The sequence below is a fragment of the Pimephales promelas genome, chromosome 15 (genome assembly GCF_988280905.1).
Source record: "Pimephales promelas chromosome 15, fPimPro1.hap1.1, whole genome shotgun sequence".
In the NCBI taxonomy this organism is placed as follows: Eukaryota; Metazoa; Chordata; class Actinopteri; order Cypriniformes; family Leuciscidae; genus Pimephales; species Pimephales promelas.
Window position 1 is genome coordinate 15,704,013 of NC_142783.1, and position 252,849 is coordinate 15,956,861.

At 37.7% G+C, this 252,849-nt stretch overlaps 10 protein-coding genes across 14 annotated transcripts; 3 read left to right on the forward strand and 7 right to left on the reverse strand.

Moving 5' to 3' along the window:
• Positions 1 to 10,201: 10,201 nt before the first annotated feature.
• Positions 10,202 to 24,729, reverse strand: txndc16 (thioredoxin domain containing 16). The gene is made up of 19 exons (XM_039672299.2): positions 24,273 to 24,729; positions 24,059 to 24,141; positions 23,835 to 23,908; positions 23,182 to 23,256; positions 22,965 to 23,086; positions 22,776 to 22,866; positions 21,502 to 21,658; positions 21,219 to 21,385; positions 20,066 to 20,126; positions 19,874 to 19,994; positions 19,636 to 19,782; positions 19,496 to 19,555; positions 18,567 to 18,735; positions 18,042 to 18,178; positions 16,339 to 16,423; positions 16,046 to 16,184; positions 15,589 to 15,758; positions 15,304 to 15,494; positions 10,202 to 10,973 (listed from the first exon to the last, which is right to left on the reverse strand). Exons 1-19 carry the CDS (start codon positions 24,412 to 24,414, stop codon positions 10,762 to 10,764), a joined length of 2,403 nt encoding a protein of 800 aa, XP_039528233.2. The 5' UTR covers positions 24,415 to 24,729; the 3' UTR covers positions 10,202 to 10,761.
• A 4,472-nt stretch (positions 24,730 to 29,201) lies between these two features.
• Positions 29,202 to 56,740, forward strand: gpr137c (G protein-coupled receptor 137c). Of its 2 annotated transcripts, none has more exons than XM_039672318.2 (7): positions 29,202 to 29,919; positions 45,660 to 45,709; positions 48,537 to 48,765; positions 49,012 to 49,161; positions 51,183 to 51,308; positions 51,539 to 51,663; positions 54,833 to 56,740. In XM_039672318.2, the coding sequence occupies exons 1-7, from the start codon at positions 29,515 to 29,517 to the stop codon at positions 55,056 to 55,058; spliced, it is 1,311 nt and encodes a 436-aa protein (XP_039528252.2). In that variant the 5' UTR covers positions 29,202 to 29,514; the 3' UTR covers positions 55,059 to 56,740. The 2 variants fall into 2 exon arrangements, with proteins under 2 accessions (XP_039528252.2, XP_039528244.2); XM_039672310.2 differs by having other exon boundaries at positions 29,203 to 29,919; positions 54,830 to 56,740.
• Positions 56,603 to 65,080, reverse strand: ero1a (endoplasmic reticulum oxidoreductase 1 alpha). The gene is made up of 16 exons (XM_039672288.2): positions 64,695 to 65,080; positions 63,778 to 63,897; positions 63,609 to 63,692; positions 63,488 to 63,526; positions 63,341 to 63,417; positions 63,161 to 63,234; positions 62,886 to 63,006; positions 61,723 to 61,769; positions 61,558 to 61,566; positions 61,456 to 61,482; positions 60,814 to 60,906; positions 60,485 to 60,731; positions 59,736 to 59,805; positions 59,569 to 59,655; positions 59,351 to 59,487; positions 56,603 to 59,268 (listed from the first exon to the last, which is right to left on the reverse strand). The coding sequence occupies exons 1-16, from the start codon at positions 64,785 to 64,787 to the stop codon at positions 59,205 to 59,207; spliced, it is 1,389 nt and encodes a 462-aa protein (XP_039528222.2). The 5' UTR covers positions 64,788 to 65,080; the 3' UTR covers positions 56,603 to 59,204.
• A 509-nt stretch (positions 65,081 to 65,589) lies between these two features.
• Positions 65,590 to 111,529, forward strand: samd4a (sterile alpha motif domain containing 4A). Of its 3 annotated transcripts, none has more exons than XM_089120226.1 (13): positions 65,590 to 66,129; positions 68,538 to 69,118; positions 89,624 to 90,148; positions 94,198 to 94,452; positions 94,649 to 94,758; positions 96,589 to 96,675; positions 97,322 to 97,553; positions 97,861 to 97,946; positions 98,567 to 98,679; positions 100,324 to 100,519; positions 102,386 to 102,512; positions 104,982 to 105,065; positions 106,354 to 107,591. In XM_089120226.1, the coding sequence occupies exons 2-13, from the start codon at positions 68,923 to 68,925 to the stop codon at positions 106,542 to 106,544; spliced, it is 2,202 nt and encodes a 733-aa protein (XP_088976352.1). In that variant the 5' UTR covers positions 65,590 to 66,129; positions 68,538 to 68,922; the 3' UTR covers positions 106,545 to 107,591. The 3 variants fall into 3 exon arrangements, with proteins under 3 accessions (XP_088976352.1, XP_088976351.1, XP_088976353.1); XM_089120225.1 differs by having other exon boundaries at positions 65,592 to 66,129; positions 100,321 to 100,519; XM_089120227.1 differs by having other exon boundaries at positions 65,597 to 66,129; positions 100,321 to 100,519; positions 107,512 to 111,529.
• A 2,686-nt stretch (positions 111,530 to 114,215) lies between these two features.
• On the reverse strand, positions 114,216 to 126,805 carry gch1 (GTP cyclohydrolase 1). The gene is made up of 6 exons (XM_039672576.2): positions 126,320 to 126,805; positions 121,033 to 121,142; positions 118,831 to 118,886; positions 117,276 to 117,307; positions 117,064 to 117,148; positions 114,216 to 116,987 (listed from the first exon to the last, which is right to left on the reverse strand). Exons 1-6 carry the CDS (start codon positions 126,663 to 126,665, stop codon positions 116,861 to 116,863), a joined length of 756 nt encoding a protein of 251 aa, XP_039528510.1. The 5' UTR covers positions 126,666 to 126,805; the 3' UTR covers positions 114,216 to 116,860.
• Positions 126,806 to 128,115: 1,310 nt separating this feature from the next.
• Positions 128,116 to 148,983, reverse strand: wdhd1 (WD repeat and HMG-box DNA binding protein 1). The gene is made up of 26 exons (XM_039672599.2): positions 148,897 to 148,983; positions 147,983 to 148,075; positions 147,786 to 147,897; positions 147,444 to 147,595; positions 146,442 to 146,553; positions 145,143 to 145,193; positions 144,704 to 144,799; positions 144,438 to 144,530; positions 144,096 to 144,202; positions 143,643 to 143,784; positions 142,253 to 142,460; positions 141,991 to 142,163; positions 139,339 to 139,523; positions 138,338 to 138,579; positions 137,820 to 137,957; positions 137,230 to 137,386; positions 136,711 to 136,825; positions 135,127 to 135,258; positions 134,683 to 134,885; positions 132,649 to 132,797; positions 131,801 to 131,857; positions 131,475 to 131,506; positions 131,180 to 131,347; positions 130,009 to 130,148; positions 129,254 to 129,389; positions 128,116 to 128,702 (listed from the first exon to the last, which is right to left on the reverse strand). Exons 2-26 carry the CDS (start codon positions 148,057 to 148,059, stop codon positions 128,535 to 128,537), a joined length of 3,345 nt encoding a protein of 1,114 aa, XP_039528533.2. The 5' UTR covers positions 148,060 to 148,075; positions 148,897 to 148,983; the 3' UTR covers positions 128,116 to 128,534.
• Positions 148,984 to 154,844: 5,861 nt separating this feature from the next.
• socs4 (suppressor of cytokine signaling 4) lies at positions 154,845 to 156,169 on the reverse strand. The gene has a single exon (XM_039688128.2). The coding sequence runs from the start codon at positions 156,167 to 156,169 to the stop codon at positions 155,024 to 155,026; it is 1,146 nt and encodes a 381-aa protein (XP_039544062.2). The 3' UTR covers positions 154,845 to 155,023.
• Positions 156,170 to 216,907: 60,738 nt separating this feature from the next.
• On the forward strand, positions 216,908 to 221,124 carry gnpnat1 (glucosamine-phosphate N-acetyltransferase 1). The gene is made up of 6 exons (XM_089120233.1): positions 216,908 to 217,060; positions 218,932 to 219,095; positions 219,184 to 219,246; positions 219,613 to 219,740; positions 219,826 to 219,887; positions 220,006 to 221,124. The coding sequence occupies exons 1-6, from the start codon at positions 217,053 to 217,055 to the stop codon at positions 220,151 to 220,153; spliced, it is 573 nt and encodes a 190-aa protein (XP_088976359.1). The 5' UTR covers positions 216,908 to 217,052; the 3' UTR covers positions 220,154 to 221,124.
• Positions 221,125 to 221,231: 107 nt separating this feature from the next.
• Positions 221,232 to 228,513, reverse strand: styx (serine/threonine/tyrosine interacting protein). Its single transcript, XM_039672229.2, has 11 exons — positions 228,312 to 228,513; positions 227,066 to 227,098; positions 226,841 to 226,894; positions 226,655 to 226,752; positions 226,500 to 226,560; positions 226,370 to 226,406; positions 226,204 to 226,243; positions 225,389 to 225,439; positions 224,779 to 224,851; positions 224,574 to 224,667; positions 221,232 to 221,729 (listed from the first exon to the last, which is right to left on the reverse strand). Exons 1-11 carry the CDS (start codon positions 228,369 to 228,371, stop codon positions 221,656 to 221,658), a joined length of 675 nt encoding a protein of 224 aa, XP_039528163.1. The 5' UTR covers positions 228,372 to 228,513; the 3' UTR covers positions 221,232 to 221,655.
• On the reverse strand, positions 228,471 to 245,868 carry ros1 (c-ros oncogene 1, receptor tyrosine kinase). 2 transcript variants are annotated; one of them, XM_039672217.2, is made up of 29 exons: positions 245,538 to 245,868; positions 245,392 to 245,437; positions 245,141 to 245,289; positions 244,129 to 244,264; positions 243,842 to 244,046; positions 243,548 to 243,624; positions 242,286 to 242,411; positions 240,575 to 240,759; positions 239,890 to 239,987; positions 238,872 to 239,380; positions 238,485 to 238,688; positions 238,295 to 238,405; positions 237,353 to 237,528; positions 237,053 to 237,247; positions 235,605 to 235,705; positions 235,278 to 235,489; positions 235,021 to 235,193; positions 234,723 to 234,879; positions 234,451 to 234,540; positions 232,814 to 232,943; positions 232,546 to 232,711; positions 232,368 to 232,432; positions 231,656 to 231,785; positions 231,482 to 231,579; positions 231,094 to 231,297; positions 230,870 to 231,004; positions 230,574 to 230,734; positions 230,201 to 230,404; positions 228,471 to 228,561 (listed from the first exon to the last, which is right to left on the reverse strand). In XM_039672217.2, the coding sequence occupies exons 1-28, from the start codon at positions 245,643 to 245,645 to the stop codon at positions 230,250 to 230,252; spliced, it is 4,302 nt and encodes a 1,433-aa protein (XP_039528151.2). In that variant the 5' UTR covers positions 245,646 to 245,868; the 3' UTR covers positions 228,471 to 228,561; positions 230,201 to 230,249. The 2 variants fall into 2 exon arrangements, with proteins under 2 accessions (XP_039528151.2, XP_039528142.2); XM_039672208.2 differs by lacking the exon at positions 228,471 to 228,561 and having other exon boundaries at positions 229,417 to 230,404; positions 245,538 to 245,867.
• Positions 245,869 to 252,849: the final 6,981 nt, after the last annotated feature.

Consider the following 252,849-nt stretch of genomic DNA (forward strand, 5'->3'; position numbering starts at 1 on the left):
ACTTTACTAAAACTCAACACAGCAAACAGGCAGGGGTACAGGCAGGAATACAGGATGAAACACTCTCTGACGCAAAGTATAGACAACGATCGACAAGGACTGAACGGAACAGAGGGAACTAAATACACAGATTGAATCAAACATAATGATGTGAAGACAGGTGATACTGATGAACAAGACGAGGAACAGGTGGCTGATGAGGGAGTGAATTCGGGAGTAGAGACAAGAGGATCCTGGGAAGTGTAGTGCAGATGACGAGACAGACTGGTGCAGATGAAGGACAATACTGAGGTTATAAACAGAGCATCCTAACTTTTTGTGACCTAAGATATGACTTTAATCACTTGAATGCCATCCAGTTAAGAAGAAGTGGACCAGGTTACAGCTTGTGCTGCAAACAAAACACACACTGAGCCAAACATAAACTATGTAAATAGCAAATCGGATTCAACTGCCCATACTAGATCTGGAGATTAATGCCATGCCATCACCTTCAGTGTAGCGTATCTGGCCTATATTTCATCTGACGGATGTGGGCTAACGTTCAGCAGAAGATACAATCAAAAGCATCAAGCATTGGGCCAAGTTCATTTAACCACCGGCTTATTTATAGGATCTCATCTGCTAGCTAAAGAGTTGTGCTCAAGGACGTACGTGCAGTTTTATGTCTGACAGGTGGGGATGTTTATTCAGGGCCAAAAATTATTGAAATATCATCAACAGATCTCTCCAATAAATTCATTCAGTGACTGGAGAGCATACAATATTTAAGAGATTTGAACGTTTTCTGAAGAAAATATGTTGTTTGCCCATGCAAAACTTAAGCTAAGCAATTCTTAATGGTTTGTATCTGTGTAGCAACTGATAACAAGATCACATAACAGAAGCTTACCGTCAAATTACTGTTATTGATTAGCACATCTGCATTTCCCTGCATGCATTTATATTTATTGTAAAGTGATTATGGCATTCTGTTACTCATCTGTTGTGTGCACCCTTCCTCTCTGATTGTATTAGTTTAAAGTATCATTTTTAATATCGTCAACACGCAAATTGAGTTAGCGAATATCAATTTAATATTGACCACAAGCTTAATGTTTTGTAATGAGCTGTGGATTGAAGATTAAGGGCTTTATTGTGGAAGAAACACCTGGCTCTAATCGAAGTAAAGATATCTCTTCAGCATTTGTCAGAGAAGAGTTCACACGTTTTTACTTTCGTCTACATTAAAATCATGCATGGTTCCTCTCATTCTACATGTCAGTTTCAGAAATGGCATGTTGCTTAAAAAAGTGAGTTCACCCGAAAATGAATACTCTATAATCTTAAAGAATATCCAGGATGTTTTTCCATTTAATGAAAGTCACAAGGGACTGGAGCTGCCAAGCTCTAATACACCATAAATGCATGATAAAAGTAGTCCATACGTATTCAAACTCATGCATTATTGCTTCAAGTCATTTGAAACCACTTGATAGCTTTTCATGGGGAAAAGACATTTAAGTCATTATGTTGCTGTTTTGTTCCTCTAAAGTCACAGACAAAACAAAAAAAAAAAAAAAAAAACAGTGGATAATACAAATTCTGGATATGCTAGAATTGAAAGCACATCATCATCATGTTTGGACATGAAGGTGAGAAAATAAATACATTTTTAATTTATGGTGAACTGTGTCTTTAAATCTTACCTAATCATAGCTCACCGAAATCAAAGTATTTTACATGAATTCTGTTGCAATAATGAATATCCTCATTCTGTTGTGACTCACCATACATGTATTTCACAATTAACATCTTATTAGCATGAAGTACTTTCCTGTACCTTATCAAATAATACACTTTTGATTAATTTGTACTCTTTATAGAAAGGGAAGGTAAATACATGTCTTTATGGTGGTTATTCCTCATTAGATTATTAAAGAAGGACAAACTTGGTTACCTATCAGTATTAAAATAGTATTTGGCTGAAGTTTAAATGATTGTTTACACTGGTCTATCAGGTTTTCTTGTGGCAGCATGCAAAACCTTTTGCAATCCACTGGCTTAACTTGTGCCAAAAGAAAAAAAAAAGAAATGAAATGAAAGAAAAAACAACTTCTGCTTCAGACTTCCCCTTAAAATAAACCATACACATCACAACCCACAACTGTGTATTGCTGTCATCGGTTTCACAAGCCACATTATCAAAGCAAATTGCCTTGTGGTGATCATTTTGTTGAAAACGTGACAGCAATCAATCACATGCCATATGTTAAATCAAATTGGCTGCTTGAGGCAGAAGCGCTGAAGAGTTAATTGCAAAATGCTAAATGTCAAATTCATTATGAAGACTTAGAGGGTATTTTGTCGATAAGATGTCTGTGTCTGTCCTTCAGGCTAATATGAGGTGTCAGAAACGTTAATTAATGAATTTGGCTAGTGTGCAGTTTGGTTACCAAATCAATAAAACAGACGGGAACCTAAATATAATGCTTAGCCTATTTATCTAGATATTTTTTAACAAAATATCTAATTTTTTAATTAGACTGCACAGCATACAAACATTCAAAAGCTTGGGGTCTTTCGTTTGGTTGTGTTTCTTTTGCATGCATCATGAGCGACACAGCACATTACATTTCCACACATTCACCTAGTGGTCCTAGTGGTAATAAATAACCTACTTCTAATAAATATAACTTCTTTAAAAGTTCATTTTTTCATGTGTCCCAATTTTGTTGCGTCCCTTTTGAGCCACGGGGCATACCAAATGGGGGCTCGTCCGGGATCTAAACCCGGGACCTCACACAGTTATAGTATGTGAACTTACTGAAACCATACTATGAGAAGTCTAGTGCAGAGGTCAACCCTGTTAATTTTGCTCTCTTGCTGTTTCAGATGGTAAAGATGAGGGTAAAGAACCAGATTATGGTATTTTACAGGGACGTTTAAATAAATTTGAATCTCTGGAAAAAATAAACATTACTCTTGCCCATTTGTCTCCTTCACATATAGTAGAGTAAGTACACTTTTTCAGAGTTTCCCTGAGTTATTTAGAGATACGGCATCCCGAACAGACCGGAATGAGCATGATATTGATGTGGGTAACGCCCCAATTAAACAGTGTTTTTTATCTTGTAAAAAGCAGAAAGATGAGATTTGATGGAAGCAGAAATTAAGTATGTGCAGGAAAACGATATTGCTGTTCCTTCATGTTCCGAATGGGCGTCTCCTTGTCTGCTAGTCGGAAAATCTGATGGGTCAGTACGGTTTTGTTCAGATTTTCAAAAAGTCAATACTGTGACAAGACCTGATTGTTTTCCTCTCCCTCAGGTGGAAGACTGTGTTGACCAGGTAGGTTCAGCTAAGTATGTGACTAAACTTGACTTGTTACTGAGGTGCTTTTCCATTACCAGTACCAGCTCGACTCGACTCGGCTCGCCTCGGCTCAACTCGGCTTGCTTTTCGCTCCATTTTCACTCGACTCACTCTGACCAATCAACAGTCGGCATTGTTTTCACGTCACATTTTAGTATAGCCTTAGCTTGCCTTAGCTCGCTCAGAACCTCGCCGGAGGTGATACAATGATACAAAAAAAAGTACCCGAAAGCAGGTACAGGTACAACTTTTACACAGTGGAAAACCAAACTAAGGCGAGCCGAGCCGAGCCATTCTCATCCTTTAGCATCATATAGAACGGTATATGACAAAACGGCGCTATACTACGCACATGGCACCCGTCATCGTTAATATAACACGCGCTGTGAAGGTTAGGTTTAGGTGTGGGGTAGGGTAGTCTCATATTACGCTAAAGGATTTATGACGCCTTGGGTTCGCGTGAATATTAACGATAAAGTGTGCCATGTGAAAAGCCCCATTTGACTCGTAGAGCTCAAGAAATTTCCTCCGTTGTCACTCCATAAGGCCTTTATTCTTACAAAGTCATGAGTTTTGGACTGCGAAATGAACCGTGTGGTATCCGGCCTTGACGGGTGTGCTGTGTATTTGGACGATCTTGTTGTGTTCACTGACAGCTGGGACTTGCATTTAAAACGTCTACATGCAGTTTTGAGGCGCCTGTCGGATGCAAGTTTGACTGTGAATTTGGGAAAGCGTAACTTTGCTCAGGCCACTGTGACATAACTTGGTAAAGTGGTCGGAAATGGTGAAGTCCGACCGTTGAATGCAAAAATACAAACTGTTCAAGAGTATCCTGCGCCTACTACCTACCGTTCGTTTTGTCGTAACTTTTCATCAGGTGTCGCACCACTTACCGATCTTTTAAAAGCCATGACAAAGTTCATTTGGTCTTGTGTGCTAGCTTTTGAAAATGTTAAATCTCTATTGCGTTCCTCTTCTGTCCTTGCAGCTCCTTGCTTTGAAAAGTCATTCTCTTTGCTGGTTGATGTGATTCATTTTGGAGCTGGAGCTGTCCTTCAACAAGTTGATGAGCAGGGGGCGGTTCGGCCTGTCAATTTCTTTTCGCGCGAGTTTAATTCTGTGGTGGAAAAAGAGGCTTTAGCTTTGATTTGGGCATTACAGCATTTTGACATCTATGTTGGATCAAGTCAACCCATTGTCATTTATACCGACCACAACCCACTGACGTTTTTGAATTCTCTTCACTGCCCGAACCAAAGGCTCATACGTTGGTCCTTGTTTCTCCAGGCCTATTGCCTTGACATTCGGCAAATCAGAGGGTCTGAAAATGTTGTGGCAGATGCACAGTGCCCTATGAATGATGTTTAATGTATAGTGAAACTTTTTTTTTGTCTTGCCCTCACTGCTGTCCTGAGCTTCTGGGAAGTTGTGGGGCATACTTTTAACTCAATTGTCTTGTCTATTTGCAGGGATTCTTGACAGACCCCTGTTTTAAGGAGAGGAGTGTGACGACCTGCCTTTAATGGGGTTTTCCCCAGCAATGGATGGATTACTCTGCCCTCAACTGATTGCATCGTGACACCTGCAGCTAATTTCCCTTTTCCCCTTTGAAGAGGAGCAAGACGGATGGCAGAGGCGGGCGACCTATTTGATTTGATTTGATATTCGTTTGATTATGTTTCTTTTGCATGCATCACGACATATAAAGCACATTACATTTCCACACATTCACATAGCATGACACTACTGACCTCTGACTGCTACATTATACAGTTTTGTAGAATTTTCCTGGTGTTAATAAATAACTTTCTTTAAAAGTTTATTTTTTTCATGTGTCCCAATTTTGTTGCATCCCTTTTGAGCCACGGGGCGTAGCAGTAGCTCAAAAATATTAAGCAGCGCAACTGTTCTCAACATTGACATTCATAAGAAATGTTTCTTGAGCAGTAAATCATCATATTAGATTTCTGAAGGGATCATGACACTGAAGACTGGAGTAATGATGATGAAAATTCAGCTTTGACATCAAAGCAATTATTATTATTTCAAAAAAGTTACTTTTAAATTGTAATTTTTCAAAATATTTCTGTTTTTATTGTATTTTTATCAAATAAAGGGATCCTTGGTGAGTATAGGAGATTTCTTTCAGAATCACTCAACTCCAAACTTTTGAATGATAGTGTATAAATAAGATTGATGATATAAATGCTGATGACAAATAACTACCTGCATAATCACCATGGACCAATAGTGGAACAAAATTGTTTATCAGCCAACTTTTCCAGGATGGCAAGCTGTTTCTAACTCCTAAAACAAACTCCAAACAGACTTTTTGGCCATTTTGTTTGTTTGATTTTGTTTTGATTTTGTCACACCAAGGTGGTATTCCAGTAAGCAAGGTTATCTTACCATGAAACCCAGATTCCATTGCATTACTGTTGTTTATTTCAATAGGGGATAAAAACAGGTTTACTGGAAAAAGAGCTGTTCTTATACGAATAAGGCTCAAAAGAGGAGGAACTGCAAACCTACAAGAATGACTACAATTCTACAAAGTCTTAATAAAATGATAAAATGATAAACTAGCAGTCATTCTGAAACTCAACCTACTTTGTGCCCTTATGTGGGAGGAAATGAATCTGCTGCAGCAACTTTTAAAACTGTCTGAGAGAATGCAACCTGTTATGTTAGCTCTCAGATGTTATGATAAGGCTAATGCAAGAATAGACTACGGCTGAATGACACAAATACACTTTTCAAAACCTTCTCCAGTCTTCTCAACCCTCCTCCTCCTTCATCAACCCTAGGCAAGGCAAGTTTATAGCACATTTCATACACAATGGTAATTCAAAGTGCTTTACATAGAAGAAATTAAAATAATCAAAACAAGTAAGAATAATTAAAACAGTTCAGAATGAAAAAATAAAATAAAGTACAGCACAAACAGCCGGACGAGCAATGGCTCATTAGTAAATGCATGAATGTGACTACTGTAGGAGGACATCTGATCTCTTCTGGAAGCTGGTTCCAGCAGACTCTCCATGCTTAGAGTGAATCCTTGGTATTTCTAGCTGATATGATCCTAATGATCTGAGTGATCTGTTCAGTGAGTATATCTGCAATATACTGAGGTCCTAGCTCATTGAATGATTTACATACCAGTAATAATACTTTAAAATCCATCCTAAATGTAACTGGGAGCCAGTGTAAAGACCTGAGGACTGGTGTGATATGTTCAAAACCCTGGCAGCTGCGTTCTGTATGAGCTGCAACTGTCTTATGGTCTTTTTAGGAAGGCCAGTGAGGAGGCCATTACAATCCACCAATGATTCACTAAGTCTTCATTAGAAACAAGTTTCTCTAAGTCTTCATTGGAAACAAAGCATCTAATTGTTGGAATATTTTTCTGATGATGGTATGCCGATTTAGTAATTGCTTTGACATGACTACTGAAACTAAACTTTGACTCTAGAGACACACCAAACTTCCTGACATGATTTTTAGTTCAAGGTGTGCATTCATCTTTGTTTCTAAACACAATGACTTCAGTTTTGTCTTTACAAAACAGTCTTTACCATAACAGCTGACGATTTTGCCACATTCTTCATAGATAAAACATTCACCATCAGCGGCCAATTTACCAATCCACAAACTGACACACATTTTACCAGCAAACACACACATTCTACTCTGAAAGAACAAAAAAATAAAATAAAAATTAACCAGAGATGATTTCCATGTCAAATAAGGCGGAGCCTCAGACCACAACTACCCATTACAAATCACCATGGACCAATTGTGGAATGAAGGTGTTTGCCAGCCTGAGCAAACTTTGAGACACATCAAACTGCTGAACCGCAGAGCTGTACTAAATGTGACGGCAGTTTCTGAACAGAAGCGCCAGGCCAGCAGCCTCAGACTGGAAGTTAGGGTGGAGCTGACGATCGTCTAACAACTGTAATCACTGGTGTTAATGTGTTGTTGAGTTTTGGCGTAAAGGTGACCTCTGACCCGGCGTATGATGTAGCTCCTCTACTTATTTATTGAAATCCTCTGACAATTTTCTTTAAAACTTCTCATTTTAGAGTTTGTGACCGGCATTTTGTTTTGCTCTATCCTCTGCACTTCTGCATTCGTCGGTTCTCACCGGTACGTTATAAGTAGGTGTAGCATCATCGGGTCAGAGGTCCTACGTCATCGGGTCACTCTTCTGCCGGAACTTGACTCTCTCGTAAACGCGAGTACAGCCGAGTAAGCCATTGATTATAGTTTATAATCACTTCAAAAAGGCATTTATTAACCCACTGCAGTGGTATGGATTTTGGGATAGATGGATGCGCTTTTTGGAGCTTCAAAAACTGGGGCGCTATTCAATGTCATTATAAAGCTGGGAAGAGCCAGGATATTATTTCATATTACTCCAACTGTGTTTAACTGAAAGAAGAAAGTCTATATATATCCGATATCCGCTCTAACTTCAGGTCTGAGACTACTGGTTGGGCATTGCTGTCCTGAGACTGCTGTGAAGTATGACACTGGAAAGTTTGATTTGGAAAGTTGTTTCGAACACATGATTGTAAACAGATGTAAAAATGCAAATACTATAGGCATAAAATCTTACCAATGCTACATCCCTAGGCATCTCAAGTCAGAATTCCAAACCAAAAAAAAGCAATGTACTCTTCAAAACTTACCATCTGTTTAATAATTTACTGTGCAGACCACAGAAGAACCATTACAGAGCCACTACTTATTTTCAGGAAATTCTGTAAACCCTTGAATATTTATCGATCTTAAAAACATGCCTTTTGTGCACATTTTCTCTCATGAGGTCAGAGGGTTAAATAAAAGATGCATCAGATCCTCCGGACTCTTTAAAATGTACACGTGATCTCTAGACAATGAATAAAACATAAACCCTCCATGTCCAATATACCCAGCTTTACTTCACAAACCTCCATGATCTCCATAAAAGCTTCATGATTTTTAAAATCAAAATTACGCTAAGACCATGTGACTATCTGGCTCTATCTGGAAATCTAATAACAAGTTGCTTAGTGTGGATTTCATCTAAGTTCCCAGGAATTTGTCTGAAGATTGATAGGACAACAAGAGCTTCAATTCAAAATCAATAAAATGATGTGATTGGTCCCTAGTGGATTTCGTTAATAACTGCACTGCCAGCTAACGTCTGCAGTCATTTCTTACCAGACACTGCAAGACAATTCCACTAATGGCTATGATGATGTCATAATGTAGTTCAACTTTTAAGATTTCACCACAAGAAGGGCACACCAAAACCAATGTTCTCTTACAAGAGGTTCTCTCGTATTGTGTAAGTTTAGCTTACACTACGGGTAAAGTCATCTATTCTCGAGATATTGAAGCCAAAAATTATCCTTAATTTTGCATTCTTTGTCAACACAGTGCAAGCAGCTACTGTAGCAGACCTAGAGTGGACTTTCTAGTGTGTTTATTGGATGCTCTGCGGCAACTGCAGCAGCCTACCACTGAGCCTGGTGTAACGTCACGCCCAATGGTGGTCCTTTACGCTCACTACGCATCACAGCCCGCAAAAGTGTGTGTGGCTTAGCATAAAAGCTCGGCTCGGAGGCTGCTTCCTTGATTTTCATCTCTTCAGCGAAGCTATTCGCACCATTGGATCTAGAGAGAAGCCGCTGCATTAATATGAGCTGATATGTAATATGGAATAAGTTGGAATAGTTAAGCAGGGTTAAAAACATATTTTGGAAAGATTGCAACTTATTTTTGACATTTTTTTAACAAAAAAAAGTTACATAATATTATGCACCTTTAAAATATATTTCATTCACAAAGTTAATATTTGTGTATTGTATGTATTCATTTTTTTTACCTATTAAGAGTATTGCATTTGCTGGACAATAGGTTTTGGAACAAAGAAAAGCAATTTAGTAAGACTTTTAATAAAGCAGTTTTCCTTAATAGTTCACTTTGAAATTAATTTTTGATATGTTTTAGCTTACCTCAAGGGCATCCAAGATGTAGGTGTTCGAATTCGGTAGACGATTTCGGTACATCTAAATGCGTTTAGTAAAAGGTAAAACTTCCGAAATCTCCATGTAAATATTGAGTGACGTCACACGCAAGCGATCACTTCCGGCGTAACATTGAACTGATTCAGTTCGGTTCAGTTGGACATTGCACAACTGATTCAGATCACTTGGAAGTCACTGTGATTACAAGACGTAAAAACGATGTAAATAGTGTTCGTTTTCTCACAAAAAACGCTCGTTTCATGTCTTAGGCCATCAATGTGTACTTACATTTACGAGTCATTAAATCATGTTTAATTTTGACTTCTCTGTGCATGCTCTTTGGTGGACCCCTTTGCCTCCAGTGTATGACTGATAGACAACAACGGTTTGACTGAAAAATGTCAAAATTGAAAATACTGTGGAAACAAAGACACCTACATCTTGGATGCCCTTGAGGTAAGATAAAACATCAAAAAATTCATTTCAAAGTGAACTATCCCTTTAACTCTTGAAACGTCCATTAGAGAAGTCAGAGAGCTCATGAAAAGATAAACAGAGGTCTAAATGGCTGTGCTTGTGGAGTTTCCATGCAGACTTATACTTTATAATGACCTTCACATGGCTATATGTGTGCAGTATATATGAACATCACATGTGCATGCAATCACACATTGGATCACATTGCATCGCCAAAAAAATGGCATTTAAGATGTTCCCGAAAACATCTGCATTGGGGTTTAAATACTGGACTCAGATTCCAGCAACACTCACAAAATATGGGAGGCTTGTTTGGTAACTTTGGTTTGAATTAAAAAGTAGTTCTTCCCTTGTTAAATGTGATGCTAATTTATTTTAACAATGCAATCAACCAAAGACGCACCCACTTTCCGGTTTGATGTTAGACTTTCCACCATGAAAGAAGCACGGTATGGTTAAGAAAAGGAAAAAAAAAACAAAACAGTTGCTGTTCCTCCATGACTGAAACAATGTGTACAAATCGCAAATGTCATCCACATGTGAAGCTCTGTATTTGTATAAAAGCATTATCAAACAGGCACATACTGTATGAATAAGAATAATACATTTTCCCAAACATGTTTACATCAATTCTTTTGATAAATACAGGGTCGTAGACTTTAAATACCTCATTCTGTATAGATAAAGTTACAGCACTAAAATGTAAACTATCCTCCGAGTGCTTGATTTCATTTCTGGAAAAGTCCATTTGATTTTGAAAAACATAAGTTGGATAATGAGCAACCTCGACATTCTGATAAACATTTCTGCGAATAGCACTGAAGTCATTAACGGCACATGAAATCTGGCAGATGTCAAGCAGTCATGTGAAATGTTTAAATAACCCTCTGTGCCATGAGAGGACTTGACTTTATAGTTCAGAGTGCTGATGGGGTGCTTGAGGGTTTGGTGATGGATGTGGAGTTTGTTTTTGGTTAGGCTTCTGCTTTCTGTTGCCTTCCCTGCCCCCATTCTTCATTTTAGGACCCCTCTGGACTGCGTAAGTTGGTGCTTCTTGGTCCATTATTTCCAAAAAGTCAAAGAACGGTACAGGAGGGCCCCATTTCTCATCTGGGATCAAGCCTAAAAGAACAACAGAGAAAAAACAGAGATTGTTGTGATTGGTGACGTTTGTTAAACTTATTGTTTCATGAATGTTGATGAAGAACAGCAAGCGTAACTTACTGTAACACTACTTCGCACACATGCTACTTGTGACAACAAAACAAAACAGCACTTAGTGTAAATGATGCTTGATACCTGGAAAACTGAAGTAGAGGAGTTTACTAATGGAGAGTGACAACTGTTTCCAGATGTCTTGGTGTGGAAACTATGAAAATGTAAACTGATCTGCTACAACCCCTGTGAAAAAATAGCAGTCTGCATGCTATAAAACTGAAGTAAAACTAATTATACATTAATGCAAATACATAAACACTGGGGGTTACGCATTTTATTCTTAGTATTTGTGAAATTAACTCCTCTGAATTTACATAATCCAAAAGGAGCCAATTAAATTGACCAAACGTTTGATCAAAATGTTCTCTAAAGTTCATATTGGTCGAAAATATAGTACTGTCAGTAAGTAAAAAATAAATGTATTCAGCAATTATGGATTACATTTATAAACAGTATTTCCACAAAAACATTAAGCAGCACAGTTTTTTAACGTATGTTTCGTGAGCAGCAAATCCGCATATTAGATTGATTTCTGAAGGATCATGTGACAATGAAGGCTAGAGTAATGATGCTGAAAATTCAGCTTAATAATAGAAAACACTTTGAAATTGTAATAATATCTTACAATATTATAGTTTTGACTGTATTTTTGATCAAATAAATGCAGCCTTGTTGAATTTAAAAAAAAAATAAAATCTCATAGACTCTAAACTTTTGAGAGTTACTGTTAATTTCTACAGAAAAGGGTTCCTTGAATTATAAGTAATAATGATACAAATTCAATATGGTTTTACAGAGTCATTGAGATGCTAAAACATTCTGACACACAGCAAACTGGAAGACCAAACATTGCCTCTCCTGTCTCCACTAAAACGGGCGCATAGACAACACTGTAGACGTGGAAAATATGTGTAGACCTTAGTATCTCTTCCATCCAAAAGAAATCATTTCAGGCTATTTCATGGATATTCCTTTTGCAAACATTTTTTGCAGCACACTGATTAAAAACCTGTGCACCCCGACACCTAAAACAAGCATAACTGGAAGAGTCCAGCAGTTACTGGTCTTGGAGTCATTTTGGATCAAAACAAATGCTGAATAAATAAATGTGTACACCGCTGTTAGTAAGGTTTTTAAAATGTTTTTGAAAGAAGACTCATCAAGGCTGATCAAAAATACAGTAATATTGTGAAATATCATTGGAATTTAATCTAATTTGCAGGATTCTTTGATGAACAGAAAGTACCAAACAACAAAAAAATGTAAAGAGGAATCTTAAAAATAATGTTCTATGAGGTGAGGTCCACTTATAATGTTATCAAGATTTCTACATCCTCATTAAGAATAATAAACTATTTCTATCCTGTTTTGACCCTCTCTTTCAAACACACTGTTTTGACTGTTTTGATCATTAAAAGCTGTTTTTGGACTAATGATGAGGTTTTAACTCACAGGATATTGTTATAGAACAATTACATCTTATATGGCAAAAGATGTCGAAACTTGGTGTCGGAATGGTGGAGTATATTAAACTTGGATAAGACCTAGAACTGCCGGATTTTTGAGCCAGAACTTCAGCACTCATCACACTCTGTGGACATGGATCAACAGATGTGGTGGTTTCTACCGTAAAATGCTGGACGACTGCCATGATTCTACATTTGAGGAGATTAACAGACAATCAGTAGGACTCTTCTGCTCATGAGTCTCCAGCTATTACTAATATCTGTGGTGCGGTGGGATTAATCAGCCTGTGCAAATGTTTTGCCGCTCTCGCGAAATGCATAGTAACCAACCAAACAAAATGTTGGTTGCTCAAATTACCGGAAAAGCGGACATCTGGGTCCTAGGAATTATTTTGCAAAAGGAGAATGATATTGATTCCATACACATTTTTGGTGTTTTTTTTCTAAGACAAGCGTCACTATTAAAATTGCTCATACTTACAGTCAGAGGTTTTTCCCATACTTCAAATAATACAGTTCGTTGAGAAAAGGCATCACTTATCCTTTGAATCTGACTTATGATTCGACAGGTAGACTCTAATACAGTTGAAGAGGGACACAAGCCATATCTATAGAGCAGAATTCAAACTCTTTTCGCCCCTGAGCGCAAAGCCGCATCTAAACTAGTGTAACTTCAATGTGTTGATGATACAGAAGGACCCTGACTTGTGAAAGTTTCTATGCAAAATGTGAAATAAAAAAAAAGACTGAATCCTTTCTCTGGTCACAGAGAAAAAAAACAAGGACAAACCCATGAATGTGTAACGGGAAATATTAGACTACCAACCAGTCACCCTTGCAGTATAAGAAGCTAAAACACACATTACAGTCATACACCAGTGAGACATTATAGAAACAGCCTAATAAAATCTATTGGGCCATAAAGCAGAAAGGAAACAACTATTGTTTTTCCAACTACCAAGAGTCACAAAACAGGCGTGTATACTGTGGTTCTTTTAACAGCAATACAAGGGACAATTCATTATAATTACACTAATGCTTCAAGGATAAAATTCAGATGATTGTATTTGCTCTGCATCTGACTGGCATATGAAATTTAATAAATATCCTCCGATGGATAAAGTGCTTCATCCATCCTCATAAAACACACATTTTAGCCGACAGACGGATGAAGCCAAGTGCAAAAAGCTGCCAAAAAAGTCCCCAGGCCCCAGGAGTCCGGCAGAAGGTTTCAGGGAAATAACTTGTAACAATCAGACACAATTAAGGGATACAGTTTCCTCTCAGCTTGGTAGGAAGCAGATGGGAGATGCTGAGATGTGGGTATAAAACCAGTTTAGGTTTTAGCGCTGACAAAAGCAAGGCCCGCTCTGAGACCATCAGCAGGAATGGAGTGGCGTCTTTGGGGACATACGAGTGAGAGCGCATTTTGGAAGGGCATCAACAGAGCTGAGTGCTGGATCTGAGTGATTGGGTTTGTTTTATACCACAGGCAACAATAGTGATTGTATTAGGGGGAAAGTGTTGATGAAGTTTTGAATGGACAGGGTGTGATCTCATAAACATCTTTAGTTTGTGCCAGACTTTTCCTGGATTCCTGGAACTGTGGGCATGTAACAGACGTCGATACAAGGACATACATTTGAAGACATCAAATATAAAGTAATGTGAACAGCAGCAAAAGAGGAGGTGTGAAGGCCTTCAAATCCTTCATGCTTCCATGGGTTTCCCAAAAATAGTTTTTGTAATATTCATGCAAAATCTCCTTATTTTGTCAATTATGAGTATTTTTTTCTATCATGAATGAAAGTGAGCTACTGACATAGAGTACATATATTGTGTACATTAAATAAGATAACAATTTGATTTATTGCCCCAAAACTGGAATAGCCTTCCCCTGTGTTAGAACAGCTCAATCAAATTTTGACTTTTTTTTTTTTATTAAAGGTGCCATGTGTAAGAATTGAGGTTAAAATATCCAAAAATGAGCTACACGCATCAAAAGAATGAGAAGAAATAAGGTTGATGATGTCATTAAAAATGACAAGTTATATAGCATGCTAAATTACTAGCACCGGCCCGGCCCGGCAGGTGTTGTAATACCAGTTTCGGCCATGGGAGGCGGTATGCGGGCGGGCAACATAACCACCAGCCAAACTGCAGTACACGAGTAACTCGCACGGCTTGTGGGCGTACTTGAACCTGATGTCAATCGTGTTGCCATACAGCCTACTACTACAGTTCAGTTCAGGAAAGAGTTCGTTAGAGTTGGCAGCTCTGAATGGCGCTAGCTTGGTCAACATCAGCGAATGCTGTCTGTCAAATTAATTAAAAATAACAATAAAAATGTAATATGAACAAAACGAATACCGTAAAACTTCAAATAATAGCACAGGCTTTTATTTTCCCAAATCGTCGAAATGCACCGGCTTGTATTTGAGACAGGCGTCTATGAGACGGCCTTTATAATTTAGCGTTGAGATGTTGTTCATTGAGTCTCTAATCTCTAAAAATGTCCAAATGCTCCACGTGAAACTGCGGTCTTCCAACCTTTTACTATCGTGTCAATTGATTTTATTAATATGCGCGAGGGAGAGAGAGCAAAACAGTGCTCGCTCGTGTTGTACGTGAAAGTGTGAGCACACGCGGCACAACTCACTTTCTGGAGGTATAATGCCCCCATCTGGTATGGTATATGGAGTATGATTTGATTTTTTTTGACAGATGGCACCTTTAAAAACCTCTAATTAAAAGATATAGGGACTCACCTGCTGGTTGTTCCTGTCCATTTTCCACATCATGGATCCACTGCAGGATGTTCTTAGCCATAAGGGGGCGCTCTGGGGGGAAAAGGAACACCTCTCCACTAGTTTTTAACTTTGAAATCACCAAAGCAGGAAGTGGGGGTACAAAGCCAAGATACTTCTCCAGGACAGACCTCCCAATAGGTGTCCGACCCCTAGAACAATGAAACCACATTGTTGACATCTAACGAGGGTTTGCTTAAAGAGTATGCATTTTGATTAATGCGTCTAACAGATCATGTTCCTCACAGATGGATCCAACATGGCAGGAAGGAACCCAGCTGTCCAGAGCTCAAAGGACGCTTTATCTCTGCTAAAGACGTCGTACTCTCTGTAGTGTCCTCCTTTCCGATAAAAAGCAGTAGCAAAGGTTTCCCAAGCTCCAAATACCATGGAAGATTCTCCACAGTCAGTTCAGGCTTTAATGCAAAACATATTTTCATCTCGTTAGTGAGTTTTTGGTTGTTCACCAAAAGGCAAACCAAAATGTTGTGAAGCCAACATTTCTATTTTTTCTAAAGTCTTCATTGATTATTTGTATTTTATTTCAGTTTTATAACAGTTAACTACGAGAGACAGTCAATTCAAATAACTTAAATTCCACTAAAACACATGTGATTTCAATATAACGTACCATTGAGCAACTGTGAAGCATGGTGTTTTGAGACTAGAGTGAATTTGTAACTATGCTACCAGAACAACTTACAAAATGATCCAGTTCCACCCGTTTTATGAGTGAGACCTGGTCCGTTGGTGAGGATGATGGGATAGAATAGACTTCATAAGGAACTCCAGGTCCGCGGGATACCAGTAAAGCAGGCAGGTTCACTGACAGTCCTTCTACCCTGATCAAATACAAAGCAGTTAGCTGGAACTTACACTACACTGAAAAGTCCACACATGTATCATCTTGTTAAGGCGCTGAACATCTTTTGAAATGCAAGATATAATTTTAAGTTGATCACATCATCAAAATAGTTGTGGTAAAACGTCAGATACCATTGCTCCGCCTCTCTGTTGGCAAATAGCCCAAGAATTGTCTCTCCTCTGAGGAGTCTTGCAGCTTCTTCAAATGAGGTTACACCTGATTGAGAGATTCATGGGCATATCAAGTTATGAAATACATGCTACACCCTAGAGTAAAGAAGGCACAAAATCACAACTAAAAGAGTTTTGAGTATTTCTTTGTTCAATTTGCACACTGAATATGGTTTGGAGGTCTTAATTTTGAACTCTCAAATGGGGGAGCATGACCTCTAACCCCCCCAGAGGGAAAGAGGTGCACTCACCACAGATTTCCCAAAATCCTGTTGGAAAAATCGGTATTGCTATCCCAACATAGCTTATAGCTTGTTTTGGGATTACTGTGGAGTATAGTTATATTTAGTAGTTATTTAATCTGTTAACTCTTACTCACTCCTATTCACTTATTACATGGCATTAGTGGTTTTAATAGGAGTTGGTATACATATTCAAAGGGCGTGCAAAGTTAGGTTGTTTTTATGATCATATGTAGTGGGCCAGTCTGGGCCAAAATGCCCGGGCCGATTTTTTGTCCCAATCCAGCCATGACACCCAATAAAATACACCCATTTTAGTTTCTATAATATAAAATGAAGAATGCAACACACAAGAATATAATGTTTTAAGAAGTTGGTCATATACAGTAGTAAACCAAAACCAGTAGTAGTTTAGTTTCAATCATGTCCATTTGCCACCATCTCTCTGACCATTACAATTAAACAGTCTGCTATGGGATAGAATAGTTCACCAAAAATCATTTACTCACCCTCATGTCATTCCAAACCGTAACATAAAAGAATATATTTAGAAAACTGCTGGTAAAAAAAAAACTGTTTTGGTAAGCACTGACTTCCATATGGACAAAAAAGAAAAAAAAAAGAAAAGAGAGACATTTTTACAAAATATCGTCTGTGTTCTTCAGTGAAAAGAACAATCATACAGGTTTGGGAAAAAAAAGGGGGTGAGTAAATGATAACAGAATTTAAAGTTTTTAATGTCACTTTTGATCAATTTCCTCCTTGCTTAAAGGTAGGGTAAGCAATGTTTTTTAGTAAACATTTTTTGTTATACTGGTTGAAACTCTCTTCACATCCTGATCAATAATAGAAGTGGTCAAAATATTAAAAAATGTATATATAAGTCTGGGACCAAGAAATCTTTGCCCAATCATTGCATTCGGTTCGCTCTCAAGCGAGGGTGGGATCTAATTGTTTCAAAGCTAGCTTGCTATTGCTAGCCTCTCTGAAATTGCCTACCCTACCTTCAGTAAAATAGTCGTACTGACAACAAACAACTTTTTTGAAAATTAAAATAAAATAAAAAAAATCACTTTTCTTATACTATATCATATTATATAAAGAAAGATGAGGAAATAAAGGATAGAAGAAATGATGCATACATCAACTAAAATCACAGGCAAGTCGGTTAAAAATCATTACAAAAATGCTCAGAAAAGGGATGTTGATTCCACTTTTGTTATTTTATTACCTAATGCAATGATTTAAATGTCCGAATCATTTTTAAGGCCACTGTAAAAGTAAAACAATTTATTATGTGGAAATCAGAGAATGATTTTTCTTTATTATTGGCTAGACATTAGGTGAACTAATTTTTTTCTCAACAATATATCTATCCTGTATGCATCACATAGCAGTGATTCCAGGGAAAAGAGAGCTTACCTGTGTCTTGCGTTGAACTGAACAGGCCCAGCACTCTGACAGTGGACAAATGTACATGTTTACTGTACAAACCTCCCTCTAAGAATGACGTCACCTCAGCAGAGGAGGATAGATGTGAAGGACTGGAGAGCAGACTCCTGCAAGAACGAAATTAACTCATTAATAAGCATTACTGAGGTGATGAACGATCAATTGTGATGTCTTTATTAAAGAATATTGTTTTTTCGGGTGGGAATGTAGGCAGACCATATACTATCACTGCTCTGTTGTCTTGGGATTAACTATTAATTGATTTTTGAAGGTGCTCTACAGATAAGACACCACAATTGCCATTATCAGTTTAAAACCATATAAGAACATATAATAGAAGACAAACTGCAAATGCACACTGTAGCACTCGACTCTTCCACACAATCATCAGGCCACTAATTTAAAAAAGACGCCTGCTTTCAGGTTAATCCTGAGTGACAGACTAAATCACACCCAGAGGAACTCTTTGCGTGAGAAAGAGGACGTGAAACTCACAGTAGTATGAACGTGTGTAGGCTTTTGGTTCCCAGCATGCCTCTGTACGGGTGAGGAGCAGCCATGGGGCGGTAGATCATAACGGTGGGGAAGGAAGTGATGTTCTGATCACTGCAAATATCAGCCAATTCTCCACAGTCTACAGCTGCCAACTCCACCCCACCCACACCTGAACACCATAAATAAAGTGACAGAGCAAGAACAGTGCATTTAGTGAATGCTGATATTAGTTACAAAGTCTTCGCCATCCTAACTAACATTAGTGGAAATTTTTTAACATAGCATGTGGTGCCGTTTGATAAAATGGACACAAAATTTTAAATCCCTTGACGTTTTAATTATGCAATCTTCAGGCGTGAAAAAGTATTTGCCCCATATATATGTGTATATGGGATACATAGATATGTGTATGTTGATCCAAACCTGTATGACTTAATGTGGAACAAAGATATTTTGAAAAATGTCTTATTTCGTCTATACAATAATACAATACAATTAGAATCAATGGGATTCTAATATTTATTAGTTTGGACCCCAAAATGGTTCAAAATATATTCTTTTTTTCATTCCACAAAAGAGAGAAAGTCATACAGGCATTAAATGACGAGAGTAAATAATGACAGGATCTTATTTAGTTGTATGAAGATCTACTAAAACCACAAACCAATCAAAAATCATTACAAAAATGCTCAGAAAAGGGATGCTGGCTCTGAGGAAAAAGATTCCACTTTGGTTTTTATTTTATTATCTAGTGCAAAAATGTCCAAATCATTTTTGAGGCCACTGTAAAAGCAAAACTATTTATAATGTGGAGATCAGAGAATGTTTTTTCTTTAACATTGGCTGAAAATGGATTCAATCAAAAGACATAACTCAATTTACAGCATTTCTGCATTCTGCAATTGTGTTCATCATTGAAATGCTTTTACCTTCAAGTGCATCCGCCACCTCTATATATGACTGAATAAAAGCAAGACAGACGGCGTCCCCTAGAGGACAAAAGAGGATACATCAGGTTTATAAATTCCTGTAATACAGCAAATATAGTGAGATAAATATTAAAACTTACATTTAAAATAGAACAGCACCACTGTGATTTCATTCTGCATGACTGTAGTTTGAAAAGTGTCTGATGTGAGTTCAGTAACAGAGTCCAAATCCAGCATTTGATCACGATCTCTGTACACAGACTCTGACACCTCATCATCAAGGGTATCTGGATGAAGTCAACAAGATCTTTAGAACCTGTTTAAAACCATTCAAAGACCTGGAACTAATTAGCAATTATCGCATAGGAGGCAACTTACCAAGATCTGGCCATTGTTCCTCATCTCCCTCGTCATCTTCAATCTTGTGTTCTTGCAAAAGTTCTTCTTTGAAAAGTTTCATAACCTCCTCTGCACTATTTAGGGTAAAATATTTCACATCCTGTTGACAAAGGTTCTTGTTAGAAAAAGATTTTTCAGATAATCACAACCACATTCAAAGGTTAAACTGACCTCCTGTGGGAGTCTGTAAGCAGCGTTATATTTCAGTGGAGTTTTCACATTTGGACTTTCCCTGAAAAATAAAAAAGATACTTTGTTGACTAAAAAATAAGATCCGTGGAAGCCGATTTGGAGATGTGTATTTGGATGCTGAAGCAAAACTGACCCCATTTCCTTTTAATCTTGTTGTGCATGATTCATTCGTACATCCTTTCCTAAGAAAAGTTTTTCATAATATTCACCAAAATCTAAGAACATTTTTGCTTCCAACTTTTGTTTTTGACCGATGGGAAAATAAATATTACCAATGATATCATATTCCTCAAATCCAGACAGATAAAAACCAACCTACAATAAGGTGTATACAACATTTATGTAGTTAATGTTATAGTTACTGTGTCTAACAATAAGTAATCATTTTATTATTATTATTAATATTGGATAATGCTTATTTTTGTGAACACCAAGTCATTGATAACATACAAATTAGTAAATGTTAAACATTGTTCAATGCCCTAATTTATCAATTAATTTATCAATGATTTAGCACAGAATCTTTAAAAAAATGTAGAATGGTTTTGAACCTTTAAAACAAGATAGCAAAAATATTAAGCAGCACAACATTGCTGCTCAATAAACATTTATTATTATTATTATCAAATCAGCATATTAGAATGATTTCTGAAGGATCATGTGACACTGAAGCCTAAAGTAATAATGCTTCAGCTTTGCCATCACAGGAATAAATAACATTTTAAAATATAAGACTATAAGATATTATAAGATTTTTATAAACTTACAAACTTGTTTTTGTACTTACTTAAAATAATATATATATATATATATATATATATATATATATATATATATATATATATATATATATATATACATTATTAATATCTTTATTGTCCACCAGGGTGGAAAATTGTCTTTGGCTCAACCAGAATAAATATACAGACATATAAAACACAGTCTTAAAAACACACAGATCACAAGTTCAATAAAAAAAAAAAAAATAGATGAGTCCAAGAGTCCAATTGATTAACCGAGACAATCATAAAACACTGTAAAAAATATGGTTAGTATCAGGCCATTTAATGCATTAGCAAATTGCTTATTTAAAGTTATATTGTGCTATTGTTTTTATTGTCATCACCAGTACCTGGAAATGAGCACTACGCCAACCTCCCCGCGGAGCTTCAGGGCGAGAGTTTGAGCGGTGGCCCGGTCCAGGTGTTGGGTTTGGGGCTGAGAGAACAGAAACAGCACGGGCACACTGAGGTGGATATGAACCACATCTACCTCAGAGGGATCCACCTTGGCCTCTGTCTGCCAGAAAAGTCCAGATTTAGAACAAAACAGAATGGACAATGAACTTCTGAAAAACTCCTTTCATCATACCAGTAAATGGTATAAATGTCAGGAAGTAGAAGATGCTTACTCACCACTAGAGGTGCCTCCATCAGCTGGAGGAAGGTGTGTATGTTGATGGTTTTGATTGGTTTCCTCATGGGAATGCTGGGGCATGGATCAGACTGGCTGGACACACCTTTACAGTGCAAAAACCACAGTCGTGCTTGTGAGGAAGAGGAATCAACGACCCTGCACAGAACAAGATACATTTGAGGGACACTAAAGAAGGAGAAGAATTTGTTATAATTTAAGACAAAACGACACTTCTCTCTAGAAGAGGGAACAAGTGTTGCGTAAACTAGCTTACGCTACGGGAAAATCCTCTTTTCTCGAAAATACTGCAGCCAATTTCTCATTTCGCATTCTCAAAATCGCATTTTTGCACAGAGCAGAGCTAGGCGAGGCAGCTCGCAAGCCTATTGGTCGGTCTGTGGCAAATGCTGGAAATGGGGTGGAGAGCACTTTGGGGACATATCCGTGGTTTCAGCGTGACTTTAGAGTTATTAGGCCCAAATTCCATGCACGAAGCGCTCACAGAGAGCCTGACTGAGGTGAGAGCCATGAGGAAAATTGTTTTGAACGAGAGACACCGTAAGTCTACTGACTGTAATGACTCGAAGGGGTCACTCTTCATAGCCTCTCTGCCTTGCCTAGCTCTGCTCTGTGCAACAATGCATTTTACATATAAGAAAAATTTATTTTTTGGCTTCAGTATTCTTGAGAAAAAGAGTACTCTCGTAAGAGAACTGAACAATATGTATTAAAGTGCCCCTATTGTGCTATTTTAAAGATTCCTAATTTTTTTACCACAGGTCTCCTACAATAGGTTTACATGCATCCAAGGTCACAAAACCTGTTGATTTCCACATAATACGCTTGCAACATCTCTTCATTTCTTTAAGTTTGATTAAGGATTCGGTCTCTCTAAATCTCTCCTCTTTGAGAGCTACTCTGATCTGATTGGTCAGACGGCCCATTCTGTTGTGATTGGTCTAACGCTTACAGCGTATGTCGGAAACAAAATGCCCATTATCACATCTGAATTTTAGCTCCAGAGACAGTAACTCTTTGATCTTTGAAAACTTACAGACCTTTTCCATTCACATACAGCTATATTACACTCCACATGACGGGTAATAATATCCAAAAAATAAATAAATAATAGGGGCACTTTAATAAAATGTTAGCTGACTATATTGTGGTTTTTAGATCATCTAAACGACACTGGGAACACCTTGTGGCCATTTTTTAAATACTTTAAGAGGGCTTGAAAGTATATCACTCTTCAGAGTAATGTTAAGCTCACCCCATGTGTTTCAGGACTAGAGAGCCAGTTGTCTGGACAAACTGGTACTTGGTTCCATACACAAATGCTGCCTCCATTAAAGCTCGGTGCTCTGTTCGGACAAAGAAACAAGAGATATTATTGCTTAATAATTCCAATAAAGAAAACAGACTCTAAAAGCAAAATACACACAGAGAACAGAGATCATACCTGGAAGGCCAAGTACCGGTATGTGACCGACCACAATGTCAGTGTTTTGTTTGGCCGCACTCTCCACGCGCAGCAGCTCAGCAGGTGTGTGTACGTAACGGACTTCATTGAAGAGGACCGAGCTGAATGGAGGATAAAAGGACACTGTAGTTCCATCAGGCAAAATATGAAGATCGTTAAACATTGTTGCTACTGTACGTTTTAAATAAGAACTCACAAAAGGACATGAGAAACAATCGCGTTGACGTCAAATACGGTATCGATGTCAAAACTCCTAAGGACCTCAGAGCCTCTGGAATGATAATAGACAAAAATTGGGATTCATGTCGTTCAAGACCTGCATGACTGGAGTCATATTGACCATTTTTACGGCACTTTCTTATCATTTTTGATGCTGAACTCATTCGCCTTCACAGAATGACAAACATATCCTTCTGTGTTCCATGGTTAAAAGAAAATCATATACACTGCCATTAGAAGGTTTTGCATTATAATATTTTAAAATGCAATTTTGTTCCTGTGATCAAAGCTGAATTTTCAGCTTCCTTAATCCAGTCTTCAGTGTCACATGATCCTTTAGAAATCATTCTAATGCTGATTTGCTGCTCAAGGAACATTTTTATTATCAATAGTGAAAACAGTTGTGCTGCTTAATATTTATGTAGACATCCTGTGATACAGGAATTTTTGAAGTTCATTAGAACAGCATTTATTATTTACACTGTATATGGGTTTTAACATTATACATGTCTTAATTGTCCCTTTGCTGTCAATTGAATATACCATTGCTTTCTTTGAAAAAACGTACCCCAAACTTTTAAACAAAAGTGTTTATATAATTAGATGAGGGTAAATTATATAAACCTGTACCTGAACAAGTGTGCCTTGGTCATGAGCTTTTCTCCAGTGCAGTAATTTTCTATAGCATCTTTTGAACAGTTCACCTGTAAAACAGTTATATTCAAGCAGTTTCATTTATTGTAGCATAGTCAATTTTATTGACCAATTTATACTACTAACATGACTAAACCAAAGCTCCTTGTGCTTACAGTCAGATGCATCTCTCTGGTGAGATCAAATTAGATTTATCTCACCTTAACAACAGATATCCCATAGTCCTCTAGGGCATCTGCTGACATCTCGAGCTGCTCCATGAACAATTTGATGGTTGGATTGACTGCAAGTAAAAATAGAGCTTCTGTAGCATTGTTTTGGCACCTCAAATCCATTGAAATATGCTGAAGTGCTTATCTGACAAAATATGACACTGCTCTTCAATCATTTTCAAAACAATAAACAAAGTCTCACCATGATTTCCAAAATATATAAAGAATGTCTTCCCTGTGTGCATCCTCTCCATGAAGCTCTGGCTGGAATCTTCTATCAGTTCGGAGGAACATTGCTCAGCTGTCAGGCCAAACAGAAACGCAACCAAATAGAATGTGCACATGGTGCCCTTTTCCACTTTATGGACCTCTAACTTAAATCTATTTACATTAGTTCATATTAGGGATGAACCCATCAATAACAACTGGTACTAAAAGAATCCATGTCCAATCAAAACAACTCGCCTGTGCTGTGCAACTAACTGCATCATTCATAGTTTACTTTAGCATATTGCACGTTTAAGGTTAACCTATTAAAAAAAAAACCTGTATGACCCTTTTGCAAATCCTTAGGTTAATGATTCCAGGCTAGTGTTACAAAACTTGACCACCACTGCAAGGCAAGCGTACATCCTCAAACACTACTGTCTACAACAACAACACGCGCAAATGTTGTCCAATCAGATGTTTAGGGAGGGCTTAACGGTGTATTGAACACCAATCAGAAGGCTCGTAATACTAATAAGAAAACCAATGAGAATGAAGTAGGCGGATATATAATGGCTCATCGGTCATTTGAAAAGCCTGTCATTTTGGTTCGACCGAACAGTATTTTTTTTTTTTTTTTTTTTTTTTTTTCAATACACCCACTAATTCTTAAATATCCATCTGCTGCAGTAATAGTAGGAGGAGATTTTAATGAAGCTCCTGACCTATGTCTGGATAGATATCCCCCAAAACTAGAATCATGCAGATGTAACGCTATTATTAATGATTTTTGTAGGAACCTTTCTCTTTTGGATGCTTACAGATTTATGCATGATAAAGATTGTTCATATACTTGGTTTAGTAAAGATCTCTCAAGAAAATCGCGTATAGATTACTGGCTTACTTCTGACTTTATGTCTTCTTTTATTAAGTCTAGCAGTATCTGTCCTGCTCCCCTCACTGATCATGCTTTTATCGATCTTGTCTTATCTGATTCTGGTACTGGTTGTCACAGAAACCCTGGATACTGGAAACTAAATTGTTCTCTTCTACAGATTCCCTCTTATTGTTTAGGTATTAAGAGCATAATTGAACAATTTAAAGCAAAACCTGCTGCTTCAATATTTTCTAATTGGGAAATGTTTAAATACGAGTGTAGAAAATTCTCTATTCGATTTAGTAAACAGTTAGCAAAGGCAAAATCTTTAAAGTATACCTCTATATTAAATGAAATTAATCAAATTTTAGGCAAGAAACAGACAAGTGAAGATGATAAAGTTAAAATGCACAACCTTAAAGAAGAATTAAATAATTTTTATGCAGAAAAAGCTAAGGGTGCCTTTATTAGATCTAGAGTTAAGTGGCTAGAATTCGGGGAAAAAAATTCAGCTTATTTTTTTAATTTAGAAAAGAAAAGAGGGAAGTCTAAGAAAATATTTTCTCTAAATATTGAGGGCAATTTGGTCACAGATGAAACTAGAGTTTCTAATTTTGTTTCCAATTTTTATTCACAGCTTTATTCTTCTTCATTTAATCCTCAGTTTGCTGATAGTTTTTTTGAGAGGGTTCAAGCATTCACACCTATTATAAGTGATGGAAATCGTTCGTCCTGTGAGATGGATTTAACTATGGAAGAGTTAGATAGAATTATCCAGAAAGCCCCCCTCAATAAAAGCCCTGGTCCAGATGGACTACCTTTCGAATTTTATAGGACCTTTTGGCAAGATATAAAAAAGCTTGTTTTGGAAGTTTTCAAAGACTGTGTGATAAAAGGTGAATTAACTGAATCCATGAAGCAGGGTTTGATCACTTTAATCCCAAAGCCTAACAAAGATTCTCTATACTTAGATAATTGGCGCCCAATTACCTTACTTAATTCGGATTATAAATTGTTAGCTTCTCTTTACGCAAATAGATTAAAACCATGTTTAGAAGAAATTATTTCAGTTTCCCAATCTGGCTTTATGAAAGGTAGGCATATAGCAAATAACATTCGGCTTGTTTTAGATATTTTAGATTACAATGAATTGATCAACGATAGTGCAATCATTTTATTTTTAGATTTTTATAAGGCCTTCGATACGGTCGAGCATGAGTTCATGTTTGAATCGTTGCGCAAATTTGGTTTTGGCCCTTCCTTTATTAGAATAGTTCAGACTTTTTACAAAAATATTAACAGCAATGTGTCATTGGTAAATGGTGTTTCTCCCCGGTTTACGATTAGTAGGGGCATCAGACAAGGGTGTCCTTTTTCACCTTTTTTGTTTCTATTAGTCACAGAGTTTCTTAATATTTTTATTACCCGCTGTGTAGATGTTCAGGGTATTGTTGTAGCTGAACATACTTTTCTAATTAGCCAACTGGCAGATGACACCTGTCTGTTTCTAAAAGATGAGAAACAGGTTCATGTTATTTTGGAAGCCTTAAAAACATTTTCTAATGCTTCTGGTCTCACTGTTAACCGAAATAAAAGTGAAATCATGCCTATTCACAGTATTGAAAAAGGTCATATAGAAGGCATTGAGGTTAAAAGCTCTGTTAGATATTTAGGCATTATAATAAGTAAATCTCCCAAAGATAGAATTTTAGATAACTTTTCACAACGGACAAAAAAACTAAAGAATGTCTTCAATTGCTGGCTACAAAGAAACTTAACTATTTATGGTCGTGTCTTGATATCTAAAGCTGAAGGCATTTCTAGGATTGTTTACCCAGCTTTGTCCTTATATGTCAATCCGAAAACTTGCTCATCTATCGACTCTATTCTTTTTAAATTCTTGTGGAAAAATAAAACTGAATATGTTAAAAGAAAGACTCTGATAAGAAATACTTTGGAGGGAGGTGTGAATGCTTTGGACTTCAGTACTCTCAATCAGGTTTTCAAGATCGGCTGGATTAAACGCTGCCTGAATGCTGATTCTAGTTTGTTATGGTTTTACATACCTAAATTTATCTTTGAAAAATGTGGGGGGTTACATTTTTTATTGTCTTGTGATTTTAAATGTAACAAACTTCCGTTCAAGCTTGCTAATTTTCATAAGCAAGCCTTGGAGGCCTGTAAGCTTGCCTTTTGCCACAATTTTTCCCCACATAGGAGCATTCTATGGAATAATCAGTATGTGCTGCGTGGAAAAAAATCTATCTTTATTAAGGATTGGGTTGACAAAGGTGTTATTTTTGTTTTGGATTTGTTTAAGAAGGATGGCAGCTTTTATTCCTATAATGAATTTATCAATCTTTTTGGAGTGAATTCCTCACCTGCAGTTTATAACGGGGTTATTAATTCTATTTCTCCTAAACTTTTGCATATGGTTAGGTCATACTGTAGCTACAGAGCATCCGTTTGTGAAATGCCCCAGTTATCTATTGGAGGTTTGGAGATTTCCAATGGCAAATGTAACAATTTTTGGATTAGAAGATTTCTTATTAGGAAGATCAGCTGTCATCCCAAAGCCTTTTTCAAATGGAAATTAAATTATCCTTCTCTTTCTACCATTAATACATGGACTGGCATTAATAGGTTTCTGTTACCTAACAAGTGGAAGGAGCTTCACTTTAAAATTCTACAAAATTACTATCCCTGTAACTCTCTTCTTTCTAAATTTAAGTTTGACGTCTCTTCACACTGCACATTCTGTAATTCTTACCTTGAAACAATACCACATTTGTTTTTTGAATGTGATTATGTAAAGGAGTTTTGGAAAAGAGTAGCCTGGCTTATTTTTTCTGCTTATTACAAACTCTTTACTTTTGAGGTTATTAATGTGTTGTTTTTGACTTGGGACTCGGGTTCAAAGGAGATGGATGACAGATTAAAGCTGCTTACTTTATGCGGTGAATTTCATCTTCATAAATGTAAAGTAACTGAATCTAAGCCCAACTTTAAACTTTTTTGTGTTGATTTAAAATTATTTTACGACTCTCTTTGTTTATCAGCTAATAAGAAAGCTGCTAAAACTACTTTGTTGCTTAAAAAAATTATGGTTTCTTTGTAAATCACCTCCTGTATTGATGTGCTTGTTTCGTGATCTTTTTTTGTTTGTTTTTTTTGTTTATTGAACGGTCCCTTTTGTACTGCCTTGCTTACGTCGTCTTTGTGCATGTTTTTTTTTTTTTTTTCTTTTCTTCTTTTTTTTTAAATTTTATCTATTTTTCTACTTGATGTATCCCCTGTGCTTTGTGTTCAATAAAAAAAAAAAAAAAAAAAAAAAAAAAAAAACCCACTAATTCTTATGAGATCCAACATGGCGACTAAGTGCGTCAGTTTCCAGCTTTTCCCTATTGGCTAGAAGGTGGGGCCCGAGCAGCGTGATCGCTCCCTACATTTGATAATCGTTTTTCTTTTTTTTTATAGAGTTGTTTTTCTTTAGCTTGGAGGGAGCTGCCTTGCAGAGATTTATTAATGTTAAATTATTATACTTATTTTTCATACTATGCTTACAAAACGTCCAATAATCGATTGCATGCACAAGCTTAACAGAATAGTACATCCATCAATTAAAAATAAATAAAGCAATTATTTTGCATTTTACATTATTGATTACAAATTCAATCCAGTCTTAGAAAATAACTACTGCAGACATTAAAAGCAACATGCGCCAACGTCCAAGCAAATTGATGGTAGGCAACTAAAAAGTGAAAATAATAACGTCGATACTTAGAAAATTAAGAACGCAGAGGACCAGAGGCAGGACACCTAAAAAGACCTAAAAAATAGGCGGAGCGCTAAACGCTCTTTGGCCAAAGTATTAGAAAAGTCAAGTCATTTTGGCTCGAACGACGCAGAAATTTTCCATTCAGCTCTATTCAATTGAGAGCCAACATGGCGACACATGTGCGTCAGATTCTAGCTCTTTCCTATTGGTCAGTAGGCGGGGGCCGAACTGCAACGCTAGCCAGCTGATCGCTTTTTTTTCCAGCTCCAGAGTTTGCTTTGCTTTCTTAGCTCGGAGGGAGCTGCTTTGCAGAGATTGGGGGACTCTGTCGTTTTTTTTTAAATAATTTGTTTTTCACATCTTGCTTGTGAACATCCAATAATTTACGTTAAAGTTTATTCCATAGGATAACAACTCAAGGCAGCCTGTAGTTTTTCATTTTCTGCTTATGTCATTTGTAATTAAGTTTGACGTTTTTAAATTTCTTATGATTCCTAAACGTCTGCACGAAAAGTTTCATGGAAAAGGAAAACGGTAGAACGTTTTTGGATAAGTCGGCGTGATAGCGAGCATCCAGGCGATATGTTGTTTTTACTAGAAAACCAGGTCAGTGTTTGGACGGACTCATCCTCCTCATCTTCATCATCATCCTCCTCCTCCGCCGAGCTGATCCAGGCTGCGGTCCCCCCGTCCGTGGAGCTCGGTCTCACGGTTCTTTACACAGTTTTGTATTCGCTTCTCTTCGTGTTTGTTTACCTGCAGCTCTGGTTGATTCTGCGCTACGGATACAAGCGCTTCAGCTACCAGAGTGTTTTTCTCTTTCTGTGTTTGCTCTGGTCGGCTTTGAGGACGACACTCTTCTCTTTCTACTTTAAAAATGTTGTTCAAGCAAACCAGCTACAGCCTTTGCCGTTCTGGCTCCTGTATTGTTTTCCAGTCTGCCTGCAGTTCTTCACATTGTGTCTGCTCAACCTTTATTTTGCTCAGGTAAGTCCTACTTTGCTGTTTCCCATTGAACTGAATTCAAATGTTTTTTGTTTTGCAATGTATTATTTACACAACATCTTAATGTGTCTTTATGTGGGCTGATGATCTGATTAGCACATAAATCAATGTAATCTTTTAATAATATGAATCCTTCTGCATTCACGTTGAATGCAATCTCCATGCAACCCACATATAAGTGGGTCCCTCCCACCAAATGTGTTTACTTCATCTGACTGACTTGACTTCATGCTGTTGCGAATGCGATTGAAAGCATCGTCATACTGTCTTACTGTCATACAGGCATATTATGTTTAAATAAAAACATCAGAGACATTCATCATGTTCATGATACTGGGACAAGAGAGCACAGCTGGAGGTCATCAGTTTCTGTTCAAGTCTCTCTGCTTGGCCACAACAGAGCAGTTCACAGGACACTCTGAATGAGGTCTATTATTGCCACTTTTAGTCCATCCTTCCACCCTTTGTGAAGTCTTGGCCGTCTGTGAATGCATAACCTTATCATGCAGGGTTTGAAATATTGTTCATCTCCTCTCCAAAGCTTTGTGCACTGGAGGATAGATCATTGGAGTTCCTTATTCTATGGTGGAAAAATAACAACTACTTAGTTCACACAAAAATTACACTAACACTATTGATCACCAAAGCTGTTTTCTTTATTCTGTACAGCACATAAAGAGTGTGTCCACTCTGATCATTTCCATACAGAGAAAGTGAAGGATGACTTGGAGCTGTCAAGCTCCAAAGACAAACACCATAAAAATAACATAATAGTTATATCCCAAGTGTTCCGATGGCATATGATGGATTTATGATAAACAGATCAAAATGGTTGAGTTCCTGTTGCTCAAACAGTACAACATGCCATTTGCAACATTGTGGGTTTGATTCGCAGTCTCCAAATGTAAATCGCTTTCAATAAAAGTGTCTGCCAAATGCATAATATAAAGTTATGCTTTAAAAAAAAAATCCTCGGATCGTCCTAAAATCTCATTTGCGATTTGAATATGGATTTATTTCCAAAATCTGACACGAGATGCCTTGATGTGTTTTTCATTCATTTTCTTTTTATGAAAAAGAGAAGTGTCATTCTGCTGAACTTCTCCTTTTTTTCCTCAAAAACAAAAGAATGTTGGAAACCAACAGAAGAAAGAAACTCATGAGTAAATGCCAATTTTTGGTTGAACTATTCCTTTTAATATCTCATGGGGGAAGTTTTGTTAAAGTACTGTTGCTCTGTAGGTCTTTGCTTTCTCTTAAAAGATCACGGCTGAAAAAATTCTTAATATGTCTGAGAATGTTATTAATACGCCCTTTGAAGGTACTCTTTGACACAGAAATAACCCTCTTATGTTTGCAAGTGTTTCTGAGATTCTCATTATTATTCATGTCCAAAACACAAAAAAACACGTGCTTTGCCCTTTACGTTCTGTCCAACATGACCCCGGCTGCTATCAATCTAACCTTGCTTATATTGCATTTTATGTCACCCGTAGTCAGCACAAAGAGCTGTGGCACAATCAAACCTGACTGACAAACCCTGCAGTCCTGTTAGATTTATTGACGGCTTTGTTTTATGCAACCACCATTTATGCATGTTTGCAGCCTTTCCCCTTACACCCACATTAAGTTGCAGAGGGTTGCTTGAGAGAGCTGTCCTTTGTGCGTATTACTCGGGAGCTATTTGAGATGTGGGCATCGTACAGACACTGCGAGTTGGCATTTGAAGGTGCGAACCAATCAGAAGCACCTGCTGCAAGAGCATTACATCACTCTGCTCAATCCTGTGCTATTCCAGGCACAACAAAAGGGGTGTGCAGCATTCTGCTCTAAGAACAGCCAACGCACAGACAAAGACGGCAAGCACCCTGACTTCAAAATGTCAGCCAAAAACAAAAATCCCATCGGCGGGGTACTGTATCCCGCACTGGGTACGTGTCCGAGTGGGTCGTTTGTGCACGCTGTGCACAACAGACACGCTAATGACCACTATTAGTTGTCAGTAGTGGGACTGATGTTAGTTGCTGCAAAAACAGGTTCGTTTTATATACTATTGGAAGGTTACCTCATTCAATCACTGATTTGGAGGGGAAATGCAACATTATATTCATTATATTAAATAACTGTGCTGTTAAAACAAGTCATTTCGTATGGTCATAATGATTTAGCCAAGTTAGACATGTTCCTGGATCAACATCTTTTGTCATTCCTGTGTAAAAACATAGTCCTTACCGTATCCCTGCCTCACTCTCAGGAAAAAAAAGTACAAAAGCCGTCACTGGGGCAGTACCTTTTTTAAAAAACACCCTTAAGGCCAATTTATTCTTCTGTGTAGGGTGCGCGGAGTAGGTACGGTGTAGCATACGCACAGACGCGTACCCTTCGCCGAAGCCTGACGCGCACCTCCTCAAAAATGTAACTACACGTCGCAACGATGCAGACCACAAAATTTGTGATTGGTCAGCTTGGTAGCATCGCATTTCCTCCTACGCATTTCCGCACGTACCATCTCACGCATTTCCGCACGTACCATCTCCTCCCACTTCTCTCATTTCTGGCTTTTAATTTTAGTAATTTCACTATAATTAACTGTTTTTCCACCTCAATAAGCTCCAACTCCAACATGATCCGCTCTCTTTCAGTCGCCATTGATTGTAGTAACCTAGCCGCGAGGAATCTAAACACAGTGGAACATTAAAACCCTCCGCCGCCAACTAGCGTTTCAGAGCAGTACTGCAGAGTAACCAAGACCTGAACGCAGAAGTATAAATGCCCACGACAGCGTTGCCTATGTGCGTAGCCTACGCCGTACACTACGGCGTACCCTCGACGCAGAAGTAAAAATTGACCTGTGCCAATGTGAGTGTTCATACCGATGCGTAAAAGCGTCGTTTTTTTTTAAAAACGCCTCTGGTTCATTTTTTAATATCCAATAAGACTTTTTTTTGGCGCATTTGCTCAAGTGTTTGGAGCTTCTGAAGTTACAGTAAAACACAACTCGGGGGCGCTCAAACACAAAACGGTCTTGCCGAGCACACATGCAACGGCAAAGAAGATATACGCCAAGTAGCGTCGCCGTCTACACAGCCAGGAAGAAATAAGACGAGGAAGATGAATGGCCAGATGAATGTAGAGCTGCTGTTCTCGTTGGTGCTATAACATAAATAACTATATGACAAACGCGACAGGGACTACAAACATCTTGATAAAAGAGAACTGTTATGGAGTGGTATTGCAGAGCATATTGGCGCCATCTAATGTCAGGGAATGAATTTACATGTTCACTCGGCTCATCGTCAGCGAAAATCGCTTGGGTGTGAACACAAAAAACGCGTTGAAAAACGTTGACGAATAACGCGCGCTGATATTCATCCCGGTGTGTACGCGCCTTAAAGGTAACCCTACTCATAACTTATCCCTGAAATCAGACGGAAATGAAAGGTGAATAAGAATGGTGTAGAAGCCCCTAACCATGGCTGTAATCCTAAACTTGACAGAAACAGTAAAGCTATCCCTCAAATCTGATTGGTTGATTTGAATGTTGTTCCAGGATCAACAAGGATGTTTTACTTGGTGAAACCACATTGACCCATTTGATACACGTATTCTAGAATGTAGAGAAAATGCGAGCTCTTTAGGGGACTCAAAAATTGCAACACTGTAAATAATGCATGATATCCTTTGCAAGTATTGGCATATTTCACAGTTTTCACTTCTGTTCTTCCTCTGTCATCCTGTTCCCTGAGGTGGTACCAAAGTGATGACGAATACATTTTCAAATGACACTTTCAGCAACTCGTGCGCGGAGGAAACGCATTAAAGGCGTGTGCACACCAACAATTTACTTGAAACAGAAACTCCCTTGTGAAAGCATGTGTGATTTCTACATGTAGGTGTGGAGAGTAATGCATCACTTGAGACCTCATCAGCAAAGCTCTGCAAAAGAGAAGAGATGGGCCCATTTTTCACCCTTGTATGTTTTTGCTGTTGATGCAGTTGGTGGCACACTGTCGGCAGATTTTGGTGCTGCCCGGCGTTATTTTAAACGTTATTTCACAAGAATGTTCCAGGTAAAGAAAAAACCAAAATTGATATCTCTATCTCAATCTGTGACATGCTTTCGATTACCTAATACAATAATTTTGACTTGTCCCTCGTTTTATAAAAATGACCAAAAGTCCTGTTGAGGGTGATGCCCTTGAGATACAATAAAAGTATATGGGCCAAGGCATCCTGGAGGGTTTAAAAACAGAAATGTGCAGTTTGTAGTTTTAAGCACGTATCTTAGTTTTTCTATTTAATAATAGCACTTTTGGCGTTTCCACTTCTGAACGCTAATATTTCTAGATGCAATCAGTCAAACATTTGGCTCTTTTATGATTTTTTTTTTTAATCTTTCGAAAGCTTTTGAAAGAAATTTATGCTCACCAAGGCTGCTTTTATTTGATACAATATGTGTGTGTATACAGTGTTGGGAAGGCTACTTTGGAAAGGTAATGGGTTATAGATAAAATGTAATAAGTAGTGTAACTGTTTCAATTACTTTAATAAAGTAATGTAACTGATTAAATTTGATTACTTTTCTAAATTAACATTTTTTTTTCCAACTGTTAATCATTTTCAAACATTTAAATCAGGTAGGGTTAACCTTACAGTAGTACTCAACACTGATCACTGTCAGACTTTCAGAATACACACACGCACACACACATACAAGGGTATACAGTATATTTAAGTCACACATTAAAAAAAAATGCTTATTTAATCCAATTTTCTCTATTATTCAATTTTGAAAGAATGACATATCCTTGACTTTGCTAATGTCAGACCTTACTCAATATCTGTCCGTCATCTCAGTTGTAAAAGCATGACATTTATCACGTCAAACCACTTATTGACGGCCTGTTTCTGCAGCTGTATCATCGCGGAGAGTCTTATTAATTCAGTTTGCTAAGGAATCTTTATAATGGTCCACCAAATGTTGGCATCGCCCCCGTGCAGCTCCATTACAGCTTACTGGAATGTTGTTTTCTTATTCCCCACACACCCTCTGAGCGTCTTTGTCCTTGTAAACCATCCCTAGATATGCAAGTTTGGTATAGATCATTATGATATTAGGCGGACTGTTGTTTACACTCCCCAGTCCTTCATTAATCTCATATTTGGTACTAAGTCACGGGATCGGGTTCAGTAACAGTTGGGCCACATTATGTGTTCAGTGAATTTAAGCACCTGTCTGAGTTGGAATGAATCACATTTTGCCCTTTGACAGCTGATTTGGAGAGGTTTGTGCTGGAATTTGTTTTCCCCTAATGATTTTAGCAGTTGTGTCAGGAGAGGTTTAGGACGGCTGTTGTTAATCTGTAACTAGGCCACAGTTTCTTCGTCAGGGATCTCTTGGTTCTGTAGACCTGCTTGTCTTGTCAAGGGAGGACGTGGATAGCGAGAACGGTCACTAGAGCGTTGAAGGAAAACAGTCCTTTAATCCTCCTGCTCCCTAAATTAGCCGCTTGTTTGTTCCTGGAAAATACAGTTGTCATAAGTGGGCTGAATTTGACTTGTATTATGTCAGTATCTTAAAGGGCCCGTGTTGAGCTTTTTGCAGTGTTTTGCCTTGATGCCCACTATTTAGCCAAGGTAACAAGTTAACTTCTTTCCTTGTTGCCCTCAAACCGTACTCACTTTATAGCCCTTAATCCTGTAATTGTGGACAAATGTGGGCACAGAGGACTCAGGTGTGATCCTAATTTTTATTTACTATAAATGTTATATCATTGTCTTCGATAAAGTTTTGTCTATCCATTTATGGTGTTTTTTCTTATTTTGGGGGTATTTTTGAATTTATTTACTTTCAAAAAGTACCATATTTTCTATGTAAATTATGATTATTTTTTTTTTTTTTTTTTTTACAATTTTTTAACAACATTAAAACATAATTCCAATAAGTTGTTAGAGCTAAAACCTAAAGATGAAGTGACTTTGCTGTCTCCTGGTGTCTTATTTTGGCTTATTTTAGAATGCTCTAAATTACACTTTTTCCTATTCTTTTCTATGGGTGCCCATTTTTGACCCAAATACAAGATTAAGGAGTTTTTTTTTTTGTTGTTTTTTTGTTTTTTGTTTTTTCACCCACTTAACATTGTAGAATTGAGTAAAAAAAATGATGTGTGTTCAGGAGGCAAATTTAGGAAAAGTAGCCAAGTCTTGTACCGCTCAGATCAAGGGAAGTATTTTTTTTTTAAATAAATCAAAACTATTTTGCCCACATTTGTCCAGAATACGGTTTTAGGGTAAAGGCAAGTCTCTTTATTTGATCAAGTTTATTTGATCAAAAAACAGTCATATTGTGAAATGGAGGATTTAAATATAACATTTTCTATTTCATTTTTTTTTAAAGGTGTCACATGATCCTTCAGAAATCATTCTTATATGCTGATTGGATGCTCAAGAAACATTTCTATGTTAAAAAGTAAATCTTTTTGTGAAAACTGATGAATAGAAAGTTTTAATAAAGCATTTATTCATCTGTTATTATAGCGTGGCATCACGTTAAAGCGAAATTTCAGTTATCACAGCATGTGTTTATTGACACTTATTCTCAATGCTTCTCTTCAGTCGCCTGTTCATATTTCTGTGAAAGTGTGTGTTTGCTGGCTACAGATGTTATTGAAGGGTTTGTGTTATGGACATGTAAAGTATGACTCACTTGGCATGGGCTTCAAACTCGCATCATTTCTGCTCCCCAAACACGCACTTTCCCACTTGAATGGTCGCAAGCTAATCAGAATCAAATAGATGGGGGGATGATTGTCTCAAGGGTTGCCAAACAGGATTAGACTATTGAGTCTATAAAGTGTTTTTGTTTTATTATCTAAGCTTAAGTGTAGTGGTCATACTGTTCAATATGTTTAGTTGTTTTGTGCTTCTTTTATTGTGGGATTGTGGGTGTGTATTGGTAAAGCATGCATGTGCAGTCTGGAAATGAAGTTGGCGACCCTTAACCTGAAAGCTGTTTGCACTCTTGTTGTCCTGCTGGGTAGCCTAAAGTTTGGTCCCACTTAAAGGCTATCAGACCAGCTACAGGGTTAGAGTTAAGGTTAGGGTTAGGCATATAGTTCGCCATCACAGGATAAATCTAAAGAAGAAAAAAGGCATTAAAAAGACATAAAAAGTTGAATTTATCACAAAGTAATAGACACAAATGTCAGGTTTTTATTCCATAGTTATGATTTATCTCATAATATTGACTTGTCATAAGTATTATGTATGTACCGCAGCATAATTTTTTGCACATAACTCTGAGAGCAGAACGTTTACTTGATGCTATAAATGTCTCAAATAAGGCTTTTGAATATCTTTACATTTTGATAATATAATAATAATGATAGTTATTTTTTGGATGCAGTCCTGGACTTGTAGCAGATTAAAAACCTACTTTTTCCTGGCACTATCCGGAACTTATCCAGCCTGGCTCGGAAATTGTTGATACTGAATAGATTAGTTTGGTTGACTATTAACCATCCCAATGAGTCTTACTGAGTGTGTTGGCCTATTTATTTATTTTGACCTGCATTGACTTCGCACATACAGAACCTCACCTCTATCACTCGCACATGTTCAGTGAGGGCTCTACGTAGCAATCTTGCACAAAAACAAGTATTAAACAGATCCGATGGGAGCGTTCCAGATTTGTGAAGGTGAATCACTGTTTTTAAACTAGATTGGGGCCCTCTTGACATGAGGCACTGAAGGGGAAAGTGTGTGTTTGCAGGGTTGTGTTCTGATTACCGAGGAGGAAAACAGGAAATGATGTGTTCAAGCATGTGAACATGTCAGAAGTCCTCAGTGTCCATTCAAATGAAAGCTTTCATTCTCTTGGTTTGGTAAAACAGACATTTGCACTGAGCAGTTTTGTTTGTGCGGCCGATTTACATTTATTTATATATTTTGTGTGTTCTATACGGTTTGTTAAAAATATCCATATTTAAAGCTTTATCGACTAAAATTACTAGCTTCCGGCAGACGGCCATACTTGACACACAACTTAAATTTGACACACAGCGTAATGGTAAACGCTTTTGCCCAGTCCTGTTTGTTTGAAAGGCGTCAATTGCCGTCATTAAGTCGTGCTTCAACTAAATCGATGTGTGGAACCGTCTCCCAGAAGCTAGTTATTTTAGTCGATAAAGTTTTAAATATGGGTATTTTTCTTACCCAAATGCATCGCTTCGCTTCAGAAGGCCTTTATTAACCGCTGGAGACGCGTGGGGTCCTTTAATTATGAATAGATGTGCTTTGATTGACTTCCAAAGACATACAGCCATTCACTGCCATTTTAAAGCTTGGAAGAGCCACAACATTTTTTAATATAACTCAGATTGTGTTCGTCTGAAAGAAGAATGTCATATACACCTAGGATGGCTTCAGGGCGAGTATGTCATGGGCTACATTTCATTTTTGGGTGAACTATCCTTTTAACATTATACTTAAAACTAGAGCCAGACCGATATATCGGCAGGCCGATATTATCGGCCAATATTAGGCTTTTTCCAAACTACTGGTATCGGCAATTATAATGGCCGAAAAATGAATATTTAAAAAAATAAAATAAAAATGGATGAAACACGCTTGAACCATGTCATGAGTGTTGAAGTTGTATAGTTTGTCCACCAGAGGGCACTCTACACTGTCCCTGTTGGCAACACTCGTTGAGTTGGTCACGAGCAACATGACACCATGACTTTTGCGTAAACATACACACCACTTTCGAGTCATTTTGAGCTATCTGCGTGTATCCGCGTGCATGTCTACGCCATAATCATCCGAGTGATTCCACGTGTCTGTACATGCTGTCAAATGTCCGAGCGAAACGAAGCAAAATGTAGATCTACATCTGGGGAGCTATCTTTTTTTTTTCCTAGGATGGTAAGGGAACAGTCATAAATGCCATTAACCCCAGTGACGGGTAGGTTTAGGGACGGGGTTGAGGTAAGTCATATATTTATATATACAGTAATTACGTTAAGTCAGTGGCGTTCATAAACACGCTGAAAAGCGATTATGCGTGTTGATAGCACGCCAAAAATGGGAATACGAATTGGCGTGTCATACACACGCTACTTCATGAGATCAGTCTGTCACGAGACATACATTGCTTGAATAACAATTAAAAGAACATCCCCATCAGTTCTCTTAACTCAAATAAACAAGACAAAATTTGTGACCATCATGTCCAGTTTTGGTGCTGTTAAATAAGCCGAGAGTGAAGCGGAATTAGCTAATAATAGTTACGTTACGTTGTTACAGTGTAGTTGACTGACTGTCCTTTTAACTTTTGACAATGTGACTGAAGTATTTCTTTAATAGCGCGTGACAGACGTATCATCTCTCCTTGGTCTGTTATATTGAAAACGTATTTTTTACAGTATGACGTTATCCATTGTTAAATTATGCCTCATCATAGACTATCTAACCACAAAGCTAGCTAATGCCACTATCATCAGTCTGTGTTGTGACAATAAAAGAAGTTCCTTTTTAAAATGCATTATCATATTATTTTAGTTAACTCATAAATAACTACAAATAACTAATGCTAGGGAAATCGGTTAATGTTTTGTTGTGCGTTTCTGAAATATAAAAATATAAATATCAAAATCCTTTATCGGTTGGGCTTTACTTAAAACAAGCTATTTTTTTTTGTTAGGTTAATTTTACGTTGGATAAAACATTATACAAAGGGTACTTTTTCATGTCAAGAAAAGTTTGCTTAATTGTGGATTAAATCTTCTTGCTTTTAGTTCTCAAGCTTCATTTCAGACTATCAGTAAAAGAGGAAGAAGTCGTGTCTCATGACACCGAACCGCAGCATTATGCATTTTCAAAAGCATGACTCAGTGTGTGTTGGACGTCTTATGGTAAAAATAAATTTAAGGAACTGAGACAAATATCTTTATATGGGTCACAGTAAGGGCTTAAATATCAGTCCTATGAGAAGACTGCTGCCTGCTTCCTTTTTTTTGTCCTTTTTATGTGACTGGCCGAAAGTTGCTGCCGTGTGTGTGTGCGCGCGTGCTTATAGAAGTCATGAGTTCACATTTTATACCAAACAAAACATGTCTGTCTTAGCTCCGAATACAGGTCTGTCTTAATTTGTTTGCTCCCTTTTCTTTTTCACTTTTTTGTTCAACTTTTATTTAAATAAATAAACAATAGAAATCATTAAAAATATTTAATTTAAAGTGAACACACTCAGGAAAAAAAAGTGCAAAAGCTATCGCTGTGGTGGTACTCTATTAAAGTACTAATATATGCAATTTAGATACTGAAATGTATGCTTTTTAGGCACACCAATGTACTTTTAGGTAGCCTACTAATATTCACCCTTAAGGGTTAAATAAGGTAAAGGTGTCCCTCCTATTTTTGTACCAAAAAAAAGAAGGAAAAAATACTGAGTAAACACTGGCTCTACATGTTACCAGAATATCAAGGACCCTCTGGGCTCTTTTGACTTAGACCAGTAAGTATGGGGTTAGAATTGTTGTATTATTCTATTATTCCAATTGAGATTTACAAATAAATGTAGAGATTGACAAAAAATGATCAAATTCACAGATAAATAGATTAGCAATAAATGTAAAGAGTCTCTCACACACAAAAAACATCACAAATAAATTAAATTTGATTTGCAAATCATTTTTTTTCTACAAATATTTAATGTTGCAAACACAACTCTGCCTGGCATTCATAAGGCCTCATAAAAGATGTTTAAAATTTGAAACATGCAAGTTTGTTTGTGTAATAGGTGAAATTACTGTCCTATACAACAGCACTTCCCACTTCTTCATTTAAGCTGTTTTAATGACTCATATGAGCACATGACGTGCTCCGTGGATCTAAAGATTTATAGAGCATTATAAGTAGTATTTAAACATTAAATACTGTACATGTATTACGATTCCCTTTGTTTGTAGAGAAGATATAGGTGGGTTCTTTTTAAACTTGTGACAAGTTGTTGACAAAGTGAAATACCCAGCGGCAGACCAGCGATATGCATAATTATTTTTTTTTTTCAGTTAACACTTGATCATGCAAATAATATTACAAATGAATAAGACTTTAATTTACTGTAAGTTACTGACAGCATCCAAAATAAATGCAAAGATGTGTACTCTTACTGTTACATCACTGATGGTCATTTGGCCTCATATTTGGTATTATACAAGATATTATGTCCTATATTATATTTTCAAAATAATCCTGAGTTATCCAATTCACCAATCCTGATGGAAATATAAAGCAGCCTTAAACTCCAATAATCTAAAGGATTCATTTTAAACACACAAAGAGACCATAGAATAGTTCCTTTCAGGGATGCAAAAGGATTCTGTTCTTGTGAATCTGATTGTAAAGCAAATAGTGATTGGTTGTTGTAGCTAGAACTTGCTATGATTGGTCTGTGCAATGTGGCCGTTATCTGATTGGCTTGAGAAAACAGTGGGTATAGTCCTCTTATTTATGGATTTGTCTGCAGACTCCGATGTGTTTCAAAAATCAAATCCACAAATGGACAGAAAGCGATTTAATTGATTAATTTCTGTGAATCTCTTTACAATATTTAATTATTTAGAATTATGAAACAATTCTAACCCCATAAGCAAGCAATTAACTGGCAGCCATCCAGCAACCCCATAGCGGCACACGAACAACCACTTAGATCACCCTAGCAACTGCATTTCAATACTGTGGCATTGTGATTATTAATTTTACTATGGACTTTCTTTCTGAATGTGTACCTTTTTATTTTTTTCAGTAGTTCTTTTTTTCATGACTTACCTTTCTCCTCCTTGTGACAAACAAATTGCAATAGCAAATCTGTTTGCAGGCAGTGCGGAGTGTGCTGACCTTGTTTTTGCATGTAAGACTGTGCTTTGGGGTGGGGAGCTGAGAGCAGAAAGATAGGAGCTTTTAATGCTGCCTTTTCTCTGTGAAAGCAAACCACTGCACTCGGGACAACACGGGTCCCTTGAGCCTATCGCTCTCTCGTGAGATGACGAAACGTGCAGTTTGTGTGTTTATTTTGAAAGTCTTTGTTTCTTCTATAACTCAGAAGATTAATGCTTTGTTGTGGTGTCCCGGTGGAGTCTGCGGTGCAGGGAGATGCATGAGGATGACACACACTAACATGCACAGTTCATTCATACACAACACAAGTATCGACCACTGCACGTGTTATCTCTTAAATTAGTCATATTTTGCATTATGAGCATTTGATTTTTTTTTTTTTCTATGAAGGTCAGTGAAAATGTTAACATTTTTCATCCTCTTTGGCTGTTTTGATACTTAAGATTTACACTAGCATTCAAATGTTACAAAAGACTTCAAATAAATTAATTTTATATTCATTAAAATATTCACAAAAACACAAGTTTCCACAAATATATTAAGCAACACAACTGTTTTCTACAGTGATAATAAGAAATACATCATATTATTGTGTTTTCTGAAGGACCATGTGACTCTAAAGACTGTAAGTGTAATGATTGCTGAAAATTCAGCTTTTCCATCACAGAAATAAATTACATTTTAAAATATATTAAAATGAATGAATATGATTATTTAATTTGGAATAAGATTTTTATATCATTATTTTCACTCTATTTTTGATCGAATCAAAATTTACCGACCCCAAACTTTTAAACCCCTGCACCAGCATGTTTCACACAGTTGCTGAATAATGTAAAGAGATGTAGATATCTAAAAGTGAAATGGCCATATGTTAATGTGCTTTATGGTTGTGATGACATATACCCATGATTTCCGAATGACCCATTTTTGTAGCTAAATCATATAGGTGAAAGGGCAAGAGAGGGAGCTTTGCGATATGAATATTAGCATATATCTGAAAAGTACTTTTATTTTGAAAGAGTCGGGAAATATTGTTTACTTTTGCCCCTTTTAATTTTACTTCCACTTAATAGGATATTTGTACATTTTAATTCAGTGGTAATGATTGAATATATGATTAATTTTAAAGTAAGTTTATTATTTCTTAATGAAACCTTCAAATTCATTTTAAGTCATTGCTGCCCACTGCCCTTGTGCATATACAAACAACATGGCATCTGTTCTCGATTTGCTCATGTGCCGCTGATGGCTGTCAAACGCAGCCTGTCAGACGGGTGTCGCAGTCCAGTGAATGCAGGCGTCAGCACTGTCCTGGTGTGTTCAGCTTTTTTACACACAAGTTCTCTTGGTAGTCATGAGCAATGCTGGTTTGGTTACACAGACGTCCTTTAAAAATATATATATATTAGGGCTGTGTAAAAATTACTTGCGATTAATCGCATCCAAAATAAAAGTCTGTGTTTACATAATATATTTGTGTGTGCTGTATATAATTATTTTGTATATATAAATACCTATGCATGCATGTATGTATAGATTTAAGAATTATTTGCGCAAAAACTGTATATATATATAAAAACATAATCTATATTATATAAAATATAAATATTTTATATATGAATAACACATTTTATTAAATATATATGCATCTGTGTCTATTTATATATATATATACAAAATAATTATATACAGCACACACAAATATATTATGTAGACACAGACTTTTATTTTGGATGCGATTAATCGAAATTAATTTTTGCACAGCCCTAATATATATAAATTTTGCTGTAACTCTTGCTGGTTTGCCGCAAGACTTCTGGGGCTTTACAGAGATCGTTTGGCACTTGTCCTTCTCATTTTGGTCTACAATCTAAGAGTCCTTTGTTGCTTGTCATCAGTCATGTATCTTCTAGAGAAGAGTGGAGTCAGGACTAGGATCCTTCATATGTGTGATCAGGAATGTAGACATGACGTGTGAATTTTCACTGTTGTTTCATAAATGAAGGAACCTAGTAAATTCCCAATACCCCTTGCCTTATTGTCACTATGTTTTGTGTCACAAATATTTAATTTTTATGACCCAATTGTAAGTATTTCTTCAAATTTTTTGTGAAATGTTTTGTTTTGTGCCATAGATCACAAAAGTGTACAGGTCACCACCTTGAGTGGAGTCTAATGATTTAAAGCAAACTGAAATTTGTAAATATGATAAAGTCTTTATGAATGAGTCATTGAACCATTCATTCAAATGGATTCCAAATGAATAAATTCAAATTAATTAAATATTTTCAAATAGACTGCAGTAATTAACATTTTGTCAGAACCTCTCGTAAAAATATACATTTATTTTAAGTTGTCTGTTCAGAATTGTGGGAGAATCGGGATTTCTATGTAAACAAAAATGATTTGTTTCGTGATTTCTCAATTCATCCAGAATCGGACAGCTCTATATTTAAATCTTTGGAGTGCTGACTAGCAGTAGTTTAGTCAACTAGTCGACTACTTAGGGTGATATGGTTGTTTTTGGATAGTGTCATGGATTGTCATAACAGGGAAAAAACCAAAGGGCTAGATTTTGCAGAATGATGTGCAGATTGCTTTTTCTTTTTCTAAATGTTCTTTAGAGTTGATAATAATCAATGGAGGGATTTTAATTATGTATAATGGATCCCTTTTCATTTCATTTGAAATCTAACTTTCACATAAAACCCTGTCCCAATAACCTTTCAAATGAGCAGGTGCAGAAAGCTACTGGTGAGGTCATTTCCTGTTCCTGTTCCAGCTGCCGACTACAGCTGTGGTTTATAATGTACAGTATTTAATATGACAAACAAAGGTTAAAGAAAGCTTTCATTGGCCAATCATTACTTTGAAGTATGCGGACATTTGTGTGCTCAACTTCATAGACTCTCGGTCGAAAGAAGTGTGGGGTGGGTAATTATTTAAATGTTTTTGAATAAAAACTCAACAAGGCTGCATTTATGTGATCAAAAGTAAAACAGTAGTATTGTGAAATACTATTACAATGTAAAATACCTGTTTTCTATTTTGATATATTAGTACATGTCATTTATTCCTGTGACGCAAAGCTGAATTTTCAGCAGCCATTTCTTCAGTCTTCAGAAAATGAAATGGTTGTGCTACTTATATTTTTGTGGAAACTGATTTAATTGTTTCAAGAGTCTCTGATGAATATACATTTTAAAAGAACAAGCAGCCATTGCAATATATTTCATAACATTGTAAGTGTTTTTACTGTCACTTTCGATCAATTTAATGCATTTTTGCTGAAAGAAAGTATCAATTTCCTTTTCTTTTTTTATTTACTGAACTCTATCTTTTGAACGGCAGTGTATATGGTGCTACAGTAACTTGCTAATGGATCACTTGCTAAAACATCACTTCTTAATGGGCTTCATGTAGTCATGAAATGTGTGAAATGAATGTTTGACATGAAGGCCAAGTGAAACCTGCCTCTTATCAATGATGGTTGTGCAAGCCTAGTCGTGCTTGGGGTTAGAGTTGCAAAGACCTTAGGTAAAACAAATAACCACTGAAAGTTATTGGTTTTGTGAGGATGTTTGCTTAACCACATGTTTATGTTGAAATAAACTCAGAGAATGAGATACTGCCTGGTCAATCTTATCTTTGCTAGCACAAGCTAGTCATCACTTGGCCTGTGAGCAGGCTTGAAGTACAGATAGCAGAAGTTTCTTGGTGAAAGCAAGTTTTGTACTGATAATAACCAAATATCTAAGCTAGAGTTTGTCCTGGTCATGTTTGTAAGTAATAAAATCATACTATGTCCTCTTCCACAGGTGATTTTCAAAGCCAAAGCGAAGTATTCCCCAGAACTCAACAAGTACAAGTAAGAGACTTTCTTTCTTAGCTGTAAGTGCTGTGAATGAATTGATTCCTGTATGAACAATGTGCTCTTTCTTTACATTTTCAAGTGCTTTAAACTGTTGTCACCCCTGAAATCTTGTACAACTTTCACTTAGGTTTTTTGTTATTATAATAGTGCTGTTTACTAGTATAGGAATTAGGAGTTGCGTATATTTCAAGGCCAACCCGGAAGTTAGCATCACTCTGGTTGCCTCGACAAAAACCAAGGGGGTAATCCATCGACCGGAAGTTGAAGCCGGCCGGGTGCCGCCATCTTGTAGCAGAACTTCACTTGAGTTAGCATTTTTATTGACTCCTATTCATTTTGGCGTCACTTTGACGGCGAATAACTTTACATCTGAGGCATTTGAAGACTCGATTTGCCCATTATTTATTTCTAAAGAAACACGACAATGTATAAAATGCTCCATTACCTTGTAGCTCATGTTATGGCCCCGTAGAAGCAGTTTTTTGTAAAAGTAGGCTAACGATTGCGTCATAACCACGCGACTCTGTCGTGCAGTAGAAAGATTACCGTATGGACAGGAGGAGAAGCTCGCGGGCAATCAGGGAAACGTGGAGGCAAAATGACAAAATAATGAATCAGAATACCTAGCAAAATTGTCTCCATCTCCTAGCTCATGGGCAGCTCCTACTCACACTCTCCGCATGTTTGTTTCGGAAGGGAATGATTCAGATTTCTCATGCCACAGCCACTAGAAGACAGACGTCAAGCTCTGTTTGAGTCTGCGTGTCAGGAAGAGAAGTCCTAAAAAAATCACTAAAAATGGGCTTCACTTGTCTCAATGGAGATGGCTCTGTCCACTTCTTATTACGGATATGACAAAAACCCAATAGGATTTTCCATTGGCTTTTGGATTATTGCAGAAATAAGCTCTGTGACTAACAAAAGTTGATGGGCCAGATTTACTAACAGCTTGCACCAGCACAAAGCCTCTTTTAGTGTTAAAAAAGCACCGTCAGGATTTTCTAGAGTGGAAAATTAGCGCTGAAAAGGTGTGAACCGGGTTATTTTTGCAGCTGATCTTATTGCATATGCATTTGTAAGTGTTTCCCTTTCAAACACACAATTTACTGTATGTGAGGACAGTATTTAAATGAATCATACAAGGTGGTTTACTAAGGTTTGCACTAGTCAGTTTACTGGTATTTGCGCCGTTATTTAATGCTCAAAACATCATGTCTGAAACCAGCCTCGAATTCGTGCTTCTCTTGGTAGACTGCGTCTGCGTTCTTTAGTCGTCAGTAGATCACGCGCAGATCTCCCATCATCTCTTATTTTGGAATTGCTCTCTCACGTTAATTTGCCCTATGATTCTTATTCATTTGATTCATCATGATAATCTTCACAAATGAACAAAACTTTAATGAATTTTGAAGCCTAAATCGACCAAAGTCAAAAGCTAAAGGTTGGCTATAAACGAACTACACCGCGGTTACTCGACTTCAGCATCATCAAGCCTTTGACAACTCTTTTTGTCTTTGTTTAAAAACATTTTCCATGAAAGTTTAAATTAGATTTGTTTGCAAGAGTGTGATTATAAACCTTATAAAAGTCACAGTAGAGGAATTTACCTGTTTAGCTGATGATGTTTAATGTCCCTGACAACCTCTGAATAGTCCCATTTAGCCACATGTTAGCAACTGCCTTTTATAAGACGGGTGAAAGCGTGTAAGAGTGTATTACTGATGCATTTTATGTCGTAGAATAAAACATCTTGAACTTGTGATAACCACAGACCTTATTTCAGGTATTTAATCAAAAACCCATTCAAAAAAAATGGAACCAGACTTGCTAAAATTTCGTTTCCGGGTTTTGGCCTACAAAAATACGTCATCCCTGCACCACTCTATTGGCAAACTGTTGTCTATACACTACATTCATTTAAAGAGATGGTTTAAAAATGTACTCACCCCTTTCAAACTTGTGTGATTTCTTCTGTGGAACATTAGCAGAATACTTTACGTTCAAAAGTTGTATCAGTTTACATTAGTTAATGCACTGTGAATTAACATGAACATTAACACAGGTTAGAAATTGATGTAAAATATACAGTATTAGCATTTTAGCCTTTAGCCTTAGAACAACATAAGAGTGAAAAATAATTTTTTGTGGGGTGAAATAAGGTGGATTTAGAAGCCTTTTTTTTTTCTTTGGTTAAAAATATCAAAAGACTTTGAAGAAGTTTGAGCCAACTTTAAACAGACTTTCGTTTTTTCTTTTTTTCTTTTGGAGCATTAATCTGATCTGTACAAATAGGGCTTTGATCAGGTGATTCGAGTCTGATGCTGAATGAAAAGCTTGGAGATCAAATCCTCCCACTTTGTCCCGTCCCAGAGGCATGTGGTGGAGGAGAGGATTGACGCATGGCCCAGACTGAGCTAAGCAACGGCTTGACTGCGCTCATCGCTTTAATGTCTTTGAGCTTTCACCTTGTATGGATTTTTTTCAATATGCTGTATTTTTGAGTGAAGCAAAATATTGAGCATGAAGAGTGATAGGACGAGGATTGATTTTATTCCACATAAGAGGATGAACTGAATTATTACTAATATTATTTTTCCATGTAACAAAAAAAAGATGAAAAATACATTTACATTTTGATTAGATTTTCAAAAATTTAGAATAAAGTACACTGATGAATCGTGTCCAATGCGTGTGGGATGTTTAGTCGGGTTTAAATGAAATAATTTAAATATAACAATAAAATGTAGATATTTAGGTTGTTCAAGACATGTTTATTTAGTTCTTTCTTTCTGTAAATACTTTTTCTCTCCTCTCTCAATAGGGTGCCCCTGTGTCTAGGTTTTCTGCTGGCCGGTGTTTTTTTCTTGGTGGTGAACATGACGTGTGCCATGCTGGTTCAAGGTGATGCGGCTGAGAGTCAGGTGAAGGATGCCGTTCTGGCACGAGTGCTGGTTAACGACAGCCTCTTCGTTCTCTGTGCCATCTCACTCGCCATATGCATCTTTAAGATCGCTAAAATGTCCTCTGCAAATGTCTACTTGGAATCAAAGGTAAGTGAACAAGGGATGCTGTTGGATTTTGAGATTTTATATCAAACATGTTTTTGTATTTGGATAATGGCTTGCTTCAAACTTAAAACATGTCATTAGTATGTACTTATACCTTGAAGAATGCGATTGGGGTTCAGAACGACAGTGCAGTGTTTTCAGAATGACAGCTGATTGCTTACGAACGGTGTTGAAAAAGTAATTACGGTTCGGTCTAAATGTGGTGATTTTTTTGTGGTTGTGATCTAGGGGACATCAGTATGCCAGGCCACAGCCATCGGGGCAGCAGTTATACTTCTCTACACTTCCAGAGCCTGTTATAACCTGGTTGTGGTGGCTCTCTCTCCTGAAGATCGGCCCAGCCCATTCAATTACGGCTGGTACAATGTATCTGACCAGGTACTCAATTATTAATTGTTAAAGCTTAAAAATTAAAGAAATTCCATTACAGACAGACAGACAGACAGACAGATTTTAAAGTGGATTAAAATAGAAAACGTCACTTTTAAATTGTAAAAATATTTCACAAAATTACTGTTTTTACTTTATTTTTGATCTAATAAATCCAGCCAGTTGGTGAGCATAAAAGATTCTTTCAAAAACATTGAGAAAACTTCCCGACCCCAAACTTTTGAATGGGTGTGCATGTATAAATCATAACACTGATAAACCCTCATTGAACTTTAACTGTCCCAGATAAACAAGTCTCCGAGCTCTCGCTGCTGCTAGTGTGGCAACAGCTGTTTGAGTTAATAATCAATGTTGTTTTCAACTTAATATGAGATGTATTAAAGTTATTATGCATTTATGTCTGCCATAGTTGCTAATTCATGTGTGTCCTGATTTAGTACTCTATCCTTCAAGGGTTCAAGTCATTCTGTTCTGCGTGTGGTAGATTTGAAGTATTATGGAGTATAATACATGCTGTGTGATGAATTGGAGATAATGTTTTTTGTTGCATATTTACAAATGCAGTTTTGGTGTTTTATAAAAAGAGATGTTGTCTTCATTCATTCAAAATAAAGTAATTCAACATGGATTATGCTTCTTTGCACACTGCAGAAACAATCCATTTGAGGGGATTTAGACGGATATGGGCTCTGTGGTGGAAAGGTCTTTTGTTTTTGCTATAAATAGCCTGGGCAAGGCTGCTGTGAAAGGACTGCTGCCTGGTGGTGACCTAGTTTGGGTTCACCTCTGAGACGGGCCGACTGGAGGCCGAGGTTCCCCTTCTCTGACTCAGCTGCATATGTTTGGGTGGCTGTCTGCTTGCTTATTCTTCATAAAGTCACTTTGTCTGTCCCATACAAAGCTGTTTTCAGGATTTGTTTTTCATCGTTTGGGATTGCATATATCCTGCTTTGTCCCGTGTTGTCTTTTTGTTGATATTTGGATTCATGATGTTTATGCTTTGTTTTTTTTTGTAGCTGTACCATGTTGTCATTTTTAATGGTAGTGGAGAATGTGTATGGGCTCTCTCTTGTAGGTTGGCATACTTTTTGGGGAAAATCGGACTGCAATTATTATTTATTTTTTTTCTGATTAAAAATTACGATTCAGATTTATAATGTTGTGCTTGTTTGACAGCACAATATGGTCAATTTTGATGATAATTATTATTTTATAATCATAAAGCTGCATAGTTATATTACTTTTTATAATTGTTAGTATTACTAAATAAAAATATTAAACAAAACAGGAAGTTTTACTGTCATTTGATTTCACCCTAAAATAAAAACGCAAGTATTTAAGAAAAATAAAATAATACTAATAATCTATTTTGAGTACAAATGTAAAATTAGTGCTAAAATGTATGGCTTTCTTAATTTCTATGTTTTCAAACAGTACAACTTTGAGCTTTTATTTTGACACAACACCACAGGAAGCCCTTAAAGCTTCTTCTTCTCTTTTTTTTTGTTGACACTTGTTTGGGAAGATGGTTGACGCACGTTGCATTCCCAAATGTACATTATAATTTGTTCAGTTCTGATTCATAACTGGTTAGCTAGAACAAGACAACACATCTTGATAATGTTGTTTTTGTAAAAATAAAAATACAGTAAAAACAGAAAAACTTGGTATAAGTCAGATGGCTTAGAAACACAATAGCACGTATATTTTTGGTTTTAAGTTGTCTAGTTTTAGTTTTAGCAATTTTATTTTTTTATTTAAATTTTTTTTTTAGTAATTATTGAATTTCAACTTAAACTTATTTTATTTTGGTTTGTTGCCAAGCCAGAGAAATTTTTCCATCTAATATTTATATTTTATTTCTTAATTCCAGTGTAGGAAAACATTTCATTTTAGCTAGCAATAACAACCCCAGTGTCAACTCTGACTAAGGTCTCTTGGCGTTTAAAGTGTATCAATACATCCATATGGTTTTCAGTTTTTAAATTTGTCATTGTGTTTGTCTCCAGGCGGATGCAGAGAAGATCAATGGGGAAGCCTATGTGGTCTTTGGGATCATCCTGTTCTTCTGGGAGTTGCTGCCCACCAGCCTGATGGTGTTGTTCTTCAGAGTGCAGCGGCCCAATCAGAACCTGGTGAAAGTCTAATCCTGTCTCACTTCTAAATCCGTCTGTCAATATCACAGCTGGACACTTACTCAATGACGAGAGCCTGAGATCGGCTTTTTTAAGCTCCAATGGAGAGCTGTTTTCCTGTCAGATAGAATTAATTACTCATACATCTGCCCCACTGAAAACAACATCACATGCTGCATTGATGCTGATCATATGGTTTTATTTATATTTTGTATACATTGTTTCCGCAGACACCGGGCGGCATGATCAACAGTCACAGCTTTAGTTCCAGGGCGTATTTCTTTGACAACCCACGGCGCTATGATAGTGACGACGATCTGTCTAGAAACACAACTTCCCGAGGAGAGAGATGCAGGTGTGTTTAGTCAAATTTTATCTTTTAAAAAGATAGCAGTGTTCTACTTGCTTTCAGTTAAGAGTTATTAAAGGAATACAAATATATTTACACAGTACAGGAGCCATCTGCCCCTTGAAATGAATCTTTTATAAACCAAAGAGTCAGTGAGTTTACAGAATTTCTCAATAAACATTGTTGTTCAGAAGTGCTTCACTAAGTGCATTGAAAGTGTCTTATATAGCTTTTAATAACAAGTGGTCAGTATGAAAGATTAATGCAAGTCTCACAGACCTAAAGCAGTTTTAAATCTGATGTACAGTGCCGTTTAAAGTTTGGGGTTGGTTAAAAAAAAAAATATTTAAATATATACAGTACTCATCAAGGCTGCATTTATTTATTTTCTTTGATTAATAGAAAGAGCAGTATTTATTTAATATAACTTTACTGTCACAATTGAATGCATCCTTGCTAAATAAGTTAATTTTCTAAAAATTAATACTAATAATTTTTACCGACCCCAACCTTTTGAATCTCTTACTCATGGGCAAGTTTAAGGCTGTTCTTGTTAAATGTGTTGCATGTAGTTACAATTTGTAACTACTAGTAATAATAGTTACAGTACATGCAACTACCCCTAATCCTAACTATAACCCTATAGTAAGTACATGTAGTTAATTAATATTACTCAGTTTTTAAATTTGTAACAAGGACACCTTAAAATAAAGTGTAACCGAACCAGTTCAATCATTTGTTTGCGAATAGCAATGATTTATTTTTTATTTATTTTTTTCTTGTTGTATTTGTGACCATTTTAGTGCGTCTTGGGGCCCCTATGCAAATTCACGTCTTTCCAAACCTGTATGACTTTCTGTTTTTAGTGAACTTTTCCTTTAACTCTTTCCCCGTCAGTGTTGTTTGAAAAAAAAGATGCCAGCCACGATGACACTGCCACCGTTTTTGATCATTTTCACAAAAAGAAACAGCAAAAAAGCTGAAAAAAAAGTCTTTTGTCAAAGACTTCATCGAATTCAGAAAGATGATCAAAAATAGATCTAGTAAACCGACTCTTATCAACACCTTCAAAGCTTGCAGAGTTATACGTAGCTCGTACTGGGTTGACATTTCATTCCATAACATTAGGCAGTTTTGATTTATATGGTTTTTAATGTTGATGATTGTGTTATTTTACATATTCATATGATATCGCTTGTTTCTGCATCTTCCTCGCACGTATTTTGATCAGGAGATTCTTTACTCTTTCTGAAGATGTGCAATAGCGCCGCCTAGCGTCTAACCGCCCTTTGGCACCAAGATTGATAACTATATTAGCGTCCACACCAGCAGACGATATTTTCCCGTTTATTCCGAGCATGCGATGTAATTCATAATTTTCAGTCATGTGACTTCCATGAATGCCTGGCGGGCGACAAAAGGGTACTTTTAACGTAGAGTCCAGTAGTTCCAGGCATAGCTATGGACTAGGATTAACTCCAAGGTGAAGGTAGTTAAATTGTGTAAGTTTTAGATAATCGAGCACAGTAATAAATTAATTCCTCCGTAAATAATCTAGCTCTTCTGTTCTCATTGAAAACCATAGATATCGCAAACCTCAAAACAACCCATCACACACTTTTGTTCTTTTTAGCAAAATACGACAGCTGCGTTTTCACCGCCACCGGCGAAAGCGTCAAAGTGCCCAGAAGTCATTCGTTTTTCAATAAATTTTTCGGCTCTCACGGTGACGGTGTGAACATACAGTTAGCCTCATAACCATAGACTGTAAAAAAAATATGGACGTAGTATCCGTGACATCACCCGTAGGTTTCTGAAGAGCGTTTTTGAAGCCTAAAGTGGGCAAGGCTGGCCGTCGCCATCTTGGCAGCACGTCACTTCTCGTCACTACCGGATAACATAAAATGAGCAAAGAGACGTGACGTGGGTGGAGCTGAGGTGCTAATGCTATATGCTACTGGCCTCGAGTTAAAATGACAGTTGATTGAAGAATTAAAGCCAAAAGTTTAAAGTTAATGTTTTTGCCCTTATATTATAACAGTTAAAAGACGTAACTAAAAGTGAGACTATTTACTTTACTTTTTATCAACTTTATTAATCTCACAAGGGGCAAGTAGTTGAGAGCATGTGTACAACAGTACATAACACAGATCACACACATTTCTCACAACATACAAGCAGTCTACTATGTGTATCGTGATGCATTATTATTATTCTGCTAGTTAAAAAGGTATTTTCACACAGACAGTAACTTACAATATTGCTCTGAGCTTGTGCGTGTGACAGTGACTCATGCACATACATGTCAGTCAGCAGGGCATCGCACGTCAAGTTCGTAAAGAGCTTTATTCAGTCCGTTTTACAATCTGATTTTGGCCGCCTCTCAATTTCTCAGATGGGTTAAACCAAAGATATTACCTCAGAAGTTCAAGTAAATGCACTAGAAATCCGCGCTCAAAATTAGCGATATAGACCAAAACAACTATTTGCCACCAGGCTGTAAACATGTTTTTTTTCTGCAGGGAGATACAGATTTGACTCGCTTTTGCAGCCAGCCTCAAACGGCCACTCTATGAATTGCAGTTTAATTCACTTCCGTGACGGGGAGGTTGCCGCTTGCTCACAAAAGCTGACTCGCCGAACCAGCTGGTGGCGTTGATTGACGAAACTACAGGTTAACTTAAAGACACGGTTAACTACATGATCATACACCCATTGTATTCAAACAAATGTTGAAATTACCTTGAGTGATGGAATGATCACTGCACAGATGTGTAACGTTATACTGTGAAGGTTGCTTATCTCATCTGGTTAGTGCAACCAATCGCACAACAACTATCTGGCGTGTCATTTCCAACTTTTGTATAAAAACTGACGACATTTTCATTGCTGGAGAATGGAGTTCTTACCCGCCAGCCAGTACTTGTGACGTCACTTGCAAAGTATAAATTTGAGCTCTTAAAAAAAGGGTGGGTACTGATTGGCTGTTCATAAGCTGGGAAAAAATCGTCCTGCAACTGATTTCACCGATATTGTTTCTCTGTGATGTCTTCATTATAGCGAGATAGTGTGGTGACTCTGCTATTCTTTTATATTTAGAACGATATCTCTATTGTTATAGTTATCCTCCTTAGTGTGAACGGGCCTTACGTGTTAAGGTTCTGTTTTGCAGCAGTATCCTGTCGTCCACGTCACAGACGGGCCCAAGTTGGTACGGCTCTATCCAGAGGAATGGCAGCCTTACGCCGATCCCTCACCTGCTGAACGGCCCCCAAACATCAACCGCCCCTCTACTCTTTGCCTACGGCAGCAATCAGACCAACCAACACCACAATTACTATTCCACCCCTCAAAACTACTACTCAACCTCTCAAACGCACTACACCACCCCTCAGAACTAATGTGGGATCCATCTAGTGTGAGGTTTGGGACATCACTGAGCAGTGTTTTATGGTTGTCTTCCCCCTCAGTCAATTGATCTGCTCGCATCCATGTGGCTGAAAATTTTAAAGGGACAACTCCAAGATGGGGGGGGGGGGTGCTTTATTTGGACCAAATGGACCAGATTTTCCTCTTTCTTTAATGTTCTCATTACCGAAAACCATTCATCCCATCAACTTTCCTTGGGTTCAGAATGTTGTCGCAATTAGACTTTAGCACATGGACTCCCCTCTGTGAGTTGGGATGTACTTTTTGCACTTACTGTGGGCCTACAGTTCATATTTGGATCAGTTGGAATAGGTGTAGGCCAGAATGTGATGGTGGTGAGGATTTTTGGGGAGTATACTTTTTAATATTACTTCGTCTTTGAGAAACAGCATGAGCCCATGGTCCATCCGAGACATGGAAGTAAAAGAGGATTCTGGGTCCGTTGGTACTTGGACCAAACGTGCACTGTCATTCACGAAATCCACGTGTCTCTTTCTTGATTTCCTTTAACGTTTTTATTCTGTTGCCAAAGAGCCTGTGCTTAAATCCATCTATGGTAGTAGGTTTCCATGCTTCCCAAAGACTCCTGATTCCCACAATCCCTGGAATGACGATTGAACTCTAGTGTATTCAAATGTACCAAGTGTGACTAACTCTACTTACATCCTCTAATATTTTGGTACTTGGCTTCATAAGAACACTCTGAGGGCTTGTGGGTGAATTTACCTGCGTATTTCAGTAGTCAAAATCTAGTATATCATTCTCTAGGGAAGCCAGAAATGGTGCCATCGTATGGGTTTCCTAGATGAAAAATTGTTGCACAAATTTGACGTTTGTATTGAACGTTTCATAAGCTTTATATCTTCGTTCCTGTATAATTGTATTTCAGGAGCGTGATTGGCCAGCAATCAGTGCCCCATATCCAGCTTAAATGAAGCGGCCCTTTCCATTTCCCTGAAATGTAATTGTTTTGTTTTTTAGCAAAAAACAAAGCAAAAAAATGAAGCTTATTTTTGTATCCCCTAATTTGCTGCTCCATATGTTATGAGCTGTGTATAAGATATCAACAATCATTTGGCTGAAGCAATCATCAGATGTGGTGTAAATATGATGAATAGGCAGCTGTATGGTTGAAACGTCATTCGCACCTGCTCTATTGGGTTTATTTTTAAAATGTGTTATTTTAAAAAGCGTCTTGCAGGATTTTGTGTATGCTGTACTAAACAAGTGGATGATTTTCATTGATTTGAACATTTTAAGTTGGCCTGCTTCCTTGCTTTCTGCCAGCTGATGTGTAGCAAAGCTTTTCACATGTTGGCGAACATGAGCGTTAAGTGATGGAATGGTTGTGCGTTCAAATTGAATGCTGATTGGGTTCATTTCCTGACTAACCAGAGAAAGGATGGGGACGTGTATGAGTTGTAGGTTTGTTTTTATTTTTTATTAATTTATAAATGTGAGTCTGGTCTGTAAAATGTTACTGTGAAAATCTGTCTTATCAACTCTTGAATCTAGCAAAAGAGCAAGTAAAGCCTTTTTTTTTTTTTGTTTGAGGCCAATGAATGTAACTTGTTTACCCATGTTCATAGTTCATTAAAAATGTACACAAGCACTACCATAAAAAATAAAGTTTTATTGCACTGTTTTAAAAGCAGGTCTGGTGTGAAGTCTGGGTTTTTATGGTTTTAACTATTTAACTAACCCTCTCATGGTCCTCGGTCACTTCTGACCGAATAATTTTAAAAAAATCACAGCTTCATCGGAAGGTTATGATACTTGGTGACTTTTCTGCATTTGGTTTGTGAATACAAAAAAAAAAAAATTGACGTCATGATCTGGGCATGCTAAGTGGTCGTAAAAAAAATTAATCACAATTTTGGATTTCGCTCAAAAATGACCCCTATAGGAAATGAATGGAAAATTGAGAAAAACTCAAATTCACCACATTTTTTTTAAACGTTAAAGTGTTATTATTGAATGAATTGCATTTTTGATACAAATTCTGAAAAAAATGGGTATAAAATTTGAAAACACAAGCTTCTCTTTCTAATCAAATGTTTGGCTGTAATTATAATGCAAAATCTAACACTTTTTTTATCACTATTTCTAAAAAAAAAAATCTAAAACTTAATAAGAAATCATTTTTGAGATTGCTTAAAATATATTCAAATCCACAAAAAAAAAAAAAAAAAGTGTTCATAAACAGCGGGGAATTCACATGCATGCCTCTCCATAGAGAGCTGTGCATGTCATTTAGTGGTTACAATATATATATATATATATATATATATATATATATATATATTATTGTTATTTTTTCCATGACAAAAATAGACAATAAATATTAATAAATTTAATCAAATTGTCTCAAAATACTTAACTAAAAAGAATAAATATTATAGAACAAAATTAAATTGCATTGGTTTTTACTGGGATGGAGGAAGTTTCATTAGGTGTCCGGTCACTTCTGACCGGGAAGGCTCAGGACGTGACTCCTAAACGAAGACCATCAGAGGGTTAATCACAAAACACTGGTGGATTTATCATATTCTGCCAAAAACTTAATTCTGTATTTGATGCTTTTCTGAAGAAACAGTACATTTTTCAAATGGTGAATTTGCTAACATTTTGCTAATTCCCTGGCTAATAATTTGTAGTTAAGACAATTAAAAACTTGGAGTTCAGCCATTTTGGCTCGGCCCTTTTTCTTTATTTTTTTTTTCCCCCAGGAGTGTATCTATGCATACATGTTTTTCAACTCCAGATCTAAAGTGTTTCTTTCTTTCCCTCTGTGTTTTCCATTTAAAATACTAGCATTCATTTGTCTTGATAAATGTCTTAACCTAATTGTGTTTTCGTTTCTTGGCTGAACTGCAGGCCACAATTGAATTTGGTTAGATCTCACTGAGTCTCATGGAACAGCTTAAATGAGGAGCCTATGAATCTTGGGTCCACCTCTTAAGATCGCCAGCTGTGTATTTAATGTTTGATTCAGCACTTTGCATATTCAGCAGTTTTAGCATGTAATGTCAAACCTTTGTCAGTAGCATTACATCTCAACTGGAAGATCATGGAACTAACAATATCAAGGGTTTGATTGCCAAGGAACAATATAGATCACATATGGAGTGTACACATTGAAAGTGTCAAAAGAATCAATGCAAATGTATAAAACGCATATAAACCTCCCACATGTACTTGCTTTACATCAAAGCACTGTAAAAAAATATTGTTGGTTTAACTTAAAGTAAGTAACCTGGTTGCCTTAAAGTCTTAAGTTCATTGAACTGTAAAAAAGTGAGTTAATTCAATGAAAGAGATTAATCATCAGAAAACTCAAAATTATATGTTATCTGAACTAAATAAATTATTTAAGTTGATTTGACAAAATAAAAAATGTAGTGATTACTACACTGAAAAAAAAATATTGTTGGTTTAACTTAAAAAAGTAAGTAACCTGGGTTGCCTTTGTTGATTGAACTGGAAAAAGTGAGTTAATACAATGAAGGGGATTAATTTAATCATCAGAAACTCAAAATAATAAGTTATCTCAACTAAATAAATTATTATAAAGTTGATTTGACAAAAGAAAATATGTTGTGATAACAAATCTTGAAAATATTTTTTTTTACAGTGAATGAAAAATGATGTCCAAAATAAAACATTGATCTTAAATGTAGTCAAGGTGCTCATAAAATCTGTCATATTCAGGAATGACTACACAACAATTATAACCACATCTTTACCCCCCCCCCCCCCTAAAAAATGTACACCTATAATGAAATGCCAGCTTAACTTCATATAATGCAACGTTTCTCCCTCTTGTAAACCATTTAAAGTATATTTATGTATTTCCATTGAGTTTCCAAGAGGAAACTTGTTACTTGTAATACAAAAACATTGAATAGTGTAAAATTAGCCCTAACATTACAGTTTTGAGACTAAAGTGCTCAGTTCTTTTGGGTTAAACAGTGCAAGAGCTGTTAAACTGTATTTATCAACAGCTGTTATAAAACATCATTCTGAAAACGGTTATTTATCAACCCAAAAGAATATAATTCCGTCATTTCATGTGATAATGGACATCAAGCCCTTGACTGTTGCCAGAGGATGGACTGTCACTGTTTGAGCTTTGACAACAGCGACCGGAAGTTCTTCAACTCTCTAACACTCGTTGAGATCCTGAAAAAAAAAAATCATGACCCATTTCAACTAAAAATATTTGTACATAAATAGACATAGACATTTCTTTTGAGTGACTTACCTTCCAAAGGCATTGAACAAAGACACAATTTCCTGCCGGCTGAGCTGAAATGATGGATTGGTGTTGCTTGTGTTGGGCATGGCCTCGATTTGCCTTTCCGAGAACAGGATTTTCAGTGCGGTTCCCAGGCCCTGGGTCTATGAGAGACATTTATTGAATTTCACATATAAACACAAATAACATTATCTGATTACCCGTCACGATCTTTGTTGTCTTACCTGCAGTTTGCCCCAAAGTCTGCATTTAAAGCATTCGACACAATCCATGATACGCGAGATGTTCTTAAAGGTGCGCTTGAAGTCTTCCTATAGTCAGGGAACAAACAATTTATTTATTATTTCTCTAAAAACGTACGTTTCTGTAACATTGTTGTAACTGTAACAACCTTTAGTTGCATGGCTTCTTTCTTATTTCCAGCAAACAGAGCAGTCTCGTCAAAATGCAATGGAAAGGATCTGCGAATTAAGAATTAGTTATATTTCGGCTGGAATACACTACACCAGGAGTTTCACACGGACCCCCAAATATCATCATCCTTGTGTGAGGAACCCCATCTTAAAATGTAGGCATCAATCTTTTATAAACCCCCAATTTATACACTGAAGAATTTATATTAGAAATCTAAAATTATGTATTATTATCTATACAGTTACATTATTACAGTATATATTGTATTCACTATAATAATGTACTGTTAAATGTACTCATTTGTTTATTTATAGATAATAAATTAACTCTGCTAACTTTTATTTATAACATTTAATACAAATACGTTTCCAGTTAACATGGCAAATCTAATAAAGTTGTTCATATTTTCATTTTAAAAATAATTTAATACACAATTATAATGGTATGCTTTGTGTTAAATGACCTTTTTTAGTAAATGACAAAAAACAAAGGGCGTTTCTAATACAACAGCTGATGGAGTGACGGCAAACTTCACGTCATTCTCTCTTCTGACTGCTGTTATCAATTTCTTTAATTTTTTTATGCAAATATCGCATAGTTTATTGTAGCCTTTAGTTATATATATATATAAAAATATTACCAAAATAAAAATATTCATAACCCAATATTTTAACCACACTAAATGGGTTGGTTCCAGTTTTGATGCAACCACTGCAATGCTCTTACTTGGCCACATGGAGGAGCTCTAAAAGCAGTTTCTTGTTCTCGTTGTCTTGTGTCGGCTGGCCGGTGTACAAATGGAAGGTGGAACGTTCAAAATATGGTAGAATCTTGGCCAGAGCACGCAGCTCAATGAGGTACAGGAAGTAGAGGTTGCGTAGCCTCTTCGGCCCCTCCCCTTCTGTCAGCTCCTCGTCAAACCTCAGCTGGAACTCGGACACATTGTGACCCCACTTCATTTCGAACCAGTTTTCTGACCAATCAAATCAGACAAGTTTAAACAGTGCCAGGAAATTTGAATAATTATAAAGAAACAAACTAGTAGTACTTCTCACCATTGAGGAGGTACCTGGCACTCAGGTGTATGTTTATACTGCAATGCAGTCCTGAGATCAGCCTGAAGAAAGCTCGTTTCTCCACACACAAGCCTGGGGAAACAACAAGAGGAATATAAGGAACATGTCAATACAACATTATAAAAATAGAGCACTTTAAAAGGCATAGTTCTGTCATCATTTAATCAGCCTTAAGTTGTTCCAAACCTGTATGATTTTTTTTCTTCTGCTGAACAGGGCGCAGTGGATAAGACACATGCCTTTGGTGTGAGCGACTCTGGTTTTAAATCCTCTGTGAGACACCAATGTGTCCCTGAGCAAGACACTTAACCCCTAGTTGCTCCAGAGGCGTGCGACCTCTGACATATATAGCAATTGTAAGTCGTTTTGGATAAATAAATAAAATAATGAATAAATAAATAAATGTAAATGTGAACACAAAGGATACTTTGAAGAATGTCGGTAACTAAACAGTTGATGGGCCGGGCCCCATTGACTTCCATAGTATGGAGGAAAAAAAGTACTATGGAAGTCAATTGGGCCTATCGACTGTTACTGACATTCTTCAAAATATCTCATTTTGTGTTAAAGGTTTGAAACAACTTGAGGGTGAGTAATAGCATAATAGCAAGAGTCACTTACCCTCCAGCCAGCGATGGAACCCCTGACCTTAAAAATGAAATAGACTTGTCATTATCTAGATAATCAAATTGGGTTAAATGTTTCTGAAGAACATGACCTTACCATCATCTCCTAAAGTGGACAGAAAGAGAGAGAGAGAGAGAGAGGATTATAGGTCTTGAGCATCACTATTTGATCTACTGTGTGTACTGAAAAATCTATGTGCTTTAAAACTGACACATTTTAGACTCAAAAACACAAAACAATGCATTAACAATAAATGCTCACCACTGTAGGACACCAAAGGATTCAGCGGTCGCTTAACTGAATACGGTCTGAAAAAGTAACAAAAAAGAATGGCAGTTGTTACAACATTATGAGTACTGTGGGATTACAAATTTAAGAATCTGATCTGCAGCTGATCCTACTGTACGTCTTGACATAACATCAAAAGAAGTCAAAAGATTTAGGGTGAACATTATGGATGGGTTTTGCAGGTATGAACCAACTAATTAAGGCCTGAACCTTTTGGAAGGGGGTCTTAAAAGTATGTATTCTTTTTATTACATTAAGTGTTTTGATGTTTTTAAAAAGAAGTCTTATGTTCACCAAGGTTGCATTTATTTGATACAGTAAAATCAGTAATATTGTGAAATATGAATACAATTTAAAATAACTGTTTTCTATTTTATTATTTTTAAAATGTAATTTATTATTGTGATGCAAAGCTGAATTGTCAGCATCATTACTCCAGTCTTCAGTGTCAGAAATCATTCTAATAAGCTGATTTGATGCTCAAGAAACATTTCTTATTATTATCAATGTTGAAACAGTTGTGCTGCTTAATATTTTTGTGGATTTTTCTTTGATTAATACAAAGTTAAACAGCATTTATTTGAAAAATAAATATTTTGCATCATTATAAATGTCTTTTCTGATCAATATAACGCATCCTTGCTGAATAATATTAATTTCCTTAAAAATAATCTTACTGACCCCAAACCTCTGAAATCTAGTGTTAATTAATTTCAAACAGCATTTCAAACATTTCAGTAATCACAAATGTTAAAGGTTCACAGTTTTTTTTATGTCATGTACGATATGTCAATAACCTATTTTACAAATAATCAGAAAAGGACTGAGTGTTTAAGTCAGAGTGCACAAAACACTCACGAATAGATGTTGTGATTGACATTTAACAAAATTGCTATCAAAAGACCATGAAGTTAGATGGCTAAGATAGTTGGCTAACTATTCTTAAGGCCCTATACTTAATTGTCCACGTGCCGCTCCATCTCGTGCACAGTTTAGCCTTTAAAAGTATACTCCTTTGGCCATGAGTGCGGAACGATATGCTCGGTGTGAGCGCTCTATCTAGTCTAGTGGACCCCCTGAAGTTCAACTGAATAATTTGCACACTGATCAGAATAAATGTGACTGTGACTCTTTACTTGAAGCAGTTCTCCTCATATATGCTGTTCCAGATCCGCCAGGCCTCTGGTCCTTTATAGCCGGTGAAACGCTCAGGGTTAAGCAGGAGATCAACATACTTTGATTCAGGTGAGTCCTCATCTAAAAAAAGACAAAAGAAATCAATGGCGCGGCCTGTGGAGGATGACTTAAAGCTGTAAAGCATACGGCTATTGTAGCCCAATGTGAGCTTGCCAATTATCAGGCACCTCAAATAAAGAAAAAAACAGATTATTTGATCAAACTAACAAACTACCATCCAACATGCAGAAACGATCTGATTCATCATCGTGTTTCTTCCACTCTTGAAGAGCCTGAAGTGTCTCATCACTACACAGAGAAACACTGAGTGAGAACTTACACAGACAAGGTCAAAAAGTTAAGAAATCTTGGGGTATTCTTGACTCTCAGAAGGTGCAACACTTTTTAAACGAACCTCAGAGAACTGTTGACAGCTCCAAGTTTTTCTGCCTTCTCACATTTCTGTATATCCTGACTAGCAGCTTCTGAATACTACAGGGAAAAATGATTAACATCCAACAACAACAATATGCATGGTATACCTTATATGACTTTCTAATACCTTATAACTGCTGGATTTAAGGCCTTCTGGTACTTCACTCTGCTCAGAGAGACACAATGAGTCTTTTCATTTTACAGAATCCCGCAAGACAAAATCATCTGAATGAACTTTGCAAACTCACCGGTGTACACGGTTTCACAGCACAGTATTTGAGTCCACACTGGCTGTGGTCTGTCCAGAACGGACAGGGGTTGTTCAGATTGACCTGAGGAGCAGACTATTGAATATTAGAGATGAACAATGAATAGATATTTTCACTTTATGTAGCCTATTGTCAACAATAAAATCACCTGGTAAAACCGGAAATAATCAGATGATAGTAGTTTCTGTAGTTTGGGAAAGATTTCTTTGTTGTTGAAACTGTCGATGGTCTCAACATCACAAGCACAATCATCAAGATCACCAGTGACCTACAACCAAAATGACATGAGTTAATCAATCAAAAGTGACAAATTTCAACATTTATTGCTTAATCAGGTTTATTCGCAAATAGACACTAACAACAATCAGTCTCAGAACATGCGTTTACAAATAAAAGTACTGTGATGGATGGTATGGTGTGGTGATGGTTGCAAATTGTAGTAGTATAGTAGCCTACTTTATATATCACTACACCTTTTCAGCCAAGTTATTTGTGGTGGATATAGAAATTATAAAATAATATTACTTAATCACACACAAAGAGCCCCAAAGTTGATGAAATATCTGAGCTGATCATAACTACAAAACAATTATAGAAATTACTTTGTAGGCCACTAAATCACAATTTCAAACAGGATAATTATAGTTCACAATAAAATATATATATAATTTACTTAAAACAAAATAAACTAACTGAAATAAAATACAATGTTTAAATAATTTTATTTCAGTTAGTTGCCAATGGCAAAAATGTCTCATTGAACTAAAATAAATAAAACTGAACTAAAAAAAGAAAACACACAACACAATAAAGTTACTTCGACTAAAATTAAAATCAAGACGGAAAATATAAAATAACATACAAAATATTAATAAAAAATATAATAGTAGCCATGTTCCATGACAGTGGGAATATAACACAGGGTATGCTATATTTGAGTGATTATAGCATATTTGTATGGTTTCAGATAAAATAAACCATTACTATTGTAATTTTTAGGTCAGTGACACATATTTGATTAACTAAAATTTGTTTCCAAAGCGATGTTGTATTTGTGCGTCTCACCTGACAGAAGCACCTGTGAGCAGCGGATCCAGCTGTCGTCACGTGAACGCTAGTGAGTAAAACAGCCAACAGAATGAAAGATGTCATTGTCATTGAACCGAGTTCGGCACAAACGGGTCTTCTTCGCACTGCTGCTTACACGTATTTGTGTAATGCGTAGTTCAAACAAATAACACGCAAAGACACGTTCACTTCCGATTGAATCAGCCGCTACGTGAAGTACGTGACCCAACTCACTGCTGCGACACGACACCCGATACAATGAATGATTGGAGCTAACGCACATTCACAAAGCATTTTGTCACAAAATATGCTTTATTTTATTATCATATAACTGTCTCAGTGAATCTGTCGGGTTCAACAGTAATATCAGCTCTTCTAATATGAACTAGGAGGAACGCCTTCCTTTGGATGAAAATTGCACTACATGCAGTTCTCCGCATGATGTCGCCAAATACTAAGTTAATAGGCGGTGTTACAATCTGTCAACCGTACGTACAGAATCAGATATTTTCTGATGGTGAAATTGATGTTTCTAGTGATGTTCTCTTCTTAAACAAGCAGAACTTTTAAATACAGTAGCCTACATCTTTTTATTTAACTGTTAAAAATCAAGAAACCTTTTTTCAAGTGTAATACAGCAACATGTTTTAGACCTGTCTGTATTTTCTTGTAATTATACAGTATAATATGAATATTTTTAGCAGATATCTCTCTTTTCTTAGAATAATATTTATTTATAATATTCTATATATTGTTTCTAATGTTTCCGATTGATCTGTCTGTCTCATGTGATTTCAAACTGTGGTGGAGCAGCGCCATCCCATGGACGGAATCCGCTACTGCAAGGAGCCTCGCTGTAGTTGAAGAATTCAAGGGCGGAATCGAGTGTGTCCAAGTTTCCTTTTTCGACACTTTGTAACCCACATTCAGCGCGTCACAGTTAGGTCAAATGAACAAAATTCCATTCTAAAACAAACGTCCTCAGACGTCGACGAACAGAACTTTTTATCTAGCTACCCCTCCCCTCTAAACAGTTCAAACAAAACTTCCACTCCTGCTGTAACATTGTCCAGTTTGATGCGGACACTTCTCGGACTCTTTTCTCCCTAGAAAAACAAAACAAAACAAAAAAAACCTGATTCCCGGTCAGTCGTCTCCTGTAGGATAAGCAATACGATCTGCTCCCTAACTCCATTCTCTATTTTTGTGCTTCCTTGTGCTGCCAAGCCCCTGACGTAATGCTCCGTGTTAATTATTAGCATGTGGGAAGCGATGCCGAGACTCTCCTCTGCTGCTTAAACAAGAGCGACTGACTGCGGGGAGAAAAACCTCGTCAAGATGGACAAACACACTGACCCAGAGTGAAGGGGCACCGCTCCCCGTCCCGTCCAGTCCTGTCCTGTGACCAGCACCAATGCAACTGTGCCTTTAGGTAAGTCACTTCTGAGGGTTTTTACTAGTATATCAAGCCTTTTACAGTATAAACTCGGGTTGCAAAATCTCTCGTCACAGCTTTTTTTTGCTACAACAGTAGCGTTCTGTGGGTATAGGCTACTCATTGAGTATTAAAAATGGAAATCGCATCTATTTTATTAAAGGTTTCGGATTGTTCATTAATAGGCTACCTAAAAAGGGGTTATGCGGGGTAACCAACCACACTGCTGAATTTAAGAGTGGGGAATTGCTTCAGATTTTAAGAGTTGTGAAAATGAGGGCTGTACACACTTACAGTAGGGACAGTCGAGCAACAATTTTTGGAAATGTTCTGGACAGTCTGCGATTCAGTTCGGATTAGCTAAACTAGACGTTCGCTTGAGTAGATGCCGAACCCGAATAGAAACCGAAAGCCTGTGTTTATTTTTATTTGTCCACATCTGATGCTTTTGGAGTTAAGTGTGTAGCCGTATTTAGGTTGTCATACAGGACTCAGAAAAAGATATTGAGGCTGCGTTATCCTTGAGGAGTTCCCTTTTACAGTTCATCTGTGTGTAACGTCACCGCGTGCTTTTAATAGATGCTCACTAATTCTGAATTGCTCGCGCCCGCTAATGTGTCAATAGCCCCTCAGAAATAGCTACTTTTGATTTTTGATTCATCTCATCTCAGACTCGAATCTTTAGTATCACTAAAAAGGATTTGTTTTCTGTTTGCGTGATCCATCGTTATGTCAGTAGGTGGCGATCAGCGAGTCTTTTTAATTGTGTGATTGAGTCATTGAATTGTCAAATGATTCATTTAAACTAGAGGTAGACCACTTTCACCAATTTTTAACATAGGCCATTTTTAACATGAAGCCAATTTTTAACATAATCGGCATCAGCCAATATCCAAGTATATCAAGCCGATTATTAGGCAGGCGCATCTTTGGGCAGCCTAGTGTTGTCGTGGAACACGTGTTTGACGCACCCGCTAGAGTCATTTTCCAGCAGAGTGAGCAGCAGAAATACGTTATTTTTAGAAGTTAAATTAAATAAAATGTACTAAATCTTATATATAAAAAATTCAATCATTTAAAGTTTTTTTTCTCCTTTTTTGGTAATAATTAGGTTATGTCCATTTGTCTTTGTCCTCAACAAACAAAACAAACCAAAAATACATGTTTCAGGACAAGAGGATAAAATGTTTTTGTTTAGAAAGGTTGTCTGTGTTAAGTAAGTATCATTTTTTTTACAATTTATCTTTCAAATAGAGGTTAAAAACCAAGCAAATATCGGCCTAAATAAATCGGCGGCATTAATCGGCCATCGGCCATCGGCCGACCCGGATTTCAAAAGATCGGTATCGGCATCTGCGTGAAAAAAAACATATGGTCGACCTCTAATTTAAACGCACAATCGCTTCCAAAACGTTTTTGTTTTGTTTTTGCTAACATAGTCTGTTTGAGTCTGCATTAAATAAAAATTGAATAGGCTATATTTACTTTGTTAGGGCACATAGCCTTGTGGTGAACAATTAATCTGTGTAAATAAATCCATTGATAAAGGTGTTTTTAATATAGACCTTTGTCTGTCCCCATAGAATAGGCCTAAGTTTTACGACATTTATGAATTATTCTTAATTTGCGAAAGATCATACATTTTTCACCTCTTTTCTGTCCTTTTTGTAATTGTAACACGTGCAGAATTTAACAATCAACTCGACGGCTCTCACCGAGGTACGTAGATGCGAGAATCACTATTGAGAAGATTCTTTTGTTTCTGAATGAGATGTGCTAGCTAGTTTATAGATTCCTCGTTGTTGTTCTTTTCTTTTTCATTTAGATAATGGACTAATGCTATTTTTTTGTACTAAAGTCAGCTTGTGAGTGAAAACTAGAAGTCTCTGCATTGAAATGACTCAAAACACTGATTCATTTACGTTTGTTTTCATTTGGGTCATTTGGTTTTTTTTTTTACCTTTGTTGTCTCTGGAAAGGAAAGTATATAGAGTTGTTTCATACCTCGAAACCATTGATATTTGCCAACTTGTTATAAATGTTTACCCTGTTTGTGTTTCTTGGAAGAAATGTTATGTACTTGTCATTGTCAGTCTGAAAGAGTCATCCATCAGATTCCAAGGGTATGGAAACCAGCAATGAGATTCAAAATATATGGACTATACAGTCTACTAGCTGGTAGACTAATAGCAAGTACAGTATACTATCAGCTGGCCAAACCAGCATAAGGTAGTCATGCTTTTTTTGGAACTGGCTGAACAGCTTAAAGACCAGCTTGGTTCATAAAGAAGCTTCCAAAACACAATTTCCAGCTTTAAGATGACATTTTTACCAGGGCTTGCCTTTTTGTGTATGTTTTTCTTCTGAAATATGGACTGTAAAATCTCTACTCTTTACTTTTACAGAAAGGAGATGTTCTCTGTGGAAAATGCCATCAAAACTAAAGCTGGACAGTCACTGTATGCTGGAGGAAAGCTGAGGAAAGTTGTGTAAGCCTGAAGTGGCCAGAGGGCAGGAGAGCTCTGACAAATACCACATCAAAAGCTTCAAACAGGGATTTCCTACCACCAAGTCTAACTCCCAAAACCCAAGAACAAAGATGCAATACGTTGGTTCCCACTAGCAAATAAAATCTCAAAGGGTTATTCTCTGTCAAACCAAAAGTGAGGGCAAGGTGGTGAGTCTCCACTAAGCTGCAAAGCAACATCATTGGGTCGTGGCCATTTCTCTCCCCCCCGCTTGACGAACCCGATTTCCAATTCTTGGTACTGTGAGCCTGCCCACCAGATCATGATGTTTCGTGACCAGGTGGGAGTCCTCGCCGGCTGGTTTAAGGGTTGGAACGAGTGCGAACAGACAGTGGCGTTACTGTCTCTCCTCAAGCGGGTCAGTCGGACCCAAGCACGCTTCCTTCAGCTCTGTCTGGAGCATTCCTTGGCTGACTGCACTGAGCTGCATGTTCTGGAAAGGGAGGCCAATAATCCAGGTCAGTACAGAAGCTACCACCTTTTCTACCAGTACTGCTAACCGTATGCAAGCGCTTGGTGTTGAGCTGTACCTGTTAAGGACAGGTGCACCCAGGTCTTTTGGTTCATGTAGAGGTTTCTTGGTGTCTTCAACCTACCCATTAGACATTGGTACAACTTCAAGATTCATGTAATAGATTCGCTCTGACTCCAATCTGTATTTAAAAAGCATAATATGTGATTTTGTATCTATGGTGTTGTGCTAAATTTGAGGAAATGTGCATGTGACCATGGAAAATTGCCAAATGACGAAAGAGCACATTAATGTATGCAAAAGACCAACATGCTGAGCTGAAGGCATGACTTGAGGGTATTTCATACGTGCGTGAAAAATTGCATATTTCTTTCTTGCACACATACATGCTCTAAAACTCAAACATGGGATTCCCATCAGAGTTTATAGTGGGCTGAGACTCATAAAGAGCCTCGTGGCAGTGGTGCGTGTTGTATTTTATATGAGGGATTTTAGTGCAGCTCTGTCATTGTTATTCTAAAACTTCAAGATGAAGACATCAAAGAAGATCTCATGAAGTTTTTAAAGTGGTCCTCACCCTGGTGTGTCCACTGACATTAAAACCAGCTGACGGGGTGCAGCTCATCTGAAACCCTTCTGGATGGTGTATTTCTAGTGTATATGCTTTTGGAATCATACGTTGATGATGAGTTTCTGGTTTGTAATTGCAGATGGTGGATTTGCATGCTTGTACTGTATGTGGTGGTGACCTTTTGAATGAATGCGCTCCAAATGTGATTGTCTGTGCATGCCTACCTGTGTGATTCACTTAAGGGCAGTATTACGTGGTCCTGCCTATGTCAGCCAAAAGCTCATGTCAGCTTCCTATTACTCACCAGCCGGCAGGGATTCTTTGGTTAATCAGCACTTATTCTTTCATTCAAGCAGACGTCTGGTTTAGCCTGGGCCCTCATTAACTATCTCACTTCAGACGTTTTAGTTGTCTTCTTTCCTGTATGAAGGTTACGTTTTGACTTGTTTAGATCAGCAAAATTTTAACCAATCTCACGTTGATATTTTACAGAATTTTTGTAATGTATATAAATGTGTATGTATATAGGTACAGTATGTGTACGTATATATATATATATATATATATATTAATATATAATAAATATAAATTAATTAATATATACTGTGTATATAAATTAATATCCAAATTAAAACTAATTTATATATATAAATGCAAATTAATATCCAAATTAAAACTTTGTGTTTACATAATATATGTGTGTAGTGTGCATAAATATTTTGTGTAACACATGCTTGTATATATTTGAGAAATATTTGCATGTATATATATATATATATATATATATATATATATAAATCATTTATATGAAATATTAATATTTTATATATTAATAAAACATTTATAAATAAATATACACACATATATATATATATATATATATATATGAAGAGTTCAGATGCAAAAGCCTCTAAATGCCATTTGAAATTTTCTTCTAAAATGACCATTTTTATCAAGCTTGTATATTTAAGTTCAGTAATTTCACTTAAATGACAATTAATAGGTAATCTTCATTGCCATTTAAGTGAAATTACTGAACTTAAATATACAAGTTTGATAAAAATGATCATGATTTCTTGTCTAAAGACAAGCAAAAGTATTGTTCAAAATTGATGTATAACTTTGATAAAAGGTTTTGATCCACTTCAAATATTGACTGTTGTGTATATATTTAAATATCTTGCATATAACTATATTACTATTACATATATGTTGTATTTTGATTAGACATGTCATGTTGAATTTTATTTTAGAACGAGTATTCTCATCTATCCTCAAATCAAAGGCCTGTAAATGACCACTTTAAGACATCCCTGTTCATTAGAACGGTGTATTCGGCGTTAACTCGCAGCTGGAAGTTGAGTGGAAAGATGCAACTATTTGGAAAGAGCTGCGCCAATGAGAGGAATCCACAATGACCTACTTATTCCCCTCTGTGAAGGAGCTGCCTTGTTCCCCTGACCCAAATGATGCAACTTATTTGCCTCTCATCTCAGCATCGTACACATTTACAAAATGCATGTGTGTTTTGTGTTAGTCACAGGTAAAATTGCATATGTATTCAGTTTCTGATCTTACATTTTAAATGCTAAAAAGGCTGTTCTTGTGCAGTAGCGTTTACATTTACTTGGTGATGATACCTTCATTTATTTCTATTAGTCTTAAACACCATCAGTACAGTGGTTTAAGGTGGCATATTTGCGATCAAGTATCTATGAAAGAAGTGAAGCCAAAACACACAAAGCTACACAGCCCTGGCCTAGGTTTTGTTGTTGTTAGAATTTTTCGACCGTTCCATCCAGTGTGGACGTCAGATAAAACAGAGAGTGTGTGTGTAACTCTATGTGCGTAAACAAGAGAGGGTACGTGTTTGTCGGAATATTATTCCTGTCTGAGTTGGAACCCTTGGCCCTTTTTCCACCCCTCCACCTCACAACCCAGAGGAAGACTAGAGCCCGGACAGGAGGGGCACTGTTGTTATGAATGACTGACTTCATACCTCTGTGTGTGTGTGTGTGTTTGAGATGATGAAGGCTCTTTGAGTTGTTTTTCCAACATTGTTGCCTCTCTGTGAGACGCTGCAATGTACCTTCGGAAATGTCAAACACCCAAACATTAAAATACAGTTTCTAAACCGAACCAGCTGGACTGAACTGTCACTGTCCATTGTGACGGGAGAGTTGTTTGATCATTGTCACACTGTTAAATTATGTTTTGTAGTGAATCTCCAGTTAGAGCTGAAATGTTAGGGCTTTAGAATTGTCCCATAAATCAGTTAATGTATTGATCTTTTTGCTTTGGGGTTGATTGTCTGGGAGTGACAACATAAGGTGAATAATACTCCAAAGCAATCCAGGACGCCTTTAAAAATAAACTGTCCTCTTGTCCCTGCAAGTCTGTACAGAGACGCAAATGAGCTGTTTTAACAGGACAAAACGAATGTTCCTTAGGCTTCTATTTACTCTACAGTTGTCCTCTTGTCTGGCGACTGAAGTAAAGTGAAGAGGCGTCTACTGTATCCAGTGTAGACAGCGTCAGTATTTATAATGGATTCTATTTGCTTTTGATGTTGCGCTTGCACACGGTGTTGACAAGAGTCAGCTGATAAGTGACTGAATGGCAGTAGGCGGGGCCTATCTCGTGATGTAAAACTATTCATCTGTGTCTTGCTCTGGAGGCAGGCATATGCAAATGCATTTGCCCGTGTGACATCACAAGGAGCTTGATCAAATAATAAATGCTTTGTTTATAATCTGAAGAAAGTTTTAAGCTCTGAAGCTTGCAGGATGATTTAATTATACAAAGACCTCTTATATGTCAAAAGATCAAGGCAAATAGATTTCTCACATGACCCCTTTAAGGAAAGAAGCTACATTTTATTTAACAAATATTTGGAAACATGCACACACCAGAAAATGTACTTATTTGCAGTGTTTCAATTATTATTATTTTTTTTAATTGTGCAAATATTTACTCTATTTATGCCATACACTTTTGAAATTATAATAGTTAATTTAAGACTGCTAATTATAGCTTCAAATGTTTTTTTTTATATTATTCTTTACATGACTAATATTAATTGCATCCAAAATAAAAGTTTGTGTTTACACACAATATATGTGGGTGCACTGTGTATAATTATTTTATGAAAAAAATATTATATATAAAATATTTATATTTATATATAATATAAATTATATATAAATCTATATACAGTATATATACATGAAAATATTTCTTAAATATATACAAGCATGTGTGTGTGTATTTATATACATTATATACAAAATAATTATACATAGTGCACCCACATATATTATGTAAACCCAAACTTTTACTTTGGATGCGATTAATCGCAATTAATCGTTTGACAGCCCTAATTTAAATATATGTTTTACTTTTGTGTGTGAGCTTTCTAAAGCTTCTTTTTACATATGATTTTGATTCTTTTGTGGAACTGAAAACATTACGAGTAAGTATTACATTTGGGAAGGAAGATAATCGAGAAGTCAGTTAAAATTGCGTGCTTCACAGCCTTCATCCACTGACCTTGAGACACACCTCCCCTAGTGACCAGTGTCCAGACCCTTCTCCTGTCCGGCCTGTTTTTAGTTTTTTTTCCCTCTTCTGCCTTTTGGAGACTGTCAATGAGCTGCTTGGAAAATAAAGAGTGCTTGTTTCTGGTTTGGGTGTCGAACTGTTACATCGCACCCACGCATGAGCAAACAGTTTATTTCTGGCCCTCGGTGTGTTCTGTGAACTCATACGCAACCCTTGGGAGAGCCATGTTGTCCCTGCCAAAATATTCCTTTTTTGCTCTGACTCAACTCATCTTAAACTTTCAAAAAGGGCTGACACTGTAAAAAAGGCGAGTTTGATTCAGTGTGAAAGCTCATCCCTTGTTTTTTGTGTTGGCTTGACCATTTTAAAATAACAGCACTTGAGACTTATGACTGGCCAGTGGTGACGTTGATGGGGTAGAGCATACAGTACACTTCATGTCTGTCATGTATAACCGAAAAGGATACTAGGGCAATTTTCTGGGAAGTTCTCCAGCACTACTGGCCTTTTGGAGTCACTAATAGTCCCAGAATCACCAATATCGCTGGTGTAAAGACCAGGGCACACCAAGTCTCTTGTCCAACGGCGTCTGGGCATTTTGAGCTGTTAGTGAGAGAGAGAACTCTGATCGGCTTTAGCTTAGCAAACGAGTGATGAATGCGAGCAAAGTCAAGACTGTACAGATAGAAGGAAACGTATCTACATCATCTTTCTTAAGCTTTCGAATGCACAAATATGTTCATAATAACATCAGCTGACTGGAACGAAGAATGTGATGAGACTAGTGATACCTGCTGATATAGACAGGTATTTACGTACAGTATACAAAGGTGCAGAGCGCACGTGCTAATTGACTGTCGCGTCGCCTTTAGTCTTTAGTCTCACATTATTCTGCTAGACTGTTTTCCCCTTAAACTTGTCTATCTTTCCCAATCTCTAGACCTGAAGACCTTCTTCTTCTTGGACAGCAGGTATTTTCTGACGCTATAGTGACTGTATCACGTGCTAGTAAAACACAAAGTCAAACCATAAAATGGTTTTATGAAAATAAAATATCAAATGCTAGGTAACAATATTATTGATCACAATACTCAATCTGAACCTTTTGTCTTCTTATACTCTAAAATAATGTAATATTACGTAACATAATCAATCATCAGTTTTAATTGACAATCAATAATATAACGAATATGTTCTATATCGGTTAAATTTCCTCACGTTCCTCTCAACCAGACTCAATTAACTGACATTAATAATATTAAAAAATCAGTTGTCCATGTCAATTTAATGGCAAAAAACATGTGTTAGCATTTTTTTTAATCGAATATAAAATATTAGCTAGATATGAATGTGTTGTTGCATATAGAAGTCCAAAATTAAACCAAAAATTTTTTCAAGAGAAGCTCAATGTAGTGTAAGCAAGCATTAACTTTGCCCTATCAGACTTGCTTTACTTGCACCACTTCTTGTTTTTCATGTTTGTAAAGTTGTTGAAACTGTGGCGCCGATGTTAACTTTGTTAAGGTGTTTCAGAGAAATGCTGAGCTTGGATGACATCAGCACTCGAGTCAGTCTGGGTGATAACTTACACGTCACCTGTTTCTCATCTTAATGAATGGCAAAATATGCTCATCTCAGCGAAAAGGAATGGATGACATGCAGGTACTTGAAAGGCATAAGATATATCACCCTTTCTCCTTACTGAGTACAGTTGCTTTCCTTATGGCATCTCTGCTGCTGTTGAAGGAGACTGTGTTTAATTTGCCGTCTTGTCTATACTATTGTGCTCAACTGCAAATCGGTTTGATTAGCTGAGACACCAATAGTTTAATAGTTCTTTTATGTTGGTTAAATCTAGTTTTCATGCATGTGGAATTTTGTTGTTTGGAAGATTCTTGTGTCTTGAGGTTTGCTAGATGAATCTTTCTTGAAATCAATCAGCTTTATCCCAGGACAGTATGATGATTAGGCTATAAAACATCCAATTATTCATTTTTACCATGGCCAGGAGAGTTGAGCGATATACCCGTTTTATATGATATACCATTAGAAATTTGTCATTTAAAGAGAAAAGGCTCATTGCTTGCATTTAAAAAAAATATAGTTTATTATTTTTAAGTAATTTATTTATGGCAAAACTTGCAATTTTAAAATTTTGCAAACATAATTGCAATGAATATGGCTAAATAAGATGATTATATAAAACAAGATGACTATATGATTTTTTTTAGTAGTAGTTTTTTATGATTAAAATTTTTTTGTTTTTTTATTAATTTTCTATGAAAATGTGGCTGACAGCTTACAAAATGGTTCCATTTGATATGTTATTGCATTAAATAACATTAACAATGAGCAATACATTTGTTTACAATATGTATTAATCTTAATGTTAATGTTAGTTAACTGTTTGTTGTTATTTCATGTCTAACAACTCTCCATAGACGTTTTAGCTGGAAAAACCAAACTCTGGTCAGGCCAATCACATCGTATATAGAGTCTGATTTGAACTTAAAGGGTTAGTTCACCCAAAAATTTAAATTCTGTCAGTATTTACTCACCCTCATGTTGTTCCAACCCCGTAAGACCTTCGTTCATCTTCGGAACACAAATTAAGGTATTTAAGATATTAAGATCGCTCCTGCATACAGTCCATAGGCTTCTTGAGGGAATGACACTTGCTGGCATCGAAAAGTCATCAAAGACATCGTTAAAATAGTCCAAGTGACTTCAGTGGCTCAATTTTAACTTTATCAAACGGCGAGAATAATTTTTGTGCGCAAAAACCAACAAAAATAACAACTTTATTTCAACTATTCACTTCCTTCTCTATGGGCCTGTAGTCAGTTAACGTAGTGTGATTTGCGTAGAGCTACGTCACACGTAGGCTCACTATTGGCCGACGCTGGTCATGTGTGTGATGCATGTGACGTACAATAACAGAAGCTCACGCTATTAAACTAGTAACCTGACTCGAGGCAGAGGGAGAAATAAACGAATAGTTGAAATAAAGTCGTTATTTTTGTTGTTTTTGCGCACAAAAAGTGTTCTCGTCGTTTGATAAACTTAAGATTGAGCCACTGTAGTCACTTGGACTATTTTAACGATGTCCTTTAATGACTTTTCGAGGCCAGCAAGTCATTCCCTCAAGAAGCCTATGGACTAGTATGCAGGAGTGATCTTAATATCTTAAATATCTTAATTTGTGTCCCGAAGATGAACGAAGGTCTTACGGGGTTGGAACTGCATGAGGGTGAGTAAATACTGACAGAATTTTCATTTTTGGGTGAACTAACCCTTTAAGCTTTTCTTTGAAACCAGAACAAAGAACGGCACTTGAGTCATTAAAAAAAAAAAGATGTGTTCGGAGTTTTGCCGACTGGATACGGTAAAAGTTTAATATATCAACTTGGGACTCAGTCGTCACTTCTTTGTTGCTTTGATTGGTTGGAGCTCTATCCAGTTGCGCGCAGAGGGAATTTGAAAGACAACTGTTTATCCCGCCCCTCGGATTGAGCCCTGTTAATGATGAGTTCCCTGACCTAACATCTTGATATAGGTCTGGCATGCCAGGCTACCAGTCTTAAGTGTCGCATTATCCTTCAGAAATCATTCTAACATGTTGATTTGATGCTCGAGAAACATTTATTATTATCAATGTTAAAAACTGTTGTGCTGCTAAATATTATTGTAGAAAAAACTGTGATGATTACAAATGTTAAAAACAGCATTCATTTGAAATAGAAATATTTTCTAACTTTATAGCCTAAATGTCTTTACTCTCACTTTTGATGAATTGAATGTGTCTTTGCTGAAAAGATCTCTTCAACGGTCTCCTCTTCACCTCATGCTCCTCTCGGTTGGCTCCCACGCCGTCAGACCAGTTCTGTAGCTCGTGCCACACTTCGGTTGAGCTGTCAGTGCATGCTTGAATGCAGCGGAGAACAATGCGTCAAGACACTCGCTCTTCACATACCTAGCAGTTCTCTTAGCTTTACTCTGTCTTGAGTGTGTCTTTGGTTGTCATGTCTCGTTGTGGCTACTGTGTATGTATGTGTTAGTATGTGTTATTCTGCAGCTGCAATACATAATGCAGGCAGCTGCATCATGGTGACACAATGCAGACTTTGTTCAAAAGTGCTGATTGCGCTTTTAAGAGGTCTCCCCCTCCCACCACTCCTCCGTTCAGCTCCCAGACAGTCGTGAAGTGGGGAGTGGGTTTGTATTTGAGTTTGAGGATGTGTTCCTTTCAGTTGCCCTAAATGGGACCTTTTTCACGGATAAGCTCATTTTTTTTGCAATTATATAACCGCCCTAAAAGAATGTCTGTTCTCTCTCCTGCAGGTACGGAAATAAAGATTTCTTTTTTCTTCCGAATAGGAAAATAATGATCGGTGAATAAGGAGGGGGTTCAAGTAGCACATGGGCCCAGACATTTCCTTAAATAGAGCTCTCTGAGCTCAAATCCGCAGACATTCCAGGAATAGCTCCAGCTGTGACATTCTGCGCCACACGAACACACACACACACACACACACAAACCCCTGGAACGTCTACAGGTAGACTAAATTGATGTTCCGTCAGTCAAAGCTTTTATAGATGTTACATCCATCTGGTTACAGTGATGCATTGTGCCAGAGTTTGTTCCCAAAGTTTCATTGGGAAAATTCATTATATGAATTCATTATATGAATTATTAAATTATATGAAAATTATATGATTTTTTTCTTTTATTTTTTATTATTTTTTTAAAGGAACACATCAGGTTTGATATCATCAATAAATGATAAACAGCAACAATTTAGGCATTTCATATTTTTAAGTTCTGTTTTATTTTATATGGAAATTATCATAAGTACTACTATTTTTAAGTAGATTTTAGTTACTTTTTCATAAGAAAGTAATAGGATATGTTGTTATCGACCATTCATCAATCATGTTATCATTATTATTAATTTAAATTTTACAATTCTGAGGTGTCTGACACTCTTATTTTGGTTATTCTAACCAAAATTATTCTAGCTTTTAAATGTATGTATAACACAAATTACATGAAGGGACTTTAAAGTCAAATGACAATTGTTAAAGAGCATATTGCAGGTAAAAAAAATCTAAATTTATAGGTAACCATTCAAAACCATTTGAAAAGATAATGCAGGATTTAAAACAACACAAAGGGGACTAATTTAGTAGATAAAGTGAGCGTTTCTTGGAGTGCTCGTAAAAACGGCTTTTTTTCAGCATCGCGTCATTTTACGTCATGCTAGGGAGCCTCGGCTCAGTACAGAGTAGGCTGATATTCAGTGAGAGCCGTCATCAGTCATGGGCTTTCGGTAGTTTTTGTATTATAATTTATCATTGTCATGGTAAATTATTGTGTTTGTTGAGATTGCAAAAACTCCGGCCTGTCAGGACTTTGTGTCAACAAGTTTCCATTACAAGAAAAGGGAGGTGCTATAGAGACGGATTTCTCTTCCGCTTCGGAAAACGCGGTCGTGTGTAGCGTTCACTTCAGATCAAATGAATATCATCCCGGCGATATGATGGAGTTCAACATGGGATGCCGAAGCAAGAATATTGATCGTATACTATACCAATGGCATCGGTAGTCATGCCCTAAATAGAGGCAACTTGTAATTTAAAAACAAAATTGGTTGTTTAAATGCTCAAATCTTTAATTTTCTGTTTATGTTATAACCCAGGTGAAAAATATGTATTAAAGAATTACCTCAGTATACTTTTAGTATAATAGAAAGAACTATAGTTTTTATACATTTAATAGTATAAATCCACCCTAGACAATACTAATGTCTGCTGGCCTGTTATAGGATCATAATAATCTGTACAATATTGGGAGCACAGTGTACAGTATATCGTTTGCAAACGTGTATATCCAAGCACGTCTCTCACCAAAAGATACCTGTTCTGTTCTCCACTGGTTCTCCTCACACCACAACCGAATTTGTCTCTGACCGTTCTGTCTAACATTATCCTGGCCTGTCCCTGCTCTCTTTAGCATAGCAGGCTCATAACTTTATGGCTTCGTCCGTCATATGAGCATTTCCTCAGAGTCTGAAATGTCATTGCAATCCATTGTTTTTTTCTGTTGTTTGAATCGACTGCTCTCCCACCCATTGTGTCACACTGCCACACCCATTTTCAGACGCGGAAGTAAAATTTTCTCACAAAAACGACTCCAGTGTATTTATAAGTATATTTTAAAGAAAATCTAGTTCCTACATTATTTTTCTATGCATTGGGGTGGCAGTGGCTCAGTGGTTCATGTAGGTTGTCTACAAACCAGAAGGTTGGTGGTTCAATCCCCGGTTCCACCTGACCAAGTGTCGAGGTGTCCATGAGCAAGACACCTAACCCCAGCTGCTCCCGACGAGCTGGATGACGCCTTGCATGGCTGACACTGCCATTGGTATGTGAATGAATGGGTGAATGTGGGGCAATATGTGGGTCAATGAAAGCGCTATATAAATGCAGTCCATTTACCATTGATTCGTTGGGTCCTCTAATCTGCAATATGCCCTTTAATTTTATGTCCCTTCAATTTGAAATGTCCTTTAATGTGACATGCTTATTTGTTTGTTTTACATTGTATGGGATATTTGTACATGGAGTAACTAATTTGTCATAAAAGTTAACTAAAGTGGCTAAACACACTCACATCCCATTGGGCTTCTACAGGTAGACTAAATTTCCATTTGATTCCAGCACATCTTTTACGGCTGTTACGGTCATCAGGTTACAATGGCACTTCCTGCCCGAGGTTGTCGTCTCTGGGGGGGGGGATGAATGGAGCAGGTTTCTGGGGCCAAAGTCTGGGGCCTCATAGTTTCCTCACTGACTGCTGATTAGGTGAAATATTAGCACTCTTTAGCAAAACAATCATAAGCCTTCATATCAAAAGGAAAATGCAACGACTAGGCCATCATTATTGTGATTTTGGAGGAATTGTTCATTGTCAACATATTTTTGCGGTTGTCGCTTCAGCGATTATCTAGCCTGACTTCGTCATGCTCATATTCTTGTCGGAATATGAGTCTGAAACTGCTTCATATGCAACGCATTCTCACCCCAAGGCGTCACCTTTGACCATGCTTCAATATTTGACGTTTTAGGCGCCCTTTAGCGTCACTTACATGACGCAATCCTACGGCGTCATCTAACTGACGCTAAAGGAAAGCGTCAATTAGAGGACGCGGTTAGGTTTAGGTGTGGGGTGGGGGTAGGGTACACACGATCCTAGGGCGTCATCTAACTGACGCTAAAGGGCGCCTAAAGCGTCAGATATTGAAGCATGTCCAAATGCTTCCCAAGGCATCAGTTAAGTGACGCCTTGTGGGTGAGAATGGGCTGTCATATGGCTTTGATTATGAGGCGTATCTTAACTGAACCAGGAAAAAAAAAACTCTGCACTCAATTGGATAGTCGGTAAACCTACAACCAATCAGAGCAACGCAGTGAGTCAACTACTTTGCATAGCGCAGTTTTCAACTATTGAACTTACTTATTTTAGAAGTTAAATAACGAGTGTTGCTTCTTTTACTTACTCCTCCATGAGTGCGACCAAAGGAGCATTTTCATTACGTCCCATCTTCTTAGCGGCCATCGGAGCCAGCTGATAAGTTACACTTTTCCCGAATCATGTAGGAAGGACGGCAAAAATATCTTTCTGATCGACAAATGCCTTGATTGCAGTTTTCTGTTTGTCTATTAAAATGAATGCGCTGTTGATTTATTTTACGACAGACGCGACAGTGGGATTCATACATCTCAATTCTCCAGCTGCAGTCATCTTTGAGAAAAACCAGTTAAGCGCTCTTACATACGTGATAACGTGATGATTACGTCCCTGCAGATCATCTGTCCATCATCGTTTAAAGCCTGCCCTTGCAATTTGATTGGCCCTTTCATTTTTTGACTGATCATAATTTCTCCTCAATGGATCGAGTCCAGACCGAACTTCCTGACCAAAAAATGTTGTGGGCGGGGTTCGGGCTGGCATCCAGGCTAGCGATTATCACAGATAATCATCAAAATATCGGAATGTTTCTTTTTTGTTGGATCAGGCCAAACCTGTTTTTGCGCTGCAGCACATTTCGGTCAAGACGGAAACAGCATTGCTCATTTGCACAGGTTGAAAGCTTGTCTGGGCTTTCATTTAACATCTGAAAGATCAGAAAGAAAAAAATGCTTTGGGGTCAGTGAATGAGGTTCATGTGTGCGACGTGACGGGCTTCCTGCATTTGAGAGCGAGAGCTCATCATCCGTTCTGAACAATAGAGACACGCACAGATGACTCGGAGCCACTATGACTGCTGTGTCTACTGACAGAGGCAGGTGTTTCCCACTTTGTTGTCTGTCCAGCTGAGCTCAATGGTTAGTTAGCCTGCACTGCTATTTCCAACATTGAACAGGATTAGCGGCCATAAATATCACTGGCTCAAAGGAAGAGAGGAAGAAAGTGTATGCGCAAGTACAGACAAACTCTCAGTACAATGCGCCTGCCAAGCCAAAATTAGAACTGTCGGCCTCATTCTCTAATTTCTACAGCAGACGTAACATTTGGCGATTTGTGCGCTAAGAGGAACTTAGGGGGCGAATGGCCTGAAGTTGCATGTTTACACCCTCTGGGTAATTAATTTAGCTGACCAAGGACAACTCTGTCTGTGTAGGAGTAAGAAGGTCAGGACCTTTGGGGAAGATGAGAATGCCTTATTTCAATCAAATATGGTTGGCAAACCTTCACAAATTCAACTGGCCTGAGCTGAATAATGGCGTAAGTGATTGTTGCAACATAGATTGCCCACAAATAAACATGGTCTTGGCATACAAGTTTATTCCCAGTTTTGAGAATGAAATAACTTTGTGCCATCAAGAACTTCACTGAAACCTATTTCATTCCCAATGGACAGTGCCAATTTGTTAACTGTATGGCTTGGCCCTACTGTACATACTGGAATTTTGGTGCACTATAAGGCCCAGACAGGGTGCCGGTGGGATCCGGGCCTGTGGAGACCTGTAGAGATGGAGCCATTGCCTGTTAAAACTGCTGTTGAAGAAAGGTGGGGCCACTGAAGTTCAACAGGGGCCTCTTTTACATTCTTTCTTTGTCTGCCAACTAAAGCGTCAGCCTCTCCAGAGCTTCACGCTCACACTCCCTGTGGGTGTCATTTCAGGATACCACACATTGATTCTGTCATTTTTTTCTTTCTTTCCTCTGTTACTTTCTGGAGTGTCATCTGAGGCTTTCCTCCCAGCTTCCCACTCACAGGAGTGTCTTATTCCGGACTCCTGGGAATCTTTTCAATGGGCCTCTGTCCTTCATGGAAGTGTTTCCACTGGTCATTAGGTGGGATGGTGTTTGGTTTAGCCATACGGTAATTCTCCTTCCTTTTTTTTTCTTTCTCTTCCCCTCTCTTTCCTTTCTCTATATCAATGATGCTCCATATTTCTCTCCACCCACTACTCTGCTGAATGCATTAGATCTTGGGGAGCCCGTTTAAGGAAGTGTTTGCTTAAGTAGCGTTGAGGGGGATGATCTCAAAAAGAAGGTATGTGTCTAACCAGCGTCCTTTCGGATGCAACGCACCCCAGTCGGAAACTGTGCATTCTTCTGTTAGACCTGTGGTATGCCAGAACATTCCGCACTGCTGAGCTGGAGCAAGCAGCCAGAGGGATGGGTGGGGCATTCTCTCTCTCTCTCTCGTTCTTTCTCTTCTCACTCTCTAGCCACTTTTTCCAAATAGGCCATTTTTCCTTTCCCCTCTTTCCCTATTGGAAAAAAAAAAAACTTCTCTCTGCAAGTTCGTACTGTGTCCACAGACCAATTCCAGTGTTGTTTTTTCCCCTCATAAGTGGAAAAAAGAGTACAGACAAACCTAATTTTTAGACCTTCTGATGTGTTATACAGCAGTTTTAGTTCTTTTACAGCTGTGTCTGGTGCGTCTGGTGGCATTATTCCTGAACCTAAGGGTGTGTGTCCACTGTCTACCTCCGAAGAGATTAAAAAGTGGTGCATCATCCTCCCAGGAACACATTGTGCCCTTACTTTGTTGACTCAACAACCATAAAAAACCAATGACCCTGTTCTAAACCAAGTCTTGCTGTGTTTGTTGTGTTAACAAGACAAATGTTGGACAATAGTTCAGTCCAGAATCACTGTGGATGGAGCCACATTTTGAATTGTATTACCCTACGGTTTTATAAAAAAAACACAACTATGATGGTGCTGTTGAATTACCTTTTAATATGTATAAAAGTTTGGGGTCAAAAAGATCAGCCAATCAAATGGATGGCAGCAACTCAATGGTTTTAGGCATGTAGACATGGTCAGGACGATCAGCTGAAGTTTAAACTGAGCATCAGAATGGGGAAGAAAGATAATTTAAGTGACTTTGAACAAGGCATGATTGTTGGTGCCAGATGGGCTGGTCTGAGTATTTCTGCTGATCTACTTTTCACACACAATCATCTCTAGGGTTTACAGTGAGTAGTTCCTTGGGCAAAAATGTCTTGTTGATGCCAGAGGTCAGAGGAGAATGGCCAGACTGGTTCCAGACTGGTATAGAAAAGCAACTGTAACTCAAATCACCAGTTACACAACCGAGGTCTGCAGAAGAGCATCTCTGAATGCACATCACGTCAAAGCTTAAAGCAGATGGGCTACATCAGCTGAGGATCACACCGGGTGCCACTCCTGTCAGCTAATAACAGGAAACTGAGGCTACAATTGGCATGGGCTGACCAAAATTGTACAATAGAAGATTGAAAAAGTGCTGCTTGGTCTCATGAGTCTCGATTTTCTGTTGCGTTATTCAAATGGCCGGGTCAGAATTTGGCGTAAACAACATGAAGCATAGATCCATCCTACCTTGTACCAATAGTTCAGGCTGTTGGTGGTGTAATGGCCATGGGTATTTATTCTCGCCACACTTTGGGCAACTGAGCACCTTGTTGAATCTGTGCAATGAAGTATTAAGGCAGTTCTGAAGGCAAAACCTGGTGGCTGGTACTATCAAAGTGTACTTAATAAAGTGGCCAGTGTAAGACTATGTACTATGGATGTACTATGGAAAAATGATACCATAGTGTTTTTTTAAGAGAGAGGTGAAAATGAGGTCACAAAACCACATTTTAATGACCTTTGTTCTTTCTGTGTTTAGTGTGTCAGCACAAGGACAGGGTGTGTGTGGTTTCAGTTGATGCCGTCTCTGATGGTCTCGTATAAATAGGGTGTTATCACCAGTCCCCTGGTGTTTGGATTTGGTGTTGTGGCCATCCTATTTTTAGCTCGAGAGAATCACGTGTCTGACATCTCCTCCCATGCAGACGTAGACATGTGCGTGACTGTTTGTATGACTGTGCATGTGTTTTTATCAGCCGCCAATTGTGTCTCTGGTGTTAATGGAGCATCTGATGGCATACAATTGGAGGGGGGGGGGGTTGCATGTTATCCAGGCTTGTATCCAGTTGGGCGGGGGGGTTATTCAATCTCTCATTATAAGTGACTCAAAGTTCATCTAATTAAAAGGGGAAAATGTCTGTCTGCGTACGGTCGGCTTGGGTTTAACCACCCATCTCCGTCTGGTGAACAGCATGTCTTTCTGGGTTCTGTTTATTTGTTTGTTAAAGGTCTGTCGATGTACACTGGCTTCTTTGCTTCATATGTAACTAATATCTCTTTGACACCCTGTTATGAAGATACACTTTGATATTGATCATTATTATGTATATGAGATTTAATCAGTAAAATGATTGATTCCGACACTCATAAAAACAATTTAAAACAACGTGCTACTAGCATATTACTATTTCTATTTCTTTCTATATCATGTTTTATGCTAAATTAGTAGTAGGATCATTGTATGAAATTCCAAATTCAGCCATTCTTGTTTTATTCATGAATAGAGTTGTCAAAAAGGATCAACTTCAGTACTATCAACTTTGAGCACTGTTGAGCGGAATCGTAAACACCTCTGATTGGCCACTGTGTTCATGCGCTCATCAGATATGTCTGTGATTGGTTCCGATTTATGATTCATTGTCTCACTCATAAACACAGTGGCTGAATTTGAATTGCTACTCTTACAATTTCTGTCAGACCTTTGAATCTTAAAATTAGTAGTAGAATGACGGCATGATATTCCAAATTCAGCCAGTCAGTTGTTTCATTCTTGAGCAAAACAGTTGGTTGAATGATTCATTGACCTGCTCATAAAGACAGTAATGTGTTTAGTGAGGCTCACTCAGAAGGAATAGTTTCAGTCAGTGTTTTCAGTCACCTCGCTCCTCTAGAGTAGTTTGTGCACTCGTGCCATTGAAGAGCAGCTTCTAATTTAAGCCAATCAGAAGGTTAAGTACAAGGGGTGGAGAAAAAAACAAATTACAGCCGAACTCGGGGATGTTTGAAAGCTCTGTTCCCTGAGAGCGGGCGCCACGTGGAGTTCACTGAAACACATTGTTTTACTGTCTAAAAATGACTCAGTGAAGCCTTAAAGAAGGGCTTTCCCCAGACTGACCGCTGTGAATCAACTGTGATTCACAGACTCCCTGCAGAATGTTGCTTTCACTCCATTTGGGCCTCTTTCTCTTTCTTTAGGTCACATCCAACTTTTTCATTCCAATGCTTTAGTTAAAGGCACTATGAAAGATTTTTTAGCCACAAGAGGCCGCAGTTTCCAACGATAACAAAGGCGTAGGTTGATGACGCAATGATGAGCTGAATGATGGGACTTGCTGTCAAGCTGATGGATCTAATAATGTTTATGGATGAGTGCAAACATTCATGTTTTTCTCTGTCAAGTCCAAGTTAGTCGCGGATGTCGAGCTCTCTGCATCTCAGAATGCCACGCTGATATTGATCCTCATTTTAGTTTTCCTTGTTTGTCCCAAAGTCTGCTTGCCATGGTCTATGTTTGAAAGAAACAAGAACTGCGTGCTGCTAAACGTTTTGCACTACGCAGTTGTCCTCGTCTGTTGCCATGGTTACATCATGGCTATGGCGGTATGAACGGAAACCGAAGATAACGCGGTTAATGCGTCATTGTCAGGCGACTTTTTTTTTTCTAGGACGGCCACTTATTTAAAATTGGAATTTCTCTGAAATAAAAAAAAAATATTTGGAGACTTTTTGGGATATTGTAAGTACACAACTGCAGGAAATGCATTGCACTGTGCAAGTGATTTTTGGATATTTTCTTACAAAATTCTTACATATTGTACCGTTAATAGTTGTAAACACTTTAAATACTGTAAAAGGATGGTGGTTTGGTGGATAAGTTAAAAGAAGAGTTAGAAAAAGGAGAGGGTTGTGGTGGGCACAGAAGGGTTACATTCCACAATGGTGTCTATGAATTATGGTGTCAATGGTGTCTATGAACTAACTGCTTAGCTATTAGATATGAATTGTTATGTTTTATGTACCTTTCACTGAATTACAGATAAAAACAGCTTAATCCAGGTTTTTCGTCCTGTGTGTGCTCTCTTAGCATGGTCAAGCTGGTTTTAAAGGGGTTTTTGGGGAATTTAATTGGCTAAGTCACTAGACCATTTTGCCAACATTTTCAGTTGCATAAACATAAACATTGGGCCAGTTGCATAAACATATAGCCATTTATGTTAACTTAAGACAGTGTCTTAAGATCTAGTATGATCTACTAACTGTGAAGGGGCAGCCAGTATTACTTTTCTGTACCAGAATAGGACAATCTGAAATAAGTTGTAGTCTTAAAATGATAAAATGAAAGTAGTAATAGAAGTTCTAGTACTAAAAATGAAAACTGAAATTAAAATGAATTAAAGTTATATAGAAATAATAAAAAGCACATAAAAAAGCTAATTCAAAGTACAGTACTATAATAACATAACTTAATAATATACAATTTTAATATCAGCAATTTATTGGTTATTAATTAATGGCCTATCGGTATGTGGTATCTTCCGAAATGTGTCAGAACATAGAACTCAGATTATTTATTAAACTTGCATGTATAGCTCACAAATGAGATGGGTTTTGCAATATCTGGTAAGTCTGTTCTTGCAAAATCTCCAAAGTAGGATTCAGCAATGGGACGCATGGAAAAGGGAGAGTGTGAGAAAGAGGGCTACCGTCTCTCTGGAAGCTCTGTGATCGGATCCTGAAGGAAGTGAACGGGGGGATGGTGACAGAGGAAGTCAGAATCCTTGAGATGAGTAGGTTGCATTGTTTTAGCAGCAGCACTCCCTCTATATCCAGCTGGATGGGTGGAGCGAAGGAAGAAGAACTGTGTAATGATGGAGGAGTGTGGGAGTCGTAGAGGAGCTGGCAACCTTCTGAGGTAGAGCAGGATGCTGGCCAAGTTGAATGCTGGGCTCTAATTTTAGTAGAGGAGTGTTACTGAGGGTCATGAGGACTTTATTACCAGATAAACTCATCACAACCTTTGCCAAGGCACAAACTGAACTGGGCTGAGTGGTGACACGTTGTGGTGGACGAATAACCTTCTCTCACCACACACTGGATTTTCCTGTTTCTGAATTGGCGTTTTTGTCTAATGTTGATGTCAGAAACTTTCTTTTTTTTTTACATAGTTTGTCACATCTTGCAAAAGTCACCCCTTAACATGACATGTTTTTAGTGGTTTGTGATTGAGGTTGCACACATGGTCTTATTTAGTACTGAAGACATGAACTTAATTAAATGTTTCCATCAAACACTTTTTGTTTTGTGTTTTATAACAAATGGATTGCCTTAAAGTCTGGCTTAGTAACTGATATTGCTTTAAAAGTCTCAGTAAAGGACCACCAGAAGGTTTGTCTCCTTGCCCTCTAGAAGCTCGTTGGCCCATCAGTAAAAATGGAAGTGCCTGAAAAAGACTCCTAGAGAGACACCTAATCATTGGTCTCCAGTTGTCCTCAAGTCTGTGTGTCAAATAGCTCCCTGCTAAACATGACAGAAGACCTCTGAAACATCTCTACTCATGCACACACTGATGAAACTGTTGCATTAACACTACTATCATTGTTGTCTTTTTGAAGTGCAAAACATGTCTTAATGTTATGATTATTTTCGATATTTGCATACCGGTCAAAACGTGTCAGGGTCTCATTCTGTCCCAAAATCAAACAGGGGAAAGTTTTGCATAAGAAATATGACTTATTTTAAGCGCAAATTCTCATAATGCATCTAGATTTGATAATTTTTGTAATTACTTTGTACATTGTTGAAGAAGTAAATTTTTATGCCCCACTGAAACTATTTAATAAAGGCAAGTAAAAGAGTATTTGAGTGTAGATCATCATCTTATAAAGTTACTTTTTGTAATTCCCATTATTTTCAGTTGTGACTCACAATTTAAAATAATGATTTTTTTAAGTCCACACAGTTGCACATACTACAATGATGCTTACTTATATATATATATATATATATGAAGAGTTCAGATGCAAAAGCCTCTAAATGCCATTTGAAATTTTCTTCTTTAATGATGATTTTTATCAAGCTTGTATATTTAAGTTCAGTAATTTCACTTAAATGGCAATGATAATTACCTATTAATTGTTATTTAAGTGAAATTACTGAACTTAAATATATAAGTTTGATAAAAATCATCATTAAAGAAGAAAATTTCAAATGGTATTTAGAGGCTTTTGCATCTGAACTCTTCATATATATATATATATATATATATATATATATATATATATATTTATATAGATATATATATAAATTACATATATATAAAAATATATATATCATTTTTTTCTCACATTTACATAATATGATTTTACAACCTAGTCAGCCTAAAAATATGAGTGAGACATGTTCTTGACTGCTTTCATGAGATTGTGATCATACAAGACATTCCTGGATCCCATTTTTGACCTTACATAAAAGGCTGACCAAGAGAATAAATGAGTCATAGACCTGATCTGGAAGTGGCCAGAAGTTCACTCCATGGCCGACGTTCTCTATTATTGGTGGTGGACAAAGCCTCTGCCGTGACCTCAAATAGTTCCTATAGTATCAGAGGCATGTTAAAATAGGCTGCGTGACCCTGTTATGAGTAGTGCTCTCAAAAAAATATTTAAAATCTGGCAGCTATTTTAAAGGAAGAGTGAAAAACAGGGATGACTTTGCCCAAGTTAATCTTGTGTGTTATTGTATTAACCTTGAGTTGCTTATATTTTATTTGTTTATGTTTAATGTGCCGTTCTCTGTGAAAAAAAAATATATATATTTTTATTTTATTAAGGTGTAAACTTACTTTGAATTCCTTTTATTTCATTCTTTATTTTAAACTGCATTATCTATTAACTCATGCTAACCTTTTCCTAACTTAATGCTATTTACTCTTTTCTGTTTTGCAGTATTGATCAGTCAGTGGCAGAGTGAGACGAAGGAACGGGTCATCTCTTTGGTTCTGACCCACCTGCCTCTCCTTAAACCTGGCAACGTCGAGGCCAAGGTGGAGTACATGAGTCTCCTGCCAAAGATCTTGAGCCACACCATCGAACATGGGCGGCACTTGGAGGAAAGCCGGCAGCTTCTGTCCTATGCCCTCATTCACCCTGCAACCTCCCTCGAGGACCGGGCGAACCTCGCCCTCTGGCTCAACCACCTGGAGGAGCGGGCGGCTGCCCGAGGAGCGGGAGATTCCCTTGAGCGTGTGTCTTCATCTCACCACGGGCAGCCTCCTCACCTCTACCCCCACCACCAGCGCTACGGGTCGGATGACCGTCTCAATGGCTGGCAGAGCTCAAGGGACTCTGGGCTCGGAAGTTGGCAGCAGCATCAGCAACAGGGCTGTGAAAACGGCCACCTCTCCCTGTACCCAGCATCCTCTGTGCCCTCCACTATCAATGCTGTAGGAACAGGCAGTGGGACCAACACAAGTGAGTGGGCTATTCTTCTATTTTGTCTTTGGCAAGTGAGATTAAAACAGCTGCAGATTCAGAGTCAGAGATTTACATTAAAGGGATACTTCACCTCTGGAAAGATGAATGTGTATTTAAAATGGGTCATTTATGTAGAAGAAAGATTTTTGAATTTGGAGCTTTCTAGACTGAGAAAAGACAGAAAATGTATTTTTGGCTTATGTGGATGAAAGACAACAACTCTCAGAATGCACTTGCTTCACTGCCTAGGAGGCCATGCCTACCAGTAACAGAGCGCAGTAGTTAAACAACAAGTCTAGGCTACTAGTGAGTCTCCGTGATGAGTCTGCCCGAAATTTTTTTTCGAGATCGCCCAAAATGTCTGGGATTCGGCTTTTGCGTTGTACAGTCGACATTCATTATGTTTACTGTAATGAAAGTGAGGGCCGCAGGAGAACGGCGCCATGCCAGGCCGGTGACGTGATTACCGATAAGCGACACCTGAGACGCACCGGTCTCATATCTCTCACAGAGGAGCGGGAATTTTCTTACCAATGTTAAAACGCACATCAACCGATCACTTGTTTAGCGTTCAAGTAAACACTACATTCAGATTCACCAATGGAATGAATACAGTTAAATTGAGACTATGTTTACACGGAAACGATTCTGAAGAGAAAACGCAAAAGTGGCGTTGCGTTATCACTTTTTATTCTGCATTTAGACATATTAGTTTTGGGTGGGAAATCCGTGTCCAAATGGTGACGCAAAAGTGTGTGAAATTCAATGTAGTATGCACTCCAGGCGGCTAGGTGGCGATCCGCGCGCCTGCGTACAACCTTCACTGTCAAGCAGAATTTTGCGTTTTTACCCTTTACACGGGAACGCGGTGGCGGAGCGTTTTTAAGATTTCCACTCTGGAGGGTGGTTTCACTTTTTTGCATTTTTAAGCCTCAAAAACGCCGTCGCCGTGTAAACGAAAGGCACATCCGATAAAATATTCTTACGTTTTCACCCACGAGCCTTCTTGTGTAAACAGGACCTGAAACAAAAGATCTGCATGTAAACAATGACTGGCGACTGCAGAAAGCAAAAGCCGAATCCCGGACATTGACGACCAGTTATGTCCGGAAAAAGAGGATGGTAACACCTACTACTCAGCTTTCTCCACAGAACTAGAGCCTGCAAGCTTAGCTTTCAAAATAAAAGATGGCTGACGCTATGTGTAATCCCTGTCCTCGATAATGCATCCGTCTGCGTATTCAGTACCTTCGTCCATATTTTCAAAAAGTTTCTGCCGGTGAACTCAAACGCACTGGCACTGATCTGTGATTGGTCTGTTTGCACGTTAGGTCCAGCCCCCTAAGGGCGGGGTTTGAAAGGGTGAGATCTAGTGCTTGTAGTCTTTACAGAAATCCCCCCTCTTACACTTCCTCCTACAATGACGTAAAATGACAATTTTTGCATAATTTTGGGAGGAAGTGAAAAAGGTAAATAACGTATTTTTCTCGTCTCAGGGGAAAATGAGAGAGCTTTGCATGACCATTCAATAGCATGACTGGGTTTCTAACAATGGAAAGCTTAATGCATATGAGTGGAGTGTCCCTTTAATGTGAGTGTCCCTCTCAAATCCCTACCCCTTTCCCCCTTGAAAATTCAGATGCTGTACTTAAGACTTCAGTTTTATCTCCAATCATGTTGGAGCATTCATAACTACGATAGCTCAGCAACGTCAGAGGCCTTTCGACCCACAAAACGAGAGCAAAAATGTGTACATGCGGCACTGCCGTGCTGTGGGCGTAACAAAGATATTCAGATTGAACATATCTGTGGTCAGAGCATGATATTTCCAGCTAAGAATGTTAGGGTCTTTTTTTTCTGATGAAGGAGACAGCTGAGGATATAAATAAGGGAACATTTAAAGCACTGCTTCACCAGATCTTCTTTATTTTTTGACTACTTAGAGTTTCAACAGTACAAAGGACTGGTTTCACAACTCTCCTCCAGCAACCTCAGGATGTAGGCTTTTAAAACATTCATTATGATTTTGATCCGTGTAAGCTCAACAGGTCAACAAAAAGTGACACAGGCACAAACTTACTGCTTAATCTATATACTTTTTTTAATATTATAAAATGTAAAATATTATTAATGACTGCTTCTGTCATGTAGGGTATCAGGTCAACAAAGTGAAGTAGATGCATGTTTACTTTTTAGGTGCAAATTTACCTTAATTGTTATTGTGAAGTAAGAGTAAAAAACACAACTGTCTCCTTGACAAAGAATATAATGTAACAATGTATAAGACATAACCATAATCATCATGGAACATTGGTAAATTGAATTAGAAGAGCATCCTGTGCCCTCCTTTACACACACAAACACCCTCTCACCTCCCTAACTAAGTACTACATACCATCCCAGCTCTTCCCTTGTAAGGTATCCTTTGTGGAGGTTTGTATTTAGGGAAAATGGCTAATATTTAGGGACTGGAACTTGAAATGTTAGCTGGGCACCTATTTTAAACTAGCCCGCGAAGACCTATACATAGTCCAAACATTTACAGCCGCATATAGGAGGAGAGGACTGGCTCCACACGGCCTATAACGTATCTTCTCCATCTCAGTCTCTGTTTGTTTCCTCTTTCCCCTCACCCGTGACGGGGTTGAATGTTCCAGAAGAAGACAGGCTCACCTGTTTAGTAGGTGGAAAAGACTTGCAGCTTGTTTGGTTTGCCAGGTTTTCCCCCCTCGTAGGAAACAAATAAACTTGTGTTGGTTGTTCTGGCTAAAGCAATTTAGTGCTACAGAAGCTGTTAGTCAGACTTGTTTCAGATTTGTGCTGTAAATCTGAATCTCTTTGACATCAGATTTAGGTTTGTTTGGTTGGAGTGAAACACACACATGTCTGCTTGAAAATGGGCTCTGGGGTACGGTTCATGTGTATCTACTACTGTGAGTTGATTACCTGTTATAATTTGCCTGTCTTTAGGGAAAGAAAACTTTTATTTAGAACAGGTTATACATTTTTCAGACTCTTATGAGTTGGTTATTTTCAGTGAATCAAAAACAGTGTAATTTGAATCCCAAATGAATGACTTGACAGTGAAACATACATACTTAACCCTTAACAGCTTATAACTTCTTATGCTATGTTGTGAGACTTATAAATTAGGATGTTTGTCAGAAGTCAGTTGTACAAAATAACTGAACAAAACAAATGAACAATTTTTGTTCTTAGTATTGTGATTTTAATATATTATGCGTCTGAACAAAGTTATTGATAGTGTTATTGATAACAAAATCGAAAACTATGCAAAAAAATCATTAATTGAAATGAAGTTTAATATTTTGTAGTATATAGATATAATTTAATTAGATGAAAAGCTTAAATTTAAGAAAAAGAAATTAAAATTGGAAGTTACCTTGACCACTAACTTAAATTAAAACAAATTGAAGTACTAAGATTAGATTAGAAGTAAATCTGAAGTAAATATAAATAAAATAAATAATATAAATAAAAGTAAACGACAAAAACTTAAAATTAAAATGAATATAAAACCTGAATATATATATATATATATCCAATTCTATTGTATTTTATTTAATGTAATAAGTAAACACTTAAGAAACTGGTCTTGGTCACGGCAAAAAAGTTTCAGTTTAAAATAAGAGCTGCATGGTTTGCAGTGTCACAGGAATTTGGAGTAGATGGTATGTTGTTACATTGTGATTTCATTATTTTTTATTAATTAATTAATTATTTAGAATACCCCTTGAGTATGAGAGCATATCCACTTTCTCATATTCATTGCGGTCCAAAATCATTTTCCATACTGAAAGCCCCCGTACTATTCGACCCTCAGATTGTCCGCACTGACTAGACAGAAAATAGTGTGTTTTAAAAAAGTTCATCCTTATGTCTGCTTGGTAACAGCAGAGCTACTAAACGTAGCTTGTAAATTGGAAGCTTTTGATAGAAGTTTCTGGAAATATAACGGTCCTGATTTGTTGATGCCAAGGCCTGATCTCATGCTGCATGTTTTTTTTTTCTTCTTCTTCTCGCAGTCCTGTCGGGTGGGCAGCACAGTCCTCTGAGGCGTTCTGTGTCTCTGACCCCTCCGATGAGTGGCGGATCTAACCAGCCTCTGGGGCACGGCTGGCTCTCTCAGGAGGACCTGCGTCCCCGCGGGCCGGCCCCCGACCATGCCCCCATCTCTCCCCAGAGCAGCGTGGCGTCCTCGGGCAGCGGAGGCAGCGAGCACCTGGAGGAACACGCTGCTGTCCGAAGTACATTCCATGAGGATGGCAGCGGGATGAGGGGTGAGCCACATGTACATTTATAGAAACAGGGATGTGACTGACTGTGTTAAACCCATTTTTTAGTGCAAGATCTTGGAAATAAATAATTGATCTAATGAGTCATTAAGGTTTTCCCAGAACTTTAAAAATTAGGTCACTCTCATGAAATCCTAACTTGCATTGCTTTTCATCCGAAATAATGTGATGTCTCTCTCAGATGTGCCGGCTTGGCTGAAGAGTCTACGTCTGCATAAGTACGCTGGGCTCTTCTCCACCATGACATATGATGAGATGATGTCACTGTCAGAGCATCAGCTGGAAGCTCAGGTTGGTGCTTTCGTTACTCTTCATTTTTACACCTTAATAAAAAATGTTTTTCTTAATTTTTGTCTTATTCTCCAAAGTGTATATATATACCACATTTCAATTTATATTTATATATATTTCTTACCCCATTGGCAGTTCTTTTCAAATTTAAAGCTGCAGTCCGTAACTTTTTTGTGTTAAAAATGATCCAAGATACTTGTTTGAGAAAATACATAACCAGCTAGTGTTCAACGCTATCTGCTTGCCATGGCTCGATTCAAAACAGTAAGCTTGTAATAATGTTTTTAATTCCACTACTGTGGTACTGGTGGATTTCCGTGGGAAATTCGAGCATGTCTTTTCGTCATTACGTCACATAAAGGAGGAGTCTCGGCAAGTCGGCTATTTTGCGTGTGGGGATGTTGGAGGTGGATATTTATAGTCTTTTCTCACAGCACTTGATATAATTAAACTTATCAATTTGATGGCGGATCCAGAAAGGTTCAAACGACAATCACCAGTGACAACAGATTCGCCTGCTGTAAAATGCAAAAGACTTCGTTCGGACTTCAGAGTGACTACAGAAAAAAAGAGACTGCAACTGGACCCATGCGAAAAAACGGATAGATATTGGAAGGACATTACATGTAGTCACGCAATGCTGACGTTGCTAACATTAACAAGTTGAGAACAAAGTATAATTTGCACGGTTTTGTGTGATGATAAGTGATTGTAAGATTTAATCAGTGCGATTTACTGCAATGTCAGAACCAGAACAAAAGTCAATGTTAGTTACGTGTTCAGATGACATTTTCCGGTGAAAATTATTATGTTGGCCATACTTCCAAAAATAATAATATGTGATTCTGAATGCCAGTGTCACTACAACTCGCGTCAAGTTGATAAGTCCGCGAATGACTGCAATTGCAGATTTCGAACAAAGATGGCGACAAAGAGGGAAAAATGCGGACTGCAGCTTGAAGCATACATCTCACTCAGTTTTATTAGACATCTCTAAAGCCAGCCACCAGCCAAAACTAATAGATTTAAATTATCCTTTGTTCCCTCTGCGATCTCTCTGCTTAACTCTGTAAAGAATAGGTAATGTCTGTCTGCACATTGACAATACTTGTATTTAAATGTTAAATGTTTTTAACTTTTTAATTTTTAACTGTTGTTGATGTTGTCGTGTAATGCATGTTAATTTATTTGGCTACTGTTGCAAAACTAATCGCCCCTCGGGGACAAATAAAGATCTTGAACTTGAACTTGAAAAGTAGACTTCATATATAATGACATTTTCATTCTCAACTAAATGTATCTTGTTTTAATAATGTTTAGGTATTTATATCGGAAAATAAGTGCAGATCACCTCCAACCGGTTCAATAGTTTAAAGTTACAAAGTAACATTGCCAGAGAGGTTCTTCTAGCATGTACAAGATGCCAGACACAAGACTTAATTACTTCTTGTAATTTATGTGATACATGAGATACTCACAATTATAGTATCTTGATTTAGCTATGTTGTGCATTTAGCTCCAAATACTTTGTGCCCACAACTAGTTGTGGCCTACTGTATATCCGGCAGCGTTAGTAACTGTGGTAACAATGCATACAAAACATAGAAAGACATTGCTTTTGGAATAACACACAAGGGACCATTTAACAATTCGAAGTTTTTATGTGTGAAATTTGGCTATTATTGTAGGGGAATCATATAATTTGTCGATCTTGTACTTACATTTTAAAGATTTGTAAATTGTATATGTTGTAGCATTGTTGCATATTATCACCAATCGGTCATGATGCATGTCAGATTGTGTTTTAAGCATTGTTTTCCTCTGATATAGCAAGTCACTAAAGGGGCACGGCACAAGATCATCATCAGTATTCAGAAGCTGAAAGACCGACATAACATTCTGCGCTGTTTGGAGAAGGTCAGAGCCTCTCTTTTCCTATCTCAGTTTATTTCAACCCATAAACTTTGTTCATCTGATCCGTCCTATTGATCACGAATTTCACATTTGCATTCATTTGTACGGCAGATGCTTTTCACCTTCAATCTTTCAGTTTCCAGCCTTGATCATTAACTGCAGTTTCACACTAACTCCGGAGCCCAAACCTCTGCTAATATCCTTTTCACTTTATCCTTTATTTAATTCAAGGACAATATTTGATACAACAAGAGACAGGAAGGAGCCAGATGTCTAATTTCAGAGCAACCTTTTCATCAAGCTTTCCATCTCGGAGCATTTGTAGCATCAGAAATAAGACACCTCCTCCTGATAGTCGGATCCATTTAAAGTTTTAATGTCCCTCATGTTTCGGCCCTGTTAGAGTCGCACCGTGCGACGGGGAAACAAACACGCACGTATTTTTGGTAGACCTTTATTTTGTCCTCACATGTCATTTTCCGCCTCATTACATGTCTGAAATATCCCAACACCTGACAGTTGCCCGTATTGAATTTATGGAAGTGTCCAAAATAATGCTGCACCACAACCTTGAATAACTTGCATCCATCCATTTGTCATCTCTCTCTCTCTCTCTCTCTCTCTCTCTCTCTCTCGCTTTATCATTCAGGACATTTTGGAGGGAGGGAATCTACGTGCTCCTTTGCAAGAGCTTCACCAGATCATCCAGACGCCCATTAAAACCTGCAGCACAGAGGATTCCTCACAGCGCCACCTGCTGAGCGCAGAGGGGAAGAGCAGCATGGCCAGCTCACACCTGGGCGGAGGAGAGACGGAGGGAAACTCCACGCTCATAGCCGAGGGAGACATCCCTGCTCAGTTCACTCGCGTCATGGGCAAAGGTTCACGCGTAGTTCTTCCTTCCTGCAATCTGAGAATCATTTCAGGCTTTTAGGATTGTTTAAATCCTATCCATTACTTTGCGTTTCCACACATCTTTATCTCACAGAGAGAAAAATGGGTCAGAGGTTGTCAGACAGACATGATGTAATTGACTTTCCTTAATTTTTGCTGAGCTTTCCATAAACATATGAGACTGAAAGTCACATTAAACACATACTAAAAAAACACAGCAGCAGTAGTAGTAGTTTTGGCATCATGAAAAAAGATTTTATTTTATGTGACTCTTTTTGTCTGTCTTTGTGACAGTTTGCACACAACTCCTAGTCTCCGGGTCAGATGAGGAGAACATTAGTTCCTACCTACAGCTTATTGATAAGTGCCTAATTCATGAGGTAAGCATTCATTAATATATGAAAGTTCTGGGTCTTATTGTCAAATATTGATCAGCTTTTTATTATTCAATAAATTCTCATTAAATAAAATAAAAATGTAAAATAAAAAGCTAAATAGATATATATATATATATATTTAAAGCTAATAAAAAAGACAAAAGGACATGACATAAAAAATCTAGACAAATGGGATGGTATCATTCTAGAGAGCATTAGATTGGATAAAATTTGCATTTGTATATTGTCATCAATATTTATGGTCTTCTTATCAGGAAGACTGCAGAAGAATGTATCTGGTAAAAATATAATTTATTGCAGGTGTCAAATCTAATAAAAATGATATTAAAGTCAATAAACAATTTTGATTTCATGGTGTTTAAGGCATTTATGTATTAGGCATATTTAACCAAATCAAAATACAAAACTGCTTTAGTTTCTTGTGTAAGACTGTCATGGTCAGAAAATGGCGAGCATCCAGTTATTTGTATTGATTTGTATTATTCTTATTATTGAAGCTGCTGAACAAATTACTAACAATTAAAGAATAAGCAGACATAGTCCCATTAGACACAGTTTTGGAGTCTTCACTTATGAGGTGTAATGTCTCGCACCCCACGCAGGCCTTCACAGAGACGCAGAAGAAGAGGTTGTTGTCATGGAAACAGCAGGTGCAGGTGCAGTTCCGGTCAATTTCACGGAAAACTTTACTGGACTTAACAGGACAGAGACGAAGGTAGAGTGAATTTTGGAGGTCATGATTAGCATGCAATTTAATCTTTTGTTTCTCTTGAGATTTACTTTTCTTTTGTCTAGGGTCCTAGAAACCCTGATACTGGAAAACGTCATGTCCCTCCGACATATTAAAACCCTTTAGACCGATATTACTGAAGTTTTAACCCTGTTTTATCCTAAAATTAACCCTTAAAAAATGAATTGTTCTTCAGGATTTCCATTTGGAGTTAGTTTGACCCAAGCCGAAACATGCTGTAGAAAAATGCAATAAAAAAAAATCAGATAGGTGTAGCATTTAAAAATCCATTACATGTTTAAATGCCTCTCTGGAGGACAAAATAAATGGAGGACAGTTTTGATGTGGAAATTCTCAGTTTTCATAAAAATTTTTTGGGCGAATTTAATTTGGTTGGTAGCTGTGTCTTAAAGGGGTAGTTCAACCAGAAATGAAGTGTTGTCGTCATTTATTCACCCTAAAGTTGTTTCAAACCTGTGTGAATTTCTTTCTTCTGCTGAACACAGAAGATATTTTAAAGAATACGATCTTTCCCTTGAAGCAGATCATTATTGCACTATCATTATTGCACTAAATTGACAGGTTAACTGTACATTACATGTATCACTGACTTGTAAATGATTGAGTAAATTTCAGTGGAAGATTCTGATCATGACAGCTGTCATCTGATTAATAGGGCAGTTCCTAGCAAAACCCGTTTTGTTGCTCAAATTTTACCAAATGACTTCATACAGTGGACTGAGAACAGACTTTAGGCAAGAACAGAACTTTTGAGGTTTGCCCTGTCAGATTGACTGATTTAGGGCAAAATTGACATCTGTGTTTTTATTTATTGGACTAAGACTTTAATGATGATCGGATACCACAAACCACAGAGAAGTGTTTAGGATCATGAGTCACGGTATGCCGTCACTCCCTACTGGATTGCATCAGGGTCTGAAAATAGAGCATATGATACTCAGCTAGAATCTCCGATTTTATGTCTCCGTGTGAAGCATTACAGACTTTTACATTAGTGGTTCACAACCTTTGTAACTTTATGGTCCCCATTGACAAAGCCAGTACTGGAAGGCCCTCCTACACAGACTCTGGTTTTTCATCTTGTACTTTTGCCAAAATCAAAAAGACTCACTTGTATTCAGTCTTTTTTAATACAAAGTAGGGCTGTCAAATATATTAAAGTAATGAATCAATTAAACTGTACACTTTTTGTGCCTTAATTAACATATCATTGTATATATATATTTTTTATATATATATTATTATTATATATATTATATATATATATATATTTATATATACATAAAATGTGTGTATTCACAGTGTATATATATAAAATTTTATTTATTTTTTGTCATTTTTTCCTTTGGCAATGTTGTTTTTTTTAAAGTGTAGATTTGAGTTTTTTATTATTATTATTATTATTGCACATGCACCTCTGGAATAGACCTTAAGACACTGACATTAATTGTCTACTGCCTTTAAATTATTACATTTCCAATAACGTAGGACATTAAAGAGATTATACATTTAAAATTAGTTTAGAATATTTTTATAATTTTCTTTTTTTTTTTATACATAATTTTTCTATATATTTTACAACGCTGTCTGCCTGTTTCATTCCAGCAGCCGCTACGGTCAGTCCAACTCCCTCCCAACCACGGGCTGTGTAGGCAGCGGCGTTCCCACACGGAGAAACTTGCGGCAGTATCAGATGCGGAGTTTGCCTGGTATAAGACCTGGCCTTTTGGGTACCACCGGCCTGTACGGACCAACCCCCCGGAGCAGCAGCAGCACCCCTACTGGCCTGAAACAGGGCAGACAGGTTTGTCATTTCACAGTGGCTTTCAACCACACCAAACCCAAAGCACAAATGACTCTATTACCACCACTTCAAACTGAAGGGAGCACTAGTTCTTGAAGTGGATGGAGCTGGAGGCAATTTACGGCATTCCAGAATTCCAACATCACTGTTGAATGGAACAACTGAGGATTGGGTTTTGGAAGCGCAGCGATAACCTGGCATTCTTGCGTGTCTGCTCAAACATTTTTCTAGGCACGCTTACAATGGGAGGAAGTTCCAACTGCCTCCCTGGTTCAGAGTCTGTGGACAGTGGGGTTAGGTGTGCGTAATAGCGATGAGTCATGTGTGGGGAGAAGTGCTGGAGGGAGGAGAGAGAGGGGAGAAAAGAAGAGGAGAGGAGAAAAAGAAAGAGAGAGTGAGCTAGTCAGAGGCAGTGAGAACAGTGCACAGGCATTTCCTGTTTTTCCCTGCTCCTCTGAACGGGAGGGCCAGGAAAGGGGGGAGAGGGAGTCAAATGAAGGGAGTGAATGAAAGAAGGATAGGCAGGTTAGAAGGGCGTATTCGCTTCAAATCACTCCATGAATGGAGGAATCTTACAAGACCATAAGTTACAAATCATCCCCAAATCAAAAGAAATCCTATTTTACCCTATATTTACCCAGTGTGACATTAAAGGGATAGTTCACTTTGAAATAAATTTTTGGTATGTTTTAGCTTACCTCAAGGGCATCCAAGATATAGGTGTCTTTGTTTCCACAGTATTTTCAATTTTGACATTTTTCGGTCAAACCATTCTTGTCTGTCAGTCATATAATGGAGGTTTAGGGGGTCCTCCTCAAAGAGCATGCACAGAGAAGTCCAAATTAAACATGATTTAATGACTCATAAATGTAAGTACACATTGATGGCCTAAGACACGAAACGAGCGGTTTGTGTGAGAAAACGAACAGTATTTATATCATTTTACCTCTTGTTAACAGCCATGTTCAACTGATCTGAATCAGATGTCTAACTGAACCGAACTGAACCGTGTCCAACGTTCCGCCAGAAGTGATCTCTCGCGCATCTCCGTCACTCATTGTTTACACAGAGAGTTCGGAAGTTTTACCTTTTACTAAACATATTTAGATATATCCAAATCGTCTTCCATTGCGATTTCCTGTATATCTAAATGTTTAAATCTTCACAGTGAAGGGTAAAACTTCTGAAATCTCTGTGTAAACAATGAGGGACGTACATTCGCAAGAGATCACTTCCGGCGGAACGTTGGACACGGTTCAGTTGGACATTGGACAACTGATTCAGATCAGTTGGACATGGCTGTGGTTACACTAGGTAAAAACGATATAAATACTGTTCGTTTTCTGACACAAACCGCTCGTTTCGTGTCTTAGGCCATCAATGTGTACTTACATTTACGAGTCATTAAATCATGTTTAATTTGGACTTCTCTGTGCATGCTCTTTGACGTGGACCCCCTAAACCTGCATTATATGACTGACAGACAAGAACGGTTTGACCGAAAATTGTCAAAATTGAAAATACTGCGGAAACAAAGACACCTACGTCTTGGATGCCCTTGAGGTAAGCTAAAACATACCAAAAATTAATTTCAAAGTGAACTATGCCTTTAAATTTGCTCTTGACCTGTGCTAAGAAAAGACATGTTTCACACTAAATGAATGAGAAAGGATGTGCTTTTATAACTAGACATTTTATGTTCAGAACAATAAAAGTCTTTATAATAGGTAAAACTGTTTTTTTATTTGAATGAATTGCGTTACATTTGTTATTATTTTCCAAGTCTGTTATGTCAGTCCCACACAGATTGTAAGATGGTGTGAATGTAATTTAGTTGACGTGTGTTGTTTTGTTGTTTATTGTTAGGGTTTGTGGTTTGCCAACCCAGGAGGCAGTAACAGCATGCCCAGCCGCACACACAGCTCAGTTCAGAGGACTCGATCTTTACCCGTCCACACCAACCCACACACCATGGCCATGTTCCAGCAAACAGGTAAGAGACAGGAACTCAATCTCTGATCATTGGTAACTCACAGTCTGGAGAGATCTCTGACACAAAAAAACCCACATGACTTAAAGGGTTAGTTCACCCCAAAAATTAAAATGAAAATTCTGTTAGTATTTACTCACCCTCATATTGTTCCAACCCCGTAAGATTTTCGTTCGTCTTCGGAACACGAATTAAGATGTTTTTGATTAAATCCATAGACTATTTATATAAAGACATGCCACTTCCTCAATCCTTAATACAAATGTATAGGGAAAACCCGTAACACCAAATATGGTGGTTTTATGCAAATGCCCCGCCCCTCCCGCTGGACAGCCAATCGTCAAGCTGGGAAACATTTTAATATGTTACTGTTTGAAAAGGCGGCAGATTTGATATGCAGTGTATGTGTGCGTTGTGTAAATATCAGACATCCCAAGTCTCCCAAAAGTTCCGGGTGTCTCCCGCAGATTGATAGAGGCTCGCTGATGCCCACAAATTAGTTCAAATCTCCCGGAATCTAGAGTGAGTGAGCAAGAGCGTGCACATACTGTGTTTCAAACTGTGCAGCGCGCGCGACAGAGAGCGAGAGAACCCTTGCGCATGTGCAGTGAAAGTATACCATCTGCTCCTTTCTGATCATGGAAATGTAAAGGAAATTTCAAATGAATTGTATGTGATTGGTAAAAATAATGCATTTTCATGAAAAGAATAAAAAAAATAAAGCTAAAGCTATACTAGTCCATAGGCTTCTTAAGGGATTGAAACTTGCCGGCCCAAAAGTTATGAAAGACATTGTTAAAATAGTCAAAGTGACTACAGTGGCTCAATCTTAACTTTATCAAGGGACGAGTATACTTTTTTTGCGCAAAAAAACAAAGAAAAAAACGACTTTACTCAACTATTCATTTCCTTCTCTGTGTGTCGCAGGATTTTTACGTATTGAAACTACGCAAATAGAAACTATGCGTGTGTATATGTGTTTTTTGCATTGTAAATATTTAAAATGTCTTATTTCATTCTCTTAAACAGATACCCTTATTTTAAATGTATTTCTGAGCAAAAATAAGGCTCTTGTCAAGTAAAAAATATTATCAAAAATTTGCTAGTGAATAGACAGTTTCTTTCTTCTGACTGAAACTGCGTCACATATTTAAAGGGAAAGTTTTGCTTGTTCTTCACACATCGACTCCCAAGCGTTGTGCTGTGTGTGCTCCACTGACACACATTCAGAGCAGAGCGATGTTCCTCTCTGCCTGTGGCTCCACTCTGACTGCAGCTCAGACTCACTTCCTATAGTTTGCTCCGTTCTCGTGGATTTGCAGAAATACTCGGCGAAGAAAGAGTGTGTGCAGTGTTTTTTGTGTGCTAGGTTGCATGCTACAATGACTTTCTTTGTGCTTGCCACTTTCTCTCTCTGACTCTTCCCCTTCCCTTTCTCATTGCTGCCCATCCCAATGTGTTCATATTAACGCCTTGATTCATTCAAAGGCATCAAAGTGGGAGCTCTGTGAGAGAGACTTGAGGGGCCTTACAGGATTTAATGCTTAAAAATAGCAGGTTGTCTGTTCCGTCCAGCCAGTGGTTGCCTAACTCAACTCTTCCTTCCCACAAGGGATTTTCAAAGGGCCGTTTGCTGTTGACTCAGCTAAAGACGAGCACTGTAAAGGCCAGGCCAAGCAGCGCTGCAGGAGTCCTGAGCAACCAGAGTCCACCCCATCGAGACTGAATCAACTCTTTTACAACAAAGATCCCACTATAGTCCAGTGTACTACTGAGGGAACTCAGTCGGTTCACAATCAGTTCAGTTCAATTTGCAAGCATAATGGCTGTGAATTTTGAAAATTGAGGTGGCAATTTGGCGCTATTGATCATTTGTAGCAGGCATAATGACTAGGATGTGAATGGGACACTGTCACAATTTGAAATAGACCTTTGTTTGGCTTTCTCTAGCTGGTAAAGGTCTGAGTGGGTTAATGGTAAAAAAGAAAGGATGAAATATTGGTCAGATTATTAGAGCCTGTTTTTATCTATGATTTATCTGAAACGTGTGGTCTAAGGTCTGGGCTAATGACTAAAGGTCTGACAAGAGGTGGCCTGAATCTATTGTGCTTTTGAGCAAAACACGTAACCCTTGATTGATGCAAGGGTGAACACTTTGTGTAATAAATGTACTGTAAGTTGAAAGTGTCTGATAAAAATGATCTGTGATGCTTTTGCATGGATGAAGCTTCAAATCTGACCTACTTTGTGGACCAAACCTATTCTGTTCTGTTCCTTATCTTCCTGTCTTTAACATGTGGCAAAAAGCAAAAATTACTACTTTTTCTATATGATGGAATGTCAAGACATCTGTCTCTGTCATGCAGACCTCACTTGGCTTGTTATGTGTAGTTTATTGTCGTAATAAATGAATAAATAAGTAAAATAAAAATAATTTGTTAAAGTTTACACAGTTTGTTTATGGTTTTGCAGATTTACATGTGCCTGTGACTGAGCCAGATATCAATAATCGTTTGGAGTCTCTGTGTCTCAGCATGACCGAACACGCTCTGGGAGGTACGTGTTCAACACTTGTTCAGTTTAAAAATACTGCAGTTAAAAAAAAAAAAATATATATATATATATATATATATGTAATGACAATTACACTGCCATTCATACATTTTGGGTCAGTAAGCTTAGTTTGTATTATTATTTTTGTTTTGTTTTTTTGGGAAGGAAATTAATACTTTAATTCAGGAAGGACAATTTATATAAATATAAAAAGTTGAATTGACATTAAAGAGATTTATAATGTTAAATAAATGTATTTATTTTTTTTTTACTTTCTATTCATCAAAAATGTATCACGATTTCCTCAAAAGCAGCTTTGCCAGGAAAAGAATAAACTACATTTTAAAATGTATTAATAATGTAAGGTTTTTAGTGCATTTTGTCAAATAAGCAGCCTTTGTGAGCTTAAGAGACTTAAGAGATATTACCTGTAGAGTAGTTCACAATTTTAAGAGTTGGGCACGCAGATATCCAACAATAAACATGTTATCAGAGATTAATTTGTTAATATCTTCAATAAATGACAATGGATTTGAACCTGTCATTTGCAATCCACATGAACAGGATAAATGATATGAGGAAAAGTTAGCAGTTAAAAACATAACAGTTTATAATTTTTTAAACCATTTCTTTAATGACATTTGACATATCCAACTTTTAAAAAACCTTAAACTAGTTAAGATATTGACATATCCATCTCTGAAAACAGGAAGTACTTGTCTAGTAGTAGCTAAGCAGTCTGTCGGTATGTTTTTTTTTTTTTAAGATTTTACAATGTCTGAATCTGTGTACTCCAAATACTCTTCTTTTGGTGCAAGCTGATGAATAAGGATGTTGTTTATACTTCATATTGTTTGTTTACCAATCTGTGTGACAAAAGTCTCTGATTTAATCCATGAGAATGGAATTTGAGGAAACGAAATGGATCCATGCTGACTACGGCAGTATCACAAAACCCCCCAGGAAAACGTTTCTGTCGGGATCATGACACTCATTTAAAAGGTCAAAAACCCTTCTGAAGTAAACCGAAGTGCTCTTTTTCCCTTTGAAAATGTTCAAGGGGAAATGGTTTTTTTCTTCTCCACGACATTTAATTGAACTTTTTGAGGTGTTTCTGTGGGCGAAGACACATCAGACACAACAATCTTGTATAATATTGTGACTATCAGCTCCAGACGGGAAGGAGCGTTACTTTGTATCCACATGTCGCGGGATCAATGCAGTGAGCATTCCCGTGTGAAGTGGAGGTTTTCTTTGCATAAAGAGTGTTTTTTTTTTTTCTCCCTCCGAGCTGACACAGAGGCTTTCAGTGCAGTGGGCTTGGCGCTGGACAAGCACAGCTTTGTGTTGGGGGAGTGCAGGGAGACAGACAGGAGAGAGGCAGACAGGCTGAATCAGGGAGACGGGCAGGAGCAGTGGGCAGCGCATGCGGTGAGCTCAGGAATGCCCCGCTCGCTCCACAGCTGCCAACAGAGCCCGTAGTGTTCATGTGGCAGCGTACCCCTCGACTCCCCACCCCTCAGGACCTCCAGCTCCTCTGGTCAGCACCCTGCCTGGGAGTTTTGGTGCCCTCATTACGCAGAGTGACACTGCTTGCTCTGTGAAACTGTATGGTTGGGAAGTCCAGTTTTGATAAAACTAATTCATTGAGTCATTTGAGTCACTCAAAGTGGATTTCCAGAAGTCCTGTGCTTCATATTTTTATGTCATTTACATTATCGTTCAAAAGTTGCTTTGGGAAGAAATTGTTACTTTTATTCAACAAGGATGCATCAAATTCAACCCGATCTCACGGCAATTCGTACAAATTTTACGAGGTGGCTAATTCGTACGACCTCACTCGTACGAGTTAGTACGATTTTTGCTAAAACTTACATATTTTATGAATTCGTACCAATGACCTGACCCCGCCCCTAAACCTACCCAACATGTGGGTTTAGACAAATCGAACGAATTCGTACGAGTGAGGTCGTACGAATTAGCCACTTCTTAAAATCACAAGATAGCGTTGTCAAATTGATCAAAAGTGAAATTCATAATGTCCCAAAATGTTTCTATTTCAAATAAATCCTGTTCTCAAAACCTTTCTTTTCATTAAAGAATCAGTTTCCTCAAAAATATGAAGCAGCACAACTGTTTTCAACATTGATAATAATAAGACATTTTTCATTGGGCAGCAAATCAGCATTTTAGAATGATTTCTGAAGGATCATGTGACACTGAAGACTGGAAAAATTGTAATAAAATGTCACTGTTTCTCACTGTATTTTTCTTTTAATAAATGCAGCCTTGGTGAGCATAAACGACTTAAAGCATTAAATATCCCAAACGTTTGAATGGAACGTGACAGAATGAAAGATGTCATATTTTCGAGTGAACGTTCCCAAAAGTGTTTGTCAGTTGCACAATGATAGTATTCAAATAACTGCGATGTCACTCGTTTCCATAGATGGCGTTGATCGAACCTCAACCATCTGAGAGAAGAGAAGAGGGCGCGCAGGGAGACGGCATGGCTGGCAGCAGGGGAAAGGTCATCAAGAGGTCATGAGCCCCTCTGTCTATAAACTCTCCCCTCTCCACCTGCTCACCTACCAACTCAATAGCCAATAGGAGAGGTGGGGCGTGGCCTACACAGTGCCATTCACCGTTTACTGAAAGGCTTAACACAAGCAAGTTCTGTCATCATGACTACTTAAGCGTGTTTACATTCGATTCTGGGAGAAAATCACATCTTCAACACTTCCATAGAAGAACGCAGCAAAGGGTCTTCGTGAAGGCTGGCCGTTAGAGGGGGTCCGTAAAGCAACGGAGACAACTGGAAGCGTTCGGGTGGCTGTCTGGGACGTCACAAAATCCAAAACCAACCAGCAGACGAAACCAGATGACATGTAGTAACAGATTAGATTTCTGCACCTCTGTGCAGATGCTAAAAATATTATGTCGCAGTATGTTTACACATAATACTGTCAAGGATATCAAAACAGTAATTGTTCAAATCCGAGGACGGGTGTACAGCTTTAGGTTCCTAAACGGCTTCATAGTTTACAATTGTGTATGTATTTACTGTTTTGTTGTTCTAGTTTTCTCTTGTGCCGGCAGGAAAGGATTTACAGCACTACAAAGACAGTCAGAGCTACGGATGGTACTAGAGAGGGAACGTGTGAGCGGCGATGGGAAAGGAAACAGGAAGTGATGCGAGTGGAAGGGTCTGTGGAGAGAGCGGGGGATTCTGACATGAGGAACAGAGGTCGAGGGAGATCAGGAGGTCAGAGGAGGGGAATATGGGAGAAATGCCAGCAAATGCAAGTAGATGGAAAGGTTGAAGTAGAGCAGGTGAACATGTAGGTCAGAAGTGCACATGTCCTGGCAGAAATATTATATATATGTTATCTTTTGATATAATATATACACACATTTTAATGGTGGCTTAAAGCTTAAACACTAGACTTGGGAGATGTGTACTTCATGAATGATACTGTGGGAATCTGCAGAGTTTTCTACAGATTATGTCAGGGCCTAGAGATAGATTCAAAGTTTTACAGATCAGTTTTATGCATCGAGTTCTTTTCTGTAAATGCACAGCCGTGGAGTGACGTGTAGTGAAATTTGGGTCATGTGGACGTTTTGATCTTGTGTCTGTGTATTTGGGATATCACATGCGTGGTACACTTGGTCAGCAGGACATAGACTGTTGGAGCAACAGGGAGAGAGATCTGCACATTGAAATGTATAAGGAAATAACACTAATGCACCAGTTATTAGTACAGAGCGCCGCCTTGTGGTGAAACTGTGCAATAGTTACCAAGAAATGAGGCTAGTTGGTTTTTTTGTGTGTGTTTTTTTTTACAGTATTGTCTTAATATCAGCCGTTAGTTATCATGCCAGGTATAAAAAGTAGAAAGTTTACAATAAGAAATGAGCTTTTAGTTTTGGGCTCTTACAGGTGAAGATCAGATTTTCTGCATGGGAAGGGTCTTTTTTGTTGTTGTTGCTTTAACTGTTGTAATCCAGGACATTAAAGTCCCTTTATGAGGGTGTTCAGTGATTGTTAATGTATATTATTTAGAGTTTTTGCTATAATAACTTTGCTTTTTCCTGCCGTTGGTGCTGTGAATCCTTGCTGAAACCGTCAAAAGTGAATTTGCAAAAATGTGCAATAGACTGTCATCAGCAACACGGTGTGAATCAAGGGCAGCGGGGGGGAAAGAACTGGATTAGCATCGCCCTCCCACCAAATCCCCCCCCCCAATTCCCACACCACAGGACTGTAGCCTACCCTGTTGTCCGCGTCCGCGTGTTGCCGGCCTGCAACTTGACGCACCTACCCACACCTCAAGTGTTTTATGCTTTTCGGCTCATCCAAAGAAACAGATCATGACAGTAAACAGACAGTAAAGCACTTTCACATCCATCGAGTGGCGAGTCTGGCGACCGACGCGGTTATGAAACTGCCTAAAAGAGAGAATGTTGACTATGCAGTGTTTCAGCTTCATAAGAGACTTGGTGCCTCCAAACTAGAGCTTTTAATGTGCATGAAATGCCTTAAACAAAATGGTAGCCAGTGTTTTACAAAGCATGTTAGCAAACCATCGTGTGGCATCTTGTGCATCTTGTTTATAGAGGTGCATTTGTTTGTGTGTATTAAGCCACTCATCACTGCCATTTGAAAACAATTAGCAGATTCAAATGATTATTTATTCTTTTCTATTATTGATGCAGAGGTTATTGTATTCATTAGATGTATTATTTAAGATACCTTGTGTATTAACTTTTGCTATGGCTGGTAACCATAAGTACATCTCAAATAACAACATAGTTATTTTTTTTTTTCCGACGTTTTGTTTTCCCAATTTGCATTCTTTATCTAAAAAACCTACGTGATAGTCAAAAGACATGTCAGGCTTTTTATTTTTTAATATCGCTGGTTTCTTTTCTTTTCCCTTTCTTGTGAGCATCTCTAAATGCGAACTATTTTGCTAAACCCTCTCCAGATGGTGTATTTAACAAAGTGTTATTGTCACATCGTAAACAAAGAGCCAGTTTTTCTTTCTTTAAAATGTGGTTAAATATTTTTTTATAAGAATCGTTTTTTTTTTTTTTTTTTTTTTGCTGTTTTGCAATTTTTCCACCGTTATTCTGTTGCTGAATGCAGATTTTTCACCTCGACTGTTACAGTGTTTAAATGCGTAGCGTCATTGCGTAGTTGTTTACGAAGAATGCTGCTCGCTCGCGATTGGATAGCGGAGTATAACGCGAATTCTACTCTGATTTGTTGAAATGTTCATCACGTGACGAGCTGGAAGAAAATTCGTTTCTTCAGTGCGATGATGCAGCAGAATTGCGGATGCTGTAACGGTGTTAAAACATTTACATGCTACCTGGTATTACGTTGACGAAGCCTTCATTGTTTGTTTTGGGCGCGTTAGCAAATTAGAACGTATCTAATGCTGATTTCATTTTATTTTGTATTATTATTTTTTGTTGCATTTATTCTGAAACAAGAGGTGTTTGTTTTTTTTTTCCTTTACTACGCTCTTTTTTTCCCATTGTTTATTCTTGTTTTCGTTATTTTCAAGAGCCGATGTCCTGTATTGACTGCAGGCTGACGTACATATGCGTATATATAAAAAATATATATTTTAAAAGATTATTATGTTTATGAAAAGGTAAAACCAAATAAAAAAGTACGTAAACAAAAAAAAAAAAAACGAACAAAAAATGTAATTTATATTTTAGAGATGCATGCAAGAGGCTGGGAAGTCATATCTAGAATAACAAATGGCAGTGCCTTTTTTTTCTTTTCTTTTTTTTTTTTTTTGTATTCAGACATTTACCCCCAAATGTAAATGATTTTATATGGCTCTAAAATATAGAGATAAGCCAGACGCATTGATGGTGGAAACTTCAAATCATACAAAGTCCATACGAGCTGATTCTCGTTTCCATGAGGCTCAGATGGAGCGTGCTGGAAGTTCATGGGAATCTGTATGCTTTAGGTACTTAAGTGCTGTTATGAAGTTATGAACTATATCTGTCTGTACAACACGCAGATGTGTATATATTTTTGTTTGTACTTGTGCGAGTGTGACACTGTGTATCCAGGTGAGAAACCGGATTGTCTTATAATTTTTTTGTACATAGGCTACCCTCTTAGAAAATGTTGCGTCACATAATCGGAAGGTGTTTGTTCCACAACTTACCTGTGAGGCGTCACAGCGCAGCACAGATTTTAAGCATATTTACTGAAATTAACGACTTCAGTCAGGAAAAAAAAGAGGAATTTCGGTAATATCTTTACCTCTTTGGTTCGTGGCCTTGTGTGTGTTAATGGGAGATTATACTGTGTGTATGTGTCCGTGATGTTCTGTCCGCCAACTGAATGTGTATCACTTGGGTCTGTGTTAAATGCTTGACATTTTTGTAATAACCACAGACGAAAAGTATTAAAGAGTAACTTTTGAAAAGGACCTCTCATGTGTTTCTCTGATTTCAAACAAGCTGTTTTAAGTTATGCCTAGGCAGCACTATAACCACGTGTCTGAGAGGAATTTACTACCTCCTCTATCTCAACCAATCAGAGAGCTTGTGGTGGATTTATATTACCAAGAGGCGGAGCTTTCTATGAGCAAAATCTAAGCAGAACTGTTCATCACTGTGAGATCCATGCCGGTACGAAATGTGTCCGAGTGCGGTCGGCCTTGCTCTAATATCATGCTGACAAATGTCAAAAAACTCTCGCGACTGCAAGGTGTGCACAGGCTTGAATCCCGCGATCAGTCTTGTGTTCACATAGGTGTCAGATCCACTGCGAGGAGAGATTTTTCAGGTGTGACCTAAGACGGCAGGTCTGGAACTAAACCAACGAAAATTCCTCGGTCCATACCCCATCTTTCACATTGAAACCTGCGTGGTCCCGAGTGAGTTCGCCGGCCCACCCGCAGGTCTGCGGTCTCATTCGGTCCCCCGGCCGATGAAATCATGTATATCGCCACATCACATGGTGAGCCGACTCAGACGCCTCAGTACGACTCAGACGCCTCAGTACATGGAGGTGGTCGCAGGAAGGCGCTCCTGCCCGTACCAGCCCCGCAGCCCTGCTGAATACCAGGCTATGATCAGGGAGGACGAGGAAGAGGTTATTCTGGTTGTGCCACACTAGCCCAACTGAACCTAGTTCTCTGAGCTTGTACTCCTTGCGACAGCACCTCCCTGGACAATTCCTCTGAGGAAGGACCTCCTTTCTCAGGGACGGGGCACCTTCATCGTGATCTTTGAGCCTCCATGTGTGGCTCCTGGATGGGATGAGGCAGGTTTGAGTACCCTACTACAAGCGGTGGTGGCTACCATCACTTCCGCTAGAGCGTCGTCCACGAGACACCTCTATGCGTTGAAGTGGAACCTCTTCGTCAACTGGTGTTCTTCTCACCGAGAAGGCCCCCGGAGATGTTCGATCAGCGGCGTGCTTTCCTTCCTTCAAGATGGGTTGGAGCGAAGGCTGTCTCCCTCCACCCTGAAGGTCTACGTTGCCGATATTGCCGTACAACATGAACCAATCGAAGGTAAGTCGGTGGGGAAGCACGACCTGATCGTCAGGTTCCGGAGGGGAGCTAGGATAGTGAATCCTCCTTGCCCTCCTCTTGTACCCTCTTGGGACCTCTCAGTGGTTCTAACTGCCCTACAGAGTGCTTCCTTTGACACCTTGCAATCAGTAGAGCTTAAGTTCTATTCCTGTCAATGAAGACAGCACTCCTGGTTGCATTGGTCTCCATCAAGAGGGTAGGGGACCTGCATGCATTCTCCGTTGACGAAGCGTGCCTGGAATTTGGGCCAGCCTATTCTCACGTGATCTTGATACACCGGCCTGGATATGTGGCCAAGGTTCCTACCACTCCCTTCTGGGACCAGGAGGTGAACCTGCAAGCGCTGCCCCTGGAGGAGGCAGACTCAGCCTTGGCATTGCTCTGTCCATTACGCGCTCTCTGTGCCTACGTAGACAGGACGCAGTGTTTCAGGACCTTAGACCAGCTCTTTGTCTGTTATGGTGGGAAGCTGAAGGGAAAGGTTCTCTCCAAGTAAGGCTGTCCCACTGGATAGTGGACACAATTGCTTGGCATACCAGCAGCTAGGTTGTCCATACCCCCTTGGTGTGACTGCCCACTCCACCAGAGTGTGGCATACTTTTGGGCTCTAGCACATGGTGGCTCGCTAACAGACATCTGCAAAGCTGCAGGTTGGGCGACACCCAACAGATTTTACAATCTCCATGTGGGGCCTATGTCCGCTCATGTACTCGCTTCAACCAGCTAGTACTAGAACCCGCTCAGGTGTCTTCACCTGCTCGCCATTCCACTCTTCGGACTGGATGCGTGCGATATTTTCCTCAGTTGAGCCTCCCTGAGCGACCCCAACATGTGTGTTTCCACTGTAAATCTCTCTGAGCATGTGTCTTTCCCTTGGCAAGCCAACTTGCCACCCCTGGGGTTGAAATATCCCACCTGCGGCTGGACACCCCAGTGTTTCTCCATATGCTTCCTTCGGGTAATATGTGTATTCTTAAGTCCCCCCCCCCCCCCCCTTAGGGATTGGCAGTAATTGCATATTTCCTCTAAACTATGGGATATGCTCCCCAGTGTACCTTGGTATTCCTGTGCTAAATAGGAGTACTTCGTCTGTGCCACTCTCACGTCAGGGATCTGATTTACACAGGGCATTGGAAGACCCTCTGTGAAGGTGGCCTGATTAGACTGGTAACCTCATTCGTCATCATCCTATGGAACTCGGATTGACAACGAAAGGAAACGTCTCGGTTACGTATGTAACCCTCGTTCCCTGAGTAGGGAATTGAGACGTTCCATCTTTTTGCCACCTTCCGCTGTACCGCTGGAACAGCCGAGTTCAGTCTTGGCTCCTCAGCGAAGAAACATACCTGCATGTTGCTGCCGTGTATGTTTACGCAAAAGTCATGATCTCATGTTGTCTCACGATAAGCACACTTTTCCCGTCCCCATGCATAGTCCAAATTCATTCAAGGAAGAATAATAATAAATAAAATAAAAATTACCTTCAGTCTATATGAAACGTGATAAATTACGTTTCCAGTCATTGCCCCCCCACATACAAAAAAATAATAACAACAAGAACAACATGCTAACATATTTTACATAAGATTTATTATTTTAAGCTGAAAATAATGGTGAACATCAATAGTAAAGTATTTGAAAGACTGTGAGTCTTTCGTTTAAAGAAGGCCACATGAATATCACTAGTTCTCATTTTCTTAATGACTCCACTGATATGAAGTGATTGTGACATTGAACATTTCGTAGTGTCTTCAGAAGCATCACAGCTCCAAATTTCATCCGAACTCATAAATGCAGACCATCACTCGAAATTGTCAAAATAAAAAGTCACAGGCAATACAACAGTGTCAGTAAATCCACAGCATCTGTTGTTTTTGAGGTTAATATAATTTTCTACAATGATACATAGTATAGAACTGAAATTCTAACAATAATGCTCAAAACACATTACACATACCCAAGGACAAGTAAACATGCATCAGAGTAAATGTACAAAATATGTTCTACAAATGTAGAATCCTAAAATATGTTTTAGTTGGTTTCCATCTTTTTTATTCATATTTTAATTACAAAGATCACATTTATCAGTACAGCAGGTATGTTCTGTATTTTCCATGAATCCCACAATGTGGAAAATCAGATACTATGTTGACCTCCACTGTACCTTTCACCTTTGGTCTTTTTTTCTCCCCCAAAAATAAAAATAAAAACAACCTACAGAGTGTAAACAACATCTATGGCTATACAGACAGGATATTCAAAAGGCTGGACCTGGTTATCATTTAAACACGTAAACCCCAACACATCAGACTCAACAGTTGATGCCAAACAGAAAAATAATAGTGTTGCACGAAACCTGTAAATACTAGCAATAATAAACACTTAAAGGGATAGTTCACCCCAAAAATAATTTAAAACTTCTGTCATCACTCAATCATCAGTTTTAAACTAGGGCTGCACGTTATATCGTTTTAGCATGGACATTGTGATGTGCCCATCTGCAATAGTCACTAATGGATTAGTTTTACAATCTCTTTATGAACTTTTTGAAGCGTCAGTGGTAGTTGTGTAGTTGTTAATGGAGGGACAGAAATCAGAAATCACTTTTATATATCTTCATTTGTGTTTCGAAGATGAACGAAAGCCGTACAATTTTTAGTTATATTTATGTGTTTTGTTAAATGTTATTAAGATCTCACTGATTTACATTACAACCTAGCAGAATCTTATCTTATTTTAGGCAGTATAAAAATCAGAAACTACATTTTATTCAAAAATTAGAGTTTCATACACTGTAAAAATGAATACGCTTTATCTAATCAATAAAATTGTGGCAACAGATTACAAGCAATATTATTAATTAAATTGAACAAATTAGAATTGAGTAATAATTAATCAAATTAATCCTTAAAAGTTAACCATTTTAAATGAGAAAAGTTTACAGAAAGACGTTAAAGATTAATTAAGAAGTCTTTATTTTATATTGCCAACATTGAAGACACCTGATGTTAACAAGCAGAATCAATGAAGGAGAAACCTAAAACAGACACCAATCACCATAATGGCGACTTAAATGTAAGTTTTGTTTGTAAGTTTTACTCATTTCAAATGGGTTACTTTTAAGGAAATAATTTGAATAATTATTACTCAATTCTAATTTGTTAAATTTAATTAATAATATTGCTTGTAATCTGTTGCCCCAATTTTTTTGATTAGATAAAGCGCATTCATTTTTACAGTGATTCTTACTATATGATACTAGCCAATAACGCCTATTATCAAATAGAATGCTCAACATATACAAACTTTTTATTTATTTTGTCTTAAAAAAACAAAATAGTTTTTTTTTTTTTTTACATTATTTAAAATGTCAAGCTTTAAATGAGGGCGAGTAAAAGAGGATGGAAGTTTTATTTTGGGGTAAAGGTAAACTATCCCTTTAAGAGCAGAAGATGTTTTTTTCTTTGGGGTTGGGCACAAATGTTGACTGATGCACAGGACACATTACTGGTATATTAAATATTACATTATAAGACAGCGTACACATAATACATTTTCAGCACATAGTAAAACAACAATAAAACCTGTCTGGGTTATTCATTTTTTTAAAAAGTCATGCTATTGTAATACTATGTTTTTTATACTATGTCATTATAATACCATAATAATCTTTGCCATGTCTAATTAAGTACCTTGTAAATATCAAGGAATATGAATTTTGGTAATAATTTAGTACCATGGTGATTTTCATTACCATTACTGTACCACTGTACCTCGACAGTACTTTATATATCAGTAAAATTGAGTATTCACAATGACACGTACCTCCCTGTTCAAAAGCGTAAACATAAAACTGCTTTGTTGTTTATGTCTGGCAACTCAATTGTGTTTAATACAGCGCAAAAGTGCCCCGACCGGAAAGAGATGTAAACAAATTTTGGTGGGTTTGGTGCTTGTCGGTTTAGGTTAAAGTGTGTTAATCTAGAACGTCTTTCAAAACATAATGCTTCCATGTAACAGCAAGTCCCGTCAACAGAGGCTCCCGCAGCTCGACTGAGTAAAACCTGCACAAAACCTTAATCAATGAAACACACAGGCGATAGAGAAGAGATGGTGTTACTGAGGCAGGTGGGACACTATGTTACACAGCAGCAGGGCCTCGTCCGGAGGCGGGACCAGAGAGGAGGCGTTTTGAGAAGAGTTTTGGCAGTGGAGAGATCAGCTCCGGATCAGGGTCAGGAACTCGTCCCGTGTCTTGGGGTCCTCGCGGAAAACGCCAAGCATGGTGCTGGTCACAGTCTTGCTGTTCATCTTCTGGACGCCTCGCATAACCATACACATGTGACTGGAGAGGAAATCAATCTTGAGTTCTAGTCAGACATAGCATTGTAAAATAATGTTGAATTTGAATTTTCACATACGTGGCTTCAACCACCACCCCGACGCCAGCAGGCTGTAAAGCTTCAGTGATGGCGACCGCAATCTGTTTAGTTAGACGCTCTTGAACTGAAATGAGAGAAGCCGACAGATCACAACTATTGAGAATATGTCAGTGTGAAGTTTTACAGCTATTGGTGAAACAAACAAGGATTTCAAAGGTGTATGAATAATATTCCATGGTACAATTGTTTACCTTGCAATCTCCTGCTGTATATCTCAACAATTCTGGTGAAAAACAAAAAGCATTAACATTGTTAATAATTAAGCGTAATTTATACACAATATACCTCCATTTTATTTAAACACAATGCAAACTAACCATGAACGCTCAATTTAGACACTTAAGCAAGTTAATTAAAAATGGCTTCGTATTAATATAAATATAATTAATTATAATATATACATTTTGTAACATAAATACATTACCGTTCAAAATTGTATACTTTTAAACCGATCAAAAATCTTTGTAACATTATTAATGCCTTTATTGTTTCAAATAAATGCTGTCCTTTTGAACCTTCTAGTCAAAAGAATATTTAAAAATTTTAATTTCCACAAAAATAATAAGCAGCACAACTTTTTTCAACATTGATAATAATAAATATTCCTTGAGCAGCAAATCAGCATATTAGAATGATTTCACTGAAGACTCGAGTAATAATGCTGATTAAATTTTAAAATATAAAATACTTGAAATAAAAGAATAAAATTAAAATAATAATAGAAAATTAAATCTTGTGTAAATAGTATTGTAAATATATTTCAAAAATCTTATCGGCCTCACCAAACATATTTTTTTGTATATTTAAATATAATACTAATGAGTAGAACAAACACAATAAAAAAAATCCTTTTTCCAGCTGGCACATATTATCAAATATAACTTAATATCAAAAATTCTCTTTCATGTTTGACCATTTGATCAGCAGTGATCCATTAAACTACAAGCCAAATGGAAAGGTCTACAGGAAAGCCACAGCCATAAAAATGAAACAATAACCACTTTTAGAAATCAGAAATCCAACTGTGTGTGTGCACGTGTGATTAAGTGTGTGTGCGCGGTACTGGTAAGAGTTATATGACTGCTGTTGTCATGTCTTCATTAGTGGAGTGTAGTATTACGGTTGGGACATTGTGAGATGGATAAGCCACAGGTATTGGGGTCAAATTGAATCAAGCTTCTCTTTGTCACACACATTGTATCTAATCCTCTTACAGACACTTACACCCTCATTGCTTCAAACACACACACACACACACGCACACACGTGCATCTTGATTTCACAGACGAAAAACATTCCTGAGGCGAAAAAAGCCATTAATCTCCTTCACTCGAGCGAATGCTGCTGATTTCATTGTGGCAGGATAAATTTGCATGCTTCTGAAGAGATCCATTAAGATTCAATACTGCACCAGGAAAACATAAACTCACCCGCAATGGGCCAAAAAGAAAGCTGGGAGAAAGTTATTTTGATTAAAGATTATAAGGGCATTTGAATTTATAAAAATAATAATGTGCATAGATTTATGGGCCGTCAAGAGCCAGTCCCTTAGGCAGTCTATGTAGGACTGATCCAGCTCTCAGATTCAATCAAAAATATCTTTATTTGTGTTGCGAAGATGAACGAAGGTCTTACGGGGTTGGTACAGCATGGGGGTGAGTAATTAATGACTTAATTTTCATTTTTGGGTGAACTAACCCTTTAAGACTAGTCTATGCAACCGGCCACAGGGAGTATTTGACCTACCGTGCCAATTTACTTAGACCAAGAACCCTCTTGTTTGGAAGGTAACCTATATGCACCTGTGAAAGACACAACACATTAACTGACAAGTTACAGAAAGATATAACTGCAAAACATGGGAGTTACACACAATTCTTCCAGAACTATGGTTTCTTTTACATGATAACCTGTTGCAAAACTATATATTGGCACGAGCAAACAACATGTCACAGAATCAGACTATAAAACTAAAACCTACAGAGAGTAAAACAGTGGCTGGAGAGAGCCGTATCTGTCCATGTGCATCTTCACACCCCCCGACCCCCCTCCCCCTCCACCATCAAACTCAAATGTCACCAACAATTTGATGAAACGGCCCAGAGAAAGGGCAGCATCAACAGACATGCAAGGCTTTTCTCTTTTTTCTCTTCAAATGCGATAATCCTGCACGTCACTGAAACCTCTCGGCCTTCTTTCCGGGCCGGCAAACTCCTCTCGACATCAATCGAACTTTACCAAGACCACAGAGCACCTGGGAAACGAGCAAAGTGCTTTTTGTGGCGAAATCCACTTAGGACCAACAGGTAAGACACGCGGCGGCTGTATGTACGGTAGATATGTTTCTAGTGTAAGAGAGCGCACTTGATCGGCTCGGTGTTCGTGATGGACACTAAGAGTGTTGTGAGGACAATCACGGAGATAGAGGACGCTGAAGCGCAAGCAAGAGGGCCAAAAATGAAAGAGAACGGGCGCACGGCTCTTTGAAAGAAATTGGTGAGTCATTATCTTGTTGCAGATGCGGAGAGAGAGGCGAGGTAAATAGATGAGAAGGAATAGGGAGCTATCAGCGGGGGACGCAGTGGAAACCAGAGCCCTACAACAGCATCTGACAAACAAAATTGCAAGTGGTGGATAAAAAAGCGTTCAGTGCGCTTGATCAATGGCTCAGTCTATCATCAGTAGCCATTTGTGGCATGACAGGATCGACGGCGTCTCTTTTGTCTTAAATGGCAGACACCTGCGGTGTTATGAGCTCGAGGGAGGTACTAAATGTCAAACCTGGAGGATTTAAAGTGGCTATTGTTTTTCGGTGGAACTCAGATCTGATATTTCAGCGTGTTCTCGTTACTTGCTTCCAGATTTAATTGTAGCTAATTAACTTGGTTATTGACAGATTACACATCAAGGTTTTTCAGGTGCATGCATCAAACTAAAGAAAGAAGCTGTTTCTGCCTTCAAGTGGGTGAATCTCGCTCTCAAAAACAAATCCACGTTATATTTCACCCCACAATCACAAAAAATAAACATTAAAGGCAATTTAATGACATTTTTTTTATAATAATTACGCAATTTCTCATTGTGATTTTTAGTTGGCATAAATTGACTTAAAACACTACTTACTTGAGCAACAGTGCTTCACAATATACTTAAACATTTTAATAATATATTAGTATTTATGTCCACATTACAGTGATGAGAATGCTATTTTTTTGACTTACAATAAGCTTTATGAAAATAATGTCATAATGCAAAAAATATATAGGCTTCATTTATTTGCCAAAATATAAATTCTTAATAATAATTTATATAATGCTAACATTTCTATATTTTATTTAGGGCTGTCAAGCGATTAATCGCGATTAATCGCATTCAAAATAAAAGTTTGTGTTTACATAATATATGTGGGTGCACTGTGTATAATTATTTTGTATATATGTATAAATACACACGCATGTATATTTAAGAAAAAAATATTATTTATATATATAAAATATTTATATATAATATAAATTATATATAAATCTATATACTGTACATGAAAATATTTCTTAAATATATACAAGCATGTGTGTGTATTTATATATATAAAATTATTATACACAGTGCACCCACATATATTATGTAAACACAAACTTTTATTTTGGATGCGATTAATCGCGATTTAATCGTTTGACAGCCCTAAGAAAAAAATAAATAAAATCAAAAAAGTAATAATAATATAATATATTAAAAATTGATCATAAATAATATTTTAATTGAAAAAGATTAAATAAAGACCTTAACTAGAGTATCATAAAAGCCTTATAGGATAGAGGTGCAACAAATTAACTTGTAAATTTACATATTCAATGCAATTTTCTTTTTTTGGTTTCTCAAATACGGTCATACAAATTGCACAAGGGTGGCATATGCTAATGAAGGAAAAAGGGAAATGTTTAGTCTTACCCGGCCAAAAATGGGAACTAAATGGTGTTCACACATGGAAAACATGTCGATATCCTTCACGATCACCATCTCGTCATGATCTTCGTCAAAGATTGCATCATTCAGGACATCTACAAGAAAATACAACAACAAATCAAGATATGACATCATGAAATCATTATATTTCACCCCATGCGCTCTTCCTGTTGCGGCCCTGTGTCATTTCTCTAAGCTTCAAACACTGTTCAAACATATCCCATTTTATCTATTGAGAATGAACTGTCTTTTCTTGTGGGGCTTTTTAATTTCCTGGCTGCCTATCTCAGGGAAGGTTTCCGTGGAGACATGGCAAACTGATGGCGGAGCTTCGGGGTTTTGTTGAGATGTGACTCCAATATTTTGTTGCCACTTTTGTGCAGTCACTGTGTGATTGAAAAAGGCAGAAAGCAATCATTTTTCAAACTGTTTATGACTACCTGACAGGTGTGACAGCAATTAATAACAAATATTTTTACATTTTGAAAAAATAAATAAATAAATAAATAAATTAGCAGTGCTCACTAATCAAAATTCGTCATCCTGTTGTGGCTGGTTGTTAGTTTGTTTCAAGGGTGTTACGGGTCTCAAAAGAGTATCTGTGAAATTCTGGTCATGTGACCAATTTTTACAATAGTCTGTTACAATAGTCACTGTGTCAGATTACGCGATTTTGACTCCTAAAATCTTGTGGTGTCGTGCACAAGAAATATGTCAGACTACAAGTTGCTACCTGACCGTCTTTAACGAGGCGCGTGATGTCATCGAGAAGGCGAGACTAGTAGCGAGTGACTTCCAGAAACGAACATAAACAACCAATGAAGCGGTGAGTGTTTTATTGGCTGTCCTGTGACCCGACAATGGACACGTTCCTGGATTGCTCGAAGAGGACAGTATGGGCTATCAATCCTCCAAAGAGAACTTCAGGTAAAATATTGTTTTCGTATATTTTTAGCTTTAACGTTAGCACCATCGTCTCTCTTTCGTTTTGCCATTTTTGAAAGTTGTGTACGGAAAAGCTTCTGTGATCCTATTGGTCAACCTCATACTGTACATGTGACGGAAACGTCGTGGACGACCGTTAAAAAATTAAACATGCTAGTCTTTTTGTCGTGAAGCATCGCAGACGCGACGTAGGTTGTCGCCCACTATGACACACTATACGAGATGATGATACAATGGAATCTTGCGGCCCAACGCCCGTTGTCCTTTACGAATCCCCACGATACCCTACTTTAAATGGATCGTGCCAAAATCGGTGTGTGAACAATGTTATTTTTGAAAACGGAGAGCGGGAAAATATTCGTTTTGCTAAATACCCGGCTTTGTGTAAACGTGGCCTTAAGCTCCTGGATATTATTTTACAGATTTCCTCAAAATCACAAGTCAGACCACATAGACAGCTGCATGATTTGATTTTGAACATTAAAGTCTGTAGGGGGAAAAAAAAAACATTTAAAAGCTGATGATGAGCAATAGTAATAATAGTTATGCAACCACCACTGACAAACTGATAGTATCCCTCATAAAAGTGGTTGAACAAGTTATTTCCATGTCGTTTCATGGTTCCTAGAACTTTTGTTAATATTTAAACTGATCCTGGTCACCACTCACTAACCAGTGAGTGCGGTGTTGTGTTAACGTTGTAGCTGATCTGAGCATCTCTGTTGAATTTAACCTGAGGGCAGCAGCTGTTACGAGAGAACTGTCATCAGCCTCATCCTAAACAAACAGCCGCTTTCAAATGCACAGGCACAACACACAAGAAGGTCTCACGTATGACGGTGGCGGCACCGAAAAAAGAACAGGAAATCAAATCAGCATCTCCTCAAAGTCATCTTTCAGCCTCGCTGCCACCGTCACACACACTCAATTAAACACAAACTTGCTTACACACTAAGCAAACATACACTTGAAATACAATAAGTAACCATAGAAACCCATTGAAATTGTGGAGAAGTCAACAAGCAGAGCTCTGGTTATGGGTAATGTTACTGCTGTTGAGATCTTGGCTTGATCTCCATCTCTTAAATAAGAGACAGGCATCCGTCCAGCCAGTGGGGGCAGGGGGCAACGCAGCATAATGATGGGTAATGCAGGAAAGAAACCGATTTGAGCTGCGTAACCGCTGTAAATGGAGCAATATCTCTCATGACACCATGATAAAACCATAAACTGTAAGGAAACATAATGACATAATGCATAATGCCATAATAATTCCTTTATTTCACAATCCTTCCTTCCTTTTGTCTGTGACTTATGAGTAGCATTACGAGTGCGACAGATAGGCCTGTTTTATTGTAGGGCTGGAATGACGCGTCAATGTAACTGATTACTTTGATTAAGTAAATTAGTCAATTTGAGTGGAATGTGTCGATTCTTCACACGTTCCCCAATAATGGCGGCTCCCTGGCATGCTGAAAATCAGCCGTTATTATAGAAATATTGAGCCAGATCTGAAGTGTGGGATTTTAATTTTTTTTTAACAGAGATCGAATAAAATGGTGCTCTGGATGCTCTGTTAAACTGAAATGGCAAACCACAGCAACACAACTTCTATGTAAGAGCATTTAAAAAGAAAACACCCCAGGTCTCTCCTACCTCAAACGACGAGACGGCAGCGTAAGTATTTGGACTAGTACAGTGAATTTTTACACAGCTATACAAAATGGTTGTCAGTCCTATATTTTTGTGCTTAACGCGGCTGCATTTATACAGCATTCAGTTTTACACGAGCTGCCGTAGGTGTGAGACGCAACGCGCATTTGAAAAAACGAGGTGCTGGAAAGCACAATTTGTTTGAATGCAAAATACATTTTCACCCCTAGATGGGAGACATTCCTATACATTGTCCCTTTTATTTAATGTAAAAAGTTATTAAGTTATTTTATTTTTATTTTACTGCTTACATTTTGAATATATTTGTCTACAATGGCTGTTTGGTCGAAATGATTGAAAAACATTGAGAATGTGATGCATACAAAAATCTATTTTTTTATGGATGCACCGATATAAATTTTTTTGGCCGATAACGATAACCGATTTCTTTATATTTCAAAGCCGATAACCGATATATTGGCAGATAAATCTAAATATATATATTTTTAAAAGACTGATTACAACAACAAAAGTCTCACCATTAAAAGCCATGTCCCAAGCACACAATTATAATGATAACATTATAAACCGATACCGATATAGTGACCGATATATCGCGCATCCCTAATAATTTCCCTTAAAAAAATTCAAGCACCAACAGCTTCCTTTTCTCAGAGGATTAAAGGAGCATTTCACCCATTTCAACATTATCTTTATTGAAAGTGGATCATATATGTAGTCGAAATGTAAAATAATTTTTGAATTTGGTGCCCTCTTGACCGAGAAAAGACAGTAAATAACCGAGGGGCGCATTTGTATGCAAGACAACTCCCACAATGCACCACATTGCACAGCTCCGCAAGCCACACCCACTAATCCGGAACTGTGCACACATCAGAGAAATCACTCTTCTGTTTACAAGGCTAACGTTAGCTGTCACCAGAGTGGTATTCACACCCTTGAATAATGATGAGCTAATGTTTGTAGTCTCTAGACTTTTAAATGAAATATGACTTCCTTTTCATGACATGATTTTTATGTCATAATAAGCAGGAAGTAAAACACTTAAATCCTTATTTCTCCCATCTCAGGGGAAAATAAGGGAATAAACCATGACCATTCAAAAATATGACTGGGTTTGATACAAAGCTTAATGCAAATGGGTGAAGTGTCCCTTTAACTCGCAAGTCACCCACCACCCATAAAAACACAAAAATGGAACACAGTGTCGCACAAACCCACTGAGCTTGAAAGCTGTCCAACACTGCAAATGACTTTCTGTTGGAGACACAAAAAAACTACTCCAGAACAGTTCAAGATGCTGTAGGGGTGGTGCAAACTTTAGCCAATCTCGTCGAAGACGAAGACCTTCCTCTAGAATTTTCTTATCAAATGCACGATTCACCGTGACTTTGCATGTTCTACCATCTATGAACTGTGTACCATATTCAAGCAATGCAAGAGGTCATTGAGGGCAGTCTGCTTTAACAAGGAGTTTTTTGGGGGGGTAAAAAGCAACATTAATATACTCCATATGGATGAGCCCTAAAAATTCTACACAAATCAGGTCCAGATGTGCTGTTTTCTATATGTGGGGATGTTAATGGTGACGTGACGGTGGGCAGCACCCTGGCTCAACCACTTAGACAACAGCCTGAGAGTGACCAGTGAACAATTACGCAAGATAAACCTTTGCATTGAACTGGAGTACCTGTTGAACCAGTTAAATTGATGGCACATGAAGGTGTTTGAGGAAATTCTTTTAACTGGAAATGCTTGACACTGCTTGAGTCAGTAAAAGATTAATGATTTGTGGGTTATAAAACTCTCTGCATCATAATCGGGTCAAAGCATCTAATTTAAAAAAAAATATTTTAAGAAGTTATATGAATTTGTAGAAACATAAGCGTGAAGGTCCATCTGAAACCAAACAGTCAGTGAAATGTATGAAATGAGTTTCTTGTGCATAGCCACCAATTCCAAAATATGACAGAAAACTGCCATGAAATTGTGATGAAAATACACATGTCATTGTGAAAAATGCATGACATGATTTTGAAGAATGTACTCAAAATAAAACTCACCATAAAAGTGGTCCATATGACTTGTGCATTATATTCCAAGTCTGCTGTCATATGTGAGTCAAAGACCCAAATTTAAATGAAGTTTTTACTGAAAATCTACTAGTTTTATTTATGCTATCCACTAACATGCTTAACCTTCAGTGTGTGATGTTAACCACCATGAGATCAACACTGAGTCAGTTCAGACCATAAAAAAAAAAAAAAAAATCAAATGATTCATTAATAAAAATCTGACTCAATGAACTTGGCTACTTGTAAGCATTAGTACAAACAACTTTTATACCCCTGTTGTCCCGATTGTCTCGCGCTCTGTCATGTTGGTTTTGAATCCAATGACACATCTGTGAACGTTAGTTTAGCCTAATAAAACAAATTGTAAAGTAATTAGCCTACTGTAAAAAAGAATGTTAACTTATAAGTTAACGTTGTATCATGTGCCATTTCTCTTCGAGAGTAAAATGAAACACCCTGACACTTCCGAATATCTCAACTTCAGGAAAAAAAAGGAAATTGTGCTAACATATAAATGTAACTTAAACCACAAAAGTGTAGGCTACACACATAAAGTGTCCATCATTTTCGCAACTTACCAACGATTTTTTCCTGATAGCCCTTGGTGAAGAACTGCATGGCTGTGGCGGCTCTCCACGGAGTTTTGAGCAGCCCCTGTCGCTGCGGGTCTTCCCCGAGACCCCTGAGGATAGTGGTGTACGCCGCGGCGATGCTCGGTAGGCTCATTTCGTTGTCTTCCAGACTGCGAGTGCGCTCTTCCCGCCAGCTCTCCATCACGCTGGGGGACGGCACGGTGCTCGGGTCCCCGGCGGCACCACCGGCGCGCCATCCGGGCATCTTCACCCGGCTGTCAAAGTGTCCATTGATCGCGGCATCGGTTTCATTATCACTTTGATTCATTTGTTTCTGTTTGGGGCGATCCATGATTACCTGTAAGTGACAGCTTGGGTTCCTCAAAGTCGGTTTTATTGCTACTATCTGAAAACACTGTTTAAGCTGTGACGAACAAGACTTGAGCGAAGTTCAGCCGTTAGTATACTCTTGTCAAAACTCGTGCTCTTGCAGAGGCGGCCGGGGGTTTTATTTACATTAGCTAATCCGTACGCGTTCCTATTGGTCCACAGGAGAGGCTGCGTCACGGAGCCTGATTCCCATTGGCCGAGAGGCGTGCTTGCGTCAGGCCACCTGTATCTAGTAAGAGGATGAGATCTCTTCTACACATTAAAGTGATGTCTTGGGGCAGATCAAACCACCTAAAGCCTAGTTCACACTACATGATTTTAAAATGTCGGGCTGAACTGTGCAGTTCACACTACATGACTTGCTCTCAGTGAAATCATGAGTGTTCAAGTTGTTTAGCTGTTCACACCACACAACACAACGTGATTGATCCACAACAGGAGGTAACTCACTACACGAGTTAACAACGCACTACATAGAGATACAACCACGATCGGATGATAAGAGCATATCATTTGTGACTCAATGAGAGCTGTTTCAGTACTATAGTACGGTCTAAATCCTGAAAATAATCAAACAAATAACGAGTTGACAACAACACGATTCTATCTGGTCTAAACCATATGTTTTGTAACGAAAAACCACGCAATAAAACGAACCAGAAATGACGCGAAACTGCAGAGAAGAACACAACACGCGGATATGGACGTCAGACAGAAACTAGTGCTGCACACTGTTTGCTCAACGATCTGCTCTGAGAAAAAAAAATGCAAAAAAGAAAAAGTAAGATTTACCTGGTGTCCTCAACCCACGCGTTGCTATGATTGGCTGTACTCATGACATCACTGAGATTGAGTCGCGCGACTGCTCGAGATATCTAGCAGGCTAGATATTTTTCTGAGCTCTGTGACCTGTCTGCGAGCTGTCTGCGAGCTGTCTTTGATGCGTTGTTGGCTCTTTCACACTAACTGATTGGCGAGCGTTAATCGTCCGCTAATCGCCCGCGATTTGCACGCGATAACACCCTGACTTGTCGGCGACTCAACGATTTGCAAATCGGGCTTAAATCGGGCTTAAAATCACGTAGTGTGAACTAGGCTTTAGGGGATTGACTGGACCTTTGGGTGAGGTTGTTCATATTATTCAAAATAAAATCAGTGTTTTTAAAGGGAAACCCAAGGCAACCAAGAGGTTGTACTGCTGTAACATGTCAGTTCAGATCAATTTCATTTCATGTCAGTCTGGTTGCAAAAGCAAAGTTCAGTGACCTCAGAATGAACATCAGAAAACCATTCATTTCACATTTGAGGGATGCCCGTCATTACATCACTGGTGTGCAACAAGCAACGTGTACTTTCAACATGCAGATTTGCCAAGATAACCTTTAGAATAAAGAAAATACAGCAGACTAGACTCAAAATACAACATTTTAGCTTTTTATTATGGTTTTACATACAGAACAACATTTCACACACAAAACGTGTACAAAGGAGCCAAAAATAAAGTAGACGAGACCACAGCATTCAGAGTATCACCAGATTCAAAGAGACCTTGTTATCAACCATCTTACAAATTGTTAAACAAAGAGCCCTTGCTTCATTTCAAATGCAAATGAAGAGAGACATGAACTGCTTTCAAAAGAGCTCCAACTTGAGAAAATTGATGGAGAACAAGTGGATCACAAATGAGCAGCTAATCTATTAGACAAAAAAAAATGAGAGGACAGAATCACAGTAAGCAATGAAAAAACTACTTTTAAAAGTTTCCTCCCCAATCGATATTAAAATATAAATGTAAAACATATATAAGCATTAAACTAAATTATGTTAAGAGCTATTCTTTGTTAAATGCAAATGCAGAAAGTTTAGCAGAAGTATTTAGTGGCTTTTTCTTTTTGGCACTGCCCTCGTCTGAATCCATATGTTCATCTACTTGACCTGCTTCATCTTCACGCTTTCTTTTCTTGGGGTCCGAGTCGCCCTTTGCTCTCTCTGTCCAGCTCTGAATGAAAAAGATACGGGATTTTTATATACATGCACACACAAGCAATAAACTGCATCGGTCAAATAATCCTCAGTGATCGTAATTAAAAACGACTGACAAACAACTGCCAACCCAGACACATTCGTTCACGGTTGGCGTAAACAAAGGCGGAGAACATTTACAGATGACCGTGATGAGTCACCGGACCCATTTCACATATGAGCACCGGGACTCTTTCTGCACGTTCCCTCTCTTTCCCCCTCCCAATGTACGCCATTCACCATTGTAACGCACGCTTTCACTGCCTAATGCCACCCTCATGTCATTAGCATAAGATCAATGAGTACGGCACACACCCCCAGTCTGAGTTTCCAGAGCAACAGGCGTACCAACCATTCGCCCTCCAGGCTGGAGTGTGTGAAGAGTCATTCTGTCCTGCACTGAGTGGCCCTGTGGGTGCGGGGTCACGAACAGATTGTTCATACAGGTGGAGCGCATGAGTGTTTTTAAAACCCACACATATAAACCGTTTTGGATAAAATACATGTCCCATTCATGAAATGTCTTACCAGTCTTTCCTCTGCTGAGAGAGTGCGGAAACGCCCCATGCCTTCCTTGATAACATCCATTTCTTCAAAGTCAGGATTGTCTGCGAGAATGCTCTTCCTATTCTCCTCAAGCCACAGCTGAAAGCCAGTTTTTGGCCTAAAGATAATAAACTGGTTACAAGCAAGGACTGACAGTTCTTAAAGTCAATCCTCTGCTTCTTGATTAGGGAAGCACCAAAACAAACAGCGAAAGACTAATTAATCAACATCATATAACAATATCAATTGGTTTGTTATTTAAAAAAAAATAAATGAATACTGATTATGAGTAATTGTGGGATCTAAATAAATTATATATACACAATATTTAATAAAAGCAAATAAAAAATGTATACAATTACTGAAATTAAATATCGATCAATAACAGTCAACAGTGTTAATTATCTGCAATCAATCAGATTGAACTAATATTTTTAAGAGAAATTTTAATTTAATAGCAAACTCTTCATCTATGCCAGATTCTGAAGGTTCTTCTATTTTATACTATGCAGGATTTACATTTAGACGAGAACTTCAGGCACTATTGGCCTTAATTTTAACAGCCATAAATAATTACAAAAGCAATAGTACAAACTTTAATATTGTGCATCTCTAAATTTAGGGCATTTGGGCAACAATGACAATTGACATTAGAATACTTTTTCTTTCAAAAATGTAAACCAAAAAAAAAAAAAGGTCCTTGCATAATTACAATTAAAGGTGCTGTGCTCTCTTACTTTCTGTTTTCGATATTCTCAGCTGATACTGGAGGTGTAGCCGCAGGAACTGGTTTCATTTTCTCTGCTTCTGATTGACTTTCCTCCTGTTTCTTACGGTTTCCTTTAGAGGCACTCATCTGCAGCAGTGTGGCTTGGGTCTTAAAAAGAAGGAACAAAAAAGCTACATTCAGACTTGAGGTCTTCACAGGTCCAAAAAACATTCCAAACTGGAAGAGACCCATAATGTCCTACACTGAACCGACCCGGACCCAGATCCGAGAAATGCCATAAATGTACTGCCTGGACCAGACCTGGACCGTCTATTATTTGAAAACTGGACCCGAACCCAGCAAGAAGACACAAACCCGATTGTCTCATATTATTTCACACGAGTTGCGAAAAATAAAACAAACGCGTGGTTTGGCGGAAGCTCTGGTTGCCATAGAAACATGACACGCGCTTGAGAATGCACTCCCACGGGTATTACACACAATGTTAAACAGACCCGGGACCCGAAGTAATAGATTCAGATTTCAGACCCGACCCAGACCCAGCTGATCATTTAAAATATAGACCCGAACCCGTACGAAAAAAAAAAGTGTTCCATAAAGAGCGTGAACAGCCCAAACAGGTCAGGTCTGATGTTTTGTAATGCGACCTCGGTCATCATCAGAATTCATGCTCCTTTTTCGGCACTCTAGATCAACATTTGTCACAATTCTGCGCTGATGGGAGTCACTCCAAAGATTTTACATACCGGAAGTTCTTTGGTCTTTCCTTCCATTGGGCTTTATCAATCATGGCCTCCGAATAATAATCCCCCATGCTTTTACTTCGGTGTTTACTTTCATATGACAGTGTGCTTTGCTACTGTTCTTTTGCGCACGTCACTCACTGTGAGATATGCTCGCATCTCACATATTTTTCTCTATGGCTCATTTTGTACAAGATGGGATTTTTGTTTGCAGGACATTGTCTAAAAATCATAATGTTGCTTAAATATTCCAATAGAAACACCTCTGACATTTTACTCTAAGATTGTTTATTTCTGATAGCAGAACATTTGTAAGAGGAAAAGATAACCAGGTCATCCCTTGCAGACAAAGCCTAGAGTGAGTTTTATGGGGTTAGACAGGATGTGTGAACCCACAGGAATGGAGAATATTTGTATTTGAGCAATACACTGTACCTTGGACTTTGGTTTGGGTGCCAGGGGCTTCAGGACTGGGGTTTTGCCCTGTTTTGATGTTCCACTGAGAGTTGCAGGTTTTCTGCTGGACATTGTCATGCTGTCCAAAACATTAGTCGTTCTGGGCTGACCAGCTGGAGAACTTGAGGACTTTTCTGCACCAGACACCTGTAAGTATATATTGTAAATGTAAAAATGCACGTCAAGTATTCTTGAAACACAATACTTGTGGAGTAAGTACATACACAATACATATGGAGCTTGCTTACTTTCACTAACAACGTGCACGTCTTACCTTGAAAGGGTTCACACGTCCTTCTCTGCTCACTGTGACACACAAGCACAATTTTTAATGTCACCAGACATTCATCTCTCATGCCAGCCATTTACACCAAAGTCATTTGAAAAAAAATGTTAAATCAATTAGAAAGATAAACATTTCATGTAGAAAAAAGTAGCAATTTGAAAAAAATATATATATATTTCGACACTGAAAATAAAACGTTGAAGTTGACAGTTGATAGTTAATCTGAGATAAAATCCTCAGCTTTTAACTATTTTACATATTCATTTGAGTTATATAATTTTCCATTAATAGAAATGGTTTAATTTTCTACTTACCAGGTTTGGGAGAAGGCCTTTCAGGTGATTTTCCTCCTTTTTTGAATGGATTCAAACCTGGCAAGTCAAAATATATTCATATCAAAAACGAATTAAATCAGGTTTAAAAAGAACATTTCTTAAATCTTAAAGATTTACAAGTTAAATTGATTCTTTAGTGTCTAAATAAAAAGTTTGTAATATACTTGAATTAAAAATTCTCATTAGTATTGTAAGAACACACACATTTTACCTGGTGAAAAACAGCTCTGTTTAAAAGATTTGCGAATCGCGCAAACACGAAAGCATTTACGCTGCTCGTGGGGAACACTCCCTTCGAAAACAAAACTCAAGCTTCAGTGTCTTCAGCGGTTCGGGTTTAGGAACATCAAAATGACTGCTGTGTTCGTTATATATATAAATGTGACTTGACTTGATTACACCCAAGAACAGAACACTATAATCGCTTTTTGCTCCAGCGTATCAACAATGGCAGACTATGATGATAGCTCACTCAGGGCGGGTCTATGTTGAAACGCTGCTGTCAATCACCAATCGGGGGAGGGGCATCCGTTTTATTGACATCAAAAAACGAACGGCTCAATTTGAGGCAGGGGAAAACATAAGGAGATTAAAACAAAAACACTGGATGGATTTTTATCATTGAGTGCATGTACCATTATATGACCCCTTTAAAGTGGTCTACTGCAGTATTTGAGACTCATGCTGAAACGAGTAATGTGAATAACCAAGAAGGCCACCATTTCAAACATCAAGAAACACAGAGCTAAAATGCATGGGGCATTTGGTTTAATATACTACTTTTCAGATGTATACGGAGGAAAAAAAAACAAAAACCGCTTATTTACGTGGTTTCCTGGTCTCTGTTGATTCCTCTGCATCCATTTGCTCTTCCTGTGGATATTCTTCCTGTTCGTCCTCCTCCTCACAGCCATTCTCAACTTGTGCTTGTCTGCTGCTCATCTTATTGGATCCTCTATATTCTCTACTGGTGTGACTAAATACATGGAAACAAAACATTTGGCATGTCAGCATCACAATTTTCCACTATTTTTAAGTTATTTGATTGAGTTAATTCCTACTATGACTATTGAAAGGGACTACAGAAAGTACTTTTAAAAATTTTGAAGACATTGCACTCACAAAGCAGATTACGTATTTTAAAGTCACCATGAAATCAGAATGGACAATTCTAATCCCATTTCATCTTATTATGGAATATGCAGTATTTATTATGAATGATAAATTGTGAACGACATCTCTTCTTTGATGAAGTGTTTAAAGGAGAACTCCGGCGCAAAATGATTACACATTGTTACCTCGTCAACCGTTATCTGAGATTTGTTTTCATAATTGCCGAATGTAAAACAGTTTAGCCTATAATGCTAGTACCGTGTTTCCCAACCCTGTTCCTGGCGGCACACTATAGGTGCGTTCCATTCGGCCGTAAGTGGCCTGCGAAGTGGACTTCACAGGGTATTTCGCCATCTTAAGTGAGATTCCAATTCGAAGGGAACGAACATGTTCAGTTTTAGGGAGACAAAGAATACGCGCAGCGTTGGTGTGCCGCCAGGAACAGGGTTGGGAAACACTGCGCTAGTATAACACTAGTATATTGGGCATAGAGTAATAACAAATAAAAATCGCTTGTTATTACCACTAACAAGGCTCAAAATAGCCCCACAGTAACACGGTAGCATAATAAGGGTCTCTACATTCAAACCGAAGCATTCAGAACTTTGTCAGTGTCCATACACAGCATTAGCAAACCACAACCACCCAATCAATTCCCATGGACAAAAATCAAGCCACGCCTAACATTTTTTCTTGTTTGAGAAGCCGTTTCACTCGGATATACGTGACAAAAGGGCAGAAAAGACCCACAACTCATACAGTTGTCATAATTAATGGTACCCCTGTTTTTCTCCAAAACACGTCAGCCACAATTATTGGTGACCTTTTATAAAATACTTTTTGCAATCTCCTTTTGACAAGATAACAGCTCCGAGTTTTCTCCTACAATGCCTGAAGTGTTTGGAGAACAACAGACAAGAGATCAGAGACCATTCCTCCATACAGACTCTCTCCAGATCCATGTTGGCGCTGCTTCTCGTCAGTTCACTCCACTCATCAGGTCAGGGAACTGCGACGGTAACGGCGGAAGCTTTCATTCTTTGTGCTCCGTTTCTGTGTTGATTTTAATGTTTGTTTTGGATCACTGTCCTGATGGAAGATCCAACCACGGCCCATTATAATATTTCTAGCAGAAGGCGTCAGGTTTTGATTTATCTGTTGATATTTGACAGAATCCACAATGCCATGTATCTGGACAAGAACTCCATGACCTCCAGCAGAAAAATATGCCCACAACATCAAAGATCTAATGGTTAATTAAATTGTACACATGGGGTACTTTTTATCCTTGTGTGCTCCAAACCCATCTAGCGTGTTTTCTGCCAAAAAGCTCTTTTTTTAGTTTCATCTGAACACAGAACCCTGAGCCCTTTGAAGTCCAGTCACGTCTGACAACTGAATTTGCTCGAGTTTGTTTTTGGATGAGCGAGGAAGATTTTTCTTGAAACCAACCTAAACAACATGTGGTGATTTATTTTTTATATTTTTTTATAGGCTTTCTGACCCCAAGAATCAACTAATCTCTGCAATTCTCCATCTGTGATCCTTGAAGACTCTTTGGCCAATCAAACTCTCCTCTTCACCGTCCATTTAGGCAATATAGACTAGAGCCAGACCGATATATCGGCAGGCCGATTATTATATAGTAATAGAAGAAGCAACCAATCCAACAGTTCTTAGACAATTTTCCAGGAGTAGAACTGAAAGAATTTTAATGAATATAAATAGAACCGGATTTCCGTGCTAACCTCTGATAGGCCGGCTCATCATCGTCTTCCTGCTCCTCCTCCTGCAGCTGATTGGCCTTTTCCAGGGCGAGTTCACTGAGTCTCTGTGCCAGGGCCATGCGTCTGGAACGAGATGCGTAACGGATGGCGAGCGTCACAACACTGTGAGTCATCAGCTCAGCCAGCTCCACACACCGGAACTCACGCTCCAGTTTACACGACAGCTGCCGGGCACACACACAAACAGAAAAACAGCATAAAACATGGTGAGATGTCTGGAAGGACTGGTAAAACAAATCTGAGCCAAGCCTGAATATATATACACAACCACATATCAAAGCAGATTTCTGATTTATGACATTCCACAATTGTTTTACAGAAATCAGAGAGAAATTCAATCCAGGCATAAGCAATTGAATTTAACCAGGCTTTAACTTCCTGTTCTGGCCACACGAATGGACTTACAGCGAACATCTTCATTAGCAGTTCCTGCTGCTCTTTCTCAGCCTGAGACTGAGCCTCGCTGTCAATTTCATAACCACTGGATGACAGAAAGCCAAAGTGGTTATGAAAGAGCATAGACCGCCAGTACTGCTCCTAGAAAACAAACATAAATACACATTTAAAAAAAACATATTGTATATTTAAGGATCCACATTAAGTGTCAGACAAGTAATGCACTAGCAAGACAGGGATGGCTACAACTGACTTTTAGTTCAGATCAGCAACACTGAAAATACAATAAAATTAATATAAAATAAAAAAAGAATGAAAAAAATGCATGTTTTTAAAAGCCAACCTATTTTATAGTTATTTATTTATTTATTTATTTATTAAAACAGGAAAAGATTAAGAGCAATCGGGCCTGACTCAGTATAAAACTGATTTTCAGCAGGTTCCTGTTCTGCAGAACATGAATACCTCAAACACAACACAACAGAACTCCAAGACCATCCAATAACAAACACACAACAAGCACACAAACTACGATAGAAAAACAAGCATCAGCAGGCGGCCATAAAACCATCTCAGTGGTCACAGATATACCTGTCCATCAGATGGCGAGCAAAAGTTTGTTTAGAGATCTGATGTGCTGTGGAGTCTCATTCCAGGCTCTATTGAGCAAATTAAAAAAAGATCTCTGACCATAGCAGTTCCTAAAAGCCGGTATAGGGAGAAGTCCATTTGCAACAGATCTCGTAGTGCGTTTGGGCCTTGAGTAGTGTGTCCATTTAAAATCTTATAAAAAAGTTCAAACCATGGCTTATTCTATAGTTCTGAAATGTCAAGGCATTACTCAAAGATAGTGCAACACAGTGGTGAGTCCAGCCTGGAAGCCTGCTTTGGATCTTATAGGCTCTATTGTAGAGTCTCTCTACAGGCTCAAGGATCTCATTTGTTGTGAGAGACCAAACAGGTAAACAATACGACAGAGTGGACAATATAATGGCATGAAGATATGTTTTAGAAACAGAATGCAGTAAATATGGTCTAATTTTACTATAAACAAATAATTTTTGGTTTAGCTTTCTGGTTAAAATTTGGACATGGTCACGATAAGTAAGATGTGAGTCAAGAGAGACTCCCAGATACTTATACGTGGATACAATTGAAAGTTTTTGATTAGAAAAGGTGATGAAATCGGATATAGACAGTTGTTTTCTAGATGAATAAAAATACATACATTCTGTTTTCTTAGTATTCAGTGTTAAATGGTTATCCTGGAGCCAGCCATGTAAATGCTGTAGGTTTGAGCTAAGTTTGTAATTAATTGTATCAATATCTGAGCCAGACAAAAAAAATGACAGTGTCATCAGCATATAACAAAGTACTAGAACAATCAAACACATTAGGAAGATCATTAATGTACATAAGGAAAAGTAAAGGACCTATAAAGTGTTTTGCAGCAAGTTAAGACATCATTCTGAAGACATCTATATAGACCAACAATTTAAAATGTATGAATAAATAAAACAAATATAAGTAGAGAATTTTACATGATAGTAAAGATTAATTTGACAAGACTCCAGGATGGATTTTAGCTCATACCTCCATCTGGCCTTTCTCTGTAGTGGTCTGGCAATAAGGCAGGTTAAAGGGCAGGACGGCCACAGCGGGACGGGGTAGGGTGGGTGGGAAACGTGAGCCTTTACATGGGATACACCTGGGAGACAAATGAGGAGGATTCCCAGTTTCACTCACTATGGACACAGTGGGTCACAGATTCAAGGCAGCTTGTTTATCTCACAAGTCCGACTTTTTCCCCCCAATTGTGAGTTTCCATCTCGCAATTCTGACTTTTTATCTCAGGATTGTGTGATATATTATTTAAACTCGTAATTGCAATTCTTAGTCAGAATTGCGAGTTTATATCTCGCAATTCTGACTTTATTTCTCACAATTACCATTTAATATCATGCAATTCTGATGTTATAAGATGCAATTGCGATTTTATATCACGCAATCCTGAGATAAAAAGTCACAATTATCTTTTCATATGTTTCATTTTGTGGCGGAAACAAACTTTCATACAGATCTGACATTTGTGAATAAAGGAAAATGGCGCACCTGATCTGCTGTGGATTCTCATGAACCCCAACAACCCAGCAATGGTCTGATTTGCTCTTGCAGGTGTCTCTGGTGTTGCAGACAGGAGTCCATGTGCTCCCCAGGGTCCGGTTCAGCATACGTACAACACCCTCCGAGTCAATACAGCACGGGGTTCCTGCAAAAAGAATTATGATCATTCACTACTCAAACAGGTAAAGACGAAACCACAGAACCCCTTTAAATCAGTTTTGTGGTGTTTAGTCCATGTCTATTAGCTTTGATTGAGGCTAACTGTATGCATACACTACTGTTCAAAAGTTTAGGTTTGTAAGGTTTTTGAATGTTTTAGAAAAGTCTCTTGCTCACCAAGGCTGCATTTATTTAATAAAAATCAAGAGTATTACACTTTTACTACACTATACCCCAACCTTTTGAACTATAAGAAAATTGAAGCTAAAGTCAAGATTACATCACTCTCTAGGCAGTTGTTTATTTTTCTCAATTTCCTTACAGACATAAAAGACAAAAAAAATCAAATAGCAGGAAGTGAATGCAGGAGAACCTGAGCAAGTATGCATGTTACTCCTGCTCAACCGGAGGTGACTCACCCTCTGCAGTGAAGCCCATCCACACCAGGTAAGACTTCCGTGAGAGAGGCAACGGTTCTCCGTGGATGACTTGCCTTCTCTTTCGCCCGAGCTGGAGCAACTGAACGCCAAGGGCCTGGTCTCCATCAAACCCAGTACCTGACAGCATACATGACAATCAAGCTCAAACAATTTGTAGACACAAAGCAAAGTCAGATCAGATTCATATTGTTAGTTTTAATGTTTAAAGAAATGATTTATTCCATTTGAGTAATTTGCAGATGTGGCATTTCACAAGTTACTACTTTGTTTTTGAGTAACTTAAATATTCTCTCATTTACAACTGCTTTGCCAATCATTTTAAATGAGTCAATAAAAGGAACCAGTTGAAAAACAATTTTTCAACAATTAAGACATAAAATATGAACATTAGGGATACACCATTAGGATTTTTTTGTGCCAATGCAATACAGATTTTGGCCGATACTAGATATTTGTCACTTGCTCACTTATTTGAACCAGGCGACATGCATAAGTACCTCTGTGATACACTATGAGGAGCTGCTCTCCGTGTCCTGCCATGCAGACCACAGCTCCTGGCAGGCTGAAGATCTCCTTCTGCACACCACCAATGGAGAACAGCCTGACCATCAGAGCACTGGTGGCCACTGCCGCCCAGCCCTGACCCAAACACAAGGCACACACGTCCTCGCCTTTAGGAAGATCCACCATCCAGTCCTTATGAGTGTCCCAGCACGAGAAGTGCAAACACTGGATCTTACTGTTGAGACATTTGAGAAAATTTAGGAATTTATGACATATTTATTATTTTCTATGATGTTACTTGTTCCTCTACCCATCCAATTCTTTTTACATGTAAATATCTTTGTCTTTATGTTTAAGGAGTTTCAGGGTAAGATTATGTTACAGCACCGGTACCATTGTTACATTTTCCAGTAACACTATCTTACAATGTCCTTGTTAGATATATTTAATGTAATAATAACAACAGTAAATTATGCATCATCACATGCAACTAACCCTAAACCAAATCCTAATGCTATTGTAAGTATATGGTCTTAATATTACCAAGTACTGAAATGTACAATTACACTAACAACTCTGAAAATAATGTGTAACCTGTTTTCCACAAACAATTTTTGCTTTTATTTGCTATTCCAGAAGAATACTTGCAATTAATTATTGAAATTAAAAACAGTGCATTTCACAGATATGCAGTAGTCTGCAATTCACCCACAGGTAATTCACTTCCAGATTTCTGGAAGTAGTTCTGCAAATAAAAGGCAAAGTGCAAATTTCCTTCACAAACATGGACAAGAAATTAAGGACAAAGGGGAAATGGGGCTACAGAGCAAGGTTCACACCAGCTGCTGCGGACTAATCTAACCTACTGTAATAGCAGACCTGTTGAATAAAAAAAAAGTACTAAATTCAATTCAGCAAATGTCTAAATGTCTAAGTTTAAAGAAAGTCAAAGTCAGATTTAACTCAGTCAACTACGATTACTAAGATATTGCACCTGGCAAGCTCATCAGTTCCCTCACAGGCCAGCAGCACGGCCTCCTGGGATAGATCAGCCATGGTGTGACCCAGGGAGTTGGTGAGATGCATGGCATGATGGATGGCAGTATCATGGAACTCCACATCAATAGCGTTGTCCTGATCATCATTATAGCCACGGATAATGCCCACGGAGTTCCACATCTGACAAGGAACATGGGGAGCTTTAAAAGACCTTTTCATATTAAATAATAACTAAAATATCGACTTTAACTACATTTGATTTAACAGTAAATCAACAATCACTTCAAGTTGTTGTACAGTCTTATTGTTTGCAAATTACTGTGTTAGCCTAAAAAACACTTATGGCTCGTTTCCACTGAGCGGTACAGTACGGTACGGTACAGTAAACCAGTGTTTCGCAACCCTGTTCCTGGCAGCACACCAACACTGCGCGTATTCTTTGTCTCCCTAAAATTAGGGAGACAAAGACACACCTGAATCAATTCATCAGCTCAATAACCCATCTGATTATGAGCTGATGAGTTGAATCAGGTGTGTTTGATAAGGGAGACAAAGAATACACGCAGTGTTGGTGTGCGCCAGGAACAGGGTTGGGAAACACGGCAGTAAACCATGATCCGGCTTGTGTTTCCACCCCAACAGTACCCTTACTTGATGGGCATGGTGTTTGCCGGAAAGAAGCGATCACCGTCATTTTCGTGCGAAGAATAGCCTGTTGATTATATTCACTGCATGTATGTACGGTATATATTTATAACAAAACTAAATATAAAACACAACCCTGCCTCTTTGTTAAAATTGAAAAATATTAAACATATTCCAAGCATTATGTAATGTATAGCATATTACATTGATACAAATGTTGCAATAAACAACATTACAGATGATCTTGTAATAAAATAAAAAAATGACAAAACTCTTTTTGTTGAATTTCAGTTTTATCAATAATCACAATTATAAAACTATAAGTAAAAGGTACAAAAAGCTATACAGTAAAGCTTTAATAACATACATCAAACAATTCAGTCAAATATACAAATTCAGCGCTCAAAGATATGAAGCTTCACTTAGCCTTCTGCCTAACTATTGGCCAGGGAACGAATTATAGATTTCCAAGATCAAAGATCGCCTGTTAGGTTTACAAGACGAATTATATCTCATGTTTAACCACTACAGAGACGTCAGAGTCAGCGCCAAACATCAGAACGACTAGCCGAGGAAAGGCTGTTCCTGGCGGGGTGCACGAGTGCCGAGCATCCGGTGAATGCTTGAGATGGATCTCACTCAAATTATCATAAATCTACAAATAAATCACAGATTTGAGCTGGACTGAGCTAAAAAACTACATTCTTGCCTGAAAAACTCTTAAAACTACATTTTGTGACACAATAACAGTAGTATTATATTTCAACTGTATATTAAAAAAAATGGCGCCTCTAATGCCCTTGTAGCACGCGGCGTGCAAGTGACGATACTCTGTCAACCAATCACCGTTCTGCAGTAAGTCTAGCTCCACCTTTTAGTACCCTTTCACTGTGCTAGGTACCCCAACGGAAGGGTACCCAAAAAGTGGTACGGTACGGTTCGGCTTTTTGGTACTATTCACAACTATTGTACCGTACTACCGAACTGTCCCGTACTGCTCAGTGGAAACAAGCCATTACACCAGGAACTTTTGCCTATGATTTTAACAAAAATATCACAGCAAAACAACTAGACTAACTAATATAAATTTCAGACATTATTAAACAGGGTTTCTGCAGGTTTCACAAAGTCAAATTTACTTTTTAAGATCTTTTTAAGACCATTATATATATATATATACACACACACACACACACACACACACACACTGTATATACTATATATACTGTGTGTGTGAATATATATGTATATATATGTATCTCAAAATCTAATTCATTAAAACTGAACATTCATCGAAAATCAGCACGAATGATCCCGCGATTTTGGAAATTAGTTCTTTTTCTGTTATGTAGGCCGTTTTATCTTTCCCGCACCTGAAATATTTAGCAATGTCAGAGTCCAGAAACATAATTTGAAACAATATAGGACTGGTGTCTTGTCACTGTGTGGAGAAACCAGAGCACCTCCGCTTTTAGTGTTGGCTCTGATCCAAAAGCAACACGGAGGTCAATTGCGGGAGTTGTGGAGCTAGTTGGGCGAGTCTCGCCTAGGCAGTGTAGAAGTAACGTTAGTGCTGGAGCTGCCAGATACTTGCAAGAACTGGCTGATGGCTGTCATTGCTGAATACCCTTCACAGCAGTTAGATATTTATCACTTTTTGCAAGTGACTCCAGTTCCCGTACACCCAACGTTCCCAAATTTAATAGCTTTCTTGCATTAGAAGCAGTAGGCTTTAAATACGTTGTTTGCAACTGGCTTTAACCAAGCACGAAATTCTCATTTTTCAAGCCAAGTATCACTAAACTAGTAAACTTCCACTTCCCCTAGCTGAGTAAAATCTGTTTTATGTCTGTCTGTGGTATCTGAGATGGATCTGAGAAAAAAACTCTGCAAATCAGTGATCTGCTGAATAATTGCACGAGTGATAGCATCAATAATTTACATGCTCACAATACAGTATCAATCTCTATTTGAGTTGAAAACGGGTATGATTTCTCCTCACCATAAAGCGATGCATGAGGTGCACTGGGGTAGACCCCGGCTGGAAAGCCCTTTGGGGTTGTGATGGCATGGGACCCTCGTATATGGGACGGGACACTGCAGGACCCACCGCAGGAAGAACAGCACTGCTGCCATCCTCCTCTGGTAGTCCATCCAGTTTTACAGAGCCTGGATCTTCAGATACCAAAACATCTGACCTTTAATTAAAGCGCTTTACCTGAAGTATCTTCCTACACTATTTGCTTTGAGGTGATGTCTCATACCTTGAGAATTGTCATCGTCATCCAAAAAGGTCCCTCTGTTCCGTGGTCTGCCCGTGGCAGGCATGAGGTCGTCGTCATCGTCGTCGTCGTCACCCATGATGGGTTTCTTCACCGGAGACCGCGAGTCACTCGCGCCCTCGTCCAGCATCCGGTCATCATCCTCATCAAACAGGTCATCATAGTCATTTGTTTCTTTAGCTGCAGTGGCCTAAACATCAGCATAAAAAAAAAACATTATACATTCATTGCATGAGTGAAAAAAGGAGCACGTTTAAATTACTGATTATATAATGTCTGTACATAAATGTTAATTCAAGCATATTTCAGTATGAATGTTAACATTATAATATTTGGTCCCACTATTGTCCCATTGAACAATAAGTACAATGTATTATTGTGTTCCTGTTGTATTGTAAAACACTTTTGCAGCTATTGAGGTGTGATACGGGTAAGGTTAGGGACAGGTGTGGTGGTACGAGTCGGTTTAAGGGTAGGTTAAGGTGTGAGGGGGGAGTCAACTTTGTAATTACAAATGTAATTAAATAAGTTAATTATAGCTGGAATTACATGCTGGAATTTTAAAATGTAAGTACAATGTAAAAACATGCATGTATGTATGTACACAATAAGTTCATACTATCAAATTATTAATTTCAATGTAATTACATACTACTTAAAGCCACTTAATATAAAGTGGGACCTAATATTTGTATAATATATTTTTGGTAACACTTTACTACGTTAGTTAACAATGAATCACCAATGAATAAACTAGTATACAGAATTTATTAATCTCAGCATTTACTGATCAATTTGTTGATCTCTTAAAGACCCCTTGATGTGAAAATCAAGTTTTTTAATATTTATATGTCCGTATGGTGTTTTTAATATACTTTAAGACAAACCAAGTGCAAATTCATTAGTCAACACCATTGCTGTACACCAATGACACATTTAAAAAAAAGAAACTGAAATTCAAATAACAGATTTATTTTCAAAACATTAATAATTTTCAATAACATTGTTCAACATACAACTTCAAAAAGAGTCAATATTTAATTGAACCTTCTTGTATATAAATTAACAATTGACTAGGTGTGTCACAACATGAAATGAGAATTAGGATAGCTGAAACCTACATGAGAACATGATGACAATTAAAATTTTTAGGAGAATTATACTTTATAAATACAGTAAGCTGAGTTTTGGATAAAACTAACTTGTTTCGTTTACATCAACGATACAAATCGTCGCATTTTTATATTGCGATATCTCGTTATAACAATGTATCATTACACACCCATTAGACACTCACGACTTTACGTTGGTGATGCTATTGCAGGTGCAGTGTGTTCAGGGAAAAAAGAGAGAGCCTGAGGATACAACTGACCTTGGTGTTCTGGACAGTAGAGGAAGAGGACGGCACATCTTCCAGGAGCCCGAGGCAGCCCTCTGTGTCCGTGTAAGCGATCCGGCTCCCTGAGGGATGCCACGCCATCCCACACACAGTGAACCCTTTCTCATGTTTCTGTCTGCAATGGTACAAGATTAACAAACACCATCACCACTAGAAACATCCTCAAATACAACCAATATTTTGTACAGTTTAATTCAATGCAAGGTCAATATTTACAGTCAGATTTCAACCGTTACTTTTAAAAGTAATGCGTTACTCCCTTAAAAAGTAACGCTACTTAGTTACTTTTTATGTGAAGTAATGTGTTAGGTTACTTTTAAGAGCTTTATTACGTTGATTCACTAATTACTTTGTAAACCGTTACCTCCAACACTGGGTTTCATCAATCAAAATCATCAATAATATTAAAAACAATATGACTATAACCTCTCGATGCACAGTTTGGCCTCTACATCCCAAATCAACAGGTTTCCGCCAACTGTTCCTGCAGCCAGAAACTTCCCACATGGCGACCAGACCACAACATTAAAAACCTGGGGAGGAGAACGAATCGGAAAGAATTGTTCATGACAACATTAATATGCGTCGCAATATAACACACAACTTTAACCACACAGTACATCATCTCATCTGGTACAGTAAGGGAAAGGTTAATACGCAATTTTAACGCTAATAAAGGTTTCCACCACCCCCAAATGACCTTTTCTAATTATATTCCTCTTATAAGTAACTGTTCCACTGTAAATTAGTGGGTGGTTTTCTACTGACCTGCGTGATGAGTTCATCAGAGAGTGTGCTAACAAGTGTCCATGTGTTTTTGTCATACAGCTGAATGGTTAAGTCCACTGGTACGGCAAGCAGCTACAAGTACATACAACAATGGAAATAAGACGCACGTGATCGGAGTGGTTTACAAGACTGACAGATTGACTGATGTGCTAATCAAGCAGTTATATGAAGCCACCGAAGAGAGAAACCTGAAAATGTTAAGTGAATTTTTAAAAAGGCTTATGTAAACATGACATTTTCAATACCTTTCCAGAACGAGGCTGCCAAGCAAGTCTACAGAGAGACTTGGCATTGCTAACATCACTTGACTTCTGGAGAACTTTCCATTGAGCAACTTGAGTCTAAAACACACAACAGGAATTAGCTTTACAAGGGACCAGAAGACGCTGATCACACTTATTTTTATTTATTTATGAACATAAAAGCTGACTTTTGAAGAGTCTGCTTTATTCTGCACCATGTTAATTAGTTCTAAATTAATTTACAAAACTAAAATTGTTGTTATTCAAGTTAAATTTGATTTGTTAAAAAAAAAATCCATTTAAATTGTTATGGTAAAAGAATAGTTAGTAATAAAAGGTACAATTACAAAATGCAACACAGAAGCATTTTCATTAGCGCTCTATGACTTTTGGACATCATTGTACACGTGTTTTGCTGTATGAAGAGCTGGTAAGGCCTCACCTGTGACTCAATGGACCACACAGTGACTGATCCATCACAGCTGGAGGAAGCCTGTCAGTAAGTGACATCAGCACAACAGAATTACCAAAAATGGCCCAACAGTCATTTTAAAATGCATTAATACTCATCAGAACATGTTAAATTTCACAAACAACGCATATACAGGACAGTTCACAGGCCTGGGATTGTTAATGCTTTGGAAAATGTCTCTTATGTTCACCAAAGCTGTATTTATTTCATAAAAAATACAGTAAAAACAGAACTACTATGTAATATAATTACAATTTACGGTTTCTATTTTTAGATATTTGAAAATGTAATTTATTTCTTGTGATGGCAAAGCGGAATTTTAGGCATCATTGCTCCAGTCTTAGGTGTCACATGATTGTTCAGAAATTATTTTAACATGCTGATTTGCTGCTCAAGAAGTAATTTTTTTTTATTAATATCAATGTTGAAAACAGTTGTGCTGCTTAATATTTTGTGGAAACCATGACTTTTTTCAGAGACAATTTATATAGAGAGATGCCACTTCCTACATCCTCAGTACAACTTTATAGGGAAAACCCGGAACGACAAAGATAGCGGTTGCATGCACATGCCCCGCCCCTTCAGCTGGAAAGCCAATCGTCTGCTTTTAACAGTAAAGCCAGGAATCATTAGCCTATTGTCTGGTTCCACTGACACATGCGCACAGTTGATGTTTGCGACAGCGGAGACGAGAACCCTTGAACATGCATAGTAAAAGTATATCCTGTGGAGGAAAAGGGCGTTTTAAACCTTATTTTGCGGCAAACTCAAACTTTTTCAGCGATTATTATCATATTTTACTGCCGTTTCTCTACATGCAGTTTTTATGTCCCGGTGACCAGTGAAAGTGCAGTTCTGACTCTCTGCCCATTCATTTAGATAGGAGCCTGGTCTTGTTAGTCCGAAATAGCTGCCTGGAGGCGTTGCCAAGATGGCAGCCGAGTGGCAGGACTTGCCTAAAAGGAATTTGCTTTTTGCCAGGATTCTTTAAATAGAAAGATCAAAAGAACACATATATTTGAAATAAAATGAAATATTATTAAAATGTCCTTACTATTTTTTATCAATTTAATGCATTCTTGCTGAATAAAAAGTATCAATTTCTTACTTAAAAATAAAAATCTAAATCTTTCTGACCCCAAATTTTTCAACAGTAATGTATGCGACAAACGTGACAGTGATAACCGATTCACGAGCAATTCTTAATTTAGCCACATTTAAAAAAACAACACCAGTTGACCATTAAAAAAAAGGCACCATGACACTCACAAGGAACTCATCAGAGGGATCAAGAGCCACACTGAGGACGGGAGCGTCATGCCCACGTAAGGTCTTCTGCTGACTGCTGTCCGCCACCTCCACTATCTTCACCAGGAAGTCGCTGGAAAACAGAACGCCAAAATTAGCCCCTTTATCCTCCACCATTTTCATCTCAACAGAGACTCATATTGGCACTGTAGATCTTTCGATCTGAAGTGGGGAAATAAATGAAAACTCATTTCCGACCTCTATAGGAAGAAAAGAAAAGAAATCAAATAACCTGTTTGGAGCTCAGCTGCCAGTGCATCAATATTCAAGCATCGGCAGAGGGATAAAACTGCTCAATCAATGCTGTGACATGCTCGCTGCCTTCATCCGTGATGCAGCCACTTAAGACAATCCATATGTCCGGCAAGCGGCCATTTGTAACTAATCATATGAACAATAGAAGTGGTTTCCTCTCCACAAAAGCACGGAGATGGGAGAACTCAAATATTAAATGACCCATACGATTTTTGTGTCACCAATTTTAACTAATACACAGAATTGCAACTACAACTCTATTAAGCAAAACATGGAAATAAGACAAACATGCTTAAAGGGAGACATAATCGAGCAGTTTAATCCAGGCCTTCTGAAGAGACACGATCACTTTATATGATGAACAGATTTAATTTTGGTAAACAGAAGCTCAAACATGCTTCCTCCACAAGAACCAAGGTTTTTTTCTAGACTGTCAAGGAAGTACTGTTGAGCTGTTCATATGGATTTCTTTTACAATCTCTTTATGAACATTTTAACTGTCTAAGGGTAAATAGACTTTCGACGGAAGGACAGAAATCTCTCAGATTTCATAAAAATGTTCTTCATTTCTGTTTCGAAGATTAACGGAAGTCTTATGGGTTTAAAAACACGAGGGTGAGTAATTGATGACTTGACAATTACAATTTGTGGGTGAATTATCCCTTTATGAACATATGTAGCATGTAAAGGAATGAAAGCAACTCATACCTTGAGCCGGCAGCCACTCTTGACCCGCTGGCGTTGAAGGTGACGTGGTTTGCGTTGGTGGTGAATCGAGTGAGTATGCCATCTGGATCTCCCTCTGGGAAAGTGTGAATCTGAACTGTGTTGTTAGAAACTGCTGTAACTAGCTTTCCATTCTGTAGGGAAAAATAAACACTGACATTTAAATGCAGTAAAAAAAGCACTGACATAAAAAGCAGTAAAATGAACAGGATTCAAATTTAATAGACGCTTTCAGGTGTTTTACGAGACGTCTCTGTAGCATTAATAACGCAATTATGCTTTTATAAACCGTGAAAGGACACACAAAAATAAATGTTAACTTACCTTCAAGGCTACGGAATAGACCTTCTCCCCAACATTTATAGACTTGGGATCATCGTCATCTAGACTTTCCCATATGCGGACATCACCATCACTCCCACAAGTCACAATATACCTGGGAAAGGTCATAAAGTGGATTACAGGCACCTGAAAATTGCCCATTTAATTAGTTTTGAGTGTTTACGAAAGATCTTACTTACTTTCCGTCATCATCAAAGCAGACATCAGTGTGGCCTTCTGAGTGACCGTAACGCATGGGCTTCCTTTCACATGGCATGATGGAAAGACAATGTCTGCAGGTGATAGGTATAATAATATATATTAGTATTATTTATATATTTATATATATATATATATATATATATATATATTTATATATATATATATATATATATATATATATATAGCATATTCCTAATTTTATGTTTAAATTTAAGCATTTCATGTACAGGAATAATGCATAATTTAATTTGATAACTAATTCGATAGATTAATTTATTCTCAGTGCTATTGCAATACAATTTTACTCTGTATCGAGTCGTATAATCAAATGTAACTTGCACACATTGATACACAATTTGCTAATATAACAGATTTAATAATGAAGCAATAATATATAATACTAATACAGCATTCTAATTTACTTCTATAATCAAATATTATATATATATATATATATATATATATATATATATATATATATATATATATATATATATATATATATATTGTCTGTAACTACTGGGACAAATGATATTGTTTTTATTAATTTAACTTCCCTAAGTTACTTGATCTCAGGAAGGAACAGATTGACCATGATCACATAACGTTATATACAAAACTAGAAATGGAAATAATGTCATTTGACAAGACAAGAGACTTATGATGCAAACATAATCAGCCTTTTCTAAAAGTAAGTTCATTTTTATCTCAAGTTTAGACAAAAGAAAATAATCTTTGGAAAACAAATAAGTGCAAATACGCAAATTGACCAACAACCGCGGAATAAAAAAAAATCCTAAAAGAATGCACGTGTCAAAGTAAATGATTATAATCGAATAACAATACATCGACATATACCGCATAAATGTTTTAAACAACACGCAGTACTTACAGCTTTAGTTTGGCGGTAATGTTCAGTATTCAGCGCCACACTCGCCCACATCTCCCGCGCTGACACCAGTGACGTAGGAAAGTAGGACGGACCGTTGACTTTGACCAAACATCATTGGCTGAATAAGAGTATTGACCCCACCCAAAGTGTGACGTAGAGTGACGGTCCAGACATATCAGTTCTACATTAAAAGTATTTAAAAATAATTATTTATTGTTAAAAATTAATCAATCGATCATTTCTCATAGTTACTATTATTTTAAAATGCTTGAGCTGCATGTAAAAATAATGTCATCGTTTTTAAAAAAAGAAAGAAAAAAAGGATTTGCCTGCAGCAAAACTGTCTGTCTGGTATAAGGCTTAAGCATCAATAATGTAATACACCCTAGGGTTGAGCGTTTAGTCCTCTTCAAGAGAATAGACAAATTATCCCCATTGTCTGTTGTTGAATAATTTGATACTCCAGGAAGTAGCTCTTGTATTTGCTTGTAGAATGATATGCAATACCAAATATTATGATAGATTAATGGTCACAATAGGGCATGTCATTCCTGTCGTATTTGTTTGTGCACGTGTGTCCGGATTTGCCTACATTACAGATACCTAATGCACCCAGAAGGAAAGACATGAAATCACCTAAAAGCTGATCAGCAAATAACAAGGACGTTAAAAACTAGAAAAATGTGTGTCTGTACTATTTTCCTAACTATGAATGCAACATTTGTTGTTTTATCTATAGAGATTTTTCTAATATTTCATAATGGTGTATGAGCTATAACGGGTGAGTTTATAGCTAAAATGAGTTTATGATAAAGATCCTTCAATTTAAATTCATAAAGATTTCCATCATCTGAGGAACATAAATATTTAACATGAATGAGTTTGGCAGATCATGAGTGAATCAGTTTTCTAAGAGAGAATCATATCACATTTTGTAAAAAAGTGAGAATATTATTGATCTTTTAAGCAATATAAGCCCCTCGATTGACTGGTTTTGTCCCTGTAGGCCTACATCAATGCACCGAGATTCATAAATAGCAGTTAAATTCACATATAGTCACCCAGTGAAATCGTATATGATAAAACATAATCTGAAAGGAGATTTGATGTAAACCAGGGGCGTTTCTAGGTTTCAAAAACATCAGGGGCTGAACCCGAAACATCAGGGGCTGGGGTGGGGAATAAGATCATGATTCGATACAGAGAATAATGCATATTGCAGGCCTATATGCAGCGGCAGACTGGCATCCCTGGCACTGTAACCATACCAGCCCACATTACCACACAGTCACACACATTCAAAGGTGAGGAAGTTAGGGGGGTTCGGAGCGGAGGCATACTCCCCCGAGAAAATTTGGATTTCTCAGACCTACATGTGTGCATTTTAGGGTGTTTAAAGGTCATAAAAATGGTATAACAATAGCTTTAAAAGTATGTCAGTGGGCACTGGCAGTAGCATAAAAGATGACAGATTCTTAAATATGAGAATGAGTGTAGGAGCCATACACTGGGTTTTGGGCTTTTATTATGTTTTCTCTTTTTCTTGCACTGTTGTGTATGTAACGGAGTTAAAAATGCACTTTTAGTAATTCTTATTTTCAAATTAGCATCTTTGTTTTTATTTATCATTTAATGGTTTTAAGTATTTGTGAATTTTATCTCATTGAGTAATTTTCATGTATTTTTATTTTTGCGAATATTACCTGCGGAAATGACCCTTCATGCACACTATCCTTTCTGTTCCTCCTAAGCTTCCGTAGCGTCTCCCTCAGTCTCGTTTTGCACTACTAAGGGTAAGTTGAGTGAAAATGTGCTGCTGAGCTAATTTACTGTTTTCTATGGAGAATGAATAATATAAGCTATCATTTTCAATGTATAATGTCTGATGTTAATACATTTACACTATGTGTGGCGGTCTCGTGTTATTTTGAGCTGAATCTGAAGTTTTCAGATTCACTTTCCATCCGCCATTTCACGACGGCACGCGGGTCGCGCTCTGATAGCAATGTAGATCATCGGAGTTTTCAGCGTCCTTTTATATAGTGTAAAACGGAGTCAATAAATTGTGAAAGTCATCATATCCTGAGTCGTCCTTTACATCGCCTGACCAAGTCCGTTACATGTACATGCACGCGCATGGTGACGTCATCGGTGACTGTGGGCGTTACTGGGGGTGCGATGTCTGTATTAATGTGTGAGTGTGCTCACCTGTGCGCAAGCTTGGGTTTGGATCATGGCTGCAGGGTGATTATGGGGAGAAACTTTCTGTTGACCGTCACCGCTGGCCTTACCACTGTTTTCCCATCAATGTGATCATTACTAACATCCTTTATAGATGTCTCTGAGGTACCTTTGCACTGCTTACACCATGCATCGCTCAAGTAAGTGATTGGTTGTTTATTTTTGTGAAATAGCGTAATAAAGAGATTGATCAATACATACAAAGGTTCAGCGTAACGCGTCTTCAGTGTGAATCCTCATGTTTCAGCCTGCTGTGGCGTTTTAATTGATTGTTTGTTTGTTTGGTTTCACTTGAGTAATATACGCCACAATAATGAGGATAAATGTTGAAATGAATGATCCACGCTTGGATGCAAATGCAGAATGTTTCTGCTTATTGTTGACAATACACAATCCATATTCTTAACAGGAATGGCCTTAATGAGAAATCTTTCAAGGATTATTTTGCATATGAATTTCAATCAAACACCAGTGCAATCTTTTTATGTCCAGACGAAAACGAGCAATTTATATATTAGCATTAAAGATTGGTTTCAGCAACTTGTTTCTTTCTAAGGTTAGATAATACATTTTTTTGGCACTAATCTGTTAAGTTAAAGTTAAATTGTTCACTCATAAAGACAGTCACTTGTCGCCACCTACTGACTTACTTAATAATGCAAGTTGGGCAAACACAGACAAGCAGAGTGATAAATTGTGAAAAGGCTGATACTGGTGAAATATTTGAACACATTCGAGGACCATACAAATATATATACTTAAAAATGTTATACTAAATATATATTTATAAATGTATATTTATATACTAAATATATATTTATACTAATGAATTGAGCTTATAGTTTATGTAATTAGCAAATAACATCTGTGTTAAATAGTAATATATTGTAATAATGTTAATCAAGCTGACTAAATCACATGACTGCGATGTTAATTCTCCATTTTCAGTGTATGTTTTATTAAAAAAAACGGCGATTAAAAGCCGTATAAGCTCGCGAGATGAAAAGTGACATCGGTTACAATAGGCTAAAGTTAGACAGAAACATTGATGCTAGCGATATGATTTCCTAACCTGAAATAAGATAGGAGTTAAAGGGTGTATTGGATGGGCTTTTATTGCGGGTTTGGTTTTATTTGTTTGAGTTAAACCGTGACATCTACACGTTTTCCAAAGTGGACCATTGTGATTATTTCACGTCTTGTCGTGATACGGGTTGGGTACTGAAGTTACAGGAGTTTCTTCCCCTTGCTAAGCAATGGAACTAGGTCGAGTATTTAAAAGGTTATGGTTAACACGTTAACGTGGTTTAACGTTGATGTAATACGTTGTTTTTAGCGTACCTTTTGCTTAAACGAGGAGCTGGGGGACGCCGGAAAAATAGACATTTTACTCATTAGGCTGCTTCATTAAAAACGTGACATTTAGACGTTTTCTTCGGTGTGGATCCATGCAAATGAATCATTTTCACCTTGAAAATAATAAATGTTTTTTTTTTTTTTTTTTTTGCATTTTAAATAATAGAACATTTCTCAGTGATCGTAAATAAAACAAAATTCCATTTTCTTGGTTTCATTACCGGTATTATAGTAACAGACTTTGTTGGATTATGTCATGTAATATCTAACAAAGTCTCTTACGATAATAATAATAATAAAGCTTTTGAGGACAGTTACACTGTATTGAGACAGTTGAGAAATAGTAGGCCAAATTTCTCAGTTTTGTCAATTTTAGCAAATAATTTCTTTTATATGTTTTGAGACAGTTTTAAGACTGTTAACTTTTTTTTATTTAAGTAGGCATCTATTTTCTTTTTATTAAGTATTAATTTTGTTGTAGCCTAATACATAACCTAAGTGTATTCATTTATAATGAATCATTATTGCGTGACATTTGTGTCAATAATCGTCAAACACAGGTGACTCCGCGTCGTGGGAGGGGCCCCCAAATCAAATTCTGCTTAGGGCCCCCAAAAGGCTCGGGCCGGCTCTGGATAGGAGGAAGCAAGATAGGATTCCTAAAGATAATTAGTATTTTCTTCGATAATACCAATTGGGAAAAATCCTATCTTATCCAATCTTATCTTAGCCAAATCAGATGAATAAGTTAAGCTACTTCATCTACATTTTTCACGAGAAACGGATTATGATGACTCACAAAATGGATTAGCTTGTTTAGGCGAAATAGTAAGGTCCCACGTACTTTACATGTTCTGCATTAAAACCACAATGAGTAACTTACAGGGCTAACTTGAGTAACGTTAAATTAGACGACCAGGCTTTGCTGAAGAGCCTTCACCGACCTGAGCTTTGATGAGGGAACGGCACCAGTAAATTAGATAGCCTAACTCTTCTTGCCTCTCATCGGCCTCGAATCGTTCATGACTCCTTATTTTCCTTTTTAAAAAGTGTCTAATGAAGCCACAAACAACAATGACAGTCAAGCCCTAAAGCTGTGAGTTAACCGATTGCTCTTTCAGGCACTCTCTCTCTCTCTCTCTCTCCTCTGGTGCGCAATCTAAACTCAAGCGTGCTGTGTAACCATAGTAACCATAGTAAATTTGATCTGCTTGAACATTTTAATCGTCTTTAATACATTATTATTCCGAAGGATAGATTAAAATACCGGGTAATTTTTTTAAATAAATACAAAATTATTAAAATTTAATAATAATGATCAATATTATTTTATTTTTTTTGAGATCCGAGGCTATAAAAAAACAAACATCCGGGGCTAAAGCCCCGAATGCCCGTGTCTAACGACGCGCCTGATGTAAACCATAGCACAGTGAAACAAAACAGTCTTAATTTATTTGTTGATTCTATTGCTCGTTTTATTGAAAATGTGTTGCTACAATATGTGGTTGAATTACTTGTGGTTATAAGGGACAGATTTCTCAAATAATATACTGACATGGTTTTGCAACTCAAACAGATGGTTTAGGCACTGTTTGGTTCTGAAATACAAGATGAATACTGTAGATAGTGGCAGTTAGAAATTTCAAATCAGTTTTACAAGTCTGCTCTCTAGTGGAATCTGGTGAGTACTACAATAGGAAAAACTTCGACTATATGAAACAAAAGTTATTCATTTCCTGTTTTATGATGAATATCTAGGGTACAAAACTGTACAAAACAAAGAGTAAATGATGATAACAGATGATAAACAAGAACAAGAAAGAAATGAAATTCATATAGTAGAAAACCTGCTAAAAATACTATAGGGATAGTTCACTTTGAAATTAACTTTTGATATGTTTTAGCTTACCTCAAGGGCATCCAAGATGTAGGTGTCTTTGTTTCCACAGTAGTTTTAATTTTGATATATTTTTAGGTCAAACCGTTCTTGCCTGTCAGTCATATAATGCAGGTCTATGGTCACCACCTGAAAGAGCATGCATGTTTTTACCTCTTGTAACCGATATAAAACAATATAAATACTGTTCGTTTTTTCTCACGTAGACTGCTCGTTTCGTGTCTTAGGCCATCAATGTGTACTTACATTTATGAGTCATTAAATCATGTTTAATTTGGACTTCTCTGTGCATGCTCTTTGAGGAGGACCCCATAGACCTGCATTATATGACTGACAGACAAGAACGTTTTGACCTAAAATTGAAAATACTGCGGAAACAAAGACGCCTACATCTCGGATGCCCTTGAGGTAAGCTAAAACATACCAAAAATTATTTTCAAAGTGAACCATCCCTTTAATATGTGAACCAATGACCTGCATATCTTTGGTTTGAACAACATTGCATTAGAAATATGAACTGTTTATTTTTTTCTTTTTTTGTGCTGCATGGTAACTGCATCCACCATGCTGTGTCGAATAGATTTACTGTGCCTTTCGAATCGAGCCACATGTAGTTTTGTCCCATTACAGTTTTTAAACAGCACAAGCTCCATTGCACCGATAGTGGTATTGCCTGAGGAAGTGTCTCAAAGTGTAGGGTAATGGCAAAGCATCAATGCCCTGATACGTTGTACAGCTACAGATGACCGCCCTGCACATGTGCTGCAGAGAGAACGGAAAGTTCCTAGGAAGAGGGCGAGAGAGGAGAGGCTCAAAAAACAGGCAGCTGGCTGGGTCACTGTAGTGCTTTAGTAGGCCCGTGACGCTGGAATCTCTGTACATACAAGGGTCACGGCCATCAAAGCTAAAGCGCTTCCCGTTTTGCTCTATCCGAGCGTGGAGGGAGCGGCTATAGCGCCTGAAGCTAACCGAGAAGAGGTATTCGTCCTGGGCAGAGTCTCGTAGCAGAAAGGTTCCTTCTGGTTGCCCTTCCAAAAGCTGCTCGGCTTCGAAACGATCCAGGACCCCCCAATAACAGGGGCTGTTGTTGATCTGAAGCAGATCTGGAACCAGGATGTAGTCAGTGTGGGCGCAGCACTGGGCGTCTCCATGTGCAAGAGACGGATCCCAGTCATCCAGACTAGAAGCCCCGGATGAGTTGATCTCCTCCCAGGAAATGAGCGCTGGAGGTGAGGAGGATAACAAGGGACCTTTGGGTTCGGTTTCGATGCTTAAAGCGGGTTTGGTGTGAGCGCCACCGTGTCTCTTGATCAGATGCCAACACTGAGCCAGTTCAGATTTCGGAGAGAACGGACAGTTGTCCTCCATGAGCTCGGACACGTGAATCTTCCTTTTAGACCAAAGGAGGACAGAGAACGGGCGTGAGGACCCGGACTGGTGATGGTGGTGGTGGTGGTGGTTGCGAAGAGGAAGGCACTGGCCAACGGCATCCTGAAACTTCTGCCTCAGGGAACGACGGGACAGACCTTTCCTGCAAGGAGAGTCTGAATCTGGTTCTCCAGGGATCGTGCAGCTGCACTTTCGCTCTCGACGTCTCCGAGGACAAGAGGCAGAGCGTACGCCCTGGTCGTCTGTTCCTTCCCCGTCTTCCCCTCGGGGCGCTGTCTCGTGGCGTGACCCTCGGGAGCGCTTTTTAATACTGCGGATGTAACTATCAGCACTCCAGCTCCGCAGATTCTTGGGACGTGTGTCCGAGTTTTTGGGCTTCCTCTCTGACATCTTTGCAGGCCCTGTTCAGAAAAGTGCTGCACAGAATTGGAAAATCAATTATGATTGGCAAAGAAAAATATGAGGAATAATACTACGACAACAAGGCTAATAATCTAGTTTTCCATACTGAAAGGCATTAAATATTACAAAAGTAATGAATGCACTGTATATTTATGTACAGACACAGACTATCACAGTCCCAAATAATTTTTTTTTTTTTTTGTGGTGCGTTATCAGGAAATAAACAGGATTCTATTTACATATATAAAAATACTTTTGTACATACTTTTGTTAAAAACTATTGTACATATAAACTAAAATGAAAAATGTATACTATATATATATATATATATATATATATATATATACACACACACACGCACACACACACACATATACATATATGTGTTGATACTTGAGAGGTATACATATGTGTGTTTTTGTTGCGTCTGTTACTATATATACTAGTAACAGACGCACAAAATTTAATCAATTCAACCAGTTTCTTTATGAAAAAGAAGATCAAATCCTACCTTCAGAATAAAATGCGGGATGGAAAATCGTACGTCCTCATAGAGGAGTGATGAATTTTTCCATGCCTGAAGTTCGTGCAGTGAGAGCTCGGCATGAACTGAAGGGAGGAAGTGCATCCCTCCTATTTAAAACCTCTCAAGTATCAATTCCTCAGAGGAATACTTGCCCTTCACTGGACGGAAGAGGTACTTTTGTCAATGGACAGTTAACCTATCATATAGGCTACAACGATGAATACGCTGTCCTAAAGAAATGACATTGAGCATTTTAAATGAGTAGGCTATAGGATGTATAATCAATCCCAGTTTTAACCTATCACTACCCGCTATATTATTAGGCAGTTTTACTTGCAAAAAACGTGTCTATCTCTTAAATAAGCCACAAGCCCACAACATTAAAATCTTTTAAAATGTAGCCTATTAGTTTTAAGCATGAACTTTGACTGACCATCAATGAATCAATGAGCTAAATGTAATTAGTCAATAATAATGGACGTCTATTTACGAGAGCAACCTTGTTAGGAAGGAAATGGGAAATTTCCTAACAGACACTGAGAGCTTTACTTCATGGATTTATTGATTGATATGTGCCCTGCTTTAATTTGGGAACATCCGGCAAACATTTGCCTGGCGCAAAAGCAATTTTTGACACCCATTTCAGTCAGGCAGGGGTTCATCCACCCAGAAAGTATTAAATATCAAGAGTAATATCAGAGGCATGCACTTCCGGCCAGCTAAATGGATTACAAAATAAATTCAATTATTCATTATGGCTGTGAAGTCATTAGATGATGTCAGTCTCGAATATTAAAATATTTTACTCTCTTTTGTTTAATATCACAGGCAGGCTACTGTAGAGCAATGAATTATTCAGCAGAGCATCCTGTGCATCTTGTTTTCATTCATTTTCACTAATCTGTCTCTCTTTTTCAGGGACGGCATACAAGAAATTGAGTGATGAATTCTCTTGCGATCTGTTCATCTGTTAGTGAATGTTATATGACATAATATGAATTTAGGAGATGTATGTAGCTATTTGTTCATGTTTAATTTGTTCAGTCTTAAGGGATAAATAAAAACATCTAATGAGAATTATAAATGTTGAATTAAACAAGTTTAAGAACTAAAATGACTAAAACTGAAATAAAAAAAATATTAAAAAACAGAAACTAACTAGCAAAGCACATGCAATTATTTTAAACTAACATCAAACATACACTCACCTGAAGGATATACCATACTAATACTGTGTTTGACCCCCTTTCACCTTCAGGACTGCCTTAATTCTATGTGGCATTGATTCAACAAGGTGCTGAAAGCATAGAAATGTTGGCCCATATTGCGAGGATACCATCTTGCAGTTGATGGAGATTTGTGGGATGCACATCCAGGGCACGAAACTCCCGTTTCACCACATCCCAAAGATGCTCAATTGGGTTGACATCTGGTGACTGTGGGGACCATTTTAGTAGCCTACAGTGAACTTATTGTCATGTTCAAAAAACCAATTTAACAAAATTTTAAAAATACTAAAAGACAACATTGCCACAATGTAAGTGTTACACTTACACAAGATGGCAACAAAATAGCCTGGAAAACTGTTTAACAATACAACCATAATCATTCATGCCTCAATGCATGCTGGGAAGTGGATGAAAAGGATGGTTTTGTAGGCCCATTTGAGCAAAAAAATAAAATAAACTTACCGGTAAGAAGTTTATCTGCCGTCAGCTTGACCTGAACAACAAACAAAACAGTAGCCTATGTTAGAATAAACGGCTGCAGTGAGATGCATCAGTTTCAATCCAGAAAACTACAATAAATCATTTACTTTTCAGCATTAATTACTTTTAATTATCAATATCAAAATGTATTCTTATAGAGAATTTTGAATCATCAATTGGTGAGCAGCATCATTTATTCCCTTTTAGAATGTTACTGCTTCTATCAAATACTTGGACTAAATTTGGATTCCCACCAGACCGCACAATGCAGAAGTGAAGCATGTTTAGCTGGAAGAAGTAACAGGATCAGACAACTGGGAGAACAAGCTCCTGTAACACATATGTGCACAAATCTGTACTCTTTATCTGTACGCTAGTGAAAAATCATCTTCCTGCACAAAGAAGACAGTAACTCAGTATGCCCATTAACATGGCACAGTTTATCAAAGAGAGGGAACCTTGCCAAACAAGTCTCAGATATGCCAGCTATTAGTGTGCTATCGATCTGATGCACAGCAGAGCTACCATGGACATCATGAATTTTTCATTTGATTGTGTTGTCAAAGTGTACAAAAGCCATACACGCGGTGGTATCCTCATTTTATGAGCCCTTTTTTAAAGTGTACAGTCTTAACACCTCCCCCGAGACTTGTTTATGGTAATAAGGAAGTTTAAGGCTCTCAGTAAGACTCCTACAGTCATAATGATTCCATTGTCTGCACCGGTTCGCAACATGTCTGGCCGATAATATCGCATGACCATCATTCAAGTGTAGATGCTACTGACGTTGCTTCAGAACGGTGGCTCTTTGAGTGATGGAAAGTCTGTAATTAAATCAGTGGGAAGTCTCTGGCTCCATGGCTCTTGTGTTCATGTTCTCTCCATTGATCTGTATCAGTTTCTGGACGGCTTCTGTAACGGCTGTTGCATTTGATGTGCTCTGGGTGTCTGTGTTATGGGCTAGCAAAGAGGCGCTTTGAGAGAAATCAAATCGTCTGCTATTGTTATTTTAAAGCCAATGTGTGTGGTTTTTTCGTGTTAAATTACTTTCTAATATGCAGATACAAGAAAGTAAAGCAGATGGATTTGTCTCTTTGGCGCTATAAAACGTTGATGTATTTGTTTTAAGCTTTCCGAATGAATAGCAACACTGCCCAAAATAGCAACACTGACTGGAGTGAGTTTGAGACAGGACTATCTATTTGACCAACCAATGCGGATATGTTTGGAAAACCACCCATTCAGACCCTGTGTCCATTACAATGGACATCACATGTCAGCCCCCTTTTTTTAACTTCTGGAGCATTTAAAGACTGCAGTTTAAATGACAGTCTAGAGTCTAGACCCTTCCAGAGCTAAGATATTGAGATATTTATAATGGCATAAATGCAACGTGGGATTTCAATATCTAAGCTCTGGAAGGGTCGAGCCTCCATTTTTGCACTCAGGTCTAAGTCCCATGGCCCTCTATCAGAATCCAGAGTTTCAAGAAGATCAGAGCAACTCAAAATTTCGACCCGAAAAAAAAAACGACAGTGGTACCCCTTTTGTTTTTGTTTTTTTGTGTGAAAAAAAAGTTTCTCCAATCTTCTTGAAACTCTGGAATCTGATAGAGGGCCATGAGACTTAGACCTGAGTGCAAAATGGAGGCTCTAGACCCTTCCAGAGCTGAGATATGGACAGTCCACATGTATATATCCTTTTGAATGATTACTTCAAATCAACAATCAAATATGTATCTTAATCAATTCTTTATTCATTTTCTTTCAGGTGCATCCAGTGTGTGCCCTTGGGTTGTGTTCACATGCAAGGGGCCATCTGAGGATTATTGTCTTGAGATTCAGAGAGTGGTGAGAGAGAGAGACATACATACATTTAGTCTTTTACAGCCAATTGGTCAAACACACAATCTTGAACTGTCATTATTTCTTGAAGAGCCATTAGGACTTTTGCATATAAAAGACTTTGTCCCTTTGTCCTCTTTTTCTGGACCTTTACGTCATCACTGTATCTTCTGTATCTCATCCACAACACATAGACGGTAATGATGGCATTCTTCTCCTTTCTTTTGCAAAGCTCTTTCTAATAAATTTTCAATTCCTCTCTACTCTGCCACCATCATCTGCTTAATAAATGCTTAAAACATTCAGTGTGGTATGTTTTTCTTTATAAATCATTTTCATAATAAAAATCATAAAACAAGTTGAGGTGTTTTTCTTAATAAACTATTTTATGGTTACAATGATTATTAATAGAAGTGTTTTACATTCAACACGTTCTTAATAAATTGTTTAACAGCTATATCTTTCATTATAAAATCACTTTTAATTGGTCACAATTGTGGCTTATTATGCCCCATAAATACTTCATATTACAAAAGCCATGATTAGAATATAAGAATTGAATATTTCATAACAATATCCACATATCTTGTCTTAGTTGACTTGTATAAGTTTGAAGGTCAATTATACATATTTCACCTTATTTTCATTAAGTGAACAAGTCATGTGTATTTCTTAAGGGAGTGGAGTAAAGGGGCATAATATTATCATTCTTGCTTTCCTGGACATTTTTATCATCCTGTTAAAGGGTTAGTTCACCCAAAAATTATTAATTACTCACCCCCATGCTGTACCAACCCCGTAAGACCTTCGTTCATCTTCGGAACACAAATAAAGATATTTTTGATTGAATCTGAGGGCTGTATCACTCTTCCATAGACAGCCTGAGGGACTGCCTCTGGACGGCCCAGAAAGTCATTTTAAAAGAAAAGGTTTAAATATTCCATGTGCCTACAGTGGCTCAACTATAACTTTATCAAGCGACGAGACTACTTTTTGTGCGAAAAAAAAACATAAATAACGACTTTATTCGACTTTCCATTACTTCCTTATGGGCGCATGCGCGAGAACTGAGACGAGACCGTTCTTCTGTCGTTTTTTTTTTTTTTTTTTTCGGGTCGAATTTTTGAGTTTCGATATCTCAGCTCTGGAAGGGTCTAGAGCCTCCATTTTTACACTCAGGTCTAAGTCTCATGGCCCTTTATCAGAATCCAGAGTTTTGAGAAGATTGGAGAAAATTAATTTTTCGCCAAAAAAAAAACGAAAGGGGTACCACTGTCGGTTTTTTTTTTCGGGTCAAATTTTTGAGTTTTGATATCTCAGCTCTGGAAGGGTCTAGAGCTTCCATTTTCGCAGTCAGGTTTAAGTCTCATGGCCCTCTCTCAGAATCCAGAGTTTTGAGAAGATTGGAGAAACTTAATTTTTCGCCCGAAAAAAAAAAACGAAAGGGGTAACACTGTCGTTTTTTTTTTTTTTTCGGGTCGAAATTTTAAGTTTCGATTTCTCAGCTCTGGAAGGGTCTAAAGCCTCCATTTTTGCACTCAGGTTTAAGTCTCACAGCCCTCTATCAGAATCCAGAATTTTGGGAAGATTGGAGAAACTTACTTTTCGCCTGAAAAAAAAACGAAAGGGATACCACTGTCGGTTTTTTTTTTTCGGGTCGAATCTTTGAGTTTCGATATCTCAGCTCTGGAAGGGTCTAGAGCCTCCATTTTTACACTCAGGTCTAAGTCTCATGGCCCTTTATCAGAATCCAGAGTTTTGAGAAGATTGGAGAAACTTAATTTTTCGCCAAAAAAAAACAAAAACGAAAGGGGTAACACTGTCGTTTTTTTTTTTCGGGTCAAATTTTTGAGTTTCAATATCTCAGCTCTGGAAGGGTCTATAGCTTCCATTGTTGCAGTCAGGTTTAAGTCTTATGGCCATCTTTCAGAATCCAGAGTTTTGAGAAGATTGGAGAAACTTAATTTTTCGCCCGAAAAAAAAAACGAAAGGGGTACCACTGTCGCTTTTTTTTCGGGTCGAATTTTTGAGTTTCGATATCTCAGCTCTGGAATGGTCTAGAGCTTCCATTTTTGCAGTCAGGTTTAAGTCTCGTGGCCCTCTATCAGAATCCAGAGTTTTGAGAATATTGGAGAAAATTATTTTTTCGCCAGAAAAAAAAAATCGAAAGGGGTAACACTGTCGTTTTTTTTTTGGGTCGAAATTTTGAATTTCGATGTCTCAACTCTGGAAGGGTCTAGATCCTCCATTTTTGCACTCAGGTCAAAGTCTCACAGCCCTCTATCATAATCCAGAGTTTTGAGAAGATTGGAGAAACTTAATTTTTCGCCCAAAAACGAAAGGGGTAACACTGTCGTTTTTTTTTCAGGTCGAAATTTTGAATTTTGATATCTCAGCTCTGGAAGGGTCTAGAGCCTCCATTTTTGCACTCAGGTCAAAGTCTCGTGGCCCTCTATCATAATCCAGAGTTTTGAGAAGATTGGAGAAACTTAATTTTTCACCCGAAAACGAAAAAAACGAAAGGGGTAACACTGTCGTTTTTTTTTTCGGGTCGAATTTTTGAATTTCGATATCTCAGCTCTGGAAGGGTCTAGAGCCTCCATTTTTGCACTCAGGTCAAAGTCTCACAGCCCTCTATCATAATCCAGAGTTTTGAGAAGATTGGAGAAACTTAATTTTTCGCCCGAAAACGAAAAAAAAAACGAAAGGGGTAACACTGTCGTTTTTTTTTCGGGTCGAAATTTTGAATTTCGATATCTCAGCTCTCGAAGGGTCTAGAGCCTCCATTTTTGCACTCAGGTCAAAGTCTCGTGGCCCTCTATCATAATCCAGAGTTTTGAGAAATTTGGAGAAACTTAATTTTTTGCCCGAAAACGGAAAAAAACGAAAGGGGTAACACTGTCGTATTTTTTTTCGGGTCGAAATTTTGAATTTTGATATCTCAGCTCTGGAAGGGTCTAGAGCCTCCATTTTTGCACTCAGGTCAAAGTCTCACAGCCCTCTATCATAATCCAGAGTTTTGAGAAGATTGGAGAAACTTAATTTTTCGCCCGAAATTGAAAAAAAACGAAAGGGGTAACACTGTCGTTTTTTTTTTCGGGTCGAAATTTTGAATTTTGATATCTCAACTCTGGAAGGGTCTAGGTCCTCCATTTTTGCACTCAGGTCAAAGTCTCACAGCCCTCTATCATAATCCAGAGTTTTGAGAAGATTGGAGAAACTTAAAGGGATACTCCACCGGGTTTTCATATTAAACTATGTTATTCCCTTAATTAAGACGAGCTGATGCATACCTCTCTCGTCTCAGTGCGTGCACTCTATCGCTCTGTATTGCCGCAAAACTATGTTAGCACTTAGCTTAGCCCAGTGCATTAAATATGGGCCAGAAAGAGAAGTGACAAAACACTTCCTCGTTTTCCCTATTTAAACACAGTTACTCGATTAGTGTAACTCGACCTAGGCTGGTGACACAAAATAAAACGTTGTGTTTTTCTAAGCGTTTAAAATTGATGACTATATTGTATGGCGGAATACCATAAAAAAGTGCTTTAGAGCACTTCAACTTGGCGCAATAACACTTTCACTCGTGAAAAGTCCTCTTACCGGCTCCCGCTTCCTCGCTCTCCCCCTCCCTCTTATTTCCGTCAATGCAGCCAACGTGACATGCGCCAAAGCGGGAGCCGGTAAGAGGACTTTTCACGAGTGAAGGTATTATTGCGCCAAGTTGAAGTGCTCTAAAGCACTTTTTTATGGTATTCCGCCATACAATATAGTCATCAATTTTAAACGCTTAGAAAAACACAACGTTTTATTTTGTGTCACCAGCCTAGGTCGAGTTACACTAATCGAGTAACTGTGTTTAAATAGGGAAAACGAGGAAGTGTTTTGTCACTTCTCTTTCTGGCCCATATTTAATGCACTGGGCTAAGCTAAGTGCTAACATAGTTTTGCGGCAATACAGAGCGATAGAGTGCACGCACTGAGACGAGAGAGGTATGCATCAGCTCGTCTTAATTAAGGGAATAACATAGTTTAATATGAAAACCCGGTGGAGTATCCCTTTAATTTTTCGCCCGAAAACGAAAAAAAAAACGAAAGGGGTAACACTGTCGTTTTTTTTTTCGGGTCGAAATTTTGAATTGCGATATCTCAGCTCTGGAAGGGTCTAGAGCCTCCATTTTTGCACTCAGGTCAAAGTCTCGTGGCCCTCTATCATAATCCAGAGTTTTGAGAAGATTGGAGAAACTTAATTTTTCGCCAGAAAACTGAAAAAAACGAAAGGGGTAACACTGTCGTTTTTTTTTTTCGGGTCGAAATTTTGAATTTTGATATCTCAGCTCTGGTAGGGTCTAGATCCTCCATTTTTGCACTCAGGTCAAAGTCTCGTGGCCCTCTATCATAATCTAGAGTTTTGAGAAGATTGGAGAAATGTAATTTTTTGCCCGAAAACGGAAAAAAAACGAAAGGGGTAACACTGTCGTTTTTTTTTTCGGGTTGAAATTTTGAATTTTGATATCTCAACTCTGGAAGGGTCTAGATCCTCCATTTTTGCACTCAGGTCAAAGTCTCACAGCCCTCTATCATAATCCAGAGTTTTGAGAAGATTGGAGAAACTTAATTTTTCGCCCGAAAACTAAAGAAAACGAAAGGGGTAACACTGTCGTTTTTTTTTTCGGGTCGAAATTTTGAATTTTGATATCTCAACTCTGGAAGGGTCTAGAGCCTCCATTTTTGCACTCAGGTCAAAGTCTCGTGGCCCTCTATCATAATCTAGAGTTTTGAGAAGATTGGAGAAATGTAATTTTTTGCCCGAAAACGAAAAAAAACGAAAGGGGTAACACTGTCGTTTTTTTTTCGGGTCGAAATTTTGAATTGCGATATCTCAGCTCTGGAAGGGTCTAGAGCCTCCATTTTTGCACTCAGGTCAAAGTCTCGTGGCCCTCTATCATAATCTAGAGTTTTGAGAAGATTGGAGAAATGTAATTTTTTGCCCGAAAACGGAAAAAAACGAAAGGGGTAACACTGTCGGTTTTTTTTTCGGGTCGAAATTTTGAATTGCGATATCTCAGCTCTGGAAGGGTCTAGAGCCTCCATTTTTGCACTCAGGTCAAAGTCTCGTGGCCCTCTATCATAATCTAGAGTTTTGAGAAGATTGGAGAAATATAATTTTTTGCCCGAAAACGGAAAAAAACGAAAGGGGTAACACTGTCGTTTTTTTTTTCGGGTCGAAATTTTGAATTTTTATATCTCAGCTCTGGAAGGGTCTAGATCCTCCATTTTTGCACTCAGGTCAAAGTCTCACAGCCCTCTATCATAATCCAGAGTTTTGAGAAGATTGGAGAAACTTAATTTTTCGCCCGAAAACGAAAAAAAAAACGAAAGGGGTAACACTGTCGTTTTTTTTTTCGGGTTGAAATTTTGAATTTTGATATCTCAACTCTGGAAGGGTCTAGATCCTCCATTTTTGCACTCAGGTCAAAGTCTCACAGCCCTCTATCATAATCCAGAGTTTTGAGAAGATTGGAGAAACTTAATTTTTAGCCCGAAAACGAAAGGGGTAACACTGTCGTTTTTTTTTCGGGTCGAAATTTTGAATTTCGATATCTTGGCTCTGGAAGGGTCTAGAGCCTCCATTTTTGCACTCAGGTCAAAGTCTCACAGCCCTCTATCATAATCCAAAGTTTTGAGAAATTTGGAGAAACTTAATTTTTCGCCCGAAAACGAAAAAAAAAACGAAAGGGGTAACACTGTCGTTTTTTTTCGGGTCGAAATTTTGAATTTCGATATCTCAGCTCTGGAAGGGTCTAGAGCCTCCATTTTTGCACTCAGGTCAAAGTCTCACAGCCCTCTATCATAATCCAGAGTTTTGAGAAATTTGGAGAAACTTAATTTTTCGCCCGAAAACGAAAAAAAACAAAAGGGGTAACACTGTCGTTTTTTTTTTCGGGTCGAAATTTTGAATTTCGATATCTCAGCTCTGGAAGGGTCTAGATCCTCCATTTTTGCACTCAGGTCAAAGTCTCACAGCCCTCTATCATAATCCAGAGTTTTGAGAAGATTGGAGAAACTTAATTTTTCGCCCGAAAACGAAAAAAAAACGAAAGGGGTAACACTGTCGTTTTTTTTTTCGGTTCGAAATTTTGAATTGCGATATCTCAGCTCTGGAAGGGTCTAGAGCCTCCATTTTTGCACTCAGGTCAAAGTCTCGTGGCCCTCTATCATAATCCAGAGTTTTGAGAAGATTGGAGAAATGTAATTTTTCGCCCGAAAACGGAAAAAAACTAAAGGGGTAACACTGTTTTTTTTTTTTTCGGGTCGAAATTTTGAATATTTATATCTCTGCTCTGGAAGGGTCTAGATCCTCCATTTTTGCACTCAGGTCAAAGTCTCACAGCCCTCTATCATAATCCAGAGTTTTGAGAAGATTGGAGAAACTTAATTTTTCGCCCTAAAACGAAAAAAAAACGAAAGGGGTAACACTGTCGTTTTTTTTTTCGGGTCGAAATTTTGAATTTCGATTTCTCAGCTCTGGAAGGGTCTGGTGCCTCCATTTTTGCACTCAGGTCAAAGTCTCGTGGCCCTCTTTCATAATCCAGAGTTTTGAGAAGATTGGAGAAACTTAATTTTTCACCCGAAAACGAAAAAAACGAAAGGGGTAACACTGTCGTTTTTTTTTCGGGTCGAATTTTTGAATTTCGATATCTCAGCTCTGGAAGGGTCTAGAGCCTCCATTTTTGCACTCAGGTCAAAGTCTCACAGCCCTCTATCATAATCCAGAGTTTTGAGAAGATTGGAGAAACTTAATTTTTCGCCCGAAAACGAAAAAAAAAACGAAAGGGGTAACACTGTCGTTTTTTTTTTCGGGTTGAAATTTTGAATTTTGATATCTCAACTCTGGAAGGGTCTAGATCCTCCATTTTTGCACTCAGGTCAAAGTCTCACAGCCCTCTATCATAATCCAGAGTTTTGAGAAGATTGGAGAAACTTAATTTTTCGCCCGAAAACGAAAAAAAAAACGAAAGGGGTAACACTGTCGTTTTTTTTCGGGTCGAAATTTTGAATTTCGATATCTCAGCTCTGGAAGGGTCTAGAGCCTCCATTTTTGCACTCAGGTCAAAGTCTCACAGCCCTCTATCATAATCCAGAGTTTTGAGAAATTTGGAGAAACTTAATTTTTCGCCCGAAAACGAAAAAAAAACGAAAGGGGTAACACTGTCGTTTTTTTTTTTTCGGGTCGAAATTTTGAATTTCGATATCTCAGCTCTGGAAGGGTCTAGATCCTCCATTTTTGCACTCAGGTCAAAGTCTCACAGCCCTCTATCATAATCCAGAGTTTTGAGAAGATTGGAGAAACTTAATTTTTCGCCCGAAAACGAAAAAAAACGAAAGGGGTAACACTGTCGTTTTTTTTTTCGGTTCGAAATTTTGAATTGCGATATCTCAGCTCTGGAAGGGTCTAGAGCCTCCATTTTTGCACTCAGGTCAAAGTCTCGTGACCCTCTATCATAATCCAGAGTTTTGAGAAGATTGGAGAAATGTAATTTTTCGCCCGAAAACGGAAAAAAACTAAAGGGGTAACACTGTTTTTTTTTTTTTTCGGGTCGAAATTTTGAATATTTATATCTCAGCTCTGGAAGGGTCTAGATCCTCCATTTTTGCACTCAGGTCAAAGTCTCACAGCCCTCTATCATAATCCAGAGTTTTGAGAAGATTGGAGAAACTTAATTTTTCGCCCTAAAACGAAAAAAAAACGAAAGGGGTAACACTGTCGTTTTTTTTCGGGTCGAAATTTTGAATTTCGATATCTCAGCTCTGGAAGGGTCTGGTGCCTCCATTTTTGCACTCAGGTCAAAGTCTCGTGGCCCTCTATCATAATCCAGAGTTTTGAGAAGATTGGAGAAACTTAATTTTTCACCCGAAAACGAAAAAAACGAAAGGGGTAACACTGTCGTTTTTTTTTTCGGGTCGAATTTTTGAATTTCGATATCTCAGCTCTGAAAGGGTCTAGAGCCTCCATTTTTGCACTCAGGTCAAAGTCTCACAGCCCTCTATCATAATCCAGAGTTTTGAGAAGATTGGAGAAACTTAATTTTTTGCCCGAAAACGAAAAAAAACGAAAGGGGTAACACTGTCGTTTTTTTTTCGGATCGAAATTTTGAATTTCGATATCTCAGCTCTGGAAGGGTCTAGAGCCTCCATTTTTGCACTCAGGTCAAAGTCTCGTGGCCCTCTATCATAATCCAGAGTTTTGAGAAATTTGGAGAAACTTAATTTTTTGCCCGAAAACGGAAAAAAACGAAAGGGGTAACACTGTCGTATTTTTTTTCGGGTCGAAATTTTGAATTTCGATATCTCAGCTCTGGAAGGGTCTAGAGCCTCCATTTTTGCACTCAGGTCAAAGTCTCACAGCCCTCTATCATAATCCAGAGTTTTGAGAAGATTGGAGAAACTTAATTTTTCGCCCGAAATTGAAAAAAAAACGAAAGGGGTAACACTGTCGTTTTTTTTTTCGGGTCGAAATTTTGAATTTTGATATCTCAACTCTGGAAGGGTCTAGGTCCTCCATTTCTGCACTCAGGTCAAAGTCTCACAGCCCTCTATCATAATCCAGAGTTTTGAGAAGATTGGAGAAACTTAATTTTTCGCCCGAAAACGAAAAAAAACGAAAGGGGTAACACTGTCGTTTTTTTTTTCGGGTCGAAATTTTGAATTGCGATATCTCAGCTCTGGAAGGGTCTAGAGCCTCCATTTTTGCACTCAGGTCAAAGTCTCGTGGCCCTCTATCATAATCCAGAGTTTTGAGAAGATTGGAGAAACTTAATTTTTCGCCAGAAAACTGAAAAAAACGAAAGGGGTAACACTGTCGTTTTTTTTTTTTTCGGGTCGAAATTTTGAATTTTGATATCTCAGCTCTGGAAGGGTCTAGATCCTCCATTTTTGCACTCAGGTCAAAGTCTCACAGCCCTCTATCATGATCCAGAGTTTTGAGAAGATTGGAGAAACTTAATTTTTCGCCCGAAAACGAAAAAAAACGAAAGGGGTAACACTGTCGTTTTTTTTCGGGTCGAAATTTTGAATTTTGATATCTCAACTCTGGAAAGGTCTAGAGCCTCCATTTTTGCACTCAGGTCAAAGTTTCACAGCCCTCTATCATAATCCAGAGTTTTGAGAAGATTGGAGAAACTTAATTTTTCGCCCGAAAATGAAAAAAAACTAAAGGGGTAACACTGTCGTTTTTTTTTCGGGTCGAAATTTTGAATTTCGATATCTCAGCTCTGGAAGGGTCTAGAGCCTCCATTTTTGCTCTCAGGTCAAAGTCTCGTGGCCCTCTATCATAATCCAGAGTTTTGAGAAGATTGGAGAAACTTAATTTTTCGCCCGAAAACGGAAAAAAACGAAAGGGGTAACACTGTCGTTTTTTTTTTTTCGGGTCGAAATTTTGAATTTCGATATCTCAGCTCTGGAAGGGTCTAGAGCCTCCATTTTTGCACTCAGGTCAAAGTCTCACAGCCCTCTATCATAATCCAGGGTTTTGAGAAGATTGGATAAACTTAATTTTTCGCCCGAAAATGAAAAAAAACGAAAGGGGTAACACTGTCGTTTTTTTTTTTCGGGTCAAAATTTTGAATTTTGATATCTCAACTCTGGAAGGGTCTAGATCCTCCATTTTTGCACTCAGGTCAAAGTCTCATAGCCCTCTATCATAATCCAGAGTTTTGAGAAGATTGGAGAAACTTAATTTTTCGCCCGAAAATGAAAAAAAACGAAAGGGGTAACACTGTCGTTTTTTTTTCGGGTCGAAATTTTGAATTGCGATATCTCAGCTCTGGAAGGGTCTAGAGCCTCCATTTTTGCACTCAGGTCAAAGTCTCGTGGCCCTCTATCATAATCCAGAGTTTTGAGAAGATTGGAGAAACTTAATTTTTCGCCCGAAAACGGAAAAAAATGAAAGGGGTAACACTGACGTTTTTTTTTTCGGGTCAAAATTTTGAATTTTGATATCTCAACTCTGGAAGGGTCTAGATCCTCCATTTTTGCACTCAGGTCAAAGTCTCACAGCCCTCTATCATAATCCAGAGTTTTGAGAAGATTGGAGAAACTTAATTTTTCGCCCGAAAATGAAAAAAAAACGAAAGGGGTAACACTGTCGTTTTTTTTTCGGGTCGAAATTTTGAATTGCGATATCTCAGCTCTGGAAGGGTCTAGAGCCTCCATTTTTGCACTCAGGTCAAAGTCTCGTGGCCCTCTATCATAATCCAGAGTTTTGAGAAGATTGGAGAAATGTAATTTTTCGCCCGAAAACGGAAAAAAACGAAAGGGGTAACACTGTCGTTTTTTTTTTTCGGGTCGAAATTTTGAATATTTATATCTCAGCTCTGGAAGGGTCTAGATCCTCCATTTTTGCAGTCAGGTCAAAGTCTCACAGCCCTCTATCATAATCCAGAGTTTTGAGAAGATTGGAGAAACTTAATTTTTCGCACGAAAATGAAAAAAACCGAAAGGGGTAACACTGTCGTTTTTTTTTTCGGGTGGAAATTTTGAATTTTGATATCTCAGCTCTCGAAGGGTCTAGAGCCTCCATTTTTGCACTCAGGTCAAAGTCTCACAGCCCTCTATCATAATCCAAAGTTTTGAGAAATTTGGAGAAACTTAATTTTTCGCCCGAAAACGAAAAAAAAACGAAAGGGGTAACACTGTCGTTTTTTTTTCGGTTCGAAATTTTGAATTTCGATATCTCAGCTCTGGAAGGGTCTAGAGCCTCCATTTTTGCACTCAGGTCAAAGTCTCACAGCCCTCTATCATAATCCAGAGTTTTGAGAAGATTGGAGAAACTTAATTTTTCGCCAGAAAACTGAAAAAAACGAAAGGGGTAACACTGTCGTTTTTTTTTTTTCGGGTCGAAATTTTGAATTTTGATATCTCAACTCTGGAAGGGTCAAGAGCCTCCATTTTTGCACTCAGGTCAAAGTTTCACAGCCCTCTATCATAATCCAGAGTTTTGAGAAGATTGGAGAAACTTAATTTTTCGCCCGAAAACGGAAAAAAACGAAAGGGGTAACACTGTCGTTTTTTTTTCGGGTCGAAATTTTGAATTGCGATATCTCAGCTCTGGAAGGGTCTAGAGCCTCCATTTTCGCACTCAGGTCAAAGTCTCATAGCCCTCTATCATAATCTAGAGTTTTGAGAAGATTGGAGAAACTAAATTTTTCGCCCGAAAACGAAAAAAAAAAACGAAAGGGGTAACACTGTCGTTTTTTTTTTTCGGGTCGAAATTTTGAATTTCGATATATCAGCTCTGGAAGGGTCTAGAGCCTCCATTTTTGCTCTCAGGTCAAAGTCTCGTGGCCCTCTATCATAATCCAGAGTTTTGAGAAGATTGGAGAAACTTAATTTTTCGCCCGAAAACGGAAAAAAACGAAAGGGGTAACACTGTCGTTTTTTTTTTTTTCGGGTCGAAATTTTGAATTTCGATATCTCAGCTCTGGAAGGGTCTAGAGCCTCCATTTTTGCACTCAGGTCAAAGTCTCACAGCCCTCTATCATAATCCAGGGTTTTGAGAAGATTGGATAAACTTAATTTTTCGCCCGAAAACGAAAAAAAATGAAAGGGGTAACACTGTCGTTTTTTTTTTCGGGTCGAAATTTTGAATTTTGATATCTCAACTCTGGAAGGGTCTAGAGCCTCCATTTTTGCACTCAGGTCAAAGTCTCGTGGCCCTCTATCATAATCTAGAGTTTTGAGAAGATTGGAGAAATGTAATTTTTTGCCCGAAAACGGAAAAAAACGAAAGGGGTAACACTGTCGTTTTTTTTTCGGGTTGAAATTTTGAATTTTGATATCTCAACTCTGGAAGGGTCTAGATCCTCCATTTTTGCAATCAGGTCAAAGTCTCACAGCCCTCTATCATAATCCAGAGTTTTGAGAAGATTGGAGAAACTTCGTTTTTAGCCCGAAAACGAAAAAAAACGAAAGGGGTAACACTGTCGTTTTTTTTTCGGGTCGAAATTTTGAATTGCGATATCTCAGCTCTGGAAGGGTCTAGAGCCTCCATTTTTGCATTCAGGTCAAAGTCTCACAGCCCTGTATCATAATCCAGGGTTTTGAGAAGATTGGATAAACTTAATTTTTCGCCCGAAAACGAAAAAAAATGAAAGGGGTAACACTGTCGGTTTTTTTTTCGGGTCGAAATTTTGAATTTTGATATCTCAACTCTGGAAGGGTCTAGAGCCTCCATTTTTGCACTCAGGTCAAAGTCTCGTGGCCCTCTATCATAATCTAGAGTTTTGAGAAGATTGGAGAAATGTAATTTTTTGCCCGAAAACGAAAAAAAACGAAAGGGGTAACACTGTCGTTTTTTTTTTCGGGTCGAAATTTTGAATTGCGATATCTCAGCTCTGGAAGGGTCTAGAGCCTCCATTTTTGCACTCAGGTCAAAGTCTCGTGGCCCTCTATCATAATCTAGAGTTTTGAGAAGATTGGAGAAATGTAATTTTTTGCCCGAAAACGGAAAAAAACGAAAGGGGTAACACTGTCGTTTTTTTTCGGGTTGAAATTTTGAATTTTGATATCTCAACTCTGGAAGGGTCTAGATCCTCCATTTTTGCACTCAGGTCAAAGTCTCACAGCCCTCTATCATAATCCAGAGTTTTGAGAAGATTGGAGAAACTTCGTTTTCAGCCCAAAAACGAAAAAAAACGAAAGGGGTAACACTGTCGTTTTTTTTTCGGGTCTAAATTTTGAATTGCGATATATCAGCTCTGGAAGGGTCTAGAGCCTCCATTTTTGCACTCAGGTCAAAGTCTCACAGCCCTCTATCATAATCCAGAGTTTTGAGAAGATTGGAGAAACTTAATTTTTCGCCCGAAAACGAAAAAAAACGAAAGGGGTAACACTGTGGTTTTTTTTTTCGGGTCGAAATTTTGAATTTCGATATCTCAGCTCTGGAAGGGTCTAGAGCCTCCATTTTTGCTCTCAGGTCAAAGTCTTGTGGCCCTCTATCATAATCCAGAGTTTTGAGAAGATTGGAGAAACTTAATTTTTCGCCCGAAAACGGAAAAAAACGAAAGGGGTAACACTGTCGTTTTTTTTTTTTCGGGTCGAAATTTTGAATTTCGATATCTCAGCTCTGGAAGGGTCTAGAGCCTCCATTTTTGCACTCAGGTCAAAGTCTCACAGCCCTCTATCATAATCCAGGGTTTTGAGAAGATTGGATAAACTTAATTTTTCGCCCGAAAACGAAAAAAAATGAAAGGGGTAACACTGTCGTTTTTTTTTCGGGTCGAAATTTTGAATTTTGATATCTCAACTCTGGAAGGGTCTAGATCCTCCATTTTTGCACTCAGGTCAAAGTCTCACAGCCCTCTATCATAATCCAGAGTTTTGAGAAGATTGGAGAAACTTAATTTTTCGCCCGAAAACGAAAAAAAACGAAAGGGGTAACACTGTCGTTTTTTTTTCGGGTCGAAATTTTGAATTTCGATATCTCAGCTCTGGAAGGGTCTAGAGCCTCCATTTTTGCACTCAGGTCAAAGTCTCACAGCCCTCTATCATAATCCAGAGTTTTGATAAGATTGGAGAAACTTAATTTTTCGCACGAAAATGAAAAAAAACGAAAGGGGTAACACTGTCGTTTTTTTTTCGGGTGGAAATTTTGAATTTTGATTTTTTCAGCTCTGGAAGGGTTTAGAGCCTCCATTTTTGCACTCAGGTCAAAGTCTCACAGCCCTCTATCATAATCCAGAGTTTTGAGAAGATTGGAGAAACTTAATTTTTCGCCCGAAAACGAAAAAAAAACGAAAGGGGTAACACTGTCATTTTTTTTTAGGGTCGAAATTTTGAATTTCGATATCTCAGCTCTGGAAGGGTCTAGATCCTCCATTTTTGCACTCAGGTCAAAGTCTCACAGCCCTCTATCATAATCCAAAGTTTTGAGAAATTTGGAGAAACTTAATTTTTCGCCCGAAAAAGAAAATAAAACGAAAGGGGTAACACTGTCGTTTTTTTTCGGGTTCGAAATTTTGAATTTCGATATCTCAGCTCTGGAAGGGTCTAGAGCCTCCATTTTTGCACTCAGGTCAAAGTCTCGTGGCCCTCTATCATAATCCAGAGTTTTGAGAAGATTGGAGAAATGTAATTTTTCGCCCGAAAACGGAAAAAAACGAAAGGGGTAACACTGTCGTTTTTTTTTTTTCGGGTCGAAATTTTGAATATTTATATCTCAGCTCTGGAAGGGTCTAGATCCTCCATTTTTGCACTCAGGTCAAAGTCTCACAGCCCTCTATCATAATCCAGAGTTTTGAGAAGATTGGAGAAACTTAATTTTTCGCCCTAAAACGAAAAAAAACGAAAGGGGTAACACTGTCGTTTTTTTTTTCGGGTCGAAATTTTGAATTTCGATATCTCAGCTCTGGAAGGGTCTAGAGCCTCCATTTTTGCACTCAGGTCAAAGTCTCACAGCCCTCTATCATAATCCAGAGTTTTGAGAAATTTGGAGAAGCTTAATTTTTTGCCCGAAAACGGAAAAAAACGAAAGGGGTAACACTGTCGTATTTTTTTTCGGGTCGAAATTTTGAATTTCGATATCTCAGCTCTGGAAGGGTCTAGAGCCTCCATTTTTGCACTCAGGTCAAAGTCTCACAGCCCTCTATCATAATCCAGAGTTTTGAGAATATTGGAGAAACTTAATTTTTCGCCCGAAATTGAAAAAAAACGAAAGGGGTAACACTGTCGTTTTTTTTTCGGGTCGAAATTTTGAATTTTGATATCTCAACTCTGGAAGGGTCTAGGTCCTCCATTTTTGCACTCAGGTCAAAGTCTCACAGCCCTCTATCATGATCCAGAGTTTTGAGAAGATTGGAGAAACTTAATTTTTCGCCCGAAAACGAAAAAAAACGAAAGGGGTAACACTGTCGTTTTTTTTTCGGGTCGAAATTTTGAATTGCGATATCTCAGCTCTGGAAGGGTCTAGAGCCTCCATTTTTGCACTCAGGTCAAAGTCTCGTGGCCCTCTATCATAATCCAGAGTTTTGAGAAGATTGGAGAAACTTAATTTTTCGCCAGAAAACTGAAAAAAACGAAAGGGGTAACACTGTCGTTTTTTTTTTCGGGTCGAAATTTTGAATTTTGATATCTCAGCTCTGGAAGGGTCTAGATCCTCCATTTTTGCACTCAGGTCAAAGTCTCACAGCCCTCTATCATGATCCTGAGTTTTGAGAAGATTGGAGAAACTTAATTTTTCGCCCGAATTCGAAAAAAAACGAAAGGGGTAACACCGTCGTTTTTTTTCGGGTCGAAATTTTGAATTTTGATATCTCAACTCTGGAAGGGTCTAGAGCCTCCATTTTTGCACTCAGGTCAAAGTTTCACGGCCCTCTATAATAATCCAGAGTTTTGAGAAAATTGGAGAAACTTAATTTTTCGCCCGAAAACGAAAAAAAAACGAAAGGGGTAACACTGTCGTTTTTTTTTTTCGGGTCGAAATTTTGAATTGCGATATCTCAGCTCTGGAAGGGTCTAGAGCCTCCATTTTTGCACTCAGGTCAAAGTCTCATAGCCCTCTATCATTATCTAGAGTTTTGAGAAGATTGGAGAAACTTATTTTTTCGCCCGAAAACGAAAAAAAACTAAAGGGGTAACACTGTCGTTTTTTTTTTTTTTTTCGGGTCGAAATTTTGAATTTCGATATCTCAGCTCTGGAAGGGTCTAGAGCCTCCATTTTTGCACTCAGGTCAAAGTCTCACAGCCCTCTATCATAATCCAGGGTTTTGAGAAGATTGGATAAACTTAATTTTTCGCCCGAAAATGAAAAAAAACGAAAGGGGTAACACTGTCGTTTTTTTTTCGGGGTAAAAATTTTGAATTTTGATATCTCAACTCTGGAAGGGTCTAGATCCTCCATTTTTGCACTCAGGTCAAAGTCTCACAGCCCTCTATCATAATCCAGAGTTTTGAGAAGATTGGAGAAACTTAATTTTTCGCCCGAACACGAAAAAAAAGAAAGGGGTAACACTGTCGTTTTTTTTTTTTCGGGTCGAAATTTTGAATTTCGATATCTCAGCTCTGGAAGGGTCTAGAGCCTCCATTTTTGCACTCAGGTCAAAGTCTCACAGCCCTCTATCATAATCCAGGGTTTTGAGAAGATTGGATAAACTTAACTTTTCGCCCGAAAACGAAAAAAAATGAAAGGGGTAACACTGTCGTTTTTTTTTCGGGTCGAAATTTTGAATTTTGATATCTCAACTCTGGAAGGGTCTAGATCCTCCATTTTTGCACTCAGGTCAAAGTCTCACAGCCCTCTATCATAATCCAGAGTTTTGAGAAGATTGGAGAAACTTAATTTTTCGCCCGAAAACGAAAAAAAACGAAAGGGGTAACACTGTCGTTTTTTTTTCGGGTCGAAATTTTGAATTGCGATATCTCAGCTCTGGAAGGGTCTAGAGCCTCCATTTTTGCACTCAGGTGAAAGTCTCGTGGCCCTCTATCATAATCCAGAGTTTTGAGAAGATTGGAGAAACTTAATTTTTCGCCCGAAAACGAAAAAAAACGAAAGGGGTAACACTGTCGTTTTTTTTTTCGGGTCGAAATTTTGAATTGCGATATCTCAGCTCTGGAAGGGTCTAGAGCCTCCATTTTTGCACTCAGGTCAAAGTCTCGTGGCCCTCTATCATAATCCAGAGTTTTGAGAAGATTGGAGAAATGTAATTTTTTGCCCGAAAACGGAAAAAAACGAAAGGGGTAACACTGTCGTTTTTTTTTTCGGGTCGAAATTTTGAATTTTTATATCTCAGCTCTGGAAGGGTCTAGATCCTCCATTTTTGCACTCAGGTCAAAGTCTCACAGCCCTCTATCATAATCCAGAGTTTTGAGAAGATTGGAGAAACTTAATTTTTCGCCCGAAAACGAAAAAAAACGAAAGGGGTAACACTGTCGGTTTTTTTTCGGGTTGAAATCTTGAATTTTGATATCTCAACTCTGGAAGGGTCTAGATCCTCCATTTTTGCACTCAGGTCAAAGTCTCACAGCCCTCTATCATAATCCAGAGTTTTGAGAAGATTGGAGAAACTTAATTTTTAGCCCGAAAACGAAAAAAAAAAACGAAAGGGGTAACACTGTCGTTTTTTTCGGGTCGAAAATTTGAATTGCGATATATCAGCTCTGGAAGGGTCTAGAGCCTCCATTTTTGCACTCAGGTCAAAGTCTCACAGCCTTCTATCATAATCCAGAGTTTTGAGAAGATTGGAGAAACTTAATTTTTCGCCCGAAAACGAAAAAAAACGAAAGGGGTAACACTGTCGTTTTTTTTTTTCGGGTCGAAATTTTGAATTTCGATATCTCAGCTCTGGAAGGGTCTAGAGCCTCCATTTTTGCACTCAGGTCAAAGTCTCACAGCCCTCTATCATAATCCAGAGTTTTGATAAGATTGGAGAAACTTAATTTTTCGCACGAAAATGAAAAAAAACGAAAGGGGTAACACTGTCGTTTTTTTTTTCGGGTGGAAATTTTGAATTTTGATATCTCAGCTCTTGAAGGGTTTAGAGCCTCCATTTTTGCACTCAGGTCAAAGTCTCACAGCCCTCTATCATAATCCAGAGTTTTGAGAAGATTGGAGAAACTTAATTTTTCGCCCGAAAACGAAAAAAAAACGAAAGGGGTAACACTGTCGTTTTTTTTTCGGGTCGAAATTTTGTATTGCGATATCTCAGCTCTGGAAGGGTCTAGAGCCTCCATTTTTGCACTCAGGTCAAAGTCTCGTGGCCCTCTATCATAATCTAGAGTTTTGAGAAGATTGGAGAAATGTAATTTTTTGCCCGAAAACGGAAAAAAACGAAAGGGGTAACACTGTCGTTTTTTTTTCGGGTCGAAATTTTGAATTGCGATATCTCAGCTCTGGAAGGGTCTAGAGCCTCCATTTTTGCACTCAGGTCAAAGTCTCGTGGCCCTCTATCATAATCCAGAGTTTTGAGAAGATTGGAGAAACTTAATTTTTCGCCAGAAAACTGAAAAAAACGAAAGGGGTAACACTGTCGTTTTTTTTTTTCGGGTCGAAATTTTGAATTTTGATATCTCAGCTCTGGAAGGGTCTAGATCCTCCATTTTTGCACTCAGGTCAAAGTCTCACAGCCCTCTATCATGATCCAGAGTTTTGAGAAGATTGGAGAAACTTAATTTTTCGCCCGAAAACGAAAAAAAACGAAAGGGGTAACACCGTCGTTTTTTTTCGGGTCGAAATTTTGAATTTTGATATCTCAACTCTGGAAGGGTCTAGAGCCTCCATTTTTGCACTCAGGTCAAAGTTTCACAGCCCTCTATAATAATCCAGAGTTTTGAGAAAATTGGAGAAACTTAATTTTTCGCCCGAAAACGAAAAAAAAACGAAAGGGGTAACACTGTCGTTTTTTTTTTCGGGTCGAAATTTTGAATTGCGATATCTCAGCTCTGGAAGGGTCTAGAGCCTCCATTTTTGCACTCAGGTCAAAGTCTCATAGCCCTCTATCATTATCTAGAGTTTTGAGAAGATTGGAGAAACTTAATTTTTCGCCCGAAAACGAAAAAAAACTAAAGGGGTAACACTGTCGTTTTTTTTTTTTCGGGTCGAAATTTTGAATTTCGATATCTCAGCTCTGGAAGGGTCTAGAGCCTCCATTTTTGCACTCAGGTCAAAGTCTCACAGCCCTCTATCATAATCCAGGGTTTTGAGAAGATTGGATAAACTTAATTTTTCGCCCGAAAATGAAAAAAAACGAAAGGGGTAACACTGTCGTTTTTTTTTCGGGTCAAAATTTTGAATTTTGATATCTCAACTCTGGAAGGGTCTAGATCCTCCATTTTTGCACTCAGGTCAAAGTCTCACAGCCCTCTATCATAATCCAGAGTTTTGAGAAGATTGGAGAAACTTAATTTTTCGCCCGAAAATGAAAAAAACCGAAAGGGGTAACACTGTCGTTTTTTTTTCGGGTCGAAATTTTGAATTGCGATATCTCAGCTCTGGAAGGGTCTAGAGCCTCCATTTTTGCACTCAGGTCAAAGTCTCGTGGCCCTCTATCATAATCCAGAGTTTTGAGAAGATAGGAGAAACTTAATTTTTCGCCCGAAAATGAAAAAAAAACGAAAGGGGTAACACTGTCGTTTTTTTTCGGGTCGAAATTTTGAATTGCGATATCTCAGCTCTGGAAGGGTCTAGAGCCTCCATTTTTGCACTCAGGTCAAAGTCTCGTGGCCCTCTATCATAATCCAGAGTTTTGAGAAGATTGGAGAAATGTAATTTTTCGCCCGAAAACGGAAAAAAACGAAAGGGGTAACACTGTCGTTTTTTTTTTTCGGGTCGAAATTTTGAATATTTATATCTCAGCTCTGGAAGGGTCTAGATCCTCCATTTTTGCACTCAGGTCAAAGTCTCACAGCCCTCTATCATAATCCAGAGTTTTGAGAAGATTGGAGAAACTTAATTTTTCGCCCGAAAACGGAAAAAAACGAAAGGGGTAACACTGTCGTTTTTTTTTTCGGGTCGAAATTTTGAATTGCGATATCTCAGCTCTGGAAGGGTCTAGAGCCTCCATTTTTGCACTCAGGTCAAAGTCTCATAGCCCTCTATCATTATCTAGAGTTTTGAGAAGATTGGAGAAACTAAATTTTTCGCCCGAAAACGAAAAAAAAAACGAAAGGGGTAACACTGTCGTTTTTTTTTTCGGGTCGAAATTTTGAATTTCGATATCTCAGCTCTGGAAGGGTCTAGAGCCTCCATTTTTGCTCTCAGGTCAAAGTCTCGTGGCCCTCTATCATAATCCAGAGTTTTGAGAAGATTGGAGAAACTTAATTTTTCGCCCGAAAACGGAAAAAAACGAAAGGGGTAACACTGTCGTTTTTTTTTTTTCGGGTCGAAATTTTGAATTTCGATATCTCAGCTCTGGAAGGGTCTAGAGCCTCCATTTTTGCACTCAGGTCAAAGTCTCACAGCCCTCTATCATAATCCAGGGTTTTGAGAAGATTGGAGAAACTTAATTTTTCGCCCGAACACGAAAAAAACGAAAGGGGTAACACTGTCGTTTTTTTTTTTTCGGGTCGAAATTTTGAATTTCGATATCTCAGCTCTGGAAGGGTCTAGAGCCTCCATTTTTGCACTCAGGTCAAAGTCTCACAGCCCTCTATCATAATCCAGGGTTTTGAGAAGATTGGATAAACTTAATTTTTCGCCCGAAAACGAAAAAAAATGAAAGGGGTAACACTGTCGTTTTTTTTTTCGGGTCGAAATTTTGAATTTTGATATCTCAACTCTGGAAGGGTCTAGATCCTCCATTTTTGCACTCAGGTCAAAGTCTCACAGCCCTCTATCATAATCCAGAGTTTTGAGAAGATTGGAGAAACTTAATTTTTCGCCCGAAAACGAAAAAAAAAACGAAAGGGGTAACACTGTCGTTTTTTTTTTCGGGTCGAAATTTTGAATTGCGATATCTCAGCTCTGGAAGGGTCTAGAGCCTCCATTTTTGCACTCAAATGAAAGTCTCGTGGCCCTCTATCATAATCTAGAGTTTTGAGAAGATTGGAGAAATGTAATTTTTTGCCCGAAAACGAAAAAAAACGAAAGGGGTAACACTGTCGTTTTTTTTTCGGGTCGAAATTTTGAATTGCGATATCTCAGCTCTGGAAGGGTCTAGAGCCTCCATTTTTGCACTCAGGTCAAAGTCTCGTGGCCCTCTATCATAATCCAGAGTTTTGAGAAGATTGGAGAAATGTAATTTTTTGCCCGAAAACGGAAAAAAACGAAAGGGGTAACACTGTCGTTTTTTTTTTTCGGGTCGAAATTTAGAATTTTTATATCTCAGCTCTGGAAGGGTCTAGATCCTCCATTTTTGCACTCAGGTCAAAGTCTCACAGCCCTCTATCATAATCCAGAGTTTTGAGAAGATTGGAGAAACTTAATTTTTCGCCCGAAAACGAAAAAAAACGAAAGGGGTAACACTGTCGTTTTTTTTTCGGGTTGAAATTTTGAATTTTGATATCTCAACTCTGGAAGGGTCTAGATCCTCCATTTTTGCACTCAGGTCAAAGTCTCACAGCCCTCTATCATAATCCAGAGTTTTGAGAAGATTGGAGAAACTTAATTTTTAGCCCGAAAACGAAAAAAAAAACGAAAGGGGTAACACTGTCGTTTTTTTTTCGGGTCGAAAATTTGAATTGCGATATATCAGCTCTGGAAGGGTCTAGAGCCTCCATTTTTGCACTCAGGTCAAAGTCTCACAGCCTTCTATCATAATCCAGAGTTTTGAGAAGATTGGAGAAACTTAATTTTTCGCCCGAAAACGAAAAAAAACGAAAGGGGTAACACTGTCGTTTTTTTTTTTCGGGTCGAAATTTTTAATTTCGATATCTCAGCTCTGGAAGGGTCTAGAGCCTCCATTTTTGCACTCAGGTCAAAGTCTCACAGCCCTCTATCATAATCCAGAGTTTTGATAAGATTGGAGAAACTTAATTTTTCGCACGAAAATGAAAAAAAACGAAAGGGGTAACACTGTCGTTTTTTTTTCGGGTCAAAATTTTGAATTTTGATATCTCAACTCTGGAAGGGTCTAGATCCTCCATTTTTGCACTCAGGTCAAAGTCTCACAGCCCTCTATCATAATCCAGAGTTTTGAGAAGATTGGAGAAACTTAATTTTTCGCCCGAAAATGAAAAAAACCGAAAGGGGTAACACTGTCGTTTTTTTTTCGGGTCGAAATTTTGAATTGCGATATCTCAGCTCTGGAAGGGTCTAGAGCCTCCATTTTTGCACTCAGGTCAAAGTCTCGTGGCCCTCTATCATAATCCAGAGTTTTGAGAAGATAGGAGAAACTTAATTTTTCGCCCGAAAATGAAAAAAAAACGAAAGGGGTAACACTGTCGTTTTTTTTCGGGTCGAAATTTTGAATTGCGATATCTCAGCTCTGGAAGGGTCTAGAGCCTCCATTTTTGCACTCAGGTCAAAGTCTCGTGGCCCTCTATCATAATCCAGAGTTTTGAGAAGATTGGAGAAATGTAATTTTTCGCCCGAAAACGGAAAAAAACGAAAGGGGTAACACTGTCGTTTTTTTTTTTCGGGTCGAAATTTTGAATATTTATATCTCAGCTCTGGAAGGGTCTAGATCCTCCATTTTTGCACTCAGGTCAAAGTCTCACAGCCCTCTATCATAATCCAGAGTTTTGAGAAGATTGGAGAAACTTAATTTTTAGCCCGAAAACGAAAAAAAAAACGAAAGGGGTAACACTGTCGTTTTTTTTTCGGGTCGAAAATTTGAATTGCGATATATCAGCTCTGGAAGGGTCTAGAGCCTCCATTTTTGCACTCAGGTCAAAGTCTCACAGCCTTCTATCATAATCCAGAGTTTTGAGAAGATTGGAGAAACTTAATTTTTCGCCCGAAAACGAAAAAAAACGAAAGGGGTAACACTGTCGTTTTTTTTTTTCGGGTCGAAATTTTTAATTTCGATATCTCAGCTCTGGAAGGGTCTAGAGCCTCCATTTTTGCACTCAGGTCAAAGTCTCACAGCCCTCTATCATAATCCAGAGTTTTGATAAGATTGGAGAAACTTAATTTTTCGCACGAAAATGAAAAAAAACGAAAGGGGTAACACTGTCGTTTTTTTTTCGGGTGGAAATTTTGAATTTTGATATCTCAGCTCTTGAAGGGTTTAGAGCCTCCATTTTTGCACTCAGGTCAAAGTCTCACAGCCCTCTATCATAATCCAGAGTTTTGAGAAGATTGGAGAAACTTAATTTTTCGCCCGAAAACGAAAAAAAACGAAAGGGGTAACACTGTCGTTTTTTTTTCGGGTCGAAATTTTGTATTGCGATATCTCAGCTCTGGAAGGGTCTAGAGCCTCCATTTTTGCACTCAGGTCAAAGTCTCGTGGCCCTCTATCATAATCTAGAGTTTTGAGAAGATTGGAGAAATGTAATTTTTTGCCCGAAAACGGAAAAAAACGAAAGGGGTAACACTGTCGTTTTTTTTTTCGGGTTGAAATTTTGAATTTTTATATCTCAGCTCTGGAAGGGTCTAGATCCTCCATTTTTGCACTCAGGTCAAAGTCTCACAGCCCTCTATCATAATCCAGAGTTTTGAGAAGATTGGAGAAACTTAATTTTTCGCCCGAAAACGAAAAAAAACGAAAGGGGTAACACTGTCGTTTTTTTTTCGGGTTGAAATTTTGAATTGCGATATCTCAACTCTGGAAGGGTCTAGATCCTCCATTTTTGCACTCAGGTCAAAGTCTCACAGCCCTCTATCATAATCCAGAGTTTTGAGAAGATTGGAGAAACTTAATTTTTAGCCCGAAAACGAAAAAAAACGAAAGGGGTAACACTGTCGTTTTTTTTTTCGGGTCGAAAATTTGAATTGCGATATATCAGCTCTGGAAGGGTCTAGAGCCTCCATTTTTGCACTCAGGTCAAAGTCTCACAGCCCTCTATCATAATCCAGAGTTTTGAGAAGATTGGAGAAACTTAATTTTTCGCCCGAAAACGAAAAAAAACGAAAGGGGTAACACTGTCGTTTTTTTTTTCGGGTCGAAATTTTGAATTTCGATATCTCAGCTCTGGAAGGGTCTAGAGCCTCCATTTTTGCTCTCAGGTCAAAGTCTCGTGGCCCTCTATCATAATCCAGAGTTTTGAGAAGATTGGAGAAACTAAATTTTTCGCCCGAAAACGAAAAAAAAACGAAAGGGGTAACACTGTCGTTTTTTTTTTTCGGGTCGAAATTTTGAATTTCGATATCTCAGCTCTGGAAGGGTCTAGAGCCTCCATTTTTGCTCTCAGGTCAAAGTCTCGTGGCCCTCTATCATAATCCAGAGTTTTGAGAAGATTGGAGAAACTTAATTTTTCGCCCGAAAACGGAAAAAAACGAAAGGGGTAACACTGTCGTTTTTTTTTTTTCGGGTCGAAATTTTGAATTTCGATATCTCAGCTCTGGAAGGGTCTAGAGCCTCCATTTTTGCACTCAGGTCAAAGTCTCACAGCCCTCTATCATAATCCAGGGTTTTGAGAAGATTGGATAAACTTAATTTTTCGCCCGAAAACGAAAAAAAATGAAAGGGGTAACACTGTCGTTTTTTTTTTCGGGTCGAAATTTTGAATTTTGATATCTCAACTCTGGAAGGGTCTAGAGCCTCCATTTTTGCACTCAGGTCAAAGTCTCGTGGCCCTCTATCATAATCTAGAGTTTTGAGAAGATTGGAGAAATGTAATTTTTTGCCCGAAAACGAAAAAAAACGAAAGGGGTAACACTGTCGTTTTTTTTTTCGGGTCGAAATTTTGAATTGCGATATCTCAGCTCTGGAAGGGTCTAGAGCCTCCATTTTTGCACTCAGGTCAAAGTCTCGTGGCCCTCTATCATAATCTAGAGTTTTGAGAAGATTGGAGAAATGTAATTTTTTGCCCGAAAACGGAAAAAAACGAAAGGGGTAACACTGTCGTTTTTTTTCGGGTTGAAATTTTGAATTTTGATATCTCAACTCTGGAAGGGTCTAGATCCTCCATTTTTGCACTCAGGTCAAAGTCTCACAGCCCTCTATCATAATCCAGAGTTTTGAGAAGATTGGAGAAACTTCGTTTTTAGCCCGAAAACAAAAAAAAACGAAAGGGGTAACACTGTCGTTTTTTTTTTCGGGTCGAAATTTTGAATTGCGATATATCAGCTCTGGAAGGGTCTAGAGCCTCCATTTTTGCACTCAGGTCAAAGTCTCACAGCCCTCTATCATAATCCAGGGTTTTGAGAAGATTGGATAAACTTAATTTTTCGCCCGAAAACGAAAAAAAATGAAAGGGGTAACACTGTCGGTTTTTTTTTCGGGTCGAAATTTTGAATTTTGATATCTCAACTCTGGAAGGGTCTAGAGCCTCCATTTTTGCACTCAGGTCAAAGTCTCGTGGCCCTCTATCATAATCTAGAGTTTTGAGAAGATTGGAGAAATGTAATTTTTTGCCCGAAAACGAAAAAAAAAATGAAAGGGGTAACACTGTCGTTTTTTTTTCGGGTCGAAATTTTGAATTGCGATATCTCAGCTCTGGAAGGGTCTAGAGCCTCCATTTTTGCACTCAGGTTAAAGTCTCGTGGCCCTCTATCATAATCTAGAGTTTTGAGAAGATTGGAGAAATGTAATTTTTTGCCCGAAAACGGAAAAAAACGAAAGGGGTAACACTGTCGTTTTTTTTTCGAGTTGAAATTTTGAATTTTGATATCTCAACTCTGGAAGGGTCTAGATCCTTCATTTTTGCACTCAGGTCAAAGTCTCACAGCCCTCTATCATAATCCAGAGTTTTGAGAAGATTGGAGAAACTTCGTTTTCAGCCCGAAAACGAAAAAAAACGAAAGGGGGAACACTGTCGTTTTTTTTTCGGGTCGAAATTTTGAATTGCAATATATCAACTCTGGAAGGGTCTAGAGCCTCCATTTTTGCTCTCAGGTCAAAGTCTCGTGGCCCTCTATCATAATCCAGAGTTTTGAGAAGATTGGAGAAACTTAATTTTTCGCCCGAAAACGAAAAAAAACGAAAGGGGTAACACTGTCGTTTTTTTTTCGGGTCGAAATTTTGAATTTCGATATCTCAGCTCTGGAAGGGTCTAGAGCCTCCATTTTTGCACTCAGGTCAAAGTCTCACAGCCCTCTATCATAATCCAGAGTTTTGATAAGATTGGAGAAACTTAATTTTTCGCACGAAAATGAAAAAAAACGAAAGGGGTAACACTGTCGTTTTTTTTTCGGGTGGAATTTTTGAATTTTGATATCTCAGCTCTGGAAGGGTTTAGAGCCTCCATTTTTGCACTCAGGTCAAAGTCTCACAGCCCTCTATCATAATCCAGAGTTTTGAGAAGATTGGAGAAACTTAATTTTTCGCCCGAAAACGAAAAAAAAAAACGAAAGGGGTAACACTGTCGTTTTTTTTTCGGTTCGAAATTTTGAATTGCGATATCTCAGCTCTGGAAGGGTCTAGAGCCTCCATTTTTGCACTCAGGTCAAAGTCTCGTGGCCCTCTATCATAATCCAGAGTTTTGAGAAGATTGGAGAAATGTAATTTTTCGCCCGAAAACGGAAAAAAACGAAAGGGGTAACACTGTCGTTTTTTTTTTTCGGGTCGAAATTTTGAATATTTATATCTCAGCTCTGGAAGGGTCTAGAGCCTCCATTTTTGCACTCAGGTCAAAGTCTCACAGCCCTCTATCATAATCCAGGGTTTTGAGAAGATTGGATAAACTTAATTTTTCGCCCGAAAACGAAAAAAAATGAAAGGGGTAACACTGTCGGTTTTTTTTTCGGGTCGAAATTTTGAATTTTGATATCTCAACTCTGGAAGGGTCTAGAGCCTCCATTTTTGCACTCAGGTCAAAGTCTCGTGGCCCTCTATCATAATCTAGAGTTTTGAGAAGATTGGAGAAATGTAATTTTTTGCCCGAAAACGAAAAAAAAATGAAAGGGGTAACACTGTCGTTTTTTTTTCGGGTCGAAATTTTGAATTGCGATATCTCAGCTCTGGAAGGGTCTAGAGCCTCCATTTTTGCACTCAGGTTAAAGTCTCGTGGCCCTCTATCATAATCTAGAGTTTTGAGAAGATTGGAGAAATGTAATTTTTTGCCCGAAAACGGAAAAAAACGAAAGGGGTAACACTGTCGTTTTTTTTTCGGGTTGAAAATTTGAATTTTGATATCTCAACTCTGGAAGGGTCTAGATCCTTCATTTTTGCACTCAGGTCAAAGTCTCACAGCCCTCTATCATAATCCAGAGTTTTGAGAAGATTGGAGAAACTTCGTTTTCAGCCCGAAAACGAAAAAAAACGAAAGGGGGAACACTGTCGTTTTTTTTTCGGGTCGAAATTTTGAATTGCAATATATCAACTCTGGAAGGGTCTAGAGCCTCCATTTTTGCTCTCAGGTCAAAGTCTCGTGGCCCTCTATCATAATCCAGAGTTTTGAGAAGATTGGAGAAACTTAATTTTTCGCCCGAAAACGAAAAAAAACGAAAGGGGTAACACTGTCGTTTTTTTTTCGGGTCGAAATTTTGAATTTCGATATCTCAGCTCTGGAAGGGTCTAGAGCCTCCATTTTTGCACTCAGGTCAAAGTCTCACAGCCCTCTATCATAATCCAGAGTTTTGATAAGATTGGAGAAACTTAATTTTTCGCACGAAAATGAAAAAAAACGAAAGGGGTAACACTGTCGTTTTTTTTTCGGGTGGAATTTTTGAATTTTGATATCTCAGCTCTGGAAGGGTTTAGAGCCTCCATTTTTGCACTCAGGTCAAAGTCTCACAGCCCTCTATCATAATCCAGAGTTTTGAGAAGATTGGAGAAACTTAATTTTTCGCCCGAAAACGAAAAAAAAAAACGAAAGGGGTAACACTGTCGTTTTTTTTTCGGTTCGAAATTTTGAATTGCGATATCTCAGCTCTGGAAGGGTCTAGAGCCTCCATTTTTGCACTCAGGTCAAAGTCTCGTGGCCCTCTATCATAATCCAGAGTTTTGAGAAGATTGGAGAAATGTAATTTTTCGCCCGAAAACGGAAAAAAACGAAAGGGGTAACACTGTCGTTTTTTTTTTTCGGGTCGAAATTTTGAATATTTATATCTCAGCTCTGGAAGGGTCTAGATCCTCCATTTTTGCACTCAGGTCAAAGTCTCACAGCCCTCTATCATAATCCAGAGTTTTGAGAAGATTGGAGAAACTTAATTTTTCGCCCTAAAACGAAAAAAAACGAAAGGGGTAACACTGTCGTTTTTTTTTTTCGGGTCGAAATTTTGAATTTCGATATCTCAGCTCTGGAAGGGTCTAGAGCCTCCATTTTTGCACTCAGGTCAAAGTCTCACAGCCCTCTATCATAATCCAGAGTTTTGAGAAGATTGGAGAAACTTCATTTTTCGCCCGAAAACGAAAAAAAACGAAAGGGGTAACACTGTCGTTTTTTTTTCGGGTCGAAATTTTGAATTTCGATATCTCAGCTCTGGAAGGGTCTAGAGCCTCCATTTTTGCACTCAGGTCAAAGTCTCGTGGCCCTCTATCATAATCCAGAGTTTTGAGAAATTTGGAGAAACTTAATTTTTTGCCCGAAAACGGAAAAAAACGAAAGGGGTAAGACTGTCGTATTTTTTTTCGGGTCGAAATTTTGAATTTCGATATCTCAGCTCTGGAAGGGTCTAGAGCCTCCATTTTTGCACTCAGGTCAAAGTCTCACAGCCCTCTATCATAATCCAGAGTTTTGAGAAGATTGGAGAAACTTAATTTTTCGCCCGAAATTGAAAAAAAAACGAAAGGGGTAACACTGTCGTTTTTTTTTCGGGTCGAAATTTTGAATTTTGATATCTCAACTCTGGAAGGGTCTAGGTCCTCCATTTTTGCACTCAGGTCAAAGTCTCACAGCCCTCTATCATGATCCAGAGTTTTGAGAAGATTGGAGAAACTTAATTTTTCGCCCGAAAACGAAAAAAAAACGAAAGGGGTAACACTGTCGGTTTTTTTTTCGGGTCGAAATTTTGAATTTTGATATCTCAACTCTGGAAGGGTCTAGAGCCTCCATTTTTGCACTCAGGTCAAAGTCTCGTGGCCCTCTATCATAATCTAGAGTTTTGAGAAGATTGGAGAAATGTAATTTTTTGCTCGAAAACGAAAAAAAAATGAAAGGGGTAACACTGCTGTTTTTTTTTCGGGTCGAAATTTTGAATTGCGATATCTCAGCTCTGGAAGGGTCTAGAGCCTCCATTTTTGCACTCAGGTTAAAGTCTCGTGGCCCTCTATCATAATCTAGAGTTTTGAGAAGATTGGAGAAATGTAATTTTTTGCCCGAAAACGGAAAAAAACGAAAGGGGTAACACTGTCGTTTTTTTTTTCGGGTTGAAATTTTGAATTTTGATATCTCAACTCTGGAAGGGTCTAGATCCTCCATTTTTGCACTCAGGTCAAAGTCTCACAGCCCTCTATCATAATCCAGAGTTTTGAGAAGATTGGAGAAACTTAATTTTTCGCCCGAAATTGAAAAAAAAACGAAAGGGGTAACACTGTCGTTTTTTTTTCGGGTCGAAATTTTGAATTGCGATATATCAACTCTGGAAGGGTCTAGAGCCTCCATTTTTGCACTCAGGTCAAAGTCTCACAGCCCTCTATCATAATCCAGAGTTTTGAGAAGATTGGAGAAACTTAATTTTTCGCCCGAAAACGAAAAAAAACGAAAGGGGTAACACTGTCGTTTTTTTTTTGGGGTCGAAATTTTGAATTTCGATATCTCAGCTCTGGAAGGGTCTAGAGCCTCCATTTTTGCTCTCAGGTCAAAGTCTCGTGGCCCTCTATCATAATCCAGAGTTTTGAGAAGATTGGAGAAACTTAATTTTTCGCCCGAAAACGGAAAAAAACGAAAGGGGTAACACTGTCGTTTTTTTTTTTCGGGTCGAAATTTTGAATTTCGATATCTCAGCTCTGGAAGGGTCTAGAGCCTCCATTTTTGCACTCAGGTCAAAGTCTCACAGCCCTCTATCATAATCCAGGGTTTTGAGAAGATTGGATAAACTTAATTTTTCGCCCGAAAACGAAAAAAAATGAAAGGGGTAACACTGTCGTTTTTTTTTTGGGTCGAAATTTTGAATTTTGATATCTCAACTCTGGAAGGGTCTAGATCCTCCATTTTTGCACTCAGGTCAAAGTCTCACAGCCCTCTATCATAATCCAGAGTTTTGAAAAGATTGGAGAAACTTAATTTTTCGCCCGAAAACGAAAAAAAACGAAAGGGGTAACACTGTCGTTTTTTTTTCGGGTCGAAATTTTGAATTTCGATATCTCAGCTCTGGAAGGGTCTAGAGCCTCCATTTTTGCACTCAGGTCAAAGTCTCGTGGCCCTCTATCATAATCCAGAGTTTTGAGAAGATTGGAGAAATGTAATTTTTCGCCCGAAAACGGAAAAAAACGAAAGGGGTAACACTGTCGTTTTTTTTTTTCGGGTCGAAATTTTGAATATTTATATCTCAGCTCTGGAAGGGTCTAGATCCTCCATTTTTGCACTCAGGTCAAAGTCTCACAGCCCTCTATCATAATCCAGAGTTTTGAGAAGATTGGAGAAACTTAATTTTTCGCCCTAAAACGAAAAAAAACGAAAGGGGTAACACTGTCGTTTTTTTTTTCGGGTCGAAATTTTGAATTTCGATATCTCAGCTCTGGAAGGGTCTAGAGCCTCCATTTTTGCACTCAGGTCAAAGTCTCACAGCCCTCTATCATAATCCAGAGTTTTGAGAAGATTGGAGAAACTTAATTTTTCGCCCGAAAACGAAAAAAAACGAAAGGGGTAACACTGTCGTTTTTTTTCGGGTCGAAATTTTGAATTTCGATATCTCAGCTCTGGAAGGGTCTAGAGCCTCCATTTTTGCACTCAGGTCAAAGTCTCGTGGCCCTCTATCATAATCCAGAGTTTTGAGAAATTTGGAGAAACTTAATTTTTTGCCCGAAAACGGAAAAAAACGAAAGGGGTAAGACTGTCGTATTTTTTTTCGGGTCGAAATTTTGAATTTCGATATCTCAGCTCTGGAAGGGTCTAGAGCCTCCATTTTTGCACTCAGGTCAAAGTCTCACAGCCCTCTATCATAATCCAGAGTTTTGAGAAGTTTGGAGAAACTTAATTTTTCGCCCGAAATTGAAAAAAAAACGAAAGGGGTAACACTGTCGTTTTTTTTTCGGGTCGAAATTTTGAATTTTGATATCTCAACTCTGGAAGGGTCTAGGTCCTCCATTTTTGCACTCAGGTCAAAGTCTCACAGCCCTCTATCATGATCCAGAGTTTTGAGAAGATTGGAGAAACTTAATTTTTCGCCCGAAAACGAAAAAAAACGAAAGGGGTAACACTGTCGTTTTTTTTTCGGGTCGAAATTTTGAATTGCGATATCTCAGCTCTGGAAGGGTCTAGAGCCTCCATTTTTGCACTCAGGTCAAAGTCTCGTGGCCCTCTATCATAATCCAGAGTTTTGAGAAGATTGGAGAAACTTAATTTTTCGCCAGAAAACTGAAAAAAACGAAAGGGGTAACACTGTCGTTTTTTTTTTTTCGGGTCGAAATTTTGAATTTTGATATCTCAGCTCTGGAAGGGTCTAGATCCTCCATTTTTGCACTCAGGTCAAAGTCTCACAGCCCTCTATCATGATCCAGAGTTTTGAGAAGATTGGAGAAACTTAATTTTTCGCCCGAAAACTTAAAAAAACGAAAGGGGTAACACCGTCGTTTTTTTTCGGGTCGAAATTTTGAATTTTGATATCTCAACTCTGGAAGGGTCTAGAGCCTCCATTTTTGCACTCAGGTCAAAGTTTTACAGCCCTCTATAATAATCCAGAGTTTTGAGAAGATTGGAGAAACTTAATTTTTCGCCCGAAAACGAAAAATAACTAAAGGGGTAACACTGTCGTTTTTTTTTCGGGTTGAAATTTTGAATTTCGATATCTCAGCTCTGGAAGGGTCTAGAGCCTCCATTTTTGCACTCAGGTCAAAGTCTCACAGCCCTCTATCATAATCCAGAGTTTTGAGAAGATTGGAGAAAATTAATTTTTCGCCCGAAAACGGAAAAAAACGAAAGTGGTAACACTGTCGTTTTTTTTTTTTCGGGTCGAAATTTTGAATTTCGATATCTCAGCTCTGGAAGGGTCTAGAGCCTCCATTTTTGCACTCAGGTCAAAGTCTCACAGCCCTCTATCATAATCCAGGGTTTTGAGAAGATTGGATAAACTTAATTTTTCGCCCGAAAATGAAAAAAAACGAAAGGGGTAACACTGTCGTTTTTTTTTTTTCGGGTCAAAATTTTGAATTTTGATATCTCAACTCTGGAAGGGTCTAGATCCTCCATTTTTGCACTCAGGTCAAAGTCTCACAGCCCTCTATCATAATCCAGAGTTTTGAGAAGATTGGAGAAACTTAATTTTTCGCCCGAAAATGAAAAAAAACGAAAGGGGTAACACTGTCGTTTTTTTTTCGGGTCGAAATTTTGAATTGCGATATCTCAGCTCTGGAAGGGTCTAGAGCCTCCATTTTTGCACTCAGGTCAAAGTCTCGTGGCCCTCTATCATAATCCAGAGTTTTGAGAAGATTGGAGAAATGTAATTTTTCGCCCGAAAACAGAAAAAAACGAAAGGGGTAACACTGTCGTTTTTTTTTTTCGGGTCGAAATTTTGAATATTTATATCTCAGCTCTGGAAGGGTCTAGATCCTCCATTTTTGCACTCAGGTCAAAGTCTCACAGCCCTCTATCATAATCCAGAGTTTTGAGAAGATTGGAGAAACTTAATTTTTCGCACGAAAATGAAAAAAAACCGAAAGGGGTAACACTGTCGTTTTTTTTTCGGGTGGAAATTTTGAATTTTGATATCTCAGCTCTCGAAGGGTCTAGAGCCTCCATTTTTGCACTCAGGTCAAAGTCTCACAGCCCTCTATCATAATCCAAAGTTTTGAGAAATTTGGAGAAACTTAATTTTTCGCCCGAAAACGAAAAAAAAACGAAAGGGGTAACACTGTCGTTTTTTTTTCGGTTCAAAATTTTGAATTTCGATATCTCAGCTCTGGAAGGGTCTAGAGCCTCCATTTTTGCTCTCAGGTCAAAGTCTCGTGGCCCTCTATCATAATCCAGAGTTTTGAGAAGATTGGAGAAACTTAATTTTTCGCCCGAAAACGGAAAAAAACGAAAGGGGTAACACTGTCGTTTTTTTTTTTCGGGTCGAAATTTTGAATTTCGATATCTCAGCTCTGGAAGGGTCTAGAGCCTCCATTTTTGCACTCAGGTCAAAGTCTCACAGCCCTCTATCATAATCCAGAGTTTTGAGAAGATTGGAGAAACTTAATTTTTCGCCCGAAAACGAAAAAAAACGAAAGGGGTAACACTGTCGTTTTTTTTTTGGGGTCGAAATTTTGAATTTCGATATCTCAGCTCTGGAAGGGTCTAGAGCCTCCATTTTTGCTCTCAGGTCAAAGTCTCGTGGCCCTCTATCATAATCCAGAGTTTTGAGAAGATTGGAGAAACTTAATTTTTCGCCCGAAAACGGAAAAAAACGAAAGGGGTAACACTGTCGTTTTTTTTTTTCGGGTCGAAATTTTGAATTTCGATATCTCAGCTCTGGAAGGGTCTAGAGCCTCCATTTTTGCACTCAGGTCAAAGTCTCACAGCCCTCTATCATAATCCAGGGTTTTGAGAAGATTGGATAAACTTAATTTTTCGCCCGAAAACGAAAAAAAATGAAAGGGGTAACACTGTCGTTTTTTTTTTGGGTCGAAATTTTGAATTTTGATATCTCAACTCTGGAAGGGTCTAGATCCTCCATTTTTGCACTCAGGTCAAAGTCTCACAGCCCTCTATCATAATCCAGAGTTTTGAAAAGATTGGAGAAACTTAATTTTTCGCCCGAAAACGAAAAAAAACGAAAGGGGTAACACTGTCGGTTTTTTTTCGGGTCGAAATTTTGAATTTCGATATCTCAGCTCTGGAAGGGTCTAGAGCCTCCATTTTTGCACTCAGGTCAAAGTCTCGTGGCCCTCTATCATAATCCAGAGTTTTGAGAAGATTGGAGAAATGTAATTTTTCGCCCGAAAACGGAAAAAAACGAAAGGGGTAACACTGTCGTTTTTTTTTTCGGGTCGAAATTTTGAATATTTATATCTCAGCTCTGGAAGGGTCTAGATCCTCCATTTTTGCACTCAGGTCAAAGTCTCACAGCCCTCTATCATAATCCAGAGTTTTGAGAAGATTGGAGAAACTTAATTTTTCGCCCTAAAACGAAAAAAAACGAAAGGGGTAACACTGTCGTTTTTTTTTTCGGGTCGAAATTTTGAATTTCGATATCTCAGCTCTGGAAGGGTCTAGAGCCTCCATTTTTGCACTCAGGTCAAAGTCTCACAGCCCTCTATCATAATCCAGAGTTTTGAGAAGATTGGAGAAACTTAATTTTTCGCCCGAAAACGAAAAAAAACGAAAGGGGTAACACTGTCGTTTTTTTTCGGGTCGAAATTTTGAATTTCGATATCTCAGCTCTGGAAGGGTCTAGAGCCTCCATTTTTGCACTCAGGTCAAAGTCTCGTGGCCCTCTATCATAATCCAGAGTTTTGAGAAATTTGGAGAAACTTAATATTTTGCCCGAAAACGGAAAAAAACGAAAGGGGTAAGACTGTCGTATTTTTTTTCGGGTCGAAATTTTGAATTTCGATATCTCAGCTCTGGAAGGGTCTAGAGCCTCCATTTTTGCACTCAGGTCAAAGTCTCACAGCCCTCTATCATAATCCAGAGTTTTGAGAAGTTTGGAGAAACTTAATTTTTCGCCCGAAATTGAAAAAAAAACGAAAGGGGTAACACTATCGTTTTTTTTTCGGGTCGAAATTTTGAATTTTGATATCTCAACTCTGGAAGGGTCTAGGTCCTCCATTTTTGCACTCAGGTCAAAGTCTCACAGCCCTCTATCATGATCCAGAGTTTTGAGAAGATTGGAGAAACTTAATTTTTCGCCCGAAAACGAAAAAAAACGAAAGGGGTAACACTGTCGTTTTTTTTTCGGGTCGAAATTTTGAATTGCGATATCTCAGCTCTGGAAGGGTCTAGAGCCTCCATTTTTGCACTCAGGTCAAAGTCTCGTGGCCCTCTATCATAATCCAGAGTTTTGAGAAGATTGGAGAAACTTAATTTTTCGCCAGAAAACTGAAAAAAACGAAAGGGGTAACACTGTCGTTTTTTTTTTTTCGGGTCGAAATTTTGAATTTTGATATCTCAGCTCTGGAAGGGTCTAGATCCTCCATTTTTGCACTCAGGTCAAAGTCTCACAGCCCTCTATCATGATCCAGAGTTTTGAGAAGATTGGAGAAACTTAATTTTTCGCCCGAAAACTTAAAAAAACGAAAGGGGTAACACCGTCGTTTTTTTTCGGGTCGAAATTTTGAATTTTGATATCTCAACTCTGGAAGGGTCTAGAGCCTCCATTTTTGCACTCAGGTCAAAGTTTTACAGCCCTCTATAATAATCCAGAGTTTTGAGAAGATTGGAGAAACTTAATTTTTCGCCCGAAAACGAAAAATAACTAAAGGGGTAACACTGTCGTTTTTTTTTCGGGTTGAAATTTTGAATTTCGATATCTCAGCTCTGGAAGGGTCTAGAGCCTCCATTTTTGCACTCAGGTCAAAGTCTCACAGCCCTCTATCATAATCCAGAGTTTTGAGAAGATTGGAGAAACTTAATTTTTCGCCCGAAAATGAAAAAAAACGAAAGGGGTAACACTGTCGTTTTTTTTTCGGGTCGAAATTTTGAATTGCGATATCTCAGCTCTGGAAGGGTCTAGAGCCTCCATTTTTGCACTCAGGTCAAAGTCTCGTGGCCCTCTATCATAATCCAGAGTTTTGAGAAGATTGGAGAAATGTAATTTTTCGCCCGAAAACAGAAAAAAACGAAAGGGGTAACACTGTCGTTTTTTTTTTCGGGTCGAAATTTTGAATATTTATATCTCAGCTCTGGAAGGGTCTAGATCCTCCATTTTTGCACTCAGGTCAAAGTCTCACAGCCCTCTATCATAATCCAGAGTTTTGAGAAGATTGGAGAAACTTAATTTTTCGCACGAAAATGAAAAAAAACCGAAAGGGGTAACACTGTCGTTTTTTTTTCGGGTGGAAATTTTGAATTTTGATATCTCAGCTCTCGAAGGGTCTAGAGCCTCCATTTTTGCACTCAGGTCAAAGTCTCACAGCCCTCTATCATAATCCAAAGTTTTGAGAAATTTGGAGAAACTTAATTTTTCGCCCGAAAACGAAAAAAAAACGAAAGGGGTAACACTGTCGTTTTTTTTTCGGTTCAAAATTTTGAATTTCGATATCTCAGCTCTGGAAGGGTCTAGAGCCTCCATTTTTGCTCTCAGGTCAAAGTCTCGTGGCCCTCTATCATAATCCAGAGTTTTGAGAAGATTGGAGAAACTTAATTTTTCGCCCGAAAACGGAAAAAAACGAAAGGGGTAACACTGTCGTTTTTTTTTTTCGGGTCGAAATTTTGAATTTCGATATCTCAGCTCTGGAAGGGTCTAGAGCCTCCATTTTTGCACTCAGGTCAAAGTCTCACAGCCCTCTATCATAATCCAGAGTTTTGAGAAGATTGGAGAAACTTAATTTTTCGCCCGAAAACGAAAAAAAACGAAAGGGGTAACACTGTCGTTTTTTTTTTGGGGTCGAAATTTTGAATTTCGATATCTCAGCTCTGGAAGGGTCTAGAGCCTCCATTTTTGCTCTCAGGTCAAAGTCTCGTGGCCCTCTATCATAATCCAGAGTTTTGAGAAGATTGGAGAAACTTAATTTTTCGCCCGAAAACGGAAAAAAACGAAAGGGGTAACACTGTCGTTTTTTTTTTTCGGGTCGAAATTTTGAATTTCGATATCTCAGCTCTGGAAGGGTCTAGAGCCTCCATTTTTGCACTCAGGTCAAAGTCTCACAGCCCTCTATCATAATCCAGGGTTTTGAGAAGATTGGATAAACTTAATTTTTCGCCCGAAAACGAAAAAAAATGAAAGGGGTAACACTGTCGTTTTTTTTTTGGGTCGAAATTTTGAATTTTGATATCTCAACTCTGGAAGGGTCTAGATCCTCCATTTTTGCACTCAGGTCAAAGTCTCACAGCCCTCTATCATAATCCAGAGTTTTGAAAAGATTGGAGAAACTTAATTTTTCGCCCGAAAACGAAAAAAAACGAAAGGGGTAACACTGTCGGTTTTTTTTCGGGTCGAAATTTTGAATTTCGATATCTCAGCTCTGGAAGGGTCTAGAGCCTCCATTTTTGCACTCAGGTCAAAGTCTCGTGGCCCTCTATCATAATCCAGAGTTTTGAGAAGATTGGAGAAATGTAATTTTTCGCCCGAAAACGGAAAAAAACGAAAGGGGTAACACTGTCGTTTTTTTTTTCGGGTCGAAATTTTGAATATTTATATCTCAGCTCTGGAAGGGTCTAGATCCTCCATTTTTGCACTCAGGTCAAAGTCTCACAGCCCTCTATCATAATCCAGAGTTTTGAGAAGATTGGAGAAACTTAATTTTTCGCCCTAAAACGAAAAAAAAACGAAAGGGGTAACACTGTCGTTTTTTTTTTCGGGTCGAAATTTTGAATTTCGATATCTCAGCTCTGGAAGGGTCTAGAGCCTCCATTTTTGCACTCAGGTCAAAGTCTCACAGCCCTCTATCATAATCCAGAGTTTTGAGAAGATTGGAGAAACTTAATTTTTCGCCCGAAAACGAAAAAAAACGAAAGGGGTAACACTGTCGTTTTTTTTCGGGTCGAAATTTTGAATTTCGATATCTCAGCTCTGGAAGGGTCTAGAGCCTCCATTTTTGCACTCAGGTCAAAGTCTCGTGGCCCTCTATCATAATCCAGAGTTTTGAGAAATTTGGAGAAACTTAATTTTTTGCCCGAAAACGGAAAAAAACGAAAGGGGTAAGACTGTCGTATTTTTTTTCGGGTCGAAATTTTGAATTTCGATATCTCAGCTCTGGAAGGGTCTAGAGCCTCCATTTTTGCACTCAGGTCAAAGTCTCACAGCCCTCTATCATAATCCAGAGTTTTGAGAAGTTTGGAGAAACTTAATTTTTCGCCCGAAATTGAAAAAAAAACGAAAGGGGTAACACTGTCGTTTTTTTTTCGGGTCGAAATTTTGAATTTTGATATCTCAACTCTGGAAGGGTCTAGGTCCTCCATTTTTGCACTCAGGTCAAAGTCTCACAGCCCTCTATCATGATCCAGAGTTTTGAGAAGATTGGAGAAACTTAATTTTTCGCCCGAAAACGAAAAAAAACGAAAGGGGTAACACTGTCGTTTTTTTTTCGGGTCGAAATTTTGAATTGCGATATCTCAGCTCTGGAAGGGTCTAGAGCCTCCATTTTTGCACTCAGGTCAAAGTCTCGTGGCCCTCTATCATAATCCAGAGTTTTGAGAAGATTGGAGAAACTTAATTTTTCGCCAGAAAACTGAAAAAAACGAAAGGGGTAACACTGTCGTTTTTTTTTTTTCGGGTCGAAATTTTGAATTTTGATATCTCAGCTCTGGAAGGGTCTAGATCCTCCATTTTTGCACTCAGGTCAAAGTCTCACAGCCCTCTATCATGATCCAGAGTTTTGAGAAGATTGGAGAAACTTAATTTTTCGCCCGAAAACTTAAAAAAACGAAAGGGGTAACACCGTCGTTTTTTTTCGGGTCGAAATTTTGAATTTTGATATCTCAACTCTGGAAGGGTCTAGAGCCTCCATTTTTGCACTCAGGTCAAAGTTTTACAGCCCTCTATAATAATCCAGAGTTTTGAGAAGATTGGAGAAACTTAATTTTTCGCCCGAAAACGAAAAATAACTAAAGGGGTAACACTGTCGTTTTTTTTTCGGGTTGAAATTTTGAATTTCGATATCTCAGCTCTGGAAGGGTCTAGAGCCTCCATTTTTGCACTCAGGTCAAAGTCTCACAGCCCTCTATCATAATCCAGAGTTTTGAGAAGATTGGAGAAACTTAATTTTTCGCCCGAAAATGAAAAAAAACGAAAGGGGTAACACTGTCGTTTTTTTTTCGGGTCGAAATTTTGAATTGCGATATCTCAGCTCTGGAAGGGTCTAGAGCCTCCATTTTTGCACTCAGGTCAAAGTCTCGTGGCCCTCTATCATAATCCAGAGTTTTGAGAAGATTGGAGAAATGTAATTTTTCGCCCGAAAACAGAAAAAAACGAAAGGGGTAACACTGTCGTTTTTTTTTTCGGGTCGAAATTTTGAATATTTATATCTCAGCTCTGGAAGGGTCTAGATCCTCCATTTTTGCACTCAGGTCAAAGTCTCACAGCCCTCTATCATAATCCAGAGTTTTGAGAAGATTGGAGAAACTTAATTTTTCGCACGAAAATGAAAAAAAACCGAAAGGGGTAACACTGTCGTTTTTTTTTCGGGTGGAAATTTTGAATTTTGATATCTCAGCTCTCGAAGGGTCTAGAGCCTCCATTTTTGCACTCAGGTCAAAGTCTCACAGCCCTCTATCATAATCCAAAGTTTTGAGAAATTTGGAGAAACTTAATTTTTCGCCCGAAAACGAAAAAAAAACGAAAGGGGTAACACTGTCGTTTTTTTTTCGGTTCAAAATTTTGAATTTCGATATCTCAGCTCTGGAAGGGTCTAGAGCCTCCATTTTTGCTCTCAGGTCAAAGTCTCGTGGCCCTCTATCATAATCCAGAGTTTTGAGAAGATTGGAGAAACTTAATTTTTCGCCCGAAAACGGAAAAAAACGAAAGGGGTAACACTGTCGTTTTTTTTTTTCGGGTCGAAATTTTGAATTTCGATATCTCAGCTCTGGAAGGGTCTAGAGCCTCCATTTTTGCACTCAGGTCAAAGTCTCACAGCCCTCTATCATAATCCAGAGTTTTGAGAAGATTGGAGAAACTTAATTTTTCGCCCGAAAACGAAAAAAAACGAAAGGGGTAACACTGTCGTTTTTTTTTTGGGGTCGAAATTTTGAATTTCGATATCTCAGCTCTGGAAGGGTCTAGAGCCTCCATTTTTGCTCTCAGGTCAAAGTCTCGTGGCCCTCTATCATAATCCAGAGTTTTGAGAAGATTGGAGAAACTTAATTTTTCGCCCGAAAACGGAAAAAAACGAAAGGGGTAACACTGTCGTTTTTTTTTTTCGGGTCGAAATTTTGAATTTCGATATCTCAGCTCTGGAAGGGTCTAGAGCCTCCATTTTTGCACTCAGGTCAAAGTCTCACAGCCCTCTATCATAATCCAGGGTTTTGAGAAGATTGGATAAACTTAATTTTTCGCCCGAAAACGAAAAAAAATGAAAGGGGTAACACTGTCGTTTTTTTTTTGGGTCGAAATTTTGAATTTTGATATCTCAACTCTGGAAGGGTCTAGATCCTCCATTTTTGCACTCAGGTCAAAGTCTCACAGCCCTCTATCATAATCCAGAGTTTTGAAAAGATTGGAGAAACTTAATTTTTCGCCCGAAAACGAAAAAAAACGAAAGGGGTAACACTGTCGGTTTTTTTTCGGGTCGAAATTTTGAATTTCGATATCTCAGCTCTGGAAGGGTCTAGAGCCTCCATTTTTGCACTCAGGTCAAAGTCTCGTGGCCCTCTATCATAATCCAGAGTTTTGAGAAGATTGGAGAAATGTAATTTTTCGCCCGAAAACGGAAAAAAACGAAAGGGGTAACACTGTCGTTTTTTTTTTCGGGTCGAAATTTTGAATATTTATATCTCAGCTCTGGAAGGGTCTAGATCCTCCATTTTTGCACTCAGGTCAAAGTCTCACAGCCCTCTATCATAATCCAGAGTTTTGAGAAGATTGGAGAAACTTAATTTTTCGCCCTAAAACGAAAAAAAACGAAAGGGGTAACACTGTCGTTTTTTTTTTCGGGTCGAAATTTTGAATTTCGATATCTCAGCTCTGGAAGGGTCTAGAGCCTCCATTTTTGCACTCAGGTCAAAGTCTCACAGCCCTCTATCATAATCCAGAGTTTTGAGAAGATTGGAGAAACTTAATTTTTCGCCCGAAAACGAAAAAAAACGAAAGGGGTAACACTGTCGTTTTTTTTCGGGTCGAAATTTTGAATTTCGATATCTCAGCTCTGGAAGGGTCTAGAGCCTCCATTTTTGCACTCAGGTCAAAGTCTCGTGGCCCTCTATCATAATCCAGAGTTTTGAGAAATTTGGAGAAACTTAATTTTTTGCCCGAAAACGGAAAAAAACGAAAGGGGTAAGACTGTCGTATTTTTTTTCGGGTCGAAATTTTGAATTTCGATATCTCAGCTCTGGAAGGGTCTAGAGCCTCCATTTTTGCACTCAGGTCAAAGTCTCACAGCCCTCTATCATAATCCAGAGTTTTGAGAAGTTTGGAGAAACTTAATTTTTCGCCCGAAATTGAAAAAAAAAACGAAAGGGGTAACACTGTCGTTTTTTTTTCGGGTCGAAATTTTGAATTTTGATATCTCAACTCTGGAAGGGTCTAGGTCCTCCATTTTTGCACTCAGGTCAAAGTCTCACAGCCCTCTATCATGATCCAGAGTTTTGAGAAGATTGGAGAAACTTAATTTTTCGCCCGAAAACGAAAAAAAACGAAAGGGGTAACACTGTCGTTTTTTTTTCGGGTCGAAATTTTGAATTGCGATATCTCAGCTCTGGAAGGGTCTAGAGCCTCCATTTTTGCACTCAGGTCAAAGTCTCGTGGCCCTCTATCATAATCCAGAGTTTTGAGAAGATTGGAGAAACTTAATTTTTCGCCAGAAAACTGAAAAAAACGAAAGGGGTAACACTGTCGTTTTTTTTTTTTCGGGTCGAAATTTTGAATTTTGATATCTCAGCTCTGGAAGGGTCTAGATCCTCCATTTTTGCACTCAGGTCAAAGTCTCACAGCCCTCTATCATGATCCAGAGTTTTGAGAAGATTGGAGAAACTTAATTTTTCGCCCGAAAACTTAAAAAAACGAAAGGGGTAACACCGTCGTTTTTTTTCGGGTCGAAATTTTGAATTTTGATATCTCAACTCTGGAAGGGTCTAGAGCCTCCATTTTTGCACTCAGGTCAAAGTTTTACAGCCCTCTATAATAATCCAGAGTTTTGAGAAGATTGGAGAAACTTAATTTTTCGCCCGAAAACGAAAAATAACTAAAGGGGTAACACTGTCGTTTTTTTTTCGGGTTGAAATTTTGAATTTCGATATCTCAGCTCTGGAAGGGTCTAGAGCCTCCATTTTTGCACTCAGGTCAAAGTCTCACAGCCCTCTATCATAATCCAGAGTTTTGAGAAGATTGGAGAAACTTAATTTTTCGCCCGAAAACGAAAAAAAACGAAAGGGGTAACACTGTCGTTTTTTTTTCGGGTTGAAATTTTGAATTTTGATATCTCAACTCTGGAAGGGTCTAGATCCTCCATTTTTGCACTCAGGTCAAAGTCTCACAGCCCTCTATCATAATCCAGAGTTTTGAGAAGATTGGAGAAACTTAATTTTTAGCCCGAAAACGAAAAAAACGAAAGGGGTAATACTGTCGTTTTTTTTTCGGGTCGAAAATTTGAATTGCGATATATCAGCTCTGGAAGGGTCTAGAGCCTCCATTTTTGCACTCAGGTCAAAGTCTCACAGCCTTTTATCATAATCCAGAGTTTTGAGAAGATTGGAGAAATGTAATTTTTTGCCCGAAAACGAAAAAAAACGAAAGGGGTAACACTGTCGTTTTTTTTTCGGGTCGAAATTTTGAATTGCGATATCTCAGCTCTGGAAGGGTCTAGAGCCTCCATTTTTGCACTCAGGTCAAAGTCTCGTGGCCCTCTATCATAATCCAGAGTTTTGAGAAGATTGGAGAAATGTAATTTTTTGCCCGAAAACGGAAAAAAACGAAAGGGGTAACACTGTCGTTTTTTTTTTCGGGTCGAAATTTTGAATTTTTATATCTCAGCTCTGGAAGGGTCTAGATCCTCCATTTTTGCACTCAGGTCAAAGTCTCACAGCCCTCTATCATAATCCAGAGTTTTGAGAAGATTGGAGAAACTTAATTTTTCGCCCGAAAACGAAAAAAAACGAAAGGGGTAACACTGTCGTTTTTTTTTCGGGTTGAAATTTTGAATTTTGATATCTCAACTCTGGAAGGGTCTAGATCCTCCATTTTTGCACTCAGGTCAAAGTCTCACAGCCCTCTATCATAATCCAGAGTTTTGAGAAGATTGGAGAAACTTAATTTTTAGCCCGAAAACGAAAAAAACGAAAGGGGTAATACTGTCGTTTTTTTTTCGGGTCGAAAATTTGAATTGCGATATATCAGCTCTGGAAGGGTCTAGAGCCTCCATTTTTGCACTCAGGTCAAAGTCTCACAGCCTTTTATCATAATCCAGAGTTTTGAGAAGATTGGAGAAACTTAATTTTTCGCCCGAAAACGAAAAAAAACGAAAGGGGTAACACTGTCGTTTTTTTTTTCGGGTCGAAATTTTGAATTTCGATATCTCAGCTCTGGAAGGGTCTAGAGCCTCCATTTTTGCACTCAGGTCAAAGTCTCACAGCCCTCTATCATAATCCAGAGTTTTGAGAAGATTGGAGAAACTTAATTTTTCGCCCGAAAACGAAAAAAAACGAAAGGGGTAACACTGTCATTTTTTTTTCGGGTCGAAATTTTGAATTGCGATATCTCAGCTCTGGAAGGGTCTAGAGCCTCCATTTTTGCACTCAGGTCAAAGTCTCGTGGCCCTCTATCATAATCTAGAGTTTTGAGAAGATTGGAGAAATGTAATTTTTTGCCCGAAAACGGAAAAAAACGAAAGGGGTAACACTGTCGTTTTTTTTTTCGGGTCGAAATTTTGAATTTTTATATCTCAGCTCTGGAAGGGTCTAGATCCTCCATTTTTGCACTCAGGTCAAAGTCTCACAGCCCTCTATCATAATCCAGAGTTTTGAGAAGATTGGAGAAACTTAATTTTTCGCCCGAAAACGAAAAAAAACGAAAGGGGTAACACTGTCGTTTTTTTTTCGGGTTGAAATTTTGAATTTTGATATCTCAACTCTGGAAGGGTCTAGATCCTCCATTTTTGCACTCAGGTCAAAGTCTCACAGCCCTCTATCATAATCCAGAGTTTTGAGAAGATTGGAGAAACTTAATTTTTAGCCCGAAAACGAAAAAAAACGAAAGGGGTAACACTGTCGTTTTTTTTTCGGGTCGAAATTTTGAATTTCGATATCTCAGCTCTGGAAGGGTCTAGAGCCTCCATTTTTGCACTCAGGTCAAAGTCTCGTGGCCCTCTATCATAATCCAGAGTTTTGAGAAATTTGGAGAAACTTAATTTTTTGCCCGAAAACGGAAAAAAACGAAAGGGGTAAGACTGTCGTATTTTTTTTCGGGTCGAAATTTTGAATTTCGATATCTCAGCTCTGGAAGGGTCTAGAGCCTCCATTTTTGCACTCAGGTCAAAGTCTCACAGCCCTCTATCATAATCCAGAGTTTTGAGAAGTTTGGAGAAACTTAATTTTTCGCCCGAAATTGAAAAAAAAACGAAAGGGGTAACACTGTCGTTTTTTTTTCGGGTCGAAATTTTGAATTTTGATATCTCAACTCTGGAAGGGTCTAGGTCCTCCATTTTTGCACTCAGGTCAAAGTCTCACAGCCCTCTATCATGATCCAGAGTTTTGAGAAGATTGGAGAAACTTAATTTTTCGCCCGAAAATGAAAAAAAACGAAAGGGGTAACACTGTCGTTTTTTTTTCGGGTCGAAATTTTGAATTGCGATATCTCAGCTCTGGAAGGGTCTAGAGCCTCCATTTTTGCACTCAGGTCAAAGTCTCGTGGCCCTCTATCATAATCCAGAGTTTTGAGAAGATTGGAGAAATGTAATTTTTCGCCCGAAAACGAAAAAAAACGAAAGGGGTAACACCGTCGTTTTTTTTCGGGTCGAAATTTTGAATTTTGATATCTCAACTCTGGAAGGGTCTAGAGCCTCCATTTTTGCACTCAGGTCAAAGTTTTACAGCCCTCTATAATAATCCAGAGTTTTGAGAAGATTGGAGAAACTTAATTTTTCGCCCGAAAACGAAAAAAAACTAAAGGGGTAACACTGTCGTTTTTTTTTCGGGTTGAAATTTTGAATTTCGATATCTCAGCTCTGGAAGGGTCTAGAGCCTCCATTTTTGCTCTCAGGTCAAAGTCTCGTGGCCCTCTATCATAATCCAGAGTTTTGAGAAGATTGGAGAAAATTAATTTTTCGCCCGAAAACGGAAAAAAACGAAAGTGGTAACACTGTCGTTTTTTTTTTTTCGGGTCGAAATTTTGAATTTCGATATCTCAGCTCTGGAAGGGTCTAGAGCCTCCATTTTTGCACTCAGGTCAAAGTCTCACAGCCCTCTATCATAATCCAGGGTTTTGAGAAGATTGGATAAACTTAATTTTTCGCCCGAAAATGAAAAAAAACGAAAGGGGTAACACTGTCGTTTTTTTTTTTCGGGTCAAAATTTTGAATTTTGATATCTCAACTCTGGAAGGGTCTAGATCCTCCATTTTTGCACTCAGGTCAAAGTCTCACAGCCCTCTATCATAATCCAGAGTTTTGAGAAGATTGGAGAAACTTAATTTTTCGCCCGAAAATGAAAAAAAACGAAAGGGGTAACACTGTCGTTTTTTTTTCGGGTCGAAATTTTGAATTGCGATATCTCAGCTCTGGAAGGGTCTAGAGCCTCCATTTTTGCACTCAGGTCAAAGTCTCGTGGCCCTCTATCATAATCCAGAGTTTTGAGAAGATTGGAGAAATGTAATTTTTCGCCCGAAAACAGAAAAAAACGAAAGGGGTAACACTGTCGTTTTTTTTTTCGGGTCGAAATTTTGAATATTTATATCTCAGCTCTGGAAGGGTCTAGATCCTCCATTTTTGCACTCAGGTCAAAGTCTCACAGCCCTCTATCATAATCCAGAGTTTTGAGAAGATTGGAGAAACTTAATTTTTCGCACGAAAATGAAAAAAAAACGAAAGGGGTAACACTGTCGTTTTTTTTTCGGGTGGAAATTTTGAATTTTGATATCTCAGCTCTCGAAGGGTCTAGAGCCTCCATTTTTGCACTCAGGTCAAAGTCTCACAGCCCTCTATCATAATCCAAAGTTTTGAGAAATTTGGAGAAACTTAATTTTTCGCCCGAAAACGAAAAAAAAACGAAAGGGGTAACACTGTCGTTTTTTTTTCGGGTCGAAATTTTGAATTGCGATATCTCAGCTCTGGAAGGGTCTAGAGCCTCCATTTTTGCACTCAGGTGAAAGTCTCGTGGCCCTCTATCATAATCTAGAGTTTTGAGAAGATTGGAGAAATGTAATTTTTTGCCCGAAAACGAAAAAAAACGAAAGGGGTAACACTGTCGTTTTTTTTTCGGGTCGAAATTTTGAATTGCGATATCTCAGCTCTGGAAGGGTCTAGAGCCTCCATTTTTGCACTCAGGTCAAAGTCTCGTGGCCCTCTATCATAATCCAGAGTTTTGAGAAGATTGGAGAAATGTAATTTTTTGCCCGAAAACGGAAAAAAACGAAAGGGGTAACACTGTCGTTTTTTTTTTTCGGGTCGAAATTTTGAATTTTTATATCTCAGCTCTGGAAGGGTCTAGATCCTCCATTTTTGCACTCAGGTCAAAGTCTCACAGCCCTCTATCATAATCCAGAGTTTTGAGAAGATTGGAGAAACTTAATTTTTCGCCCGAAAACGAAAAAAAACGAAAGGGGTAACACTGTCGTTTTTTTTTCGGGTTGAAATTTTGAATTTTGATATCTCAACTCTGGAAGGGTCTAGATCCTCCATTTTTGCACTCAGGTCAAAGTCTCACAGCCCTCTATCATAATCCAGAGTTTTGAGAAGATTGGAGAAACTTAATTTTTAGCCCGAAAACGAAAAAAACGAAAGGGGTAATACTGTCGTTTTTTTTTTGGGTCGAAAATTTGAATTGCGATATATCAGCTCTGGAAGGGTCTAGAGCCTCCATTTTTGCACTCAGGTCAAAGTCTCACAGCCTTTTATCATAATCCAGAGTTTTGAGAAGATTGGAGAAATGTAATTTTTTGCCCGAAAACGAAAAAAAACGAAAGGGGTAACACTGTCGTTTTTTTTTCGGGTCGAAATTTTGAATTGCGATATCTCAGCTCTGGAAGGGTCTAGAGCCTCCATTTTTGCACTCAGGTCAAAGTCTCGTGGCCCTCTATCATAATCCAGAGTTTTGAGAAGATTGGAGAAATGTAATTTTTTGCCCGAAAACGGAAAAAAACGAAAGGGGTAACACTGTCGTTTTTTTTTTTCGGGTCGAAATTTTGAATTTTTATATCTCAGCTCTGGAAGGGTCTAGATCCTCCATTTTTGCACTCAGGTCAAAGTCTCACAGCCCTCTATCATAATCCAGAGTTTTGAGAAGATTGGAGAAACTTAATTTTTCGCCCGAAAACGAAAAAAAACGAAAGGGGTAACACTGTCGTTTTTTTTTCGGGTTGAAATTTTGAATTTTGATATCTCAACTCTGGAAGGGTCTAGATCCTCCATTTTTGCACTCAGGTCAAAGTCTCACAGCCCTCTATCATAATCCAGAGTTTTGAGAAGATTGGAGAAACTTAATTTTTAGCCCGAAAACGAAAAAAACGAAAGGGGTAATACTGTCGTTTTTTTTTCGGGTCGAAAATTTGAATTGCGATATATCAGCTCTGGAAGGGTCTAGAGCCTCCATTTTTGCACTCAGGTCAAAGTCTCACAGCCTTTTATCATAATCCAGAGTTTTGAGAAGATTGGAGAAATGTAATTTTTTGCCCGAAAACGAAAAAAAACGAAAGGGGTAACACTGTCGTTTTTTTTTCGGGTCGAAATTTTGAATTGCGATATCTCAGCTCTGGAAGGGTCTAGAGCCTCCATTTTTGCACTCAGGTCAAAGTCTCGTGGCCCTCTATCATAATCCAGAGTTTTGAGAAGATTGGAGAAATGTAATTTTTTGCCCGAAAACGGAAAAAAACGAAAGGGGTAACACTGTCGTTTTTTTTTTCGGGTCGAAATTTTGAATTTTTATATCTCAGCTCTGGAAGGGTCTAGATCCTCCATTTTTGCACTCAGGTCAAAGTCTCACAGCCCTCTATCATAATCCAGAGTTTTGAGAAGATTGGAGAAACTTAATTTTTCGCCCGAAAACGAAAAAAAAACGAAAGGGGTAACACTGTCGTTTTTTTTTCGGGTTGAAATTTTGAATTTTGATATCTCAACTCTGGAAGGGTCTAGATCCTCCATTTTTGCACTCAGGTCAAAGTCTCACAGCCCTCTATCATAATCCAGAGTTTTGAGAAGATTGGAGAAACTTAATTTTTAGCCCGAAAACGAAAAAAACGAAAGGGGTAATACTGTCGTTTTTTTTTCGGGTCGAAAATTTGAATTGCGATATATCAGCTCTGGAAGGGTCTAGAGCCTCCATTTTTGCACTCAGGTCAAAGTCTCACAGCCTTTTATCATAATCCAGAGTTTTGAGAAGATTGGAGAAACTTAATTTTTCGCCCGAAAACGAAAAAAAACGAAAGGGGTAACACTGTCGTTTTTTTTTTTCGGGTCGAAATTTTGAATTTCGATATCTCAGCTCTGGAAGGGTCTAGAGCCTCCATTTTTGCACTCAGGTCAAAGTCTCACAGCCCTCTATCATAATCCAGAGTTTTGAGAAGATTGGAGAAACTTAATTTTTCGCCCGGAAACGAAAAAAAACGAAAGGGGTAACACTGTCATTTTTTTTTCGGGTCGAAATTTTGAATTGCGATATCTCAGCTCTGGAAGGGTCTAGAGCCTCCATTTTTGCACTCAGGTCAAAGTCTCGTGGCCCTCTATCATAATCTAGAGTTTTGAGAAGATTGGAGAAATGTAATTTTTTGCCCGAAAACGGAAAAAAACGAAAGGGGTAACACTGTCGTTTTTTTTTTTCGGGTCGAAATTTTGAATTTTTATATCTCAGCTCTGGAAGGGTCTAGATCCTCCATTTTTGCACTCAGGTCAAAGTCTCACAGCCCTCTATCATAATCCAGAGTTTTGAGAAGATTGGAGAAACTTAATTTTTCGCCCGAAAACGAAAAAAAACGAAAGGGGTAACACTGTCGTTTTTTTTTCGGGTTGAAATTTTGAATTTTGATATCTCAACTCTGGAAGGGTCTAGATCCTCCATTTTTGCACTCAGGTCAAAGTCTCACAGCCCTCTATCATAATCCAGAGTTTTGAGAAGATTGGAGAAACTTAATTTTTAGCCCGAAAACGAAAAAAAAACGAAAGGGGTAACACTGTCGTTTTTTTTTTCGGGTCGAAAATTTGAATTGCGATATATCAGCTCTGGAAGGGTCTAGAGCCTCCATTTTTGCACTCAGGTCAAAGTCTCACAGCCCTCTATCATAATCCAGAGTTTTGAGAAGATTGGAGAAACTTAATTTTTCGCCCGAAAACGAAAAAAAAACGAAAGGGGTAACACTGTCGTTTTTTTTTTTCGGGTCGAAATTTTGAATTTCGATATCTCAGCTCTGGAAGGGTCTAGAGCCTCCATTTTTGCTCTCAGGTCAAAGTCTCGTGGCCCTCTATCATAATCCAGAGGTTTGAGAAGATTGGAGAAACTTAATTTTTCGCCCGAAAACGGAAAAAAACGAAAGGGGTAACACTGTCGTTTTTTTTTCGGGTGGAAATTTTGAATTTTGATATCTCAGCTCTGGAAGGGTTTAGAGCCTCCATTTTTGCACTCAGGTCAAAGTCTCACAGCCCTCTATCATAATCCAGAGTTTTGAGAAGATTGGAGAAACTTAATTTTTCGCCCGAAAACGAAAAAAAAACGAAAGGGGTAACACTGTCATTTTTTTTTAGGGTCGAAATCTTAGACTGTAAAAAATATGGACGTAGTGTCCGTGACGTCACCCATAGGTTTCTGAAGAGCGTTTTTGAAGACTAAAGTGGGCGGGGCCGGCCGTCGCCATCTTGGCAGTGCGTCACCTCTCGTCACTACCGGATAAATTAAAATGGGCAAAGAGGCGGGACGCGGGTGGAGCTGAGGTGCTAATGCTATGCTACTGCCGCTGAATTGACAGCTGATTGAAAAAGTAAAGCCAATGGTTCAAGTTCATGTTTTGCCCTTCGAAATATTATAATAGTTAAGACGTAAATAAAAGTGAGACTATTTACTTTACTTTTTTATCAACTTTATTAATCTAACAAGGGGCAATTAGTTAAGAGCATGTATACAAATACATTAACACAGACCAAACACATTTCTCACAACATACAAGCAGTCAACTATGTGCATCGTGATGCATTATTATTTTGCTAGTTAAAAATGTATTAATTACTTACAATATTGCTCTAAGCTTGTGCATGTGACAGTGATTCAAGGCAAGCACACATGTCAGTCGGCATCTCACGTCAAGTTCGTAAAGAGCTTTAATTCAGTCCATTTTACAATCCGATTTTGGCCGCCTCTCAGATGGGCCAAACCAAATATTACCTCAGAACTTCAAGTAAATGAACTAGAAATCCGCGCTCATTCAAGGGTGTGCATCTATTGCATGGACGGAGAGAACGCGCTGAAATCATCAGACATCCATTAGTGCATGCGAGGGAAACAGCTGGAAACACGGCGCTGGTTGTTCTCTCCACACTCAACACGACGGAATCCAACGGCGTGCACGGGCGAAGGTATAATACATGTATTAAATTGTATGACATAATCCTGGAAAAAGCACAAATACAGCTGAGGGTGACGCTAACAGACAGCAGACAAACTACTAGCAGTGAAAGCGGCCGCAAGAATCCACCTGTCACTCAAGTGGCCACGCCCTTAATTATGCAGAAATTTAAGGCTAAAATATAATTTAAACAGATGAGTTGTAAAAAAATTCACCCCCCTCACAGTTGTCATGAAGGGAAAAATGAGCTCAATAGACCAAAGCCACTTTTTGCTCCAGGCTGTAAACATGTTTTTTTCTGCTGTAAAGTTGGGCATTTTAACATGGGGGAGATACAGATTTGACTCGCTTCTGCAGCCTGCCTCAAGCGGCCACTCGATAAATTGCAGTTTAATTCACTTCCGTATTGGCTTCAAGAGAGAGACGGGGAGGTTGCCGCTTGGTCGAAATTTTGAATTTCGATATCTCAGCTCTGGAAGGGTCTAGAGCCTAAATTTTTGCTCTCAGGTCAAAGTCTCGTGGCCCTCTATCATAATCCAGAGTTTTGAGAAGATTGGATAAACTTAATTTTTCGCCCGAAAACAAAAAAAAAGGAAAGGGGTAACACTGTCGTTTTTTTTTCGGGTCGAAATTTTGAATTTTGATATCTCAACTCTGGAAGGGTCTAGATCCTCCATTTTTGCACTCAGGTCAAAGTCTCACAGCCCTCTATCATAATCCAGAGTTTTGAGAAGATTGGAGAAACTTAATTTTTCGCCCGAAAACGAAAAAAACGAAAGGGGTAACTCTGTCGTTTTTTTTTTCGGGTCGAAATTTTGAATTGCGATATCTCAGCTCTGGAAGGGTCTAGAGCCTCCATTTTTGCACTCAGGTGAAAGTCTCGTGGCCCTCTATCATAATCTAGAGTTTTGAGAAGATTGGAGAAATGTAATTTTTTGCCCGAAAACGAAAAAAAACGAAAGGGGTAACACTGTCGTTTTTTTTTTCGGGTCGAAATTTTGAATTGCGATATCTCAGCTCTGGAAGGGTCTAGAGCCTCCATTTTTGCACTCAGGTCAAAGTCTCGTGGCCCTCTATCATAATCCAGAGTTTTGAGAAGATTGGAGAAATGTAATTTTTTGCCTGAAAACGGAAAAAAACGAAAGGGGTAACACTGTCGTTTTTTTTTTCGGGTCGAAATTTTGAATTTTTATATCTCAGCTCTGGAAGGGTCTAGATCCTCCATTTTTGCACTCAGGTCAAAGTCTCACAGCCCTCTATCATAATCCAGAGTTTTGAGAAGATTGGAGAAACTTAATTTTTCGCCCGAAAACGAAAAAAAAACGAAAGGGGTAACACTGTCGTTTTTTTTTCGGGTTGAAATTTTGAATTTTGATATCTCAACTCTGGAAGGGTCTAGATTCTCCATTTTTGCACTCAGGTCAAAGTCTCACAGCCCTCTATCATAATCCAGAGTTTTGAGAAGATTGGAGAATCTTAATTTTTAGCCCAAAAACGAAAAAAAACGAAAGGGGTAACACTGTCGTTTTTTTTTCGGGTCGAAAATTTGAATTGCGATATATCAGCTCTGGAAGGGTCTAGAGCCTCCATTTTTGCACTCAGGTCAAAGTCTCACAGCCCTCTATAATAATCCAGAGTTTTGAGAAGATTGGAGAAACTTAATTTTTCGCCCGAAAACGAAAAAAAACGAAAGGGGTAACACTGTCGTTTTTTTTTTTCGGGTCGAAATTTTGAATTTCGATATCTCAGCTCTGGAAGGGTCTAGAGCCTCCATTTTTGCACTCAGGTCAAAGTCTCACAGCCCTCTATCATAATCCAGAGTTTTGATAAGATTGGAGAAACTTAATTTTTCGCACGAAAATGAAAAAAAACGAAAGGGGTAACACTGTCGTTTTTTTTTCAGGTGGAAATTTTGAATTTTGATATCTCAGCTCTGGAAGGGTTTAGAGCCTCCATTTTTGCACTCAGGTCAAAGTCTCACAGCCCTCTATCATAATCCAGAGTTTTGAGAAGATTGGAGAAACTTAATTTTTCGCCCGAAAACGAAAAAAAACGAAAGGGGTAACACTGTCGTTTTTTTTTCGGGTCGAAATTTTGAATTGCGATATCTCAGCTCTGGAAGGGTCTAGAGCCTCCATTTTTGCACTCAGGTCAAAGTCTCGTGGCCCTCTATCATAATCTAGAGTTTTGAGAAGATTGGAGAAATGTAATTTTTTGCCCGAAAACGGAAAAAAACGAAAGGGGTAACACTGTCGTTTTTTTTTTTCGGGTCGAAATTTTGAATTTTTATATCTCAGCTCTGGAAGGGTCTAGATCCTCCATTTTTGCACTCAGGTCAAAGTCTCACAGCCCTCTATCATAATCCAGAGTTTTGAGAAGATTGGAGAAACTTAATTTTTCGCCCGAAAACGAAAAAAAAACGAAAGGGGTAACACTGTCGTTTTTTTTTTAGGGTCGAAATTTTGAATTTCGATATCTCAGCTCTGGAATGGTCTAGAGCCTCCATTTTTTGCACTCAGGTCAAAGTCTCACAGCCCTCTATCATAATCCAAAGTTTTGAGAAATTTGGAGAAACTTAATTTTTCGCCCGAAAACGAAAAAAAACGAAAGGGGTAACACTGTCGTTTTTTTTCGGGTCGAAATTTTGAATTTCGATATCTCAGCTCTGGAAGGGTCTAGAGCCTCCATTTTTGCACTCAGGTCAAAGTCTCGTGGCCCTCTATCATAATCCAGAGTTTTGAGAAGATTGGAGAAACTTAATTTTTTCGCCCGAAAAAGGAAAAAAACGAAAGGGGTAACACTGTCGTTTTTTTTTTTCGGGTCGAAATTTTGAATTTCGATATCTCAGCTCTGGAAGGGTCTAGAGCCTCCATTTTTGCACTCAGGTCAAAGTCTCACAGCCCTCTATCATAATCCAGAGTTTTGAGAAGATTGGAGAAACTTAATTTTTCTCCCAAAAACGGAAAAAAACGAAAGGGGTAACACTGTCGTTTTTTTTTCGGGTCGAAATTTTGAATTTTGATATCTCAGCTCTGGAAGGGTCTAGATCCTCCATTTTTGCACTCAGGTCAAAGTCTCACAGCCCTCTATCATAATCCAGAGTTTTGAGAAGATTGGAGAAACTTAATTTTTCGCCCGAAAATGAAAAAAAAAAAACCGAAAGGGGTAACACTGTCGTTTTTTTTTTTGTGCGAAAAAATAAGTTTTTCTAATCTTCTTGAAACTCTGGATTCTGATGGAGGGCCATGGGACTTAGACCTGAGTGCAAAAATGGAGGGTCTAGACCCTTCCAGAAGTTTTTGTTCTTAAAAAAAGAAAGATGCACACAGAAAATGACTCTTAATATGACCAGATTGATTGATTTGAATATATTTAGTTTGTTACAAACAATGTGCAATCTGTAAAACAAAAACCTTTAAAATTATAAATATGAAAACAAATGAATTTATATATATATATATATATATATATATATATATATAAATTCATTTGTTTTCATTCATAGAAACCTCATGATCTGGGAAAATGTACTTTTATATTTTTCAGAAACTTGAAAGATAATTCAGGTCTGAGGGGGTTAAAGACAAACATTGTTGGTTTAAAGGGGTGGTATAATGCCCTTTTCACAAGATGTAAAATAAGTCTCTGATGTCCCCAGAGTGTGTATGTGAAGTTTTAGCTCAAAATACCCAACATATATTTTTGTATAGACCATTTTACAAGATGTAAAAAACACTGGTCCAGAAACACTTCCTGTTTCAGTTTGTAACTGTTTTCTTTATTTCACATGTAAAGAAAACATCTTAAAGATATTTGTTTAACTTTTTGATTCAGTTTTATATGTTCTGTTGGTTATATTTTATCCCAGCTTTTATGTAGTGTTAAAAAACTGAAACAGGAAGTGCTTCTGGACCAGTGTTGTTTACATCTTGCAAAATGGTCTACAGCATGTTAAAATTGTCACTTTTTGAGTGTGAGGAAAAACGCTCCGTTTTTGTCTGCCCCTTTAAATGCAAATGAGCTGCTGATCTCAGCACAGGGGGCGGAGCTACAAGAGCTTGTGTCCTTTTACCTCACACACACATGCACTGAAAATTTAAAAAACTTTTAGCCTTTTATGTTCAAACCAGAGTCAGATAAAGATGAAGACTCAAGAGACTCATTTTCTGTCTTGATCATCTATAAATCGTGTTCCCGGGGGCGGGTTTATGTAAATGTTAGGGTTAGTGATGTCACTTACCCGGGAGGAAGCTTGTGTTGTCCCTACCAGCCGTAAGTTGAAGTCCTTAAAAAGCGATTTAAAAGCAAATATCTCCCTTTGTTTTGAACTTTGAGCGTTGTAACTTCGCAGATGTTGTTCATGCTCAAACAGCAAATTTACACATTAACTAAAGTTAGAAAAGTGAAATCATAATCAACCACCCCTTTAAATATAATAGATTTTTGCACTTTTGATTGAACCAGTAAGCAACATAGCAAAACATAAAAAACCATCCAATCAAAACAACTGATTAAAGTCTGCATGAAATTGAAAATTGTTTTTCTTCCCTAGGAATATCTGAGTGAAACAGCTTTTTGAACAAAAAAAAAAAATTAGGATTTTTTTGTAGGTCGATGTAGGTCGATCTTGTGTGAGCGACATCTCGACCTCAAGCCGAAAAACACATTATCAGAAATAAAAAGATGTCAGTTCCAGTGGGAGGGGGAGTTGTTTTGATTAAAGATTACGAGGACACACACATCAATAAAAAAAAAAATATATATATATATATATGTATACAAATAAATAATTTATAATACTATTCAATATTCCATTAAAAGCAAGAATTGACCATTTTTATTTCAAGGTTACTTTTACACTTTTACAAATGCATCAAATAACTTACCATGGGTCCTTTTTATCTATATTGAATTAGTTTGAGTTTAGTTTAAAACCCAATTTTGGGTGTATAATTATCTAGGCCCTAATTCATTTAAAATATACAGTCTTTTTCTCTGAGTTTCATCGGAAGTATGCATTTTACTCATATGGTTGACAAGTGAACAAAAAAGTCTGTTAACACTTTATTTCACATTATAATAACACATATTTCTTGGAATTGGCTGTTTATTAGAACTTATAAAGGACATATTAATGCTTTATTCTGCATGACCATATTCTAAATCCCACCATCTACCCAATACCTAAACTTAACAAGTTGTTATAAAATAATAATAATAATAATAACTCAATAGTTGGTGAATAGTGAGAATAAAGTGTGACCAAAATCACTGTATAAGATTTACAAATATAGCACATCATAAATTATTTTATAGAGCGACAATGTTCCATTGTTCTGTTTTAATAAATCGAAGGCTACATTAAAATAGGTCAAGGCCAATATTTGCTGTCTAATTTTTTTGGCCATACTGTACAGGCATTAAAGACAAACAGACTGTATTTCAATGATTTGTATCTCACTCAATGTAATGATCCATGGTATAGCCATATAGTATATCAGCTTTCTGCAGGCATTTTTTGAGCTCTCAGCCTTCCTATTTCCCGCAAGGTTCATTCAATACCTGCTGTCTATCGACTTCCCTTTGCATGCAAGTTATTGAGCTTATCAAGTATGCCTGCAGCATTTTTAAGCAGTAATTGGAAACGCATTAGGAATCACTGTTGTCACAAGTGCTTTGTCTATGCACCATCCTTATTTCATTAAATGTGTGCACCATATTGACAAGCCACACCATTAAGCCTTGTTTGCTAATTTCTTTGAAGAATATTTTTAAAATGTTCGATATGGCATTATTCTACAGGAGAAATGAACTAAAAACATTTCGATGGAATTCCCAAATATTAAATTAGCAGAATGGTTGGTTTATATGTATTAAAATGTTTAAATATCCTTCATAAGGAATATTGAGGCAAATTATTAGAATTATTGAAATAGGTATAAAATATAAATCGAAAATGTCATTATATTATTAGCCAATAGGCATATCACACTGTAGCCTAAATGTAGCCAGTTTGTCGCTGTGTCAAAATGTTTCAAGCGTAAGGTATTTTGGCTTAACATATTTAACCACAGTAATATTTGTAGATGTTCGTACACGTGGGTTACACGGTGGGTAGTAACACATAGACGTGTTGAATGTGAAAACTGACACAAGATTGAAATGAAAAGGTCTGTCAAGTGTCAAAGATAACAGAACCAGTTTATCCACTTTACGTTTATCCTGCTAAACATGTTTCTTATTTTCCCAGACGGATATTATTAACGTCATTGCACCGCGCCCAACCCATAAACACTTAAAAAAAAAAAAAAAAAAAAAAAGGTTAAATCATAGCCGCGCCACGTCATAGTCCACGCACGCAGATAGAGGGAGGAGGGGGTGAGAAGCGTAGATTCCGCCCTTTATCTGATCAGCATTTGCTATGATTGGTCAGAGGAACTTGCAGGAAGTCTACGATTGGATAATTGAGAAGTCGATTATCAACGGAACCAACCACAGCAAACAGTGATTGGGTGACAAGCAGGGCTCGTTAGAATACGTGTGGGGGAAAATAATAACGCAGGAGGAAGTATGCCATGCTGAAACACTCATTGAGGATTTCTGTAACTGGAATCGAGGTGCCAGGATTCATTGAAACATTTTAGAAAAGCAACAGCTGTCGATATCCGAATGTCTCCGTAAGTAAATGACAAATCGATCTCAGATAAGTTACACGAATCTAAAGCAATATGATCGCGAGGTATTTTATCATTTAATTGAACATGGATGGTATTTGGGGATACAGATTGGGAATGTAACGTTAGTAACGTTATGATTTCATCCCGAGAGAACTGTAGTTTTTTTTTTTTTAAATGAAAGGCATATGACATGAATCTGATCACTTCCTGGACGTGATATTATGTACTTTCTATTCTAACGTTACACTGAATTGTGACTTTTGTCATTTATTTTGTTTCATTTATTAGGGTCTGTCATAAACTACTTTGTTTTGTTTTTTGTTCATTAACGTTACTTGAAATATTGTATTTTCTTGAAAATGAAGAGAACACAGCTTACTACAGACTTAATGTTGTACAAGATGTCATACTTTGGATAAACAGGTTTGTAACAGGTGTAAACTTAAAGAGTAACTTACTTGAGTAAAAGTTCAGAGAACTTACACAGACAAAATGACACCAGTAAGTTACATGTGTGACCAATTCCAAAAAAGTCTTATTGGCCTGGTTTCATGGCTTATTAGATTAAGCCAGTATTAGACCTAGTTTTAATTAGGACATTTAAATAGCTTTTAAAAACGTGCATTACTCGTGTACATCTTGAGACAAAACAATGGCACTGGCATATTTTAAGATATCATTTAAATTTGCTTTCTGTTAAAACAGCTCAAACATGCATTTTAGTCTGGGATTATGTTTAAGACTTGTTTGTAAACGCAGGGGTTAGAGTTTTTGATTTTAATAGAACTTAAGTATTGTACTCGTAATAAATGTAGGTTCGAAGATATATGATAGTGAAAAACAAGAAACTGGTTATTTGTGAGGAGATAAAAATAAAAAAATAAAACTGAACACCTCAATATTGTGCTAAATCAAGGTTGACATAACAGCCTTACAGACTCTTAAGTTTCATTTAAAGGGATAGTTCACTATGCCATCTTTTACTCACCAGGGGTGCATTACAGTAACCCTAACAGGTTAGCAACTATGGTTTTGGGAAACGCACCCAAGGTCTGGATTTTTTTTACAGGTATATTTCACCTAAAAACCTTCTCATGAACACAAAAGAAGATGTTTTGAAGAATGCCAGTGGGCTCCATTGACTTCCATAGTATTTTTTTCCCCATCCATATTATTTAAGTCAATGGCTACCATTAAGTGTTTGATTATCAACATTCTTTAAAATCTATTATTTTGTGTTCCGCAGAAGAAAGAAATTCACACAGATTTGGAACAACTTCAGGGTGACTAAATGATGACAGAATTCATTTTTTTTAGGTGAACTAAGCCTTTAAGTACAGTAACTAATTATATTTACTCAAATACTTTACATAACCCACTTCTAAAAGAAAGATCAAGATCTTATTATCATTGAGATACTATCATAGTTTCGATTAATGATTTTAATGAGTGTTTAATTTTATATTTTCCATTTTAATTTTAAAGTGTTTTAATAAATATAACCAAAAAGCTATTTTTTTAGAGTTTCATTTTAATTGTTTTAGCTCAAGTACAGCTAAATGAGAATAGTTTCCTTTGGCAACTAGCTGAAAAATAACATTTATTTCTTTAAATGACTATTTTAGTGAATGTTATTTAAAATGTAACAACAATGCTTTTATGGTTTTAGTTAACTCTAATAGTCGAGCGTGTCTTGTATTTGCAGAATGTCTGATGATTTCATACACAGGCACGTGCAGCTCTACACAAGTTTGACTTTGAATTGTAAATATTGGATGATCAGAGTCCAAATAAAATGTTACCTGTAACACATTTATTGACAGGGAGTCCTGATCCATGATAAATTTGTCTAAATTTTTATTTTATTATAGGGCGTCTGGAATGTTGCTGGACGAGATGCCCCTGTTTGATCCCTCTCTACTCCAAGAGCTGGACTGGAGCAGCAACACCGTCTCCTTCTCGCCTCCCATTTCTCCGTCTCAGCCTGGAGAAGGGCTGGTCCTCCGTCCTCTGTGTACTTCTGACCTAGACAGAGGTACTGGTTACCATTCAGCAATCTCGTGTGTAGTATTTTAGTACAAACAATCATGATGAACATATGTTTGTCTTTATGCCTTTTTTAGGCTTCTACAAGGTCTTATCACAGCTCACGGTGGCTGGGGATGTCACAGAAGAACAGTTCAAAGGTTCTGCAAGTTCCTAGCTCAATTCATCTCACAGTTCTTCATATAGACCTTATGTGCCAGAGAAACAAGCGCTCAGCCATCTGTAGAATTTTAAGAGTAATTAGTTGGTGAAGTGAATTTACTAATTAAAGAGTTAACTAAAGTTATCGTAAGCATTGTAGCTCTTGTTTTAAGCGGATGTCATAAGAAATTTTGAAACGAGCGGTTCATTCATAAATCCGTAAGATCTTGCCTTCATACTGTGAGAATACAACTGGAAGACAGAACACAACGAGCGCAGTCCTAAAAAGCGGACAGGGTTACATAAGGTCTATATGTTGTTGGTTTTTTAATTAAATATTAAAAGACTCCCTTTAAAAATTTCAGCAAAATTTGAACATATGAAGAAATCTGGAGACTATTATGTCATAGTGGTGGAAGACACGAATCTTGGACAAATTGTTGCCACAGCAACACTTATCATTGAACACAAATTCATCCACGCTTGTGCTAAGGTACTTCAATACATTTTAAATCTGTATTTTCATACTGCATATATTCATAGAACAGGTAATATCGTTTATTTTTTTGTCCTGGCAGAGAGGGCGTGTGGAAGAAGTGGTTGTGAGTGATGTGTGCAGAGGAAAACAACTGGGAAAACTGTGAGTTTGACACTTTTTTAAATCATTTTGTTTTTGATTAAGGAATACCGGATTGTCTTTTAACGCATTTGTGTCAGAAACGTGAATGTTTGAATATTGTATTTAATTTGTTTTGTAGGTTGGTATCAACATTGACTCTCCTCAGCAAAAAACTGCAGTGCTACAAAGTAACACTGGAGTGTGCGCCGAAAAATGTGGAGTTTTACAAAAAGTTTGGCTACTCCTCTTCAGATGATGCTTACATGCAGTGCCGGTTCTTTGACTGAATCCATAAGAATCTTGGAACATCACAGAATGTTTGCTTTAGAACTCTGATCTGTTCTATTCTCCGAGAATCTTGGATCAGACTACCTCCAAGTTTTCACTTTTAGCCAGGGAAAGAAAAGAAAAAACAATAAACTTGATCATTTGGTGTCAAGTAACAATAACAAAATATTGTGAAAGAAGCATTTTGAATTCACTACAAGACAATGAGCTTATTCGCGAAAGTTATTTCTTAAGCGTCAACAACGAGCACTTGCAGAGAAAGCTATAGAAATCAGATCTGATTATACGGATGATGTGGTTTACACTGTGTTCTGTTTTAAAGGAAGAAGGGCTTATGTACTTGAATATTTTCTTATGAAAAGATTTCTATAATTTTTTTTTCTTGTTAGAGGGAAAGCATTTTTAATCATAGAAACTTTCAAACAATTTACAAAACTGTTAATGGCATATTTCCCTCTTTTACTTCATGTTAATGCTGTGGTTTGTGCTTTATGCTTAAAAAAAATACCAAAACTCAAATCAGTTTTCATGCAAGGGGTAAGTCTGGTATTGAATCTATTTTATCTTATTTCAATTTCTCTTGCAGGTACACATCTTCAATATAGAGATCATTAATATAAAAAAATGGTTTACATTTATTTATTATGCTCATGTATTTTCTCGGTTTTGGCGAGGCTGAATCATTAGTTGTGTCAAACCTAGTTGAAGGAAAATAAATTATTTTGAAATATATCCTGATGTAATGAAAGCACATCTTTGTACGCTAAATGCCTTTATTTTTGTACTTGCACTAAAAGCCGACAAATAAAGGGCATCTACATACTTTGTCATCTGTCTGTCAACAGCTAAATATGTGGCAGTGATGTAATATTTCCTTTTATAACTGTTACATTTTATAATTGATGTAAAACCATTGAATGACAAGTGGGTGAAGGGTTTGAAACAAATAAAATATGAAGTTTAAAGTGTATTTCAAAAAAGTTGGATTATCATTCGAAATCTATCCACACCCAACATTTGTATCATAAGGAGTTGCTTATCTTTCCACCAGGGAATGATAACGTTGAACACACATGGTGTAAGTAGCCATCTTTTATTGAGCAGTGGGATGTTAATTCTATGGCAAAAGTATTTCCTTATTCCTTACATAACGACTGATTCATCCTACCATTTCATTTCTATGGCAGTGAGTCACATTCCTTTGATACCCCCCTCATCCCAACCCAAATCTGTCCATAAACATAACAGTAATTCAAGTATCAAAAGTGCATTATTGCAATACTGTCCCGCTGCAAATGCAAAATGCTTTAAATACTATAAAACTGCAAAAAATTTCAGTGCATACAGCTCAAAAAGAAAAAAATTATCAACCCATCCCCAGCTCCAAGGGTCACGAGGAGCAGTCTCTCCCTCCCATCCTCTGTACAAATATTTACATTTTTAATCCCAATAAAAATGTAAAAAGAAAAGTCCACTGTGGTAAAGCACTTTTTAGTAAAGTCTATCCATTTTGTGCTGCTGTAACTTGCATACTCCCAAAATCTTCATCCTCTTCTAGTGTTCGCTTTAGGCTTCCTGTGAGAAACAAAAAAAAAAAGAAGATATTAGGCACAGTCACAGTGTGAACAAATGCATTTAAGAATAATGTCGTTTCATTTATTATTAATATGTACAAATGAATAGAGCTGTGGAATATAATTGGGTCATTCCATGTCAAATCAACTGTCATAAGTTTTTTTATTTTGTTCATATTTTTTTGAAAGATGGCAGCATAATTTTAAATTTAAACGGAGATTGGTAGATCTATTAGTTATATCTCGGTCAATTGTACACATTTTCAGTGGGTCACTTTGCAAACAGTTGATATTTTTTTCCTGTTAAAGGAGTAATTCACTTTTAAAAAAACTTTTGCTGATAATTTACTCACCCCCATGACATCCAAGATGTCCATGTCTTTCTTTCTTCAGTCGAAAAGAAATTAAGGCTTTTGATGAAAACATTCCAGGACTTTTCTCCATATAATGAACTTCAGTGGTCACCAAACGGTTCAAGGTCCAAAAGACACTTTCAGTGGAAACTGTTCAAAGGGCTTCAAACGATTCCAGACGATGAATAAGGGTCTGATCAAGCAAAACGATCGCTCATAAAAAAAAAAAAAAAAAAAAAGTTTACGTTTTATGAGCTCAAATGCTCGCCTTGCTCTGTTCTGTTCTGACTGTCCTGTTCGAACAATTTTTTTCGTGTCATTTGGTTCATTCAACGAACAAAATTTCTCCATATATAATCAGTCCCTCCAGGATTTCGCGGGCCTTTTTTGTGATTGTTGCGGCCTAAAATGCCTGATGTTGCGTCCGCTTTTTTAAAAAGTTGCGATAAAAGTTGCCATGTTCTTCTGCATGTTTTTATAGTTTAAAACGGCAAAGATAGATAGATTTTTACTTAAAATGCCCATATTATGCTTTTTGGCTTTTCCCCTTTCCTTTATTGTGTTGTTATATTTTTTTGTGCATGTTATAGGTTTACTAAGAGAGAAAAGTCCAAAGTCCACCCCAAAGTGACTTATTATGTCCCACAGAAAACACTGTTCATCATCTGCACCTGCTCTTGTAGTCCAGAATTGACTTAAGAGACAAAGTCACACACTTTGTAACACACGAACAAACTAACTAACCATTAGTAACCATAAAAGGCAAAACAAACGATTTAAAGACACAGCAAAACCTAACAAACTAAGCTTCTTTTTTTTTTTAAACAAGATCTGCACCTGCAAAAAAGTCAATGTGCAGAACCTCACAAACATTAGGCAGCATTTATGTTGAAAGATGCCAATACTAATAAAGTGCAACATACAGTTTTAGGAATAGCCACTAAAGTTAAATGGTGGAAAAACCAAATGTTTGATAATGTATTTTAATATAGCTAATATAATATAATATAGCCGCATATCCAATAAAGCTGTTCTCATTTGCTTAATTTTTTTTGTCAGACAATAGAACGAGTCGGCTAGCTATTTTTTATGTGTAAAATTTTCTGAATTGAGAGAGTTCGAGAACTGGGTGAACTAATGCACTGTGATAGTGAGTAGCCTATTACAAGTGATAAACACAAGAAAAGAAAGGAAAATAAAATGGTCAAACTCAATTCTTTAAATATAAAACAAAAGAGAAGCAGATATGTGATAAGTCCGTGGAAACAACACTGCTCATTCGCGTCTGTCAGCTGCCGTGCTGCTCCTCTACTGCAGCCGTTCACTGAACAGGGACGCAGAGAGAGGTGTGACGGCAGGGAGAAAGCAAACCTCGCGCTCGCAGGATTGTGCTGGCAACATTTGGTTACTGAGGTTTGTCCAAAAAGCCGCTAGATTTGTCTCTAGTCGCTTTTTTATATCACTAAATATAGCGACAAAGACTAAGTTGGCAACATTGGCCTTTTCTGTTATTTTTGTAGGTAGCCTAAATGTGAGACGTTGGCAGTCCACATCTGCTGCGTCTTCTGAACAAAACAAGTGAGTTTGCTGACGTATGACGACGCTTTGCAGGAGACCGCGGCGCGATGATTCGTCAAAGTTGCAGAAAAGTTGCGGTGATTTTTCAAAATTGCAAGGCGCACTGAATTCACGTGGATTTGTTGAAGTTCCGTTAATAGTTGCGATCGCGACATCCTGGAGGGACTGTATAATGGACTTCATTGGGAACCAAACGGTTCAAGGTCCAAATGAGAGTTTCAGTGCAGCTTCAAAGGGCTTTAAACGACACCAGACGATGAAGGGTCTTATCTAGGAAGATTCGTTCATTTTCAAAAAAAGATTCGTTCATTTTGATGAACAAATTCGAACAGGAGAGTCACGAATGCTCATCACAGAACAGAGCAAGGCGAGCATTTGAGCTTATATAAATATGTTATTTATTTTTTAAATGAGCAATCGTTTCGCTTGATAAGACCCTTATTCATCGTCTGGAATCGTTTAAAGTCCTTATATGGAGAAAAATCCAGGAATGTTTATCAAAAACGTTAATTTCTTTTCGACTGAAGAAAGAAAGACATGGACATCTTGGATGACATGGGGGTGAGTAAATTATCAGCAAAAGTTGAGCAACTACTCCTTTAAATATAAATATCTAAACAACAAATAATGTTGAAACTAGAAATGTCAAAAAATACAAAAATGGTGTGCACATCCCAAAATCTATCAATCTATCTATCACAATTGACCTATGGCTAAGCCACGCCCCCTCCACTCACACAGACAAAGAATCAACATTCGGGGACAGGCGCTATGGCAGCTGAACTATGCCTTCAAGTATTCTGGAAATCACTATATTATTGCTGCTCCATAAGCGCCACCTTCGGTCAGAGAGGGAATTTGCATTTTCATTCAGCGTGTCCTACACTGTTCCATCTTGCTCCTTGTTCTCTTACCTGGCATCCCAGCTTGGATGGAGAAAGACCTGCCCAACTGAATGGGTGACATCATCTTGATGGTTAGCTTTGCAAGATATATTGCTTCATATTCCTTGATGAAAATGGAAAGAACACCCATTTATTATGCATGTATGTATATAAAACAGCTATAGCACTTAATGTTGAATGAATTGTTAATGCTGAGATTACTTTAAAATCATACCTGTAGCTGATGAACAAAGCCAACATTGGGATTAATACAAAACCGTCTCTCCTGTACATGACTAAAGGCATCCCTATTAAGATATAATATATGACACAATTAGGGATGCACGATATATTGGCCACCATATCGGCATCGGACAATAAATTCTCCTTTTTGATGTTATTGGCCCGATAAGAAAATTTGGACGATATATATTAAAGCCGATAAATAATGGATTATTTCCTTCCTGTTCACTGTTCAGATGCGCACTGAATTGCTTAAAATATGATTGAAATCCCTTCAAAAAGGAAAATACAGTTAATTGCAACGTGTGAAGGGCAAGTCTGTCATATAGGCTACATAAAAATATCACGAGAGCATCATTATAATTGTGTGCTTGAGATATGGATTTAATGGTGAAACTTTTGTTTTTGTAATCAGAATTTTTTTTTATAAAATTTGGATTTAGATTTATATATCAGTTATCGGCTTTCAAAGATACACCAAGACATATCGGTATTGGTGAAGATTTTCAACAGTGCTTCCACAATTGGCTTCAAGTCAAATTTGTATTATGTATTAATATTTTTGGAAATGCGTGAAACGTTTCTCAAATAAAGTCTATTACCTGTATTTTACACCAAATGTCTCCATAAGGTAGGCAATAACTAAGGCAGCGCTGAAAACAACAACAACAACAACATATATTATATAATAATGTATATAAAATATTACATGTATTAAAGCTGCAGTCCAGAGTTTTTCCTCTTTGTCGCCATCTCTGTTCGAAATCTGCAATTGCAGTCGTTTGTGGACTTATAAACTTTACGCGAGTTGTACTTCAACACCCTCGACACGGCACAACGTGGATGAACACAATGTTTGAGGAGAGTGCGAGGCTGTCAATCACCGCACTGGTGTGGACACTGGCATTCAGAATCACAGATTATTATTTTTGGAAGTATGACCAACATAAGAATTTTCACCGGAAAATGTCATCTGAACTAGTAAGTAACATCCACCTTTGTTCTGGTTCTGACATTGCAATAAATCACGCTGATTAAATCTAAAAAATTGCAACATAGCCCACTAGCCGAGACTCCTTGTTTATGTGTACCGATGTGACGTAATGACGCAAAAACATGCTCGAATTTCCCGCAGAAATCCACCAGTATCACTGGCGTTAAAAACATTATTACAAGCTTACCGCTTTGAATCGAGCAACGGCAAGCAGAGAGCTTTGAACACTGGCTGGTTATGTATTTTCTCAAATATGTATTTTGGATCATTTTAACCCCCAAAAAGTTACGTACTGCAGCTTTAAGTAAAATCAAACCACATCCCCAAGTGTGATCATTTTAAAAATTATTTTAAAAATATGAAAAGAGAGTCAAGATAATTTTTTATATAAACAGATAAATAATAAAAAAAAACCTCATGCACCTTCTTGATATCCCTGCATTTCCATGAACAAGTACCTTTCCTGCAACACAAAAATGTGCAAGATGAATGAGAAAATCTAGTATTGGATGTATATTTAGAATAAAGTTTGTACTCATATCAATGCTGCCATTACTACACAAGATTAATGTGGAAAAACATTCATTACCCCCCGTCTCTAAACATCCATCAATAAATTCTTTAGTCTACAGAGAGAAAATCAGGTAATCACAATTAGACAAAAATCTCACACACCAAATAAAAAGCATTTATAACAAAATATATAAAGATCAGCTTACCATTGGGAAATATCGAATTATATTTTCCACAGGGTTATCTGCTATATCTAAAACAAGGTACCTATAAACAAAGAATTAAAGTAAACCAACTGTTAGAAATAGCGGACCTTTATATTGAGTACAACTCAACAAAGGACTACCAGAAATCAAAATACCTAAATTTATGGGGAAAGTTTGGCTTTATAAAGTTGGCCTCAATGTCTTGTCTGACACACACGACGTGAGTAATGCCCTGCTTCTCCAGCATTGAGAGCTGAAAGAGAGGATGAATTATTACAGGAAACCGGGCACAGATTATTTTCATCATGATGAATGAGGAGAACCGCTCATCTCTACAGTACCTTACTCTTCATAGCAGCTGAATAGGGCCCAAGAAACAAGCCTGGGAGAATTTCCTAAATCATGACATCAGATTTAGTTTTAGTAAAAGTAGAAAAAGGGATCATGAGACATGAAACATACTTTAGACTGTGACTCGCCAAATACAAAATGCAAAAATACTGTACAAAAGCCATAACAACACATAATGATATACAATCATGTGCAAAGTCTATTTTCATGATCACCTGCATCTCTCTTCTCATTGGATACGCCCAATCCTGCAGAAATGGGATTGCAAAATCAGATTATCAGTTTTTACAAGCATTCTTACAGTAATAAGATAAAGGAAAAGATATTAGGGGTGCACGATATATCGGCCATCATATCGGTATCGGCCGATATTTGCTAATTTTTATGTTACCGTTATCGGCCCGATAATAAAATTTATAAATAAATTTTATGAATTAATTCCTTCAACACTTGACACCTGAAACATTTAAGATGCACACTGTTCAACATGATTGATCTTAATTGCTTGAAATATGTTTGAAATCAAAAAGGAAATCACAGTTAAGTGCAAAATTTGCTGTCAAATCAGCTACATGAAATTATAATGAAAACATTACAATTGTGTTAGGGAACACATTTTAATTGTGAGACTTTTGTTTTTGCAATCAGGCTTTCAAAAATTATATAAAAGTTGGATTTAGATTTATTGGCCGATATATCGGTTATCGGCTTTCAAATACAAAGAATCATCGGTATCGGCCAAAATGTTCATATCGGTGCATCCCAAAAAGATATCACTATAAACACCACAACAAAAACTGCAGCCCAATACAGGAATGAAACTCATCTAATAATCGGTTTGACAGACATTTTTAAACAATGTTTACACTTTCTCACTAAATGGGTTTCTGTCTAAATCGGTTTCTATCAGGTTTATTGCTCAAGTGGACCTAAATAAAGCAAGAAAGCAAGAAGGTACTTGAACTACCGGTGTGCATACATAGGGATCACACTTGCAATGCACTGGCCAAACTCTTTGTGTTTGCAAAGAATATGGGTTAATGTTTGTTGTTGTTGACTATGACTATACACAATATTAATCTCGTAATGGAGGTAAGTGAACGTAGGCCTATAAATAAAGGGTAATACATTTCATTTATCGGATTATTCACTTATTATTTAGTGTATCATAATGAATACTAGCCAAGTCGTCATTTGTAATGAGATATGTTGCAGTATAGATGACTTTGATTTCAGAGTTGTTGTTATTCTTGTACACTGCCACTAGATGTACATGCTAACCGCTCACCGCAAAGAGTTAGTTAAATAGCTATATTATCCATTAAAATGTCAGCAAAGACCTCTGTATTTATTCATGTATGGACAAATACTAGTCAGAACAGGCAATGCTATAAAACAGACATATTGAAGAGTGACTGTGATCCAGCAGTTGTTAGCACTGAGCTAATGTTCATAACATACCAGCTGCTCTTCTTTGGCGGCGGGCAGGGACGGGAACTGAAGTTTATTCCCTTCGTCCATCCTGCGAGTGTTATTCCAGCTTTCAATACGTGCACGTCGCCTTTGATGGATTGAATATAAAGATGAACTAAGTGCAAATAAAGTACAGTTTTTGGAGTAGCTCCGCGCTCACGCACGCCATGCTGCTTCCACCTACGGCGGTCACGTGACACGCGAGCACCATACACCGGAAAGGGGCGGTGTCCTAAATCTGTTGACATGAAAAATATTATATTTATTTATTGACAGAAATATTCAACGGTCATGGGATAGACAAAGGAAATAAAAATATATTTAAATCAAAAATGTTATCCTATTGTTATACTATGAAAAGTATTATTACACTGTAAAAAAAATATATATTTCATGATTTGTATTCACATTTTTTCTTTTGTCAAATCAACCTAAATAATTTATGTAGTTCAGATAACATAATATTTTGAGTTTCTGATGGTTAAATCAATCTCCTTCATTGTATTAGGCTAACTCCATTTTTCCATTTCAATGAACTTAAAATTTTATTTAAGGCAACCAGGTTACTTCATTTTCTTAAATTAAACCAACAATATTTTTTACAGTGTAGGCTTAAATTTATGTTTGCACAATATAACCAATTTAAGGCAAGACACTCTAGGTGAATAGGATAAACAAATAGATATCACGTACTTCCCCAATTTTTTCATGGGGATTTCTCGGGAACATCATCACTGCTTGCGCACGCAACCGGGAGTCAGAAAAAAAATGTGTTTCGTGGTTTAGTCATGGGTTTAGTGTAGACTAGTGGTGGTGTCTGTAAGTCAACATGCCAAGGAGTTGTTGCATGGTTAATTGTACCAACAGAGCCAGTGCTGGGTATTAACATAATGTTATTAATAACATTGGCTATTAAATTAGTTACTAGCCTAACATGAAAATGCATATATCACAGTAACACTGCACAATTAAAGACAAACAGATACATGTATCCTACATTTCTGAAATGCACTTTCTGTAAAGCTGCTTTGAAACAATTTGTATTGTGAAAAGCGCTATACAAATAAATGTGAATTGAACTGAATTGAATCCAACTAAAATCACGTTTTATTGAGTCAGCAGTTATATACAAACAGAAAGCTTCAATACTTGTAGCGGACCAGCTCAGCAATCTGGCTTATGTGCACACACCCTGTAATGTCTGTAAACAGGAAACCCGTGTATTTAAGTTTTCGGAAATGTTTAAATATGCAAATGCGAAATCAAATTATATACTAATTTTCATACATTTCTACAATAAAAATCTGAACATTTAATAATGCCAGGTTCAATTTTTCGAGGACATATTAGTCAAAGGTGAGAGGGTCTTCAAAGTGTATTTTGGATGTTTTCTTTCCACTAGTCTGAAAAAACACTTTAGGAAAACCCCAAATCTCAAAACTCTTTAAGTTGCAGAACTGCAAGTAGGCCTAGGCCGAGAGGCTTTCTGTTTTTAGGAAAAAAACTATATGTATATATATATATACTGTATATATATATATATATATATACTGTAACCTACATAAATCAAAATTTTTATAGTGTTGATATAATGTTTTTTTTTTTATTATTATTATTATTGTTTATTCACTTTACACATTATGCATAAAATAATCATTGGTATTATCTTGCTGCTTGCATAATTTAACCAGATAAAAATTTAGTCGATTTGCAAAATTTCAAGTACTGGTATTTCTTTAAGTGAGTAGATCTATTTTTGCAGAATATTGATATCTGTTTATTAATCATTCAATATTACGCATTAAACAATACAATATTTATTATTAATACAATATTTACAAAAACGAAGATTGTGACAAAAGTGAGGTCCAGCTCACAGGTCTTTGTACAAACTTGAGGTGTGACTTCAAGAGCACATTGGCAGTCTCATCTATCTTCAGTGGGTGTCGATGTGTCTGTTTGTACGCTGTCTGGGCTCTCAGCTCGATACATCAAGTAATTCAGTCCCTCGTTGCTGAGCACAGGAGACAGTCCAGTTTCCAGAACTTCATCTTCATCGACACCAGTGCAGACCTCCTCTTCTGGAGAAAATCAGCAAGAGTACATGTAATGAGTCACATATCTGTGCACATCTGATTCAGATCTATTTAAGTAAATGAATTAGATTCATAACATTTATTCCTTTTTATATGATGAAATAAAGCTAATATTTTTGATTATATTGATATTTAATTTAATATAAAATCACACCATCTTCCTGGTAGGCTTGGTTCATATGACCTTCAGCTCCATTCTGGTTTGCTCTTTTATCCTCTTCATAATCTCTCAATTTGCTCAGGGTTTCCTCAAGGTACTGGAAGTTTGGCCTCTCAGTTGGTTCTTTACGCCAACAGCTCATCATCAGATTATACCTACAAAGTGCAGTAATAATGGAAATGTAATCTTTGCTTTTTACAATATTCATTCAAAGCACGTCATATCTTTGTCTTCGCATTCAACCAATCAATAACATGTATTTGTAGAAATCATCTACTAGTAACACTCACAATCTCTGTGTACATCCTGCTGGTAAAGGCAGTCGTTCACCTGTACAGATAAAGCTTAAGACTTCATGGTTGGTGTAGGTGGGATATGGTAGCATCCCTAAAGTCATAATCTCCCATAAGAGCACACCAAATGCCCTGGAAAAAGCAAATTATAAAAACATGTTTATTGGAATACTGTATGCATGTTACTAGATAAGGCAAACATTACTACTCAAGATACTGACCAGACATCAGAATATTTATTGAAAATGCCATCGGTTAAACTCTCTGGTGACATCCAGCGAACAGGAAGCAGGCCTTCACCCTTCTTCCTGTAGTAGTCGTTCTTATACACATCACGGGCCAATCCGAAGTCTCCAATTTTAACGACCCTTCCTGGGTCTGTGTAGCTTCTTACTGACACTAAACAGTTCCTTGCAGCAATATCCCTGTACACGAACCATTGAATAGTTTCATTTAAATCCATTACTTTTATGCATTTGGCAGACTCTTTCATCCAAAGTGACTCGCACTGCATTCAAATGCTTTCCATGGGAATTGAACCCATGACCTTGGCATTGTGAGCACCAATGCATGTGATTGGAATGCATTAGCATATGAGCACATCTTTACCTATGAACAAAGTGCTTCCTTTCTAAATAAGCACATCCAGTGGCAGCATCCAAACTGATGTCCAGAAGGCTGGTGAGGTTTAGTAGCCCTTTGTGGGTCTATGAGACATAAAAACATGTCAGTGCTGTCAGTAAATAATCATCTCATTCAGTATATTTGAAAACAAAGCCTAACGTTGGTAGGACGAGCTCCTCTCAGGTAAGATTGAAGGTCTCCTCCTTCCATCAGCTCCAGGATGAGGTAATGAGGCTCGTTTAGCAGACACACTCCGAGCAAGCGCAGGATGTTGGGATGATTGAACTGGCTGGAGAGCCACAAACACAAAACCATGCATGATAAATGTGCTCCAAATAATTGGACAAACAAAATACCGTTCAAAAGGTTTTTGGTCAATGTTGAGTAGAACAACTCTTTTCAATATTGATAATAAAATGTTTTTTTTTTTCTTGAGCTGCAAATCAGCATATTAGAATGATTTCTGAAGGATCATGTGACACTGAAGACTGGAGTAATGATGCTGAAAATCAGCTTTGATGTCAAAGAAAAAAAATGACATTTTAAAATTTAAATTATTTTCAATTGTAATAATATTTCACAATATTATTGATTTTACTATATTTTTGCTAAAATAATTTCAGCCTTGGTGAGCATAAAAGACACTTTGACCAGTAGTGTAACTCAATAAGTAAACAGACCCCGTGGACAAAACATCCATTTAGATTTTATTTTCTCCCAAAACTCTGAATAACAACAGACCCCAGCACAACCATTGCCATTTGCTCAGGCCAGGGTGCCTCATCATCATCATGTTTTTTTTTTTTTTTACCACTGAATCCTATTATAATCACATTTTTAGTGTGATGCTTTGAGCAATTTTTTCTTTTACCTCATCAAATGAGCTTCTTTTAAGAATTCTGTTTTCTCATAGTCGCTGGCATCTTTCCTCAGTGTCTGTGAAGAGATTGATTTGTTTGATTTGACAAATGTGTGTGTGTGTGTGTGTGTGTGTGTGTGTGTGTTCGTTATTTAAAGTAGAACATGTAAACGGTTTAAACCAAATGTACCTTGACAGCCACTCTCCTGTCTGGCAAAACTCCAGTGATTTGGTTGCCAACTGTAACACCTTCATAAACTTCTCCAAAAGCACCACTACCCAACAACCTCTGGAGCTTCAGACATTCTCTAGGAAACACAGGAAGTGCCTCAATCTCTTCCTGGGCAGGTATGGCACTGGGGAAAGTTGTTTAAATATTAACACACTTTTGTGGTTTGTAGATGCACCAAATCATATTAAAATAAAGCTTTAGTTTGTAGTTTGATGCTTTTGAATACCTGATGGCAAAGCAGGCGTTCCCAAGACCAACTAAACCTCGAATATACTCTAACTCCACATCTGGATGGATGTGCAAACCGGTTTGTATAACTGTCCCATGATCCTTTTTCTTATGGCGTCTGTACCAAACTACATTAAAACAGCAGGGGAAGTAAATGTTGCACAGATCTACATCAAAACAGAAGTAAATGTCGTGCTTTCTATTCTATCATTCATTTTGATATATCTGCCCAATCGGTCAGTTTCCGATAAGTGGGTGAAGGTTTATTGCGTGTACTGTCTTTTAGGTTGGAATGCCAATTGGTTAATGGTCATATAGTTTAGCAGCACAAGCAAAGTCACACAGGGTCCTCACACCGGCCGTTAATTGTGTAATATGCGGGCCTACGATTACAAACTCACCAGTCTGATCAATAACCAGAGGTTACGGCTAAAGCAATTTAACAATGCCGCCCACGCTTGCTATTGTTAAAAAGTACCCATGTAGCCCCCCCCCATACAGTCGCTTATATAAATTTGAGCCCAAACAATAACCTTGGGTTTGGGCTAGTACATTCAAATAGTGCTGCTCCAACACTTGCTATACATCAATAGCATTTTTATCAAGCCTAAAAACTTAGTTAAATTCAAGCAGTTAGTCAGGAATATAAAATCACCAGATGACCCCCATACTCCATCTAACCTGAGATCTAGTATGTACTTAACAAGGGTTTCAAAGTAATATACTAAAGTTAATCATTTCAGAGTAAATCTGAATAAATCCAAATGTAGCATGCAATTTATTAAAAAGAAAGGGAAAAGATGCGAACCTTACATTAGAAAAATTCATAATGCTGAATGTCTGAGGACATCCAGCATTAAGGGCTAAACTGAACTATAAAATCGCAGAGCCTCTTGTGGCATTTCTTTAGATCGAGACAGAAACTTCTTTCACATGGAAAAATTTGCTAACGATGGGAAATACATGAAGAGTTCAGATGCAAAAGCCTCTAAATGCCATTTGAAATTTTCTTCTTTAATGATGATTTGTATCAAACTTGTATATTTAAGTTCAGTAATTTCACTTAAATGGCAATGATAATTACCTATTAATTGTTATTTAAGTGAAATTACTGAACTTAAATATACAAGTTTGATAAAAATCATCATTAAAGAAGAAAATTTCAAATGGCATTTAGAGGCTTTTGCATCTGAACTCTTCACATTCAGTTTTTACACCTTTTGAGGGCAGGATGCCATTTGAAAGACCCACCCTCCTCTGTAAGCAAGACAAACTTTGAATATCTTTTGATTTACTTCTGTGGAGACGAGACCATTGTACCAGTCAAAGTGAGAAATTTCAACTGATACCAGGCATGTATAGTGGTGTATGATAATAATTCACATTAAACCATATGGATTTTTGGTGATCTCAGCATGAGAGAGAGAAGGAATGGGGGAAGAAGGAAAGAGATGTAGATTAGGGTGATACTGAGGTGTGACTTGCGTCTAGGATGGGGATGCTAGTTTTTACAAGAGAGAGTTCATGTCAATTTCCTTTGTTTTCTCAGAGTGTAGCCCTCCCTTCCAGTTCTTCCAGTCTTACAGGAATTAAACAGTCTTTTGTAAAAGGGAATTGTGTCATTTGTGTACTTACTGACTGCTGCGACGATGAGAATAATCAGTGTAAAACCAGCAGCGACTGATACAATCAAAATAATCGTCACATCAGTGTCTAATGAAGTACCTGCGATGACAACCACAGTGCATTTAAAGTGGCCTTTTTGTATAAGATAACACAATAAAATACACAGAAGGCAAAAAAGTACATTTTCATTCAAATGTAAGTTATGTAATATATTCTTAATCTTAATATATATATATATATATATATATATATATATATTCTCAACGATGCGGAATTCTTACCTGGAGTAATGAAAGTTGTTTGTGTCGATTCCCCTCTACCCCAATATGAAAAGGGGGTTATGGTGATGTTAAATTTGGCTCCTGGTTTGAATCGTGTGACATTTATGACTGCTTCAGAAAACGTATTAACAGGGTGACAATATCTGGTGGGGTATTTCTGCAGAAATGTGTTGTAAATACATCATCAATACATTTTACCCCCAAAAAATGGTCAAAAAACATAGTTTTAAATGTTTAAGGGCTTAGGGTGGATTTACAATATCTAGTTTACAATGATAAACAAAATTCGGTGTAGTACATTTTGAAGCTGTTCCACATTTTTCCACAGTCCCTTAGACACTACACAATAAATCACCGTCCCGTAGTCAACACTGCTGGGTTCCCAGTGTATCTGAAAAAATGTGTCATTCCCTTCGAGAATAATTTTGGAAACTGCAGGTGGAATAACTAAAGGAGAAGATACAAATCCATCTGGGATGCAAATACAAAGACACAAAATGATTATGATTATCGCATACAGCAATGTGACATATACAGGATATTAACAGTGCTGACCTGGAAGAGGTTTCAGCATTTGCTGTACAACAGAAAAAGCTGTCAGTGTTTTGCTGGAAGACATGAGGACACTGTTGTTTTGGTTCAACTCTTGAATCCTGAGCTGTTTCTTCTCATCTAACCAAACAAGTCGTCCGCTATAGGAGCCCACTTGATGATTGGAGATTTGAGATGTGGTCCATCTTGCAAATTCCTCCACTTTGGACTGCATCCTTTAAAATTACAGCACATTTTTTCAATAAGAAACATTATTGTGAACCAAATTGGACATTAAACAATGCATTCATTAATGAGATCTAGCTGTTCAATATTTGTATATGTACCAACCTGAGAGGACTGATGTTGACTCTGTAAAGATTCAACAGGGAGCCGTCTTGTACCAACCAATACAGATTACCTTCAATCACATTCAAAGTGATACCAGCGACCTATAATTTAGAGATTTTATTCTGTGAAATAAAACTTTTCGCTAAGAGGACTCAAGAGTCTACAGGGTGTGTATGTGACATTACCGTTCACAAGTTTGGGGTCAGTATGATTTATTCAGGGCTTCCGTATCCTCCCATAGAAAGTCATTATAAGAACGCTAAATATAGCTCAACGCATTTTAGAATGCGCCCCTTATTATGTCGAAATAACGAGACAGTAATGTCGAAATAACGACTTCGTTAAAACAAGATGTTATGTCATTTTAACAAGATAGTATGTCATTATAACGAGATATGATGTCGTTTTAACGACTTATTAAGTCATTTTAACGAGATATTATGTCTTTATAACAAGTTATTATGTCGTTATAACGAGATATTATGTCGTTACAGCGAGATATTATGTCGAAATAACGACTTATTAAGTCGTTATAACGAGATATCATGTCGTTTTAACGACTTATTAAGTCGAAATAACGAGATATGTCGTTATAACAAGATATTATGTTGTTTTAACAAGATATGTCGTTATAACGAGATATTATGTCGTTATAACGACATATTAAGTCGAAATAACGAGATAAGTTTTCTTTTTTTTTTCTCACCTTGCGTTTGGGGCTTCCATAAATTTGTATTAAAAGATGAAGAAATTATTACTTTTATTCAGAACGTATACATTAAATTGATGAACTTTCGGTAATACTTGACAATACTTTGAACTTTCGGTAATACTTTTTTTTACAGTGTTGTTATGTTACATGTTACTGAAGTAATAACAGTAAATTATGTATAATTACATACAACTAACCCGAAACCAAAACCAAACCCTAATCCTAACCCTAGTACATACTGTAGTTAATTAATATTACACAGTATAAATATCGTTACACAGACACCTTAAAATAAAGTGTAACCGTGTAAAAGTGTAAAATTCCTATTTATCAAAGAATCCAGAAGAAACTGTTTCATGGTTTCCACAGAAATATTAAGCAGCACAACTGTTTTCAACATAGATAACAATAAGAAATGTTTCTTAAGCAGCAAATCAACATATTATAATGATTTCTGAAGGATCATGTGACACTGAAGACTAGAGTGATGATCCTGAAAAATGTAATTTTGCCATCACACATAACGTTTTAAAATAGATACCAGTTCTTTTTAAATTGTAATAATATTTCACAATATTATTAGTTTACTATCTATTATATAGTATCACCATATCCCGGTAAGAATAATAGTCTTCCAAAAAAAAACAAAAAAAACAAAAAAAAAAAAACAATGCAAATCTTACAGACCCTAAACTTTTGAATGGTAGTAGCAGTGTACAGTATATTAGGTCCTCACCTCCTTCCCCGAGAACACACTCAGTTTATCCAGGAGTTTGTAGTCTTCTCCATCCAGTCTACAACCTTCTACTGATGTTTCAGTGGTCCAGTAGATGGCAGCATTCAATGAATCAATCACCAAACTGACAATCTTCTGCTCTGCTTGATGAAATATCTCAACCCCATGACCAGATGTAGGAGACCCTCGGCATATCTGATAAGAGATGCAAGATGACTCACAATTAGTTCATATAAAATCAATACAGGCATAGTCTTCAATGTTTCACTTATTCAAACATGACTTCATTTAAAAACATACCTGATTTGAGTTGCAGCTCCAGTATAGATAATGTCCCAGCCAATCAAAGGCCAGCGCTTCAGCATTCATGGGTGATGGCATTGTAAACACACCCAGAGACTGATTAACCAGTTCAATCCAGTTAATGTGGCCCGAACTGTTGGTCCAGTAGATTGTGGAGCTATACCAATCCATGTCTGCTCATCACGAAAAAAATATCATATTGACCTTGTTTTATAGGGAATTGCATTGTGAAATGTGGGATGCATAATGATGTTCTATAGTTTTTAAAAAAAAAAAAAAAAAAAAAAAACAAGTGGAATGCATTTTATATAAATACTCTACTGTTGAAAAGCTTAGAAAGTAAGATTTATTTTTTGTGAAAAAAAAAATCTATTTTTGGCAAATGTAAAGGCTCTTTCACACTAGGGTGATGCTGTTAAAAAGTTTAATCTGGATCAGAATTGTCTGGATTTGGAAATCCCATATTATTTATATCCAATTTTGCTTTGAAAAATTGGATTTGATCACCCAGATACACAATTTTTCAGTTTACCAAACGGGATTGCTCTAAATGAGATCACATATCATAATGCTACTTTTCTTCCCATCTTATATTTTTTGTCCCTTTTGGGGTTCCATAGCCCCTCATCTGGCCCACAGCAAATAAATACAAACTACTTGGGATTGTTTTAAATTGAACACTCAAACAAAAACTTTAAAAGTAACTCTGATAGTTTTTTTTTTTGTAAAATTTAAAAGTAATGAGTATACTTTATTAGTTACTTGAAAAAGTCTGATAAGGTAACTTGCATTACTGATTGTGCAATGTGTTTCCCCCTCAACACTATGGTCAACATAATGAACTACACACTGTGACTGTGACTTTGTTCAAAAGAGACGAAATACCTGTTGGTTCCACTGTTATGTCATATATACTGTATGATTTTCCTGGTTTCTTACCTTTCACATCTCCAATATAAGATGCTATTGGTTCCATTAATTCAATGCTCTCCAAATCTTGCCTCCATATTTCATCATCACATGCAGCAGCAATATATGGGAGCTCATCGGCTGAAAAAAAAGATGACTTTTACATAGTGGCCATTTTAAAACCATTAAAGTAAATGATAAAGTGCATCAATATAATCACCAGGCTGAAGAGTTGTTCCTTCATATGAGACTGATCTGGAGCATCCAGAAGGAGAACAAGCCCTGACTGTGAAGCTATACTGCTGCGAGCTCTGCAGATCTGGGACGGTTACATGTGTGCTAGTTTTTACACTAAATCTCATCACAACCAAACCATTCATAGAGCAGTTTATAGCATAAGTCCAATTTTGCCAGGCAGATGGACCTGTGTGAAACAGAACTAATTTTTTATTTAATGGACAACAGCAATTGTACTGTATGGTTTGGCAAAATGAAATCTAAACCAATAAACCTGGCTTTAATAAACTAATAAACAATATAAATTAAAAAAGAAATTGTCACCTACTAATACAAAATCCAATAGTGCTATTAACTTGGTATCACTCACTTGCTCCAATCATATTTTCAGGTTTATCCCAATAGACATTGGCTTTATCTGATCCAAACAGGACTTTTAGATGTCTTGGCTTTCGTGGCACAGGATATGGTTGTGCAGATGTGCTAAAATCACAGAGATTACCAAATCCGTCATTTTGATTTTGGATGACATCACAGTCCATAGTGAATTCATTGAAGGTGGCCACTTGACTCTGGCCAACTTGTTTATAAAGTGCATATCCGTTGGTGAGCATGAAGAAATCATCCTCATAAACAATGCTGTTTGCTTCAAAGTTAATGTTTTTGTACAGCGTAAAGGGAAATAATCCGTCCATAGATGTGGCGTTGAGAGTTTGATCACTTTTGTCGTGATAAACCAGTCTCTTATTGGGGAAACTGACCACAAAATTGGAGACCGAATGTGTTTTTACGATGTGACTTATCTCACGTTGTTGGCCTGAGCCGGCGTCTGGAAGAGGGCAACGGTATATTCCACTGCTCAGCAACAAGAACAGCCATCTGACAATACAATTTTTCAATTTTATTAAATTACTCTTTACTTAAAGGGATAGTTCACCCAAAAATGTAATTATGTCATCATTTACGCACTCTCCAAACCTGTTGTTCCAAACCTGTATGACTTACTTTCTTCTGTTGAACACAAAATAAGATATTTTGTAGAATGGGTAACCAAACAGTTGATGGGCCCCATTGACTTTAATTGTATGGGGGGGAAAAAAATGCTATGCAAGTCAGTTTGGTTACTGACATTCTTCAAAACATCTTATTTTGTGTTCAACAGAAAGAACTTCATACAGGCTTGGAACAATGTGAGGGTTAGTAAATGATGACAGAATTTTCATTTTTGTGTGAACTAACCAACAAAATAATAAACTAAAATCTTGTCTCTAATGGATATTATAAATAATAATGTAATGCAAAGGGTTTATTATAGCTTTATATTAAGCAGAGACATTGCTTTATTCAAGCATAACCAAACAGTATTTGATAATGTTTATGATTCTCACCCATTATACGGATCTGCAATTATATTTACAATGTCACTGGAAAGGTTGAGATTTAAATCCACTGGAAAGGAACAGTCATCCAGTCCACAATAGTAGACCTGCATTTGAGTTGTGTGGGAAATAAAGTATGATGACATTATTTAAATAAAATTCCACTTTCAAACTAATTCATCTCTCTGTATGGCATCTGTTACATTTGGAATTGCCCTTCAGTTTGTAAACACAAGTACAATAGACATATGCTTATATTGGGTAGTTTTTTGTACAAAAAATGATATGATATGATATTAACATTTATTTACCTATTTAAAGGCAAATAAATACACACAATGTGCAAATTCTAATGCAAAATGGGAGTCTATGGGGTAGGATGTTCCAGAACATTTAAATACTGTTTTTAAAGTGTTCATGTTAATTATTCAGTACAAAAACATATTATATTTCATCTTTAAAGTTGTCATTTTAGTCCCTAATTAAGGTAAATGCATACAGTACAACTAGAAACATAGTATATTGTTTACATTAATGTAATTACAAAGTCTGTATGGCAAGGAGTTACAGAATGTTTAAATATTGTTTTTAATGTGGTGATATTAATTATTTGGTACAAAAACAAATGATTTGAAAGTACAATTTAAAGTTGTCTAAATCGTCATCTATTCCCTAATTAACGATAAATACACACCCTTCCACTGGAAACATAGTAAATCCTGTGATAAAGCCAGTCTACGGTCAGTGCTGTGACCTCCATCGGGGCAGAGTGCAGAAGTTTGAGATCTAAGTGGTCCGTCAGATTTCCAGCCCCTTTCGACCAGATACGAGTCCCTTCAGAGAAGTAGACATGGTTGGAACTGTAGTGCACTGCCACCCCTGTAAAAAAAAAAAAAAAAAACAAAAAAAACAGTGAGAAGCCAGAAAACAAGGACCATCTACAAATAAAGGAAATTCTTATTGCTTAAAGGTGGCTATTCCAAAGCTCATTTAAATTTAAATATCACCTTTTGTATCAAACGTCCCTCTTAAATCATTACAATAAATGATTTGGAGGTAATTGTTGACAAAGTATAGAGCTATAAAAATATTGTGTGTAGTAATAGCTCAGATAATTTGGTCTTGGGAATTTTTGTAAAATGGGATAAACTTTAGTTCTTAGTATCTTCTTACTGTCTATGAGAAACAACTGAGATATTTAAGATACACTCACCAAAAGGATTATTGGGAACATCTTTTAAATTTCTCATTAATGCAATTATCTAATCAACCAATCACATGGCAGTTGCTTCAATGCATTTAGGGGTGTGGTCCTGGTCAAGACAATCTCCTGAACTCCAAACTGAATGTCAGAATGGGAAAGAAAGGTGATTTAAGCAATTTTGAGCATGGCATGTTTGTTGGTGCCAGACGGGCCGGTCTGAGTATTTCACGATCTGCTCAGTTACTGGGATTTTCACACACAACCATTTCTAGGGTTTACAAAGAATGATGTGACAAGAAAAAAACATCCAGTATGCGGCAGTCGTGTGGGCGAAAATGCCTTGTTGATGCTAGAGGTCAGAGGAGAATGGGCCGACTGATTCAAGCTGATAGAAGAGCAACTTTGACTGAAATAACCACTCGTTACAACCGAGGTATGCAGAAAAGCATTTGAGAAGCCACAAAACCTTGAGGCGGATGGGCTACAACAGCAGAAGACCCCACCGGGTACAACACATCTCTACTACAAATAGGAAAATGTTGCTCTGATGAGTCTCGATTTCTGTTGAGACATTCAGATGGCAGAGTCAGAATTCGGCGTAAACATTATGAGAACATGGATCCATCATGCCTTGTTACCACTGTGCAGGCTGGTGGTGGTGGTGTAATGGTGTGGGGGATGTTATCTCGGCACACTTTAGGCCCCTTAGTACCAATTGGGCATCGTTTTAATGCCACGGCATACCTGAGCATTGTTTCTGACCATGTCCATCCCTTTATGGCCACCATGAACACATCCTCTGATGGCAACTTCCAGCAGGATAATGCACCATGTCAGAAAACTTGAATCATTTAATTGGTTTCTTGATCATGACAATGAGTTCACTGTACTAAAATGGCCCCCACAATCACCAGATCTCAACCCAATATAGAGCATCTTTGGGATGTGGTGGAACGGGAGTTTCGTGCCCTGGATATGCATCCCACAAATCTCCATCAACTGCAAGATGCTATCCTATCAATATAAGCCAACATTTCTAAAGAATGCTTTCAGCCCCTTGTTAAATCAATGTCACATAGAATTAAGGCAGTTCTGAAGGCGAAAGGGGGTCAAACACAGTATTAGTATGGTGTTTCTAATAATCATTTAGGTGAGTGTATATGGAGATGTTAAAAATGTAATGATGTGCAGAGGAATGGACCTGTGATGTTGCTCTGGATTAGACCATCTGAGAGACACAGTGCTGCAGTGAAGAAATCTGCATCCTCTTCTCTCATCCTTAAAGAGTTCCATCTGGATGCAAAGACCCAGCGGCCTCCATTCTGCTCTGAAAAGCATCACAGATGAAGCGATAAGATTGTTTATTTCAAGTCATTGCAAACACAATGTATTGAGAAACAGTAAAAGAAGAGTTAAAGTGTTTTGGCTGCATGAAGCTTTCAGTGATTTTGACCAAGTAGTTCTTGCATTAACATACTCAGATTTTAAGTTTGGTGTTGGTTTAAAGGAAATTGATATGCTTTTTCAATGTTGGTGCCAATATTTAAAAGTTTGAGGCTGGTAAGATTTCTTTTTATTTTAATGTTTTTGAAAGTGTCACAGCTTGCATAAAGTTCACAAAGACGAAGGTTCAGAGCTCAAATACATCAAAATAAAACACTCAAAAGCTACTTGAGCAAACATGTGATAATGATGGTGATTGATGAGTGCACAGATGAACATAATTATTAAAAAAACGTGATTATGGCATAAAAAAAACGTGATTATGGCAGAAAGACGTTTCTTATGATCAAGGCTGCATTTATTTGATCAAATACGTATACAGTTAACAATGCAAAATGTCGATATTTTAAAATAACTGTTTTTCTTTTTATTTTATTTTAATATATTTAAAAATGTTATTTATTCCTTGGATTACTCCAGTCTTCAGTGTCACATGATCCTTCAAAAATCATGTTAATACAGGTTATAATATTCAGTAATAGAATAACATAATATAATAATGCTATTGATTTGCTGCTCAAGAAACATTTATTATTATCAGTGTTGAAAACAGTTGTGTGTTATCCTTCGTTGATTAAAACGTTCAAAAGACATATTTGTAACAGAAATCTTTAGTAACATTATATTGTAAATGGTCTCTACTGTTATTTTTGACCAATTTATTGATTAACAGAATTAATTTCTTTAAAAAAAACATACTGTCCCCAAACTTTTGAACGGTAATGTATATTTACAGTGAAATAATACTTTATTATAATGTATTATTATTATATGAAAGAAATTGCAGATATAAAAATATCACTAAATATTTTCGAATAGAAAATGTTTATTATTAATTTACAATTTTAGCAAAAGGAATGTTGCTCCAGGACCATTAAAAAAATATATCCAAGGAAGCATCCTACTTGGCAAAATTAGGGTCATCTTTGCAGGAAAGTTTCACTGTGAGCTTAAACTAACCAACTTGTGCTGGTGTTGTTATGCTGCCTTCAGCAACTGAACCCTGGCCCTCCTGATTTACAGCAGCTACTGAGATCCTGTGTAAGACACGGTAAGTACAAGCATGATTTTATATCAACAAAAAATAATAACATCAAACTGCATAGTGCAAGTAATACCAAGAACGACATGATGAGGGTGAGCTATGTTTGAGTGAACTAACCCTTTAAATGCATTTTATATTGCATTCTATGTTGAATTGAAGTTTAAAATGCATATCTACAAAAATGAGGAGACTGTGTATGCACACACTACCTATATGTAGTGTTATGGATCGTTGGGTAGAATGTGTTGAAGAATACATTTCCTCCTGTTGCGACACTGATGACGTGTTTATTGGATGTGAGATTGAGGTTGAAGCCTAAGATAGGTCCTCCTGGTTTCTCAGGTAGAGACCAGCGAACCTCCACACTCTGTCCAGACACACTCTCAATACTCTCAATGGACGGGCTGGAGGGCACTTTTGAAAGAGAAACATTTTAAACAGCTTCCAAACAACTGATTTTGAAACATAATGCAAAAAGACTGTCGATTTAACCTACATCCAAAAGGTTTTGTTTGGTACCAAGGGCTTGCTGGAGAACACACGTGTATTTCTGCTATCATCGCCCAAAGCCTGAACTTATAGTAGGTAAAAGGTTCCAAGTGTTTGACGGTGTATGTTGATTCTGTAACATTCTATGAGGAAAAAAAAACAAAGCATTGCCAAAATGATTATTCTTATGCAAAAAAACTGTAAAGAAATGTACAGGTGATATTTCATGCCAAGTTTTGATCAATAAGTTATGACAACATGGTTTTACATCGCTTTAACTCATCAAAAATAAGTTAGGGTTATGATTAGAGTAAATTTTTCAACTTTTTTTTTTAAGTTCGACAAGATTCAACAATGTTTTAAGTCAGTTTAATATAATTTAAGATGAAATAACGTAAACATCATACAACAATTGTACAAACATTTTGTACAAACACATTGTACAAACACGACATAAAAATGACGAGTTGATTGTACTTAAAAAGGTGGGAACGAAAGAAATTATACAAGCAATTTTTGTACAGATGTGCATATATATATATATATATATATATATATATATATACATAAACAATGGTAACACTTCCTTTTACAGTACAGTGTACTTACCTAGAAAGTACTGGCTAATATAAGGTAAGTACATGGAACAGGGGTAGGTTTAGGGGTAGGTTCAGGGTTAATACTAGTTATTACCCAGTAATTGTAGTTACTAAAATAAGTACATATTATTTACATTGGTAACTGGACTGTAAAAGGAAGCGTTACCAAAACATTTATATGGACAGATATGGGAGAAATTGTCACAATGTCACAATGTAAACTATTTGAATGGTCATAAAATAGCCTTTATTTTTTAGATGAAAAAATGTTTTTGTTTTTAAATTAAACATAACCTGAATATTCTTTGTATCCAAATGCATGATGATGTATTTTCCTCATTAATAAAGTATGATGTACAAATGCAACAAATAATTATTAGTCATCAATAGTACAAATATGAACATAAAATCATTCAGTACCTCTGCTTGTTCCCAAATCCCAGACAGACTAGGACCGGTCCACTGAAGAATATGCACCACATCAGACTGATTCAGGGACTCCCAGCTCATAGTTATATTATGAGATCCAATCCAGGTTGAATAAGGTGCTGCGAGCGGACACACAACATCTGGACAGAAAGATTATAAACCAACAAGTAAGCAGAAACAGAAGCAAAAGATGCAATTAATATGTAAATTGATTACAAAAACTTGGCAGTAGTCCTACTCACTTTGGCAAATGGCATCCGTACACTGTTTGAAGCCACTCCTGGCTGTCTACAATTACAATATTTTAGACATTAGCTCAAGTATATTGAGAGAGAAAAAACAACAATACTGGTCCAGACTACATCTAAACAAATCTTAAGAATCTTACCATGGGGTGAACTGAGGCATCAAGAAGCCATTCATCACATGATGAGGCTCTGAGACAAATAAGCAGAAATAGTGCAATTTCCTTCCTTTCGCCACAAATCTCTTCCATTTCACATGAACCAAACTTCTTGAATCAAAGCACACCTGTAGCTTAAATGTTCACATGACTAATATTCCCCAAACCTAAAATATCGACCAGTAACACGCAATCATGGCTGGACACTGGCCCTTTAACAGTCCCTCCAAGTTTGTGGTCACCTGGTCCGTGTGGCACAGGTGTGTCTAACAAGAAAGCAGATGGAAATGGTGTTTCGTAAGAATACCGTCAAAGTATGTGTCATATATCATTGGTGGATAACCATGCAGACAGATTAAACAGACTGAAGGTCACTTGGCTGTGAAGTATAAAAGTTCTTATCTTTACAGTTGTTGTAGATGGATTCAAGGAAGTGTTTATTTAATGGTTAAAGTGTAATTGCAGCTCAAAATGAAGGAAAAGTGTGAATTTTATCAATAACAACGTACACTAGGTGCCTTACTCACTTTAGCAGTTAAAGGTATTTAGTGCCAGATTTACCAGATAATGTATAGAACCACTTATACAAGCCTATAGACCATTTCAAAAGATGTAAACAACACTGGTCCAGAAACACTTCCTGTTTCAGTTTGTAACTGTTTTCTTTATTTCACATATAAAGAAAACATCTTAAAGATCCTTTTTTAACTTTTTGATTCAATTTTAAATGTTCTGTTGGTTGTATTTTATCCCAGCTTTTATGTAGTGTTAAAAAACTGAAACAGGAAGTGCTTCTGGACCAGTGTTGTTTACATCTTTTGAAATGGTCTATAGATTGAGAATAGTAATGTACTGAACCAGGGTTGTACTTGAGGTTCATTCAGCTTAAAGCAATGGGTTTACTAGCCCTATTGACATCATTGTCAGATAATACTGAAAATAAGTTAGTTATAATCCAAACAACAATCACATTTACAGTATGATATTTATAAAAGTAGTTTAAATGATTTTGGAGTCAAACAGCATGTTTTTCATTCAACTAATGTGTGGTTTACCTGACTTTCCCTCTAGGTGGTGATGCTTCACAAAACCTTTGCTTTAGTCAGAGATATCATGAGTATTTTTATATTATAAGACGTATTCATCGATCTTTATTGTATAATTTCTATACCCATTGTACTGGTTTGCTAAAGCTTAAGTTAATTTCTCAGTACATTTCTTGTAAAAGAGCCTGTCTTAAACACCACACATACTGAAAATACAGTCTTTCCTGAACCAACAACAGGTATATCTGTTGTTGTTTTTTTTGTTTTTTTTAGTAAATATATACTCCCAGTTTCATCCAGAATGGAGATAAATAAGAAAAATTGTCTTTTGCCCAGTAAAAAAAAAAAGGTTATGGCTTAAATTTTTACGTACAATCAACTTGGATGTTTAGGTATTTCAACTTAAATTACATTAAACTGACTGAAAAAATAGTTAAATCTTGTGTAACTTATCAAAAGTTGAAAATTGCTTAACTTATTTTGTAGAGTTAAAGCAATGTAAAAATATATGTTGTCATGACTTATTGATCACATCATTTGTTTTACACTTTTTTCTTCCAAAATCCCATACTTCCCTAAAGGTGAAAAAAGTATAAGACAAAAGAAGTATGTCCAAATTCACAGTATTCGTAAAAGAGTAGACAAAAAGTACCCGGGTGACCTGCTACTTCCTGTGAGATTCTGAACACTTTTACTATCCCACATTGTAAAAAAATGTTTTCAAGATTTGTTATCACAACATATTTTCTTTTGTCAAATCAACTTTATAATAATTTATTTAGTTGAGATAACTTATTATTTTGAGTTTCTGATGGTTAAATTAATCTCCTTCATTGTATTAACTCACTTTTTCCAGTTCAATCAACTTAAAATTTTAAGGCAACCCAGGTTACTTACTTTTTTAAGTTAAACCAACAATATTTTTTACAGTGTAGTAATCACTACATTTCTTCTTTTGTCAAATCAACTTAAATCATTTATTTAGTTCAGATAACATTGAGTTTCTGATGGTTAAATTAATCTCCTTCATTGTATTTACATAGTATTTACATTCTTTTCACAAACTGGTGTGCAATATCAGATGAAGCCTCAGTTGTGGGATTTCGGCATTATTTAAAGGGAAAGCGCACCCAAAAAACTTCTGCCATCATTTTCTCCTTATGGCATTCCAAACCTGACTTAGCCAACTTTCTTCCGTGGAACACAAAAGAAGATATTTTGAACAATGCTGGTAACCAAACACTTCTGGTCATCATTGACTTCCTTTGACATTTATGGACAAAAAAAATTATCTCAAAATATCTTCTTTTATGTCCCTCATTTTTGGGTAACATTTCCCTTTACAAAGTTTTCTCAAGCTTCATTTGACAGAACATTAATGATTCAAAAATGCTGCATGTTTACGGAAGAGATTTGCTTATATACGCCCTTCATGTTGATTATGGACTAGGTAGTGGTTTAGATCATTTGCCTTTTGTGGGTTAATGCATGTATACAGCATGCAAAACATGCATGAGGCAGGAGGACCACGGTGTTTGAAAACAAGAGGACTTTCAGTGATGTGTTTAATTAAGCTGCCGGTCCCGTTGATAAGGTGCTGCTCTTTAAATCCACAAAGACTGACCCTGTGATGTGACAATGAACTAGATGTACTTGTTTATGTTTTTATCACATGAGAAGCTCTGAACATTAATCAGACCATATAAATAGCAGAAATGTTTTTCCACTGTCTTTGTCCAAGTTGTCTCCTCGCCAGGCTTAAAATATCAAGCGGGCAGATCAAAAGAACAGAGCATGAATATCAGAGTTAGTTATTATTATATATTATTTGCTTGGTATTTGAGACCCCAATGATGCGATATCAGTAAATGCCATATGAAACAATTTGATGTAAATTACAGGTCAGATTTATGCATGTCGATGTACGTAGCATGATAAACCCCATTTACCTTTTAATACAGTCTTTTTTTTAAAACTGATGTCAGCTATAGTGAAATTAAATTAAATATCAGTTAAACATTTTTCATGATATGCAGTTTAATTGTCCACAACAGTCAGACTTGAAGTCATATTCGATTTAATTTGATGTAAGACCTACTTTTTATAATCCAATCAATTCCCAATGCACATGGATAAAATCAAGTTCCTCACATATTTTCATAAACATATTGAATTATGAAAGTGATATAGGTTATGAATGCTGTTCAATACATATAAGATTCCTTAATGTTTTGAAAGAAGTCTGTTATGCACACCAAGTTGACAAAATACAGTAAAAACAGTCATTTTGTAAAATATTACAATTTAAAATAGCTGTTTTCTGAAATATATTTTATTCCTGTGATTAAAGATGAATTTTCAGAAATCATAAAATTCCGATTTACTGTTCAAGAAACATTTTTAATTATTATCAATATTGAAAACTGATTGATATTTCTGTGGAAAACATGATAAACTTTAAAAAAAAAAAATACTGACTCTAAACTATATATACATATATAAATGCAATCCAAGACAGGACGACGACAGCACTGTCCAGACCGAGTATCAATGGATTAATAATCTGGATTTACTCTGAGCCAAGGCCAATCCCTTAAGCATGACACTCATTCCATACTGCCGCTGCTTAAATTCATGAGGCCTGGGGAAACATTTTTATGAGTGGCGAATGAGAAGTGTATACTATACATTCCTATCATCACAGGGCCCTGCTTTTTGGCAGGCCATCCTTATAATAATATTTTGATGTAACAAAAAATGTACTGGCAGCATATTTTACGGAAGTTGTTGTAATAAGGCACCCGTGAGGTCATTTTCTAAACACGTTTAAAGCTATAGGTCTGTCATGCTTCTGCAAAATCCCTCACACCTGCTTTAACACGTAAGAGTGGGAGTGTTTGCAGAGCTGTTGGACTGCAGTGAAAGTTTGGTTGGGGTGATTCTCCTAGGATCAGCCCACCACAACCATGCTAAGATTGCTGTGCAAGTTTAATTTAGAGTGTGGAGGATTTGTGGGAACAAAGGAAGTTTATTCTGGGAGACCCTTGTTTGCAACATCCAACAAGCGGTTAAGGAAAATCCCTAGAATATGACTCACGGTGCTTGACAACCTGATTAAAAGTAAGCATTATAAGTAAACGCAATAAGCATTTTTTGAATCTCTTGGTTAGTAAAATGTTGTGTCCAGCTATGTCTCAGTTCCCATATAAGGGCAGATGTGAATGTGCATGTGTATAAAAATAGTTCAAGGCATTCTCCATTCACTCCAAATCCCTCCCGAGAGCTCTTTAATTTACAGAGCCGGGGGAAGTGTCTGTCTTCGGTTGATAGGTGTGTTAATCTGTCTGCTTGGGTCCCTGAAAACCCTGCTAATAACTAGATATTAATTTCTTGTATGCATCATATCTCATCTATTTTCAATTTCGGCCTGGATATAATAATTTACATCTAGTGCCACTACAGGATGAAACAGCAGGGGGAAAACAATGCTAAATGCAAAAAATAAATTGTTATGTTATTATGTATAGCGATTTTTAAAAGGGACGAGAACCCTCTCAGAAAAAAAGGTACACAAACTGTCACTGTGGCTGTACCTTTTCAAAAGGTAAACTTTTGTCCATTTCATGTGCTAATATGTCCATTTCAGGTGCTAATATGTGCATTTTAGGTGCTAATATGTGCATTTTAGGTGCTAATATGTACATTTTAGATGCTAATATGTAGCCTATGTATGCAGCCTTTAGGTACAAAAGTGTATCTTTTGAAAGGGTACAGCCCCAGTGACAGCTTTTGTACCTTTTTTTCTGAGAGTGAACACGCTTCTCAAATCTTCTGATGTTAATAGCAAAGGCTGTGTGCATCTTTTTTAGTTGAACGTATACGAGGCAGCTTGTATGACATGCCCTCCTTCTTAAATTCCATGAACATAACTACAAAATATAGAGAAATGACTCAGACTTGATTTAACAGATTCACTTGCAGCGAGAATGACTCAATGACTTAGGTAACACTTTACTTGAAGGGGTGTGCATAAGACTAACATGACACCTTTATAATCATGACATGACGCATGTTATGAATACACTCTAAAATTACTGGGTTGTTTTAACACAACTTTGGGTCAAATATGGACAAACCCAGCCATTGGGTTAATTAATTACATTCTTAATCCAACGTTTGGGTTTGTCCATATTTGACGCAAAGTAGGGTTAAAACAACCCAGTAATTTGAAGGAAGTTTTATGCATGTTTATGACAACTGTTATTAAGTGTCATTTGCTCAGTTATGACGTTTTTAATGCAAATATGACATTGTTTCAGATGTCTTTGTTATGTCACCTTGACATAAACCATAACATCATAACCTGTCAGAGTCTTTGTCATGACAACTTGACATTACTAAGACAACACAACCTGTCAAAAACATGACATAGCAGATTTATTATCAAACTTAAAGTAACACCAGGTAACGTTTGCTCTCGGGGTCCCCCTACAGTTGGGAAACAGTATTGTCCTCTACTACTGTCGTAAACTCTGTAATGCACGTGCATTTGTTGAGGAGGTCACATGCAGGTGTTCTGCTTGCGTCGCGTGTGAAATATCTTCACTGTGGCATATATTTCAGCAGCGCAGTCTCATCCCAAGACGTTATGACGCTTTTGACCATATGTCAACATCCGCCGTTTTAGGGTACCCTTTAACTTCATTAGATGACTCTATTTAATCCTAACCCTACCCCAGACCTAAACCCACCCGCGTCATCTAATTGACGTTAAAGGTAAAGCGTCAGATGAATGACGCCCCAGGATCGTCATCTAACTGACGTCAAAGGGTACCCTAAAACGTCGGATGTTGACGTATGGTCAAAAGCGTCAGTTAGTTGACGTCTTGGGATGAGACTGTGTTAATTTCAGCATGTCATATGAATATAATTTCATGGGTTTTATTTTATTTTTTTGCCAACGACAAATGATCACGATGCTCACGTTTACAAGCCAGCGTCATTATGGCCTAGTTTATTGGTTATCGTTTTACTGAATCCATATGATACTTCAATGCAATGTTTGAGTGGTAGATAATAACCATATATCGTCAATATTATAATATCAAGCTACCATAAATGAATCTGCAAATTTTGCAAATCGATTTGCATTATAGCATGAGGCAAGAAAAATAAACTAATATAAAGCGAAACACAGACAAGTTAGGTATCCTAAAATATTTTTTTGTAAATCTTATATATTTACTTGCAAGAATGTAGCCCCTACCAAACCTGTACATGCCGTTTAGACGATAGCTAACCATCAAAAACTAGAATATCGTTTAGAAACCAGATTGATAATTCGCTACTCTACTATCATTACTTGATTCATGAAGATAAACAGAGGATAAGATAGCTTCCGTAACATAGTCAGGCAGACAAAAAAACAAAAAAAAAACCAAAGAGATAGTATGCACGCAATATACTTACTAGTCCAAAAGCACGACAGCCAAGTTAACACAGTCTCATCCCAAGAAGTCATATAACTGATGTCTTGGGACGTCTTTCGACCATACGTCAACAGCCGCCTTTTTAGGGTACCCTTAAACGTCGGTTACATGACGATCCCGGGCCGTCATACGACTGACGCTTTACCTTTAACGTCGGTTAGGTGACGGGGTAGGTTTAGGTCTGGGGTAGGGTTAGGATCCGATAACGTCATCTAACCGACGTTTAAGGGTACCCTAAAAAGGCGGATCTGGCCAAGTCCTCCTTCAGCTCACGCCAGCGAGAAAACGCTGGCCGAGTGTTGATCCTCGTTCTGCCTTTAACGCAATCACTTTCGCTTTTTCTCTTTTTGCTTTGCTCCGATAAAACCTTTGCTTTCTTGTTTTTCTGTGCGGCTTCGGCCATGACTATAAAATTTGGCTTATTCATCGTCTGGAGTCGTTTAAAGCCCTTTCAAAAGTTTGCAGTTTGCACTGAAACTGTCTTTTGGACCTTGAACCGTTTGGTTCCCACTGAAGTCCATTATATGGAGAAAAATCCTGGAATGTTTTCATCAAAAACCTTCATTTCTTTTCGACTGAAGAAAGAAAGACATGGATATCTTGGATGACATGGGAGTGAGAAAATTATCAGCAAAAGTTTTTTTTCAAAAGTGAACTACTCCTTTAATGCATGTAAACCTGTTGTAGAAGACTCCAAAACAACATTAGGAAACTTTAAAAGCATTATAGGGGCACTTTAATATTTTTGTAGAAACCATGATG

Excerpts from the sequence above, each read along its gene's own strand:
- txndc16 (XM_039672299.2), bottom strand. The coding sequence starts at position 24,414 with ATGTGCACATTCTATTTGGTTGCGTTTCTGTTTGGCCTGACAGCTGAG. Across the intron at positions 23,087-23,181 it reads ATTGTTTCTCATGTCCTTTT|CTCGGTCCTCTTCAATGAAG; the intron begins GTGAGTTCTTAT and ends TCCTCCATTCAG. Across the intron at positions 21,659-22,775 it reads CTAGTCCTGAAACACATGGG|GGTCGTTGATTCCTCTTCCT; the intron begins GTGAGCTTAACA and ends TGTTCTGTGCAG.
- gpr137c (XM_039672310.2), top strand. The coding sequence starts at position 29,515 with ATGTTGTTTTTACTAGAAAACCAGGTCAGTGTTTGGACGGACTCATCC. Across the intron at positions 51,309-51,538 it reads AGCGGCCCAATCAGAACCTG|ACACCGGGCGGCATGATCAA; the intron begins GTGAAAGTCTAA and ends TTGTTTCCGCAG. Across the intron at positions 51,664-54,829 it reads TCCCGAGGAGAGAGATGCAG|CAGTATCCTGTCGTCCACGT; the intron begins GTGTGTTTAGTC and ends TCTGTTTTGCAG.
- ero1a (XM_039672288.2), bottom strand. The coding sequence starts at position 64,787 with ATGACAATGACATCTTTCATTCTGTTGGCTGTTTTACTCACTAGCGTT. Across the intron at positions 63,527-63,608 it reads CTGTGAAACCGTGTACACCG|AGTGAAGTACCAGAAGGCCT; the intron begins GTGAGTTTGCAA and ends CTCTCTGAGCAG. Across the intron at positions 60,732-60,813 it reads TGCCAGGTACCTCCTCAATG|AAAACTGGTTCGAAATGAAG; the intron begins GTGAGAAGTACT and ends TTGATTGGTCAG.
- samd4a (XM_089120225.1), top strand. The coding sequence starts at position 68,923 with ATGATGTTTCGTGACCAGGTGGGAGTCCTCGCCGGCTGGTTTAAGGGT. Across the intron at positions 94,453-94,648 it reads GGATGGCAGCGGGATGAGGG|ATGTGCCGGCTTGGCTGAAG; the intron begins GTGAGCCACATG and ends TGTCTCTCTCAG. Across the intron at positions 98,680-100,320 it reads TTAACAGGACAGAGACGAAG|CAGCCGCTACGGTCAGTCCA; the intron begins GTAGAGTGAATT and ends GTTTCATTCCAG.
- gch1 (XM_039672576.2), bottom strand. The coding sequence starts at position 126,665 with ATGGATCGCCCCAAACAGAAACAAATGAATCAAAGTGATAATGAAACC. Across the intron at positions 117,149-117,275 it reads ATACAGCAGGAGATTGCAAG|TTCAAGAGCGTCTAACTAAA; the intron begins GTAAACAATTGT and ends CTCTCATTTCAG. Across the intron at positions 116,988-117,063 it reads GGGGTGGTGGTTGAAGCCAC|TCACATGTGTATGGTTATGC; the intron begins GTATGTGAAAAT and ends TTTCCTCTCCAG.
- wdhd1 (XM_039672599.2), bottom strand. The coding sequence starts at position 148,059 with ATGCCATGTGAAAGGAAGCCCATGCGTTACGGTCACTCAGAAGGCCAC. Across the intron at positions 142,461-143,642 it reads CTACTGTCCAGAACACCAAG|GCCACTGCAGCTAAAGAAAC; the intron begins GTCAGTTGTATC and ends GCTGATGTTTAG. Across the intron at positions 137,387-137,819 it reads GATGGGCTTCACTGCAGAGG|GAACCCCGTGCTGTATTGAC; the intron begins GTGAGTCACCTC and ends TTCTTTTTGCAG.
- socs4 (XM_039688128.2), bottom strand. The coding sequence starts at position 156,169 with ATGTCAGAGAGGAAGCCCAAAAACTCGGACACACGTCCCAAGAATCTG.
- gnpnat1 (XM_089120233.1), top strand. Across the intron at positions 219,096-219,183 it reads TACTTCTGACCTAGACAGAG|GCTTCTACAAGGTCTTATCA; the intron begins GTACTGGTTACC and ends TGCCTTTTTTAG. Across the intron at positions 219,741-219,825 it reads TCATCCACGCTTGTGCTAAG|AGAGGGCGTGTGGAAGAAGT; the intron begins GTACTTCAATAC and ends TTGTCCTGGCAG.
- styx (XM_039672229.2), bottom strand. The coding sequence starts at position 228,371 with ATGGACGAAGGGAATAAACTTCAGTTCCCGTCCCTGCCCGCCGCCAAA. Across the intron at positions 224,668-224,778 it reads GCTTTGTTCATCAGCTACAG|GAATATGAAGCAATATATCT; the intron begins GTATGATTTTAA and ends ATTTTCATCAAG. Across the intron at positions 221,730-224,573 it reads CATCCAAGCTGGGATGCCAG|GAAGCCTAAAGCGAACACTA; the intron begins GTAAGAGAACAA and ends TGTTTCTCACAG.
- ros1 (XM_039672217.2), bottom strand. The coding sequence starts at position 245,645 with ATGGAAGAGATTTGTGGCGAAAGGAAGGAAATTGCACTATTTCTGCTT. Across the intron at positions 245,438-245,537 it reads ATGCCTCAGTTCACCCCATG|ACAGCCAGGAGTGGCTTCAA; the intron begins GTAAGATTCTTA and ends TTGTAATTGTAG. Across the intron at positions 244,265-245,140 it reads GGATTTGGGAACAAGCAGAG|AATGTTACAGAATCAACATA; the intron begins GTACTGAATGAT and ends TTTTCCTCATAG.